The sequence below is a fragment of the Hyperolius riggenbachi genome, chromosome 10, assembly GCF_040937935.1.
Source record: "Hyperolius riggenbachi isolate aHypRig1 chromosome 10, aHypRig1.pri, whole genome shotgun sequence".
Classification (NCBI taxonomy): domain Eukaryota; kingdom Metazoa; phylum Chordata; class Amphibia; order Anura; family Hyperoliidae; genus Hyperolius; species Hyperolius riggenbachi.
This window is the reverse complement of record NC_090655.1, coordinates 250,893,806-251,149,274: the sequence shown is the minus strand read 5'-3', so window position 1 is coordinate 251,149,274 and position 255,469 is coordinate 250,893,806. Positions and strand designations below refer to the sequence as shown.

At 45.4% G+C, this 255,469-nt stretch overlaps 7 protein-coding genes and 2 pseudogenes across 9 annotated transcripts in view; 2 read left to right on the top strand and 7 right to left on the bottom strand.

The window, feature by feature from the left end:
- Window positions 1-14,192: 14,192 nt before the first annotated feature.
- LOC137537096 (zinc finger protein 208-like) lies at window positions 14,193-234,315 on the bottom strand. Its single transcript, XM_068259236.1, has 21 exons — window positions 234,266-234,315; window positions 227,512-227,631; window positions 227,225-227,392; window positions 227,015-227,138; window positions 225,388-225,485; window positions 224,879-225,002; window positions 220,882-222,367; window positions 107,352-107,455; window positions 107,138-107,302; window positions 106,360-106,607; window positions 95,906-96,060; window positions 94,794-94,881; window positions 89,963-90,082; window positions 89,327-89,512; window positions 88,830-89,030; window positions 88,569-88,703; window positions 88,360-88,483; window positions 87,901-87,998; window positions 87,428-87,788; window positions 69,585-71,168; window positions 14,193-17,144 (listed from the first exon to the last, which is right to left on the bottom strand). Exons 2-21 carry the CDS (start codon window positions 227,605-227,607, stop codon window positions 16,060-16,062), a joined length of 6,750 nt encoding a protein of 2,249 aa, XP_068115337.1. The 5' UTR covers window positions 227,608-227,631; window positions 234,266-234,315; the 3' UTR covers window positions 14,193-16,059.
- On the top strand, window positions 20,397-22,604 carry LOC137535828 (general transcription factor IIF subunit 2-like; annotated as a pseudogene).
- Window positions 33,760-40,390, bottom strand: LOC137535274 (uncharacterized). Its single transcript, XM_068257093.1, has 6 exons — window positions 40,345-40,390; window positions 35,426-35,545; window positions 34,790-34,975; window positions 34,293-34,493; window positions 34,032-34,166; window positions 33,760-33,946 (listed from the first exon to the last, which is right to left on the bottom strand). The coding sequence occupies exons 2-6, from the start codon at window positions 35,519-35,521 to the stop codon at window positions 33,761-33,763; spliced, it is 804 nt and encodes a 267-aa protein (XP_068113194.1). The 5' UTR covers window positions 35,522-35,545; window positions 40,345-40,390; the 3' UTR covers window position 33,760.
- On the top strand, window positions 71,399-73,082 carry LOC137535827 (general transcription factor IIF subunit 2-like; annotated as a pseudogene).
- Window positions 135,474-181,758, bottom strand: LOC137535270 (zinc finger protein 892-like). Of its 2 annotated transcripts, XM_068257089.1 has the most exons (7): window positions 181,686-181,758; window positions 180,184-180,453; window positions 172,553-172,684; window positions 157,555-157,633; window positions 154,654-154,751; window positions 153,960-154,542; window positions 135,474-136,515 (listed from the first exon to the last, which is right to left on the bottom strand). In XM_068257089.1, the coding sequence occupies exons 2-7, from the start codon at window positions 180,277-180,279 to the stop codon at window positions 135,641-135,643; spliced, it is 1,863 nt and encodes a 620-aa protein (XP_068113190.1). In that variant the 5' UTR covers window positions 180,280-180,453; window positions 181,686-181,758; the 3' UTR covers window positions 135,474-135,640. The 2 variants fall into 2 exon arrangements, with proteins under 2 accessions (XP_068113190.1, XP_068113191.1); XM_068257090.1 differs by lacking the exon at window positions 181,686-181,758 and having other exon boundaries at window positions 180,184-180,593.
- Window positions 165,983-171,756, bottom strand: LOC137535273 (gastrula zinc finger protein XlCGF17.1-like). The gene is made up of 2 exons (XM_068257092.1): window positions 171,591-171,756; window positions 165,983-167,872 (listed from the first exon to the last, which is right to left on the bottom strand). Exons 1-2 carry the CDS (start codon window positions 171,673-171,675, stop codon window positions 167,085-167,087), a joined length of 873 nt encoding a protein of 290 aa, XP_068113193.1. The 5' UTR covers window positions 171,676-171,756; the 3' UTR covers window positions 165,983-167,084.
- Window positions 192,509-208,879, bottom strand: LOC137535269 (oocyte zinc finger protein XlCOF6-like). 2 transcript variants are annotated; one of them, XM_068257087.1, is made up of 5 exons: window positions 208,819-208,879; window positions 207,189-207,438; window positions 204,556-204,653; window positions 204,078-204,441; window positions 192,509-194,249 (listed from the first exon to the last, which is right to left on the bottom strand). In XM_068257087.1, the coding sequence occupies exons 2-5, from the start codon at window positions 207,262-207,264 to the stop codon at window positions 192,874-192,876; spliced, it is 1,914 nt and encodes a 637-aa protein (XP_068113188.1). In that variant the 5' UTR covers window positions 207,265-207,438; window positions 208,819-208,879; the 3' UTR covers window positions 192,509-192,873. The 2 variants fall into 2 exon arrangements, with proteins under 2 accessions (XP_068113188.1, XP_068113189.1); XM_068257088.1 differs by lacking the exon at window positions 207,189-207,438 and having other exon boundaries at window positions 208,819-208,878.
- Window positions 234,316-243,146: 8,831 nt separating the features above from the next.
- The window catches only part of LOC137535272 (oocyte zinc finger protein XlCOF7.1-like), a 14,199-nt gene continuing 1,876 nt past the window's right edge, over window positions 243,147-255,469 (bottom strand). Inside the window, exons 2-7 of the mRNA XM_068257091.1 lie at window positions 253,102-253,221; window positions 252,818-252,982; window positions 252,612-252,732; window positions 252,379-252,476; window positions 252,146-252,275; window positions 243,147-244,975 (exon numbers count right to left, since the gene is read on the bottom strand). Of these exons, the coding sequence (XP_068113192.1) occupies window positions 244,557-244,975; window positions 252,146-252,275; window positions 252,379-252,476; window positions 252,612-252,732; window positions 252,818-252,982; window positions 253,102-253,197 (1,029 nt within the window). The 5' untranslated portion in view covers window positions 253,198-253,221 and the 3' untranslated portion in view covers window positions 243,147-244,556. The remainder of the gene's footprint in view (window positions 244,976-252,145; window positions 252,276-252,378; window positions 252,477-252,611; window positions 252,733-252,817; window positions 252,983-253,101; window positions 253,222-255,469) is intronic.
- On the bottom strand, window positions 243,990-244,400 carry LOC137537094 (gastrula zinc finger protein XlCGF7.1-like). Its single transcript, XM_068259235.1, has one exon. The coding sequence runs from the start codon at window positions 244,398-244,400 to the stop codon at window positions 243,990-243,992; it is 411 nt and encodes a 136-aa protein (XP_068115336.1).

Genomic DNA, 255,469 nt, shown 5'->3' with positions numbered 1-255,469 from the left:
TGAGGCAGGCAGCGTGACATAATAGCCCTGGTACCTAGCGGTGATACCAGGGCTGTAAATAAACACAGCAGGCAGGAGGTCCCAGACAGCGGTCGTGCAGCCCACATTGTGTCCAATACACAACTGGGAACACAGTTTTCAACCCGGGCACCTCAGAAAAATTAAACCTTTTTTTTTTAATGGTTTTTTTGGTTTTGGTTTTACAACTAATATAGCTATTGTTTGACGTAATAGCTGGTGGCACAGTGGCAGCAGAAGGGTAATTCTGTGTACCCTGGCAGTGGGAAACACAGACAGACAGCAGCAGCAGCAGGAGGAGGTATGGAGGAGTAGTGTGAGTGTGGCAGCAGGTAGGCAGCGTGACATAATAGCCCTGGTACCTAGCGGTGATACCAGGGCTGTAAATAAACACAACAGGAGGTTCCAGACAGCGGTCGTGCAGCCCACATCGTGTCCAATACACAACTGGGACAACACAGTTTTCAACCCGGGCACCTCAGAAAAATTAAACCTTTTTTTTTTTAAATGGTTTTTTTTGGTTTTGGTTTTACAACCAATATAGCTATTGTTTGACGTAATAGCTGGTGGCAGAGTGGCAGCAGAAGGTAATTCTGTGTACCCTGGCAGTGGGAAACACAGACAGACAGCAGCAGCAGGAGGATTGGAGGAGTAATTATGTGAGCAGCTATTGTTTGACGTAATAGCTGGTGGCAGAGTGGCAGCAGAAGGTAATTCTGTGTACCCTGGCAGTGGGAAACACAGACAGACAGCAGCAGCAGCAGGAGGAGGTATGGAGGAAGTAGTGTGAGTGTGGCAGCAGGTAGGCAGCGTGACATAATAGCCCTAGTACCTAGCGGTGATACCAGGGCTGTAAATAAACACAACAGGAGGTCCCAGACAGCGGTCGTGCAGCCCACATCGTGTCCAATACACAACTGGGACAACACAGTTTTCAACCCGGGCACCTCAGAAAAATTAAACCTTTTTTTTAAATGTTTTTTTTGGTTTTGGTTTTACAACCAATATAGCTATTGTTTGACGTAATAGCTGGTGGCAGAGTGGCAGCAGAAGGTAATTCTGTGTACCCTGGCAGTGGGAAACACAGACAGACAGCAGCAGCAGGAGGAGGAGGTATGAAGGAGTAGTGTGAGTGTGGCAGCAGGTAGGCAGCGTGACATAATAGCCCTGGTACCTAGCGGTGATACCAGGGCTGTAAATAAACACAACAGGAGGTCCCAGACAGCGGTCGTGCAGCCCACATTGTGTCCAATACACAACTGGGACAACACAGTTTTCAACCCGGGCACCTCAGAAAAATTAAACCTTTTTTTTTTTTAAATGGTTTTTTTGGTTTTACAACCAATATAGCTATTGTTTGACGTAATAGCTGGTGGCAGAGTGGCAGCAGAAGGTAATTCTGTGTACCCTGGCAGTGGGAAACACAGACAGACAGCAGAAGGGCAGTACACAGCAGCCCACTGTAGGTGTAAAATGTGTGGCTGCAGGCGACGTAATAGTCAAAGTGAACCAGGCTGGCTTAGTGAGCAGGAGCCAGGAGGTGGTAAAGGGTGGTAAGGCACATTAACGATGGTTCTAAGTTCCGGCAGCCAGTTCATGTCCCCCTCTCGCCGACAACAGGGGCCAGGAACTCGCCTTCCACCCACGCCTGGTTCATCTTGAGAAACGTCAGTCTGTCCACAGACTTGTGAGACAGACGTGAGCGTTTCTCGGTGACCACGCCACCAGCTGCACTGAAGCAGCGCTCGGACAGCACGCTGGAAGGGGGGCAGGACAGCACTTCCAGGGCGTACTGCGCCAGCTCGCTCCAGATCTCCATGCGCTTGACCCAATACTCCATGGGATCAACAGGGGCATCGCTGTCAAGCCCGCTGTAGGACCCCATGTAGTCAGCCACCATGCGGGTCAGGCGCTGGCTGTGACCGGAGGAGGATGCTGCTGCATGCATCTCCTCTCTAGTCACTGCTGCCGGAGCCTCTACAGTCCTGTAGAGCTCGTGGCTGAGAGACAGCAGGTCTGTGGGGCGCTTGCTGCTGCTGGATGCAGGCACCTGCTGCTGCCTCTGTGCTGGCTGGACAGTGGGGGTGGAAGGCTGGGGGAAGGCTTCCTCCAAGCGCTCAACAAGGGCCTGCTGCAAGCTCCTTATTTGTTGCGCTGGGTCTCCTCCTGCAGGCGGCAGGAACTGGCTCAACTTCCCCTTGAGGCGTGGGTCCAACATCATGCTGATCCAGATGTCCTCCCTCTGCTTCATCTGGATCACCCTGGGGTCCCTGCGCAGGCACGTCAGCATGTGCGCTGCCATTGGGAAGAGGCGGGCCACGTCTGCTGGCACATCGACGTCAGTGCTGTCCTCATCCTCCTCCTCTGCCGCCTCATCCTCTCTCCACCCCCGCACCAACTCAGCTGCGCTGCGCTGATCCCCCTCATCAGCAGCCAGGTCAGGGACCTCCACCAAGTCCTCCTCCTCCTCCCCCTCAGAGGTGGACTGTGCAGCTGCTTGCCGCTCCTGCTGGTCCAAGGCTGCCGCTCCCTGTTCCAGCAAAGCATCGAGGGCCCTGTTCAGCAGAGAAACCAGGGGCACCCACTCGCAGACCATAGCATGGTCCCTGCTCACCATGTTAGTGGCCTGCAGAAAGGGAGCCAGCACTAAGCACACCTGCTGCATGTGCCTCCAGTCATCATCGGGGACGATGGACGGGATGTTGATGGTCTTGTCCCTTCTCTGAGCGGCGGTAACAGTGGCCAGGGCAAGGTACTGGTTGACAGCGTGCCTCTGTTCAACCAGACGCTCCAACATCGCCAGGGTGGAGTTCCAGCGAGTCGGAACGTCAAGGATCAGCCGATGGCGTGGCAGATCCAGCTCCTTTTGCACGTCTTCCAGGCTCGCACAGGCTGCAGCCGAGCGCCGGAAGTGACGCACAACGTTCCTTGCCGTTTCCAGCAGTTCGCCCATCCCCTGGTAGGTGCGCAGGAACTTCTGCACCACCAGGTTCAGCACGTGGGCAAGACAGGGGATGTGGGTCAGGTTTCCCCTGTCTATTGCGGCAACCAGATTGGCCCCATTGTCGGACACCACCTCTCCGACTCTGAGGCCTCTGGGGGTCAGCCAAATCCTCTCCTGCTCCTGGAGTTTGGCCAACACATGGGCTGCCGTCAGCTTGGTCTTGCCAAGGCTGACCAACTGCAGCAGCGCTTGGCAGTGGCGGGCCTTCACGCTGCTGCTGAGGCGGGGGGTTTGGCCAGGTGTGCCGGAGGATGGCAGAGGATCGGAGGAACCTGCTGCAGTTCCCCTGACCCTGCGGGGTGGCACCACCCACTGTGTTGCTGCTGCTGCTGCTGTGCCCGCTGCTGCTCTCCCATCCTCACCCCCTTCCACCAAGCTGACCCAGTGGACAGTGAAGGACAGGTAGCGGCCTGTCCCGAAGCGGCTGCTCCAGGAGTCCATGGTGACGTGGACCCTTTCACCAACCGCGTACTCCAGCCCTCGCTCCACATTGGCCATCACAAAGCGGTGCAGTGCAGGAATGGCCTTGCGGGAGAAAAAGTGTCTGCTGGGGAGCTGCCAGTTTGGGGCTGCACAAGCAAGCAGCGCCCGCATGTCGCTCCCCTCCTGCACGAGCGTGTACGGCAGGAGTTGGGAGCACATGGCCCGTGCCAGCAAGCCGTTCAGCTGCCGCACGCGACGGCTGCTGGGAGGCAGAGCCCTAACCACCCCCTGGAAGGACACGCTCAAAAGGCTCTGGCGTGGCCTTTTGCTGGCACGGGAATCAGCAGACACCGCAGAGGAGGCCACTGAGGACTGGCTGCCAGAACAGGCCTCAGTGTCGGCGGCAGGAGTTGCAGAGGGGGGAGGAGCAGTGCGTTTCCGCACTCCTGCTGGTGCTGCTGGAGGAGCAGGAGGGCGGGTGGCTGCTGTTGCTGTTGCTGCTGCTGCTGCTGCTGAAGGCTGTGCAGTGATGGGTGTGGTGCCACTGCCAGCACCAGATGCCTTCAGCCTCTGGAACTCCTCATGCTGGTGGAAATGTTTCGCAGCAAGATGGTTGATCAGAGAGCTGGTGCTGAACTTTAAGGGGTCTGCACCTCTGCTCAACTTCCGCTGACAGTGGTTGCAAGTGGCGTACTTGCTGTACACTGTGGGCATGGTGAAGAATCGCCAGATTGGTGACAAAAACATCCCCCTACGGCATGGAACCGCTGCTGCCTGTCTCCCTGTGGTGGTTGGGGGGGGGGGGGCTTGGGTGCGGCTGGTGGTGGTACTGGCTGATGCTGCTGCTGCTGAGCCTGAGACACCAGCAGGCTGTGGGACCTGCCTACTGCTGCCAATGCTTGCAATGATGCGCCTCCTTGTAAGGCCCACAAGCGCATCCTCCTCCTCCTCCTCAGAGCTGCTGATGACGACATCCCTTTGAGCTGCTGGCACCCAGTCTTTGTCTGTCACCGGGTCATCATCATCCTCCCCCTCCTGAAACATGTCCTGCTGGGATGATGACCCCCCAAACTCCTCTCCTGATGCATGGATGGGCTGCTTGACTGTCGCCACAGTCTTGCTGTCCAATCCCTCCTCCCCCAAAGTGCCCATCAGCATCTCCTCCTCCAAATCGCCAACAACAGCAGACAATTGACTAATGATGCCTGGGGTCAAAAGACTGCTGAATGACAGGTCGGCGACTGACGGTGAACTGGCCTCCTCCCCAGGCCCTGCTGGGCGGCTGCTGCGAACAGGGGTGGTGGTGGTGGTGGTGAGGGTGGAGGCCTCGGATGCAGAGCTGATGGCGGGCTGCTCATCCTCCGTCATCAGTTGCACCACAGTGTCTGCATCCTTTTCCTCAATGGGACGTTTCCGACCCGGCTGGAGGAAAATCGGAGCAGGTGCTACACGCTGCTGCTGCTGTGTCTCTGCAGCGTGAGTTGCAGATGCTCCTGCTGGGCGGCGCCCAAGGCGAGGAATGTTAGCCACTGACGCTGACGCTGCTGCTGCTGCTGCTGCGGAACTGTGCATGGTGGCGCGGCCGCGGCTTGCCACAATGCTGCTCCCTCTCCTCCTGATTCCCTTGCTGCCCTTCCCCTTGCCCAAACCGCGCTGGCTGCCACTTCCAGACATCTTCGATGTTTTGGGCGTAAACACTAAAGTTTTTTAAAAGGGCGGGTGAAAAGTGGGGTACTTTAATGGAGTGGGTTGGTGGGTGAGGTAACTGAGTGAGTGTAGTACAGTAAGTAAGTAGTAACAGTCAGGAAGTACAACTAGCAGTTACAATAATCAGTAGTAATCACAAGGAAATTTAGTGTGTGTACACTACAGACAGTGAGTGCACGCACGCGCAAACACGCGCAGGAGCTAGCCTATGAACAGTGACTAAGTGAGTGTCCCTACTACAGTAAGTAAGTAGTAACAGTCAGGAAGTACAACTAACTAATTACAATAATCAATCAGTAATAAGAAGGAAATAGTGTGTGTAGTGTGTAGTGTACACAGACAGTGAGTGCACACACGCAGGAGCTAGTAGTAGCCTATGAACAGTGACTGAGTGTCCTAGACTCCTAGTACAGTAAGAGTAAGTAGTAACAGTAAGTACAACTAACTAATTACAATAATCAATCAGCAATCAGAAGGAAATAGAGTGTGTGTTGTGTGTACACAGACAGTGAGTGCACACACGCAGGCGCTAGTAGTAGCCTATGAACAGTGACTGAGTGTCCTAGACTCCTAGTACAGTAAGAGTAAGTAGTAACAGTAAGTACAACTAACTAATTACAATAATCAATCAGCAATCAGAAGGAAATAGAGTGTGTGTTGTGTGTACACAGACAGTGAGTGCACACACGCAGGAGCTAGTAGTAGCCTATGAACAGTGACTGAGTGTCCTAGACTCCTAGTACAGTAAGAGTAAGTAGTAACAGTAAGTACAACTAACTAATTACAATAATCAATCAGCAATCAGAAGGAAATAGAGTGTGTGTTGTGTGTACACAGACAGTGAGTGCACACACGCAGGAGCTAGTAGTAGCCTATGAACAGTGACTGAGTGTCCTAGACTCCTAGTACAGTAAGAGTAAGTAGTAACAGTAAGTACAACTAACTAATTACAATAATCAATCAGCAATCAGAAGGAAATAGAGTGTGTGTTGTGTGTACACAGACAGTGAGTGCACACACGCAGGAGCTAGTAGTAGCCTATGAACAGTGACTGAGTGTCCTAGACTCCTAGTACAGTAAGAGTAAGTAGTAACAGTAAGTACAACTAACTAATTACAATAATCAATCAGCAATCAGAAAGGAAATAGAGTGTGTGTTGTGTGTACACAGACAGTGAGTGCACACACGCAGGAGCTAGTAGTAGCCTATGAACAGTGACTGAGTGTCCTAGACTCCTAGTACAGTAAGAGTAAGTAGTAACAGTAAGTACAACTAACTAATTACAATAATCAATCAGCAATCAGAAGGAAATAGAGTGTGTGTTGTGTGTACACAGACAGTGAGTGCACACACGCAGGAGCTAGTAGTAGCCTATGAACAGTGACTGAGTGTCCTAGACTCCTAGTACAGTAAGAGTAAGTAGTAACAGTAAGTACAACTAACTAATTACAATAATCAATCAGCAATCAGAAAGGAAATAGAGTGTGTGTTGTGTGTACACAGACAGTGAGTGCACACACGCAGGAGCTAGTAGTAGCCTATGAACAGTGACTGAGTGTCCTAGACTCCTAGTACAGTAAGAGTAAGTAGTAACAGTAAGTACAACTAACTAATTACAATAATCAATCAGCAATCAGAAGGAAATAGAGTGTGTGTTGTGTGTACACAGACAGTGAGTGCACACACGCAGGAGCTAGTAGTAGCCTATGAACAGTGACTGAGTGTCCTAGACTCCTAGTACAGTAAGAGTAAGTAGTAACAGTAAGTACAGCTAACTAATTACAATAATCAATCAGCAATCAGAAAGGAAATAGAGTGTGTGTTGTGTGTACACAGACAGTGAGTGCACACACGCAGGAGCTAGTAGTAGCCTATGAACAGTGACTGAGTGTCCTAGACTCCTAGTACAGTAAGAGTAAGTAGTAACAGTAAGTACAACTAACTAATTACAATAATCAATCAGCAATCAGAAGGAAATAGAGTGTGTGTTGTGTGTACACAGACAGTGAGTGCACACACGCAGGAGCTAGTAGTAGCCTATGAACAGTGACTGAGTGTCCTAGACTCCTAGTACAGTAAGAGTAAGTAGTAACAGTAAGTACAACTAACTAATTACAATAATCAATCAGCAATCAGAAAGGAAATAGAGTGTGTGTTGTGTACACAGACAGTGAGTGCACACACGCAGGAGCTAGTAGTAGCCTATGAACAGTGACTGAGTGTCCTAGACTCCTAGTACAGTAAGAGTAAGTAGTAACAGTAAGTACAACTAACTAATTACAATAATCAATCAGCAATCAGAAGGAAATAGAGTGTGTGTTGTGTGTACACAGACAGTGAGTGCACACACGCAGGAGCTAGTAGTAGCCTATGAACAGTGACTGAGTGTCCTAGACTCCTAGTACAGTAAGAGTAAGTAGTAACAGTAAGTACAACTAACTAATTACAATAATCAATCAGCAATCAGAAAGGAAATAGAGTGTGTGTTGTGTGTACACAGACAGTGAGTGCACACACGCAGGAGCTAGTAGCCTATGAACAGTGACTGAGTGTCCTAGACTCCTAGTACAGTAAGAGTAAGTAGTAACAGTAAGTACAACTAACTAATTACAATAATCAATCAGTAAGCAGAACTTCAGAAGGAAATAGAGTGTGTGTACACAGACAGTGAGTGCACACACGCAGGAGCTAGTAGCCTATGAACAGTGACAGTGAGTGTCCTAGTACAGTATAACTACAATACTAAATACAGTCAGTAGTAAAGGACAGCAGAAATACTGGTATAGATGAGAGAAATAAACAGAGGACAGGAGGACAGCTGCCCACACAGGCAGGCCCTGAGGCCTAAAGCGGTAAGCTTGCAGCAGCTGTCTATGTAACACAAAAGCTACTAACTAAAATACAATGTCTATCTAACTAACAACAATATAGGTGTGTATAGGAGGTGTATGTGAGCAAAAACGCTAGGTAAATGACCACAATAGAGCTCTTGCTAAGCCAAAGCACAAAGGAGCAACTCTCTCTCTGTACAAGTCTCAGGCAAGGATGGAAAAACCTAAAATGGCGGCCGCTATTTATAGGGTAGGGGCTGGCCAGGGTCCCCCTCTGTGATTGGCTGCCGTCAGAGGGCCTGGGAGCCCTCTGATTGGCTCTAAGGACATCAATCAGGGCTATGACGCTATTCGAGCTCGGTACCGAGCTCGAATAGCGCCGTTTGCTCGAATAGCTCGAATAGTGAATGGGCTATTCGAGTGTACTCGAATAGCCAATTCGTATAGCTACAGCTATTCGGAGCTCGAATACCGAGCTCGAATAGCTGAAAAAGAGCTCGAATATTCGAGCTACTCGAATATTCGAGCTACTCGAATATTCGAGCTCTGCTGAGCACCACTGGTCTGGACCCACTCCAGTTTGCCTACAGACCAAACAGGTCTACGGATGATGCCATAAACACCAGCCTGGCTTACATCATGGAACACCTGGACAGACCTAACACCTATGCAAGAATCCTCTTCCTTGACTTCAGTTCTGCCTTTAATACCATCTGCCCGACCATCCTACACAACAAACTCACTCAACTTGGTCTCAACCCTACCCTATGTGGCTGGATTAAAGACTTCCTCACCAACAGGACACAACTAGTTAAACTCGGCAACTGCTCCTCTCAAGAAAGAACCACTAACACGGGGGCCCCGCAAGGTTGCGTACTGTCCCCGCTCCTGTTTTCCTTGTACACGAATGACTGTTCTTCATCCACCAACTCTGTCAAGGTTGTTAAATTTGCAGACGACACCACCATCCTCGGCCTCATTGGGGGAGACGGGGAGCAAGACTACAGAAACGAGATTGAACGCATTTGCAACTGGTGCAAGGAGCACAATCTGGTACTGAATGCAGGGAAAACAGTTGAATTGGTCATTGACTTTAGAAGGCGCCCTCCCACAGTCAACCCAGTCTCCATTGAGGGCACTGAGGTTAACAGGGTGGCTAGCGTACGGTTCCTGGGCACCAACATCACAAATGACTTGAAATGGGTGGACAACACCACAAATACTCAAAGGAAAGCGCAACAAAGAATGTACATCTTGAGACAACTTAGGAAGTTTGGAATACCGCGGGAACTGTTGACTTGCTTTTATACGGCCACCATTGAGTCGATCCTCTGTTCCTCAATTATTGTATGGTATGCTGGTGCCACAGCAAGGGACAGACTCAAACTTCAGAGAGTTATCAACTCCGCAGAGAAGATCATAGGGTCACCCCTGCCACCACTGGACCTTCTGTACACCTCCAGACTGTGGTCCAGGGCAAATAAAATAGTGAATGACCCCTCTCACCCTGGCTGGCACCACTTCAATTGGCTTCTCCTAGGCCGCACCATCCCCACTAGAACCACCAGGCACAGGAACACCTTCTTCCCTCAAGCTGTCCTGCACCTGAACTCTCGCTCTCTCTCATGCGGTGCCCCCCAAGCTCCTGCTGTGGCCACTCCCACCTCGTGGCATAGCTGATTTGCCTCTTCTTTTTGTACTTGTGTATCTGTATGCCTAACAGCAGCCTGCTTAGCAGATTTTTGTCTTTCTCAGTATCTGTGTATCTGTATGTCTAACAGCCGCTTGTAAACCGTTGATTTTGCCATGCCGTGTATACCACAAATAATTCCGGGTGTGACACCTGTCACACTTGGCGAATAAAAGAGATTCTGATTCTGATTCTAAACTGGCAATTAACTGCTTCGGGACCGGCCGCCTAACCCCCCTTCAGGACCAGGGCAATTTGCATAGGGGGGGGTCGGGCGGCCAGATCCCCTCTGTGGCTGGCTGGGCAGTGTCCCCCCATGGTGGCAGGTGTCCCCCTTTTGCCAGCAGCCATCACTCACCTTCCAGGCTCCAGCGATGAGCCGCAGTAGCCACCTCTTCTCCGGTCGGCATCTCCGCTCCAAATGACGCTCAGGTCGGGTCGCGGCTTGATGACGTCATCAAGCCGGGACCCGGTGCTGACGTCAGATGGAGCAGAGATGCCGGCCAGAGCGGAGGGGGCGCCGATCGTCGCTGGAACAGCAGGGAGGTGAGTGGATCCTCTTCTTTCCCCCCTGCTGCCGCCGCTGTCAAGGTGATTACTGCGATGTCGATGACGACGACGATCGTAGTGATCACGTGATCAGCAGCCATATGCGATGGCTGCTGATCACTGAGGGGAGACCTCAGCTGTCATATGACAGCTTAATCTCCCCTCTCCGGTGCGCATGATCGCGTCGGGACAGTTCTTTCGCATGGACGTTGAATCAACGTCCGGTCAGAACCGTAACACCACCTGCTGGACGTTGATTCAACGTCCGTGATCCCTAAAAGTTTAAAAGCCAGTATCACTGCGAGGGGTGGAAATGCCTAGAGAGATCCAGGAGATCACAGTGACTCGATTGGTATGTTTTTTTATTTTACAAATTGGACAGTACAGGCTCTCTTTAACCATAGGCTTAAACCCCCCTCCCAGTGACCAGGCTATTTTTTTACAATTCAGTGCTCTGCAGCTTAAAGAGCTCGCTGCAGAGCCATACAACTTAGCTCACAAATGAATCCCCCCCCTTTTTTGCCCACCAACAGAGCTTTCTGTTGGTGGGCTCTGATCACTGCTGCAGGCTTCATTTTTTTTTAATACATTTGTTTTATTTTTAATAAGTTAAAACTATTTTTTTATTCCCCCCCGACAGCCAATCCCAGCGATCCTCTCTCATAGGCATCAGCTTATGAGAGGGGATCACGTTTGGAGCCTCTCCAGGGGACAGCTGATTGTCACAGCTGTCCCCAGTACAGCACTGCATTAGATCGCAGCACTGTACAAGGAAAAGAAATGGCCGTTTCTTTTCTATTCAGTCTGCTAGCGGCGATCGCAGCTGGCAGACTGTTGGCAAAGCTGAGCTCCGTAACTCAAGTGGGGATGTGCGCCAGCAATCCCCTGCCAAACACCCCCCCAGGACGTGAATTCAAATGGCGTTAGGCTGTCCTGGGGGACCCACCTTGCGACTGCCCATCGGCATTAGGTGGCCATAAGGTGGTTACGCATGAATTTCACTTGTTGAAGGCTAAACTTCAGACAGAAAGGCCCACAAATAAATTGTAACTGAAAGCTGCTGCAGTAAAGGCCTGGCAGAGGAAACCCAGCATCCGGTGATGTCCAGGAGTTCTATACTTCAGGCTGTCATTGCCAGCAATAGGTTTTCAACCAAGCATTATACATGAACCTTTTATTTCCAGTTATTACATTTGTCCAGTTGCTTTTGAGCCCCTGAAATGAAGGTGTTGTGTTAAAAGCTGAAAGTCTGCAACTGCATCTGAGTGGTTTCATTTAAAATGCATTGTGGGTCTGTACAGAAACAAAATTATAAAAAAGTTGTCTCCTTCCAAATATTTATGGCCCTATCTGCAGGTAACATTACTGATATTCTGCTTTATAAATGACCCGTTGATGCCTATTTTTGTATGTACAGCTTTGGGGTGGGGGAACTTCACACTGTAGGGCTTTATATCCAAGATCCTATCTGATCATATTGAGGGGGTTGTGATGTGTGTGTGATGTAGAAGAGCTATTACTGCAGTTGCTGCATCTTCAGTGTGAGGGCAGCCAGATGATGGGGAAGGCTGCTGACATGTGTGACTGCAGCTGGAGGATAGCCTGGGTTATATCAGATCATACAGAGGACTTTTAGCAGTATGTGTGCGCATACATGAAAAAAGGGCATCAGGAAATTTGGGCGCAGGGTGGAGCCAAAAATTGGCTCACCCTGCTATTGCAAATCTCTCGGTGGCGTTAATTACTACAGTATAATCTCATTATTATAAACTCTGATATAGTAAGCATTCTGGTATAGTAAACTACCTCTCCAGGTCTCCGCCAAACTCCATTATAAGTCTATGGGAGCAACGCCTGGTTTAGTATACCTAGATATAATAAAACTTCTGTTATAGTAAACATTTTTTGGGCCCCTATGTGACTCTGGATATAGTAAACAGTGGGTGGTGCATGCATCACATGTCAGTGGGCGGGGCATGCGTCACATGTCAGTGGGCGGTGCATGCGGCACATGTCAGTGGGCGGTGCATGCGGCACATGTCAGTGGGCGGTGCATGCGGCACATGTCAGTGGGCGGGCATGCATCACATGTCAGTGTGAAACAAATGGTCAGCTGCTCTCTTCAGGCTGGTTGCAGGTGAGTTGATGCCTGATAACACGTGTAAGATAAGAAGAATTGCACCGGTGCTGGATATACAGTACTGTAAAAATAGGCAGCCTGGGGAAAATGAGGAATAATGTGAATGTAAACAAAGGCGGATGCAAGTTGCTTATTATGATTGACTGCATTTTGAAGAGAGGCTTCATGACAGACTCAGGTGTGAGCTTCAGTTTTACAGGACACAAGCTGCAAGTTCCACCCATGGAAGTATCAGAGCCACTCACAGGAAGCGAGTAGCTACCTCTATTCAGTGACAGCTGCAATTTTTAAAGAGCCCTGGATACTGTACCAGCGATTTATCCAGCCTGGCTATGCAGGCCTATAGTATACTTAACCTTGTTGGGTACCAAATGTGCAAGTGCTTGTACTCTGCTTCCACTTAGAGGACAGAGTTGGTCCTTTGCAGCAGATAATGTACCAGGGCATGCTGGGCCATTTGTAGGACAATTTCTGATATAGTAAACTTCTGATATAGTAAACCACTTTTCCTGGTCCCTTGGAGTTTACTATAACAAGATTATACTGTATTGCCCCTCTGGGCCGCCATGGACTCAGGGGTAAGATGCATTTCGGCCACCAGGTATTGCCGGAAGCTGAATTGCAGTTTTTTTTTGTTTCGTAATTTGGGCTCTGTCTTTTGCCAGCACCCAAATTTCCTTTTGAGCATCGCTATAACTGTAATTCACATTACAGCAGTGCCCAAATGTCAGGCGCATGTTTTTCCTGTCTCGGTATGTATGCACTCTATACCTACACAAGGGCAGCATCCCATCACAGTGTGGCCATACTGAGGGGTATCCCTGCTCTCTGCTGATTCCGGCTCCTGTGACTCAGCTCTGCAGTCCGGGGAGTGTGAAGGTCGGCAATGGCATCTGGTACTTTGTGGCAGAATCTTGTGGGTTGGATGGAGGTGAAAGGAAGTCACCCTGTTGGGATGGGAACAAGCCTGTGTCTGTCTAAGCTGCTGCAGGATTATGCAAATATATGTCGTTTGAAAATGGACCAATCATATCCCACTTCATTTGATTGGTCCATGTTTTAAGCTGCATAAATTTACATAAAAACTTAACTGTATTGTACATCAACAGAGAATGAATTGCACCTCATTGACCATCACTAGTGGCAGACTACAGACTTGCAATGTTACAGAGTGCTCCAGCTAGAAACACTGAGCTTACAATGGCATAATTATAAAAATGCAATTCTTTTATTACAGTAAATTTTACCGATGCACTTCATAGTACTATAACATGCCCCCTACTGGCGGACCACTTAGTGCCTCCAATCTGCTTCAGCCCACAGACCATCCAATATCGTGGATGCAACTGATGTGACAAAGTAGCTAAAATTGGGCAAACAGGCCAGGAAACATGAGAAATCACCAATAACTTGCTATGCACAATATTATGGGTAAGCTGCCACCATCTCTCAGTTATAAAGGGAAATGTCCCTTCTCACTATTCTAAGCCTGTGGAAAGAAAAAGGTTAACACAACCTATTCTCACGGAAACAGTAAAGTTTCTGGGTAGTCAGTTGCGTGTTGTCCGGTGATAGTCACGGAGAGAATCCGAAGACATAACAATAAAAGTTGTTTAGGTGATACCTTAAATGACTAACAGTACAAGATTTCTTTGCAAGCTTTCAAAACTTTAAGTTTCTTCTTCAGACATGTTTCAGAGCTGGATCCAGTTAGTCATTAAAGGTATCACCTAAGCAACTTTTATTAGGTCTTCGGATTTTCTGGGTAGTGTCTCTTCAGAAAGCAAGGATCATTCTGCAGTACTCAAACCAGGTAAACAGCCAAGTAAATAACTTTTTGTAGTTTATTTAACAAATACAACAAAATTAATATCTACAGAATAATTGCTATGAATAACAGATATGAAAATCAGTAGCAAACAGTATTGAAATAAAAGGGAAAATGAAGAAATTAATACTTAAGAAACTGGAGATGTCTGAGTCCTTTAGCTGTGGAAGTCCAAGTGAAAGTTCTTTGTCTAATAGTCCCAATTTAAGCAAGCTATCTCTCCATGGGCTCTTTTGGAATTTGTCTGTTCGATGGAAATTGGGAGATTAAAGATGGCTGCCAGGCCTGTCCTTTTCAAGAATCTGCGTGAAAGGCGGGATTGGGAGCCCCGCCCCCTCCCTGCCAGCATACAGTAATAGCATATTCCGGACCCATGAAAAATCTGCAACATTTTCATACTAAACATCATTTTCCTAGCATGAAATATTAACCTAATATTTTATAACCAGGATTTGTCTGTATTTCACGCAGTCGTGCAAGATGACCACATGACAGGCTCAGTGCTAGGAATTCAGTCATATATTTTTTATTGGGACTGGAGATATGGTTTAGCTTGAAAGAGAGCAATTATGAAATTGCTTCATTTTAGATCCAGTGAGCACAGCTCAGCACCTCCTATGGCGTTTGAGACAAGAAGTTGGCCCCCTGTGTCTGGAAGCTTCCTCTTTCTGCTTTGCCTTTTGTTCTACACTTACATGCTAAGCCAGGGGTGATCTATCCCAGAGACTTCCAGCACCTGCCCTTTGGTATGTAAAGCGCAGATATCAGAAGGGGAAGAAAAACCACTGTCATTTAGAATAAAGCTTTCTCCCTGGCATAAAACCTCTAAGTGTCCTACACAATCAATCTCAGATTGGTTTACAATCAACAATCCATGTTCAGTCTTGATTGCAATACTCATAGTTCTGCTGTTACAAGTACATCTTACATTACTTGCAGAGGAACAAAATATTTCACACTGTGGTAACAATATATAGTACAATCAACCAGTCTCTCCATCACACACACTTTGTACAGTACATACTCATATATATATATTTATATATATATACTTAAATCTATCCCACATTCTGTAACATTTGTTCAGACAGCACTTTAATTAGCAAATTATCCAGAGGAATAACTTTATTAACAGCTTTAGTCAAAGGAGAGATACTTAGAGATGCATCAGAATCCCTATCTTCTTATTTTACTGGACTTTGTGCATTCAGCTAAAATCTCTTCATGTTTCCTGGATATAAAACAAAGACACAGAGAGGGAAATCTTCTCTCCTCAGTACAGTCTGGATGAATGGGAGCTTCTAATATCCCCACATCTGCAGCTCACAGAAGGTAAATAACAACAGTATAAAGAACTTTCCTGGAGTTTCACATTCTTATTTTCACATTAATAGCTGTAAATACCGACATGGCTGCTGTGCACAATTTCGAGTGTTATGTACAATTTGGTTTATTTGGCTCCCAACAAAAAGTTATTTTTTTAAGTACTCTCGTTATCAGGACTGTTTGTTCAGGCAGATAAAAGTGTTTTGGCATTTATTTTTTAGGACAGTCGTGGCTGCATGCAACTGTAGATCTTAACTTATTGTCATAGATAAAGCACCTAGTCTATTAACCCTTGTAATGGAGAAAATATGAAAATTAAAGACAAGTTCTAACTTAGTACTACATGTACCCATGTTTATCTCAGAATGGCAGCTCGGGAACGTTAACAATCAAATGTACTGAGTAGCAAATAACAGGCCTCAAGATTCTGTGTAAAAATGCTGCCCTGTGCACTTAGCAAGAAATAAAAGAACTATTGGAATAGAACACTTACGGACAACATATTTCCCACACTCAGCACAAATGTCTCACAAGCAGTGATTTCTAAACAAAACATTTTCCACTTTTAGCACGTGAAGAAGGCTTCTCACCAGTGTGAGATCTCTCATGGCTGATAAGATTTGATTTATCCCCAAAACATTTCCCACACTCAGCACATGAATAGGGCTTCTCATCAGTGTGAGATCTCTCATGTCTGATAAGATTTGATTTAAATCCAAAACATTTCCCACACTCAGCACATGAATAGGGCTTTTCACCAGTGTGAGATCTCTCATGACTGATAAGAAGTGCTTTACTTCGAAAACATTTCCCACACTCAGCACATGAATAGGGCTTCTCACCAGTGTGAGATCTCTCATGTACGACAAGGTTTCCTTTGTGACCAAAACATTTCCCACACTCAGAACATGAATAGGGCTTCTCACCAGTGTGAGATATCTGATGGCTGGTAAGATGTGCTTTACTTCCAAAACATTTCCCACACTCAGCACAGGAATAGGGCTTCTCACCAATGTGAGATCTCTCATGACTGATAAGAAGTGCTTTACGTCGAAAACATTTCCCACACTCAGCACATGAATAGGGCTTCTCACCAGTGTGAGATCTCTCATGACTGATAAGAACTGATTTATCCCTAAAACATTTCCCACACTCAGCACATGAATAGGGCTTCTCACCAGTGTGAGATCTCTCATGTACGACAAGGTTTCCTTTATGACTAAAACATTTCCCACACTCAGCACATGAATAGGGCTTCTCACCAGTATGAGATCTCTCATGACTGATAAGAACTGATTTATCCCCAAAACATTTCCCACACTCAGCACATGAATAGGGCTTCTCACCAGTGTGAGATCTCTCATGTTTGACAAGGTTTCCTTTATGACCAAACCATTTCCCACACTCAGCACATAAATAGGGCTTCTCACCAGTGTGAGATATCTCATGGCTGTTAAGATGTGCTTTACTTCGAAAACATTTCCCACACTCAGAACAGGAATAGGGCTTCTCGCCAGTGTGAGATTTCTCATGTTTGACAAGGTTTCCTTTATGACCAAACCATTTCCCACACTCAGCACATGAATAGGGCTTCTCACCAGTGTGAGATCTCTCATGTTTGACAAGGTTTCCTTTATGACCAAACCATTTCCCACACTCAGCACATGAATAGGGCTTCTTGCCAGTGTGAGATCTCTCATGGCTGATAAGAGCTGATTTATGTCCAAACCTTTTCCCACACACAGCACATGAATAGGGCTTTTCACCAGTGTGAGATTGCTCATGAATGACAAGATCTGATTTCCACACAAAACATTTCCCACACATGGAACAGGAATGAGATCCTCCAGCAGGGGGAGAGCTGTGCTGGGTATGAGGCCCATCAGGGTTAGACAGGTGATGGGAGTCTGGGGGAATATTTGGGGTAACCAGGATATCTGCAGGAGATTCTTGTCCAATGCCATCATCATCCATTGTACAGTCTGTGGATACAGAGAGACGAGTCTCTGAGAGGTTCCGGATGCCGGGACTCCGCCCTGCAAATAGAGAAACATCATCACTTCCTGTTAGAGAATTCTGAGGGGAGGAACAATTATCATTAGGGATGGTCAGTGAGCTGCTGAGAATCCCATACAAAGTTTATGCAATGTGTTGAGATAATAATTTTGCCAAATAATTCACACATTCTAAAGACTAAAGCCCACTCTAAATTATACAACAGCAATTGGGCTTTATTCCCGGAAAAGTGATGGATATAAATATTAGAAGATTATTTGCAAACGTCCAAGCTGAACATTCTAATCAGGGGCAGAGGGTTATTGCGTCACTTGACGCGGAGAAAGCCTTTGACTCTGTGGAATGGAGATACTTGTGGGCGGTGCTGGGAAAATTTGGTTTTGGGGAAAATTTCTTAAAATGGATCCAGCTTCTTTATGCACACCCAACTGCTAAAATCAAAACGGGAAATAATATTTCACGGTCCTTTAACCTAGAGAGAGGCATGAGGCAGGGCTGTCCTCTGTCGCCGGTGCTCTTTGCCCTGGCAATGGAACCTATCGCCGATTATATTAGACAAACCACCGACATACAGGGATTTAAATTGGGTAATTTAGAAGAAAAAATTGCTCTATACGCGGACAATGTCCTCCTATTTCTTCATAACTCTGCCTCCTCCCCGTCAGCTGCGCTTAAACTTTTTAATGCATTTGGAGAAGTCTCAGGAATTAAAATTAACTTGTCAAAGTCGGTTCTATTTCATCTCGACCCCCCCACACCAGATAATTTGGCCCCACCCTGTATGCTGAAATCAGTTTCTCAGTTTAAATATTTAGAGGTACAAATTACGAAGGACATTAATACTTACCAGAACTTGAACATTGATCCCATAGTATATTCCTTGGAGACTAAATGTAAGATTTGGGACAAACTTCCATTAAGTTTGATAGGCCACATAAATCTAATAAAGATGATTTATCTACCCAAATTTACTTACATTTTTCGCCATTCTCCAATTTGGCTGCCACAGAGGTTCTTTAAAAAATTAGATTACATTTTTCTTAGATTCATCTGGGCGGGTAAGCAGCCGCGCATTGATTTAGACATCTTGCAAGTACTAAAAAACAGAGGTGGGCTAGCTATGCTCCATTTCCAAAAATACTTCTGGGCTTCTTTATTAGTGACTGCCCGCTGGTGGTTCTCCCAGGATGAATGCAATCCTGTTATTACGATGGAAGCTGCGATCCTTGGCTCTTACGAGCAATTAACAAACCTACCTTATAGAGGCCCTAAAGGTTGCCCAAAAACAACACAAGCCATGGTAACAGTGTGGAGGGTGTGGATGGTGGCTAGGGCCCCACTAGCAAGGGAATATGAGCGCTCTCCCAATACACCGTTATGGGGCAATGCACGACTTCAGCATTTTCTGACAATCCCCAATCCAATAGCCTGGGCTGGCTTTGGGATAAAAACAATTGCCCATATTCAGCAGGGACAATCAATTGCCCAGTTTGACTCCGTGAAACTGCAATTTAATCTGCCAAACTCACATTTCTTCCGCTACCTCCAGCTACGACGCGCTTACACCTCACAATTTGGCAAATTTCCCCCGACACTCAGTATGGACGACCTAGAACAGTTGCTACTCACTAGGGACCTGCCAAAAGCGCTCTCAGCAATATACCTGACACTCCTGACTCTAAATAATGACAGATTAGATAAATGCTTCCAAAAATGGCAACTAGTGGTGACAGATCTAGAGAGGGATGACTGGGATGAAATATTAGAACTCGACCCCACTTTGGTCATTTTAGCCAGAGACCAATTAATACAGACCAAATTTCTACATAATGCCTACTATACTCGGGAACGTATGCATAAAATAGACCACACTATCTCAGATAGATGCTGGAGATGTCATGTGCAGGTGGGATCTTTTGTTCATATATTTTGGTAATGCCCTATGATTGTCCCTTTTTGGAAAGATATACTATCAATAATCAATAAATTGCTGAATACTAATCTTCCTCTAGATCCGGGTCTCATGCTATTAGGGAAAATGGAAATGGACGAACCTACTAAATACAAGCAGATTTTGTTAAGAACTCTTTGTTTTCAGGCAAGAAAGGAAAAAATTAAGTTTTGGAAGAAACCTTCTGCTCCAATGCTGGGGCTATGGGCCAAGTCAATAAATTGCTCTCTTCCGCTATATAAAACTACATACATGAACAAACAATGTCCCAAAAAATATCATAGAGTTTCGGGAGTGTGGGAAAGTAAAATAATGGATCCTACGGACCCAGGTTTCATATCAATTCTAGAGTAATCTTTTTTTGAACGGTCTGGCTTGGGGTGGTGGGTGGTGGGTCTCTGGGGGCTTGCAGTCAAATCCTTTTCTTTTCCTTTTCACAGCAAGAGACGTTTAGTTGTGACTAAAACATTAAAGATAGCAAAATGTTTGCAGCTGTACATAGCTACTTATTCTGATTATTGCTACTTTTGATGTCACGCTCATTGTACTTAATGGACACATTGTATCATTGCAATCTTAGTTCTCGAACTAAATGTTTACTGTACTGTATCTTCTCCTTAAAAAAATCAATAAAAAGTTCAACTGTTAAAAAAAAATTATACAACAGAGCTTTTAACTGTATGCTTAAAAAGTTACCCACATACTGTATCTCATGGGGCATTTGGGATCATCTCTATGCTTCAGGGACTGCGGACCACAGGTCATCTGGCACACGTTTGGTGGCACTGCCCTCAGGTCTCCCCAATGTGGAACAGAATTGTACATATGATTTCCAAGATCTTCCATAGGGCCTTCATCAAAGAACTGAAAGTCCTACTCTAAGGCTGGTTTCACAGTGGGACGTTAAAGTCCCATGTTACAGCAGCCAGTAACGCAGCCCAACTCACAGCAAGGATAAATCAATGGGCTGTTCACAGTGCCCACGTTGTGTTACATAGTAACGCAGCACGTTTAAACAAAGTGCTGCATGCTGTACGTTATACTAGGCTAAGTCATGTTAGACTGTTTGCACATGCGCAGTAATGTTGGAGGAGGAGAACTCCCTTCCTCCTCCGCGGCCAGCCACATGGCTAATTAATATTCACTGCAATGTGGTGACTCGTGGTAGGACTGTAGTGTTGTCCGGATCATGAACGAATCGTTCATTTGAGCTGGATCTTTTTTCTGAGTCGAATCATCCGGATCATCACAATGAATTATTCGGTTCACAGTGGATGTCTGTCTGGAAGAAACAGGAACATACAGAATGTACCGTGCAGGGAAAGTCCTGTCCTGCTAGTCATTTCACCCAGTCTGCTTCCCTAGTAAAATGATTCAAATGATTTGGTTCAAAGATCCGGATCTTTTCAATGATCTGATTCAAATGATCCGAATCCTTAAAAAGATCCGGACTTCCTATCACTAACCTGGAGTGGCTGCTTTGAGAGCTGCATAACGCAGCTCAATCTGACATCCAACTTCAACACCACCATGCGTTGCGTTAGGGGCACGTTATGCGACCATAACGTCCCCTAAAACGCAACGTCTTGGTGGGAAAGTAGCCTTAGGTCATAAACCCCCCAGAACTACCCGGAGCGCAGGCTGATACCACATGCAGCCAATGCCACTAACATACACGTGGCAGCCAACTGGAAACCCAACAGGCTGTAGCTTTCAGCTGTCATTAAAGCAAACCGGAAGTGAAAAATTAACTTATGATATAATGAACTGCATGTGAAGTACGGATAATGAATAGAACATTGGCAGCAAAGAAAAGAGTCTCATTTTGATTTTCTGTTATATAGCTTTTTTCCCATAACATTGAATCATTCTGTCATATTTGCAGTTTACACACTACACTCTGCATTTTAAACAATGAAACAGAGCAGAGCTAATGACCCTTTGAGCTTTCCTGCAGTAAACCTTACCTCAAGCTGTCTCTCATGGTTTCTTGACTATTTAAAGGACAACTGAAGTGAGAGGGATATGGAGGCTGCCACATTTATTTTCCTGTAAACAATACCAGTTGCCGGGCTGTCCTGCTGATCCTCTGCCTCTAATACATTTCACCATAGCCCCTGAACAAGCATGCAGCATATCAGATGTTTCTGGCATTATTGTCAGATTAGCTGCATGCTTGTTTCTGGTGTGATTCAGACACTTCTGCTGCCAACTACAGTAAAGTCTCGGTTATCTGGTGCTGACGGGGATTGGCTGATGCTGGATAAGTGTGCTTTCTGGTTGCTTGAGACAATGTTAAAAATAGGCCTAGCTAATACAGTACTATACCCCACTCTATATACATACAGTGGGATGACGAAGTTTGGGCAACCTTGTTAATTGTCATGATTTTCCTGTATAAATCGTTGCTTGCTACCATAAAAAATGTCAGTTAATTATATCGTATAGGAAAGACACACACAGTGATATTTGAGAAGTTAAGTTTATAGGATTTACAGAAAGTGCGCAATAATTGTTTAAACAAAATTAAGCAGGTGCATACATTTGGGCACCACAAAAAAGCACTTCACCAGCCACACGCCTGTGTTCTGCTTACAAGAACAAGCAGAACACAGGCGTGTGGCTGGTGTAGCTTCTGAAGTACTGGGCACAGCAATGGGTGAAGGCCACAGGAAGGGGTGAAGTGGGGAAGCTCAGGATTGTCAAAAATCAAGGAAAGACAGAGGTGTAATTTACGTTAAATGAAGAGCTTGCCAACATTCACAATATTGGAGGAAAACCAGACAAAACCTTTGTTTCTGCACCCAGGGAACATCCTTTTCAGTTACAGAGCGTGGGAGGACAGACGCTAACTGTATTTACAGAAGGCCTGTCAGGTCAGTCTGAAAACAAATTAGAAACCAGAACAAGTGAAAAACTTGCTATTGAAGGTATTGTGGTACAGCGAGCTGAATGTAGACCAGCAGCCAGTGAGCACTATATGCAGATGAAGAGACAACAAAATGAATAATCTTCAAAACCAAAAAGACAGTCACAGCAAATTGAGAAAGCTATAACCACTAATTACAAGCCAGTGGCTGATCACCAGCATCATTTTACTGCAATATTAAAAGGAAATTGAAGACAAAGAGTGCCAGTTGGGTTTTTGACTAATGCAATAGTTACACCTGATGCCTGAGGTGGCCAACATCTGGTGAGCGAGCTATTGTGGAAGTGTTTGGTCACGTGTGCTGCACTATTATCATTGGAACACGGGTGCTTTGTGGATATGCTGTGTCCCGCTATTAGAGATGTTCATGCAAACTTAGGGGGTTCGCGTTCGCAGCAAACCGCAAAATTTATGCGGGTTGGGCCCCGCCCCCTATACTACATCATTGGGCTAGACTTTGACCCTCTACATCAGGGGTCCCCAACCTTTTTCGGCCCGGGGACCGGTAATCGTCCAAAATTTTCTCTGGGGCCCGGGGGGGGGGGGGGGGGGGGGGTGGTTAGGTATGCGCGGCGGCACAGCAAGCACAGTTGCCCCAGTATAGGGAGTCTAGTTACCCCGGTACAGCTAGTATAGTGCCCCAGTATACCAGTATAATTAGTGTCAAGGTGACCAAGTATAGTTGCCCCGGTATAGCAAGTATAGTGACCCAGTATAGCTAGTATAGTGCCCAGTGTGCCCCAGTATAGCTAGTATAGTGCCAAGTGTGCCCCAGTATAGCTAATATAGTGCCAAGTGTGCCCCAGGATAGCTAGTATAGTGCCCCATGATAGCTAGTATAGTGCCCAGTGTGCCCCAGTATAGCTAGTATAGTGCCCAGTGTGCCCCAGTAAAGCTAGTATAGTGCCCCAGGATAGCTAGTATAGTGCCAAGTGTGCCCCAGTATAGCTAATATAGTGCCCAGTGTGCCCCAGGATAGCTAGTATAGTGCCCCATGATAGCTAGTATAGTGCCCAGTGTGCCCCAGTATAGCTAGTATAGTGCCCCATGTGCCCCAGTATAGCTAGTATAGTGCTCCATGTGCCCCAGTATAGCTAGTATAGTGCCCCATGTGCCCCAGTATAGCTAGTATAGTGCCCCAGTGTAGCCCACTCCCCCCGCGGCTGCCAATCCTGTTACCTTATGAGCTGGCGGCCGCTTCCTGTCACAGATTCCCGTAGCCGCTCTCCTCCGTGCAGCATCTTCAATTTACAGCAGCGCGTCGCACGGCTGCTGTAAGGAGGGAAGGAGGAGGGGCAGCGGTTCCCATGGTAACGGCGATCGCCACTACAGGAAGCCGCTGCCCTGCCTCTTTCCCTCCTTACAGCAGCCGCACAGGAAGCGCTGCTGTAATAGGAGATGCTACACAGAGGAGAGCAGCTACGGGGAATCTGTGACAGGAAGCGGCCGCCAGACCCGCCGCGGCCCAGCTGGAAACTGCCCACGGACCGGCAGTGGGCCGCGGCCCGGTGGTTGGGGACCCCTGCTCTACATCACAGTGAGCAGACACGTGGCAGCCAATCAGGCTGCACTCCCTCCTGGAGCCCCAATCCCACCCCCACCTTGTAAAAAGCAGCAGCGTCGGCCATGATCTCACTCTGTCTGCTGCTGTAGTGAGAGAAGGGAGAGGAATCTGCTGCAGAGATAGGAAAAGCTTAGTTAGGTCTTGTTAGCTTGCTTTTTGCTCATATTTGTTGCTAAAGTACCCCAAAACAGCTCTTTTGAGAACTAATGTTCTTCTGATTTTTTTTTTTTTTGGTGTGGCCCACTGACACTGCATATATACAGCCCTGTCTGTCGCAGCTGGCCCTTGCTAATTGCTATACTGTGTCAGGCCCAGCACATTCAGTGTATACCTTTCACTGGCACTGGACCGGTGTGTGTGACAGGCAACTGCACATTGTATTGTGTAATACCAGTCTGTGCATACCTGTAAGTGCACATTGTTAATACCTGCAGTCACTGCAACCTTTTCACTGCACCTGTGTGACCGCACATTGTAATACCTGCACAGCAGTCACTGCAACCTTTTCACTGCACCTGTGCTACCGCACATTGTTATACCAGCAACACTCACTGCAACCTTTTCACTGCACCTGTGTGACTGCACATTGTATTAGTCAAGTCAGTGCATACCTTTCACTTTATCCCCCCCAATATGTACAAAACAGGCAGAGGCAGAGCAAGAGGCAGACCACCTGGTAAGTCTGTTCGAGATCGTGCTGTCATGATTTCGTTCGGCCCTGGATCAAAGTACAGTGTTCAGAAGGCACGCAACGTAGTTGACTATTTAACACAGAACACCTCATCTTCCTCAGCTTCCGCACGGAACTGTGACATATCTTCCTCCTCCTGCTCTGATTGTGGCACCCCACTTAACACTCAGTCAGCATCCATCAAAGTGCCATCATCCCAGGGCTCAGCAGTGTGGAAAATTTTTTGTGCGTCTGCCTCAGATAAGAGCAATGCCATCTGTACTCTCTGCCTCTGAAAATTGAGCCGTGGAAAAACCAAGGGACAACTTCTTTACGAAGGCACATGATGACAAAGCACAAACTGCAATGGGATGACCACCTGAGGAAAAGCAGCACAGAAAAGCAAATCCACACACCGCAGTGGAAGATACCAGGCTGCAATTATTTCTCAAAAAAGGCAATATCCAAACTGTACTGTGATGCTGAAAGGTAAGTGGTGGTGTCATCTCTGGCACACAGCGTTGGGTCAAGGGTCCATCTGACCATGGATGCCAGGTCTGCAATGCACGGTCAGGCCTGCCCGAAGACTAAGTCAGTCCCCATACACAGCATCTCTGCCTGCACACCTTGTGACTGCCTGCCCCACTAAGTCGGTCCCCACACAGTATCTCTGCCTGCAGGCCGCTTGACTGCCTTCTCCGCCACCGCCAACAGGGTCCAGGATTCCAGGTGGATTCCTGAATTTTTAAGGCCGCTGCTAGCAGCAGCCGCTAACAAAAACAATAATATTTTTTTCTGGTGCGTGTACATGCCTGCCTAATTTTTCTGGCTGCACTGCGGCTGCAACAACAAAACAAAAGGCATGTACATGTGCCAATTCCCCTTTGTGATCATTACCTTGCTGCAGTGAAGGGGCTTGCGGATCACAATGAAGCAATGACCGCCGGCTATATGAGTGTGTTGGGGGGCACACCCAAGATAATAAGGTCGTTGCTTCATTGTGGACAGACCAAATTCGATCAGCTGGACAGTCACTGTTGTTCTATCACTGAGATACGTCAGCCCGGCGACCATATGGGCTTGAAAACCGCCATCGTCTGCACTCTTGCCATTGTGCACACCAGTCCAGCATGGCCATCACTACAGAAACAGCTGTTTGCGGTGCGTTACACATTGAGTTTGGTCTGTCAGTGTGAAGCAGTACATTAATTACACTACCTGACTGATGTATACACACGCAAGATGTTTTAAAGAACTTTAGGCCTCCAATTTAGCAATGCATTGTGATTTCTGCCTTTTAGGAATTATAACGCTGCTGTGCGTCAAATCCGGATTTTTCCCCGGGACTTTTGGCATGTATCCCACTCCGCCATGCCCCCCTCCAGGTGTTAGACCCCTTGAAACATCTTTTCCATCACTTTTGTGGCCAGAATTAATGTTTGAAGTGTTTGAAGTTCACCTGTCCATTGAAGTCTATGGCAGTTTGCAAAGTTCACCGGTTCGCAAATTTTTTGCGGAAGATCGCGAACCACAAATTGGAGGTGCGCAACATCTCTACACGCTATGTGGAGCATGTATTTTTGTATATTGTAGGAAGCATCTGACAGAGTGGAGAGCGCAATTCAGCCTTTATTGACGTTTTACAACCAGAGGAAGCCCTTTTTAGGGTGAAACATGTCCATGTTGGGAATTTGTTGATGTGATTTTATGTGGCTATAACCAGTACGGTGTTGGGAGGTGGGCTTGCGCTTCTGTGGGTGTGCTGTTTCTCCCCTTCCTGTGGATTTTTAACATCCACCCAGCTTACCTTACCCCTGTGACCTTTGCATTTTTCATTGCTAGTTCTGGAGTTCCCTTATTAAAGGGAGATAAAGGTGCTACTACATCCTGTATGTCCCACGGTTTGCCCTTACCATCCCTTTTGTCTCCCAGAGTGGTTACACAATGTGTTGTCTCTGCACTAGCACTTTAGTAGCCCTTTGACTTTTTAAGCATACAATTAAAAGCTAAGCTTTATAATTTAGAGTGAGCTTTAGTCTGTAGACAGTGTAATGTATGCTTGTAGAGCAATGTGGGTTCACTTTCTCCTATTGTTCCCACTAACGGCCGCGCAGAGCTACTTCGTGCACAGGACCACCCACATCGCGCGCAGCGCGGCGAGACAGTAATTGATGCGCCGTTTCGGAGGTACCCTATGCGCCGTTTTCGTACAGGGCAGCGGGTGCGACAATAAAATCGCACCGCGCACTATTACTGTCCTGCCACGCTGCACGCGATGTGGGTGGTCCTGTGCGCAAAGTAGCTCTGCACGGCCGTTAGTGCGTGCAGAGCTACTTAAGGGGCACTAAAGGCTTTTCACAGCGGCGCTAACACTTAGCGCCGCTTTGTGAATCAAGCCAATAGACTCTATATATAAAGCTGGAACTGCAAGTTTGCTAAATGAGAAACCCGGATGGGACTGTGTAAAGCGGTGAATCAAACCATTGGAGTAGTAAAATGGTCATCTATGGGAGATTAAGGCATCTGCACTTTTTACAATCAGGAATATTTTTTGTATGATTTTTATACAGATTTTATACTGTCACTGCAGCGCTGTCAAGAGACGGACTTCCAGCACTATTGCCTGATTACACCTCAGGGGACCGGTTGTCTGTGCATATACGGGTGGCCCTGGATTGATTTATCTTTTTGGAGCTGGCTTTTGAACAGAACAATAGACTAGTGTAGGTGTGTGAATGGGTAAATGTGGAAGCAGTGAGATGTGTGTTGGTGCCATCAGAAAGTACAGGTCCTTCTAAAAAAATTAGCATATTGTGATAAAGTTCATTATTTTCTGCAATGTACTGATAAACATTAGACTTTCATATATTTTAGATTCATTACACACAACTGAAGTAGTTCAAGCCTTTTATTGTTTTAATATTGGTGATTTTGGCATACAGCTCATGAAAACTCCAAATTCATATCTCAAAAAATTAGCATATCATGAAAAGGTTCTCTAAACGAGCTATTAACCTAATCATCTGAATCAACTAATCAACTCTAAACACCTGCAAAAGTTTCCTGAGGCTTTTAAAAACTCCCAGCCTGGTTCATTACTCAAAATCGCAATCATGGGTAAGACTGCCGATCTGACTGCTGTCCAGAAGGCCATCATTGACACCCTCAAGCAAGAGGGTAAGACACAGAAAGAAATTTCTGAACGAATAGGCTGTTCCCAGAATGCTGTATCAAGGTACTTCAGTGGGAAGTCTGTGGGAAGGAGAAAGTGTGGCATAAAAAGCTGCACAACGAGAAGAGGTGACCGGACCCTGAGGAAGTTTGTGGAGAAGGACCGATTCCAGACCTTGGGGGACCTGCGGAAGCAGTGGACTGAGTCTGGAGTAGAAACATCCAGAGCCACCGTGTACAGGCGTGTGCAGGAAATGGGCTACAGGTGCCGCATTCCCCAGGTCAAGCCACTTTTGAACCAGAAACAGCGGCAGAAGCACCTGACCTGGGCTACAGAGAAACCGCACTGGACCGTTGCTCAGTGGTCCAAAGTACTTTTTTCGGATGAAAGCAACTTTTGCATGTCATTCGGAAATCAAGGTGCCAGAGTCTGGAGGAAGACTGGGGAGAGGGAAATGCCAAAATGCCTGAAGTCCAGTGTCAAGTACCCACAGTCAGTGATGGTCTGTGGTGCCATGTCAGCTGCTGGTGTTGGTCCACTGTGTTTTATCAAGGGCAGGGTAAATGCAGCTAGCTATCAGGAGATTTTGGAGCACTTCATGCTTGCATCTGCTGAAAAGCTTTATGGAGATGAAGATTTCATTTTTCAGCACGACCTGGCACCTGCTCACAGTGCCAAAACCACTGGTAAATGGTTTACTGACCATGGTATTACTGTGCTCAATTGGCCTGCCAACTCTCCTGACCTGAACCCCATAGAGAATCTGTGGGATATTGTGAAGAGAAAGTTGAGAGACGCAAGACCCAACACTCTGGATGAGCTTAAGGCCGCTATCGAAGCATCCTGGGCCTCCATAACACCTGAGCAGTGCCACAGGCTGATTGCCTCCATGCCACGCTGCATTGAAGCAGTCATTTCTGCAAAAGGATTCCCGACCAAGTATTGAGTGCATAACTGAACATAATTATTTGAAGGTTGACTTTTTTTGTTTTAAAAACACTTTTCTTTTATTGGTCGGATGAAATATGCTAATTTTTTGAGATGGGAAATTTGGGTTTTCATGAGCTGTATGCCAAAATCATCAATATTAAAATAATAAAAGGCTTGAACTACTTCAGTTGTGTGTAATGAATCTAAAATATATGAAAGTCTAATGTTTATCAGTACATTACAGAAAATAATGAACTTTATCACAATATGCAATTTTTTTTAGAATGACCTGTAATATTGACAAGCAAAACAGTGACAAATTTGTTTTAAGTTACAATTTTAATAAATGTTATACAGTATATAATCATTTGTGGTGAACAGTAATTACTGTTGAGGCGCAGGAGGTTAGCAATTTAAACATTGTTCCCCGATGCTGTGAAAAGCATGATGGGATTTCTGATGTTGTTGTTCTCGTTCTGCTGTTTTGGCGCAAATTTGTTTTTTGTTTTTATTTTGAATTTGAGATTTGAAGCCTAGCGTGCGCAGCTAGGAGGGGTGATCAGGACACAGGACTGTTGGAACTGTGTCTTATGCTCCCTGTCACTTCCTTTCAACCAAAAAGATAGCTGCCCCCATGAGATCACAAACATTTGCCTGTTCTTTTAAAACAGGGTGGGTAAGAGATCATATTACCCATCTATTTTAATTAACATAACTAATGGAACTTAGTAACAGTATGTTTGTTTAGACTGAAGTTTCTCTTAAATTATTATTATTTAGTGATGCATGTAGGAAGTAGAGAGGAACCGGCACTGCTTCAAATCCTGCTTCATTTATCTCCAAACTTAAAACATATGTTCAACCAGGCAAAACTTAGTTACATATATAAGTGGATAGGTGTTGCAAATGCACATACCATTGCGGGTGAGAGCTGATTAATGATTACAACTCTGCAGGGAGGGGAGACCCCAGACAGATCCCATTATATCATATCCTGTTACCACTGCAGCTATGTACACACACTAGATGACGTTCTGCCAAAACAGCCTATCCCTAACTGTGGTCAATCTGTGTACAGTAATGTACAGTGACCATTATCAGCTTATTACAGGCCGGTAACACTAAGTCACCCTTACTGTGACCAATCTGTGTACAGTAATGTACAGTGACCATTATCAGCTTATTACAGGCCGGTAACACTAAGTCACCCCTACTGTGACCAATCTGTGTACAGTAATGTACAGTGACCATTATCAGCTTATTACAGGCCGGTAACACTAAGTCACCCCCTACTGTGACCAATCTATATACAGTAATGTACAGTGACCATTATCAGCTTATTACAAGCCTGTAACACAAAATCACCCCTACTGCAACCGATCTGCGTAAAGTAATGTACAGTGACCATTATCAGCTTATTACAGCCCTGGTGTACTACCCATACTCGCAACCTCCAGAGGGTAACACGCGCCACTGAACGGAAATGGAGGAAAACACGACTTAACCAGGATTTCCTACAGTACAAGGCAAACCTGCTGCAGTTCCACACTGCCCTCGCTGATGCGAAGCAGGAATACTTTACCAAGCTCATCGGAGAACAAGCTTCCAACCCCCGGCGTCTTTTTGCCACTTTCAACTCCCTGCTTAAACCCCCCCCCAACCCTCCGTTTCCACCCTCTCTGCCACAGATTTAGCCACTCACTTCACCAACAATATTGTCTCCACCTGTTAGGAAATATCCAATCTTCAATCTTCACCTCCCACGACCTCCCATTCAGCTCCTCCACCACCCTATCCTCCCCTCACCTCCTTCACTCCTACTACCATTGAGGAAGTCAACCACCTACTGCAGACTTCCCATACCACTACCTCCCACCTTTCCTCACACAATGTAACCCACCTCATTGCCTTACATCGGTGCCAAGCCCGGTGCTCCCTGGCATCCATACAGCTCCACGCTGCTCTCACTTTACATTCAGAAACTGCAGTCATATGTTTTGGGGGAAGGTCAGGAACATAACGTCAGCTGACTGGTGGAGCCGAATCCCAGCCGGCCCTCAGAAAGCCCTCCACATGCATCATCCAAATAGCAACAAGCCCCCTCCTGGCTGGACACAGACCCAGGGGGACACTGCAGCCGAGACCCCAGCTATCTAACCTGAGAGTGACACAGCCAGCCTCCTAGCCATCCCATGGACAGGAACATAACTGACAGGAACTTCCTGTCACATGCTGATCCCTCCTGGCTTGACACAAACCCAGGGGGACACTGCAGCCGATACCCCAGCTATCTAACCTGAGAGTGACACAGCCAGCCTACTAGCCATCCCATGGACAGGAACACAGCTGACAGGGACTTCCGGTACCGGGCTTTTATGTGTAGGGGGCTTATTAATATTCAGAGCTTTATTCTGTCCATAGAATTGTGGAAGGCTTATCTGTCAGGAGTCGCTGTCCTGGACACAACACTGAGAAATAACCTCTGTATCAGGGAGGGAAAATTGTGCTTTGCATCATTAGCTTTTTGGTTCCTTGTAGCCAGTTAAAAAAATATAAGTGGTTTTATATCTCCATAATACCTCTGATTCCCAATCCTGTAACCCCCCCCCCCTCCCCCTGAGCCTACATCAGCCCCTCCCTTCTCCTGAAAGCCCAGCATGGGGGAGGGGGGTGAGGGGCTGTGATTAGAGCTCCCTTTCCATTAAGAGCGGTCCAGAGACCACCTCATACTCATTTATAAACTTTTATAAACATATTTAAACAATAGGATGATCCATTTTCCCAAACTGAGACACGTGTGCTTGTAATGTTTCTCCAGACTAGAATTGCTACAGCTCCATCCATTGCTCCAACTTCAAGCTGTACACAAGTTGGAACTACATTTGCATCAACTTGAAGAGAGTAGCCATTCATTGGGCGACTCTAGTGATTTGTGCAGCGATCTGTACACACTGCTGGTTATTGCAGCTATGAGGGTGTCACTCCCTCCTGGTCAGAGTCTCTGTTGGTCAGCTCTAGTGATTTGTGCAGCGATCTGTACACACTGCTGGTTATTGCAGCTCTGAGGGTGTCACTCCCTCCTGGTCAGAGTCTCTGTTGGGCAGCTCTAGTGATCTGTGCAGCGATCTGTGCACACTGCTGGTTATTGCAGCTATGAGGGTTTCACTCCCTCCTGGTCAGAGTCTCTGTTGGGCAGCTCTAGTGATCTGTGCAGCGATCTGTACACACTGCTGGTTATTGCAGCTCTGAGGGTGTCACTCCCTCCTGGTCAGAGTCTCTGTTGGGCAGCTCTAGTGATTTGTGCAGCGATCTGTACACACTGCTGGTTATTGCAGCTATGAGGGTGTCACTCCCTCCTGGTCAGAGTCTCTGTTGGGCAGCTCTAGTGATTTGTGCAGCGATCTGTACACACTACTGGTTATTGCAGCTATGAGGCTGTCATTCCCTCCTGGTCAGAGTCTCTGTTGGGCAGCTCTAGTGATTTGTGCAGCGATCTGTACACACTGCTGGTTATTGCAGCTATGAGGGTTTCACTCCCTCCTGGTCAGAGTCTCTGTTGGGCGACTCTAGTGATTTGTGCAGCGATCTGTACACACTGCTGGCTATTGCAGCTCTGAGGGTGTCACTCCCTCATCGTCTCTGTTGGGCATCTGGCCAACATCAACAAAGCCAAACACAAGAAATTCCTCCAAGCTGTTCGATATGATTCTATAACATGAATAAGCTGCTGATGTTTTGTACCTCAGTGTTTCTGGATGTGTGTCTGGATTGTCAGAGAATTGAGGGAATTATTTGCAGGTTTACTGACTGTCCTGATATAATGCATTATTATAGTAACTGTAGCCGGTTTACACATGGTATCCATATTACTTCTCACGTATGTTTTGCTGTGGATTCCAACCACACTTTGATCAGGCAAAGTTCCCCAAATCACACCAGTTGCCCACACTAGGGATATGGTAAGTAATACTCTTACCAGATCTGTCATTTGTCTATTCACTCCCTGCCTGGAATTCCTGCATTATGGGGGTAACTTCAAGCTCATTGGAATTTGAATACTTGCAAATACCTTCCGTTTATGAAAGCATAATTGAATTTTTAGTTTAGAATTAATAGTTGATTTAGTAAAGGGACTTTCCAGCTACTTTTCACTTCATTCTCCCCTCCCCCCAACAACATCTCCCGCATTCTTATAGCCCTTCCCCCCATTTACTGGTGTCATGTGATCTATACTGTGCCCAGCAGGGACATATTTCTTATAAGTTTATAGCATATCTAATATTTATCACTCACCAATGCTCATCCCTGTAATAGTGTCTTCCTCCTTAGATGTCCTCATCATGTGACCCTGCACCATAGAATGCTGATCACTCCTCACATACTTCTCTTCTTCTTCCTCTTTACTTGTCCTCATCATGTCTCCCTCCTCCATAGGCTGCTGATCACTCCTCATATACTTCTCTTCTTCTTCTTTTACAACAACATCCACATGTCTCAGTTCTCCATCCTAATTGCACAAAATTAGAGTTAATTTAATATGTGAACACAGACAAGAGCATAAACAAAAGGAAAGAATGTCCCAGAGTTTGGTGTCTCTGGGGACCCTCAGCACCACCTACCTGATAGTGGTGGAGGATGGTGGGATCTTCCTGTGGACAATCCTGGGAATAAAGAGAACCTGTACATCTCTGTGGTGGGTTTCTGTTACTGGACCCATCTGTAGGAAACAAACACACTGAATTGGGCCCGATCAGTTCACTTTTTCTCCTTAGTTTTCTCCTAGGTGATATTTTCATATTACATATAAAATGCCTTTTAAAGACACCAGCAAGCAAGAAAATACTCAGAAATATCTTGACAGTACCTTTTCACCTACTTTGTGGTACTTTTTCAATTGCAAAGTGCAAACGTTATTTTAAACAGAAGACAAAATTATCTAGTAGGAGAAAATGAAGAGAAAGTGAATTGGATTGCATACATTGTCTCTATGTGATTATTAGATGATGGTGGATCTAGGTTGACCTCCTAGGTTGTACTGCTCTCTCCTTTACAAGAGATGAAAGTCTCCTCTTACCTGGTGATGTGAGGGGCGGCTGATTCTCCATCTTGGCGTCTTTGTAGAGGTCCTTGTGTCCTTCTATATACTGCCACTCCTCCATAGAGAAACAGACAGTGACGTCCTGACACCTTACAGGAACCTGACACACACAGTGATATGGTCACCACACAAACACACCATTTGCTGTTACTGGATAATGTCCCATAATTCCCAGGACTGCTCACCACTCCTGTCAGCAGCTCCATCATCTTCCTGATGACTTCTAGAATCTTCTGCTTATTCTGATTCTCTGAAATTAGGAAGTGAGGTGAGGGCACTGTGATGGTCACATGATCACCAGACTTCACTGTAGGAAAACTCTGTAAAGAAATACCAAAAATATTGTTATGTGACCTCCCAGGATCCTCCTCACCTCTTTAGTCATCGGCATGTTTAATTAACAGAGAGAATATAAATGTAATGTGATCTCCCAGAATCCTCCTCACCTCTCCAGTCAGTAAGTTGATGATATCCAGGGTGAGGTTCAAAATTGTCTCATTAAAATCAATTTTTTGTTCCATCTTGACCAAACTCAAGCTTGTCTGATTCTCCATCACGGCGTCCTTGTAGAGGTCCTTGTGTCCTTCTATATACTGCCACTCCTCCATGGAGAAATAGATGGTGACATCCTGACACCTTATAGGAACCTGACACACACAATAATAATAATAATAATCATGCCAGTATTTGTATAGTGCTTTTCTCCTGTTGGCGAGGCAGCCACTAGCGTGCCCTCAGTAGACAGTAGCAGTGTTAGGGATTCTTGCCCAAGGACACCTTACTGAATAGGTGCTGGCTTACTGAATAGGAAGAGCTGAGATTTGAACCCAGGTCTCCTGTGTCAGAGGCAGAACCCTCTGACATAGAAGATAGATAGTGTCACCATCCAGACACACCCCTTGCTGTTACTGCATAATGTCCCATAATTCCCAGCACTGCTCACCTCTCCTGTCAGCAGCTCCATCATGTTCCTGATGACTTCCAGAATCTTCTTCCTCTTCCTCCTCTCTGGTGTCAGGGAATATGGCATCAGGCAGTAATAAGGGGACACTGGGATGGGAGATGGTGTGTGCAGAGAGTCCTGCGGAGTTAATGGTGCAACAGATGCAATATTTGGTAATTTAAACCCCTATTAAAAGAGAGAAAATGACAGTTAAGGCTGTTTTCCTACAAGGATATTACATTTTGCATGTAGTTTTCCATATACAAACCGTCATGCTGGCTTACACTTTCATTGCTGTGCATTTTTCCATAGCAGAAAAATAATAGGATTCTCATCCTACACGTATATAAAATTCAAGTATCCTCCTCACCAAGTGTGTGTTTTGATAGAAATAAGAGTGATGTCATGTGACCTCCCAGAATCGTCCTCACCTTTCTGGTCAAGTGTGTTTTATAAACAGAGATAAAGGATGTAATGTGACCTCCCAGAATCCTCCTCACCTCTTCAGTCAGGGGTGTGTTTCATGAATAGAGATAAGAGTGATGTCATGTGACCTCCCAGAATCACCCTTACCTATCTGTTCAGGTGTGTGTTTTATTAATAGAGATAAGTGTGACCTCCCAGAATCCTCCTCACCTCTCCAGTCAGCAGATAGACGATTTCCAGGGTACAGTTGAGTATCCTCTTGGTCATGTGACTCTGATCTTCATCCATCCTCAGTGATGCGGTCATGTGATCTGTACAGGATGCTGCTGCCTTTTGATAGATAAGTGAAGGATAATCTAGGCTTTACAACTGTCAGTGGTAAAACTACCAATACATGATCCCTCTCCCCCAGCACATATTGTGAGGACACTGGTTGACCTGGGCTCTGTTTAATGCTGACAGTTGAATATCGATACCATAATATTACCAATATTTTACTATAAATATACCTGTGCCAGCATCCCCATTTCTGTCATTGTAGGGCCATGCACGGTGCACTATACTCACAGTGTGCTGCAGTCCTGTCCTCTCTCTGCCTCCTCTCCAGCTGGCCTTCTCTCCTCACATCCACCTCCCACTGTTACCATTCCTGTGATGTTACAGCAGTGCTGGTAGTGGTAGATGGATGAGGATATGAGGAGAGACAAGGCAGAGAGGCTAATGGGAGCAGAGGACTGGAGCACACTGTGACAGCTATCTACAAACCAATATATATCCTTCCTTTTACTACTCTGCAAGGAGGTGGGGGAAGGTAAAAAAACTGGAGTGTGGACATGGCTATACTGGGGAAGAAATGGCATTACTGGGGTGGGGGGACATTACATACTTGAGGATAATGGCAATGCTGGGGGACACGGGGGGGGGGGGGGGGGGGGCACAACACATAGCTATACTGGGAAAGAAATGGCAATAGTGGGGTGGGAACATTACATATTGGAGGATGATGGTATTGCTGAGGGACATAGCTATACTGGGAAATAAATGGCACTGGGTTGGGCGACATTATATACTGTAGGATAATGGCAATTCTGGGGGACACAGGGAGGACATGGTTATACTGTAAGCCTATGCGCACCTCCCCATCACACACAGGGCATCATTTTTAGTTTTTAATTAGGGCTAAGGTATCCTTTAATGCATACCTGTAGTTACACATGTAGGTGCAGTTATTTTTTTTTCCCCCATAGTGCATCAGAAACTAAAGTGGGCTACCTAACTAGGATGTCTGGATACAGCACAGTGCTCCTCCAATCCACACTGGCAGCTGTAACCCATAGGACTATCATCTGATATCTACATATAGAAGCTTAGGGGAGACAAAGGGGAGGAGCTTCTGATAGCAGGGGGCGTGGTGATATGAGGGTATGACTGTAATATTGGAAGCAGGGCTGTTTTAAGGCGTGGGTAAGATGTATCATCCCTGGGGTGACATGGCAGAGGGGGAGAATGAGGCAGCCCATGCAGCTGAGGGGTCAAGTACCTCCACAGAGGACACATGCGACCCGTCCTCCTCTTTCTAGGCATTCCGTCTGTATGGTGCCAGAGCTGTCTGTTATGTTATGACAGATGTACCACAGAGACCAAACACAGAGGAGTAGGGATGAGCCCACACAGTTTTGTGAGAAGAGAAGTTGTACCCACTATTGTCCAGCAGGGGGTCACAGTAGAGAGGGTTAATTTACCTGGATGTTGTATTGTTTATTGTATTTGTAAAGCACCAACACATTATGCAGGGCTGGACAATAAACACGGATACATACAATGGTAGGCAGATATAGCATAGTACAAGGTTACAGAACAAAAACATGAAACATGATCATGTGACTTGGGAGCTGGGTGTAGAGATCTATAATTCAAGTCTGAGTCTGTCCATTGGGAAGGTGCAAGTGATGAGGGTACATGATCAAGTAGGATATACTAAGGAAGGGAGAACACTGCTGAAAGCTTACAATCTAAGGGAAGGGGGTAGGGACACTCTAGGTATGGCTATAGAATAGGTGTACAGTGGAGGGAGTTATGGCATGGTAGAGGGTGGGTAGGCCAACTTTAAGAGGTAAGTTTTGACAGGAGGTGAGAGGGAGTTCCATAGGGTATGGGCAGCTCTTGAGAAGTCCTACAAGCATGCATGGGAGTGGGAAATGCACAAGGCAGCCAGGTGAAGGTCACTGGAGAACCGGAGGGGGCGGCTTGGAATATATCTATGAACAAGCTCTGAGATGTAGGCAGGGCAAGGTTTGTACACAGATTTGAAGGCCAGGCACAGAATCTTGAAGCTGATTCTGAAGCAGATAGAGAGCCAGTGTAAAGCTTTGCAGGGGAGAGATGTGGAAGCAGAATGGTGTGAACAGTTGAGGAGTCTAGCTGACGCATTCATGACTGATTGAAGGTAGTCAATGCAGTTCAAGGAGAAGCCTGACAGAAGGGCATTGCAATAGTCTAAATAGGAGATGATGAGGGTGTGGATGAGAAGCTTGGTAGTGTTCAGGGTTAGGAAGGGGAGGATCTTAAAGATATTGCGAAGGTGGACATTGCAGGATCTGGTGATGTTTTGGATGTGGAGGCAGAGTCTGTGGGCCTGGTAGGCAGGGTGGACAGTCATGTTGTTGATTGTGAAATTAATATCTGGAAGGGGTGCAGAAGCACAGGGCTGGAAGATCAGGAGCTCAGTTTTGCCTAGGTTGAGCTTAAGAAATAGTGGAGAGTCAGGAGGCAGCAAGAGGGGACCTTTTGCATGGTGAGGTGGAGAGATCAGGGGTATGGAGTTAGATCTGGGTGTCATCGGCATAAAGGTGGTATTTGAAGCCCAGAGATGAGATCACTTTGCCAATTGAGAAAGTGTATATTGATAACCAAATAGGGCCCATGGGGACACCCACTGAGAGGGGGTTGGAAGAAGCCATTAGGAGGTCATGAAGAAGCAATTTGAGAGGTAGGAAGAGATTGATTCCAAGGTGAGATCATGAATGCCAAAAGGACTATAGGGATTTGAGACTATCAAAAGCCAAGGAGAGGTCCCAGGAGGAGCAGGACGGCGTAACTTGCCTTCAGCCCTTAGGAAGGGCTGTTTCTGTTGAGTGTGCAGGTCAAAATCCAGATTGAAAGGGGTCAAGTAGGAAATTGGTGTTGAGGAATTTAGTTACATTTTAATGGACCTGCTGTTCAAGGAGCATAGAAGCAAAGGGGAGACGGGAGATTGGGAGGACATGGCTATACTGGGAAAGAAATGGCTTTACTGGGGTGTGGGGACATTACATACTGGAGCATAATGGCAATGCTGGGGTACACTGGGGGACATGGCTATGCTGGGGAATAAATGGTCTTACCGGGGTGGGGGTTTTGTTACATACTGGAGGATAATGGCAATGCTGGGGGACACAAGGAGGACATGGCTATACTGGGGAAGAAATGGCATTACTTGGTGGGGACATTATCAGATATAGGATCAGGGGCATTGCTAGGCTCCTGAGGCCACCACACTGCCAGAAACAGGCCTTCAGGGATGTTAGTATGCCATAATCCCTGTCTGGCATCCGGCCAAGCAGGAAGTGTTGCTCACGTCCTGTTGGGCATTTGATGATGTGCACAGAAGCGTATTGTTAAAGTTCACTTCCGCACATGTGCAACACTGAAACCTGCGGCGGGTTTTTTAAAGACACCATAGGCTTACATGACTTCAGGGCCGATGTAGATTGCCGCAGGAGCCGCACGGTGATGTAGGTATGGACACGCGTTAGATAGGGCACTTCTGGTGCAGCGTACCGAAATGTGGGGAGTGTGAACTCCCCCATAGACTTTCATTAGGCTGCAGTGAATTTACCGCACCACCTCAGTGTGAAAGGGCCTTGAAGGATCCATGGCACTGATACCTGCTGCGCTGAGAAGTTGGCATGGCCACACATTAGTGCATAGGTGTTCATGGGTGAAGCCAAACTGGCAAGAACTTAGCAGCGGTCTAAGTAAGCCTGCATAGCAAAATGTTTGATTAAACCCCCTCTCCATTAACCACTTCACCCTGTGAGTTGTTTTTACCATAAAAGGACGTAAGTAATTTTCTCCTGTAGCAAACATTAATATCACCCCACCCCAGTAATCCTTCCTGTGTCCTCCAGCATTGCCATTATCCTCCAGTATGTAATGTCCACCACCCCAGTAATGCCATTCCCAGTATCGCCATGCCCCCCGTTTCCCCCAGCATTGCCATTATCCTCCAGTATGTAATGTCCCCCACTCAAGTAATGCCATTTATTTCCCAGTATATTCATGTTTTTCCTGCGTCCCCCAGCATTGCCATTATCCTCCAGTATGTATGGAGATATACACATCATTGGAGTCCAGCAGTCCAGAGGAGGTGAGAGAACTTTCATTGCACATTCACTCTGCTAGACTGTCTGGGGGAGCAGAGGATGGGGAAAGTGGGGGTCATGCTAGCACAGAGGGGGCTGTTGCGGGACTCGGTACCATACCTCCAAACCCCGGACAGTTTCTGGTGAATCAGGACAGTTAGGAAGTATTCTATGTATTCTATCCCAAACACCAGCCAGACAACAAACTTAATTTCATAACACACAGGACAAATAATAATAATAGCAATACTTTTATTGAGATCTGATGAATAGATTAAAGATCAAGTTTTTTTCTTCAATAAAAAATATTATGTAGGTCGATTAGAATTCAATCATATCACCCACCACAGACTAAACCCACTCCTGCGTGTGCTACAGTAGTAGTGGCTGAATAACGTCATCTCCTCTGACACAGGAGACTGGGGCTCATATCCTGGCTGCAGCAGCAGCTAATCTGTAAGGAGGGATGGGGCAAGACTCCCTGATTCTCCAATGTGGCTGCTGTATATCCCCATAGTGGCTGCAGCTCCAAAGCACTGTGACCCCCAGAATAGTGCTACAAGTGTTACTGTTTATACTGAAAACCAGCTTTATTTATAACAGGCGCTAACACACATACAGAGACACCTAAACATGCTGCTCAATCTCACATCCATCCTACATCCCGCACAATGCCCAACAGGGTAATTCTGCTGTTTGATGGTATAACAAAAATCATACGATTACCTCTTCCAACCACGTGTTCTCTCCAATTCCTATTGCGTAACACCACTTCCTGCCTATGGGTTCATTACTTCCTATCTGTGCGTTCCACCTGGCAGAGGTGACATCACCATCTTGTGGTGAAAAGGCTAACTGCAGCCTCGATTTCTGGAATCACCTGCACTCCTTCAACCTTTATTTTTACTACGACTATTATTATTATTATCATCATCTGTCACTGCAAAACACCCTAATCTACAGACACATTATACTGTATTTTTATTTATACAGTTGCAGGATATGTAGAACTGCCATATGGATGTGGCTCCATAGTAACAGGAAGTGTCAGTTTCTTACACCAGACTGGGAGATAGAGGCAGAATCACTGGAGAAATTGTCTGGACTGGGATGTTCACTTAATCCCTTAATGAGGAACTGTTCTTAAAGAGAACCCGAGGTGGCATTGTATTACGTTAGTGGGGCACAGAGGCTGGTTGGGCACACTAACACCAGCCTCTGTTGCCCCATCGTGTGTCTCAAAGACCCCCCTGTTCGCCGCTATACCCCCTCAGTGCTGGCGACACGCAGCGTGTCGCCAGCACAATGTTTACCCTAGCGCTGTCTGTCAGCGCTGCTCCGCCGCCTTCTCCGCATCGCCGCTACCCGCCCTCCTCCCTTCCCTCCCGCTGATTGGAGGGAAGAGACGAGGGCGGGTAGCGGCGATGCGGAGGAGCGGCGCTGACAGACAGCGCTAGAATAAACATTGTGCTGGCGACGCGCTGCGTGTCGCCAGCACTGCGGGGAGTATAGCGGCGAGCAGGGGGGTCTTTGAGACACACGATGGGGCAACAGAGGCTGGTGTTAGTGTGCCCAACCAGCCTCTGTGCCCCACTAACGTAATACAATGCCACCTCGGGTTCTCTTTAAATAATAGAATGAAGATAATTGCTTATTTATTATTTAGTCAGTGTTTGCTTATTGTAAAATCTTTCCTAACTGGCTCACTCTGATTTACATTCTGAATTGTATGTCACATCTTTACTGCTGGCAGCTGCACCACTGCAGGGGCAAACCCAGGATTTTCAAGGGGGGATTCCTGAAAGGTTTCCATCAGCCACGCACTATACAGTATAATAATAATATGGTAAGACATCATACTGGGTACACATAATGCAATTTCCCATCCGACCCACCGACAACAGGATCGATCAGGAGCAGGTTGGATACAGATAATAATGAGGACAGCCGACATTGCTAATGAAAGGGAAAGTGAAGCATTCACACAGCAGGGCACAGGGCTGTGCTCATACCTGACTCTGTTAGTTCCCCAGAGCTGCTCCATGCTATGTACACATGCTGCTGCTCCATGCTCTGTACACACGCTGCTGCTCCATGCTCTGTACACACGCTGCTGCTCCATGCTCTGTACACACGCTGCTGCTCCATGCTCTGTACACACGCTGCTGCTCCATGCTCTGTACACACACTGCTGCTTCATGCTCTGTACACACACTGCTGTTCCATGCTCTGTACACACACTGCTGCTCCATGCTCTGTACACACACTGCTGCTCCATGCTCTGTACACACACTGCTGCTCCATGCTCTGTACACACACTGCTGCTCCATGCTCTGTACACACACTGCTGCTCCATGCTCTGTACACACACTGCTGCTCCATGCTCTGTACACACACTGCTGCTCCATGCTCTGTACACACACTGCTGCTCCATGCTCTGTACACACGCTGCTGCTACATCTAAAGTCAACAGTAGTAGAGAAAGAAAGGAGGCAGTGCTGTGAGCTGCTGGATGCCTGCAGATAGTGAGGAGTGCTGATGGGTGAAAATTGCTCTGTTACAGAAGAGGAAAACTCCTCAGTGGTCAAAATGTCAAAAAGGAAATACTTAAGTAAGGAGAGGCAATCCTCTGGATCCTACAGAGGCCTCCCACACTCCATCCTCTGCTACCCCGTTGCTGTCCGCAGACCCTCCAAAGATTTCTGGCAATGGCTTGTCAAAAAACTGATTGGGGCCGTCTTCCAATTCAAGCATGGGAGTGGCTGTACTGCACCAGCACGAAAGGCTCCGTGCTGCTACACTGAGCAGGCGCAGTACAGCCACTCCCAGACTTGAAGAAGAGGGCAGCCCCCTTCAGATTTCTGACAAGCCTTTGTCAGAAATCTTTTTTTTTTTTTGGGGGGGGGGGTCTCCAAGCAGCAATGTGGAAAGCCCCTATAGGATCCAGAGGCTTCCCTCTTCTCAGCCAAGTACAGCATTTTTTCTTTAATTTATTTTTTTTACAATATATTTTTAGTGTAATTTTTGAACATACAAGAAGATATGCATAGGAAGAGACATATATTCATAACACTTAACAGCGTATTAAAGTACAACAGTTATTCTACAATAATAATATACCGAAGTGTAGATGATATGTGAACTTCCAATATATTCTGGATACCCTTAAAGAGAATGCTAAGGATCTAACAGATATTTGTTATAGGTATCGAAGGTGTATTACTTAGCTTAAACCAATATATGGTGAACATTAGTATGTATAAGGAGTCTAAGATATAAAACATGTGGGAACATCCCGGAACCTAAAAGAAAGGAAAAGGTAGTTGTCCTCAATAGCGATAACCTTGTATGATTTAGGTTTACCTACATTAACCTAGGTCAGGTAAATCTTTGATCATAATATCTAGTAGTTTCATGCACATAGTGGTCTTGAGATTCATGCTTTCTTTTGGGAGCTAGGCTCAGTAATATGTGATAATGTGTTGAGATTTATTCAGGGAATAGGTGGCCATGTTATTGGAGTACCATGGGATGTAGCAGGTGGGTTGGTTATAGGTTTCAATTTAATTTCCATAGTCAGATTAAAATTCTACACTTTGTTGAAGGCGGGTCAAAGATGGAGGAGTGTCTAATCCCCAGTGTGAGACAATTAAGGTCCTTGCTGTATTTAACAATAAGGAAATTCCTGGTCGAGAACAGGTAGGGAAATCATCTAGGCCTATATGCAGTAAGGCTAATTTAAGTGATATTTTAATAGGGGTTTTGGATGTTAACTAAATTGTTTTAGTAATGTATTCCCAGAAGGACTGGATCTTTGGACAGTCCCAGAATATATGGGTTAGAGTGCCTTTATGTGAGCAATTTCTCCAGCAGAGTTCCGAGTTGGAGGGTGAGAAAAGAGCCAGCTTTCTGGAAGTATAGTGCCATTTAAGTAACATTTTTTGATAGTTTTCCCAATGTGCCATGCATTTGGAGTATTTGCGGATGTCAGATGCCTTTATTAAATGGTGTAGTTGTATTTGTGTAGAAAGGTCATTCGACCAAGTCAGGCAGTATGTATTCAGTTGTTTACTGAGCTGACAAGATAGGGTTTTGTACCAGATACGGATACCTCCAGATTGGGAGGAGGAAGAGTTTATGGGTCTAACTATTGATTGAGGTAGTTGGGGTAGGGAGATCTTTCGGTGATTGATTGCATGACAAATTCTGTGGTAGGAGAATAATTAGTCTTGGGGGAGATTATAATTCTTCTGAAGCGTTTGAAAAGAGTAGAGTTTCCCCTGATTTAATATGTCGTTGAGGTTGTAAATCCCTTGGGTGTGCCAGATACTGATGTTTATATCCGGTATTATGGATAGGAGAGCTTTTAGGGGGGTGGTTAAGATTGTGGTATCGCTGTGTTGTAGGGATGAAGATAGCAGGTGTGTCCAGGCTAGTATGGACGCTTGTATTGTGGGGTAATCTGATTGGGGCATTGGAAGTTTTAGTAAGGCCTGAAATATGATGTCTCTTGTATTTTGCTTTAGTAAGCTGTTTTCTAATTGTAGCCATCATTTATTTTATGTACAGGACCACCATGCTGTTGATAGATCTAAAATAGAAGCCCAGTAATAGGATTGCACACAAGGCAGTCCTATGCCTCCTTGGTAGGTAGGATTGGTTAATATGTCATGGGAAATCCTGTGTTTCTTATTATTCCAGATAAAGCTGAGACAATTGCCTGTAGTTTGGAGAAATAGGATTTAGGTAGTGGAATGTTTATTGTTCGAAACATATATAGGATTTTTGGTAATACTTGCATATTGTAGGTCGAAATTCTTCCCATCCAAGACAACTCGAATTTAGCTATATTTTGAAAATCTAGAGTGATTTGTTTAACCACTTGCCGACCGCCCACAGCCCATGGGCGGCGGCAAAGTGGATGCCTAAAGGACCGCAATACGCCTTCAGGCGGCGCGTCCTTTAGGCATGCCGGGGGAGCGATCGCGTCATTGATGACGCGCGCTTCCCCCGGCAACTGGCTCCGCCCACCCGCCGTAACATCCCGCCGGCCATACGGAAGCGCCGGCGGGATGTTAACCCCGCGATCGCCGCATACAAAGTGTATAATACACTTTGTAATGTATACAAAGTGTATTATACAGGCTGCCTCCTGCCCTGGTGGTCCCAGTGTCCGAGGGACCACCAGGGCAGGCTGCAGCCACCCTAGTCTGCACCCAAACACACTGATCTGCCCCCCCCCGCCCACTGATCGCCCACAGCACCCCTCAGACCCCCCCCTGCCCACCCCCCAGACCCCTGTTTGCACCCAATCACCCCCCTAATAACCCATCAATCACTCCCTGTCACTATCTGTCAACGCTATTTTTTTTTTTATATCCCCCCCTGCCCCCTGCCCCCTCCTGATCACCCCCCCCCCCACCCCTCAGATTCTCTCCAGACCCCCCCCCCCTGTGTACTGTATGCATCTATCTTCCCTGATAACCTGTCAATCACCCGTCAATCACCCATCAATCACCCATCAATCACCCCCTGTCACTGCCACCCAACAATCAGCCCCTAACCTGCCCCTTGCGGGCAATCTGATCACCCACCCACACCAATAGATCGCCCGCAGATCCGACATCAGATCACCTCCCAAATCCATTGTTTACATCTATTCTCTCCTCTAAACACCCACTAATTACCCATCAATCACCCATCAATCACCCCCTATCACCACCTGTCACTTTTACCTATCAGATCAGACCCTAATCTGCCCCTTGCGGGCACCCAATCACCCGCCAACACGCTCAGATTGCCCTCTGACCCCCCCTTATCAATTCGCCAGTGCATTAATTACATCTGTTCTTCCCTGTAATAACCCACTGATCACCTGTCAATCACCTGCCAATCACCTATCACCCATCAATCACCCCCTGTCACTGCCACCCATCAATCAGCCCCTAACCTGCCCCTTGCGGGCAATCTGATCTCCCACCCACACCATTAGATCGCCCGCAAACCCGCAGTCAGATTACCTCCCAAATGTATTGTTTACATCTGTTATCTTCTCTAAACACCCACTAATTACCCATCAATCACCCCCTATCACCACCTGTCACTGTTACCTATCAGATCAGACCCTAAGCTGCCCCTTGCGGGCACCCAATCACCCGCCCACACGCTCAGATTGCCCTCAGACCCCCCCCCCCCCTTATCAATTCACCAGTGCATTAATTACATCTGTCCTTCCATGTAATAACCCACTGATCACCTGTCAATCACCTGCCAATCACCTATCACCCATCAATCACCCCCTGTCACTGCCACCCAACAATCAGCCCCTAACCTGCCCCTTGCGGGCAAACTGATCACCCACCCACACCAATAGATCGCCCGCAGATCCGACATCAGATCACCACCCAAGCGCAGTGTTTCCATCTATTCTCTCCTCTAAACACTCACTAATTACCCATCAATCACCCCCTATCACCACCTGTCACTGTTACCCATCAGATCAGACCCTAATCTGCCCCTTGCGGGCACCCAACCACCCGCCTACACGCTCAGATTGCCCTCAGACCCCCCCTTATCAATTCGCCAGGGCATTATTTACATCTGTCCTTCCCTGTAATAACCCACTGATCACCTGTCAATCACCTGTCAATCACCCATCAATCACCCCCTGTCACTGCCACCCATCAATCACCCCCTGTCACTGCCACCCATCAATCAGCCCCTAACCTGCCCCTTGCGGGCAAACTGAACACCCACCCACACCAATAGATCGCCCGCAGATCCGACGTCCGATCACCTCCCAAGTGCAGTGTTCACATCTGTTCTCTACCCTAAACACCCACTAATTACCCATCAATCACCCCCTGTCACTGCTACCTATCAGATTAGACCCCTATCTGCCCCTAGGGCACTCAATCACCCGCCCACACCCTCAGAATGCCCTCAGACCCCAGCCCTGATCACCTCGCCAGTGCATTGCTTGCATCTATTCCCCCCTCTAATCACACCTTGAGACACCCATCAATCACCTCCTGTCACCCCCTAGCACACCTACCCATCAGATCAGGCCCTAATTTGCCCCGTGTGGGCTCCTGATCACTCGGCCAAACCCTCAGATCCCCCTCAGACCCCCTTCCGATCACCTCCCCAGTGCATTGATTGCATCTATTTTCCCCTCTAACCACCCCGAGACACCCATCAATCACCTCCTGTCACCCCCCTAGCACTCCTATCCATCAGATCAGGCCCAATACAACCTGTCATCTAAAAGGCCACCCTGCTTATGACCGGTTCCACAAAATTCGCCCCCTCATAGACCACCTGTCATCAAAATTTGCAGATGCTTATACCCCTGAACAGTCATTTTGAGACATTTGGTTTCCAGACTACTCACGGTTTTGGGCCCGTAAAATGCCAGGGCGGTATAGGAACCCCACAAGTGACCCCATTTTAGAAAAAAAGACACCCCAAGGTATTCTGTTAGATGTATGACGAGTTCATAGAAGATTTTATTTTTTGTCAAAAGTTAGCGGAAATTGATTTTTTATTGGTTTTTTTTCACAAAGTGTCATTTTTCACTAACTTGTGACAAAAAATAAAATCTTCTATGAACTCGCCATACACCTAACGGAATACCTTGGGGTGTCTTCTTTCTAAAATGGGGTCACTTGTGGGGTTCCTATACTGCCCTGGCATTTTAGGGGCCCTAAACCGCGAGGAGTAGTCTAGAAAACAAATGCCTCAAAATGACCCGTGAATAGGACGTTGGGCCCCTTAGCGCACCTAGGCTGCAAAAAAGTGTCACACATGTGGTACCGCCGTACTCAGGAAAAGTAGTATAATGTGTTTTGGGGTGTATTTTTACACATACCCATGCTGGGTGGGAGAAATTTCTATGTAAATGGTCAATTGTGTGTAAAACAAATCAAACAATTGTCATTTACAGAGATATTTCTCCCACTTAGCATGGGTATGTGTAAAAATACACCCCAAAACACATTGTACTACTTCTCCTGAGTACGGCGGTACCACATGTGTGGCACTTTTTTACACCCTAAGTACGCTAAGGGGCCCAAAGTCCAATGAGTACCTTTAGGATTTCACAGGTCATTTTGCGACATTTGGTTTCAAGACTACTCCTCACGGTTTAGGGCCCCTAAAATGCCAGGGCAGTATAGTAACCCCACAAATGACCCCATTCTAGAAAGAAGACACCCAAAGGTATTCCGTTAGGAGTATGGTGAGTTCATAGAAGATTTTATTTTTTGTCAAAAGTTAGCGGAAAATTGATTTTTATTGTTTTTTTCACAAAGTGTCATTTTCCACTAACTTGTGACAAAAAATAAAATCTTCTATGAACTCACCATACTCCTAACGGAATACCTTGGGGTGTCTTCTTTCTAAAATGGGGTCATTTGTGGGGTTCCTATACTGAACTGGCATTTTAGGGGCCCTAAACCGTGAGGAGTAGTCTGGAAATCAAATTTCGCAAAATGACCTGTGAAATCCTAAAGGTACTCATTGGACTTTGGGCCCTTTAGCGCAGTTAGGGTGCAAAAAAGTGCCACACATGTGGTATTGCCATACTCGGGAGAAGTAGTACAATGTGTTTTGGGGTGTATTTTTACACATACCCATGCTGGGTGGGAGAAATACCTCTATAAATGACAATCTTTTGATTTTTTTACACACAATTGTCCATTTACAGAGTTATTTCTCCCACCCAGCATGGGTATGTGTAAAAATACACCCCAAAACACATTGTACTACTTCTCCCGAGTACGGCGATACCACATGTGTGGCACTTTTTTGCACCCTAACTGCACTAAAGGGCCCAAAGTCCAATGAGTACCTTTAGGATTTCACAGGTCATTTTGCGGAATTTGATTTCCAGACTACTCCTCACGGTTTAGGGCCCCTAAAATGCCAGGGCAGTATAGGAACCCCACAAATGACCCCATTTTAGAAAGAAGACACCTCAAGGTATTCCGTTAGGAGTATGGTGAGTTCATAGAAGATTTTATTTTTTGTCACAAGTTAGTGGAAAATGACACTTTGTGAAAAAAACAATAAAAATCAATTTTCCGCTAACTTTTGACAAAAAATAAAATCTTCTATGAACTCACCATACTCCTAACGAAATACCTTGGGGTGTCTTCTTTCTAAAATGGGGTCATTTGTGGGGTTCCTATACTGCCCTGGCATTTTAGGGGCCCTAAACCGTGAGGAGTAGTCTGGAAATCAAATTCCGCAAAATGACTTGTGAAATCCTAAAGGTACTCATTGGACTTTGGGCCCTTTAGCGCAGTTAGGGTGCAAAAAAGTGCCACACATGTGGTATCGCCGTACTCGGGAGAAGTAGTACAATGTGTTTTGGGGTGTATTTTTACACATACCCATGCTGGGTGGGAGAAATAACTCTGTAAATGGACAATTGTGTGTAAAAAAAATGAAAAAATTGTCATTTACAGAGATATTTCTCCCACCCAGCATGGGTATGTGTAAAAATACACCCCAAAACACATTCTACTACTTCTCTTGAGTACGGCAATACCACATGTGTGGCACTTTTTTGCAGCCTAACTGCGCTAAGGGGCCCAAAGTCCAATGAGCACTTTTAGGCTTTACAGGGGTGCTTACAAATTAGCACCCCCCAAAATGCGAGGACAGTAAACACACCCCACAAATGACCCCATTTTGGAAAGTAGACACTTCAAGGTATTCAGAGAGGGGCATGGTGAGTCCGTGGCAGATTTCATTTTTTTTTGTCGCAAGTTAGAAGAAATGGATTCTTTTTTTTTTTCTTTTTTTTGTCACAAAGTGTCATTTTCCGCTTACTTGTGACAAAAAATAATATCTTCTATGAACTCACTATGCCTCTCAGTGAATACTTTGGGATGTCTTCTTTCCAAAATGGGGTCATTTGGGGGGTATTTATACTATCCTGGAATTCTAGCCCCTCATGAAACATGACAGGGGGTCAGAAAAGTCAGAGATGCTTGAAAATGGGAAAATTCACTTTTTGCACCATAGCTTGTAAACGCTATAACTTTTACCCAAACCAATAAATATACACTGAATGGGTTTTTTTTAATCAAAAACATGTTTGTCCACATTTTTCGCGCTGCATGTATACAGAAATTTTACTTTATTTGAAAATTGTCAGCACAGAAAGTTAAAAAAATCATTTTTTTGCCAAAATTCATGTCTTTTTTGACGAATATAATAAAAAGTAAAAATCGCAGGAGCAATCAAATAGCACCAAAAGAAAGCTTTATTAGTGACAAGAAAAGGAGCCAAAATTCATTTAGGTGGTAGGTTGTATGAGCGAGCAATAAACCGTGAAAGCTGCAGTGGTCTGAGTGGAAAAAAAGTGCCTGGTCCTTAAGGGTTAGAAAGACTGTAGTCCTCAAGTGGTTAAGGAGCGGGATATAATTTAGAGAGAAGATTTCCTCAGATTTGGCAGGAAGATTGATTCCTAGATAGGGAATAGAATTGGTGGCCCATTGAAAGGGGAAAAGTTGGGCAATCTCTGTTTTCTTATTTTCGTTTATATGGAGGCCTAGGAGTAAGGATTTACTTTCATTGAGCTTATAATACAATATTTTGGAGAAGTCTTGGATAGTTTTCCATGAGGCATGAAGGGAGAGGATGGGGTTGGTTAAGGTTAATATTATGTCGTCCGCAAATAGTCCAATTTTTTGCGATAACCCATTGATGTTTATCCCTGTAATTTGTGAGTTGGACCTAATTGCCTCAGCTAGGGTTTCTTTGGTAAGGGAAAAGACTAAAGGGGATAGGGGGCAGCCTTGGCGAGTGCCGTTGCTAATATTAAATTTGGTAGAGTAGAATCCTGCTACGTTTACAGTTGCCGAGGGAGAGGAATAAAGAGCCAATATAGCTTTTTTAAATGGTCCTATTATGCCAAACTTGGTTAAGACAGATGACATAAATCCCCATTGTACTCTGTCGAAGGCCTTCTCTGCATCCAAAGATAGAAACAGAGAAGGCCCCCGACCGAGATTCTGCAAATCTCAAAACATTCAACATTCTTCTGGTGCGGATGCCTGTCTCCCTTTAATAAATCCTACTTGTTCCGGTGCAATCAGAGAAAGGAGGATAGGCATTAGGCGGTTTGCTAGCACTTAAGCAAATAATTTTGTGTCGTTGTTTAATAGCGAGATGGGGCGGTAGCTGGAGGGGCTGTTCATATCTTGTCCAGGTTTAGGGATGACAGATATTACTGCCAGAGTGTATTCAGCAGGCATGATTCCCGTATCCATGAATTTGTTGAAAAGGGAGGTGAGCTTGGGCGCTAATATTTGGCAAAAGGATTTAAAATACTCACAGGTGAAACCGTCGGGGCCTGGGGACTTATTGGATTTGGATTGTTTAATAGCTGAGATAACTTCCTCTATTTGTTTGGGTTTGTTTAGGTAAGTGGAGTCTTCAGGAAAGGGTTTAGGTAGGTTCAAGTTATCTAGGAAATGATTAATTAAGAGGTTAGAAGGCTGGTCTGTGTTTGGATCCTGGTTCAAATTGTATAGTGAGCTGTAGTATGAGCTAAATGCATTGGCTATATCTTTTGGGTATAACGTTTTTTGGTAGTGGGGTGGATAAGTGATACTATTCTTTGCTTTGCTTGTCTATGTTTGAGAGTTCTGGCTAGCAAGGTGCTAGCTTTGTTGCTTTGTGGGTAGTGCGTTAATTTAAGTTTTTTGAGTTTATATTCGTATTCTGTACTCAAGAGGGTTTTAAGTTGGTGGGCGAAGATTAAAAAGATTCTTATTTTGTGGGGTTTGAGTGGCTTTATTTTGAGCTTTCAAGCTCTTAGTCTGGTTAACGAGCATATTGAATTAATGTTCTCTTTGCTTTTTGTGAAGGGCTCCCATTTTAATAAAAGATCCCTTTATTACTGCCTTGTGGGCAGCTCAGATAGCAGCCTCTCCAGCTACCCCCGTGTCTGGACTGTTAAACAGGAAATATTCAGTCAAGTGCCCAGAAATGTGTTCTATGTTTCTTGAGGATTTGAGTAGGGAGTTATTCAAATGCCATAGAGGTCTATCAGGGTGGGGAGTATCAATTTTAAGTATTAGAAATATAGGAGAATGGTCAGACCAAGATATAGATCTTGTAGTCGTTTCAATAACTCATTGAAGAGAGTATCGATCAGTTATGAAAAAATCGATACAAGAGTATGACGTGAAAAAAAAGTGAAGTCACGGTAATCTCCATGAGATGATCTCCAAGGGTCATGTAGATCTTCTTCTAATATAATAGGAAAGATTGGAGATGATTTACTATATACTTTATGTGAGGTATCAAGAGAGTGCGAGATTATGGAATTAAAATCACCTCCTAATATTAGGGCTCCAGTTTTAACCTTGTTGATCCTGGATATTAATTTACAAAGGAAAGCTTTCTGGTTTTGGTTCGGGGCATATAAATTAACTAAAGTGCACTTGAAGTTGTTGATTGTACAGATTAGGATAATATAACGGCCTTGTTTGTCTATGTCTTGGTGATGGATGGTAACAGCTAGTGAGGAGTGTAAGGCTATTAGCACACCCCTTTTTTCTTGGAGAAAGTGCCAGAGAATTGAAGAGGGTAGGATTTGTGTTGACACAGGAGAGAACAGCCATCTTGGAAATGTGTCTCCTGTACAAATAGGATATCAGCTCTCTCTCTTAAGGCTTCTTTCCATAAGGCATGTCTCTTGTAGGGAATATTTAGACCATGTGCATTTATAGACATTAGCTTAAGGGACATTGAAATGAGATAACAGGTGGTGTAGAAGCAGCTTTAAAACATCGAAGGCATATCGATTACAATAGGCAATTATTATAGAATTGCAAATAGCAATAAGACCAAGGCAAGTAGGATAACAGTACATTTCTATGACAGAGGACATAGATATTAGATTGAACATCAGTAGAAAACAAAATATAAAGTATAGGCAGGTTTGCCACTGAACATCATAACAAGAACCAGCCCTCTTCCTCCGCTGTGTTATGGAGGACGGCCTAAGGAGTATGTCTAAGATGGTAGAGTAAGCTGCTAAAAGCAGAAGGTACATCATAAGCAGGTATGCCATTAGGCAATATGTAAGGAGCAGGCCCTGCTCTTCTGCTTCACTGCAGAAGGCGGCCTCAAAAGTTCGTCCAGAACGCTAGGGAATCAAAAGGAAAAGAAAAATGTAAAAAGTGTCAGAAGAGACCATGTCCCTTGCTTAGGCTTGTTTTTGCCAATCCGGAGTAATTTTGTTTACATTCCGACGGGGCTCTCTCTGATGGAGAGGAGGTGTAGGAGTTATCTGCCAGGTTTTGAGCAAGAGTACGCCATCTCCAGCCGTATTGATGAAATGTGTTTTCCCCAGATGATGAATGATCAGTTTTGTAGTGAATCCCCATTTGTAAGGGATATGGTTTTCCCTGAGGGCTTTAGTGACTGGGGTAAGGGATCTGCGGAGTTGCAAAGTAGCTTGGGATAAGTCAGCAAAAGCTTTATGTGTGAGTAGGGGTCAGGCAAAGATCCTTTTTGTTTCACATACTGCAGCAATTCCTCTTTGGTGTGGAAAAACTGGAAGTTTGCAATCAGGGACGTAACTAGACATCAATGGGCCCCCCTGCAAAACTTTGGATGGGGCCCCCCACCCCGCCTCTCTCACTTTCTGCACAGAAAAACTGAGGACCAATGTGTTTTTCCCATGCAGATAAAAACACTTAGACTTAAAGAGACACTGAAGCGAAAAAAAAAATGATGATATTATGATTTGTATGTGTAGCACAGCTAAGAAATAAAACATTAAGATCAGATACATCAGTGTAATTGTTTCCAGTACAGGAAGAGTTGAGAAACTCCAGTTGTTATCTCCATGCAAACAAGCCATTAAGCTCTCCGACTAAGTTAGTCGTGGAGAGGGCTGTTATTTGACTTTTATTATCTCAACTGTTCCTGGACTATTTACTTTTCCTCTGCTAGAGGAGAGGTCATTACTTCACAGACTGCTCTGAAAGACTCATTTTGAATGCTGAGTGTTGTGTAATCTGCACATATTATAGAATGATGCAATGTTAGAAAAAACACTATATACCTGAAAATAAAAGTATGAGAATATTTTCTTTGCTGCTAATCTTCTAGTAATTATTCATAGTACACAACCAATTCACTATATCATATTTTTTTTTTTCGCTTCAGTGTCTCTTTAAAGGAAATGTCAGGCAATCTATGCGACCCCCAGATCTACTTACCCGGGGCTTCCTCCAGCCCCTTGCAGCCGACAAGTCCCTCGTCGCAGCTTTGCTCCCAGTACATACATACACACACAGCCATATTATTTTAGTACATGAGAGCACATGTTGAGGGACAACAATGACATGCTGAACATAAGATATAGTATTCACTGTAACTTTGGCAAAACATTCAGAATGTCACTGATTAATACTGTTATTATAGGATCTTGGACTCAGTATGAGACAACAAGCTCTCAGTGAGGCAGACACAGTCAGATATCAATCTTACCCACTCCACTGTGTCCGTAATCAGACACCATAAGGTCACTAGCCTGTGTGTGATAAGAATCTAGGAATCTGTTCTGAGGGATTGCTGAATAAGGACCAGTCTACAACTCTTTTTCAACCTGTGACTCCTTTGTTTGTAAGTTGTACATGAAGTCATCAGAACGTTGCTGCAGTGTGAGACAGATGTTTTTTACGAACCCTAGGGAGCAGGGACAGTGTACAAATTCCAAAGTGTGTATGATTCCTTATCTGTGTGGTGGACACATGCAGTCAATATAACAATGGTACGAGAGAAGAATATGTTTTTTTTCCATGCCCTTGGTTGTCAGTCTCTCAAACTTTTCCCCCCACGGGGCCCCCTGTGGCTTCTGGGCCCCCCTGCGGAGGCATCCCTTGCAGGGTCTATTGTTATGCCCCTTTGCAATCACATCCTTTGGGAGATGATCTGGGATATGAGCAGGTTTAGGTAATCTATGGATTCTTTCAATGCAAAGTTCAATTGCTGATAGGTGTGGCAGAGCATGCTGCAGAAGATCTGTGACATATTTCCTAAGATCTTGTTGTGGTATGGTATCAGGAATCCCTCTAAATTTTAAATTATTATGCCTGTTGCGATCCTCCATATCTGCAGCTTTGGTTCTGAAACAAGTTATATCTTCTGTGTTTTGATCAACTGCATCAATCATGTTGTTGTGCTGAGTGACAATGTCTGCGACCTTGTCCTCTGTACAGGATACTCTGTCATTTAATGTGTTGATTGAGGATTGTAGGCAGTTAGTTATGCTGTGAAATTCAGTAAGTAGGGATTTTTTAAATGAGAGAAGGAGATCTCTTATGTATATCTAGGAGGTCTGTTGGTCAGTGGCTGGGAAGCTCTCCGTGAAGTTATCCCCTGAGGTTTGTGTGTTAGTGCCTGTTAGCTCAGCTCCTACCTTTTCAGCTGCAGAGGTTCGCTGTTTTGTTTTAGCCGGTCTTCTTGCTGATGGAGTCCCGGGATAAGAGTTTGTATCCTCCTCGGAGGATTGGCGGGCGACCATTCTGTCAGCGCTTCTAGAGTTGGGAGCCGCTGGAGAATGTACACTGCCCGCGTTGCTCGAGTGGAGATGCTGGGCGTCATCTTTGTTCTGCTGCGGGCGGCTGTTGGGGAAAAAGTCTGTCAATTTCTGCAGACGGCCGTGCCCTTTCTTTCGTTTTTTAGAGACCTCCTGGTCCATGGGCTCCTCCGGCAGGTAGGAGGCTTGTTGGGGTGAGGTGGACATTGCTTTTTTGCCGCCAGTTGCTAGATCGGGACATGGAACCTCCGAGATCATGCGGCCATCTTAGCGCTCGGCGGACACCCCCCCCCCCCCGTACGCCATGTGTCTTTGTAACCGAGCATGTCACATTCTGCTGATAAATATGAAACTAGCAGTTGTTCTGAGTGTTTCCTATATACAGTAGAATCCCTCTATAGTAAACTCCAAGGGAAAGGGAAAAATTGTTTACTATATTAGAAATGGTCATACTCAAGTACATAAAGTATACTGTAGTACTGTAGGTTAAATCAGTCAATAATTGTGAATCATTTCTTCTTTTCAATGCTTCAGCAAGCGAGCTCAGACAGTGTCTAAGCTAGATCAAAAGACACGGTTTAAATATGCAGGGATTTTAATGCAATAATCATGCAACAGCTTGCACAGAAAGCATAGATCTCACCAGTTAATGCAGGTACAGTACTGATAGTGTGCTCCTCTGTCCACATTTCTGTGCAGCCTGGATGGTGCTGTAGCATTGTAGCCATGCACAAGCAAGTCACAGATGACAGGCACCTCCCTCAGTAATCAGGCAGCAGCTTACACAGGATGCATAGGTCACACCGGATGGAGCTTTTGAGGTAATCCATGCAGGCCCAGAGTAGTGTGCAGATAGCGAGTAGGCTACAATTTGCTGTCAGCCTGGCCACATGACCACAGCTCATGGGTCTCTGACTGACATATAATGCATGATCCTGCCCACTTTCCACTATAGCCAGATACAGAATACCGCAGGGGCCAAAAAACAGGTTTACTGTAACAGAAGTTCTATTATATCAGAGTTTACTATACAAGGCGTTACCTCCATATACTTATGAGGTTTGGCTGGGACCTGGACATTAGTTTACTATAGCCGAATGTTTACTAGATCAGAAATTACTATAATGAGATTATACTTTAATAATTTTCCACACTAAGAACATCATTATAGCTTGCAACAAACATGACATCTTTCATGTCTGACAAGTACTGATTTATTCCCAAAGCATTTTCCACAATTAGAGCATGAATAGAGTTTCTCACCTGTGTGAGATCTGCTGTGCACATCAAGCAGCCATTTACTCCCAAATCCTTTCCCACACTGGGGACACGGATATGGCTTCTCATTTGTGTGTGATCTCTCATGTGCAACAAGGGTTGATCTATGTACAAAACTTTTCCCACACTCAGTACAGGAAAAGGGCATCTCACCACCGTGAGAGCTCTCATCCGGAAGACCTGATGAAATGGAGGGAGGACCTCTGTGAAACGTTGTCTGTGAATAAAAGTGATTTACTTTACCTAAGATTCTGTGCTGTCCATAGCATATGCTGCCAGCAACCTAGCGGCAGTGCAGCGTTCTTATTCAGCAGCTATCGCTCCCTGAGGTTTTACAGTGTCCACACTGTCTGTGCTAGCGAGTAGAGTGTACTGCTCCCCACTGGGGCCTCCCTGAAAGCCTGGAATACACGCTGGGCATATCATCACCACCGCTGCCAGAGGGAAGCATGTCCCCCTCCACCACTGCAGCCTGAGAGCCTGGCCCCCGGCTACCAAGTGGGACAAATGCTACTACAGGCTGTTATCCAAGCACAGCCACATTTAAGGAGGTGAGACCTGTCCTGGATAGGGCCCTACGTCATATTTACATAATAACAGAGCGCTTTTTTCTTTTCTTATCTTTGTACTACAGTGGATACAGAGCTGCCCAGCATAACATCACGCCTGATCACTGCACCTAGGGAGACTATCCAACTCCTGCCATACACTCATAACATTTCCCACGCTCAGCACATGAATACAGCTTCTCACCAGTGTGAGATCTGCTGTGCATATCAAGCAGCCATTTACTCCCAAAACCTTTCCCACACTGGGGACACGGATATGGTTTCTCATTTTGCGTGTGATCTCTCATGTGCAACAAGGGTTGATCTATGTACAAAACTTTTCCAACACTCAGTACAGGAATTGGGCATCTCACCACGAGAGCTCTTATGTGCCGCAAGTTGTGATTTCTGTGTAAAACATTTCTCACACTCAGAACATGAATATAGATTCTCACCAGTGTGTGATCTCTTAGGTGTGACAAGGTTTGATTTCTGTGCAAAACATTTCCCACACTCAGCACATGAATATAGATTCTCGCCAGTGTGTGATCTCTTAGGTGTGACAAGGTTTGATTTCTGTGCAAAACATTTCCCCCACTCAGCACATGAATACGGCTTCTCACCAGTGTGAGCTCTCTCATGTCTGACAAAAGTTTAGCGAGAGAACCATAATAAAGTCACATGACTCTCACAGAATCCTATTCACCTTGCTGAGCATGTGAGTTCTAATGATAGACACTAACAAATATATGCCCATGAGGCACAGTAAAGTTTGTATGAAGCAATAAGTAAGGAGAGGACCACAGAAATGTAAGTGATGTTTGGGGAGGAGCTGCAGGACGGTGAGTGGTATTTGGATAGGAGCTGCAGGTATGTGAGTGATGTTTGGGGAGGAGCTGCAGGTATGTGAGTGATGTTTGGATAGGAGCTGCAGGTATGTGAGTGATGTTTGGGGAGGAGCTGCAGGTATGTGAGTGATGTTTGGATAGGAGCTGCAGGTATGTGAGTGATGTTTGGGGAGGAGCTGCAGGAATGTGAGCGATGTTTGGGGAGGAGCTGCAGAAAGGTGAGTGAAGTTTTGGGAGGAGCTGCAGGAAGGTGAGTGGTATTTGGATAGGAGCTGCAGGTATGTGAGTGATGTTTGGATAGAAGCTGCAGGAATGTGAGTGATGTTTGGAGAAGAGCTGCAAGAATGTGAGTGATGTTTGGGGAGGAGCTGCAGGTATGTGAGTGATGTTTGGGGAGGAGCTGCAGGAATGTGAGTGATGCTTGGGGAGGAGCTGCAGGAATGTGAATGATGTTTTGGGAGGAGCTGCAGGAAGGTGAGTGATGTTTGGGGAGGAGCTGCAGGAATGTGAGTGATGTTTGGGGAGGAGTTGCAGGTAGGTAAGTGGTGTTTAAGGAGGAGCTGCAGGTATATGACTGATGTTTGGGGAGGAGCTGCAGGAATGTGAGTGGTGTTTGGGGAGGAGGTGCAGGTATGTGAGTGATGTTTGGGGAGGTGCTTCAGGAATGTGAGTGATGTTTTGGGAGGAGCTGCAGGAAGGTGAGTGGTGTTTGGGGAGGAGCTGCAGGTATATGAGTGATGTTTGGGGAGGAGCTGTAGGGAGGTGAGTGGTGTTTGGGAAGGAGCATTGTGTGGTTATACCTCATTACAGGCACACTGTGCAGTCACATTACACACATCACACCCCTATTACTTCTCACATTCCCTGTGTACATAGTGTATTTATACCTCATTACAGGCACACTGTGCAGTCACATTACACATCACACCCCTATTACTTCTCACATTCCCTGTGTACATAGTGTGCATATACCTCATTGCAGGCACAGTGTGCAGTCACATTACACACATCACACCCCTATTACTTCTCACATTCCCTGTGTACATAGTGTGTGTATACCTCATTACAGGCACACTGTGCAGCCACATTACACACATTACACCCCTATTACTTCTCACATTCCCTGTGTACATAGTGTGTATATACCTCATTACAGGCACACTGTGCAGCCACATTACACACATCACATCCCTATTACTTCTCACATTCCCTGTGTACATAGTGTATTTATACCTCATTACAGGCACACTATGCAATGAAATTACAAACATCACACCACTATTACTTCTCACATTCCCTATAGTGTGTTTAAACCTCATTACAGGCACCTGTGCAGTCACATTACACATCACACCCCTATTACTTCTCACATTCCCTGTGTACATAGTGTGTTTATACCTCATTACAGGCACACTGTGCAGTCACATTACACACCACACCCCTATTACTTCTCACATTCCCTGTGTACATAGTGTATTTATACCTCATTACAGGCACACTGTGCAGTCACATTACACACATCACACCCCTATTACTTCTCACATTCCCTGTGTACATAGTGTGTTTATAACTCATTACAGGCACACTGTGCAATCACATTACACACATCACACCCCATTACTTCTCACATTCCCTATGGACATAGTGTGTTTATACCTCATTACAGGAACACTGTGCAGCCACATTACACACATCACGCCCCTATTACTTCTCACATTCCCTGTGTACATAGTGTGTTTATAGCTTATTACAGGCACATTGTGCAGCCACATTACACACATCACAACGCTATTACTTCTCACATTCCCTGTGTACATAGTGTGTTTATACCTCATTACAGGAACACTGTGCAGCCACATTACACACATCACGCCCCTATTACTTCTCACATTCCCTGTGTACATAGTGTGTTTATACCTCATTACAGGCACACTGTGCAGCCACATTACACACATCACACCCCTATCTCTTCTCGGCTCTGCCTGTTCAGTAAGCCAGCACCTATTTCAGTAAGGGGTTTCTTGGGCAAGTCTCCTTAACACTGCTACTGCCTACTGAGTGCGCTCTAGTGGCTTCCTCGCAAGCGCTTTGAGTCCGAGGAGAAAGGCGCTTTACAAATACTGCCATTATTACTTCTCACATTCCCTGTGTACATAGTGTGTTTATAACTCATTACAGGCACACTGTGCAATCACATTACACACATCACACCCCTATTACTTCTCACATTCCCTGTGGACATAGTGTGTTTATACCTTATTACAGGCACACTGTGCAGCCACATTACACACATCACACCCCTATTACTTCTCACATTCCCTGTGTACATAGTGTGTATATACCTCATTACAGGCACACTGTGCAGTCACATTACACACATCACACCCGTATTACTTCTCACATTCCCTGTGTACATAGTGTGTTTATACCTCATTACAGGCACACTGTGCAGTCACATTACACACATCACACCCCTATTACTTCTCACATTCCCTGTGTACATAGTGTGTTTATACCTCATTACAGGAACACTGTGCAGCCACATTACACACATCACGCCCCTATTACTTCTCACATTCCCTGTGTACATAGTGTGTTTATAGCTTATTACAGGCACATTGTGCAGCCACATTACACACATCACAACCCTATTACTTCTCACATTCCCTGTGTACATAGTGTGTTTATACCTCATTACAGGCACACTGTGGAGCCACATTACACACATCACATCCCTATTACTTCTCACATTCCCTGTGTACATAGTGTGTTTATAGCTTATTACAGGCACATTGTGCAGGCACATTACCCACAACACACCCCTACTTCTCACATTACCTGGTCTGGTCAGTCCCAGCTTTAAAGGACAACTGAAGTGAGAAGAATATGGAGGCTGTCATATTTGTTTCCTATTAAACAATACCAGTTGCCTAGCTGTCCTGCTAATATATTTGGCTGCAGTAGTGTCTGAATAATATCAGAAACTAGCATGCAACTAATCTTGTCAGATCTGACAATATCTCCATCTCCCTGACATTGGAAAAAAAAAGGGAGAGAGAAGAGAGCGCCTCGATGGTGCAATACCTTTAATTCAGTTTGCAAATTGCAAAAGAAATGCACGTACAAAATCGCATAAATTTGCAAGTATATCTCACATGCTCAATGTTCCACTCCTCTGATGTTGACCATGGCCAGCGGGGGACATCAACAAGGGTACATGGTGGGTCTGGAGTCCAGGCAGAATTAGCCTGGTCATGTGATTTCTGGTAAGTTTATAATTTGCATAAGACCCAACGGGGACCAGAGTCATGTCCAAAAGAACAATATATAATGTGTGATTTCTCTACATCAGAAACTGATTAGCATTTAAAATCACATTCAAAACTACAAACAATCATTGCTGTGTATGTACATATCAGAAGATCACTAATAGGAAGTGTGAGATAATGCTCATCACCCTAATCACTCATTCATTAATAAACAATTGAACACTTATCTGTGTTATAATTTAAGTAGGCCTCAGTTACTTGGCCTGAGTTTTATGTAAAAGGCTTGTCCACAGTGTATGCCTTTAAAATAAATAGAGGTTTTGTGATGCAGGCAGAGGCATCTCAGGGTCTGCGTGTAGCAGAGGATACACGCAGATACTGAGAACATGTTCCTAAAAGAAGGCCATCGGCCTACTCTGACCTCCGCACGTACACCACAGGAACAGTAAACATCGGCCATATTTACAAAACATCCACATTCCTGCATATGGGTCAAATGCCTCATTGATTATTAATCGAGTAGGTGTGTATGATGACACCACGAGTGGGTCCACCAATAGACTGATATAGGGGGTGGCGAAGATGATGTCATATTTAACTCTTTCCTAGTCAGTATTAAATCTGGAGTGAGCGATGGAGAGCTCACTTCTGCTCTTTACTTTCGCACTAGCTAGCAAGGCTGACTGGGACCTCTAAGCATGTTCTTCCTTTTTGTAATCTGATATAATGTATGCTGTACATAGGTAGTTTAGTGTAACGTAGCTAGGAAGAAGGTACCTGATTGACTCCAGCAGGGAGTCTAATCAAGAACTTGTAACGCAACATGAAGATTGGCATGGCTAGGATATGATGACTGTATCTATCTGTATTCCTGTTTCCTGAATAAATAACGTAAACATTGAAGAAGCCTGAGGAAGTCTATCTCCTGTTTGCTGTGTGGAGAGTCAAGTGATCTCACAGTCTGTGAGACGGTGGTGTCGAAGCAAGGTGATATAGAACAGGTTCTAAAAATCTGCAGTAATTGGGTAATCCTACAGAGCTATAACGCAATAGGTGATGAATACTCTGCCTTCAAGGTTTTATATAATAAGGGCTCGTTCACACTAGAGGCGTTTTTCTAATTTTTCAAAATCGCCCTGAAAGCACTAATGCTGGGCATACACGGCGCGATAGTTGTTATCAATCGAGCCGCTGATGGCTCGATTGATAATATTCAACCTGTCCGATCACCGCGGCGGATCGATTCCGCGCCCTCGCGGATTCGCGGGGAAGCGCCGGCATCGAGCCAGCGGCTCGATTCCAGCGCAGAATTGCACCGTGTATGCCCAGCATTACACCATGAATCTGTATGAGAGAGTTCACATCTGAGCGGTTGGTTTCCGATCCACTCAGAAAAGCGGTGCATGGGCCATTTTTGAGGTGATTTTGCCTCAATGGCAGGTATAGGAAAAACGCAAACGCACACAAAATCGCTTTGTGCAGTGATTGCGTTCGCATTTTTAAGAATAAATACAGTGGGCTCGATTCACAAAGCGGTGCTAACCCAGTTAGAGACTTTAGGCGTGATAACCATTGCACCACGCTGGTGAAAAACCAGTTTAGGCGTGATAAGTTTAGGCATGATAAGTTTAGGCATGCTAAGTTTAGATAAGTGTAGATAGCGTGCAAAGTCCCGCATGCAAAGCGGTGCCATTAAACTCTTTGTGAAGTGCACCAGACTTTGCTAGCGCAAAACTTTTGATCAGCTGTGCACTGCGGTGCTAACCCAGTTGGTGCTTAAACTTATCACGCCTAAACTTATCACACCTAAACATATCATGCCTAAACTTATCACACCTAAACTTATCACACCTAAACTTATCATGCCTAAACTGAGTTTAGGCGTGATAAAGGGCTTTTCACCAGCGTGCTAACTATTAGCACCGCTTTGTGAATCAGGCCCATTGTATTTATTCTTTTCTGGATCAAAGAGTTCACTTCTTGACTGACGTCAGGAAGTGAAAAAACGCAATTGCTCTGCAAAAGCACTTAGAGAATCGCTTTTACAAAAAAAGGAGGGCGCGGGTAATCGCTGGGAAACGGAAAGAAAAATCACATCAAAAAATGCCCAACGTGGACAGCCACGCAAACGGAACGCAATATAAACAAGGGCTCAAGGGCTGATTCACACTCGGCCCTGCCCGCGACTGCGTCCGGGTCTGCGTTTCATTGGCAAAATCTTGCGATTCTCTGCGACTTGCACTTGTGATTCCCACCCAATATAACAAGAATCACAGCGCAATCGCCCCCAAAATGCTGCATGCACCGCACCCCTGCGATTCATCGCAAATGCTGCAGCGCAAATGCTGCAGCGCAAATGCATCCTTGGGGATACATTAGCAGCAGTGCCCCGCTGATTGCCAGCAAAGTGATGAAAAATCGCGCAGTGTGAACCGGTCCCAAGGTCCTTTTGTTCTACAACCACTAGCCACAGTTGCAGCTGAATCCTGTGGCACACATATAAAACCAATAGATAAAATATATATAGATAGATAAAACATTTGCAATAAAACATATCTAAAATTTCATAATTTCGCATTTCAGCACTGACGTGTTTGAAAATCTCCTCACATTGGAAGTGCTGGGAGGCTGACATGTAAATTCATCCCAGGAGTACATAAGATAGGTGCGCCCGATAGATCAGTTCCGAATGCCGAGTGACACTCGGATACTGCAGGACTTAAAGGACAACTGAAGTGAGAAATATATGGAGGCTGCCATATTTAGTTCCTTTTATTTAATATCAACTGCCTGGCAGCCCTGCTGGTCTATTAGGATGTAGGCGTGTCTGGATAACACCAGAAACAAGCATGCGGCTAATCTTTGAGATCTGACAATAATGGCAGAAACACCTGGTCTGCAGCATGCTTGTTCAGGGTCTATGGCTAATAGTATTAGAGGTAGAGGATTAGCAGGGTAGCCAGGCAACTGGTATTACTTAAAAGGAAATAAATATGGCAGCCTCCATATCCCTCTTGCTTCAGTTGCCCTTTAATGGCTGGAACCAGTCACTAGATGCTCATATGTGCAATTTATTTCTATTGGCATGTATATTCACCCCAGTAATGGTGCATAAGGTAGTTACACCAGGTTGATCAATTGCAAATGCTAGTTACCATTCGCATACTGCTAGATTAAATGGTTAGGGCCTGTCATATGATGCCAGTCTTGGGCTAACAATAGTATATCTTAAGTCCCCAATCGCATAATGTCCCATGTAAGGAGGGGATGACCCGGTGCTAATCCATGCTTGTATGCTGCAGACTTGGGCGGGTCTGAGCCAGAGCTTACCATACCTTCAATAACTGGGCAAACAACCTTTTAATAACTACCGTGTTAGAGTTTGTCCAGGTTAATTTCTTGCTGTCTGTGGTGACACTTCAGCTGCTCAACACAACGCTATCAGTGATGGTGGGCGTGTGGCAGTACAATTCTCTATCAAAACAGACGGCATGACTGCATCAAATCAACATAATAATACAAAAAGGGGGGGGAGGGGAGACAGGAGTAAGGTTGGAATGTGGAATGGTTGGTGCGGAATTCAAAGGTATGTGCTGACTTCCAACTCCTCATTCAGGCCCTGAGGGGTTAAAGAATTGAGCTTGAAAATCCAATAGGGGCCCAGTGTACACCGAGCGGTTTTTGAAGCGATCCGCAAACCGCATCTGCCTTGGAAAACGCTTGGCTAATGCATTTTAATGGGCTGCTGCACAACGGTGGTTTGAGGTCTTTAGCAAATCGCAAACGTTGGTCCTGCAGCACTTTTGCGGTTTGCAGAAGCGTTTCTGCCTCAATGTAAAGTATAGAAAAAGCTCAAACCACTCTGGAAAACGCTAGATCAGAGCAGTTTTCCAGGCATTTTGTTACAGAAGCTGTTCAGTAACAGCTTTTACTGTAACAATATGTGTAATCTGCTACACAAAAACACTCCAAAAAATGCTGCTAGGCATGTTTAGAAAATCTCTCTAAACATGCCTAGAATCGCTCTGAAATCTGCTCACAAAACGCCTTGGTGTGCACTGGGCCAGATTCCTGTTCACAATGTTTTTTATATCCTAAACCAGGTGGGAAATCACTCGATATGGTTTCTAGCCCCATAACCTGCAAGGAATCTACTTGAGAATGATGATAGGCTTTGAAGTGCCTGGATACACGGTGATTTTCACGTTTTGCCAGAGCATTACACTTGTGTTCCTCAAAGCGTTCTCTTAAAGAACGTGTTGCTCCAGGAAAAGAGAATACAAGAAAAAAATGCCAATCATCTGAACAAACAAAGCAATAAGAACAAAAATAAAAACAAAAAGACAGACACACTTAATGGACATAGGGACCCCAAAAGTAATAGGAAGAATAATGCAGTGGGGCACCCAAATACACATCAGGTACCTAGATCATTCAGAACAAGACTTGGTTCCAAAGACACCCATCCATTCAGTTTGTCCAGCTCCAGGGCTGTTATGGACTCCCTAAAAACCAACTGGGAGGGCAAAGAGCCCACAGGCTACACGAACTGAGGTTAGAGTCACATTAATGCCTCGTTCACACTGCGCTTCATTTGCGTGGCAGTTTGCGCTGGCCGTTTGACGCAATATTTTCTTTGTTTTCTTTATTCTCGGTGCTTGCTGTGTGCTGGGCATTTTTACTTAAGCGCTTTTGTTAGCTGTTTTCCTGAGTGGTTCTTTAATTCACTCCCTGACGCAAATTAGGAAGTGAACTCTGATCCGGAAAATAATAAATACAATGTATTTATTCTTAAAAACGTGAATGCAATCGCTGCACAAAGTGATTTTGTGAGCGGTTTGCGTTTTTCCTATACCTTCCACTGAGGTAAATTGCCTCAAAAAATGGCCCATGCAGCGCAAAGAGGAACGGGCAAGCGAACGGAACGCCCCATTGAGAACTATCTCATTGGAAAGCATGGTGTAAGCGCTTTCAGGATTATTTTGAAAAATCACCAGCCCTTAACAAAGGCAAAAGCGCCTCTAGTGTGAATGAGCCCTAAATTCCTCCTGGGCAGTTGCCGTAGAGGAACAAGAAAAATCTATACCGGCATACTCAATGAAAGTCTTTCCAGTACAGCTATTAGGGACCCCAGCCAGGGCCATTCTTTAGGCCTGGGTCCCCCCCTCACCCCATTGGTCAGCAAAAAGCGTACCGCTCGACCAGACGAGGATGTAGAGGGGGAAGGCTTGCTCAAAAAAGGAAGAAGTAGTTCTCATTAAAGACTAATGAGGCATCCACCATCAAGATTTTTTAACATTGTGTGTGGTTTGAAAATGGACCAATCATATCCCACTTCATTTGATTGGTCCATTTTTAAGCTGCATAAATTTACCTAAAAACTTTACTGTAATTTTCATCAACAGAGAATGAATTGCACGTCACTGACCATCACTAGTGGCAGACTACAGACTTGCAATGTTACAGAGTGCTCCAGCTAGAAACACTGAGCTTACAATGGCATGATTATAAAAATGCAATTTTTTTTATTACAGTAAATTTTACTGATGCACTTCATAGTACTATAACACGCCCCCTACTGGCGGACCACTTAGTGCCTCCAATCTGCTTCAGCCCACAGACCATCCAATCTCGTGGATGCAACTGATGTGACAAAGTAGCTAAAATTGGGCAAACAGGTCAGGAAACATGTGAAATCACCAATAACTTGCTATGTACAATATTATGGGTAAGCTGCCACCATCTCTCAGTTATAAAGGGAAATGTCCCTTCTCACCATTCTAAGCCAGTGGAAAGAAAAAGGTTAACACAACCTATTCTCACTGAAACAGTAAAGTTTCTGGGTAGTCAGTTGCGTGTTGTCCGGTGATAGTCACAGAGAGAATCCGAAGACATAACAATAAAAGTTGTTTAGGTGATACCTTAAATGACTAACTGTACAAGATTTCTTTGCAAGCTTTCAAAACTTTAAGTTTCTTCTTCAGGCATATTTCAGAACTGGATCCAGTTAGTCATTAAATGTATCACCTAAGCAACTTTTATTGTTATGTCTTCGGATTTTCTGGGTAGTGTCTCTTCAGAAAGCAAGGATCATTCTGCAGTACTCAAACCAGGTAAACAGCCAAGTAAATAACTTTTTGTAGTTTATTTAACAAATACAACAAAATTAATATCTACAGAATAATTGTTATGAATAACAGATATGAAAATCAGTAGCAAACAGTACTGAGATAAAAGGGAAAATGAAGAAGTTAATACTTAAGAAACTGGAGCTGTCTGAGTCCTTTAGCTGTGGAAGTCCAAGTGAAAGTTCTTTGTCTAATAGTCCCAATTTAAGCAAGCTATCTCTCCATGGGCTCTTTTGGAATTTGTCTGTTCGATGGAAATTGGGAGATTAAAGATGGCTGCCAGGCCTGTCCTTTTCAAGAATCTGCGTGAAAGGCGGGATTGGGAGCCCCGCCCCCTCCCTGCCAGCATACAGTAATAGCATATTCCGGACCCATGAAAAATCTGCAACATTTTCATACTAAACATCATTTTCCTAGCATGAAATATTAACCTAATATTTTATAACCAGGATTTGTCTGTATTTCACGCAGTCGTGCAAGATTCCCACATGACGGGCTCAGTGCTGGGAATTCAGCCATATATTTTTTATTGGGACTGGAGATATGGTTTAGCTTGAAAGAGAGCAATTATGAAATTGCTTCATTTTAGATCCAGTGAGCACAGCTCAGCAGCACCTGGCGTTTGAGACAAGAAGTTGTCCCCCTGTGTCTGGAATCTTCCTCTTTCTACTTTGCCTTTTGTTCTACACTTACATGCTAAGCCAGGTGTGAACTATCCCAGAGACTTCCAGCACCTGCCCTTTGGTATGTAAAGAGCAGATATCAGAGAAGGGAAGAAAAAACAACTGTCATTTAGAATAAAGCTTTCTCTCTGGCATAAAACCTCTAAGTGTCCTACACAATCAATCTCAGATTGAATTACAACCAACAATCCATGTTCAATCTCAATTGCGATACTCATGGTTCTGCTGTTACAAGTACATCTTACATTACTTGCAGAGGAACAAAATATTTCACACTGTGGTAACAATATATAGTACAATCAACGAGTCTCTCCATCACACACACTATGTACAGAACATACTCATATATATATATATATATATATATATATATATATATATATATATATATATATATTTATATATATATATATATATATATATACTTACACACACACACATATACACATATATAATAATAATAATAATTCCTTTTTTTGTATAGCGCCTTTCTCCTGTCGGACTCAAAGCGCTTGCGAGGCAGGCACAAGAGCGCACTCAGTAGGCAGTAGCAGTGTTAGGGAGTCTCGCCCAAAGAACTCCTTACTGAATAGGTGCTGTGTATATATATATATATATATATATATATATATATATATATATGTATATATACTTAAATCTATCCCACATTCTGTCACATTTGCTTAGACGGCCCATTAATTAGCAAATTATCCAGAGGAATAACTTTATTAACAGCTTTAGTCAAAGTAGAGATGCTTGGAGATGCATCAGAATCTCAGAATCTTATTATACTGGACGTTGTGCATTCAGCTCAAATCTCTTCATGTTTCCTGGATATAAAACAGACAGAGAGACAGAGAGGGAAATCTTCTCTCCTCAGTACAGTCTGGATGAATGGGAGCTTCTAATATCCCCACATCTGCAGCTCACAGAAGGTAAATAACAACAGTATAAAGAACTTTCCTGGAGTTTCACCTTCTTATTTTCACATTAATGGCTGTAAATACTGACATGTCTGCGGTGCACAATTTCGAGTGTTATGTAAAATTTGGTGCTATTGGCTCCCAACAAAAACGGTTATTTTTGTAAGCACTCTCGTTATCAGGAGTGTTTGTTCAGGCAGATAAAAGTGTTTTGGCATTTATTTTCTTAGTACAGCCGTGGCTGCATGCAACTGTAGATCTTAACTTATTGTCATAGATAAAGCACCTAGTCTTTTAACCCTTGTAACAGAGAAAATATGAAAATTAAAGACAAGTTCTAACTAAGCTTAGTACTACATGTACTCATGTTTATCTCACAATGGCAGCTCGGGAACTTTAACAATCAAATGCACTGAGTAGCAAATAAGAGGCCTCAGAATTCTGTGTAAAAATGCTGCCCTGTGCGCTTAGCAAGAAATAAAAGAAACATTGGAATAGAACACTTACGGTCAACACATTTCCTACACTCAGCACAAATGTCTCACAGGCAGTGATTTCTAAACAAAACATTTTCCACTTTTAGCACGTGAAGAAGGCTTTTCACCAGTGTGAGATCTCTCATGGCTGATAAGATTTAATTTATCCCCAAAACATTTCCCACACTCAGCACAGGAATAGGGCTTCTCGCCAGTGTGAGATCTCTCATGAATAATAAGGTGTCCTTTCTGTCCAAAACATTTCCCACACTCAGCACATGAATAGGGCTTCTCACCAGTGTGAGATCTCTCATGAATAATAAGGTTTCCTTTACGACCAAAACATTTCCCACACTCAGCACATGAATAGGGCTTCTCACCAGTGTGAGATATCTCATGGCTGATAAGATATGCTTTACGTCTAAAACATTTCCCACACTCAGCACAGGCATAGGGCTTCTCACCAGTGTGAGATCTCTCATGACTGATAAGACCTGATTTATCCCCAAAACATTTGCCACACTCAGCACATAAATAGGGCTTCTCACCAGTGTGAGATCTCTCATGTACGACAAGGTTTGCTTTATGACCAAAACATTTCCCACACTCAGCACATGAATAGGGCTTCTTGCCAGTGTGAGATCTCTCATGAATAATAAGGCTTCCTTTCTGTCCAAAACATTTTCCACACTCAGCACATGAATAGGGCTTCTCACCAGTGTGATATATCTCATGGCGGATAAGATTTGCTTTACTTCCAAAACATTTCCCACACTCAGCACAGGAGTAGGGCTTCTCACCAGTGTGCAATTTCTCATGACTGATAAGATATGCTTTACTTCCAAAACATTTCCCACACTCAGCACAGGAATAGGGCTTCTCACCAGTGTGAGATCTCTCATGACTGATAAGATATGCTTTACTTCCAAAACATTTCCCACACTCAGCACAGGAATAGGGCTTCTCGCCAGTGTGAGATCTCTCATGAATAATAAATTGTCCTTTCTGTCCAAAACATTTCCCACACTCAGCACATGAATACGGCTTCTCAGCAGTGTGAGATATCTCATGGCTAATAAGGTATGCTTTACTTCCAAAACATTTCCCACACTCAGCACAGGAATAGGGCTTCTCACCAGTGTGCGATCTCTCATGAACAACAAGGTTTCCTTTCTGCCCAAAACATTTCCCACACTCAGCACAGGAATAGGGCTTCTCACCAGAGTGCGATCTCTCATGTACAACAAGGTTTCCTTTCTGCCCAAAACATTTCCCACACTCAGCACAGGAGTAGGGCTTCTCACCAGTGTGAGATTTCTCATGCTTGACAAGATTACATTTTAGAACAAAACATTTCCCACACTCAGAACATGAATAAGGCTTCTTACCAGTATGAGATCTCTCATGGCTGATAAGAGTTGATCTTTGCTCAAAACATTTCCCACACTCAGCACATGAATAGGGCTTCTTGCTAGTGTGAGATTTCTCATGGCTAATAAGAGTTAATTTATGCCCAAACCTTTTCCCACACTCAGCACATGAATAGGGCTTTTCACCAGTGTGAGATCGCTCATGAATGACAAAATCTGATTTCCACACAAAACATTTCCCACATGTGGAACAGGAATAAGACCCTCCAGCAGGGGGAGAGCTGTACTGGTTAGGAGGCCCCTTGAGGTTAGACAGGTGATGGGAGTCTGGGGGAATATTTGGGGTAACCAGGGTATCTGCTGGAGACTCTTGTCCAATGACATCATCATCCGTTGTACAGTCTGTGGATACAGAGAGACGAGTCTGTGAGAGGTTCCTAATGCCGGGACTCCGCGCTGCAAATAGAGAAACATCATCACTTCCTGTTAGAGAATTCTGAGGGGAGGAACAATTATCATTAGGGAGGGTCAGTGAGCTGCTGAGAATCCCATACAAAGTTTATGCAATGTGTTGAGATAATAATTTTGCCAAATAATTCACACATTCTAGTGACTAAAGCCCACTCTAAATTATACAACAGAGCTTCTAACTGTATGCTTAATAAGTTACCCATAGACTGTATCTAATGGGGCATTCGGGAGAGATTGCAGACCGCAGGTCATCTGGCACATGTTTGGTGGCACTGCCCTCAGGTCTCCCCAATGTGGGACAGAATTGTTCATATGATTTCCGAGATCTTCCATAGGGCCTCCATCTAAGACCTGAAAGTCCTACCTGTAGGCCATAAACCCCCCAGAACTATCCGGAGCGCAGGCTGATACAACATGCAGCCAATGCCACTAACATACACGTGGCAGCCAACTGGAAACCCAACAGGCTGTAGCTTTCAGCTGTCATTAAAGCAAACCGGAAGTGAAAAATTAACTTATGATATAATGATCTGCATGTGTAGTACGGATAATGAATAGAATATTCGCAGCAAAGAAAAGAGTCTCATTTTGATTTTCTGTTCTATAGCTTTTTTCCCATAACATTGAATCATTCTGTCATATTTGCAGTTTACACACTACACTCTGCATTTTAAACAATGAAACAGAGCAGAGCTAATGACCCTTTGAGCTTTCCTGCAGTAAACCTTACCTCAAGCTGTCTCTCATGGTTTCTTGACTATTTAAAGGACAACTGAAGTGAGAGAGATATGGAGGCTGCCACATTTATTTTCCTTTAAACAATACCAGTTGCCGGGCTGTCCTGCTGATCCTCTGCCTCTAATACATTTCACCATAGCCCCTGAACAAGCATGCAGCATATCAGATGTTTCTGGCATTATTGTCAGATTAGCTGCATGCTTGTTTCTGGTGTGATTCAGACACTTCTGCTGCCAACTACAGTAAAGTCTCGGTTATCTGGTGCTGACGGGGATTGGCTGATGCTGGATAAGTGTGCTTTCTGGTTGCTTGAGACTCAATGTTAAAAATAGGCCTAGCTAATACAGTACTATACCTATACATACAGTACTATATATATACATACAGTGGGATGACGAAGTTTGGGCAACCTTGTTAATTGTCATGATTTTCCTGTATAAATCGTTGCTTGCTACCATAAAAAAATGTCAGTTAATTATATCGTATAGGAAAGACACACACAGTGATATTTGAGAAGTTAAGTTTATAGGATTTACAGAAAGTGCGCAATAATTGTTTAAACAAAATTAAGCAGGTGCATAAATTTGGGCACCACAAAAAAGCACTTCACCAGCCACACGCCTGTGTTCTGCTTACAAGAACAAGCAGAACACAGGCGTGTGGCTGGTGTAGCTTCTGAAGTACTGGGCACAGCAATGGGCGAAGGCCACAGGAAGGGGTGAAGTGGGGAAGCTCAGGATTGTCAAAAATCAAGGAAAGACAGAGGTGTAATTTACGTTAAATGAAGAGCTTGCCAACATTCACAATATTGGAGGAAAACCAGCCAAAACCTTTGTTTCTGCACCCAGAGAACATCCTTTTCAGTTACAGAGCGTGGGAGGACAGACGCTAACTGTATTTACAGAAGGCCTGTCAGGTCAGTCTGAAAACAAATTAGAAACCAGAACAAGTGAAAAACTTGCTATTGAAGGTATTGTGGTACAGCGAGCTGAATACAGACCAGCAGCCAGTGAGCACTATATGCAGACGAAGAGACGACAAAATGAAGAATCTTCAAAACCAAAAAGACAGTCACAGCAAATTGAGAAAGCTATAACCACTAATTACAAGCCAGTGGCTGATCACCAGCATCATTTTACTGCAATATTAAAAGGAAATTGAAGACAAAGAGTGCCAGTTGGGTTTTTGACTAATGCAATAGTTACACCTGATGCCTGAGGTGGCCAACATCTGGTGAGCGAGCAATTGTGGAAGTGTTTGGTCACGTGTGCTGCACTATTATCATTGGAACACGGGTGCTTTGTGGATATGCTGTGTCCTGCTATTAGAGATGTTCATGCAAACTTAAGGGGTTCGCGTTCGCAGCAAGCCGCAAAATTTATGCGGGTTGGACCCCACCCCCTATACTACATCATTGGGCTAGACTTTGACCCTCTACATCAGGGGTCCCCAACCTTTTTCGGCCGGGGACCAGTAATCGACCAAAATTTTCTCTGGGGCCGGGGGGGGGGGGGGGGGGGGGTAGGTATGCGCGGCGGCACAGCAAGCACAGTTGCCCCAGTATAGGGAGTCTAGTTACCCCGGTATAGCTAGTATAGTGCCCCAGTATAATTAGTGTCAAGGTGACCAAGTATAGTTGCCCCAGTATAGCTAGTATAGTGCCCCAGGATAGCTAGTATAGTGCCCAGTGTGCCCCAGGATAGCTAGTATAGTGCCCCAGGATAGCTAGTATAGTGCCCAGTGTGCCCCAGTATAGCTAGTATAGTGCCCAGTGTACCCCAGTATAGCTAGTATAGTGCCCCAGGATAGCTAGTATAGTGCCAAGTGTGCCCCAGTATAGCTAATATAGTGCCCAGTTTGCCCCAGGATAGCTAGTATAGTGCCCCATGATAGCTAGTATAGTGCCCAGTGTGCCCCAGTATAGCTAGTATAGTGCCCAGTGTGCCCCAGTAAAGCTAGTATAGTGCCCCAGGATAGCTAGTATAGTGCCAAGTGTGCCCCAGTATAGCTAATATAGTGCCCAGTGTGCCCCAGGATAGCTAGTATAGTGCCCCATGATAGCTAGTATAGTGCCCAGTGTGCCCCAGTATAGCTAGTATAGTGCTCCATGTGCTCCAGTATAGCTAGTATAGTGCCCCATGTGCCCCAGTATAGCTAGTATAGTGCCCCAGTGTAAACCACTCCCCCCCGCGGCCGCCAATCCTGTTACCTTATGAGCTGGCGGCCGCTTCCTGTCGCAGATTCCCGTAGCCGCTCTCCTCCGTGCAGCATCTTCAATTTACAGCAGCGCGTCGCACGGCTGCTGTAAGGAGGGAAGGAGGAGGGGCAGCGGTTCCCATGGTAACGGCGATCGCCACTACAGGAAGCCGCTGCCCCGCCTCTTTCCCTCCTTACAGCAGCCGCACAGGAAGCGCTGCTGTAATAGGAGATGCTACACAGAGGAGAGCAGCTACGGGGAATCTGTGACAGGAAGCGGCCGCCAGCTCATAAGGTGACAGGAGCGGCGGCCGCGGGGGGAGGAGGGGCGAGAGGCCAGACCCGCCGCGGCACAGCTGGAAACTGCCCACGGACCGGCAGTGGGCCGCGGCCCGGTGGTTGGGGACCCCTGCTCTACATCACAGTGAGCAGACACATGGCAGCCAATCAGGCTGCACTCCCTCCTGGAGCCCCAATCCCACCCCCACCTTGTAAAAAGCAGCAGCGTCGGCCATGATCTCACTCTGTCTGCTGCTGTAGTGAGAGAAGGGAGAGGAATCTGCTGCAGAAATAGGAAAAGCTTAGTTAGGTCTTGTTAGCTTGCTCTTTGCTCATATTTGTTGCTAAAGTACCCCAAAACAGCTCTTTTGAGAACTAATGTTCTTCTGATGTTTTTTTTTTTGTGTGGGCCACTGACACTGCATATATACAGCCCTGTCTGTCGCAGCTGGCCCTTGCTAATTGCTATACTGTGTCAGGCCCAGCACATTCAGTGTATACCTTTCACTGGCACTGGACCGGTGTGTGTGACAGGCAACTGCACATTGTATTGTGTAATACCAGTCTGTGCATACCTGTAAGTGCACCTGTGATCGCACATTGTTAATACCTGCAGTCACTGCAACCTTTTCACTGCACCTGTGTGACCGCACATTGTAATACCTGCACAGCAGTCACTGCAACCTTTTCACTGCACCTGTGCTACCGCACATTGTTATACCAGCAACACTAACTGCAACCTTTTCACTGCACCTGTGTGACTGCACATTGTATTAGTCAAGTCAGTGCATACCTTTCACTTTATCCCCCCCAATATGTACAAAACAGGCAGAGGCAGAGCCAGAGGCAGACCACCTGGTAAGTCTGTTCGAGATCGTGCTGTCATGATTTCGTTCGGCCCTGGATCAAAGTACAGTGTTCAGAAGGCACGCAACGTAGTTGACTATTTAACACAGAACACCTCATCTTCCTCAGCTTCCGCACGGAACTGTGACATATCTTCCTCCTCCTGCTCTGATTGTGGCACCCCACTTAACACTCAGTCAGCATCCATCAAAGTGCCATCATCCCAGGGCTCAGCGGTGTGGAAAATTTTTTGTGTGTCTGCCTCAGATAAGAGCAATGCCATCTGTACTCTCTGCCTCTGAAAATTGAGCCGTGAAAAAACCAAGGGACAACTTCCTTACGAAGGCACATGATGACAAAGCACAAACTGCAATGGGATGACCACCTGAGGAAAAGCAGCACAGAAAAGCAAATCCACACACCGCAGTGGAAGATACCAGGCTGCAATTATTTCTCAAAAAAGGCGATATCCAAACTGTACTGTGATGCTGAAAGGTAAGTGGTGGTGTCATCTCTGGCACACAGCGTTGGGTCAAGGGTCCATCTGACCATGGATGCCAGGTCTGCAATGCACGGTCAGGCCTGCCCGAAGACTAAGTCAGTCCCCATACACAGCATCTCTGCCTGCACACCTTGTGACTGCCTGCCCCACTAAGTCGGTCCCCACACAGTATCTTTGCCTGCAGGCCGCTTGACTGCCTTCTCCGCCACCGCCAACAGGGTCCAGGATTCCAGGTGGATTCCTGAATTTTTAAGGCCGCTGCTAGCAGCAGCCGCTAACAAAAAAATAATATTTTTTTCTGGTGCGTGTACATGTCTGCCTAATTTTTCTGGCTGCACTGCGGCTGCAACAACAAAACAAAAGGCATGTACATGTGCCAATTCCCCTTTGTGATCATTACCTTGCTGCAGTGAAGGGGCTTGCGGATCACAATGAAGCAATGACCGCCGGCTGAGTGTGTTGGGGGGCACACCCAAGATAATAAGGTCGTTGCTTCATTGTGGACAGACCAAATTCGATCAGCTGGACAGTCACTGTTGTTCTATCACTGAGATACGTCAGCCCGGCGACCATATGGGCTTGAAAACCGCCATCGTCTGCACTCTTGCCATTGTGCACACCAGTCCAGCATGGCCATCACTACAGAAACAGCTGTTTGCGGTGCGTTACACATTGAGTTTGGTCTGTCAGTGTGAAGCAGTACATTAATTACACTACCTGACTGATGTATACACACGCAAGATGTTTTAATGCACTTTATGCCTCCAATTTAGCAATGCATTGTGATTTCTGCCTTTTAGGAATTATAACGCTGCTGTGCGTCAAATCCGGATTTTTCCCCGGGACTTTTGGCATGTATCCCACTCCGCCATGCCCCCCTCCAGGTGTTAGACCCCTTGAAACATCTTTTCCATCACTTTTGTGGCCAGAATTAATGTTTGAAGTGTTTGAAGTTCACCTGTCCATTGAAGTCTATGGCAGTTTGCAAAGTTCACCGGTTCGCAAATTTTTTGCGGAAGTTCGCGAACCACAAATTGGAGGTGCGCAACATCTCTACACGCTATGTGGAGCATGTATTTTTGTATATTGTAGGAAGCATCTGACAGAGTGGAGAGCGCAATTCAGCCTTTATTGACGTTTTACAACCTGAGGAAGCCCTTTTTAGGGTGAAACATGTCCATGTTGGGAATTTGTTGATGTGATTTTATGTGGCTATAACCAGTACGGTGTTGGGAGGTGGGCTTGCGCTTCTGTGGGTGTGCTGTTTCTCCCCTTCCTGTGGATTTTTAACATCCACCCAGCTTACCTTACCCCTGTGACCTTTGCATTTTTCATTGCTAGTTCTGGAGTTCCCTTATTAAAGGGAGATAAAGGTGCTACTACATCCTGTATGTCCCATGGTTTGCCCTTACTATCCCTTTTGACTCCCAGAGTCGTTACACAATGTGTTGTCTCTGCACTAGCACTTTAGTAGCCCTTTGACTTTTTAAGCATACAATTAAAAGCTAAGCTTTATAATTTAGAGTGAGCTTTAGTCTGTAGACAGTGTAATGTATGCTTGTAGAGCAATGTGGGTTCACTTTCTCCTATTGTTCCCACTAACGGCCGCGCAGAGCTACTTCGTGCACAGGACCACCCACATCGCGCGCAGCGCGGCGGGACAGTAATTGATGAGCCGTTTCGGAGGTACCCTATGCGCCGTTTTCGTACAGGGCAGCGGGTGCGACAATAAAATCGCACCGTGCACTATTACTGTCCCGCCGCACCGCGCGCGATGTGGGTGGTATGGTCCTGTGTGCGAAGTAGCTCTGCGCAGCCGTTAGTGCGCGCAGAGCTACTTAAGGGGCACTAAAGGCTTTTCACAGCGGCGCTAACACTTAGCGCCGCTTTGTGAATCATGCCCATAGACTCTATATATAAAGCTGGAACTGCAAGTTTGCTAAATGAGAAACCCGGATGGGACTGTGTAAAGCGGTGAATCAAACCATTGGAGTAGTGAAATGGTTATCTATGGGAGATTAATGCATCTGCACTTTTTACAATCAGGAATATTTTTTGTATGATTTTTATACAGATTTTATACTGTCACTGCAGCGTTGTCAAGAGACGGACTTCCAGCACTATTGCCTGATTACACCTCAGGGGAACTGTTGTCTGTGCATATAGGGATTGATTTATCTTTTTGGAGCTGGCTTTTGAACAGAACAATAGACTAGTGTAGGTGTGTGAATGGGTAAATGTGGAAGCAGTGAGATGTGTGTTGGTGCCATCAGAAAGTACAGGTCCTTCTCAAAAAATTAGCATAGTGTGATAAAGTTCATTATTTTCTGTAATGTACTGATAAACATTAGACTTTCATATATTTTAGATTCATTACACACAACTGAAGTAGTTCAAGCCTTTTTCTTGTTTTAATACTGGTGATTTTGGCATACAGCTCATGAAAACCCAAACTTCCTATCTCAAAAAATTAGCATATCATGAAAAGTTTCTCTAAACAAGCTATTAACCTAATCATCTGAATTAACTAATCAACTCTAAACACCTGCAAAAGATTCCTGAGGCTTTTAAAAGCTCCCAGCCTGGTTCATTACTCAAAACCGCAATCATGGGTAAGACTGCCGACCTGACTGCTGTCCAGAAGGCCATCACTGACACCCTCAAGCAGGAAGGTAAGACACAGAAAGAAATTTCTGAGCAAATAGGCTGTTCCCAGAGTGCTGTATCAAGGCACCTCAGTGGGAAGTCTGTGGGAAGGAGAAAGTGTGGCAGAATACGCTGCACAACGAGAAGAGGTGACCGGACCCTGAGGAAGATTGTGGAGAAGGACCGATTCCAGACCTTGGGGGACCTGTGGAAGCAGTGGGCTGAGTCTGGAGTAGAAACATCCAGAGCCACCGTGTACAGGCATGTGCAGGAAATGGGCTACAGGTGCCGCATTCCCCAGGTCAAGCCACTTTTGAACCAGAAACAGCGGCAGAAGTGCCTGACCTGGGCAGGTCAGCAGCACTGGACTGTTGCTCAGTGGTCCAAAGTACTTTTTTCGGATGAAAGCAACTTTTGCATGTCATTTGGAAATCAAGGTGCCAGAGTCTGGAGGAAGACTGGGGAGAGGGAAATGCCAAAATGCCTGAAGTCCAGTGTCAAGTACCCACAGTCAGTGATGGTCTGGGGTGCCATGTCAGCTGCTGGTGTTGGTCCACTGTGTTTTATCAAGGGCAGGGTCAATGCAGCTAGCCATCAGGAGATTTTGGAGCACTTCATGCTTCCATCTGCTGAAAAGCTTTATGGAGATGAAGATTTCATTTTTCAGCACGACCTGGCACCTGCTCACAGTGCCAAAACCACTGGTAAATGGTTTACTGACCATGGTATTACTGTGCTCAATTGGCCTGCCAACTCTCCTGACCTGAACCCCATAGAGAATCTGTGGGATATTGTGAAGAGAAAGTTGAGAGACGCAAGACCCAACACTCTGGATGAGCTTAAGGCCGCTATCGAAGCATCCTGGGCCTCCATAACACCTGAGCAGTGCCACAGGCTGATTGCCTCCATGCCACGCCGCATTGAAGCAGTCATTTCTGCAAAAGGATTCCCGACCAAGTATTGAGTGCATAACTGAACATAATTATTTGAAGGTTGACTTTTTTTGTTTTAAAAACACTTTTCTTTTATTGGTCGGATGAAATATGCTAATTTTTTGAGATGGGAAATTTGGGTTTTCATGAGCTGTATGCCAAAATCATCAATATTAAAACAATAGAAAACTTGAACTACTTCAGTTGTGTGTATTTGAATCTAAAATATATGAAAGTCTAATGTTTATCAGTACATTACAGAAAATAATGAACTTTATCACAATATGCAATTTTTTTAGAATGACCTGTAATATTGACAAGCAAAACAGTGACAAATTTGTTTTAAGTTACAATTTTAATAAATGTTATACAGTATATAATTATTTGTGGTGAACAGTAATTACTGTCGAGGCGCAGGAGGTTACCAATTTAAACATTGTTCCCTGATGCTGTGAAAAGCATGATGGGATTTCTGATGTTGTTGTTCTCGTTCTGCTGTTTTGGCGCAAATTTGTTTTTTGTTTTTATTTTGAATTTGAGATTTGAAGCCTAGCGCACGCAGCTAGGAGGGGTGATCAGGACACAGGACTGTTGGAACTGTGTCTTATGCTCCCTGTCACTTCCTTTCAACCAAAAAGATAGCTGCCCCCATGAGATCACAAACATTTGCCCGTTCTTTTAAAACAGGGTGGGTAAGAGGTCATATTACCCATCTATTTTAATTAACATAACTGATGGAACTTAGTGACAGTATGTTTGTTTAGACTGAAGTTTCTCTTAAATTATTATTATTTAGTGATGCATGTAGGAAGTAGAGAGGAACGGGCACTGCTTCAAATCCTGCTTTATTTATCTCCAAACTTAAAACATATGTTCAACCAGGCAAAACTTAGTTACATATATAAGTGGATAGGTGTTGCAAATGCACATACCATTGCGGGTGAGAGCTGATTAATGATTACAACTCTGCAGGTAGGGGAGACCCCAGACAGATCCCATTATATCATATCCTGTTACCACTGCAGCTATGTACACACACTAGATGACGTTCTGCCAAAACAGCCTATCCCTAACTGTGGTCAATCTGTGTACAGTAATGTACATTGACCATTATCAGCTTATTACCGGCCGGTAACACTAAGTCAGCCCTACTGCGAACAATCTGTGTGTAGTAATGTACAGTGACCATTATCAGCTTATTACAGGCCGGTAACACTAAGTCACCCCTACAGTGACCAATCTGTGTACAGTAATGTGCAGTGACCATTATCAGCTTATTACAGGCCGGTAACACTAAGTCACCCCTACTGTGACCAATCTGTGTACAGTAATGTACAGTGACCATTATCAGCTTATTACAGGCCGGTAACACTAAGTCACCCCTACTGTGACCAATCTGTGTATAGTAATGTACAGTGACCATTATCAGCTTATTACAGGCCGGTAACACTAAGTCACCCCCTACTGTGACCAATCTATATACAGTAATGTACAGTGACCATTATCAGCTTATTACAAGCCTGTAACACAGAATCACCCCTACTGCAACCAATCTGCGTAAAGTAATGTACAGTGACCAGTATCAGCTTATTACAGCCCTGGTGTACTACCCATACGCGCCACTGAACGGAAATGGAGGAAAACACGACTTAACCAGGATTTCCTACAGTACAAGGCAAACCTGCTGCAGTTCCACACTGCCCTCGCTAATGCGAAGCAGGAATACTTTACCAAGCTCATCGGAGAACAAGCTTCCAACCCCCGGCGTCTTTTTGCCACTTTCAACTCCCTGCTTAAACCCCCCCCCCCAACCCTCCGTTTCCACCCTCTCTGCCACAGATTTAGCCACTCACTTCACCAACAATATTGTCTCCACCTGTTAGGAAATATCCAATCTTCAATCTTCACCTCCCACGACCTCCCATTCAGCTCCTCCACCACCCTATCCTCCCCTCACCTCCTTCACTCCTACTGCCATTGAATAAGTCAACCACCTACTGCAGACTTCCCATACCACTACCTCCCCCCTTTCCTCACACAATGTAGCCCACCTCATTGCCTTACATCGGTGCCAAGCCCGGTGCTCCCTGGCATCCATACAGCTCCACGCTGCTCTCACTTTACATTCAGAAACTGCAGTCATATGTTTTGGGGGAAGGTCAGGAACATAACGTCAGCTGACTGGTGGAGCCGAATCCCAGCCTACCCTCAGAAAGCCCCCACATGCATCATCCAAATAGCAACAAGCCCCCTCCTGGCTGGACACAGACCCAGGGGGACACTGCAACCGACATCCCAGCTATCTGACCGGAGAGTGACACAGCCAGCCTCCTAGCCGTCCCATGGACAGGAACATAACTGACAGGAACTTCCTGTCACATGCTGATCCCTCCTGGCTGGACACAGACCCAGGGGGACACTGCAGCCGATACCCCAGCTATCTAACCTGAGAGTGACACAGCCAGCCTCCTAGCCGTCCCATGGACAGGAACACAGCTGACAGGGACTTCCTGTCCTGGGCTTTTATGTGTAGGGGGCTTATTAATATTCAGAGCTTTATTCTGTCCATAGAACTGTGGAAGGCTTATCTGTCAGGGGTCGCTGTCCTGGACACAACACTGAGAAATAACCTCTGTATCAGGGAGGGGAAATTGTGCTTTGCATCGTTAGCCTTTTGGTTCCTTGTAGCCAGTTACAAGAATATTAGTGGTTTTATATCTCCATAATACCTCTGATTCCCAATCCTGTAACCCCCCTGAGCCTACAACAGCCCCTCCCTTCTCCTGAAAGCCCAGCATGGGGGAGGGGGGGGGGGCTGTGATTAGAGCTCCATTTCCATTAAGAGGGGTCCAGAGACCACCTCATACTCATTTATAAACATATTTAAGCAATAGGATGATCCATTTTCCCAAACTGAGACACGTGTGCTTGTAATGTTTCTCCAGACTAGAATAGCTACAGCTCCATCCATTGCTCCAACTTCAAGCTGTACACAAGTTGGAACTACATTTGCATCAACTTGAAGAGAGTAGCCATTCATTGGGCGACTCTAGTGATTTGTGCAGCGATCTGTACACACTGCTGGTTATTGCTGCTATGAGGGTGTCACTCCCTCCTGGTCAGAGTCTCTGTTGGGCAGCTCTAGTGATTTGTGCAGCGATCTGTACACACTGCTGGCTATTGCAGCTCTGAGGGTGTCACTGCCTCCTGGTCAGAGCCTCTGTTGGGCAGCTCTAGTGATTTGTGCAGTGATCTGTACACACTGCTGGTTATTGCAGCTATGAGGGTGCCACTCCCTCCTGGTCAGAGTCTCTGTTGGGCAGCTCTAGTGATTTGTGCAGCGATCTGTACACACTGCTGGCTATTGCAGCTATGAGGGTGCCACTCCCTCCTGGTCAGAGTCTCTGTTGGGCAGCTCTAGTGACTTGTGCAGCAATCTGTACACACTGCTGGTTATTGCAGCTATGAGGGTGTCACTCCCTCCTGGTCAGAGTCTCTGTTGGGCAGCTCTAGTGATTTGTGCAGCGATCTGTACACACTGCTGGTTATTGCAGCTATGAGGGTGTCACTCCCTCCTGGTCAGAGTCTCTGTTGGGCAGCTCTAGTGATTTGTGCAGCGATCTGTACACACTGCTGGTTATTGCAGCTCTGAGGGTGTTACTCCCTCCTGGTCAGAGTCTCTGGTGGGCAGCTCTAGTGATTTGTGCAGCGATCTGTACACACTGCTGGTTATTGCAGCTATGAGGGTGCCACTCCCTCCTGGTCAGAGTCTCTGTTGGGCAGCTCTAGTGATCTGTGCAGCGATCTGTACACACTGCTGGTTATTGCAGCTCTGAGGGTGTCACTGCCTCCTGGTCAGAGTCTCTGTTGGGCAGCTCTAGTGATTTGTGCAGCGATCTGTACACACTGCTGGTTATTGCAGCTATGAGGGTGTCACTCCCTCCTGGTCAGAGTCTCTGTTGGGCAGCTCTAGTGATCTGTGCAGCGATCTGTACACACTGCTGGTTATTGCAGCTCTGAGGGTGTCACTACCTCCTGGTCAGAGTCTCTGTTGGGCAGCTCTAGTGATTTGTGCAGCAATCTGTACACACTGCTGGCTATTGCAGCTATGAGGGTGTCACTCCCTCCTGGTCAGAGTCTCTGGTGGGCAGCTCTAGTGATCTGTGCAGCGATCTGTACACACTGCTGGTTATTGCAGCTCTGAGGGTGTCACTGCCTCCTGGTCAGAGTCTCTGTTGGCAGCTCTAGTGATTTGTGCAGCGATCTGTACACACTGCTGGTTATTGCAGCTATGAGGGTGTCGCTCCCTCCTGGTCAGAGTCTCTGTTGGGCAGCTCTAGTGATTTGTGCAGCGATCTGTACACACTGCTGGCTATTGCAGCTATGAGGGTGTCACTCCCTCCTGGTCAGAGTCTCTGTTGGGCAGCTCTAGTGATTTGTGCAGCAATCTGTACACACTGCTGGTTATTGCAGCTATGAGGGTGTCACTGCCTCCTGGTCAGAGTGTCTGTTGGGCAGCTCTAGTGATTTGTGCAGCAATCTGTACACACTGCTGGTTATTGCAGCTATGAGGGTGTCACTCCCTCCTGGTCAGAGTCTCTGTTGGGCAGCTCTAGTGATTTGTGCAGCGATCTGTACACACTGCTGGTTATTGCAGCTATGAAGGTGTCACTCCCTCCTGGTCAGAGTCTCTGTTGGGCAGCTCTAGCGATTTGTGCAGTGATCTGTACACACTGCTGGTTATTGCAGCTATGAGGGTGTCACTCCCGCCTAGTTAGAGTCTCTGTTGGGCAGCTCTAGTGATTTGTGCAGCGATCTGTACACACTGCTGGTTATTGCAGCTCTGAGGGTGCCACTCCCTCCTGGTCAGAGTCTCTGTTGGGCAGCTCTAGTGATTTGTGCAGCGATCTGTACACACTGCTGGCTATTGCAGCTATGAGGGTGTCACTCCCTCCTGGTCAGAGTCTCTGTTGGGCAGCTCTAGTGATTTGTGCAGCGATCTGTACACACTGCTGGCTATTGCAGCTATGAGGGTGTCACTCCCTCCTGGTCAGAGTCTCTGTTGTGCAGCTCTAGTGATTTGTGCAGCGATCTGTACACACTGCTGGTTATTGCAGCTATGAGGGTGCCACTCCCTCCTGGTCAGAGTCTCTGTTGGGCAGCTCTAGTGATTTGTGCAGCGATCTGTACACACTGCTGGCTATTGCAGCTCTGAGGGTGTCATTCCCTCCTGGTCAGAGTCTCTGTTGGGCAGCTCTAGTGACTTGTGCAGCAATCTGTACACACTGCTGGTTATTGCAGCTATGAGGGTGTCACTCCCTCCTGGTCAGAGTCTCTGTTGGGCAGCTCTAGTGATTTGTGCAGCGATCTGTACACACTGCTGGCTATTGCAGCTATGAGGGTGTCATTCCCTCCTGGTCAGAGTCTCTGTTGGGCAGCTCTAGTGACTTGTGCAGCAATCTGTACACACTGCTGGTTATTGCAGCTATGAGGGTGTCACTCCCTCCTGGTCAGAGTCTCTGTTGGGCAGCTCTAGTGATTTGTGCAGCGATCTGTACACACTGCTGGTTATTGCAGCTATGAGGGTGTCACTCCCGCCTGGTCAGAGTCTCTGTTGGGCAGCTCTAGTGATTTGTGCAGCGATCTGTACACACTGCTGGCTATTGCAGCTATGAGGGTGTCACTCCCTCCTGGTCAGAGTCTCTGTTGGGCGACTCTAGTGATTTGTGCAGCGATCTGTACACACTGCTGGTTATTGCAGCTACGAGGCTGTCACTCCCGCCTGGTCAGAGTCTCTGTTGGGCAGCTCTAGTGATTTGTGCAGCAATCTGTACACACTGCTGGTTATTGCAGCTCTGAGGGTGTCACTCCCGCCTGGTCAGAGTCTCTGTTGGGCAGCTCTAGTGATTTGTGCAGCGATCTGTACACACTGCTGGTTATTGCAGCTCTGAGGGTGTCACTCCCTCCTGGTCAGAGTCTCTGTTGGGCAGCTCTAGTGATTTGTGCAGCGATCTGTACACACTGCTGGCTATTGCAGCTCTGAGGGTGTCACTCCCTCCTGGTCAGAGTCTCTGTTGGGCAGCTCTAGTGATCTGTGCAGCGATCTGTACACACTGCTGGTTATTGCAGCTATGAGGGTGTCACTCCCTCCTGGTCAGAGTCTCTGTTGGGCAGCTCTAGTGATTTGTGCAGCGATCTGTACACACTGCTGGTTATTGCAGCTATGAGGGTGTCACTCCCGCCTGGTCAGAGTCTCTGTTGGGCAGCTCTAGTGATTTGTGCAGCGATCTGTACACACTGCTGGCTATTGCAGCTATGAGGGTGTCACTCCCTCCTGGTCAGAGTCTCTGTTGGGCAGCTCTAGTGACTTGTGCAGCAATCTGTACACACTGCTGGCTATTGCAGCTATGAGGGTGTCACTCCCTCCTGGTCAGAGTCTCTGTTGGGCAGCTCTAGTGATTTGTGCAGCGATCTGTACACACTGCTGGTTATTGCAGCTATGAGGGTGTCACTCCCTCCTGGTCAGAGTCTCTGTTGGGCAGCTCTAGTGATTTGTGCAGCGATCTGTACACACTGCTGGGTATTGCAGCTATGAGGGTGTCACTCCCTCCTGGTCAGAGTCTCTGTTGGGCAGCTCTAGTGATTTGTGCAGCGATCTGTACACACTGCTGGTTATTGCAGCTATGAGGGTGTCACTCCCTCCTGGTCAGAGTCTCTGTTGGGCAGCTCTAGTGATTTGTGCAGCGATCTGTACACACTGCTGGTTATTGCAGCTCTGGGGGTGTCACCCCCTCCTGGTCAGAGTCTGTGTTGGGCAGCTCTAGTGATTTGTGCAGCGATCTGTACACACTGCTGGCTATTGCAGCTATGAGGGTGTCACTCCCTCCTGGTCAGAGTCTCTGTTGGGCAGCTCTAGTGATTTGTGCAGTGATCTGTACACACTGCTGGTTATTGCAGCTATGAGGGTGTCACTCCCTCCTGGTCAGAGTCTCTGTTGGGCAGCTCTAGTGATTTGTGCAGCGATCTGTACACAATGCTGGTTATTGCAGCTCTGAGGGTGTCACTCCCTCCTGGTCAGAGTCTCTGTTGGGCAGATCTAGTGATTTGTGCAGCGATCTGTACACACTGCTGGCTATTGCAGCTATGAATGTGTCACTCCCTCCTGGTCAGAGTCTCTGTTGGGCAGCTCTAGTGATTTGTGCAGCGATCTGTACACACTGCTGGTTATTGCAGCTATGAGGGTGTCACTCCCTCCTGGTCAGAGTCTCTGTTGGGCAGCTCTAGTGATTTGTGCAGCGATCTGTACACACTGCTGGCTATTGCAGCTATGAGGGTGTCACTCCCTCCTGGTCAGAGTCTCTGTTGGGCAGCTCTAGTGATTTGTGCAGCGATCTGTACACACTGCTGGTTATTGCAGCTATGAGGGTGTCACTCCCTCCTGGTCAAAGTCTCTGTTGGGCATCTGGCCAACATCAACAAAGCCAAACACAAGAAACTCCTCCCAGCTGTTTGATATGATTCTATAACATGAATAAGCTGCTGATGTTTTGTACCTCAGTGTTTCTGGATGTGTGTCTGGATTGTCAGAGAAGTGAGGGCATTATTTGCAGGTTTACTGACTGTCCTGATATAATGCATTATTATAGTAACTGTAGCCGGTTTACACATGGTATCCATATTACTTCTCACGTATGTTTTGCTGTGGATTCCAACCACACTTTGATCAGGCAAAGTTCTCCAAATCACACCAGTTGCCCACACTAGGGATATGGTAAGTAATACTCTTGCCAGATCTGTCATTTGTCTATTCACTCCCTGCCTGGAATACCTGCAGTATGGGGGTAACTTCAAGCTCATTGGAATTTGAATACTTGCAAATACCTTCTGTTTATGAAAGCATAATTGAATTTTTAGTTTAGAATTAATAGTTGATTTAGTAAAGGGACTTTCCAGCTACTTTTCACTTCATTCTCCCCTCCCCCCAACAACATCTCTCACATTCTTATAGCCCTTCCCCCCATTTACTGGTGTCATGTGATCTATACTGTGCCCAGCAGGGACATATTTCTTATAAGTTTATAGCATATCTAATATTTATCACTCACCAATGCTCATCCCTGTAATAGTGTCTTCCTCCTTAGATGTCCTCATCATGTGACCCTGCACCATAGAATGCTGATCACTCCTCACATACGTCTCTTCTTCTTCCTCTTTACTTGTCCTCATCATGTCCCCCTCCTCCATAGATTGCTGATCACCCCTCACATACGTCTCTTCTTCTTCCTCTTTACTTGTCCTCCTCATGTCTCCCTCCTCCATAGTCTGCTGATCACTCCTCACATACGTCTCTTCTTCCTCCTTAGATGTCCTCATCATGTCTCCCTTCTCCATAGGCTGCTGATCACTCCTCACATACGTCTCTTCTTCTTCTTTTACAACAACATCCACATGTCTCAGTTCTCCATCCTAATTGCACAAAATTAGAGTTAATTTAATATGTGAACACAGACAAGAGCATAAACAAAAGGAAAGAATGTCCCAGAGTTTGGTGTCTCTGATGACCTTCAGCCCCACCTACCTGATAATAGCGGAGGATGGTGGGATCTTCCTGTGGACAATCCTGGGAATAAAGAGAACCTGTACATCTCTGTGGTGGGTTTCTGTTACTGGACCCATCTGTAGGAAACAAACACACTGAATTGGGCCCGATCAGTTCACTTTTTCTCCTTAGTTTTCTCCTAGGTGATATTTTCATATTACATATAAAATGCCTTTTAAAGCCACCAGCAAGCAAGAAAATACTCAGAAATATCTTGACAGTACCTTTTCACCTACTTTGTGGTACTTTTTCAATTGCAAAGTGCAAACGTTATTTTAAACAGAAGACAAAATTATCTAGTAGAAGAAAATGAAGAGAAAGTGAATTGGATTGCATACATTGTCTCTATGTGATTATCAGATGATGGGGAGGGGATGTACAGTAGGTGGACCCTCCGTACTGCTCTCTCCTTTACAAGAGATGAAAGTCTCCTCTTACCTGGTGATGTGAGGGGCGGCTGATTCTCCATCTTGGCGTCTTTGTAGAGGTCCTTGTGTCCTTCTATATACTGCCACTCCTCCATAGAGAAACAGACAGTGACGTCCTGACACCTTACAGGAACCTGACACACACAGTGATATGGTCACCACACAAACACACCATTTGCTGTTACTGGATAATGTCCCATAATTCTTAGCACTGCTCACCACTCCTGTCAGCAGCTCTATCATTTTCCTGATGACTTCTAGAATCTTCTGCTTATTCTGATTCTCTGAAATTAGGAAGTGAGGTGAGGGCACTGTGATGGTCACATGATCACCAGACTTCACTGAAGGAAAACTCTGTAAAGAAATACCAAAAATATTGTTATGTGACCTCCCAGGATCCTCCTCACCTCTTTAGTCATCGGCATGTTTAATTAAAAGAGAGAATATAAATGTAATGTGATCTCCCAGAATCCTCCTCACCTCTCCAGTCAGTAAGTTGATGATATCCAAGGTGAGGTTCAAAATTGTCTCATTAAAATCAATTTTTTGTTCCATCTTGACCAAACTCAAGCTTGTCTGATTCTCCATCACGGCGTCCTTGTAGAGGTCCTTGTGTCCTTCTATATACTGCCACTCCTCCATGGAGAAATAGATGGTGACATCCTGACACCTTATAGGAACCTGACACACACAATAATAATAATAATAATCATGCCAGTATTTGTATAGTGCTTTTCTCCTGTTGGCGAGGCAGCCACTAGCATGCCCTCAGTAGACAGTAGCAGTGTTAGGGATTCTTGCCCAAGGACACCTTACTGAATAGGTGCTGGCTTACTGAATAGGAAGAGCTGAGATTTGAACCCAGGTCTCCTGTGTCAGAGGCAGAACCCTCTGACATAGAAGATAGATAGTGTCACCATCCAGACACACCCCTTGCTGTTACTGCATAATGTCCCATAATTCCCAGCACTGCTCACCTCTCCTGTCAGCAGCTCCATCATGTTCCTGATGACTTCCAGAATCTTCTTCCTCTTCCTCCTCTCTGGTGTAAGGGAATATGGCATCAGGCAGTAATAAGGGGACACTGGGATGGGAGATGGTGTGTGCAGAGAGTCCTGCGGAGTTAATGGTTCAACAGATGCAATATTTGGTAATTTAAACCCCTATTAAAAGAGAGAAAATGACAGTTAAGGCTGTTTTCCTACAAGGATATTACATTTTGCATGTAGTTTTCCATATACAAACCGTCATGCTGGCTTACACTTTCAATGCTGTGCATTTTTCCATAGCAGAAAAATAATAGGATTCTCATCCTACACGTATATAAAATTCAAGTATCCTCCTCACCAAGTGTGTGTTTTGATAGAAATAAGAGTGATGTCATGTGACCTCCCAGAATCGTCCTCACCTTTCTGGTCAAGTGTGTTTTATAAACAGAGATAAAGGATGTAATGTGACCTCCCAGAATCCTCCTCACCTCTTCAGTCAGGGGTGTGTTTCATGAATAGAGATAAGAGTGATGTCATGTGACCTCCCAGAATCACCCTTACCTATCTGTTCAGGTGTGTGTTTTATTAATAGAGATAAGTGTGACCTCCCAGAATCCTCCTCACCTCTCCAGTCAGCAGATAGACGATTTCCAGGGTACAGTTGAGTATCCTCTTGGTCATGTGACTCTGATCTTCATCCATCCTCAGTGATGCGGTCATGTGATCTGTACAGGATGCTGCTGCCTTTTGATAGATAAGTGAAGGATAATCTAGGCTTTACAACTGTCAGTGGTAAAACTACCAATACATGATCCCTCTCCCCCAGCACTGAGTGCATATATTGTGAGGACACTGGTTGACCTGGGCTCTGCTTAATGCTGACAGTTGAATATCGATACCATAATATTACCAATATTTTACTATAAATATACCTGTGCCAGCATCCCCATTTCTGTCATTGTAGGGCCATGCACGGTGCACTATACTCACAGTGTGCTGCAGTCCTATCCTCTCTCTGCCTCCTCTCCAGCTGGCCTTCTCTCCTCACATCCACCTCCCACTGTTACCATTCCTGTGATGTTACAGCAGTGCTGGTAGTGGTAGATGGATGAGCATATGAGGAGAGACAAGGCAGAGAGGCTAATGGGAGCAGAGGACTGGAGCACACTGTGACAGCTATCTACAAACCAATATATATCCTTCCTCTTACTACTCTGCAAGGAGGTGGGGGAAGGTAAAAAAAACTGGAGTGTGGACATGGCTATACTGGGGAAGAAATGGCATTACTGGGGTGGGGGGACATTACATACTTGAGGATAATGGCAATGCTGGGGGACACGGGGGGGGGGGGGCACAACACATAGCTATACTGGGAAAGAAATGGCACTGGGTTGGGCGACATTATATACTGTAGGATAATGGCAATTCTGGGGGACACAGGGAGGACATGGTTATACTGTAAGCCTATGCGCACCTCCCCATCACACACAGGGCATCATTTTTAGTTTTTAATTAGGGCTAAGGTATCCTTTAATGCATACCTGTAGTTACACATGTAGGTGCAGTTATTTTTTTTTCCCCCATAGTGCATCAGAAACTAAAGTGGGCTACCTAACTAGGATGTCTGGATACAGCACAGTGCTCCTCCAATCCACACTGGCAGCTGTAACCCATAGGACTATCATCTGATATCTACATATAGAAGCTTAGGGGAGACAGAGGGGAGGAGCTTCTGATAGCAGGGGGCGTGGTGATATGAGGGTATGACTGTAATATTGGAAGCAGGGCTGTTTTAAGGCGTGGGTAAGATGTATCATCCCTGGGGTGACATGGCAGAGGGGGAGAATGAGGCAGCCCATGCAGCTGAGGGGTCAAGTACCTCCACAGAGGACACATGCGACCCGTCCTCCTCTTTCTAGGCATTCCGTCTGTATGGTGCCATAGCTGTCTGTTATGTTATGACAGATGTACCACAGAGACCAAACACAGAGGAGTAGGGATGAGCCCACACAGTTTTGTGAGAAGAGAAGTTGTACCCACTATTGTCCAGCAGGGGGTCACAGTAGAGAGGGTTAATTTACCTGGATGTTGTATTGTTTATTGTATTTGTAAAGCACCAACACATTATGCAGGGCTGGACAATAAACACGGATACATACAATGGTAGGCAGATATAGCATAGTACAAGGTTACAGAACAAAAACATGAAACATGATCATGTGACTTGGGAGCAGGGTGTAGAGATCTATAATTCAAGTCTGAGTCTGTCCATTGGGAAGGTGCAAGTGATGAGGGTACATGATCAAGTAGGATATACTAAGGAAGGGAGAACACTGCTGAAAGCTTACAATCTAAGGGAAGGGGGTAGGGACACTCTAGGTATGGCTATAGAATAGGTGTACAGTGGAGGGAGTTATGGCATGGTAGAGGGTGGGTAGGCCAACTTTAAGAGGTAAGTTTTGACAGGAGGTGAGAGGGAGTTCCATAGGGTATGGGCAGCTCTTGAGAAGTCCTACAAGCATGCATGGGAGTGGGAAATGCACAAGGCAGCCAGGTGAAGGTCACTGGAGAACCGGAGGGGGCGGCTTGGAATATATCTATGAACAAGCTCTGAGATGTAGGCAGGGCAAGGTTTGTACACAGATTTGAAGGCCAGGCACAGAATCTTGAAGCTGATTCTGAAGCAGATAGAGAGCCAGTGTAAAGCTTTGCAGGGGAGAGATGTGGAAGCAGAATGGTGTGAACAGTTGAGGAGTCTAGCTGACGCATTCATGACTGATTGAAGGTAGTCAATGCAGTTCAAGGAGAAGCCTGACAGAAGGGCATTGCAATAGTCTAAATAGGAGATGATGAGGGTGTGGATGAGAAGCTTGGTATGGTCAGGGTTAGGAAGGGGCGGATCTTAAAGATATTGTGAAGGTGGACATTGCAGGATCTGGTGATGTTTTGAATGTGGAGGCAGAGTCTGTGGGCCTGGTAGGCAGGGTGGACAGTCATGTTGTTGATTGTGAAATTAATATCTGGAAGGGGTGCAGAAGCACAGGGCTGGAGGATCAGGAGCTCAGTTTTGCCTAGGTTGAGCTTAAGAAATAGTGGAGAGTCAGGAGGCAGCAAGAGGGGACCTTTTGCATGGTGAGGTGGAGAGATCAGGGGTATGGAGTTAGATCTGGGTGTCATCGGCATAAAGGTGGTATTTGAAGCCCAGAGATGAGATCACTTTGCCAATTGAGAAAGTGTATATTGATAACCAAATAGGGCCCATGGGGACACCCACTGAGAGCGGGTTGGAAGAAGCCATTAGGAGGTCATGAAGAAGCAATTTGAGAGGTAGGAAGAGATTGATTCCAAGGTGAGATCATGGATGCCAAAAGGACTATAGGGATTTGAGACTATCAAAAGCCAAGGAGAGGTCCCAGGAGGAGCAGGACGGCGTAACTTGCCTTCAGCCCTTAGGAAGGGCTGTTTCTGTTGAGTGTGCAGGTCAAAATCCAGATTGAAAGGGGTCAAGTAGGAAATTGGTGTTGAGGAATTTAGTTACATTTTAATGGACCTGCTGTTCAAGGAGCATAGAAGCAAAGGGGAGAAGGGAGATTGGGAGGACATGGCTATACTGGGAAAGAAATGGCTTTACTGGGGTGTGGGGACATTACATACTGGAGCATAATGGCAATGCTGGGGTACACTGGGGGACATGGCTATGCTGGGGAATAAATGGTCTTACCGGGGTGGGGGTTTTGTTACATACTGGAGGATAATGGCAATGCTGGGGGACACAAGGAGGACATGGCTATACTGGGGAAGAAATGGCATTACTTGGTGGGGACATTATCAGATATAGGATCAGGGGCATTGCTAGGCTCCTGAGGCCACCACACTGCCAGAAACAGGCCTTCAGGGATGTTAGTATGCCATAATCCCTGTCTGGCATCCGGCCAAGCAGGAAGTGTTGCTCACGTCCTGTTGGGCATTTGATGATGTGCACAGAAGCGTATTGTTAAAGTTCACTTCCGCACATGTGCAACACTGAAACTTGCGGCGGGTTTTTTAAAGACACCATAGACTTACATGACTTCAGGGCCGATGTAGATTGCCGCAGGAGCCGCACGGTGATGTAGGTATGGACACGCGTTAGATAGGGCACTTCTGGTGCAGCGTACCGAAATGTGGGGAGTGTGAACTCCCCCATAGACTTTCATTAGGCTGCAGTGAATTTACCGCACCACCTCAGTGTGAAAGGGCCTTGAAGGATCCATGGCACTGATACCTGCTGCGCTGAGAAGTTGGCATGGCCACACATTAGTGCATAGGTGTTCATGGGTGAAGCCAAACTGGCAAGAACTTAGCAGCGGTCTAAGTAAGCCTGCATAGCAAAATGTTTGATTAAGCCCCCTCTCCATTAACCACTTCACCCTGCGAGTTGTTTTTACCATAAAAGGACGTAAGTAATTTTCTCCTGTAGCAAACATTAATATCACCCCACCCCAGTAATCCTTCCTGTGTCCTCCAGCATTGCCATTATCCTCCAGTATGTAATGTCCACCACCCCAGTATCGCCATGCCCCCCGTTTCCCCCAGCATTGCCATTATCCTCCAGTATGTAATGTCCCCCACTCCAGTAATGCCATTAATTTCCCAGTATATTCATGTTTTTCCTGCATCCCCCAGCATTGCCGTTATCCTCCAGTATGTATGGAGAGATACACATCATTGGAGTCCAGCAGTCCAGAGGAGGTGAGAGAACTTTCATTGCACATTCACTCTGCTAGACTGTCTGGGGGAGCAGAGGATGGGGTCAAGTGGGGGTCATGCTAGGACAGAGGGGGCTGTTGCGGGACTCGGTACCATACCTCCAAACCCCGCACAGTTTCTGGTGAATCGGGACAGTTAGGAGGTATTCTATGCATTCTATCCCAAACACCAGCCAGACAACAAACTTCATTTCATAACACACAGGACAAATAATAATAATAGCAATACTTTTATTGAGATCTGATGAATAGATTAAAGATCAAGTTTTTTTCTTCAATAAAAAATATTATGTAGGTCGATTAGAATTCAATCATATCACCCACCACAGACTAAACCCACTCCTGCGTGTGCTACAGTAGTAGTGGCTGAATAACGTCATCTCCTCTGACACAGGAGACTGGGGCTCATATCCTGACTGGAGCAGCAGCTAATCTGTAAGGAGGCCTGGGGCAAGACTCCCTGATTCTCCAATGTGGCTGCTGTATATCCCCATAGTGGCTGCAGCTCCAAAACACTGTGACCCCCAGAATAGTGCTATACAAGTGTTACTGTTTATACTGAAAACCAGCTTTATTTATAACAGGCGCTAACACACATACAGAGACACCTAAACACGCTGCTCAATCTCACACCAACCCTGCATCCCGCACAATGCCCAACAGGATAATTCTGCTGTTTGATGGTATAACAAAAATCATACGATTACCTCTTCCAACCACGTGTTCTCTCCAATTCCTATTGCGTAACACCACTTCCTGCCTATGGGTTCATTACTTCCTATCTGTGCGTTCCACCTGGCAGAGGTGACATCACCATCTTGTGGTGAAAAGGCTAACTGCAGCCTCGATTTCTGGAATCACCTGCACTCCTTCAACCTTTATTTTTACTACGACTATTATTATTATCATCATCTGTTACTGCAAAACACCCTAATCTACAGACACATTATACTGTATTTTTATTTATACAGTTGCAGGATATGTAGAACTACCCCTATCGATGTGGCTCCATAGTAACAGGAAGTGTCAGTTTCTTACACCAGACTGGGAGATAGAGGCAGAATCACTGGAGAAATTGTCTGGACTGGGATGTTCACTTAATCCCTTAATGAGGAACTGTTCTTAAATAATAGAATGAAGATAATTGCTTATTTATTATTTAGTCAGTGTTTGCTTATTGTAAAAATCTTTCCTAACTGGCTTGTATTATCATAAAAAGGTTTGAGGCACAAAAATGATCTGACCAATAACTTTGCAAAAAAGAGTATAAATTGGTACAAAAAAGATCATTTATTAGTACAAAAATTTGAATGTATAACATAAGCCCGGATGCAATTGCAGCAGATTAACCCCCTACACACACAATAAAACTCTAAAAACAATCAAGGAGTATGGGCTCACTAAATATATGACGTCATAAAGGTGAGATGGCCATGGCAGCACTTAGACGGAGATATGTACCTCACGGACTCCTAGATTGAACAAAGTCCTTTAGGAAGCGTGTGTAAAGATCATATGTGTCATGGAAGATTCAAGTGCCAGTCCATTCAACAAGGTCAAAATTATATCCAATTGTCCCACATAATGGTGAAGGTTCCTTGCGACTTTTCTCCTATTTAAGGCATGTAGTGATACAAAGTCCCATTCGCAGACTCAAAGCATAGTAGTATTCCTTAATCATGCAAGGCACATAGGGTTAGTCAGCAAGCAAGCAAAATGCAGGCAAGTGATGAGCAGTCACCACCAAGCTGTAAATACAGGGACAGGTTGCACAAGCATAGAATGAGCACTGTTCATGGGCATGTGTCAATCGCATTACCTGCCCCTGGATGTATCCATGCACGTTTGGATCAGCACGCTGTTTATGTCCGGGGGAAGTTCCCGTGTGATGTTGCCGTATGGTCCTCCGCTGTTTGGGAGCCAAGGAATCAATGTCAGTTCAGCAACTGACTCCACTAGCGTGTACGCTGTAGGCTGTGAGCGGCGAGGAATCAAAAATGTCCGCCGGCAAGCCTGTGTGGCTCAGAAGCCGGGCCTCGCACGCTGTCCAATGCGTATGACGTCAGAGCCTCCTAACTCCGCCCACCGACCGGTTTCGCGCATGTGCGCTTCATCAGGGTGTGACTTGGACGGGATGGGAGTGATCTTTATGTATCTGTCACCCCAGCTCCACCCACCTGGGGTCGGGCTGAGGTACATGGTTGCCGCCCATATAACGGAGCGCTGCCCATAGCAAATACCCTTAGGCAGTAGGCAGGTGAGGAGAGTGAGAACAAATACAATACAAAATCAGAACGGAATCAAAACGAAACGAAAAGAGTCACCGCACTTCATATCGGCAGGACAGGTTTCCCAAGACATACAGAAGCCCATTGTCCCATATTAATATGGGGCGTATGTCCATCCCATTTATGCTACCTTATTAAGGATGTTATATAATTCTAATGGACAAAGGGAGGCACTTTAGCAAATAAGCAGATCTCTACATAAGGGGGGGGGGGGGGGGTGGCAGGAGGAGAGATAATCCTACAGAAAGCACTGTAATCCAAAATCAGCATTATGGCCCAAGGGTGCCAAGGTACGCAATTTATATATCCAACTACACTCCTTTTGTTTTAGAATCCTATCGAAGTCCCCCCTTCTTTGTGAGATATTGAGTTTATAAACTCCCCTGACCTTTGAGCCCACCAGTTCGCCTCCATGAAAATCTTTATAATGTTGTGCTAATGGGGTCGTATATTCCGGATCTCTAGCATTTCGTATATGCTCACCTATCCTGGCTCGCAAGGGGCGCGTGGTTTTCCCAATGTAATGTATACCACAAGGACAGGTGAGCATATTTATTTATTTATTTATTTATTTGTTGTATTTATAAAGCGCCAACATATTACGCAGCGCTGGACATTAATTTAGGTTACAGACAATATTTAGGGGTGACAAACAGCAATATGACAATACAGGAATACAAGAAAACCAGATCACACAGCACAGTATGAGTACCAGGTAATGCTTAGTCAGTCACTGGATGGGAGCATGGAGTTAGGCAAGTTAGGTTCACTCAAATGCATAGCATGGGTGCACAGTAATAGAGGTGCATGATCAGGTAGGACACAAAAGGAGTGAGGACCCTGCCCAAAGGATTACAATCTAGAGGGAGAGGTAGGGACACGAGAGGTAGGGGACCAGAGTTCGGCTGTGGGTTTAGAGCAATTGTGAGGGGTGGTAGGCAAGAGTGAAAAGGTGAGTTTTGAGGGCCTTCTTGAAGGTGTTGAAGGAGGAGGCTGCCCTAATGGGTGGAGGTAGGGAGTTCCATAGTGTCGGAGCGGCTCTTGAGAAGTCTTGGAGGCGTGCATGGGACTGGGTGATGCGGGGGACGGTCAGGCGAAGTTCATTGGAGGAGCGGAGTGAGCGGCTTGGTGTGTATCTCTGAGTAAGATCAGAAATGTAGGTTGGACAGGTTTTGTGGATGGATTTGTAGGTCAGACACAATATCTTGAATCTGATTCTGGACTGGATAGGAAGCCAGTGGAGGGATTCACGGAGGGGAGCCGCCCTGGTGGAGCGATGGGAGGAGTGGATAATTCTGGCAGCCGCATTCATGATGGACTGCAGTGGGGCTATTCGGGTCTTAGGGAGTCCAGACAGAAGGGCATTGCAGTAGTCGAGGCGGGAAATTATGAGGGCATGGATGAGGAGTTTGGTGGTGGCAGGGGTCAGGAAAGGGCGAATCTTACAGATGTTACGAAGGTGGAAGTTGCAGGACTTTGTGAGGTTTTGGATGTGGGGAGTGAAGGAGAGTGCGGAGTCCAGGGTGACACCCAGACAGCGGGCTTGAGAGGTAGGGTGAATAGTAGTGTGGTTAACAGTGACCTGCACATCTGGGAGGTCCAGGGATGACCGGGGTGGGAAGATCATAAATTCCGTTTTGTCTAGATTTAGTTTTAGGAACCTAGCGGACATCCAGGAGGAGATGGCAGATAGGCAGGAGGAGACCTTGTCCATGGTAGTGGTGGATATGTCAGGGGTGTGGAGATAGATTTGGGTGTCATCTGCATACAGATGATAGTTAAAACCCATGGAGGAGATAACCTTGCCAATGGAGGATGTGTATAGGGAGAACAGTAGGGGGCCAAGGACCGAGCCTTGGGGGACTCCCACTGAGAGGTGGTTGGGGGTGGACGAGGACTCATTGAAGGAGGTCGTGAAGGAGCGGTTGGAGAGGTAGGATGAAAGCCAGGTCAGGGCGAGATCGTGAATGCCCATGGATTGGAGGGACTGGAGGAGTAGGGGATGATCTACTGTATCAAAAGCTGCTGAAAGGTCAAGGAGGAGGAGAATGGTGTATTTACCTTCAGCTTTAGCTAAGGCAAGGTCATTGACCACTTTGGTGAGAGCCGTTTCGGTTGAGTGGGCAGGCCGAAATCCAGATTGCAGTGGGTCTAGTAGTGAGTTGGCATTGAGGTACTGGGTCAGGCGTTTGTGAACCAGACGCTCAAGGAGTTTTGAGGCGAAGGGGAGGAGGGAGATCGGGCGGTAGTTGGAGGGTAGCGAGGGGTCGAGGGAGGGTTTCTTGAGCAGAGGCAGTACAGTGGCCTGCTTGAAGTCTGAGGGGAAGGTGCCTGTGGATAGGGAGAGGTTAAACATGGTAGTGAGGACTGGGGCCAGATCCGTGAAGTGAGGCTGAAGTAGATCAGAAGGGATAGGGTCAAGGGGGGAGGTAGTGGTATGGGAAGTCTGCAGTAGGTGGTTGACCTCCTCAGTGGTAGTAGGAGTGAAGGAGGTGAGGGGGGGATAGGGTGGAGAAGGAGTAGGTTGTGAGCAGGTGGGAGGTGAAGATTGAAGATTGGATATTTCCTGACGGATGGAGACTATTTTGTTGGTGAAGTGGGTGGCTAAATCTGTGGCAGAGAGGGAGGAAACAGAAGGTGGGGGGGTGGGTTTAAGCAGGGAGTTGAAGGTGCTAAAAAGACGCCGGGGATTGGAAGCTTGTGCTCCGATGAGCTTGGTAAAGTATTCCTGCTTCGCATGAGCAAGGGCAGTGTGGAACTGCTGCAGGTTAGTCTTGTACTGTAGGAAATCCTGGTTTAGTCGAGTTTTCCGCCATTTTCGTTCAGTGGCGCGTGTTTCCCTCTGGAGGTTGCGAGTATGGGTAGTGCGCCAGGGCTGGGGGTTAGGGGGTCGGTTGCGGTGGAATATTGGTGGAGCAGCTTTCTCTAGGGCTGATGAGAGAATTTGGTGATACTGAGCTGCAGCAAGATTAGGACAGGTTAGGGTGGGGAGAGTGGAGGATAGGCCATGGAGGGAGTCAGCAAGGACGCCAGGGTTGAGCTTGCATATAAACGACTCCCTCTGTTGCACAATTAATGAAGGACTGTATCTGGTAGGATCTTTGTCCAAGGGAGTCAGTGAACTCTTTAGTGCGATCTACCAGTGGACATACCTGACAATGGCCACATCTGTACATACCATTGGGTATTGACCTTCCCAGCCAGGTTGTGGGGGTAGTTCTTTTGAACTCGCTTTGAATTAGTTGAATAGAATGAAGATAATTGCTTATTTATTATTTAGTCAGTGTTTGCTTATTGTAAAAATCTTTCCTAACTGGCTTGTATGTCAACTGAATTGTATGTCACATCTTTACTGCTGGCAGCTGCACCACTGCAGGGGCAAACCCAGGATTTTCAAGGGGGGATTCCTGAAAGGTTTCCATCAGCCACGCACTATACAGTATAATAATAATATGGTAAGACATCATACTGGGTACACATAATGCAATTTCCCATCCGACCCACCGACAACAGGATCGATCAGGAGCAGGTTGGATACAGATAATAATGAGGACAGCCGACATTGCTAATGAAAGGGAAAGTGAAGCATTCACACAGCAGGGCACAAGGCTGTGCTCATACCTGACTCTGTTAGTTCCCCGGAGCTGCTCCATGCTCTGTACACACGCTGCTGCTCCATGCTCTGTACACACGCTGCTGCTCCATGCTCTGTACACACGCTGCTGCTCCATGCTCTGTACACACGCTGCTGCTCCATGCTCTGTACACACACTGCTGCTCCATGCTCTGTACACACACTGCTGCTCCATGCTCTGTACACACACTGCTGCTCCATGCTCTGTACACACACTGCTGCTCCATGCTCTGTACACACGCTGCTGCTACATCTAAAGTCAACAGTAGTAGAGAAAGAAAGGAGGCAGTGATGTGAGCTGCTGGATGCCTGCAGATAGTGAGGAGTGCTGATGGGTGAAAATTGCTCTGTTACAGAAGAGGAAAACTCCTCAGTGGTCAAAATGTCAAAAAGGAAATACTTAACTAAGGAGAGGCAATCCTCTGGATCCTACAGAGGCCTCCCACACTCCATCCTCTGCTACCCCGTTGCTGTCCGCAGACCCTCCAAAGATTTCTGGCAATGGCTTGTCAAAAAACTGATTGGGGCCGTCTTCCAATTCAAGCATGGGAGTGGCTGTACTGCACCAGCACGAGAGGCTCAGTGCTGCTACACTGAGCAGGCGCAGTACAGCCACTCCCAGACTTGAAGAAGAGGGCAGCCCCATTCAGATTTCTGACAAGCCTTTGTCAGAAATCTTTTTTTTTTTTGGGGGGGGGGGTCTCCAAGCAGCAATGTGGAAAGCCCCATAGGATCCAGAGGCTTCCCTCTTCTCAGCCAAGTACAGCATTTTTTCTTTAATTTATTTTTTTTACAATATATTTTTATTGTAATTTTTGAACATACAAGAAGATATGCATAGGAAGAGACATATATTATCTTATATTCATAACACTTAACAGCGTATTAAAGTACAACAGTTATTCTACAATAATAATATACCGAAGTGTAGATGATATGTGAACTTCCAATATATTCTGGATACCCTTAAAGAGAATGCTAAGGATGGGTTCTAACAGATATTGTTATAGGTATCGAAGGTGTATTACTTAGCTTAAACCAATATATGGTGAACATTAGTATGTATAAGGAGTCTAAGATATAAAACATGTGGGAACATCCCGGAACCTAAAAGAAAGGAAAAGGTAGTTGTCCTCAATAGCGATAACCTTGTATGATTTAGGTTTACCTACATTAACCTAGGTCAGGTAAATCTTTGATCATAATATCTAGTAGTTTCATGCACACAGTGGTCTTGAGATTTATGCTTTCTTTTGGGAGCTAGGCTCAGTAATATGTGATAATGTGTTGAGATTTATTCAGGGAATAGGTGGCCATGTTATTGGAGTACCATGGGATGTAGCAGGTGGGTTGGTTATAGGTTTCAATTTAATTTCCATAGTCAGATTAAAATTCTACACTTTGTTGAAGGCGGGTGAAAGATGGAGGAGTGTCTAATCCCCAGTGTGAGGCAATTAAGGTCCTTGCTGTATTTAACAATAAGGAAATTCCTGGTCGAGAACAGGTAGGGAAATCATCTAGGCCTATATGCAGTAAGGCTAATTTAAGTGATATTTTAATAGGGGTTTTGGATGTTAACTAAATTGTTTTAGTAATGTATTCCCAGAAGGACTGGATCTTTGGACAGTCCCAGAATATATGGGTTACAGTGCCTTTATGTGAGCAATTTCTCCAGCAGAGTTGGAGGGTGAGAAAAGAGCCAGCCTTCTGGAAATATAGTGCCATTTAAGTAACATTTTTGATAGTTTTCCCAATGTGCCATGCATTTGGAGTATTTGCGGATGTCAGATGCCTTTATTAAATGGTGTAGTTGTATTTGTGTAGAAAGGTCATTCGACCAAGTCAGGCAGTATCTATTCAGTTGTTTACTGAGCTGACAAGATAGGATTTTGTACCAGACATGGATACCTCCAGATTGGGAGGAGGAAGAGTTTAGGTGTCTAACTATTGATTGAGGTAGTGTAGTGGGGGTGTCTCAGCACCTTGCAGGGAAAAAAATATAGGAGACAAATACGGGAGCCCAATAGTGTAGTATATTAGTATGCAATTAAAAAAAGGAATTTCAATAAATTACTACTCACAAAAGGAGGTTGCAAGGGCAACCAACCGTAGGAAGCAGGTGGAGACCATAAACCCGACTCCACTCGGGGTAGTCCCAGCCGGGACCTGGATGTGGTCGCTCTCCTTGAAAAAGTAGGGACAGGTGTCCACTGTGGGGCACCCACAGGTGGTTTGTCACCACCCCTCAAACACAGATTGTTTGGGGGTATAGCTATGCACAATTGAAGGTAAAGAGGCGCCCTGGTTGAAATAAAAGCATCTAAAAACAGCTTAAAATTGAGGAAATAATATGAGGTGGCTTACCTCAATAATGAAATCCTTGTATATGACAAAAGATTTTTATTTAGCACAGGCAACGCGTTTCGCGGGTCCAAGCCCGCTTCATCAGGCCAATAAAAGTGCCTACAATAGTGAAAGAGCTCCTCAGTATAACTATATCGACAGTGTTATAGGTTAATACAATGAATACTTATGCATTATACATTTATATCCCAATAGTATACATACCATTATGGTTAAATGAAAAAACGATCGAATGATTCGATAGATCCATCAATCAGAAAAACTATTTTTCAAAAAAGTAAATATAACCTAATTTAAGGATCTAGACTGCCGATCTAAAATGGGAGATGGCAAATATGCAAATGCAGTGTTCTGCTGCATTTGAAGGTATTTATATAATGTTCAAAAAGGATAAACAGTCCATGGGCCTGATTCACAAAGCCGCGCAAACCGTCCAGCACGGGTGCGCCAAACAGCCAGCACGCGAAGCGCCGCCCACGGTCTCCCGCGCGCGCAAAACGCCGCGACCCACGCGACCGCGGCAAATCGCGTTTGCAAAAGTCCGCGACCGTGCGAATCGTGGCACCCCACGCGCGCAAAAGCCCTATTTACTTTTTTGAAAAATCGTTTTTCTGATTGATGGATCTATCGAATCATTTGAACGTTTTTCATTTAACCATAATGGTATGTATACTATTGGGATATAAATGTATAATGCATAAGAATTCATTGTATTAACCTATAACGCTGTCGATATAGTTATACTGAGGAGCTCTTTCACTATTGTAGGCACTTTTATTGGCCTGATGAAGCGGGCTTGGACCAGCGAAACGCGTTGCCTGTGCTAAATAAAAATCTTTTGTCATATACAAGGATTTCATTATTGAGGTAAGCCACCTCATATTATTTCCTCGATTTTAAGCTGTTTTTAGATGCTTTTATTTCAACCAGGGCGCCTCTTTACCTTCAATTGTGTATTGATTGAGGTAGTTGGGGTAGGGAGATCTTTCGGTGATTGATTGCATGACAAATTCTGTGGTAGGAGAATAATTGGTTTTGGGGGAGATTATAATTCTTCTGTAGCGTTTGAAAAAGAGTAGAGTTTCCCCTGATTTAATATGTCGTTGAGGTTGTAAATCCCTAAGGTGTGCCAGATACTGATGTTTATATCTGGTATTATGGATAGGAGAGCTTTTATGGGGGTGGTTAAGATTGTGGTATCGCTGTGTTGTAGGGATGAAGATAGCAGGTGTGTCCAGGCTAGTATGGAGGCTTGTATTGTGGGGTAATCTGATTGGGGCATTGGAAGTTTTAGTAAGGCCTGAAATATGATGTCTCTTGTATTTTGCTTTAGTAAGCTGTTTTTTAATTGTAGCCATAATTTATTATGTGTACAGGACCACCATGCTGTTGATAGATCTAAAATAGAAGCCCAGTAATAGGATTGCACACAAGGCAGTCCTATGCCTCCTTGGTAGGTAGGGTTGGTTAATATGTCATGGGAAATCCTGTGTTTCTTATTATTCCAGATAAAGCTGAGACAATTGCCTGTAGTTTGGAGAAATAGGATTTAGGTAGTGGAATGTTTATTGTTCGAAACATATATAGGATTTTTGGTAATACTTGCATTTTGTAGGCCGAAATTCTTCCCATCCAAGACAACTCGAATTTAGCTATATTTTGAAAATCTAGAGTGATTTGTTTAAGGAGCGGGATATAATTTAGAGAGAAGATTTCCTCGGACTTGGCAGGAAGATTGATTCCTAGATAGGGAATAGAATTGGTGGCCCATTGAAAGGGGAAAAGTTGGGAAATCTCCGTTTTCTTATTTTCGTTTATATGGAGGCCTAGGAGTAAGGATTTACTTTCATCGAGCTTATAATAAGATATTTTGGAGAAGTCTTGGATAGTTTTCCATGAGGCATGAAGGGAGAGGATGGGGTTGGTTAAGGTTATTATTATGTCGTCCGCAAATAGTCCAATTTTTTGCGATAACCCATTGATGTCTATCCCTGTAATTTGTGAGTTGGACCTAATTGCCTCAGCTAGGGTTTCTATGGTAAGGGTAAAGACTAAAGGGGATAGGGGGCAGCCTTGGCGAGTGCCGTTGCTAATATTAAATTTGGTAGAGTAGAATCCTGCTATGTTTACAGTTGCCGAGGGAGAGGAATACAGAGACAATATAGCTTTTTTAAACGGTCCTATTATGCCAAATTTGGTTAAGACAGATGACATAAATCCCCATTGTACTCTGTCGAAGGCCTTCTCTGCATCCAAAGATAGAAACAGAGAAGGCCCCCGACCGAGTTCTACAAATCTCAAAACATTCAACATTCTTCTGGTGCCGTCAGATGCCTTTCTCCCTTTAATAAATCCTACTTGTTCCGGTGCAATCAGAGAAGGGAGGATAGGCATTAGGCGGTTTGCTAGCACTTAAGCAAATAATTTTGTGTCGTTGTTTAATAGCGAGATGGGGCGGTAGCTGGAGGGGCTGTTCATATCTTGTCCAGGTTCAGGGATGACAGATATTACTGCCTGAGTGTATTCAGCAGGCATGATTCCCGTATCCATGAATTTGTTGAAAAGGGAGGTGAGCTTGGGCGCTAATATTTGGCAAAAGGATTTAAAATACTCACAGGTGAAACCATAGGGCCTGGGGACTTATTGGATTTGGATTGTTTAATAGCTGAGATAATTTCCTGTATTTGTATGGGTTTGTTTAGGTAAGTGGAGTCTTCAGAAGAGGGTTTAGGTAGGTTCAATTTATCTAGGAAATGATTAATGAAGAGGTTAGAAGGCTGGTCTGTGTTTGGATCCTGGTTCAAATTGTATAGTGAGCTGTAGTATGAGCTAAATGCATTGGCTATATCTTTTGGGTTGGATAACGTTTTTTTGGTAGTGGGGTGGATAAGTGATACTATTCTTTGCTTTGCTTGTCTATGTTTGAGAGTTCTGGCTAGCAAGGTGCTAGCTTTGTTGCTTTGTGGGCTGTGCGTTAATGTAAGTTTTTTGAGTTTATATTCGTATTCTGTACTCAAGAGGGTTTTAATTTGGTGGCAAAGATTAAAAAGGTCCATCTTATTTTGTGGGGTTTGAGTGGCTTTATTTTGAGCTTCCAAGCTCTTAATCTGGTTAACGAGCGTATTGAATTGATATTCTCTCTTTCTCTTTGCTTTTTGTGAAGGGCTCACATTTTAATGAAATATCCCCTTATTACTGCCTTGTGGGCAGCCTCTCCAGCTACCCCCGTGTCTGGACTGTTAAAACAGGAAATATTCAGTCAAGTGCCCAGAAATGTGTTCTATGTTTCTTGAGGATTTATCGGGGGGGGGGGGGGGGGTGTTGTCTATTTTAAAGAAAACCTGAACTGAAAATTAAAAGTCAAAATAAGCATACACAAGTCATACTTACCTCCTGTCTACTCCTCAATTTCTTTCTCCTCTCCTGCGTCCTGTTTGTCCACTGTGATCAATGGAATTCTCTGTCCTCCATTTTGAAAATGGTCATTACACCAGAACAGCTTCCTGGTCAGCAAACTGTTAAACTGTAACATCGCCCACTTGAGCCATAGGGAAACATGGACACATCAGCTCTCCTCTCAGCTGTAACTGACAGCAACTGATATATAACTGGCAGCAACTGATATATTTCAGTTCTGACAAAATGTTGTCAGAACTGGAAGGGATCATTGTCAGAAGAAAATGGTGAGTTTCTGAGAGGAATTGATGGCGAGGTAACTATCTAATGTTCATTTGAAGTTACCTCGTGTTTATTTTAAATAATTTTACTCAGTACAGGTTCTCTTTAAGTATTAGACATATAGGTGAATGGTCAATAACTCGTTGGAGAGTGTATCGATCAGTTAACAAAAAATCGATACGAGAGTATGACATGTGAACATGTGAACATGTGAAAAAAAAGTGAAGTCACGGTCATCTCCATGAGATGATCTCCAAGGGTCATGTAGATCTTCTTCTAATATAATAGGAAAGATTGGAGACATTTTACTGATTTATTCCCAAAGCATTTCCCACAATTAGAGCATGAATAGAGTTTCTCACCTGTGTGAGATCTGCTGTGCACATCAAGCAGCCATTTACTCCCAAATCCTTTCCCACACTGGGGGCATGGATATGGCTTCTTATTTGTGTGTGATCTCTCATGTGCAACAAGGGTTGATCTATGTACAAAACTTTTCCCACACTCAGTACAGGAAAAGGGCATCTCCCCACCGTGAGAGCTCTCATCAGGAAGACCTGATGAAATGAAGGGAGGACCTCTGTGAAACGTTGTCTGTGAATAAAAGTGATTTACTTTACCTAAGATTCTGTGCTGCCCATAGCATATGCTGCCAGCAACATAGAGGCGGTGCAGCATTCTTATTCAGAAGATATCGCTCCCTGAGGTTTTACAGTGTCCACACTCTCTGTGCTAGCGAGTAGAGCGTACTGCTCCCCACTGGGGCCTCCCTGAAAGCCTGGAATACACGCTGGGCATATCATCACCACCGCTGCCAGAGGGAAGCATGTCCACCTCCACCACTGCAGCCTGAGAGCCTGGCCCCCGGCTACTAAGTGGGACAAATGCTACTACAGGCTGTTATCCAAGCACAGCCACATTTAAGGAGGTGAGACCTGTCCTGGATAGGGCCCTATGCCATATTTACACAATAGCTGAGAGAGCTTTCTTCTTTTCCTATCTTTGTACTACAGTGGATACAGAGCTGACCAGCATAACATCACGCCTGATCACTGCACCTAGGGAGACTATCCAACTCCTGCCATACACTCATAACATTTCCCACACTCAGCACATGAATACGGCTTCTCACCAGTGTGAGATCTGCTGTGCACATCAAGCAGCCATTTACTCCCAAAACCTTTCCCACACTGGGGACACGGATATGGTTTCTCATTTTGCGTGTGATCTCTCATGTGCAACAAGGGTTGATCTATGTACAAAAGTTTTCCAGCACTCAGTACAGGAATAGGGCATCTCACCACAGTGAGAGCTCTTATGTGCCGCAAGTTGTGATTTCTTTGTAAAACATTTCCCACACTCAGAACATGAATACGGCTTCTCACCAGTGTGAGTTCTCTCATGTCTGACAAAAGTTTAGCAAGAGAACCATAACAAAAAAGTCACATGACTCTCACAGAATCCTATTCACCTTGCTGAGCATGTGAGTTCTAATGATAGACACTAACAAATATATGCCCATGAGGCACAGTAAAGGTTCTATGAAGCAATAAGTAAGGAGAGGACCACAGAAATGTAAGTGATGTTTGGGGAGGAGCTGCAGGACGGTGAGTGGTATTTGGATAGGAGCTGCAGGTATGTGAGTGATGTTTGGGGAGGAGCTGCAGGTATGTGAGTGATGTTTGGATAGGAGCTGCAGGTATGTGAGTGATGTTTGGGGAGGAGCTGCAGGAATGTGAGCGATGTTTGGGGAGGAGCTGCAGAAAGGTGAGTGAAGTTTTGGGAGGAGTTGCAGGAAGGTGAGTGGTATTTGGATAGGAGCTGCAGGTATGTGAGTGATGTTTGGGGAGGAGCTGCAGGTATGTGAGTGATGTTTGGATAGGAGCTGCAGGAAGGTGAGTGATGTTTGGGGAGGAGCTGCAGGAAGGTGAGTGATGTTTGGGGAGGAGCTGCAGGAATGTGAGTGATGTTTGGAGAAGAGCTGCAAGAATGTGAGTGATGTTTGGGGAGGAGCTGCATGTATGTGAGTGATGTTTGGGGAGGAGCTGCAGGAATGTGAGTGATGCTTGGGGAGGAGCTGCAGGAAGGTGAGTGATGTTTGGGGAGGAGCTGCAGGAATGTGAGTGATGTTTGGGGAGGATCTGCAGGAATGTGAGTGATGTTTGGGGAGGAATTGCAGGAAGGTAAGTGGTGTTTGGGGAGGAGCTGCAGGTATATGACTGATGTTTGGGGAGGAGCTGCAGGAATGTGAGTGGTGTTTGGGGAGGAGCTGCAGGTATGTGAGTGATGTTTGGGGAGGAGGTGCACGTATGTGAGTGATGTTTGGGGAGGTGCTGCAGGAATGTGAGTGATGTTTTGGGAGGAGCTGCAGGAAGGTGAGTGGTGTTTGGGGAGGAGCTGCAAGTATATGAGTGATGTTTGGGGAGGAGCTGTAGGGAGGTGAGTGGTGTTTGGGGAGGAGCATTGTGTGGTTATACCTCATTACAGGCACACTGTGCAGTCACATTACACATCACACCCCTATTACTTCTCACATTCCCTGTGTACATAGTGTGTTTATACCTCATTACAGGCACACTGTGCAGCCACATTACACATCACACCCCTATTACTTCTCACATTCCCTGTGTACATAGTGTGCATATACCTCATTACAGGCACACTGTGGAGCCACATTACACACATCACATCCCTATTACTTCTCACATTCCCTGTGTACATAGTGTGCATATACCTCATTACAGGCACACTGTGGAGCCACATTACACACATCACATCCCTATTACTTCTCACATTCCCTGTGTACATAGTGTGTTTATACCTTATTACAGGCACATTGTGCAGGCACATTACCCACAACACACCCCTACTTCTCACATTACCTGGTCTGGTCAGTCCCAGCTTTAAAGGATAATTGAAGTGAGAAGAATATGGAGGCTGTCATAGTTGTTTCCTATTAAACAATACCAGTTGCCTAGTTGTCCTGCTAATATATTTGGCTGCAGTAGTGTCTGAATAATATCAGAAACTAGCATGCAACTAATCTTGTCAGATCTGACAATATCTCCATCTCCCTGACATTAGAAAAAAAAGGGAGAGAGAAGAGAGCGCCTCTATGGTGCAATACCTTTAATTCCGTTTGCAAATTGCAAAAGAAATGCACGTACAAGATCGCATAAATTTGCAAGTATATCTCACATGCTCAATGTTCCACTCCTCTGATGTTGACCATGGCCAGCGGGGAACATCAACAAGGGTACATGGTGGGTCTGCAGTCCAGGCAGAACTAGCCTGGTCATGTGATTTCTGGCAAGTTTATAATTTGCATAAGACCCCACGGGGACCAGAGTCATGTCCAAAAGAACAATACATAATGTGTGATTTCTCTACATCAGAAACCGATTAGCATTTAAAATCACATTCAAAACTACAAACAATCATTGCTGTGTACATATCAGAAGATCACTAATAGGAAGTGTGAGATAATGCTCATCACCCTAATCACTCATTCTTTAAAAAAAAAAAACAATTGAACACTTATCTGCAGTAATTGGCGGATCGCTCAGAAACAGCCGTATCAGTCCGCCGACAGACTGTACCTACGCCGGACTGTCTGCTGAAAACCGGCCCAGCAGGAGGTGACGACAGACCCGTCGTTGCCTGCAGTCTGGCGTGTGTACGGACCTTAATCCTACAGAGCTATAACGCAATAGGTGATGAATACTCTGCCTTCAAGGTTTTACATAATAAGGGTTCGTTCACACTAGAGGCGTTTTTCTAATTTTTCAAAATCGCCTTGAAAGCACTAATGCTGGGCAAACACGGCGCGATAGTTGTTATCAATCGAGTCGCTGATGGCTCGATTGATAATATTCAACCTGTCCGATCACCGCGGCGGATCGATTCCGCACTCGATCCACTGGGCGGACAATGGAAGAAACGAGCGGCTGATAAGGAACTGCCCGCGGGGACGAGCGGTAATCGATCCACGCGCCCGTGCGGACGAGCGGGGACGCGCCAGCGGCTCGATTCCAGCACAAAATTGCACCGTGTATGCCCAGCATTACACCATGAATCTGTATGAGAGAGTTAACATCTGAGTGGTTTGTTTCCGATCCGCTCAGAAAAGCGCTGCATGGGCCATTTTTGAGGCGATTTTGCCTCAATGGCAGGTATAGGAAAACCGCAAACGCTCACAAAATCGCTTTGTGCAGCGATTGCATTTGCATTTTTAAGAATAAATACATTGTATTTATTCTTTTCTGGTTCAAAGAGTCAACTTGGACTGACCAATTTGCATTGGTTCTGGCATAGGTGAGACGGGTGGAGGAGAGGCGTAAGAGACATATCTGACCACGTTCTTACCACGGGTTTGCTTCTGACAACGTAAACGGCGATCAACCCGTACTGCTAAAGAGATTGCCTCATTGATAGTTTTTGGTTCAGGGTATCCCAACATCATTTCTGAAACTGCGTCTGACAACCCTGATAAAAATCTAACAGTGCAAAAGGCCCCCACCTGGCTGACACAGACCACTTCTTGAATTCAGCTGCATAGACTTCCACTGGATCCCTGCCTTGATGTAAGGTCTTTAGCTTCCACTCAGCAGTAGAGGCAATGTCTGGATCATCATAAATTATGGCCATGGACTTAAAAAACTCCTCTACTGTTGTCAGCGCCTCGTGCCCTGCCTGCAGGCTATAGGCCCAAGTTTGAGCATCTCCTGACAGCAGGGTCTTAATAAATGTAATTCTCTGTGCCTCTGTTCCTGACAAGTTAGGCCTTAGTTCAAAATACGACATTGTACGATTCTTAAAATTCTGAAAGTCAGATCTATGACCAGAAAACCTTTCGGGTACAGACATACGTAAGTCTGTAACTGGAGGAGATCGCACTGAATTTACAGCCGTCTGAAGGACCTGTAAGGACCCAGATAAAGCAGAGATCTGGGCCTGCTGAGGTGGTGAGTGTATCAAGACGGCTGTTAAGTGCGTCCATTTTGTTTTTCAGGTCTGCTGTTCTGTAACGATCGGTGTCAGCACACAGAGAGAATCTGATTATTGGTGATCTGCAGTATCACCAAGAATACAGATATATACCGGATTATTGATCTGCAGAATCACCAATAATACAAGTATAACTAACCTCTGGACACCTGATAAATTGTAAATGTTTGGTGCAACAGTATATGAGCCAGTGATTCCCTGACTGCTGGGAATCAGACTCTACGGCAGTCAAAGGACTCCTATGAGACAGAGTCCCTGACTGGATAGCAGAGAGGTCCCTTAGAGGGACAGGGAGTCTCTGCAGCTACTGGACACCCCACCAGGGGGGGGGGGGGGGTCCCAGGTAGTACAGGGTGACTGAACACCCAAGGAGTGAGTGACAGCTGGAGGGGTCGGTCAGGCCGGGTCGGCAACACATGAGCAGATAAGGTACAGAGACAGAATGCTGATTCGATAACCAGGGACAGGCAGAGTTGGCAACAGGTAATCAGATATGCGGAAGTACCAAATCAGAGAGCAGAAGGAAGGTCAGGAGAGCAATAGGTCATAACAGATATCAAGCAGAGGCCTAGTCTAGAGTGTGAGGTCCGTGGTCTGAACACCCAGGAACTGGTCTAAGGAATAACACAGCAATGACACAGTATTTCTGAGCTTGGGTGTGAGATCCGTGGTCTCAACACCCTGGAACTGGTCTAAAGTAAAACACAGGAATGACACAGTATCCCTAAGCTTGGATATGAGGTCCGAGGTCTCAACACCCTGGAACTGGTCTAAATTATAACACCATATTAACACAGTATTCTGGCTAAGTGTGGATTCCCAGGTCCACCTGGTTCAACCACACTGTTGGATCTGACTATGGTCTGAGTGCTAACACATAAGCATTCGCAACGGCAGACAACCGGCAACTGACAGGGAAGAAGTATATATAGCAGAGCGCTCTCCAGCGCCGCCCAGTCCCATTCAGCCAATCACCTGCTGCGCTGGGATCAGCTGATCGTCCAGATCAGCTGATCCCTCTCCTATTGGCATAAAGGGCTTGCCTGTTAGCGCGTGCACGCGTGCGTAGCTCTCCATCTGTGTGCACTACCAGGCTCAGACAAACCAGGCGCATGCTGTTGCGGAGAAACCGCCGGTCTTGCTGTCAGACCGCGCGGCGGTGTCTCCGCAATCCATTACAACTACCTTATGCACCCAATGGACGTATGTCTTTTTTCAACCAAAATAACTATATGTAACTAAACATGCCAATAGAAACACTTTGCACATTGGTCTATCTGGCGCACCCATCTTATGTACTGCTCCTGGGATTAATTTACATGTCAGCCTCCCAGTACTTCCAATGTGAGGAGATTTTCAAACCCCAAGTCAGTGCTTACATGCAAAATTATGAGACTGTTATATTGCAAAAAAAAAATCTCTCTCTCTCTCTCTCTCTCTCTCTCTCTATATATATATATATATATATATATATATGTTACGGCCAGAACCCGAAGTGTGGCCACTTCTAGTTCTGGCCGGCCACTTCGGGTTCTGGCCGGCCAATGTGCGAAGTGGCCGCAGCGCTGCGGCCAATGTGAGAAATGTTTTGTTGACGCCGTCTCGCCGCGGCCAAATTGATGATGCTTAATTGTAATGAAATGTAGCCGGCGGCAATGTCATAGATGAAGCCGCCGGCTTTCGCGCACTGCCTCTCCCCGATCCACCCTCCCTCCTCTCCCCGCCTCCCATTACAATACATAGCAGCCGGGCGGGGACATGCAGCCGGAGAGTCGTTCGTCGCGGCAGGGGAATCCTGCCGTTCCTGCAGAGCGGGGTGCTGGCAGAAGCGATGTCTGCAGCCTCCCCCGCTCTGCTGCCCCTGCTGCGACGAACGACTCTCCGGCTGCATGTCCCCGCCCGGCTGCTACGTATTGTAATGGGAGGCGGCGGCGAGAGGAGGGAGGGGGGGATCGGGGAGAGGCAGTGCGCGAAAGCCGGCGGCTTCATCTATTCTATGACATTGCCGCCGGCTACATTTCATTAAAATTAAGCAAGTTTGTCATCAATTTGGCCGGGCGAGACGGCTGTAAACATTCCATTTCTCACATTGGCCGCAGCGCTGCGGCCACTTCGCATATTGGCCGGCCAGAACCCGAAGTGGCCGGCCAGAACTAGAAGTGGCCACACTTCGGGTTCTGGCCGTAACATATATATAAAACACACAGTATACAGTATATATATATATATATATATATATATATATATATATATATATATATATATATATATATAATTTTTGTATCTATGGCTTTTATATGTTTTATATGCGTGCCACAGGATTTAGCTGCAACTGTGGCTAGTGGATGTAGAACAAAAGGGCTTTGGGGCTGGTTCACACTGGGTGGTTTTTTGTTGCTTAGCTGGTCGTCGGTGATCAGCGGAGCACTGCTGCTAATGTATTCCCAAGGATTCATTCGCGCTGCAGCATTTGCGATTAATCGCAAGCACACTGCACGCAGTGTTTTGGGGGCGATCGCCCTGTGATTCTTGTTATATTGGGTGGAAATCAAAAGTGCAAATCACAGAGAATCGCAAGATCTTGCCCATGAATCGCAGACCCGGACGTGGTCGCTGCCAGGCGCCGAGTGTGAACCAGCCCTGGTTGTGTAAAACCTTGAGGCTAGGTGCACACATAGCATAGCGTGAAAACCTGGTATTTTCTGCAGGTGTGTTTGCGTTCGTGTAATGCGTTTTTTGTGCTTTTGCATTTTTGATGCGTATTGGGTAGGTTTAAATTTAAAAACGCATATGCGTTTTCTATTAGCCAACTATATGCAAATCATTAGGAACACAACAGGAAGTGGAAAACATCACAAATCTCTGTTTTTTAAGTAAAAACGCATGAAAACACGCATGGAAAACGCATGGCATATGCGTTCCCATAGACATTCATCATGTAAGTTTTGGCAGCCAGCCTGCATATTATGCAACATTGCAAGCATTTGCAGAATGTTTACTGTAAATACGCATAGAAAACGCATATCAAACTGTCATGCAAATTCCTGGATGGGGTTCTGCTTAGTTAAAATAGAAAGCACACCTTCCTATAGTTGGTGCAGTGAAACCCAGTGCTGTCTCGCAATACAGACAGAAAAGGATCGGGACCAGAGATATCAGTCTATCAAGGACTTTCACAGCAGAAAAAGTGGAGAAGACGCTGGAAGGCTTATCGAGAAAGATAAGTTTGTGCAGGGCTGCAAGGAGAGCCCGGAGCACGGAATGAAGTTCGACTAATACAGCGGCGAATCTCTAGAACGTCAGGAACTGTGCCGTACACACAGTTAGTGCCAAAACAGGATCCAGGGAAGGAGCAAACCCAGGCGCGGCCAGGCAAATTGCCATGAGGGAAACAGAAGGATCCACTGAGCGGGGTCTCAGAGCTCCAGGGGGCGTCCAGAAATTTGTAAGAAATATCTGCCGGGGCTGTATGAACTGTCATTCGATTCAAGGAACGTCTGAATGAACAGGAGATGCTTAGAGCTGAGCTGGGAAACCCCTTAAAGGTGAAGGTGGCTGTCTCCGCTCTAACTCCTGTATGCTGTCGCTGTGAGTTGCAGCTCTAATAAGTTGCTGGTGCCGGAGTAAAAGGTGTGTTGTGCTTTTGCCAATAGCAACCAACGTATAGGTTCTTACAGTCCTGCGGCCCATAGACTTCTGTTGCTGCAGAAAAACACAGCGTTTTACACTCCGCAAGCGTTTCTGCCATGTGTGCAGCTGGCCTCAGTGTAAGGCCACTGTCATGGTCAGTTACCTGTGCAGACTCGGCGGCGGGCACATACAGATGTCCAACAAAGAAAAGAGCTGGCACATCTAAAGTTAATCTTTATTGGTTCCATGTAAAATAATATGGCCAATGTTTCGGAGCCACATAGGACCCCTTTATCAAGGCAATGTTTGCTTGGAGGCAAAGATCTGTCTGCTGCTCTACAAAAGTTCCTGCAGAGGAAGTGGGAGTCTGGCTCCTCTAGACACTTGCAGAGAGCGATGTGTATTCATCTGGGATCAGCAGCAGCCTAAGGCCTGGGCAGAAGATGGCAGTGAATTGGGTAGTCAGACAGGCAAAGGTCAGCAACGGAGCTGGTAGTCGGAACAGGCAAAGATCAGCAACCAGATGGACACTCATACAGCCAAAGGTCAGGATCACGGCAGATACTGGATCAAGACATGGGAGAGCAATCACCACAAGCTGCAATACAACAGCACCAAGCAAAGTCTCTCTGCAGACTGATATAGGCTGTTTGGGTGGAAAAACAGCATAATGCCGTATGCAACATTACTTACGCAAAGAAATGTACACGCGTATGCCTGTCCGCACGCACATGCGCTACGCATACAACCCTACACCTTCCAGGGCCAAGGCCTATGCCGCCACACACAGCATACATGAAAAAAACACCGCCAGGAAACCACAACTCAGGGACTGACGGTATGCCTCAGGACGCCCGCGGAGATCAGCCGCCAGGTCTGCACAGGTAACTGACCGTGACAGCCACCCTATTGAAGTATGATAAGGTTTGGCCAGCCTGGCTTTCCTTCCCCCAAACTCAGAAGTGTATTTTGTGTTTCTATCCATACTGCATTGTTGGTGGTGGAATTGACCTCTTCACTCTTTCCCCCTTCTCTTCCTTTTTGAGATGGATTTAGTGCCCATTTCCACTAGCCACCGCGTGTAGCTGTGAGACGCGCGGTGGCACTGCCTGCTGTGCGGGAACGCTGACGAATTCCATGAGCCGTGCCATGCACGGCTATGGGATTCGCAGCTTCCCACACGGAATCTGATGGCAGTGTCGGCCGAATCGCTTACCTTACCTTATCGGCGCCATGGATTCCTATGGGAGAGTTTCCCCGTGCGATTTGCCTGCGGGGAAACTCTCTGAATTCGGCCCGGTTTCTGCACTAGTGGAAACAGGCCTAAGTGATTGCTTTCATCTCATTTGATTTTGCAGCAATGTTGCAGCAGTTGTTGCTGTTATTTTTGTACTATTGGTGTATCTGCCTTAATAAAACTTGGCTTGGAAGAAAAAAGAGAAAAAAAAAACAATCACGCAGCACAAACTAAAAATATACATTATTTGAGCAGCATTTTACAACAATAAGCAGTGTTCCTCCCTGGTGTCTAGAGGCCCCTCTCTCTTCTTAGTACCATTCCCTGGTGTCTAGCGCCCCCTCCCTCCCCTTTACAGTTCCCTGGTGTCGAGTGCACCCTTCCCTCCCCTATACAGTTCCCTGGTGTCTAGTGCACCACTCCGACCCCTTTACAGTTCCCTGGTGCCTAGTACCCCTTCCCTCCCCTATACAGTTCCCTGGTGCCTTGTGCACTCCTTCCTCTCCTATACAGATCCCTGATGTCTAGTGACCCCTCCCTCCCCTATATAGTTCCCTGGTGTCTAGAGTGTCCCGACTCCCCTATACAGTTCCCTGGTGTCCAATGGCCCTTTCCCTATACAACTCCCTGGTATCTAATGGCCTCCCTCCCTCCCCTATACAGTTCCCTGGTGTCTAGTGCACCCCTCCCATATACAGTTCCCTGGTGTCCAATGGCCCTTTCCCTATACAACTCCCTGGTATCTAATAGCCTCCCTCCCGTATACTGTACCCTGGTGTCTAGTGCACCCTCCACCCTTTGCAGAGTTTGGTGCAGGGAACGAGGCTTGGTGATTCACTTCACTCTCCATTCCAGCATCACTTTCATCAGCTGCACACCAAGTCGACTGTAATGGCAGCGTGTATGCAGCTAATTGAAGAGAGGTGGAAGATGGACAGACACCGTGACACAGGACAGGCAATGTATAAATACCCATTACAGCACATATACTTTACATACATACACACACACATTCATACTCACTGCCAGCGCATAGCACACCGGTGTAATTGAGAGGCAGAAGATGGATAGAGACCGCAACACAGGACAGGTAATGTATAAATGCACATTATAGCACATATACATACACGCCCTGGGCGAAGTTACAGGCGAAGGAGGCTGGCGTGGAGGAGCTCTGTTTGATACATGCTTGATTTTATCTTTGAACATGTGAGTGCACTACTTTTTACTGTTTTAATAAATGTGGATGGTTTTACGCTATGTTGAGTCCTTCAGTTGATAGGCTGATATGAAGGATCTGCTCCTATGATATCTGACCTGCTGAGGATACTGCTGGGAACATCCTATCTGAGTGTATTAAGCGCTGCTGCTGTCTTATAATTTGGACGGCAGAGAGTAAGGTGAGAGGCCACGTATGCTTTGGTGGATATCTGCATGACACTGGGAGCGTGTATACGGTGCTGTTTTTGCTGTCTGTGGGTTGGCAGCCACTGCACATGGTGAGGACCTGTATAACCCTGAGAGGTGTGGTGGATACACATAGAATACAGGTTGCAGCACTGGGTGTTGTGGAAAAAACAACTATTTGAAACAGTATCACGCTATGGTTTTTTTCTGTTTTCTTTTTTCTATGAGTGATATACTATAAGAAGACTGGATATACATGTGAACGAAAAAACTTCCCCTGGGGGTACTCACCTCGGGTGGGGGAAGCCTCCGGATCCTATGGAGGCTTCCCCCGTCCTCCTCGGTCCCATGGCGGCGGCAAAAATCCTCCAGGAGCGGCGGCGATGTAAATATTTACCTCCATAGCTCCAGTGCAGGCGCAGTATCCGCTCTCTGCACAGAGATAGGCGAAAATAGCTGATCTCCATCGGGCCGCTCTACTGGGCAGGTGCAAGTCTCTTGCGCCTGCGCAGTAGAGCGGACCCGACGGAGATCGGCTATTTTCGCCTATCTCCGTGTGGAGAGCCGCAACAGCGCCCCCACTGGAGCCAGAAAAGGTAAATATTGCACAGCGTGACAAATTGTCGGCTGTGCGTTCCGTGGGCTGCAGCGAGACCACCTGGGACACAGGAGGACGGAGGAAGTCTCGATAGGGTCCAGAGGCTTCCCCCTACCGAGGTGAGTACCCCCCAGGGGACTTTTTTTTGTTACAGAATCTCTTTAAATCTGCCAGGAAATCTCATTGTGTGTACTTGGACACTAGTATTTATTAATGATGTCATGCAGGACAGAAGCAGACGAATGAGTTCTGAGGTGTTCACAGATATACTGTCTGCTCAAATCCAGCTAAATGCAGTCAATGCATCATTGTGTCATGCTACAGATGGACAATGACCTAAAACATACAGCCAAAGTTACCCAGGTGTTTGCACAAAAAGAAAAAAAGATCTGCACCAGCTATTTATAAGACAGTGTGCTAAGACCCCCTCAACAAACAGTACACATCATTGCCCCAAGAAAAACAGGAAATGAGGTCCAGACAAGACAATATTTATATTATGCTTTTCTCTTGGCGGATTCAAAGCGCCAGAGCTGTAGCCACTAGGGCCTGCTCTATAGGCAGCAGCAGTGGTAGGGAGTCTTGCCCAAGGTCTCTATACTAAATAGGTCCAGGAACAGAAGGAAGCTGAGATTCAAACCAGGGTCGTCTGTGTCAGAGGCAGAGCCCTTAAAGGGAACCTAAACTGAGAGGGATATGGATGTCTCCTTTTTTAACAATACCAGTTGTCTGACAGCCCTGCTGATCACTTTGACTGCAGTAGTGGCTGAATCAGATCTGAAACAAGCATGCAGCTAATCCAGTCTGACTTCAGTAACAGCACCTGATCTGCATGCTTGTTCAGGGGCTGTGGCTGAAAGTATTAGAGACACAGGATCAGCAGATCAGAGTCAGGCAACTAGTATGATTTTAAAAGGAAAAATCCACATCCTTCTCAGTTTAGGTTCCCTTTAAAGGGAACCCGAGGTGAGAATAATATGGAGGCTGCCATATTTATTTCCTTTTAAGCAATACTAGTTGCCTTGCTGCCCTGCTGGTCCTCTGCCTCAATACTTTCAACCATAAACCCTGAACAATCATGCAGCAGGCGGGGGGTTTCTAACAATATACTGTAGTTAGAACTGACAAGATTAGCTGCATGCTTGTTTCTGGTGTAATTCAGTTCACTACTGCAGCCAAATAGATCAGCATTACAGCCAGGCAGCTAGTATTGTTTAAAAGGAAATAAATATGACAGCCTCCATATCACTCTCACCTCGGGTTCCCTTTAACCAGTACACTAACCAGCCTCCATTGAATGTCAAAAGTATGTTGTTATATTCTTATTCCATACATACAGTATATAGCAAAAAAAAGTGGTTAAAAACAATTAAAAAGCAAAAACATGCAGCCCCTGCCTGCATAATAATGTAAGCAATTATATATCAATACAATAAATGGAACACAGTACTTCCCTGTATCAACCCCTGTATGCTGCGGACACGGACACGCCACGGTCTCTCCTGTTACTAGAGGCCCCACTGCGAAATTATCATAGGACCCCCTATAATCCAAACTTCTGCCTGCTGTAACCAATCTGCCATGCGCACACACACACCTTGCCCCAATACGTATGCAGAATAGTGCAGGGACCAGAGTAGTATTTGCTTGCTACAGTGCTGCTGGTCGCCTCCATGGATCACAGCCGCTCTGCTGCTATTCGCATTGGTCATGTGATCGGGAGCCAGCGAATGGCAGCAGAAAGTGTGTGGCTGCGATGCAGGAGACACACAGTACTGAAGCAGGCAAACATTACTGCACTTAGAAAAAAATATATAGATAGAATAACATTCATAAGGGTGGGTGTAGTGCAGGTCCAGCACTGGTAAACTACATACAGCTAAAAAGAGGGAGAGAGAAACCAAACCAGTATATGCTGTGCAAAAACTGCACAATTTATTTGCATAATCATACACTGTCACCTAAATTTTAACATTTAGTGCCAATAGTAAAATGGCACAATAATATCAGTGCAATAGTTGTTGACAGAACACACCTGAAAATAGAAAAGCAAAGTACAGTAACTCACTATGAATAATGTACATTGGTACCTAGACACAAATAAAGTGTAGTCCACAAAATATAGGTATCTGTGTCCAGGCTGAAAGGTCATACTGGGAGCACCCAGCCATCACATAGGGAGGTAATCCAATTAGTATCAATCAAATTCAATGATTATAACCACTCACAGAGGATAACTGGGTACGACCAATATGATCAATGATCAATATATTCATAGAATACAAAGGGGGGGGGGATCTGTGCATAATAATGTGCCCAAGGCATTAGCCAATATAATAGTCCTGTGATATATTCCTATAAGCACCATACTGTATATCTAATCAATAATTCCTCAATGTAGCCAGAGTCCGTCTGGTCTAAGTATTAGGAATAAATATAATACATTTTAGTTGCAGCTGCACATAAATAGTTTGTGATATAAATAATTGCACCCATAAAAAAGTTCAGAGAAATGCATCAATAAGAAACTTGCAGTGAAAGGATGTCGAGCGTAAGCAACACAATTGCATGAAGATTCCTTAGTGTAGCCGACAAGCATGAATTATAGCCATCCATTAGGTTCCCAGCAAAAAAGTCAATTTAGACATTCCTCAAAACAGCATATAAGCGTGATGGATGTTAAGTCCACCAATTAATAGTGTACAGCGCCAATCGCACGCTGAAACGCAAGGCTTCAATGGTAGATCGCCCTCTATGGTATACAGTGTGTCACCACCTCTAATAGCGCAGTTCAAACGGGTATTGTAAATGTTATATAATGTTCCAGATTGTGACAAAAGCACCAAACAAGCGCATCTAAAGTGGCGCAAATACTATGTGAGTATTTGCGCCACTTTAGATGCGCATGTTTGCCGCTTTTGGCACAATCTGGAACATTATATAACAACATTTACAATACCCGTTTAAAGAGATTCTGTAACAAAATTTTCAGCCTTATTTCTTCTATCCTATAAGTTCCTATACCTATTCTAATGTGGTCTGGATTACTGCAGCCTTTTCTAGTTGCACTGTCTCTGTAATATATCTAATCTTTTCTTTGTCAAGCTTTGTCGACCCAGAGAGGAAAGGGCTGCCTCTGTTGTAATGAATTACACATTGCCCATAGGGCTCAACCAAAAGCACCAGAAATGGTCACTAATGGACCTGTCCTATGTATAAGGATATTTATTTTTCACAAAGGTACATGGGAGATTGACTCGAATGATGAGGAGCCAGCTTTTAATGTATATAGTCAGCGGTATATATAGCATATAATTGGGGATGAGGGTCTTTGCTGATCCCCCCCCCACTTGTCTGTGCATATAGTGGGGTGTAGCTATCTCGTCCCCAATATCACCACATAAGACCTTTATCACAATGCTGTTGCCTCAAAAAGTATATCACATAGTGCGGCTGTTATCTAAGTGCAAATTCCCTTGAAGTCAGGGTATTATTGTATTGCACATAGATCTATATAATAGATGGCCGCATGTGAGAAAAGACCCCATAGGGGTCACACGATGTGGATAAAGCCCCTTCACAGAAGGTAACTGGGGTACAGAATATATAGTGGGTGCATCAGTGATAATATATACAGTGCTCTCAACAATCGTTTCACCCTAAAAAGGGCGTTGTCAGGAGAAAAATAGTGCACAAAATAATAAACACAGTAGCAGTTATCCCCACACCAAGTGACAGAGTTTCCCCCAGCAATAGCCCAAATCAGAGCTACTCGATCAGCTATCTGGCTTGATTTAAATAGCCATATGCGTGCACTGCCACGCCTCCCAAGTCTGCCTCTCACTTATGGTGTATCCATGATACCTGTAATGAGCTAGTCTCAGTCACCGTATGTATCCATCGGTATTACCCCATCCTGCGCATATGAAAGCGGAGCTAATCCGCCTGGCTGCCATACTTTCAACCTCGTTCTCCCCGCTGACGTCACACCCTGTGATGTCACATCCTTCAGGTTGCTATGCGTCCCTGACAACCCTGGTAACGTAATGGACGGGAGTGTTGTGTAAACAAATCCGCACTCCTCGTCCAGGATGTGAGGACGCTGTCATGGCAACCTGGCCACCAATGTTATAGCGCATGATCTGTGCCTGCTAGATGACAAAATACGTCCATGCGTATGCGCCGTAATGTTAATACTGGGTGTATATACAGTCCACTTAATGAGGGACAGTGACACATACGATTACTATAGTTACGTGCATGTAGTAACAATATTAGACCAATGTCAATTTGCCATCAGCTGCAATGGTGATCTAGCAACGCTGTGGATGTTAAGATGTGGTAAATGGGGGAATTGTCAATAATGTCTATTCTCAAGGAGGGGCGATGGTTGATACGTATGGTTCCCTTCCTTTTTCCACCCCTATGCTCCCTACGTATCAACCATCGCCCCTGCACGCATATGGCTATTTAAATCAAGCCAGATAGCTGATCGAGTAGCTCTGATTTGGGCTATTGCTGGGGGAAACTCTGTCACTTGGTGTGGGGATAACTGCTACTGTGTTTATTATTTTGTGCACTATTTTTCTCCTGACGACGCCCTTTTTAGGGTAAAACGATTGTTGAGAGCACTGTACATATTATCACTGATGCACCCACTATATATTCTGTACCCCAGTTACCTTCTGTGAAGGGGCTTTATCCACATCGTGTAACCCCTAATGGGTCTTTTCTCACATGCGGCCATCTATTATATAGATCTATGTGCAATACAATAATACCCTGACTTCAAGGGAATTTGCACTTAGATAACAGCCGCACTATGTGATATACTTTTTGAGGCAACAGCATTGTGATAAAGGTCTTATGTGGTGATATTGGGGACGAGATAGCTACACCCCACTATATGCACAGACAAGTGGGGGGGGGGGATCAGCAAAGACCCTCATCCCCAATTATATGCTATATATACCGCTGACTATATACATTAAAAGCTGGCTCCTCATCATTCGAGTCAATCTCCCATGTACCTTTGTGAAAAATAAATATCCTTGTACATAGGACAGGTCCATTAGTGACCATTTCTGGTGCTTTTGGTTGAGCCCTATGGGCAATGTGTAATTGAGTAATTATTACCAGTACCTTCTATTCGGTAGTGTGACATCTGTTGTAATGAATACAAGTTACTCATGCCCTCTGCAGGCTCTGTGTGCTTTGTGTACTCCCCAGGCTGAGGGGGAGGGAAACTGTGAGAATCCCAAACTGGAGTGCAGATAATTCACTATGTAATAAAAACTTGTAGTATCCTGTAACACAATATTAGACACACACACACCTCACTTCCTGGTGAACGGCCATGTTTTTTGTTTGTAAACACTGCCTAAAACTGGCAATTAAAAGCCAGGATCGTGGCGAGGGGTGGAAATGGCAAAGAGAGATCCAGGAGATCATAGTGACTGGATTGGTATGTTTTTTATTGTACAAATTGGACAGTACAGATTCTCTTTAACCATAGGCTTAACCACCCTGGCGTTCTATTGAGATCGCCAGGGTGGCTGCGGGAGGGTTTTTTTTTTATAAAAAAAAAACTATTTCATGCAGCCAACTGAAAGTTGGCTGCATGAAAGCCCACTAGAGGGCGCTCCGGAGGCGTTCTTCCGATCGCCTCCGGCAAGCATAAGTAACAAGGAAGGCTGCAATGAGCAGCCTTCCTTGTTTGGCTTTTCTCGTCGCCATGGCGACGAGCGGAGTGACATCATGGACGTCAGCCGACGTCCTGACGTCAGCCGCCTCCGATCCAGCCCTTAGCGCTGGCCGGAACTATTTGTTCCGGCTGCGCAGGACTCGGGCGGCTGGGGGGACCCTCTTTCGCCGCTGCTCGCGCCGGATCGCCGCAGAGCGGCGGCAATCAGGCAGCACAAGCGGCTGGCAAAGTGCCGGCTGCGTGTGCTGCTTTTTATTTTATCAATATCGGCCCAGCAGGGCCTGAGCGACAATATTAAACACACACACACCTCACTTCCTGGTGAACGGCCATGTTTTTTGTTTGTAAACACTGCCTAAAACTGGCAATTAAAAGCCAGGATCGTGGCGAGGGGTGGAAATGGCAAAGAGAGATCCAGGAGATCATAGTGACTGGATTGGTATGTTTTTTATTGTACAAATTGGACAGTACAGATTCTCTTTAACCATAGGCTTAACCACCCTGGCGTTCTATTGAGATCGCCAGGGTGGCTGCGGGAGGGTTTTTTTTTTATTAAAAAAAAACTATTTCATGCAGCCAACTGAAAGTTGGCTGCATGAAAGCCCACTAGAGGGCGCTCCGGAGGCGTTCTTCCGATCGCCTCCGGCAAGCATAAGTAACAAGGAAGGCTGCAATGAGCAGCCTTCCTTGTTTGGCTTTTCTCGTCGCCATGGCGACGAGCGGAGTGACGTCATGGACGTCAGCCGACGTCCTGACGTCAGCCGCCTCCGATCCAGCCCTTAGCGCTGGCCGGAACTATTTGTTCCGGCTGCGCAGGACTCGGGCGGCTGGGGGGACCCTCTTTCGCCGCTGCTCGCGGCGGATCGCCGCAGAGCGGCGGCAATCAGGCAGCACAAGCGGCTGGCAAAGTGCCGGCTGCGTGTGCTGCTTTTTATTTTATCAATATCGGCCCAGCAGGGCCTGAGCGGCACCCTCTGGCGGTAATGGACGAGCTGAGCTCGTCCATACCGCTAAGGTGGTTAAACCCCCTTCCCAGGGACCAGGCTATTTTTTACAATTCAGTGCTCTGCAACTTAAAGAGCTTGCTGCAAAGCCATACAACTTGGCACACAAATGATTTCCTCCAGCCCTTTTTGCCCACCAACAAAGCTTTCTGTTGGTGGGCTCTGATCGCTGCAGCAGGCTTCATTTTTGAAATAAATTTGTTTTATTTTTAATAAATTAAATCTACTTTTTAATTTACTGCCCCCCCTCCGACAGCCAATCCCAGCGATCCTCTTTTATAGGCATTAGCCAATGAGAGGGGATCACGTTTGGAGCCTCTCCAGGGGACAGCTGAGTGTCACGGCTGTCCCCAGTACACCACTGCATTAGATCGCAGCGCTGTACAAGGAAAAGAAATGGCCGTTTCTTTTCTATTCAGTCTGCTAGTGGCGATTGCAGCTGGCAGACTGTTGGCAGAGCTGAGGTCCGTCACTCAAGTGGGGATGTGCACCCGTAATCCCCTGCCAAACACTCCCCCAGGACGTGATGCCAAACGGCGTTAGGCGGTCCTGGGGGACCCACCTTGAGAATGCCCATCGGCATTAGATGGTCGTAAGGTGGGTAAACATGAATTTCACTTGTTAAAGGCTAAACTTCAGACAGAAAGGCCCACAAATAAATTGCAACTGAAAGCTGCTGCAGTTAAGGCCTGGCAGAGCATTAAGAAGGAGGAAACCCAGCATCTGGTGATGTCCAGGAGTTCTATACTTCAGGCTGTCATTGCCAGCAATAAGTTTTCAACCAAGCATTATATATGAACCTTTTACTTCCAGTTATTACATTTGTCCAGTTGCTTTTGAGCCCCTGAAATGAAGGTGTTGTGTTAATAGCTGAAAGTCTGCAACTGCATCTGAGTGGTTTCATTTAAAATGCATTGTGGTTCTGTACAGAAACAAAATTATAAAAAAAAGTTGTCTCCGTCCAGATATTTATGGTCCTATCTGCAGGTAACATTACTGATATTCTGCTTTATAAATGACCCGTTGATGCCTATTTTTGCATGTAGAGCTTTGGGGTGGTGGAACTCCACACTGTAGGGCTTTATATCCAAGATCCTATCTGATCATATTGAGGGGGTTGTGATGTATGTGTGATGTAAAGGTGCTATTACTACAGTTGCTGCATCTTCAGTGTGAGGGCAGCCTGATGATGGGGAAGGCTGCTGACATGTGTGACTGCAGCTGGAGGATAGCCTGGGTCATATCAGATCATACAGAGGACTTTTAGCAGTATGTGTGCACATACATAAAAAAAGGGCACCAGGAAATTTGGGAGCAGGGTGGAGCCAAAAACTGGCTCACTGTGCTATTGCGAATCTCCCAGTGGCGTTAAAGGGGAACTTCAGCCTAAACAAACATACTGTCATTAAGTTACATTAGTTATGTTAATTAGAATAGATAGGTAATATAATTTTTGACCCACCCTGTTTTAAAAGAACAGGCAAATGTTTGTGATTCATGGGGGCTGCCATCTTTGTCATGGGGGCAGCCATCTTTTTGGTTGAAAAGAGGTGACAAGGAGCAGGAGACACAGTTCCAACTGTCCTGTGTCCTGATAACCCCTCCCAGCTGCACACGCTAGGCTTCAAATGTCAAATTCAAAATGTAAAAAAAAAAATTTGCACCAAAACAGCAGAACGAGAGCAACAACATCAGAAATCCCATCATGCTTTGCACAGCATCAGGGGAAAAAAGCCCGGGCAGTTTTCTTCTGTACAGCTAAAAATGAGGCTTGGATAAGAGAAACAAAGTTCTGATGCTGTGAAACTGTTAAAGAAACACTAGGCCTTTTCAGTGCTGCTGAGTCGATTTTTAGTCCGGAGGTTCACTTTAATTACTACAGTATAATCTCATTATTATAAACTCTGATATACTGTAGTAAACATTCTGGTATAGTAAAGTACCTCTCCAGGTCTCCGCCAATCTCCATTATAAGTCTATGGGAGCAACGCCTGGTTTAGTATACCTAGATATAATAAAACTTCTTTTATAGTAAACATGGTTTTTGGCCCCTATGTGACTCTGGCTATAGTAAACAGTGGGTGGTGCATGTGTCATATGTCAGTGGGCGGTGCATGTGTCACATGTCAGTGGGCGGTGCATGCGTCACATGTCAGTGGGCGGGGCATGCATCACATGTCATTGTGAAACACATAAGCACCCCGGTGAAAAACCCCTTATCACGCCTAAACTCAGTATTGTCACATTCCTCCCAGGGGATTGTACACACTCCTGGGTATCTATTCCCTTATTAGCGATGAAGCTGCTGGTAGCGTGTGGAGCGCAGTACAGGCTACTTTCACTTGTAGCGCAGATCAGAGCCGGACAACTCGCTGCAAAACTCGAAAAGGAGAGTGCTAAGTCCCGCCCACAGAGGTATCGGAGCCACTCGCATTACAGATGCAAGTGGCTAATTATGATTGGCTGCATTTTGTTGAGAGGCTTCATGACTGACTCAGGTGTGAGCAGGAAGTTTTGCAGGACACATGCTGGAAGTCCCACCCATGGCAGTATCAGAGCCACTCACAGTAAGCAAGTGGCTGCCTCTATTCAGTGGCAGCTGCAATTTTTAAAGAGCCCTGGATACTGTACCAGCGATTTGTTCAGCCTGGCTATGCAGCCCTAAGGTATACTTAATCTTGTTAAGTACCAAATGTGCAAATGCTTGTACTCTACACCTCCAATGGTAAAAGAGAGTTGGTCCTTTGCAGCAGAGAATGTACCAGGGCATGCTGGGCTTTTCTAGGACAAGTGCTTGTACTGTACCTCCACTGAGAGGACAGCATTGGTCCTTTGCAGCAGATAATGTACCAGGGCATGCTGGGCCATTTCTAGGACAATTTCTGATATAGCAAACTTCTGATATAGAAAACCACTTTTCCTGGTCCCTTGGAGTTTACTATAACAAGATTATACTGTATTGCCCCTCTGGGCCGCCATGGACTCAGGGGTAAGATGCATTTCGGTCACCAGCTATTGCCGGAAGCTGAATTGACTTTTTTTTTTTTGTTTCGTAAATTGGGCTCTGTCTTTTGCCAGCACCCAAATTTCCTTCTGAGCGTCGCTATAACTGTAATTCAAATTACAGCCTATGGCAGCGCCCAAATGTCAGGCGCACGTTTTTCCTGTCTCGGTATGTATGCACTCTATACCTACAGAAGGGCAGCACGCCATCCCCCTGCAGTGTCGCCCATCACAGTGTGGCCATACTGAAGGGTATCCCTGCTGCTTTTGGCTCCTGTGACTCAGCTCTGCAGTCCGGGGAGTGTGAAGGTCGGCAACGGCATCTGGTATTCTGTGGCAGAACCTTGTGGGATGGATGGAGGTGAAGGGAAGTCGCCCTGTTGGGATGGGAACAAGCCTGTGTCTGTCTAAGCTGCTGCAGGATTATGCAAATGTATGCGGTTTGAAAATGGACCAATCATATCCCGCTTTATTTGATTGGTCCATTTTTTAAGCTGCATAAATTTACCTAAAAACTTTACTGTATTTTACATCAACAGAGAATGAATTGCACGTCATTGACCATCACTAGTGGCAGACTACAGACTTGCAATGTTACAGAGTGCTCCAGCTAGAAACACTGAGCTTACAATGGCATGATTATAAAAATGCATTTCTTTTATTACCGTAAATTTTACTGATGCACTTAATAGTACTATAACACGCCCCCTACTGGCCGGACCACTTAGTGCCTCCAATCTGCTTCAGCCCACAGACCATCCAATCCCGTGGATGCAACTGATGTGACAAAGTAGCTAAAGTTGGGCAAACAGGCCAGGAAACATGTGAAATCACCAATAACTTGCTATGCACAAAACTAACTGTACAAGATTTCTTTGCAAGCTTTCGAAACTTTAAGTTTCTTCTTCAGGCATGTTTCAGAACTGGATCCAGTTAGTCATTAAAGGTATCACCTAAGCAACTTTTATTGTTATGTCTTCGGATTTTCTGGGTAGTGTCTCTTCAGAAAGCAAGGATCATTCTGCAGTACTCAAACCAGGTAAACAGCCAAGTAAATTACTTTTTGTAGTTTATTTAACAAATACAACAAAATTTATATCTAAAGAATATTTGTTATGAATAACAGATATGAAAATCAGTAGCAAACAGTATTGAAATAAAAAGGTAAATGAAGAAATGAATACTTAAGAAACTGGAGATGTCTGAGTCCTTTAGTTGTGGAAGTCCAAGCGAAAGTTCTTTGTCTAATAGTCCCAAATTACATTTTCCTAGCATGAAATATTAACCTAATATTTTATAACCAGGATTTGTCTGTATTTCACACAGTCCTGCAAGATGCCCACATGACGTGCTCAGTGCTAGGAATTCAGTCATATATTTTTTTATTGGGACTGGAGATATGGTTTAGCTTGAAAGAGAGCAATTATGAAATTGCTTCATTTTAGATCCAGTGAGCACAGCTCAGCACCTCCTATGGCGTTTGAGACAAGAAGTTGTCCCCCTGTGTCTGGAATCTTCCTCTTTCTGCTTTGCCTTTTGTTCTACACTTACATGCTAAGCCAGGTGTGAACTTTACCAGAGACTTCCAGCACCTGCCCTTTGGTATGTAAAGCGCAGATATCAGAGAAGAGGAAGAAAAACAACTGTCATTTAGAATAAAGCTTTCTCCCTGGCATAAAACCTCTAAGTGTCCTACACAATCAATCTCAGATTGGATTACAATCAACAATCCATGTTCAGTCTTGATTGTGATACTCATAGTTCTGCTGTTACAAGTACATATTACATTACTTGCAGAGGAACAAAATATTTCACACTGTGGTAACAATATATAGTACAATCAACCAGTCTCTCCATCACACACACTATGTACAGTACATACTCATATATATATTTATATATACAGTGGTGTGAAAAACTATTTGCCCCCTTCCTGATTTCTTATTCTTTTGCATGTTTGTCACACTTAAATGTTTCTGCTCATCAAAAACCGTTAACTATTAGTCAAAGATAACATAATTGAACACAAAATGCAGTTTTAAATGATGGTTTTTATTATTTAGTGAGAAAAATAACTCAAAACCTACATGGCCCTGTGTGAAAAAGAAATTGCCCCCTGAACCTAATAACTGGTTGGGCCACCCTTAGCAGCAATAACTGCAATCAAGCGTTTGCGATAACTTGCAACGAGTCTTTTACAGCGCTCTGGAGGATTTTTGGCCCACTCATCTTTGCAGAATTGTTGTAATTCAGCTTTATTTGAGGGTTTTCTAGCATGAACCACCTTTTTAAGGTCATGCCACAACATCTTAATAGGATTCAGGTCAGGACTTTGACTAGGCCACTCCAAAGTCTTCATTTTGTTTTTCTTCAGCCATTCAGAGGTGGATTTGCTGGTGTGTTTTGGGTCATTGTCCTGCTGCAGCACCCAAGATCGCTTCAGCTTGAGTTGACGAACAGATGGCCAAACATTCTCCTTCAGGATTTTTTGGTAGACAGTAGAATTCATGGTTCCATCTATCACAGCATGCCTTCCAGCTCCTGAAGCAGCAAAACAACCCCAGACCATCACACTACCACTACCATATTTTACTGTTGGTATGATGTTCTTTTGCTGAAATGCTGTGTTACTTCTATGCCAGATGTAACGGGACTCGCACCTTCCAAAAAGTTCAACTTTTGTCTCGTCGGTCCACAAGGTATTTTCCCAAAAGTCTTGCCAATCATTGAGATTTTTTTTAGCAAAATTGAGACGAGCCTTAATGTTCTTTTTGCTTAACCTTCCCAGCGTTCAATTTCCCCAGGATTTCTGTGCAAACAGTGATAAAATTTATTTTTAAAACTTTTTTTTCCCTGTAACTTGCCAAAATGTGTCAAGCAAGGGTCTAGTATACAGTGCAGGAGAGTATTGATGTGTATGCATGTTTATACTGTTCACAGCATGTTTTTTTGAACGGACATTTCTGTCCATACCGCTAGGGAGGTTAAAAGTGGTTTGCGCCTTGGATATCTGCCATGCAGACCGTTTTTGCCCAGTCTCTTTCTTAGGGTGGAGTCGTGAACACTGACCTTAATTGAGGCATGTGAGGCCTGCAGTTCTTTAGATGTTGTCCTTGGGTCTTTTGTGGCCTCTCGGATGAGTTTTCTCTGCGCTCTTGGGGTAATTTTGGTCGGCCGGCCACTCCTGGGAAGGTTCATCACTGTTCCGCGTTTTTGCCATTTGTGGATAATAGCTCTCACTGTGGTTCGCTGGAGTCCCAAAGCTTTAGAAATGGCTTTATAACCTTTACCAGACTGATAGATCTCAATTACAGTACTTTTGTTCTCATTTGTTCCTGAATTTCTTTGGATCTTGGCATGATGTCTAACTTTTGAGGTGCTTTTGCTCTAGTTCTCTGTGTCAGATAGCTCCTATTTAAGTGATTTCTTGATTGAAACAGGTGTGGCAGTAATCTGGCCTGCGGGTGACTACAGAAATTGAACTCAGGTGTGATAAACCACAGTTAAGTTATTTTTTAACAAGGGGGGCAATCACTTTTTCACACAGGGCCATGTAGGTTTGGAGGTTTTTTTTCTCACTAAATAATAAAAACCATCATTTAAAACTGCATTTTGTGTTCAATTATGTTATCTTTGACTAATAATTAACGGTTTTTGATGAGCAGAAACATTTAAGTGTGACAAACATGCAAAATAATAAGAAATCAGGAAGGGGGCAAATAGTTTTTCACACCACTGTATATATACTTAAATCTATCCCACATTCTGTCACATTTGTTTAGACAGCCCATTAATTAGCAAATTATCCAGAGGAATAACTTTATTAACAGCTTTAGCCAAAGGAGAGATACTTAGAGATGCATCAGAATCCCTATCTTCTTATTATACTGGACTTTGTGCATTCAGCTCAAATCTCCTAATGTTTTCTGGATATAAAACAAAGACACAGAGAGACAGAGAGGGAAATCTTCTCTCCTCAGTACAGTCTGGATGAATGGAAGCTTCTAATATTCCCACATTTGCAGCTCACAGAAGGTAAATAACAACAGTATAAAGAACTTTCCTGGAGTTTCACATTCTTATTTTCACATTAATAGTAGGGATGATCGGAAAGAGCAAATTCCGTTCCGCCGGAATTCACGGATTCCGCCAGCGCTTAATTCCGTCGTTATGAAAATTCCGCCGGATTTTTGCGAAATTCCGCAGAATTCCGGATTCCGGCGGAAAAATTAAACTAATCGCAAATGGAACCTTCTTTATGCTGAATGGTAGCCCATAGAATCTATTGACTGTTTCCTTAGTCCTTTTTCTCTTCCTCCTCCTCCTCTGGACTACATCCTACAAATCCCTAAGTAAGCTCATTTTTCTGGAGGAGGGTCTTGTCTTCCAGGAAATTGTAGGATTTCAAAAGCCAGCTTACATACATTGGCTGGGAATCAAACCCAGGTCTAGTTGTTGGTAGGCAGCTCTCCTCACCACTATGCCACCACCAACACTACATGCTGAAGCCAGCCTAGCATGTACCATTATGATATATCCAAGAGAAAAATGAGCTTGCTTAGGGATTTGTAGGATGACAAAAGCCAACTCACATACATTGGCCAGGAATCGAACCCAGGCCCACTGCTTGGTAGGCCGCTATCCTAACCATTATACCACCAACACAACACACTACAATGCTACATGCTGAAGCCAGCCTAGCATGTACCATTGTGATATATCCAAGAGAAAAATGAGCTTTCTTAGAAATTTGTAGGATGACAAAAGCCAACTCACATACATTGGCCAGGAATCGAACCCAGGCCTACCGCTTGGTAGGCTGCTATCATAACCATTATACCACCAACACAACACACTACAATGCTACATGCTGAAGCCAGCCTAGCATGTACCATTGTTATATACCCAAGAGAAAAATGAGCTCTCTCTCTCTCTCTCTCTCTAGGACTTGATGCCATTGAACTGAATTTTCAGCTTAAAACCATCAACGGATACCGGCAGAATTTCACAGGCAATTTCGGAATTCCGCCGGATTGAAAAAGCAATTCCATTCTGACCAAATGGAACGGAATGACCAATTTCCGCCCATAATTGCGGAAAATACAATTCCACGGAAAGCGGTGACCATCCCTACTAGAGAGAGAGAGAGAGAGATATGAATCTACATGGCTATCTGGGGTTCTCTTCAGACAACTGTTGAACACAAAAGGCAAGGCCATGCCTGGGTGGGCTAGAACCACCAACCTTTCAGTTAACAGCCAAACGCGCTAACCAATTGTGCCACAGAGACTGTGTACCACAAAGACTGTGCACGCAGTTGCTGTTAAATGATTTTATGGGGATGTATGTGTGTCTTTTGGAGGGAGGAAGTAAGTCTGCTCCAAGAAGTTTCAGCATGTAGTGTTGGTGGTATAATGGTGTGGACAGCTGCCTACCAAGTGGTAAGCCTGGGTTCGGTTCCTGGCCAACGTATGTGAGTTGGCTTTTAACATCCTACAAATTCCCAAGCAAGCAAATTTTTCTCTTGGATATATCACAATGGTACATACTAGGCTGGCTTCAGTATGTAGCATTGTAGTGTGTTGTGTTGGTGGTATAATGGTTAGGATAGCGGCCTACCAAGTGGTAGGCCTGGGTTTGATTCCTGGCCAATGTATGCGAGTTGGCTTTTGACATCCTACAAATCGCTAAGCAAGCTCATTTTTCTCTTAGATATATCACAACGGTACATGCTAGGCTGGCTTCAGCATGTAGCATTGTAGTGTGTTGTGTTGGTGGTATAATGGTTAGGATAGCGGCCTACCAAGCGGTAGGCCTGGGTTCGATTCCCGGCCAATGTATGTAAGCTGGCTTTTGAAATCCTACAATTCCCTAGAAGACAAGACCCTCCTCCTACTCTGGAGGAGGCAGGGAGTAAATAAGGAAGTCTGTCAAGCAGAAATTCTTATTATTAGGCAGAAATCAGTTTGGTGGGGGGAAAAAAAATTGTATTCTGTAAAATTCTGCGGAATTCCACATTTTTCCGCGGAAATTCCACCATAGTGATATAGCAATACTGTTCCGTCGCTACGGAGCGGAATCACCAAATTCCGACCGGATGCGCAGAATTCTTAATTCCGCGGAATCCAGCATTCCGTGGAATCCAGCGACCATCCATAATTAATAGCTGTAAATACCGACATTTCTGATGTGCACAATTTCGAGTGTTATGTAAAATGTGGTTTATTTGGCTCCCAACTGTTATAATTTAAGTATTATATGTAGACCTCAGTTGCCTGAACTGATGTTAGGAAAAAGGCTTGGTTCGCAGAATATACCTTTAAGACGGGTTTCTCGCAGAAGAGATGATGCAGTCAGTTATCAGGAATATGTCCCTGGTGGAAGGCCATAGGTCTGAGCTGCCCCAGACCGTTAGTCGACAGAAAGCTAAACATAGCCAATATTTACTAAACATGGCATTCCTTGTAACTGGGTTAGAAAGCACTCGGAATATTAATTAAGTAGGTGTGTGTCATGACATCTCAAGGGGTCTGAGCCAATTGTAGGTTCGGGGGGATGGCACAGATGATGTCATAGTTAACTCTTTCCTGGTTGGTATTAAAACCACTGACGGGCCTACGAAGAGGCACTTCTTCTCTCTGCTGGCTCTCAACCTTTTACTCTTATTTATGTTTTGTCATTTTATATAACTGTATGCTGTATATACGTAGTGTAGATGGAACGTAGAATAGACATAAGAGGACACCTGATTCCATGCAAGGGAATCAAGAAGCTGCAACGCAAAACACTTACTACAGAACAATCTGCTTGGCTAAAGATGTAACGATCTGTAGTGTTGTATCTGTTGACTGAATAAACTCCCAAATTCTGAGGACACCTAAGACTTTTATCTCCTATGCTGTTGCTGTGATGAGAGTCGAGTTCTCACACTTCCTGTGAGTTGAAGCTCTAAGGAGTTGCTGGTGCCAAACAAAGGTGTTGTGTTGTTGCCCATAGCAACCAACATATAGTTTCTTACACCAACAAAAACAGTTATTTTTTTAAGCACTCTCATTATCAGGAGTGTTTGTTCAGGCAGATAAAAGTGTTTGGGCATTTATTTTTTAGGACAGCCGTGGCTGCATGCAACTGTAGATCTTAACTTATTGTCATAGATAAAGCACCTTGTCTATTAACCCTTGTGATGGATAAAATATGAAAATTAAAGACAAGTTCTAACTAAGCTTAGTACATGTACCCATGTTTATTTTAGAATGGCAGCTCAGGAACGTTAACAATCAAATGCACTGAGCAGCAAATAAGAGGCAAAAAAATTCAAAAACTGGTGCACAGGCCCTTTAAAGGAGCAGAGATCACCCCAACATCAATCCTGGGGGAAGGCTGGTTGAACATACCACAATAGTTCACAACAATTAAATACAACCGCCACTCTCAGATCTGTATGCAAAAATCCATTTTATTGATAGAAAAAGGAACCGTAACCATCACCCCACTAAAAACATGAATCCCCCTAAAAACAAGATGTGGGCATTAACACCAAGGAGTACTCCTGGTATCACGCAGTAAATTCAAACTTTCCTCCACGGAATCTCCATTACTTAGACTGTGCTAGTTCATCTTTGAAGTTGCTTTAGAATTTACCGCTTATTACAATCATTTGGTCGGCCGACCAGTCTGTGTGCGTATGTGGTGTGTTTGAGGCGTGCGTGATACCAGGAGTACTCCTTGGTGTTGATGCCCACATCTTGTTTTTAGGGGGATTCATGTTTTTAATGGGGTGATGGTTATGGTTCCTTTTTCTATCAATAAAATGGATTTTTGCATACAGATCTGAGAGTGGCGGTTGCATTTAATTGTTGTCAGCAAATAAGAGGCCTCAGAATTCTGTGTAAAAATGCTGCCCTGTGCGCTTAGCAAGAAATAAAAGAAATGTTGGAATAGAACACTTACGGCCAACACATTTCCCACACTCAGCACAAATGTCTCACAAGCAGTGATTTCTAAACAAAACATTTCCCACTTTTAGCACATGAAGAAGGCTTCTCACCCGTGTGAGATCTCTCATGACTGATAAGATTTGATTTATCCCTAAAACATTTCCCACACTCAGCACATGAATAGGGCTTCTCACCAGTGTGAGATCGCTCATGTACGACAAGGTTTCCTTTATGACCAAAACATTTCCCACACTCAGAACATGAATAGGGCTTCTCACCAGTGTGAGATCTCTCATGACTGATAAGATTTGATTTATCCCTAAAACATTTCCCACACTTAGCACATGAATAGGGCTTCTCACCAGTGTGAGATCGCTGATGTACGACAAGGTTTCCTTTATGACCAAAACATTTCCCACACTCAGAACATGAATATGGTTTCTCACCAGTGTGAGCTATCTGATGGCTGGTAAAATGAGCTTTACTTCCAAAACATTTCCCACACTCGGCACATGAATAGGCCTTCTCACCCGTGTGAGATCTCTCATGTCTGATAAAAGCTGATTTATGCATAAAACATTTCCCACACTCAGCACAGGAATAGGGCTTCTCACCAGTATGACATCTCTCATGTATGGCAAGCATTACATTTCTTCCAAAACATTTCCCACACTCAGTACATGAATATGGCTTCTCACCAGTGTGAGATCTCTCATTTCTGACGAGAGCCGATTTCCACACAAAACATTTCCCACATGTGGAGCTGTGCTGGTTAGGAGGTCCCTTGAGGTTAGACAGGTGAATTAAGTATGGAGGGATATTTGGGGTAACCAGGATATCTGCAGGAGTCTCTTGTCCAATGCCATCATCATCCGTTGTACAGTCTCTGGATACAGAGAGAGGAGTCTGTGAGAGGTTCCTGATGCCGGGACTCAGCGCTGCAAATAGAGAAACATCATCACTTCCTGTTAGAGAACGCTGAGAGGAGGAACAATTATCATTAAGGATGGTCAGTGAGCTGCTGAGAATCCCATACAAAGTTTATGCAATGTGTTGAGATAATAATTTTGCCAAATAATTCACACATTCTAGTGACTAAAGCCCACTCTAAATTATACAACAGAGCTTCTAACTGTATGCTTAATAAGTTACCCATAGACTTTATCTCATGGGGCATTCGGGATCATCTCTATGCTTCAGGGACTGCAGACCACAGGTCATCTGGCACACGTTTGGTGGCACTGCCCCCAGGTCTCCCCAATGTGGGACAGAATTGTTCATATGATTTCCGAGATCTTCCATAGGGCCTCCATCTAAGACCTGAAAGTCCTACTCTTAGGCCATAAACCCCCCAGAACTACCCGGAGCGCAGGCTGATACAACATGCAGCCAATGCCACTAAAATACACGTGGCAGCCAACTGGAAACCCAACAGGCTGTAGCTTTCAGCAGTCATTAAAGCAAACCGGAAGTGAAAAATTAACTTATGATATAATGAACTGCATGTGAAGTACGGATAATGAATAGAACATTAGCAGCAAAGAAAAGAGTCTCATTTTCTATTTTCAGTTCTATAGCTTTTTTTCCATAACATTGAATCATTCTGTCATATTTGCAGTTTACACACTACACTCTGCATTTTAAACTATGAAACAGAGCAGAGCTAATGACCCTTTGAGCTTTCCTGCAGTAAACCTTATCTCAAGCCGTCTTTCATGGTTTCTTGACTATTTAAAGGACAACTGAAGTGAGAGAGATATGGAGGCTGCCACATTTATTTTCCTTTAAACAATACCAGTTGCCGGGCTGTCCTGCTGATCCTCTGCCTCTAATACTTTTCGCCATAGCCCCTGAACAAGTATGCAGCAGATCAGATGTTTCTGGCATTATTGTCAGATTAGCTGCATGCTTGTTTCTGGTGTGATTCAGACACTTCTGCTGCTAACTACAGTAGAGTCTCGGTTATCTGGTGCTGACGGGGATTGGCTGATGCTGGATAAATATGCTTTCTGGTTGCTTGAGACTCAATGTTAAAAATAGGCCTAGCTAATACAGTACTATACCCCACTCTATATACATACAGTGGGATGCCAGAGTTTGGGCAACCTTGTCAATTGTCATGATTTTCCTGTATAAATCTTTGGTTGTTACCATAAAAAATGTCAGTTAAATATATCATATAGGAAAGACACACACAGTGATATTTGAGAAGTGAAGTTAAGTTTATAGGATTTACAGAAAGTGCGCAATAATTGTTTAAACAAAATTAAGCAGGTGCATAAAAGTACTTCACCAGCCACACGCCTGTGTTCTGTTTGCAAGAACAAGCAGAACACAGGCGTGTGGCTGGTGTAGCTGCTGAAGTACTTGGCACAGCAATGGGCGAAGGCCACAGGAAGGGGTGAAGTGGGGAAGCTCAGGATTGTCAAAAATCAAGGAAAGACAGAGGTGTAATTTACGTTAAATGAAGAACATTCACAATATTGGAGGAAAACCAGCCAAAACCTTTGTTTCTGCACCCAGGGAACATCCTTTTCAGTTACAGAGCGTGGGAGGACAGACGCTAACTGTATTTACAGAAGGCCTGTCAGGTCAGTCTGAAGACAAATCAGAAACCAGAACAAGAGAAAAACCTGCTTTTGAAGGTATTGTGGTACAGCTAGCTGAATACAGACCAGCAGCCAGTGAGCACTATATGCAGATGAAGAGACGACAAAATGAAGAATCTTCAAAACCAAAAAGACAGTCACAGCAAATTGAGAAAGCTATAGCCACTAATTACAAGCCAGTGGCCGATCACCAGCATCATTTTACTGCAATATTAAAAGGAAATTGAAGACAAAGAGTGCCAGTTGGGTTTTTGACTAATGCAATAGTTACACCTGATGCCTGAGGTGGCCAACATCTGGTGAGCGAGCTATTGTGGAAGTGTTTGGTCACGTGTGCTGCACTATTATCATTGGAACACGGGTGCTTTGTGGATATGCTGTGTCACGCTATTAGAGATGTCCCGAACGGTTCGCCGGTGAACTTCTTCATGCGAACTTAGGGGGTTCGCATTCGCAGCAAACCGAAAATTTATGCGGGTTCGACCCGCCCCCTATACTACATCATTGGGCTAAACTTTGACCCTCTACATCACAGTGAGCAGACACATGGCAGCCAATCAGGCTGCACTCCCTCCTGGAGCCCCACCTTGTAAAAGGCAGCAGTGTCAGCCATGATCTCACTCTGTCTGCTGCTGTAATGAGAGAAGGGAGAGGAACCTCCTGGGTCAAGTGTCTGACCATGGATGCCTGGTCTGCAAAGCACGGTCAGGTCTGCCCGAAGACTAAGTCAGTCCCCACATACAGCATCTCTGCCTGCACACCTTGTGACTGCCTGCCTCACTAAGTCGGTCCCCACACAGCACCTCTGCCTGCAGGCCACTTGATTGCCTTCTCCGCCCCCGCCAACAGGGTCCAGGACTCCAGGTGTATTCCTGAATTTTTAGGCCGCTGCTAGCAGCAGCCGCTAGCAAAAACAGTAATATTTTTTTCTGGTGCGTGTACATGCCTGCCTAATTTTTCTGGCTGCACTGCGGCTGCAACAACAAAAACAAAAGGCAGGTATATGTGTCATTTCCCCTTCGTGACCATTACCTTGCCCCGGTGAAGGGGCTTGCGGATCACAATGAAGCAATGACCGCCGGCTATATAAGTGTGTTGGGGGGGGGGGGGAACACCCAAGATAATAAGGTCGTTGCTTCATTGTGGACAGACCAAACTCGATCAGCTGGATAGTCACTGTTGTTCTATCACTGAGATACATCAGCCCGGCGACCATATGGGCTTGAAAACCGCCATCGCCTGCACTCTAGCCATTGTGCGCACCAGTCCAGCATGGCCATCACTACGGAAACAGCTGTTTGCGGTGCGTTACACATTGAGTTTGGTCTGTCAGTGTGAAGCAGTACATTAATTACACTACCTGACTGATGTATACACATGCAAGATGTTTTAAAGAACTTTAGGCCTCCAATTTAGCAATGCATTGTGATTTCTGCCTTTTAGGAATTAACACTGCTGTGCGTCAAATCCTGGCTTTTCATTGGGACGTTTGGCGTGTATCCCACTCCGCCATGCCCCCCTCCAGGTGTTAGACCCCTTGAAACATCTTTTCCAACACTTTTGTGGCCAGAATTAATGTTTGAAGTTTTTGAAGTTCGCCTGCCCATTGAAGTCTATGGCGGTTCGCAAAGTTCACCAGTTTGCAAACCTTTAGCAGAAGTTCGCGAACTGCAAATCGGAGGTTCGCGACATCTCTACACGCTATGTGGAGCATGTATTTTTGTATCTTGTAGGAAGCATCTGACAGAGTGGAGAGCACAATTCAGCCTCTATTGACTTTTATCAACTGAGGAAGCCCTTTTTAGCGTGAAACATGTCCATGTTGGGAATTTGTTGATGTGATTTTATGTGGCTATAACCAGTACGGTGTTGGGAGGTGGGCTTGCGCTTCTGTGGGTGTGCTGTTTCTTTCTCCACTTCCTGGGGATTTCTAACATCCACCCAGCTTACCTTGCAATGGCAAATCGAATTGAATCGAATTGAATCCCGATCGGCCATGTCGGATTTAATCAGATCCTAAATAGAATCTTAATCGAATCGCACAAAGAATCGTATCGTGTAGATTGGGCTTTATGCTGGGCATACATGGTGCAATTCTGCGCCGGCATCGAGCTGCTGGCTCGATGCCGGCGCATCAGGAGTCCCCATGGGGAAGTTTAGGACCTGATCTGAAAAAACAGCATTGACAGATAGTGACAGGGAGTGATTAATGGGTGATTAGGGGGGTGATTGGGTGCAAACAGGGGTCTGGGGGGCGGGCAGGGGGGAGGGGGTCTGAGGGGTGCTCGGGGCGATCAGAGGGCAGGGGGGGCCGGATCATTGTGTTTGGGTGCAGACTAGGGTGGCTGCAGCCTGCCCTGGTGGTCCCTCGATCACTGGGACCACCAGGGCAGGAGGCAGCCTGTATAATACGCTTTGTATACATTATACATTATAAAGCGTAATAAACGCTTTGTATACGGCGATCGAGGAGTTAATTACTTGCCGGCGCTACCAAACGGCCGGCGAGTTAGAGCGGCGGGTGGGTGGAGCCTATCGCTGGCGGCAGATCGCGTCACCAGTGAAGCGATCACCGCATAACCACGCCCCCCGCTGGTCCGCTGATCGGCTGTCAGCGGTCCTTAAGTGGTTAAGCCCCATCTACATAATACGATTCTTTGTGCGATTCGATTACGATTGTTTTTACGATCTGATGAAATCTAACATGTCCGATTGGAATTAGATTTGCCATTGTTTTAGTAAATAGAATCTTAATCGAATCGCGTAAAGAATCGTATCGTGTAGATTGGGCTTTATGCTGGGCATACACGGTGCAATTCTGCCATCAGCGGCTCGATTGATCACAACTATCGCGCCACGTATGCCCAGCATTAGTCTCTCGACTAAATGTATGCTTGTAGAGCAATGTGGTTTCACTTTCTCCTATAGTTCTCAATTATGCAAATAAAGATATTGTGATGTTACATAGCGCTTTGTAGTGGATCCCAGGCCTAGGGCTGTATTCCCACTTGAGAGTAAAACTGCATTGCCAAACTGTCAGTGAATGGTCTCCATTTTACATAAAAAACCTGCCAGTCTGCAACAGATCTATTGAGCCTCAAAACCAGAAGCTTTCACAGTTCAAAATTGCAGAATTCTTAAGGCGATCCTCCAGACTAAAAAAATCTGCTCAGCAACACTGAAAAGGCTTGGTGTTTCTTTAACAGTTTCACGGCATCACAACTGTTTTTCTTACTCAAGACTTATTTTTAGCTGCACAGAAGCTAAGCTCCGCCCCATCAAAGAAAACTGCCCGGGCATTTTTCCCCCGATATATTATTTTTAGTTGCGGCGCTTTCCTAATAATGATTAAGGCTGCAGGAGAGAATGTGGGGTTGCTCCACCCCCACCGATCTCTAGAAATTTTAAATTGGTAACCTCCTGCGCCTTAATAGTAATTGTCTAAAACCTGAGCAGTTCTTGCCTTTTTCATGAATGCTAACTCAGTAAAGGATCAGCCTTTAAAGGGACACTTAAGTCAAACAAAAAAAAATGAGTTTTACTCACCTGGGGCTTCCAATAGCCCCCTGCAGCTGTCCGGTGCCCTCGCCGTCTCCCTCCGATCCTCCTGGCCCCACCAGCAGCCACTTCCTGTTTCGGTGACAGGAGCTGACAGGCTGGGGACGCGAGTGATTCTTTGCGTTCCTGGCCACAATAGCGCCATCTATGCTGCTATAGAATATATCATATACCATATAGCAGCCTAGAGGGTGCTAATGTGTCTGGGAATGCGAAGAATCACTCGCGTCCCCAGCCTGTCAGCTCCTGTCACCGAAACAGGAAGTGGCTGCCGGCAGGGCCAGGAGGATCGGAGGGAGACGGCGAGGGCACCGGACAGCTGCAGGGGGCTATTGGAAGCCCTAGGTGAGTAAAACTCATTTTTTTTTTGTTTGACTTAAGTGTCCCTTTAAAGCTCATATAAATCCGGCATAGCGGGGTCTGAACCCTCTATAACAGTAATTATTACAGGGCAGCGGGTGCGATGATATTACTGCCCCACCATGCTGCGCAAGATGTGGGTGGTCCTGTGTGCAAAGTAGCTCTGCGTGGCCGTTAGAGCGCGCAGAGCTACTAAAGGGGTACTAAAGGCTTTCACTTAGCGCCGCTTTGTGAATCAAGCCCATAGACTCTATATATATATATATATAAAGCAAGATCTGCAAGTTTGCTAAATGAGAAACCCGCATGGGACTGTGTAAAGCGGTGAATCAAACCATTGGAGTAGTGAAATGTTTATCTATACGAGATTAAAGCATCTGCATTTTTTACAATACAGATTTTATACTGTGACTGCAGCGCTGTCAAGAGACGGACTTCCAGCACTATTGCCTGATTACACCTCAGGGGAACGGTTGTCTGTGCATATATGGGTGGCCCTGGATTGATTTATCTTTTTGGAGCTGGCTTTTGAACAGAACAATAGACTAGTGTAGGTGTGTGAATGAGTAGATGTGGAAGCAGTGAGATGCGTGTTGGTGCCATCAGAAAGTAATATTGACAAGCAAAACAGTGACAAATTTGTTTTAAGTTACAATTTTAATAAATGTTATATATAATCATTTGTGGTGAACAGTAATTACTGTTGAGGCACAGGAGGTTACCAATTTAAACATTTTCCCCTAATGCTGTGCAAAGCATGATGGGATTTCTGATGTTGTTCTCATTCTACTGTTTTGGCGCAAATTTTTTTTTTTGTATTTTGACTTTGAGATTTGAAGCCTAGTGTGCGCAGCTAGGAGGGGTGATCAGGACACAGGACAGTTGGAACTGTGTCTTATGCTCCCTGTCACCTCCTTTCAACCAAAAAGATGGCTGCCCCCATCTTTTAAAACAGGATGGGTAAGAGATCATATTACCCATCTATTTTAATTAACATAACTAATGGAACTTAGTGACAGTATGTTCAACCAGGCAAAACTTAGTTACATATATAAGTGGATAGGTGTTGCAAATGCACATACCATTGCGGGTGAGAGCTGGAAACTGGTGCAGTGGGTGCTGGGCGCTGGAGCCGGACGTCCGTTTCGCGCAGAATTGTGATTCTACAGAGGCTGCCTCCGTAGAAGCGCAATTCTGCGCAAACCGGTCATCAGGTTTCAGCGACCAGCACCCACTGCATCGGTTTCCAGCTCTTACCCGCAATGGTATGTGCATTTGCAACACCTATCCACTTATATATGTAACTAAGTTTTGCCTGGTTGAACAAGAGAGTCTGAAGCGAGAATAAATCTCGCTTCAGACCTTATAAATAGCAGGGGCATGTGTGCCCCTGCTAAAACGCCGCTATAGCGCGGCTTAACGGGGTCCCTTCACCCCCAAATCCCCCTCGATACACCGGGGGAGCGCTTCCTGGTTGGGGCAGGGCTAACCGCCGCAGCCCTGCCCCACGCGCGTCTGTCAGCGCGTATCTCCGCCTCTCCCCCGCCCCTCTCAGTCTTCCTTCACTGAGAGGGGCGGGGGAGAGGCGGCGATGCGCCGCTGACAGACGCGACTGGAGGCAGGGCTGCAGCCGTTAGCCCTGCCTCCAGGAAGAGACAGCCAGCGACTTTTTCACGACACACTTTTGCGGGGGGTGGGTTGGGGGTGAAGGGACCCCCGTTTAGCCGCGGGATAGCGGCGTTTTAGCAGGGGCACACGTGCCCCTGCTATTTATGAGCTCTGAAGCGAGATTTATTCTCGCTTCAGAGTCTCTTTTAAGTTTGGAGATAAATAAAGCAGCATTTGAAGCAGTGCCGGTTCCTCTCTACTTCCTACATGCATCATTTATCAAGCCTCTATACTAGAGCACACTGAAGCTGTATATTTAAGGGAGAGAGCTTTTATTAGCTACCCAGACCCTGCTCGTGGGTTACATCTGTGTAGTGCCAGCCTCTATTATTATTATTATTATTTATATAGCACTGACATCTTCTGCAGCGCTGTACAGAGTATATATTGTCTTGTCACTAACTGTCCCTCAGGGGAGCTCACAATCTAATACCTACCGTAGTCATATGTCTGTGTATGTATCGTGTAGTGTATGTATAGTAGTCTAGGGGTAGTTTAGAGGAAGCCAGTTAACTTTTATGTATGTTTTTGAGATGTGTGAGGAAACTAGAGTGCCTGGAGGAAGCCCACACAGGCACAAAGACAAACTCCGTGCCAACAGTGCCCTGGCTGGGATATAAACCGGAGACCCAGTGCTGAAAGACGAGAGAGCTAACAACTACGCCACCGTGCTGCCATTAATGATTACAACTCTGCAGGGAGGGGAGACCCCAGACAGATCCCATTATATCATATCCTGTTACCACTGCACCTATGTACACACACTAGATGACGTTCTGCCAAAAGAGCCTATAGGTCCGTACACACGCCGGACTTTAGGCAACGCCGGGCGGATCGCTCAGAAACAGCCGTATCAGTCTGACGCCAGAGCGTACACACGCCGGACTGTCGCTGGCACGCCCACCCAGCGGGAGGCAACGACGGACCCGTCGTTGCCTAAAGTCCGGCGTGTGTACGGACCTTAACCCTAACTGTGGTCAATCTGTGTACGGTAATGTACAGTGACCATTATCAGCTTATTACCGTCCGGTAACACTAAGTCACCCCTACTGCGACCAATCTGTGTATAGTAATGTACAGTGACCATTATCAGCTTATTACAGGCCGGTAACACTAAGTCACCCTACTGTGACCAGAGCAGGGTTGTGAGGAGGTGCCCAAAAATAAGTATAGTTAGATAACAGATACTATTTTGTATATATAAAAAATAAAAAAGGAGGTCTCTTACCTCTATAAAAGACTCACCAGAGTGGTAATCAGGGAGCCTTTATTTTTAAATAGCGGTTATACTGTTGACAATGCGTTTCACGGGACGAGGCCCGCTTCTTCAGGTCATTAAAAAACAGTCAACCTAGAAACATATACATACAAATTCCTCATTTTCAATGCATTTTCACACGGTCTAAAACAAAAGCACCCTATTAGTTTAAATTACATCTCAAGTAACTCTGGGACCATAAATCAATCAATAGATTAGAGTGCATAAAACATTTTCACAAGAACATTTCCGCAAAAACATTTCCACCTAGAAACAGACATCTTATTGACCTTTCTTAGTCTAACTATGCCATTACCGATCTAGCACACTACAATTCCTATTTTCTAAGCTGTGGGGCACAAATAATTACCTGTGTATACATCGCAATAGGTCTAATACCTGGGTATATAGATATTTACATGGGGGCAATACTATCTTATGCAAGTGTCTTCTAGCAAGTTACTGCAGTCACCAATAGAGGTTTTATATGTAGAGAACTAATGCTGTTACCCATATTACTGACACTTGAGGAGCTGCATTATGAAGACAGCACGGCAGGCAGATAGTTTATACACTGCCTCTAGCAGCCCCATTAATTTTTAATTTTAAAAATGCCTATTAACAGTATTTTAAAGGGATACTGTAGGGGGGGGGGTCGGGGGGAAATGAGTTGAAGTTACCCGGGGCTTCTAATGGTCCCCCCGCAGATATCCTGTACCCGCGCAGCCACTCACCGATGCTCCGGCCCCGCCTCCGGTTCACTTCTGGAATTTCAGACTTTAAAGTCTGAAAACCACTGCGCCTGCGTTGCCGTGTCCTCACTCCCGCTGATGGCACCAGGAGCATACTGCGCAGGCCCAGTATGGCCTGTGCCTGCGCCGTGCGCTCCTGGTGCCATCAGGGGAAGCGAGGACACGGCAACGCAGGCGCAGTGGTTTTCAGACTTTAAAGTCTGAAATTCCATAAGTGAACCAGAGGCGGGGCCAGAGCATTGGGGAGTGGCTGCGTGGGCACAGGATGCCTGCGGGGGACCATTAGGAGCCCCGGGTAACTTCAACTCATTTTCCCCCGACCCCCCTACAGTATAGCATTAAGTATGTTTCTAGCTTTAATATAATTCTAATTTTTTACCACAATTTTTATTATAACGTAAGAAACCAATTGGCGAGAACACTCTAGCTGCGAAGATAGGAATTGTAGTGTGCTAGATCGGTAATGGCATAGTTAGACTAAGAAAGGTCAGTAAGATGTCTGTTTCTAGGTGGAAATGTTTTTGCGGAAATGTTCTTGTGAAAATGTTTTTATGCACTCTAATCTATTGATTGATTTATGGTCCCAGAGTTACTTGAGATGTAATTTAAACGAATAGGGTGCTTTTGTTTTAGACTGTGTGAAAATGCATTGAAAATGAAGAAATTGTGTGTATATGTTTCTAGGTTACAAACAAAAGTGTCCATCTAGGCACTATAGTAATATAATTCAATCATAAATCGCCACACCATGGTATAGTGAAAAGCAATAACACATTTTATTAAGGACTTATCCCTTTGAAAACGAAAAAAAATGTAGCGCTAGTACAGGTACACTGTCTGTGTGGGTGTAACACCATTACATATTTCATAGAGTAATACAAAGCACCTTCTATCATCGCGTTCCGTGACACCCGTCACTTCTCCTCTTTCATTCTAATGACAGAGGGAGCCCGGATGACGGAGGGTGGGGGAGGAAGTGCATATATAAAATAGGACGAAACCCTACGATACTTACCTTCTGGAGAAGTGGCGGGTGTCACGGAATGCGTGAGGGGCGCAGACTGACATTAGACCACCGCTTGCAGGTCCAGGTGAGAATCATTTACCATTCATATTGCGGCATATTGATTAATGATAGAAGTTGCTTTGTATTACTCTATGACATATGTAATGGTGTTACACCCACACAGACAGTGTACCTGTACTAGCGCTACATTTTGTGGATTCTTTTTGTCAGCCTGTGTGCTATGGTTTTAATTGTTTTTAGTTTTCAAAGGGATAAGTCCGTAATAAAATTTGTTATTGCTTTTCACTATACCATGGTGTGGCAATTTATGATTGAATTATATTACTATAGTGCCTAGATGGACACTTTTGTTTGTAACGTGGTCAGCTACAGGTCCATGGCTTTAGCCCTATTCTTTTTGGGCAGTGTTGTCTCTATACTTTGTGCTATGTTTCTAGGTTGACTGTTTTTTAATGACCTGAAGAAGCAGGCCTCGTCTCGTGAAACGCGTTGTCAACAGTATTACCGCTATTTTAAAATAAAGGCTCCCTGATTACCACTTTAGTGAGTCTTTTATAGTGGTAAGATACCTCCTTTTTTATTTTTTATATATACAAAATAGTATCTGTTATCCAACTATACATATTTTTGGACACCTTCTCACAACCCTGCTCCAGTTACCACACACCTCCTACGGAGGTGACGACCTCGACTACGGTGGACCGGCTTCCATCACGGAGAGAGGACCCGAAGAGGGGTGCGACCGCCCGGAAGGAAGGACCCTAACCTGTATCCTACTCTGACCAATCTGTGTACAGTAATGTAGTACAGTGACCATTATCAGCTTTTTACAGGCCGATAACACTAAGTCACCCCTACTGTGCCCAATCTGTGTATAGTAATGTACAGTGACCATTATCAGCTCATTACAGGCTGGTAACATTAAGTCACACCTACTGTGACCAATCAGTGAACAGTAAGGACAATGATCAGTGTAATAAAGGCCAAAAACACTATATGACTGCACAGTATGTCTGTTATAAGGTGTTTACCAATTGCTCTTTGGTAAAGGCCCCTCTCAGATGGACTGATTGTGGCCGCTGTAAAGAGCTGTCTGTGAAAAAGACTTGGGTTGGGGAATATTGAGTGAAATGAAACCAGTGTCCCCTTGTTTTGGGTAATAACCGTTCAGGTTCGACTGGCACACCAATGTCAATATTCCAAGCAATTTTTACTGTATGCACAGCATGAAAATTGTTTCAGGACCACGGAGGGTCCCCTTCATCAGATAAAGTGCAGACTTTTTCTGCACTTTATCTGATGAAGGGGACCCTCCGTGGCCCCGAAACAATTGTCATGCGGTGCATACAATAAAAATTGCTTGGAATATTGACATTGGTGTGCCAGTCGAACCTGAACTGTTGATATCGATTTGATGCTGCTTCTGCATCGAGACTGAGCACCCAACCATACACTGCAAGGTGTGCCTATCCTAAACCTGATGTGGCACTGTTTTGGGTAATGGTAATTATGGCTGATCGGTGGGAGGGGTTACAAGGTACTCAATGATGTCATAGAAAAGCAGAACCATCAGCATTATGTAGAGGGCCAGATTATTTGCATATTCACCCACGATGCATTAGGGGGGTAACTTCCTGCTCACATGAAGCTGAACACTTGGAAAGTCAGAGGTCACTTACCAGCCACATCTTTACCGGAAGTCAGAAGGACAGCATCCCAGAGAGATGAGCCTTCCACAACCTCATAGACAGGACTAAGAATACAGATCTAAATATTCACAACCCCCCCTACACATATCAGCCCAAAACAGGAACTCATCCTCAGTTATAAAAAACATTATAATAGAAGATATATATATATATATATATATATATATATATATATATATATATATATATATATATATATATATATATATATATATATATATATATATATATACAAAGTGAGGGAAAAAAGTATTTGATCCCATGCTGATTTTCCTTGTTTCCCCCACCAATTAATTACCTTCCTCTATCCTATACATTCCTTAAATACTGCATGGGATTTATCTCTAAAAACCTGATCCATGCAAGTCTGGCACAGAGGTCGGGTGGCTGAGGCTGGGGGAGTGGTCTATAACAACCTGATCCATGCAGGTCTAGGTCTGGCACAGAGGTCTGGTGGTGGAGGCTGGGGGAGTGATCTATAACAACCTGATCAGTGCAGGTCTGGCACAGAGGTCTGGTGGTGGAGGCTGGGGGAGTGGTCTATAACAACCTGATCAGTGCAGGTCTGGCACAGAGGTCTGGTGGCGGAGGCTTGGGGAGTGGTCTAAAACAACCTGATCCGTGCAGGTCTGGCACAGAGGTCTGGTGGCAGAGGCTGGGGGAGTGGTCTATAACAACCTGATCCATGCAAGTCTGGCACAGAGGTCTGGTGGTGAGGCTGGGGGAGTGGTCTATAAGAACATGATTAGTGCAGGTCTGGCACAGAGGTCTGGTGGCGGAGGCTGGGGGAGTGGTCTATAACAACCTGATCAGTGCAGGTCTGGCTCAGAGGTCTGGTGGTGGAGGCTGGGGGAGTGGTCTATAACAACCTGATCAGTGCAGGTCTGGCACAGAGGTCTGGTGCAGAGGCTGAGGGAGTGGTCTATAACAACATGATCAGTGCAGGTCTGGCACAGAGGTCTGGTGGAGGAGGCTGGGGGAGTGGTCTATAACAACCTGATCCATGCAGGTCTGGCAAAGAAGTGTGGTGGTGGAGGCTCGGGGAGTGGTCTATAACAACTTGATCAGTGCAGGTCTGGCACAGAAATCTGGTGGCGGAGGCTGGGAGAGTGGTCTATAACAACCTGATCAGTGCAGGTCTGGCACAGAGCTCTGGTGGCGGAGGCTGGGGGAGTGGTCTATAACAACCTGATCCATGCAGATCTGGCACAGAGGTCTGGTGGTGGAGGCTGGGGAGTGGTCTATAACAACCTGATCAGTGCAGATCTGGCACAGAGGTCTGGTGGTGGAGGCTGGGGGAGTGGTCTATAACAACCTGATCAGTGCAGGTCTGGCACAGAGGTCTGGTGGCGGAGGCTTGGGGAGTGGTCTAAAACAACCTGATCCGTGCAGGTCTGGCACAGAGGTCTGGTGGCAGAGGCTGGGGGAGTGGTCTATAACAACCTGATCCATGCAAGTCTGGCACAGAGGTCTGGTGGTGAGGCTGGGGGAGTGGTCTATAAGAACATGATTAGTGCAGGTCTGGCACAGAGGTCTGGTGGCGGAGGCTGGGGGAGTGGTCTATAACAACCTGATCAGTGCAGGTCTGGCTCAGAGGTCTGGTGGTGGAGGCTGGGGGAGTGGTCTATAACAACCTGATCAGTGCAGGTCTGGCACAGAGGTCTGGTGCAGAGGCTGAGGGAGTGGTCTATAACAACATGATCAGTGCAGGTCTGGCACAGAGGTCTGGTGGAGGAGGCTGGGGGAGTGGTCTATAACAACCTGATCCATGCAGGTCTGGCAAAGAAGTGTGGTGGTGGAGGCTCGGGGAGTGGTCTATAACAACTTGATCAGTGCAGGTCTGGCACAGAAATCTGGTGGCGGAGGCTGGGAGAGTGGTCTATAACAACCTGATCAGTGCAGGTCTGGCACAGAGCTCTGGTGGCGGAGGCTGGGGGAGTGGTCTATAACAACCTGATCCATGCAGATCTGGCACAGAGGTCTGGTGGTGGAGGCTGGGGAGTGGTCTATAACAACCTGATCAGTGCAGATCTGGCACAGAGGTTTGGTGGCAGAGGCTGGGGGAGTGGTCTATAACAACCTGATCAGTGCAGGTCTGGCACAGAGGTCTGGTGATGGAGGCTGGGGGAGTGGTCTATAACAACCTTATCCATGCAGATCTGGCACAGAGGTCTGGTGGTGGAGCCTGGGGGAGTGGTCTATAAGAACATGATTAGTGCAGGTCTGGCACAGAGTTCTGGTGGTGGAGGCTGGGGGAGTGGCCTATAACAACCTGATCTATGCAGGTCTGGCACAGAGGTCTGGTGCAGAGGCTGAGGGAGTGGTCTATAACAACATGATCAGTGCAGGTCTGGCACAGAGGTCTGGTGGAGGAGGCTGGAGCAATGGTCTATAACAACCTGATCCATGCAGGTCTGGCAAAGAAGTGTGGTGGTGGAGGCTCGGGGAGTGGTCTATAACAACCTGATCAGTGCAGGTCTGGCACAGAGCTCTGGTGGCGGAGGCTGGGGGAGTGGTCTATAACAACCTAATCAGTGCAGGTCTGGCACAGAGGTCTGGTGGCGGAGGCTGGGGGAGTGGTCTATAACAACTTGATCCATGCAGATCTGGCACAGAGGTCTGGTGGAGGAGGCTGGAGCAATGGTCTATAACAACCTGATCCATGCAGGTCTGGCAAAGAAGTGTGGTGGCGGAGGCTGGGGGAGTGGTCTATAACAACCTGATCCATGCAGATCTGGCACAGAGGTCTGGTGGTGGAGGCTGGGGGAGTGGTCCATAACAACCTGATCAGTGCAGATCTGGCACAGAGGTCTGGTGGCAGAGGCTGGGGGAGTGGTCTATAACAACCTGATCAGTGCAGGTCTGGTACAGAGGTCTGGTGATGGAGGCTGGGGGAGTGGTCTATAACAACCTTATCCATGCAGATCTGGCACAGAGGTCTGGTGGTGGAGCCTGGGGGAGTGGTTAATAACAAACTGATCAGTGCAGGTCTGGCACAGAGGTCTGGTGCAGAGGTTGGAGGAGTGGTCTATAACAACCTGATCCATGCAGATCTGGCACAGAGGTCTGATGGTGGAGGCTGGGGGAGTGGTCTAGAACAACCTGATCAGTGCAGGTCTGGTACAGAGGTCTGGTGATGGAGGCTGGGGGAGTGGTCTATAACAACCTGATCAGTGCAGGTCTGGAACAGAGGTCTGGTGATGGAGGCTGGGGGAGTGGTCTATAACAACCTGATCAGTGCAGGTCTGGCACAGAGTTCTGGTGGTGGAGGCTGCTAGTTTTGCATCACACAATGCACACTTCCTGTTTGTGGACTTTTGTGCACACTTAAGGTGTTTCTCCCTCTTTTCAGTATCCTCATTAGGCTGAAATAACACTGCAAGCGATCAATACACCATATAATGCTGCCAGGCAAATAAAAATAGGGAGAAGCTCCCACCCTGGATGGACATTAGAAGAACGCTCCTCACAGCCAGAGAGGAAGGGCCAACAGTATCCATGGTCATAAGCAACCAGCAAGACTCTGGCCTTGCAACATAAGTAGAGACTCCACCCCCTGTGCCCACTGAAACAGAGTCCTGATAGCAACACTTACCTGCATAAAACATTCCCCCCACAACAGCCAATCCTGCACGCCTCATCAACATAAAATTAATTTAAGGTAGCCCACCTCATTGCCTTACATCGGTGCCAAGCCCGGTGCTTCCTGGCATCCATACAGCTCCACGCTGCTCTCACTTTACTTTCAGAAACTGCAGTCATATGTTTTGGGGGAAGGTCAGGGACAGAACGTCAGCTGACTGGTGGATCCGAATCCCAGCCTGCCCTCCCCCACATGCATCATCCAAATAGCAACAAGACCCCTCCTGGCTGGACACAGACCCAGCGGGACACTGCAGCCGTCACCCCAGATATCTGACTGGAGAGTGACAAAGCCAGCCTCCTAGCCATCCCATGGTCAGGAACATAACTGACAGGAACTTCCTGTCACATGCTGATCCCTCCTGGCCGGACACAGATCGGGGATCACTGCAGCCGTCACTCCAGTTGTCTGACCTGAGAGCGACATGGTCACCCTCCTATGGACAAGAGCATAGCTGACAGGGACTTCCTGTCCTGGGATTTTATGTGTAGGGGGCTTATTAATATTCAGAGCTTTATTCTGTCCATAGAACTGTGGAAGGCTTATCTGTCAGGGGTCGCTGTCCTGGACACAACACTGAGAAATAACCTCTGTATCAGGGAGGGAAAATTGTGCTTTGCATCGTTAGCTTTTTGGTTCCTTGTAGCCAGTTACAAGAATATTAGTGGTTTTATATCTCCATAATACCTCTGATTCCCAAACCTGTAATCCCCCTGAGCCTATAGCAGCCCCTCCCTCCTCCTGAAAGCCCAGCACGGGGGAGGGGGGGGGGGTCTGTGATTAGAGGCTCCCTCTCCATTAAGGGTTGTCCAGAGACCACCTCATACTCATTTACAAACATATTTAAACAATAGGATGATCCATTTTCCCAAACTGAGACACGTGTGCTTGTAATGTTTCTCCAGACTAGAATAGCTACAGCTCCATCCATTGCTCCAACTTCAAGATGTACACAAGTTGGAATTAAATTTGCATCACCTTGCAGAGAATGGTGATCTGTACACACTGATGGTCTCTGTTGGGCATCTGTCAAACGCCAACAAAGCCAAACACAAATTTCTCCCAGCTATTCTATATCCTAATAGGCAACTGTCCCTGCGTACAGCAGGGACTGTTGTGTCTGTGTAGCCGGGTCCGTGCTTTTTGCTACTGCGCATGTGCGCAGCACAGACCCAGCCTCACACAGACAGGAGGACAGGGAAGGGGCCAGGGAGCCAGGCAGGTGTGTGAGAGGGCGGCCGGTGCGCAGTACATGCGGCGGCGAAAAACCCAGCCCTAAAGCCCGTTTTTAAACGGCCTTGGGTCTGCTAGTGATTCTATCACATGAATAAGCTGCTGATGTTTTATTACAGTTTCTGGATGTGTGTCTGGATTGTCAGAGAAATTGGGGAATTATTTGCAGGTTTACTGACTGTCCTGATATAATGCATTATTATAGTAACTGTAGTCGGTATACAGAAGGTATCCATATTACTTCTCACGTATGTTTTGCTGTGGATTTAAACCACACTTTGATCAGGCAAAGTTCCCCAAATCACACCAGTTGCTCCCACTAGGGATATGGTAAGTAATACTCTTGCCAGATCTGTCATTTGTCTATTCACTCCCTGCCTGGAATTCCTGCAGTATGGGGGTAACTTCAAGTTGATTGGAATTTGACTTCATTCTCCCCTCCCCCCAAACATCTCTCACATTCTTATAGCAACTCCCCCATTTACTGGTGTCATGTGATCTATACTGTGCCCAGCAGGGACATATTTCTCATAAGTCTATGGCATATCTAATATTTATCACTCACCAATTCTCATCCCTGTAATAATGTCTTCCTCCTTAGATGTCCTCATCATGTCACCCTCCACCATAGACTGCTGATCACTCCTCACATACGTCTCTTCTTCCTCCTCTTTACTTGTCTTCATCGTGTCACCCTCCTCCATAGACTGCTGATCACTCCTCACATACGTCTCTTCGTCTTCCTCTTTACTTGTCCTCATCATGTCACCCCCCTGCATAGACTGCCGATCACGCCTCACATACGTCTCTTCTTCCTCTTTACTTGTCCCCATCATGTGACCCTCCTCCATAGACTGCTGATCACTCCTCACATACGTCTCTTCTTCCTCCTCTTTACTTGTCCTCATCATGTCTCCCTCCTCCATAGACTGCCGATCACGCCTCACATATGTCTCTTCTTCCTCTTTACTTGTCCTCATCATGTCACCCTCCTCCATAGACTGCTGATCACTCCTCACATACGTCTCTTCGTCTTCCTCTTTACTTGTCCTCCTCATGTCTCCCTCCTCCATAGACTGCCGATCACGCCTCACATATGTCTCTTCTTCCTCTTTAACAACAACATCCACATGTCTCAGTTCTCCATCCTAATTGCACAAAATTTTAGTTAATTTAACATATAACACAGATAAGAGCAAAGAGCAAAGGGAAGCATGTCCCGCAGTTTATTGCCTCTGATGACCTTCAGCCCCACATACCTGATAATGGCGGGGGATGGTGTGATCTTCCTGTGGACAATCCTGGGAATAAAGAGAACCTGTACATCTCTCTGGTGGGTTTCTGTTACTGGACCCATCTGTAGAAAACAAACACACTGAATTGGGCCCAATCCAATTCACTTTTTCCCCTTAGATTTCTTCTAGGTGATATTTTCATATTACATATAAAATGCCTGATCCACTTAATTTTCATAACCTTCTTTCCTTTCACTTAACAAAATGTGTCAAGCAAGTGTCTAGTATACATTTTGAGTATAATCAAAGCTTGAAACACAAAATCAAATGAAAACTAAAAACTAACAGTTACCCCTCAAAAGCTCTGATCATTTACACTTCCCGAGCTGCAGCTGCTCAACCTGCACTGATACGAATATAAAGGTGGCTATACATCTAGGGATGATGGGCAGATTTTACCGAGAGACAAATCCCTTTAATTGAACCTGATTAGACAGAGATCTGTCAGCTGCCCATACACCGCAGGCTGATTCCTGATCGATTTCATAGTGAAACTTCTCAGGAATCGGCTGTGTCCACCGCCTCGCCATTGCCCAGTGTATAAATGGCCCTCTCATGTGTGCATTTATCCATTACCTGCCCTGTACCTCCCACTGTGCGATGCTCACCTGTCTTCGGAATCCCCTGCCAGTTATTGTATTGGATTCAATACAACAAAAAAATTGTTTGCTATGAGAAGTTGATGACGCCGCTTGATCCTCGTGTTATCAACACCAATCGGCGGTGAACGTCACTATGGGAGGTACACGACGAGGGATCGGCACGCCAAAGGTGAGCATAAGGGCTCCCAGTATAGGTAGCTAAGTATAGGTGCCCCCAATATAGTTTAGCCAGCTTTAGGTGCTCCAGTATAGGTTAGTCAGGTATATGTGCCCCAGCATAGGTAGCCAGCTATAGGTGCCCCAGTAAAGATTAGCCAGCCATAGGTGTTGCAGTATAGGTTCCAGCCATTGGTGTTGCAGTATAGGTTAGCTAACCATAGGTGCCAGTATAGGTTAGGCAGCCATAGATGTCCAGTGCAGGATAGCTAACCATAGGTGTCCAGTGCAGGATAGCTAACCATAGGTGTCCAGTGCAGGATAGCTAACCATAGGTGTCCAGTGCAGGATAGCTAACCATAGGTGTCCAGTGCAGGATAGCTAACCATAGGTGTCCAGTGCAGGATAGCTAACCATAGGTGTCCAGTGCAGAATAGCTAACCATAGGTGTCCAAGTGCAGGATAGCTAACCATAGGTGTCCAGTGCAGGATAGCTAACCATAGGTGTCCAAGTGCAGGATAGCTAACCATAGGTGTCCAAGTGCAGGATAGCTAACCATAGGTGTCCAAGTGCAGGATAGCTAACCATAGGTGCCAGTATAGGTTAGGCAGCCATAGGTGTCCAGTGCAGGATAGCTAACCATAGGTGTCCAAGTGCAGGATAGCTAACCATAGGTGTCCAAGTGCAGGATAGCTAACCATAGGTGTCCAAGTGCAGGATAGCTAACCATAGGTGTCCAAGTGCAGGATAGCTAACCATAGGTGCCAGTATAGGTTAGGCAGCCATAGGTGTCCAGTGCAGGATAGCTAACCATAGGTGTCCAAGTGCAGGATAGCTAACCATAGGTGCCAGTATAGGTTAGGCAGCCATAGGTGTCCAGTGCAGGATAGCTAACCATAGGTGTCCAGTGCAGGATAGCTAACCATAGGTGTCTAAGTGCAGGATAGCTAACCATAGGTGTCCAATGCAGGATAGCTAACCATAGGTGTCCAAGTGCAGGATAGCTAACCATAGGTGTCCAGTGCAGGATAGCTAACCATAGGTGCCCAGCATAGGTTAGCTAACCATAGGTGTCCAGTATCGGTTACGCAGCCATAGTTGTGCAGTGCAGAATCCCCTCCCCCACCCCCTTCTCTCCCTCCGCAGCCATAACGCAGTTACAGGAACCCTCCTGCAGCGACATACTTCCCTGTCTCCCTCCCTCTGAAGCGATCGCCGATGGCTAGTGTTGGTACTCTCCGTGCCTGTCACCCGATCACACCACCAGCTACTGTATGTCTAGAGTACCGGGGCGCGCAGCTTGATGACGTCATCAAGCTGCGCGCCCCGGTATCCTGGACATAGAGTAGCTGGTGGTGTGATCGGGTGACAGGCACGGAGAGTACCAACACTGGCCATCGGTGATCGCTTCATAGGGAGGGAGACAGGGAAGTATGTCGCTGCAGGAGGGTTCCTGTAACTGCGCTATGGCTGCGGAGGGAGAGGAGGAGGGGGGGTGGGGGGGACTGCTAAAGAGGGGAGATTGCTAACATGTGCTGGGCCAATTATGGCTAGCTAACCTGGTCTGGGTGGACATAGTTTGTTAGAAAAGCCCCTGAGCGGCATGCCCGACAATGTGTCAGGCATACCGCTTTCAGCTAGTTTCCTTGACCGACGCAGTGTCGGGCATACCGCCCAGGAGGTTAAAGCCACCAGCAAGCAAGAAAAAGCTCAGAAATATCTTGACAGTACTTTTTCACCTATGTTGTGGTACCTTTTCAATTGCAAAATGCAAAAGTTTTTTTAAACAGAAGATAAAATTATCTAGTAGGAGAAAATGAAGAAAAAGTGAATTGGATTGCATACATTGTCTCTATGTGATTATCAGATGATGGTGGATCTAGGTCAGGCATGGGCAAACTTGGCCCTCCAGCTGTTAAGGAACTACAAGTCCCACAATGCATTTGCCTTTATGAGGCATGACTGTGGCTGTCAGACTCCTACAATGAATTGTGGGACTTGTAGTTCCTTAACAGCTGGAGGGCCAAGTTTGCCCATGACTGATCTAGGTTGACCTCCTAGCTTGTACTGCTCTCTACTTTACGAGAGATGAAAGTCTCCTCTTACCCGGTGATGTGAGGGGCGGCTGATTCCTCATCATAATGTCCTTGTAGAGGTCCTTGTGTCCTTCTATATACTGCCACTCCTCCATAGAGAAACAGACAGTGACGTCCTGACACCTTACAGGAACCTAACACACACAGTGATATGGTCACCACACAAACACACCATTTGCTGTTACTGGATAATGTCCCATAATTCTTAGCACTGCTCACCTCTCCTGTCAGCAGCTCCATCATCTTCCTGATGACTTCTAGAATCTTCTGCTTATTCTGATTCTCTGAAATTAGGAAGTGAGGTGAGGGCACTGTGATGGTCACATGATCACCAGACTTCACTGAAGGAAAACTCTGTAAATAAATACCAAAAATATTGTTATGTGACCTCCCAGGATCCTCCTCACCTCTTTAGTCATCGGCATGTTTTATTAATAGAGAGAATATAAATGTAATGTGATCTCCCAGAATCCTCCTCACCTCTCCAGTAAGTAGTTTTTTTTTTTTCGTTTAACACAAAATTTTATTAAGTGAATTCACAAAGCATAAACAGCTAGATCAAAAACGTTGAGTGATCATTATACATATGTAAATATATACACATATACAGGATTCTGTAAGCAGGAGAGGTACATATATATCAGAGGTTATGACATTTTATCGTCCTTCTAACAGTATCGGTTTCTATTTGTACCTTGGTGCTATAAACAGCCTTAAGAAGTATTATTAACATTGTAAGGCAAAAGAGAAGGAGGTATATATTGAGAGAAAAATAAAACTTAGAAAGAATAGGGAGAAAAATAGAACTAGGAGGAAAAGGTCTATTTATGTGGGTCTGTCTTTCCGTATAGTAGTTGATGTTTAAGGTATAATTTCCTCAGGTCCCTATTACCATTCAAACTTCCAATTCAATCATGGGGGCATATAGTTCAAGAAATATGTTTCCCATGGATCCCATATTTTATCATAGGTGGTTTCTGAATCTCATAATAGAGCTGTTAAAAATTCCATTAGCTTGGTCCACCTGATTTTAGCCATAATCTCGGGTGTTGTGGGACTACAAAGACTGCGCCAGTTGGAAGCCAGAGAGAGTCTAGTGGCCGTGAGAATATGAGATATTAATCTCATGGTATATTTTTTGACTTTAGGGATAGGTTTACCTAATAGCATATATATAGGATCCATGGGAATGTGTATACCTGTTACTTTTAAGATCAGAGTCTGAATATCTATCCATAGAGGTTGAATCGCTGGGCAAGACCAGAAGATATGCTCCAGGGAACCTATGTGGCCACACTCCCTCCAACAGGTGTTAGACACATCATGATAAATTTTAGCTAATACTTCAGGAGTTCTATACCATCTGAATAATATTTTATAGATATTTTCTTTCACTTGTGTGCACATAGAAGTGTGTTTAGCGTTTTCCCAGATAGAGGACCAGTCTTCTAGACTTATAGTTTGGTTCAGAGCTTGTTCCCATTTTGTCATATATGAGTGGTTAGGTTTTGCAGAACCGGATTTATCAAGAAGCAAGACATAAATTGCTGATATAAGGCCTTTTTGATGCCCTTTATAATCACATAGACGTTCAAATGGGGTGTAAGTAGGTATAGGGTTGTTGTCCTTGGAAAGGGATTTCAAAAAATGATAAATTTGATTGTATTCCATAGTGAGCTTAGCTGTGAATCGTACTTTCTCCTCTATTGCTTCTTTAGTTACAATTTTTCCTGTTCGTATGTCAGTCCAATTGCTAAATTTAGTATATTGAAGGGTGAACCATCTGCCCATAAAATCCTCTGCCATACCTGGGATAAAGGCTGGATTTCCTAGTATAGGGTAAAGTGGGGATAAGGGGGATCTAAGGTTGGCAGTTTTTGCGGTTGCCCGCCATATTTGCAGAGTGAATTTAATAGTAGGGAGTAATTGAGCAGTAGGGATCTTTGGCGGGGTCTGGGGCCAGATTAGAGCTGGTAATGATATTGGGAAAATACTCATTGCTTCAATAAAGCCCCATTTAGTGAATGTTTTGAGATCAGACCATTCAGAAAGTTGTCTTAAATGTGCTGCTTGGTAGTATAGTTTTAAGTTGGGTAATCCCAGACCTCCTTGTTCCCTGGATGCCATTAAAATAGTGGATTTAATTCTGGGTTTGGAGTTATTCCAAACAAATTTTAAGAAAGCACGTTGTAATATTTTAAACTGTAAGGGTGGTACTTGAATGGGGAGGGTCTCAAATAAATACAGTCTCCAGTAAGTAGTTTGATGATCTCCAGGGTAAGGTTCAAAATTGTCTTATTAAAATCAATTTTTTTGTTCCATCTTGACAAAACTCAACATTTTGGCTTACACTTTCGTTGCTGTGCATTTTTCCATAGCAGAAAAATAATAGGATTCTCATCCAACACGTATATAAAATTAAAGTATCCTCCTCACCTCTCAAGTGTGTTTTAATCGAGATAAGAGTGGTATCATGTGACCTTCCAGAATCATCCTCATCTCTCTGGTCAAGTGTGTTTTATGAACCAAGATAAAGGATGTCATGTGACCTCCCAGAATCCTCCTCACCTCTCCAGTCAGGGATGTGTTTTATAAACAGAGATAAGAGTGATGTCATGTGACCTCCCAAATTCCTCCTCACCTTTCCAGTCAGCAGATAGATGATCTCCAGGGTGCAGTTGAGTATCCTCTCAGTCATGTGACTCTGGTCCTCATCCATCCTCAGTGATGTGGTCATGTGATCTGTACAGGAAGCTGCTGCCTTTTAATAGATAAGTGGAGGATAATCTAGGCTGTACAACTGTCAGTGGTAAAACTACCGATACATGATCCCTCTCCCCCAGCATATTGTGAGGACACTGGTTGACCTGGGCTCTGCTTCATGCTGACAGTTGAAATATCGATAACATATATTACCAATATTTTACTATAAACATACCTGTGCCAGCACTTGCCATTCCTGTCATTGTAGGGCTATGCAGAGCATTGCAGGAAGGCATAATAAGTTGGTAGTGGTAGATGGATGAGGATATGAGGAGAGGCAGAGACTGAGGCCAATGGGAGCAGAGGACTGGAGCACACTGTGACAGCAAGCTATAAACCAATATAAATCCTTCCTTTTACTACTCTGCAAGGAGGTGGGGGATGGGAGCAAAACTGGAGTGTGGACATGGCTAAACTGGGTAAATGGCATTACTGGGGTGGGATACATTACATACTGGAGGATAATGGCAATGCTGGGGGACACAGGGAGGACACGGTTATACTGTAAGCCTATACGCACCTCCCCCCTCACACACAGGGCATCATTTTTAGTTGTTAATTAGGGCATCCTTTAATGCATACCTGTAGTTACACATGTAGGTGCAGTTATCTGCCCCCCCCCCCCCCCCCCCATAGTGCATCAGAAACTTAAGTGGACTGCCTAACTAGATTGTCTGGATACAGCACAGTGCTCCTCCAATCCACACTGGCAGCTGTAACCCATAGGACTATCATCTGATATCTACATATACCAGCTTAGGGGAGACAGAGGGGTGGAGCTTCTGATGGCAGGGGGCGTGGTGATATGAGGGAATGACTAATATTGGAAGCAGGGCTGTTTTAAGGGGTGGGTAAGATGGATCATCCCTGGAGTGACATGGCAGAGGGGGAGAATGAGCCAGCCTATGCAGCGGAGGGGTCAAGTACCTCCACAGAGGACACATGCGACCCGTCCTCCTCTTTCTAGGCATTCCGTCTGTATGGTGCCAGAGCTGTCTGTTATGTTATGACAGATGCAGCACCGAGACCAAACACAGAGGAGTAGGGATGAGCCCACACAGTTTTGTGAGAAGAGAAGTTGTACCCACTAGTGTCCAGTAGGGGGACACAGTAGAGAGGGTTAATTTACCTGGATGTTGTATTGTTTATTGTATTTATAAAGCACCAACACATTATGCAGTGCTAGACAATAAACACGGATACATACAATGGTAGGCAGATATAGCATAGTACAAGGTTACAGAACAAAAACATGATCATGTGACTTGGGAGCTGGGTGTAGTGATCTATAATTCAAGTCCGAGTCTGTCCCATGGGAAGGTGCAAGTGATGAGGGTACATGATCAAGTAGGATATACTAAGGAAGGGAGAATACTGCTGAAAGCTTACAATCTAAGGGGAGGGGGTAGGGACACACTAGGTCTGGTTATAGAATTATGTGTATAGTGGAGCGAGTTATGGCATGGTAGAGGTGGGTAGGCCAACTTTAAGAGTCCAAGGTGATCCCCAGTCTGTGGGCCTGGTAGGCAGGGTGGACAATCATGTTGTTGATTGTGAAATTAATATCTGGAAGGAGTGCAGAAGCACAGGACTGGAAGATAAGGAGCTCAGTTTTGCCTAGGTTGAGCTTCAGAAACCTTTCTGACATGCAGTAAGAAATAGTGGAGAGGCCGGAGGGGACCTTTTGCATGGTGAGGGGTAGAGATCAGGGCTATGGAGTTAGATCTGGGTGTCATCGGCATAAAGGTGGTATTTGAAGCCCAGAGATGAGATCACTTTGCCAACTGAGGAAGTGTATATTGATAATCAAATAGGCCCCCTCTCCATTAACCACTTCAGCCTGCTAGTTGTTTTCACCATAAGGACGTAAGCAATTTTCTCCTGTAGCTTCAAACATTAATATCACCTCACCCCAGTAATGCCATTTTATTTTCCAGTGTAGCCATATCCTTCCTGTGTCCCCCAGCATTGCCATTATCCTCCAGTATGTAATGTCTCCCAACCCCAGTATAGCCATGCCCTCCCTGTATCCCCCAGCATTGCCATTATCCTCCAGTATGCAATGTTCCCCTACCACAGTAATGCCATTTGTTTCCCAGTATAGCCATGTCCTCCAAACTTCATTTCATAACACACAAGAAAATAAAAAGATAAATAATAATAATAACAGCAATACTTTCATTGAGATCTGATGAATAGATAAAAGATCAAGTTTTTTCTTCAATCAAAAATATTATGTAGGTTGATTAGAATTCAATCGTATCACCCAACACAGACTAAACCCACTCCTGCCTGTGCTACAGTAGAAGAAGGATTAATAACATCATATCCTCTGACACAGGAGACTGGGGCTCATATCCCGGCTGCAGCAGCAGCAGCAGCTGATCAGTAAGGAGGCCGGGGGTAAATCTCCCTGATGCTCCAGGGTGGCTGCTGTGTATCCCCATAGTGGCTGCAGCTCCCAAGCACTGTGACCCCCATAGGAGAATAGTGCTATAGAAGGGTTACTGTTTATACTGAAAACCAGCTTTATTTATAACAGACGCTAACACACATACAGAGACACCTGAACATGCTGCTCAATCTCACACCCATCCTACATCCCGCGCAATGCTCACTGGTGATACATCTGCAATTTGCTATCATAACAAAAATCAGTTACCTCTTCCAACCACGTGTTCTCTCCAATTCCTATTGCGTAACATCACTTCCTGTCTATGGGTTTATTACTTCCTATCTGTGCGTTCCACCTGGCAGAGGTGAGATCGCCATCTTGTGGTGAAAAGGCTAACTGCAGCCTCGATTTGTGGAATCACATGCACTCAAATCTTTTTTTTTTGTTTTTTACTACGACTATTATTATTATCATCTGTCACTGCAAAATACCCTAATCTACAGACACATCATATTGCATTTTATGTATGCAGTTGCAGGATATGTAGAACTGCCCTATCGATGTGGCTCCATAGTTGTAGGAAGTGTCAGTTTCTTACACCAGACTGGGAGGAAGAGGCAGAATCACTGGAGAAGCTGTCTGCACTGTGATGTCCACTTAATCCATTAATGAGGAACTGTTCTTAAAATAATAGAATGAAAATAATTGCTTATTTATTATTTAACCAGTGTTAGCCTATTGTAAAATCTTTCCTCACTCTGATTTACATTCTGAATTGTATGGCAGGCGGTGGCATCTTTACTGCAGGCAGCTGCATCAGTGTGGAATGTTTACTGAGTTGTTCTGAACTGAATAATAATGCCTGGTCTCCCAGAATGCTCTGGGAGGAGAAAGTTAATGGTTCCCGATTAATTAAAAAAAAAAAGCCAGCTACTTACTTAAGGAGAGAGAAGGCTCTGGGTCCTAATGAGCCTCCTCTCCCGGTGCCCTTGTCGCAGCGGCAGTACCTCCGTTCAAATCCCCCGCTGCGGGGGACTTCGGAAGTCTTCTGGAGCCGAGTCCTCCTGAAGACAGGGCTTCATACTGCGCATGCGTGAGTACGCGACAGAGGGTGCTCGCGTGTGCGCAGTTTGAAGTGGCCCGTCTTCAGGAGCACTCGGATTTCCAAAAACTGCCGAAGCCTCCCTTTGGTGGCGGAAGTAGCAGTATTTGACCAATTTAGTCAAATACTGCTACGGGGGAGCCAGCGCTGGAACGGGCACCGGGAGAAGAGGCTCATTAGGATTCTGAGCCTTCCCTCTCCTTAGGCAAGTATCTGGCTTTTCTTTCAATGAATCGGTTCCCAATGACTTTAAGCAGCATAGGCTGTGACATCACTGGGAAGGCGGGGCTACATACCAATATGAAGCAATATAGAACTATAGGAAGTGTTTCTGATGCTGAAACCAGGATAATTAAAGGACAACTATCAAAGCTTATGAGTTATTCAGAACAGTGGCAATACAAAGCTGCAGCATTACAGGTCCCATAGAAAAGGAGTCTGTGCCCATGGCCAGGCGAATCCATGTGTCTGAGGGGATAGCAAAATATCAGCCATTACCAAAGAATGTGCCCTCCTTGCTAGTGTGTGAAATCCATGCGAGTGCGCAGCAGGAGGTGGGATTTGTGAGAGGAGCAAGAGAGAACCTCTAAACAGCAGAGTCCGTGAAAGCACATGCGTGCACTTCTTAATTGGCTGTCTGCTGTTGCTAGGCTGTATCGTGGCTGAAGGTAAAGCGGTGGCTGGTTACCACTGGCAGCCATGCACATCCAAGCCACCACACTGCCTCCACTGTGTTTTACAGATGATGTGGTATGCTTTGGATAATTAATGAGCTGTTTCATGCCTTCTCCATACTTTTTTTATTATCATCATTCTGGTAGAGGTTGATCTTGGTATCATCTGTCCAAAGAATGTTTTTCCAGAACTGTGCTGGCTTATTCAGGTGTTCTTCCAATCTAGCCTTTCTATTGAGGCTTACGAGTGGCTTGCACCTTGCAGTGCACCCTTTGTATTTACTTGGATATCGATATGCCTACCCCTTGGAGAGTGGTGTTGACTTGGTTGGCTGTTGTGTAGGGTTTTCTCTTCACCATGGAAATTATTCTGCGATCATACACCACTGTTGTTTTAAGTGGATTTTAAGTATTTCCTGCCTTGCTGAGTTCACCAGTGCTTGATGCTTGATGAATACAAGCATCAATGAGATTCTTGCGTTCATTGTAACTAGGAAATAGCACGTCCATGCATTACTTCCTGTTCACGTACTTATAGTACGCTGATAGAAAATAATGGGCGAGGACATCTTGTGGCCAAATAGTAGAACTACACCTATATACATTTTTTTAATAAAATACCTACACTTAATTTTAAAATTAACTCCTTACCTCTCACACTCTCCCATAGTTACCCAAATAAAATGTTTGTATAAAAATAAATAAATAAAGGTTACCTTGTGGATTGAACTTTTTTTTAATATGTATGTCAAGAGGGTATATTACTGTTATATTGCATATATGGGATTGTAATTAGTGATAGATGCAAAACTGAAAAAAATGCACCTTTATTTCCAAATAAAATATTGGCACCATACATTGTACTAGAGAACCAGGACAAATAGACAAATAAGATGTGTGAGTTTTATACACAGTAGAACATTTTAATTTAAAACTATAATGGCAGAAAATTGAGAAAAAATACTTTTTTCCATTGTTTTCTTATTACAGTTTAAATGCATTTAGCATAAAATAATTCTTAGCAAAATGTACCATCCAAAGAAAGCCTAATTGGTGGCGAAAAAAACAAGCTATAGATCATGTTGTTGTGATTAGTAGTTAATAAGTTATTGGTGAAAGAAAGTGAGGAGCGCTGATGGGTGAAAATTGCTGTGGTACAGAAGGGGAAAAAACCTCTCAGTGATCAAAATGTCAAAAAGGAAATACTTACCGAAGGAGAGGCAATCCTCTGGATCCTACAGAGGCCTCCCGCACTCCATCCTCTGCTCCCCCGTTGCTGTCCGCAGACCCTCCAAAGATTTCTGACAATGGCTTGTTGGAAAACTGATTGGGACCACCTCCCAATTCAAGCATGGGAGTGGCTGTACTGCGCATGTATGAGAGGCTCCGTGCTGCTACACTCAGCAAAGCACAGTACAGCCACACCCAGACTTGAATAGGAGGGCAGCCTCATTCAGATTTCTGACAAGCCCTTGTCAGAAATCTTTGTGTGTGTGTGTGTGTGTGTGTGTGTGTGGGGGGGGGGGGGTGGGGTCTCCAAGCGGCAATGTGGAAAGCCTCTATAGGATCCAGAGGCTTCCCTCTTCTCAGGTAAGTACGGCATGCGTTTTTGTAACCAAGCTTTTCACAATCTGCTGGTAAAAATGAAACTAGCAGTTGTTCTGAGTGTTTCCTATATACAGTAGAATCCCTTTATAGTAAACTCCAAGGGAAAGGGAAAAATAGTTTTCTATATCAGAAAAGGTCATACTCCAGCACATAAAGTATATCGTAGTACTGTAGGTTAATTTAGTCAATAATTGGGAATGATTTCTTCTTTTCAACATTTCAGCAAGCGGGCACAGACAGTGTCTAAGCTACATCAAAAGGCACAGTGCTCAATTTGCAGGCAATAATCATGCAAAAGCTTGCACAGGAAGCATAGGTCTCACTAGTTAATGCAGGTACAGTACTGATAGTGTGCTCTTCTGTCCACATTTCTGTGCAGCCCGGATGATGCTGTAGCATTGCAGCCATGCACAAGCAAGTCACAGATGACAGTTACGTCCCTCAGTATTCAGGCAGCAGCTTAAACAGGAAGCATAAGTCTCACCAGTTAATGCAGGTACAGTACTGATAGTGTGCCCACATGTCTGTGTAGCCTGGATGAGCTGTAACATTGCAGCCATGCACAAGCGAGTCACAGATGACAGGCACCTCCCTCAGTAATCAGGCAGCAGCTTACACAGGAAGCATAGGTCACACCGGCTGGAGCTTTTGAGGTAATCCACGCAGGCTCAGAGTAGTGTGTAGATAGCGAGTAGGCTACAATTTTCTGTCAGCCTGGCCACATGACCACAGCTCATGGGTCTCTGACTGACATATGATGCATGATCCTGCCCACTTTCCACTATAGCCAGATACAGAATACTGCAGGCCAAAAAACAGGTTTACTCTAACAGAAGTTCTATTATATCAGAATTTACTATATCAGGCATTACTCCCATATACTTATAATGAGGTTTGGCTGGGACCTGGACATTAGTTTACTATAGCCAAATGTTTACTAGATCAGGGTTAACTATAACGAGATTATTCTGTAATAATTTTCCACACTAAGAACATCATTATAGCTTCCAACAAACCCGAGATCTTTCATGTCTGACAAGTACTGATTTATTTCCAAAGCATTTCCCACAATTAGAGCATGAATAGGGTTTCTCACCAGTGTGAGATCTCTCATGCCTGACAAGGTGTGATTTATGCCCATAACATTTCCCACACTCAGCACATGAATACGGCTTCTCACCAGTGTGAGATCTGCTGTGCACATCAAGCAGCCATTTACTCCCAAAACCTTTCCCACACTGAGGACACGGATATGGCTTCTCATTTGTGTGTGATCTCTCATGTGCAACAAGGGTTGATCTATGTACAAAAGTTTTCCCACACTCAGTACAGGAATAGGGCATCTCACCACAGTGAGAGCTCTTATGTGCATCAAGTTGTGATTTCTGTGTAAAACATTTCCCACACTCAGCACATGAATATAGATTCTCACCAGTGTGTGATCTCTCATGTGTGACAAGGTTTGATTTCTGTGCAAAACATTTCCCACACTCAGCACATGAATATGGCTTCTCACCCGTGTGAGTTCTCTCATGTCTGACAAAAGTTGTTTTCCAAACAAAACATTTCCCACACGCAGAACAGGTGTAAGTCTTTCTACCAGTTGGAGCCCTCCGCTGGGTATGTGGCCCCTCAGGGTTAGACAGGTGAGAGGAGTCTGGGGGAATATTTGGGGTAACAAGGATATCTGCAGGTGACTCTTGTCCAGTGACATCATCATACGTTGTACAGTCTGTGGATACAGAGAGACGAGTCTCTGAGAGGTTCCTGATGCCGGGACTCCGTCCTGCAAATAGAGAAACATCATCACTTCCTGTTAGTGAATTCTGAGGGGAGGAACAATTATCATTAGGGATGGTCAGCGAGCTGCTGATAACTCCAAAATGATGCAAAGATGATGCAGATTGGAAATAGACGAAATGCAGCAACTGAATAACTTTGTATATTTAACAAAACATTTGCACCATCTCAGAGTAATTGGCATGTGACTGACCATCAGCCTGACAGAGAGCTGCAGAAGGTTGCACTCACTACAGGCGGCCAATCACATGACAATAACTTTGACTTATTTCCACATTTTATGAGAGAGTTCTGCGGAGTATACCAACTATCATTAGGGAAGCTCATCGAGATCCTAAGAATTCAAAGTTGATGTAAATGTTGGCAATGTTATGCAAATTTAGGCAGCTTGTAAATAGACCAAATACAAGCTTTGCATAAAATAAGCATAACATTTACATCAAGCTGAATTATTAGCATCTGAATTCCCATCTTTGGTTGCCAGCCTGATGTAGGACTGCAAAAGGTGGGCCCTTAACAGGCGGCCAATTATATGCACTTCCTGTCTATTGGGCTCCATGCTCTTTGCATCTCATTAACCATCCCTTGTGCTCATATGCAACTTACACACATCTATATGTATCTGTACTTGTCACTGGCTGTGTTGAACTGCTCATGCATCTCCCCATTGTTGTATGTTTTACATGTCGTACAGTACTATGGAATATGTTGGGGCTCTATAAAAATATTAATAATAAAAAATTAGCAGAGATGTCCCTGGTGAGCTTGTGTTGAGCCTATAATGGACCACTCTCTGCAAGCCCTGTTGTACGTGAAAATGCCGGTAGATCAGCAGTACCTGAAATACTCAGACCACGTTCACAGTCACTTCAATCCCCTTTCCCCCCTGTTCTGATGCTCTGTTGGAACTGCGACAGCACCCACCATAAGCCACACACACTATCAGCCAATCATTATTTCAAACCTACGGGAAGGTTAGTAGATGGTACTGGAGGTTCGGTAAGCATTAAATGTAGTAAATACAGCACGGGGTGGGGGGAGGGGGTTGAGATGGTGCACACTATATAATGTTTTCTTTTTCTACAGATTTTTTTTTAATACAATACATTTTCCTGATTGATAGTATTATTTGAAATATCAAGTGAATCCACCATACTCTATTCAATTTCTCTAAAACAAGATCAGAATTTCTTTGCTGTGCCAATTGATGAAGTAATACAACAAAGAGGAAAATGTATTTTTTCTCATTTACATTTTTTTTCTATAGAACCAATGCAAAAAAAACAAACAAAAGGGAAAATCAAATGTTTTGGTTAAATTGTGTATGGACTCCTTTAAGGTACCCATACAGACATTTTCACAAGCGATTCCCAGCAGATTCAATCACTCTGATTCAATCTGCCAAAAACTATTGATCAGACGTGACAAAAAGTTACTGTGGTTTGGGGGTGGGGATGGAGTTGCAGTTGAACAATGGGCCATATTGTTAAAGAGACACTGAAGCCTAAAAAAACCCCTGTTTTACTTAACAGTCTTCTTAAGCATTAATGCCCTACCTGAAACGCTGCATCCCTGCGGCTGAACTCTCAATTAATACCCCCGAAATCCCCGGGGAAAGATTTGGAGCTTTGGGCAGTAGCTCTGCCTCTATTCGCGTCAATCTGCGCTGATCTCCGCCTCTCCCCGCCCCTCTCAGTCTTCTTTCACTGAGGAGGCGGGGAGAGGTGGCGATCAGTGCAGATTGATTGGTCTGGAGGCAGAGCTACAGCCCAAAGCTCTGCCTCCCCGGGCAGTAAAATCCACGACCTGGATATTCGTGGATTTTTGCCCCTGGATTTCGGGGGTTTTAACTAAGAGTTTAGCCGCAGGGATGCGGTGTTTTAGGTAAGGCATTCATGCTAATGAAGACTGTTAAGTAAAAACAAAAGAAATACAGAGAGCCCAATATAGTGTAGTATGCAAAACAAGGGCAGGCACTATTCGTGACCTTGAGACTATACTGTGTACTCCTATCTGTTTATTGCCTGAGGAAGCGGGAACATACCCGTGAAATGCGTTGCACTGTTTGTGTTTTGGAGTATATTAATAAACCTGTTGTCATAAAACTGATGGTATCTTGTCTGCTTCGGGGAGGCGAGTCCACCACCACCTCCTGAGGGATTTTAAGCCTTTTAGAACCTTTTATCCTGCTGGCGCCTCTGTTCACTCTTACATTGTTAAGCAAAAACGGGTTGGTTTTTTTTGAGGCTTCAGGGTTTCTTTAAGGTGTGATGGACATCACAAGGCAGGTGGAATTGGCCATCGCTGGGTGAATTAATCCACCAGGCACAGGTTGGGGATCGGGCGCCTTTGTACACATGCCAGATTATCGACTGGGGTGGTAGTTATCGGCTGCCTCAGCCAACTTTGATGCAGTTTAAAGCCTCAGACACACGCTTGATTGAACAATGCAACACTCCAGCTCAATCAGGTTTCAATAGATGTTATGCTGGAATCAGAATCCAATCAGATTCCGATCAGAGAATAATGTATTAGATAGGCACATCGGCTCAAAAAAAAAAAAAAAAAAATGTTCTCAGACATAATTGAGGTTATATCTTCAAACACACTCCTAAGTCCCACCCAGATTCCAATTCATGCAGAATTATATTTTTACCCAATCACAGTGCCTTTATTTTGGATAAGTCACACACACTATCACTGTGCACTTATTGCAGCCAATCACATTGCAGAATTGGTCATGGCTGACATTTTGGTTTTAAAGTCTCACACATATGAGGTCATATCTTGCACATGCACAGTCTATAGCAACCAAACAAACACATGCTTTCTACACTTTAAATGTGGTCTATGCTACTAGAGAGCAGTGACTGCATAGTACACTGGATAAAGACACCACCTCTGATGTAGGAGAGCGGGGTTTGCATTCTGACCGGGGCCAGCACCTGTTTGGTAAGTTCTTTTTTTTCCCCAGGAAGACTCAACAGGGTGGCCTACAGAGTGCCTTCTGTGGCTGAAGCTCCCAGGCACGGAGTCAGACAGGAGAAAAGCACTATATGAGTGTTACCATTTCATCTAACACTAATGCTTTCTTTAAAGGACATCCAAGGTGAAAATAAACTGATGAGATAAACAATTGCATCTATCCTCCTTCTACTAAAAATTACTTTTTTTTAGACATCCCACAGGTTTAGTTTATACTTCAATCCGTTTTTTTATGTTTTTACAGTTTAATTGTCTCTGCTCAATGACACCTTCATTGAAGTGCCAGAGCTCAAATCTATGAATGATTGACCCTTTTTAGCTCTTTCCTGCTCTCAGAAGTCATTTACTGACAGGAAAGTGTATAATGGCTGTAATTACTTGTCAGTGAGGATTAATCTATAGCCCGACCCAGTCCCGACCTGGACAGAAACTGTCACTTGCATACCTGATATTTAACTCTTTCAGGCAGAGAAAGAAAAAAAGGAACACAGCCTAGTTATTTGTGTGCTTGGCACTGTACATACACGTCTTTCTCATCATGTCACCTCGGGTATCCTTTGATAAATACCACCTCTATTCTTATACTTGCATATACCCATGTCTGAACTGATCTCCACCACTAAAACCTATCCTACAATCTGTGCAAAGGGGCGTTCATTTTCTGGTGTATAACAATAAAGTTATTTACATTTATTCTATGTATAATGCTGATTACTCACCTATCCTTCCCTCTGTAGCAGCATTGTCCTCTTTACTTTTCCCCATCATGTCACCCTCCTCCATAGACTGCTGATCACTCCTCATATATGTCTCTTCTTATTCCTCTTTACTTGTCCCCATCATGTCACCCTCCTCCACAGACTGCTGATCACTCCTCACATATGTCTTCTCTTCTTCCTTTTTAATTATCACCGTCAAATCACCTTCCTCTGTAGACTGCTGATCACTCCTCACATACGTCTTTTCCTCTTCTTCTTCTTTAATTATAAACATCAAGCCACCTTCTGCTGCAGAGTGCTGATCATTCCTCACATATGTCTCTTCTTCTTCCTCTTTAATTGTCCTCATCATGTCACCCTTCTCCATAGACTGCTGATCACTCCTCACATATGTCTCTTCTTCTTCTTCCACTTTATCTGGTCCACTTATAAGTTCCTCCTCCTGAATATATGAATTAGGACCAAACATTTCTGTATAAATTAAGAAGCGACACAGTACAATGTAATGTTACACAGTTTGGTGTCTCTGGGGACCCTCAGCCCTGCCTACCTGATAATGGTGGGGGATGGTAGGATCTTCCAGTGGACAAACAAAAGAATAAAGAGGACCTGTACATCTCTCTGGTGGGTTTCTGTTACTGAATCCATCTGTAGGAGACACACACACACACTGACTGAGTACATTGTCTCTGTGTGATTATCAGATAATAATGGATTTAGGTGGAGCCTCCACACTGCTCTTTTTTGAAAAGTCTCCTCTTACCCGGTGATGTGAGGGGCGGCTGTTTCTCCATCATGGTGTCCTTGTAGAGGTCCTTGTGTCCTTCCATATACTGCCACTCCTGCATGGAGAAATACACATCCTGACACCTTATAGCAACCTGACACACAATGATAGTTGCCACTCAGACACACCCCTTGCTGTTACTGCATAATGTCCCATAATTCCCAGCAATTCTCACCTCTCCTATCAGTAGCTCCATCATCTTCCTGATGACTTCCAGAATCTTCTCCTTGTTGAGTTTCTTGGAAATCTGTGAATGGCGTGAGGGCACCGTGATGGTCACATGATCACCAGACTTCAGATGAAAACTCTGTATGGAGAGAAACACAATCAAGTCACATGACTCTCACAGGCTCCTTTGCACCTTGTTGAGCATGGAGCTGAAGGAATGTGAGTGATGTTATAGGGAGGAGCTGCAGAAGTGCGAATGACCTTTGGGCAGGATCTGTAGGAATGTGAGTGGTGTTTGGGGAGGAGATGCAGGAATGTGAGTGACGTTTGGGGAGGAGCTGCAGAAATGTGAGTGATGTTATAGGGAGGAGCTGCAGGAGTGTGAGTGACCTTTGGGCAGGAGCTGCAGGAATGTAAGTGATGTTTGGGGAGGAGCTGCAGGAATGTGAGTGACCTTTGGGCAGGGGCTGCAGGAATGTAAGTGATGTTTGGGGAGGAGCTGCAGGAATGTGAGTGTTGTTATAGGGAGGAGCTGCAGGAGTGCAAGTGATCTTTGGGCAGGAGCTGCAGGAATGTGAGTGGTGTTTGGGGAGGAGATGCAGGAATGTGAGTGACATTTGGGGAGGAGCTACAGGAATGTGAGTGATGTTATAGGGAGGAGCTGCAGGAGTGTGAGTGACATTTGGGCAGGACCTGCAGGAATGTGAATGGTGTTTTGGGGAGGAGCTGCAGGAATGTGAGTGATGTTTGGGGAGGAGCTACAGGAGGATGGGTGACGTTTGAGGAGGAGCTGCAAGAAGGTGAGTGATGTTTGAGGAGGAGTTGCAAAAAGGTGAGTGGTGTCTGGGGAGGAGCTACAGGAAGGTGAGTGATGCTTGATAGGAGCTGCAGGAATGTGAGTGATGTGTGGGGAGAAGCTGCAGGAATATGAGTGACATTTGGGGAGGAGGTACAGGAATGTGAGTGACATTTGGGGAGGAGCTGAAGGAATGTGAGTGATGTTATAGGGAGGAGCTGCAGGAATGTGAGTAACCTTTGGGCAGGAGCTGCAGGAATGTGAGTGGTGTTTGGGGAGGAGATTCAGGTATGTGAGTGGTGTTTGGGGCGGGGGGAGCTGTAAGAAGGTGAGTGATGTTTGGGGAGGAGCTGCAGGAAGGTGAGTGATGTTTGATAGGAGCTGCAGGAATGTGTGTGATGTTTGGGGAGAAGCTGCAGGAATGTGAGTGACATTTGGGGGCGAGCTGCAGGAATGTGAGTGGTGTTATAGGGAGGAGCTGCAGGAATGTGAGTGGTGTTTGGGGAGGAGCTGCAGGAATGTGAGTCATGCTTGGGGAGGAGCTGCAGGAATGTAAGTGATGTTTGGGGAGGAGCTGCAGGAGTGTGAGTGACCTTTGGGCAGGAGGTGCAAGAATGTGAGTGATGTTTGGGGAGGAGCTGCAGGAATGTGAGTGACATTTGGGGAGGAGCTGCAGGAATGTAAGTGATGATATAGGGAGGAGCTGCAGGAGTGTGAGTGAGCTTTGGGCAGGAGCTGCAGGAATATGAGTGACATTTGGGGAGGACCTACAGGAATGTAAGTGACATTTGGGGAGGAGCTGAAGAAATGTGAGTGATGTTATAGGCAGGAGCTGCAGGAATGTGAGTGACCTTTGGGCAGGAGCTCTAGAAATGTGAGTGGTGTTTGGGGAGGAGATTCAGGTATGTGAGTGTTGTTTGGGGAGCTGCAGGAATCTGAGTGGTGTTTGGGGGAGGGGGAGGAGCTGCAGGAATGTGAGTGATGCTTGGGGAGGAGCTGCAGGAACGTGAGTGATGCTTGGGGAGGAGCTGCAGGAATGTATGTGATGTTTGGGGAGGAGCAGCAGGAGAGTGAGTTATGGAGGAGCTGCAGGTTTTTGTGAGTTATGTTTGGGGAGGAGGTTTGCAGTGAAAAAAGTCATATGCTACATTTAGTTTTTAGATGGCAGCAAAGAGTAAAGCAAAAATGTAAATCATATTGACATGGAGGACACAGAGGTACCAGGCATAGACTGACACACTGTTATAGTGTGTCAGTAGACAGAAGATGTCAGTGCTCTATAAATACGTAATATGGTAGGACATTGCACTAAATTATGACTATTGTAACAGTAACATGGCTACATCTCACATTCCCTGGGTACATAGTGTGTTTATACCTCATTACAGGCACACTGTGCAGTCACATTACACACATCACACCCCTATTACTTCTCCCATTCCCTGTATACATAGTATGTTTATACCTCATTACAGGCACACTGTGCAGTCACATTACACATCACACCCCTATTACTTCTCCCATTCCCTGTATACATAGTATGTTTATACTTCCTTACAGGCACACTGAGCAGTCACATTACACACATCACGCCCCTATTACTTCTCACATTCCCTGTGTACATAGTTTGTTATACCTCATTACAGGCACACTGTGCAGTCACATTACACATCACACTCCTATTACTTCTCACATTCCCTGTGTACATAGTGTGTTTATACCTCATTACAGGCACACTGTGCAGTCACATTACACACATCACACCCGTATTACTTCTCACATTCCCTGTGTACATAGTGTGTTTATACCTCATTACAGGCACACTGTGCAGCCACATTACACCCCTATTACTTCTCACATTCCCTGTGTACATAGTGTGTTTATACCTCATTACAGGCACACTGTGCAGTCACATTACACACATCACACCCCTATTACTTCTCACATTCACTGTGCACATAGTGTGTTTATACCTCATTACAGGCACACTGCGCAGTCACGTTACACACTCCTACTTCTCACATTACCTGGTCTGGTCAGTCCCAGCTTTAAAGGACAACTGAAGTGAGAAGAATATGAGGGCTGTCATATTTGTTTCCTGTTAAACAATACCAGTTGCCTGGCTGTCCTGCTGATCTATTTGTCTGCAATATTTGTCTAAGTAATATCAGAAACACGAATGCAGCTAATCTTGTCAGATTTGACAATATCTCAATTTCCCTGACTTCACACCCTGAGAAAGCCCATTAGGTGACACATGTAGGAGGGAGGAGTCTCGGAAGGCCAGCCTCAGCTACCACCATGTCTGCATGCTAGCCCCAGCTGGTCCCTGCTGTCACGCTGGACGGATGCGGGTTGATCGCAAACTGGCTCAGTTATCAGCAGGGCTGTGGAGTCGGTCCAAAAATCCACCAACTCCGACTCCTCAGTTTAGGATTCCACCGACTCCGACTCCACGACTCCGACTCCTCTAATTTGCATATTACAATTTTGTTGATTAAAAGTATGTAACATGAAATTCGTCTCTTAACTGCCAACGCTTAGGAATTTTACAAGACAACTGAAGTGAGAAGGATATGTAGACTACTAGACTACTATATTTATTCCCTTTAGACTAAAACTAGTCCTTGGTAAGAGTACTTGTAAAAGGTACAAACCGGAACAAAGAACATCTATCAGGCCCTAGGCAATGTAAGTGTGGGTACATGTAAGAATGATGTGCAGGTACTCTGCAGGGGAATGAGGAGATTGTAAACAGACAACACCTCTGTGTTCAATGTGCACAGCATTCTCAGTGGATTCCCTGCAGCTCTGTGGGGAGTGCATATGTAGAGTATAGTACTACTGTGTAACAAAGTAAACCTGAGACAGATGAAATTAAAGTTTTATACATACCTGGGGCTTCCTCCAGGCGCCTTCAGGATAATCAGTCCCTCGTTGTCCTCCTCCGCCACCTGGATCTTCTGCTATGAGTCCAGGTACTTGAGCCAGTCAGGCGTAGTGCGCATGCACACACTCCGCCGCCAGGAGCATACTACACCTGTGCAGCACTATTGCGCAGGTGCAGAATGTTCCTGGCTGTGGGAGCGGCATGCGGCCGGACAGCGCTGACTGGCTGAATTACCAGGACTCACAGCAGAAGATCCAGGTGGTGGAGGACAGCGAGGGACTGATTAGCCTGAAGTGGGCTGGAGGAAGCACCAGGTATGTATAAAACTTTACTTTTCATCCGTCTCAGGTACCCTTTAATTTGTAGTCACCAAACCAAATTTTAACAACATATCAAATTATTTGATTTCATCAGCAAAGGGAGTGCATACATTTGCATAAATCAGCATCAATGCCGAATTATTTCCATCTCGTTGACCATCTCTATTAGTGACACAGCTACACATCAGGCTTTATTCTTACAGCATAGATGTTATTTAGTATATATAAGAGATTCCTGTGTACACATCATATATACTGTCACAATCAGATATGTATATCTGACTTTAAAAATACGGGGACTGCTTTAATGAAGCAGCACAAGTAACTAATTTTGATTGGTTTATTTCATTTTTGTGGACTAAGCACAGCTATTACTGTATATATACTGTATATATACATTATTTTAATGACTATTATCTGAGAAATAGAACGTTTTATCATATTTTCTATTTTAATTACAGTTACAAATTCATTAGGAGTCGGAGTCGGTGTATTTTTTCCCGACTCCGGGCACCCAAAATTGCCCGACTCCACGACTCCGACTCCACGACTCCGACTCCACAGCCCTGGTTATCAGGGATCTGCGCCCTCAGTAAGCAAGGATTACTCTGTCCAACAAACTTTGTTGCAGGACTTGTGGGCACACGCAGCTTTACTATCACACTGCATAGCTTGGGCTGCCGGCTTATGCTACTATGCGATGTTTCTACGCAAAGCTTGCTTAAAGGAACTCTATAGATAACATGTTTTTTTAACCTGGGATTGACAGAGTTCCTGAAATGTAGATAAAAAATGATTAATACATTTCACTTGCTTACCTCTTTTGTTTACTGTATCACATTTCTTTCACTCTAAACTGACCAAATCTGACGGCCCAGTGAACCATGAATGGAGGGGGATTCCCTCACACTACAGTTGTTAATCCTGTGTATGAGAAGGCTCTCACTGGCAGCTGCTTGTGTCTTTGAGCTGTCTGCAGAGAGCAGTGGAAATGTAACTTGTTATAAACATTTGTAATTGTGCATGAAACCTGACTGGCTGTGCAGTGAAGCAGACACCCCCTTTTGCAAATGATTTGTTCCAATAGAGCTAAATCCTACACACAATAAATTAAAGCTTTTGCCTCTGATATTTAACATGAAATGTAGGAAAATGTTTACACATTTTCGAATCTGATCAGAGAGGGATCATATGGCTGCCTTTACTGAAAACAGATTGTGAATCGATTTCAGCATGAAATCGATTCACCATCTGTGAAGCTGCCGCCGCCCCCCGGACCCCTGCATACATTACCTGATCCGGCTGGCGCGAGTCCCCTGGTCTCCGCTGTATTCTTCTCCGCTCTGGGCTCCAGCTTCACTGTACTTCCTGTCCGGGGAAGTTTAAACAATAGAGGGCGCTCTACTGTTTAAACCTCCTGCCGGGACAGGAAGAAGTGAATGCTGCTGGACTCGGGGGCCCAGCGCAGAGAAGAAGCAGCGGTGACAGTGGGGACTCGCGCCGGCCGGATCAGGTAATGTATTGCCGCTAGCATCGGTCATCGGGCATTCGAACGCACTCCCGACCCGCCGTCGATCGAGGGAAATCTTCCGTACGGACAGGAAAGACTGGAATGATCTATTTCGAATGGAAATCGATCGTTCGTCAGCGTTTGTGCAACGATTTCACAGCCGATTCGATCACACTGATCAAATTGGCTGTATATCGGCGGGAAAATCGGTAAGTGTATGGGCCCCTTTATCCGAGGCTCCAGAAGCTTCCAGCAAGGCCTTTGTTTCAATAGGTAAACAAGTCCATAGACAACTCAGCAGTTATCACCTTCAGCTATCTAATGCTGGGAATACATGATGCGATTAGCCGCCGGATCGACTCCTGCTGCGTCCCCCCGGCCGTCCGGATCGATTCCCGCTTGTCCCCGCGGGCGCTTCCTTATCTGCCGCTCGATTCCCTGCTATTGTCTGCCCGCGGGGATCGAGCGGGAAATCGATCCGGCGGGTTATCAGACCTGTCGGAAATTATCAATCGAGCCATCAGCAGCTCGATTGATCAAAAAAACAAAACGTGTATGCCCAGCATGTCAGCAACAATAGAAGCTCTTAATTAAATTAGCTGGCCTCCAGAGTATATAATACACATGATACATTACAGAAACATTACATTTTACAGTACACAGCATAGTAAGATTATAGGTTTTGCAACACTATCCTGCCTGGATGATGGAAAATGCTATTGCACTTTAACTTAAGAATGCTGTGCGTATAGCACATGTAAACTCTATCTGCCGCTGGCATTTGTACATTTCGTCCTGGAGCATGGAAGTGGTGCAATCTACCACTAAGCTTAAGCGCTTGGGGAGCCCTTTATAGCTGAGCTTATTGCAGCCCACACAGAAGTCCTGTATGTTGTAAGATTGTGCACATTATCACTTGAGGCTTATAGCTGTTGGCTTTTGACATGAAGGTCGTGTGAGTATGTGTGATGTGCATGTGTGGGGTGAGCCCTGCCATTCCGGAACTGAAGATAAGAAAAAAGCAAAAAGTTTCACTTGCCTGGGGCTTCCCCAAGCCTCCAGCAGCCGTCCTGTCCCGTGTCGGTACTCCAAGATCCTCCGTTCTCCGCCACCAGCTAGTTTCTACCATCAACTTGTAAGTCGACGGCAACTGTGTCTGCGCGCCCCGGGCTACGCATAGCTTTCTTCACTTCCCAGCCCGCAATAGCGTCCTGTGCTATTAGTGCAGGATGCTATTGCATGCTGGAATGCGAAGAAAGCTACGCATAGCCCGGTGCATGCAGGCGCAGTTGCCGTCGAGACGGAACTGAAACTTTCTGGTGACAGGAGAACGGACGATCTTGGAGGACCAGCACAGGACAGGACGGCTGATAGAGGCTTGGGGAAGGGGCTAATCCTTAAAAACACTTAAAGCGGAACTGAAGATAGGAAGAAAGCAGTTTCACTTACCTGGGGCAGGTAAGTGAAACTGCTTTTTTCCTATCTTCAGTTCCGCTTTAAGTGTTTTTAAGGATTTTAGTTTTCTAGGTATTTGTTATCTGTCGATGGAAACTGTCCACAATAAAGTTTGTATTGTTTTTTTTTTTGAACTTTTAGGCCTGAATTTGCTTTGTTTCCTCTAGTGTAATGAGTTCTATGACTTGACTTACAAGCCCACGACTAATCAGTATTTCTGCACCTGAGGTAAATCATAATTGGTTGCCCGGTTCATGAAATACTTGGATTGGTTCCATGAGGAGTTATTTAACTTTTTTGTAACACCAGGAACAAGCATGCAGATAATCTTGTCAGATCTGACAATAATGTCACAAACACCTGATCTGCTGCATGCTTGTTCAGGCAGGACTGTGGAGTTGGTACAAAAATCATCCGACTCCTCAGTTTATGAAACCACCGACTTCGACTCCAGGTACCCAAAATTGCTCGGACTTCTCGACTCCGACTCCAAAGCCCTGAGTCCAAGGTCTATGGCTAAATGTATTAGAGGCAGAGGATTAGCAGGATAGCCAGGTAATTGTTTAAGATAAAATAAATTTGTCAGCCGCCACATACCTCTCCCTACAGTTGTCCTTTAATCTAAATACATGTATAAAAAACAGTGATCTCCCAGGATCCTTCTCACCTCTCCAGTCAGCAGATAGATGATCTCCATAGTGAGGTTGAATAGCCTCTTGGTCATGTTACTCTGGTCCATGTCCATCCTCAGCGATGTGGTCATGTGATCTGTAGAAGACGCTACTCTCTGTGCAGCAATAAGTAGGTGAACAACATCTTGTAGACTTCAATCTTTGCAATGAGTTGGGGGCTGGGTATGTATATCATAACACTAGTCAGTCTTGAGAAGAGGATATGTTACATGCGGTGCCCATACACCTTGATGTACAACAATTACCTGAAAATATAAATATCTAACTGTCATCAAGATGATCATGATAATATAACCTCCTCTGCTACCAGTCAAAGCAATGTCTCCCTCTATTCATTCCCAATACCTGTCCTCCCCTCACCAAATATGTACTCATCCTCCACCCTAATACTTATCCTCCCCCCTCACCACAATACATGTCCTCCCCTTCTCCACTATGTGCTCTTACCTCACCAGAAAAACTGTGAGTGCCCCCCCCCACCCCAAGTACCTACCCTACCATACTATATGCACTTTCACAATACTTCTCCTCCCTCACTATGTGCTCCTCTTTCACCCAAATACCTGTCCTCCCCTCCTCTATGATGTGCTCTTCCCTCAACTCAATACCTGTCCTTCCCTCCCCCACAATGTGCTCCTCCCTCAACCCAATACCTGTCCTCCCCTTAACCACTTTATGCTCCTCCCCCACTCCAATGCCTGCCCACTCATCCCCCACTATGTGCTCCTACATCACCCCAATACCCGTCCTCCACGATTTGCTCCTCCCCCACCCCAATACCTGTCCTCCTCTCTGCCAATATGTGCTCCTCCCCCACCCCAGTACCTGTCTTTCCCTCCCCCACTAGGTGCTCCTCCCCCAACCCAGTACCAGTCCTCCCCTCCTCCACTATGTGCCCCTCCCCACCCCAATACCTATCCTCCCCTTCCCCACTATGTGCTCCTCCCCACCACAATACCTGTCCTAACCTCTGCCACGATGTGCTCCTCCCCCACCCCAGTACCTGTCCTCCCCTCCTCCACTATGTGCTCCTCCCTCACCCAATACCTGTCCTCACCTCTCCCACTATGTGCTCCACCCCCACCCCAGTACCTGTCCTCCCCTTCCCCACTATGTGCCCCCCCCTCCACTATTCCCTCCTCCCCAACCCAATACCTGTACTCCCCTTCCCCACTATGTGCTCCTCCCTCACCCCAATACCTGTCCTCCCCTCCTCCACTATGTGCTCCTCCCCCACCACAATACCTGTCCTCCCCTCCCCCACTATGTGCTCCTCAACCACCCAATACCTGTCCTCCCCTTCCCCACTATGTGCTCCTCCCTCACCCCAATACCTATCCTCCCCTCCTCCACTATGTGCTCCTACCTCACCACAATACCTGTCCTCCCCTCCTCCACTATGTGCTCCTCCCCACGCCAGTAACTGTCCCCTGCTACATGCTGCTAAAAATAATAATCTTCAAAGCATTCATATCACCTCTTCGACCGAGCACTGATGTCTGCACCTCCGTTGTTGACAATCCAATACTTCCGGATTCCTGACAGTTTGTGCTGCCCAAGTGCATTTTTAACTTCTGGTATGTGGCTTTGTTTCCGGCGGGAGAGTCTGCCATCTTGTGGTGAATTAGGGAACTGCTGTGCTTTTAGTGAATTGAATCCTCTACTCTCAGCTTTCTGCTGGCTCTACCATCCCCACGAAAGAACACAAGTAATGCAGCAAACCCAGCCTGAAACTTTATTACATATACATTTCTATGAGGACTAATAGGCAGATTGAGCTGCTTCAGGGACCAGAATATGCAGGAGTGTGGTTAGCACAGCAGAAGGGGGAGGAGGGGGGCACACACCTATTTGTGGTGGAGAGTGGAGCTGGCAGAGGGCGCACACACTGCTTGTATGTGTCTGGGGGGCCCATAGTGGGTGCAGAACGTTGGAGCCACAAACACAAAGGAGGGAATAAATAGGTCTGGGGGGCCAGAATATCGGAGTCCTGAGAACAGAGGTTTTCATACAGGTCTGGGGAACCATAGAGGGACCAGAACATCAGAGCCCCAGTGACAAGGGTAGCCATACACAGGACTGGGGGACCATGGAGGGATCAGAGCCCTGAGGACAGAGGTGGCCATATACAGGTCTGAGGGATCATGGTGGGACCAGAGCACTGAAGTCCTAAGGACAAAGGTGGCCATACACAGGTCAGGGTGACCATAACATAATGGGAGTGTGAGTAGACAGCTTCCACTTCCATTATTTGTGAGTTCTTAAAGTGCTTAAAGTGGACCTGAACTCTTGCACAGGACTGAAGAAATACATAGAGGAATGCACCCTGTATGTATTTAGAGAGTTTAGCCTGTTTAATTCCCCCTCATTTGTGTCTAATCACAAGTTGTAATCTGATCTTTCCCCTATGTCACATGGCAGATAAGGCCATGTAAAAGTGCAGGAGGTTAACAATATGTCTGCTTCCATGAATCAGGAAGTAGAAGCAGTGCAGATTTAGTTTATAATTTGTATCAGCAGTAACAAATACGTTTTTTGTTTAAAGGTTATTTTGCTGTTGCATATCTTTAAGAGCAAAGAGGACATTCGGAGTTCAGGTCTGCTTTAATACAGAGTTTGCCTGCCAAACTGCAAAACATTCACACCATTGGCTGCAATCCCCTGACATCACCTTTACCCCCTCACCCCGTTTCTGCAGGTTTATCATCGTGGACCATGGATTCTTCACCTGGCCCATCCACGCTCTCTTCCAGCACGGCTCTAATGTCACCGTACCGAGAGCATGGAGAGCTGGATGGGACTGCCCATCTAACCCACCCATCCAGTGCTCTATGCTTTGAGGGCAGTGATGTCAATGCAGGGCTGAAAGACAGAACAGATGGGGCTGCCTAAGATCCAGGAGGACAGGGATGGTAAGCAGGGAGAAAGGAGGAAAGAGGTGACCTGGACCAGAAGCCAGCACTATTGCACTGTAGTTCAGTGAGTTTAGTGTGTAAATACATGTTCGAGTTGGGATTTGCGGGTTCGCTTGTGGGTCTGCTGGTTAGCCAGAAAGTAGCACAAAAGGAGGTTTTACAAGTGTACTGCTCTGTGTCAAGTACGTCCAACATTTTTACTAAAATGGGGGAGATCTTAATTTAGACTGAAACCAAACCATACTCTGCTGGGATTGGGACACTACAGCTGGGATTTCAGGCAAGGCACACTGTGACATCTCTTGTCCTTTGGTCAGGTTTCCTGAGTATGCAATCAATCTGTGCACTTAATAACATTGTATTAGGCTAGGGCCCCCCAAAGCTTTTATGAAGTTACAGAGGGACCATGACGACCCCATCCACAGTGAAACCAGCTTTAAACACAGCAATCCCAACTAGCTACAACCATGGGCTTGATTCACAAAGCCGTGCTAAACAGCACGTGAAGTGCCGTTCGCAGACTTTTGCGCGCGCAAAAGTCTGCGATTGCACGAATCGCAGCACTTCGTGCGTGCAAAAGTCCGTGAACGGCATTTCACGTGCTAACTGTTTAGCACACCCGTGCTAAACAGTTAGCACGGCTTTGTGAATCAAGCCCCATATGTGATTTATACAAACCCAGATCACAGCTAAGCTATGGAGCCAACTGCAGTTCTTGTAGGGTTCAAAGGTTGGTGGAGACCTTAAAGCAAATGTGAAGCAGAAAATAAAGTTAAGTTTTTATACTCACCTATGTAGAAAGAAGGCTCTGAGAGCCTTTTCAGTCTCTCCCCATTCGCTCGGTCTGGCACCTTACTCAGAGGAAGCTACTCATTCTTCTAGCTCTTTAGCTTCCCAAGTGCTTCTGAAGTGCTTCTGAAGATGGCCACTTCCGTGCAAGCCCCGACTCACGTGCGTGCACTATGGATGCACTTGTCTTGGAAAGTACTTGAGGACACAAGTACTTCCAATAGCGCCGACATCTTCCACAGCGCTTTACAGAGTATATATTGTCTTGTCACTTAACTTTCTATCAAAGGAGCTCACAATCTAATCCCTAGCATCGTCATACGCCTATGTATGTATTGGGTAGTGTACATCTCATAGTCTAGGGCCATTTTTTAGGGGGAAGCCTATTAACTTATCTATATGTTTTGGGGATGTGGGAGGAAAACAGAGTGCCCAGTGGAAACGCACACAGACACGGGGAGAACATACAAACTGCATGCAGATAGTGCTCTGGCGGGGATTTGAACCGGGGACCCAGCACTGCAAGGCTAAACCACCGTGCCTCACTTCAGGTTCACTTAAAGGAATACTGTAGGTGGGGTCGGGGGAAAAAGAGTTGAACTTACCTGGGGCTTCAAATGGTTCCCCACAGACATCCTGTGCCAGCGCAGCCACTCACTGATGCTCCGGGCCCCTCCTCTGGTTCACTTCTGGAATTTCCGACTTTAAAGTCAGAAAACCACTGCGCCTGCACAGCTGTGTCCTCGCTCCCGCTGACGTCATCTGGAGCGTACTGCGCAGGCATGGCTATACTGGGCCTGTGCAATACACTCCTGGTGACGTCAGCAGGAGGGAGGGTGTGGCCGCACAGGCGCAGCGGTTTTCCAACTTTAAAGTTGCAAATTCTGAAGTGAACCAAAGGCGGGGCCGGAGCATCGGTGAGTGGCAGTACTCCTACAGTACCAACAGGTGGCACTCCTACAGTACTCCTTTAAAATACAAATAGCAGCAGGTGACTGCATGATTAATAATGTCCAGGCAGTTTAGTAGGAGTGCCACCTGTTGGTGCACAATAGAAGACATTACGCAATAGAAGAAGGTGAAATAACATCGATAATGTTGAGAAAATGCTGCAGGTTGACACCTCCTGGTCAGCAGATATGACATTCTAACACCACCTGTTGGTGCAACAATGCAGAGCCAGACTCCTTGCGTGTGAGTACAGGATTGTCATCCAAGCCACGGAGGAGACTGAAAGCACACTTCTGTAGTGGCCCTGGGGTATTCTGTATCAGAATCAGAGTTTACTTGCCAAGTGCGACCAAAGTCACACCCGGAATTATTTATAGTTCACACGGCATAGAAACAAGAAATAAACAAAGGAGAGAAGAAACAAGAAACAAAAGCAAAAAAACAAACAAACAAACAAAAAAAAAAAAGAAAAAACAGCAATAAAGCAGCACTGCCCAGACATAGCACCAGTTTTTCAACCTAGGGGCCTTTTAAAGGGGCACTATAGTGAAAATGTTTAAAATTTAAAATCTGTGCAAATAAACAAATTATAAGTACATTTTTTACAGAGTAAAATGAGCCATAAATTACTTTTCTCCTATGTTGCTGTCACTTACAGTAGGCAGTAGAAATCTGACAGAAGCGACAGGTTTTGGACTAGTCCATATCTTCATGGAGGGATTCTCAGGAATTTATTTACTTTCAAAAGCACTCAGTTGAATGGCTGTTGCTCTGTCCAACTGCCAAAAAAACGGTGTAGCAAGCAGGGAAGCTAGCCAGCATCATTGTTGAAATCCTTTTTAGGTAATATCTTTACAAAGAATAAAAGCCTTGCTGAGACTCCCCTATGAAGAGATGTCTAGAAGACTAGTCCAAACCCTGTCGCTTCTGTCAGATTTCTACTGCCTACTGTAAGTGACAGCAACATAGGAGAAAAGTAATTTATGGCTCATTTTACTCTGGAAGAAACATACTTCTTATTTGTCTAGGTTTGCACATATTTTACAATTTACAATTTTTCGCTATAGTGCCCCTTTAACTAGTTTCTCTATAATGCTGTAGTGTCACTTGTGAGGAGTGCACGATGATTTGCGGTCCCACAATCACAGCATGAATATTACATTCAGTGATAAATACAGTGTATGGCACGTTGTGACTTATTTCCCACACTCAGTACAAAAATGGCACATTGCGATTTATGTCCATCTTTCCCACACTCAGTACAGGAATGGTACGTGGTGATTTATGTCCATCTTCTATCCCACACTCAGTACAGGAATGGTACGTGGTGATTTATGTCCATCTTCTATCCCACACTCAGTACAGGAATGGTACGTGGTGATTTATGTCCATCTTCTATCCCACACTCAGTACAGGAATGTTACGTGGTGATTTATGTCCATCTTCTATCCCACATACAGTACAGGAATGGTACGTGGTGATTTATGTCCATCTTCTATCCCACACTCAGTACAGGAATGGTACGTGGTGATTTATGTCCATCTTCTATCCCACACTCAGTACAGGAATGGTACGTGGTGATTTATGTCCATCTTCTATCCCACACTCAGTACAGGAATGGTACGTGGTGATTTATGTCCATCTTCTATCCCACACTCAGTACAGGAATGGTACGTGGTGATTTATGTCCATCTTCTATCCCACATACAGTACAGGAATGGTACGTGGTGATTTATGTCCATCTTCAATCCCACACTCAGTACAGGAATAGTACGTGGTGATTTATGTCCATCTTCTATCCCACACTCAGTACAGGAATGGTACGTGGTGATTTATGTCCATCTTCTATCCCACACTCAGTACAGGAATGGTACGTGGTGATTTATGTCCATCTTCTATCCCACATACAGTAAAGGAATGGTACGTGGTGATTTATGTCCATCTTCTATCCCACACTCAGTACAGGAATGGCACGTGGTGATTTATGTCCATCTTCTATCCCACACTCAGTACAGGAATGGTACGTGGTGATTTATGTCCATCTTCTATCCCACACTCAGTACAGGAATGGTACGTGGTGATTTATGTCCATCTTTCCCACACTCAGTACAGGAATGGTACGTGGTGATTTATGTCCATCTTCTATCCCACACTCAGTACAGGAATGGTACGTGGTGATTTATGTCCATCTTCTATCCCACATACAGTACAGGAATGGTACGTGGTGATTTATGTCCATCTTTCCCACACTCAGTACAGGAATGGTACGTGGTGATTTATGTCCATCTTCTATCCCACACTCAGTACAGGAATGGTACGTGGTGATTTATGTCCATCTTCTATCCCACACTCAGTACAGGAATGGTACGTGGTGATTTATGTCCATCTTCTATCCCACACTCAGTACAGGAATGGTACGTGGTGATTTATGTCCATCTTCTATCCCACACTCAGTACAGGAATGGCACGTGGCGATTTATGTCCATCTTCTATCCCACATACAGTACAGGAATGGTACGTGGCGATTTATGTCCATCTTCTATCCCACACTCAGTACAGGAATGGTACGTGGTGATTTATGTCCATCTTCTATCCCACACTCAGTACAGGAATGGTACGTGGTGATTTATGTCCATCTTTCCCACACTCAGTACAGGAATGGTACGTGGTGATTTATGTCCATCTTCTATCCCACATACAGTACAGGAATGGTACGTGGCGATTTATGTCCATCTTCTATCCCACACTCAGTACAGGAATGGTACGTGGTGATTTATGTCCATCTTCTATCCCACACTCAGTACAGGAATGGTACGTGGTGATTTATGTCCATCTTTCCCACACTCAGTACAGGAATGGTACGTGGTGATTTATGTCCATCTTCTATCCCACACTCAGTACAGGAATGGTACGTGGTGATTTATGTCCATCTTCTATCCCACACTCAGTACAGGAATGGTACGTGGCGATTTATGTCCATCTTCTATCCCACACTCAGTACAGGAATGGTACGTGGTGATTTATGTCCATCTTCTATCCCACACTCAGTACAGGAATGGCACGTGGTGATTTATGTCCATCTTCTATCCCACACTCAGTACAGGAATGTTACGTGGTGATTTATGTCCATCTTCTATCCCACATACAGTACAGGAATGGTACGTGGTGATTTATGTCCATCTTCTATCCCACACTCAGTACAGGAATGGTACGTGGTGATTTATGTCCATCTTCTATCCCACACTCAGTACAGGAATGGTACGTGGTGATTTATGTCCATCTTCTATCCCACACTCAGTACAGGAATGGCACGTGGTGATTTATGTCCATCTTCTATCCCACACTCAGTACAGGAATGGCACGTGGTGATTTATGTCCATCTTCTATCCCACACTCAGTACAGGAATGGTACGTGGTGATTTATGTCCATCTTCTATCCCACACTCAGTACAGGAATGGTACGTGGTGATTTATGTCCATCTTCTATCCCACACTCAGTACAGGAATGGTACGTGGTGATTTATGTCCATCTTCTATCCCACACTCAGTACAGGAATGGTACGTGGTGATTTATGTCCATCTTCTATCCCACACTCAGTACAGGAATGGTACGTGGTGATTTATGTCCATCTTCTATCCCACACTCAGTACAGGAATGGTACGTGGTGATTTATGTCCATCTTCTATCCCACACTCAGTACAGGAATGGTACGTGGTGATTTATGTCCATCTTCGATCCCACACTCAGTACAGGAATGGCACGTGGTGATTTATGTCCATCTTCTATCCCACACTCAGTACAGGAATGGTACGTGGTGATTTATGTCCATCTTCTATCCCACACTCAGTACAGGAATGGTACGTGGTGATTTATGTCCATCTTCTATCCCACATACAGTACAGGAATGGTACGTGGTGATTTATGTCCATCTTCGATCCCACACTCAGTACAGGAATGGTACGTGGTGATTTATGTCCATCTTCTATCCCACACTCAGTACAGGAATGGTACGTGGTGATTTATGTCCATCTTCTATCCCACACTCAGTACAGGAATGGTACGTGGTGATTTATGTCCATCTTCTATCCCACACTCAGTACAGGAATGGTACGTGGTGATTTATGTCCATCTTCTATCCCACACTCAGTACAGGAATGGTACGTGGTGATTTATGTCCATCTTCTATCCCACACTCAGTACAGGAATGTTACGTGGTGATTTATGTCCATCTTCTATCCCACATACAGTACAGGAATGGTACGTGGTGATTTATGTCCATCTTCTATCCCACACTCAGTACAGGAATGGTACGTGGTGATTTATGTCCATCTTCTATCCCACACTCAGTACAGGAATGGTACGTGGTGATTTATGTCCATCTTCTATCCCACACTCAGTACAGGAATGGTACGTGGTGATTTATGTCCATCTTCTATCCCACACTCAGTACAGGAATGGTACGTGGTGATTTATGTCCATCTTCTATCCCACATACAGTACAGGAATGGTACGTGGTGATTTATGTCCATCTTCAATCCCACACTCAGTACAGGAATAGTACGTGGTGATTTATGTCCATCTTCTATCCCACACTCAGTACAGGAATGGTACGTGGTGATTTATGTCCATCTTCTATCCCACACTCAGTACAGGAATGGTACGTGGTGATTTATGTCCATCTTCTATCCCACATACAGTAAAGGAATGGTACGTGGTGATTTATGTCCATCTTCTATCCCACACTCAGTACAGGAATGGCACGTGGTGATTTATGTCCATCTTCTATCCCACACTCAGTACAGGAATGGTACGTGGTGATTTATGTCCATCTTCTATCCCACACTCAGTACAGGAATGGTACGTGGTGATTTATGTCCATCTTTCCCACACTCAGTACAGGAATGGTACGTGGTGATTTATGTCCATCTTCTATCCCACACTCAGTACAGGAATGGTACGTGGTGATTTATGTCCATCTTCTATCCCACATACAGTACAGGAATGGTACGTGGTGATTTATGTCCATCTTTCCCACACTCAGTACAGGAATGGTACGTGGTGATTTATGTCCATCTTCTATCCCACACTCAGTACAGGAATGGTACGTGGTGATTTATGTCCATCTTCTATCCCACACTCAGTACAGGAATGGTACGTGGTGATTTATGTCCATCTTCTATCCCACACTCAGTACAGGAATGGTACGTGGTGATTTATGTCCATCTTCTATCCCACACTCAGTACAGGAATGGCACGTGGCGATTTATGTCCATCTTCTATCCCACATACAGTACAGGAATGGTACGTGGCGATTTATGTCCATCTTCTATCCCACACTCAGTACAGGAATGGTACGTGGTGATTTATGTCCATCTTCTATCCCACACTCAGTACAGGAATGGTACGTGGTGATTTATGTCCATCTTTCCCACACTCAGTACAGGAATGGTACGTGGTGATTTATGTCCATCTTCTATCCCACATACAGTACAGGAATGGTACGTGGCGATTTATGTCCATCTTCTATCCCACACTCAGTACAGGAATGGTACGTGGTGATTTATGTCCATCTTCTATCCCACACTCAGTACAGGAATGGTACGTGGTGATTTATGTCCATCTTTCCCACACTCAGTACAGGAATGGTACGTGGTGATTTATGTCCATCTTCTATCCCACACTCAGTACAGGAATGGTACGTGGTGATTTATGTCCATCTTCTATCCCACACTCAGTACAGGAATGGTACGTGGCGATTTATGTCCATCTTCTATCCCACACTCAGTACAGGAATGGTACGTGGTGATTTATGTCCATCTTCTATCCCACACTCAGTACAGGAATGGCACGTGGTGATTTATGTCCATCTTCTATCCCACACTCAGTACAGGAATGTTACGTGGTGATTTATGTCCATCTTCTATCCCACATACAGTACAGGAATGGTACGTGGTGATTTATGTCCATCTTCTATCCCACACTCAGTACAGGAATGGTACGTGGTGATTTATGTCCATCTTCTATCCCACACTCAGTACAGGAATGGTACGTGGTGATTTATGTCCATCTTCTATCCCACACTCAGTACAGGAATGGCACGTGGTGATTTATGTCCATCTTCTATCCCACACTCAGTACAGGAATGGCACGTGGTGATTTATGTCCATCTTCTATCCCACACTCAGTACAGGAATGGTACGTGGTGATTTATGTCCATCTTCTATCCCACACTCAGTACAGGAATGGTACGTGGTGATTTATGTCCATCTTCTATCCCACACTCAGTACAGGAATGGTACGTGGTGATTTATGTCCATCTTCTATCCCACACTCAGTACAGGAATGGTACGTGGTGATTTATGTCCATCTTCTATCCCACACTCAGTACAGGAATGGTACGTGGTGATTTATGTCCATCTTCTATCCCACACTCAGTACAGGAATGGTACGTGGTGATTTATGTCCATCTTCTATCCCACACTCAGTACAGGAATGGTACGTGGTGATTTATGTCCATCTTCGATCCCACACTCAGTACAGGAATGGCACGTGGTGATTTATGTCCATCTTCTATCCCACACTCAGTACAGGAATGGTACGTGGTGATTTATGTCCATCTTCTATCCCACACTCAGTACAGGAATGGTACGTGGTGATTTATGTCCATCTTCTATCCCACATACAGTACAGGAATGGTACGTGGTGATTTATGTCCATCTTCGATCCCACACTCAGTACAGGAATGGTACGTGGTGATTTATGTCCATCTTCTATCCCACACTCAGTACAGGAATGGTACGTGGTGATTTATGTCCATCTTCTATCCCACACTCAGTACAGGAATGGTACGTGGTGATTTATGTCCATCTTCTATCCCACACTCAGTACAGGAATGGCACGTGGTGATTTATGTCCATCTTCTATCCCACACTCAGTACAGGAATGGCACGTGGTGATTTATGTCCATCTTCTATCCCACACTCAGTACAGGAATGGTACGTGGTGATTTATGTCCATCTTCTATCCCACATACAGTACAGGAATGGTACGTGGTGATTTATGTCCATCTTCTATCCCACATACAGTACAGGAATACGACATTTCCCCAGACAGACGATTATTTCTCATACATAATTGCAGTAGACACATTTTTATTTCAGAAAAGAAAAAAAAATCACAGCTACAGATTTTAGAAAAACAAATCCCAACCATACTGCCTGAAAGAGGCCATGGGGTTTTTCTGTAAGTATGCTTTTAACCTGTTAACAGCCACAAATGAGCTATCTCACTTTAAGATCATGCACTGTTTTGTCTTCAGTCGGCAGAACTCATTGCGCTGTAAATTTTTGGAATGCTTTGATCTCTGTCTCCAAGCAGAAAACATGGAAACTGAATGCAGAAGTCCTCTTTTATTGTCTCACACTGCTCCCTAGTGACAAGTGGTCATAAATACCCATTAAAGCAGAACTAATTAGAAGCTAGGAAGTGTAACAAAGAAGAAAAAAAGAAGTACTAAAATAAATTGGCCTGGAGCACTTGCAAGCATCTAAATAAACTGGCTGCTAAAGGGTTAAGAAACAGAAAATAAAAAGGTGAACGGAGTAAAAGAAAACTGATGACAGATACATTTCCCACACATTTAGCTCAAGTGTCAGACAAATATTTTTATTTTATTCAAGACATTTTGCCTGTTAACAAGTACATCAATATGTTTTGCTACTAAAGTTAGATATGACAATATGTAATTTATGCACAAAACGTTTTTACAGTCTCGGAACATGAATAGCGCTCACAAATATGAGATCTCTTGAGCACAAGCATTTCCCACAATCACAAGAATATAGCTTCAAACCAATAAAACATTTCTTATGTACAACAAGCAGTGATTAAGGTCCAAAATATTTCCCCACACTAAACACATAAAAATGGCTTCCCGCTAGTGTGCCATCTCTCATGTAGAACAAGCTGTTTTTGGCAACTGAAAACTATTTCCCACACTCAGCACATGACTAAAGCTTCTCACCAGTGTGATTTCTCTTATGTTTGACAAGGTCACCCTTATAATTAAAACATTTCCCACACTCAGAGCATGAATATGGCCTCTCACCAGTGTGAGTTCTCAAGTGTGAAACAAGATATATTCTCCGTACAAAACCTTTCCCACACTCACTACAGGAATATGGCTTCTCACCGGTGTGAGACAACTTATGTTGGACTAAGTCAGACTTATACCTGTAAGATTTCCCACACTCCAAACACAAAAAAGGCTTTTCACTAGTGTGACATCTCTTATGTCTGACACACACTGATTTACTCCCGAACAGTTTCCCACACTCTGCACATGAATAGGGCTTCTCTCCACTATGACATCTCTCATGCGTGACAAGGTGTGATTTAGAAGGAAAGCATTTTCCGCACTCAGCACATGAATAGGGCTTTTCACAAGTGTGAGTTGATGTATGTAAAACAAGCTGTGATTTCTGTACAAAACATTTCCCACACCCAGTGCATGAAAAGGGCTTCTCACCAGTGTGAGATCTCTCATGTCTGACTAGCAGTGATTTCTGTACAAAACATTTCCCACACTCAGTGCATGAATAGGGCTTATCACCAGTGTGAGATCTCTTGTGTATGGCAAGCTGTGAATTCTGTACAAAATATTTCCCACATTCATCACATGAATAGGGCTTCTCTCCAGTGTGAGATCTCTCATGTGTGACAAGCTGTGGTTTATGTTTAAAACATTTCCCACACTCAGCACATGAAAAGGGCTTCTCACCTGTGTGAGATCTCTTATGCGTTTCAAGCTGTATTTTCTGAATAAAACATTTCCCACACTCAGTACATGAATAGGGCTTCTCTCCAGTGTGACACTTCTGGTGTCTGACAAGCTGTGATTTCTGTATAAAACATTTCCCACACTCAACACATGGATAGGGCTTCTCTCCAGTGTGTGATCTCTCATGTGTGGAAAGATGCCATTTATGTGTAAAACATTTCCCACACTCAGCACATGGATATGACTTCTCTCCAGTGTGAAATCTCTCATGTCTGGTAAGCTCTGGTTTCAGTAAAAAACATTTCCCACACTCAGCACATGAATAGGGCTTCTCTCCAGTGTGCAATCTCTCATGTCTGAGAAAAGCTGATTTCCACACAAATCCTCTCCCACATGTGGAACAAGAATAAGGCCGTCCAGCAGGGGTAGAGCTGTGCTGGGTATGAGGCCCCTTGGTGTTAGACAGGTGAGTGTAGTCTGGGGGAATATTTGGGGTAACCAGGATATCTGCAGGAGACTCTTGTCCAGTGACATCATCATCCGTTGTACAGTCTGTGGATACAGAGAGACGAGCCTCTGAGAGGTTCCTGATGCCGGGACTCTGTGCTGCAAAAAGAGAAACATCACTTCCTGTTAGAGAATTCTGACAGGAGGAACAATTATTATTAGGGATGGTCAGTGAGCTGCTGATAATTCCAAAATGATGCAAAGTTTAGAAATGGGCCAGATGCAGCAGCTGCAAAGCTTTGCATGTAACTAACATACAATTTTGCTCCATCTCGGGAGTTATTGACATATCACTGACCACCATTAGTTATCAGCCTGACAGAAAACTGCAGAAGGTTGTGCTCATTACAGGCGGTCAATCACAACACAATGTGAACTGCTATATGAGCCGGAAGGCTTACTGAGATGCGATAATATGTGAATGTACTGTTTTGTAAACAGCTTTGCACCTTAGCACTAGGCACCTTTGGCATGTATCACTTTGTTCCCCTGACGAAGAATCCCATTTTTTGACAGTTGAAAGCATGTAAGGCTAAATGTAGGGGGGTGTTTTGTATTTACTATGCAGTGTGAGAGGTTAGATGGATCCCAATTGAAAATCTAGTAGATAAGTCCTAACTGCTCTCTCTCCTCCATACTGCTTCACTATTTACATTTTTAGCATCACTTGTCAGTGTCCGAGTACTTTTATATTATTAACTAAAAGTTATGTTTTAGCCCTCCTCGTATTCCTCGCATGCGAGGTTATTCAGAGTTTCCAAAAATGTTCTCTCTCAGATAATAGTTATCATAAGTAACTTGTATATATGATAATGGCTGTGCTTAGGATGTAATAAGCTAATAAAAAAAACAATTAGTGCTACTGCAATAAAACAGTCACCGTATTTTTAAAATCAAATATACATATCCGATTGTGAATGTATAACTGATGTGTACTCAGGAATATTTTATATATAAAAAATAGCATCTTTGCTGTAAGAATAAATCCAGATGGACAGTGTGAAGTCCCCCCCCCCCCCCCCTACAATTAGCACAAATAAAAATGCTAGCATGTTTGGTTAGTGCTATGTTTGCGCCCATTTGTGCCGCAAAAGTAAAGATTTCAGTCAGAACAGATATTTTAAAAATTGTATGGTGTGTGGCAATACAATTTTTGTATGAGGCTGGGTGCACAATTAGTGCGGGAAACGTTGCCTTTTTTTGCGTTTGTATTGCGTTTTCCATGCATTTTCTATGAGTTTGCATTTTCCATTTTTGTTTCCGCACATACTTTTTTTTGCATTTCTGTGTGCATTTTAACACATTTGCGGTTCGCATTTTAACACATTTGCGGTTCGTTTTCCATGCGTTTTTCTATTGTGTTTTATGCAAATCACTAGGAAGACAACAGGAAGTGGAAATACATAAAAAAAACATCGTTTTAAAAAAAATAAAATGCATATAAAACGCATGAAAAACGCATCATATTGCTACACCATTGACTTTCATTATGTGTGTTCTTGAAAAATATGCAACAAAACCAGCGTTTTTAAAAACACATATTATAAAACGCTTACGAAACGCATATGCATTTTTTTTATATGTGTTTTTTGATGTGGCCCATTGACTAACATTGCATGCATAAACGCTGTGTTTTTTAGCAACGCTAGCGTTTCTGCTAAGTGTGTTTCTCAGCTTGAGGCCGAGTGCACACATGGCAGAAACGCTTGCGGAGCGGGAAACACTGCGGTTTATGTACCAATGTTAGTTTATGGGACGCAAAAGGACCTGCGTTTCACCTGCGATTTACAGTAAGCGCTCTGCAGGCACTTGCAGTGTTGCATAATATGCAGGCTGGCTGCCAAAATGCACATAATGAAAGTCTATGGGAATGCACATGTGTTTTCTATTAGCGAACCGTTAACGCGTACAAATGCACGCAAAATGCATGAAAAACGCATCTGCGTTAAAAACGTAAATGCACCAAAACCGCAAATGCACCTGCTGAAAACGCGGGATTTTCACGCTATGCTATGTGTGCACCTAGCTTCATGCAGCTTTATACACATGTTGTGGACTAATCATATTCCACCTTTTGCAGGAGCTGACTGGTCCCTTTTCAAGATGCAGACATTTTCAAATAAAATTTGCATAATCCTACATCAACTCAGAATTATTTGCATCTCATCGACTTTCTCTACTCACTTTTGCAACATTAAGCTGAGCTTATTATGCAAACTGTAAACTCTATTTTATTTTTTGTTTTAATATGAGCTGTAATTTGTTTATACAGGTGCATTTGACTGTTTACTTAATGCATTGTCAGCTCCTGTACCAATTCGACATGATTTCCAAACTCGCTTTGCTCATGAAATCAATGAATTTGATGTTATTAAATTTGGAGTGGGTGACTATAAATTAAGTTACACAGTAGTACATACTGTATGCACTCCCTGCAGGGCTATTGTGAATCCACTGAGAATGTTGTGCACATTGAACACAGAGGTGTTGTCTATCACCCATAAACCTAGTTCAGGTGAAGCATGAAGAATGTGTAATAGAGGAAGAATCCCCTCATTCCCCTGCAGAGTACCTGCACATCACTCTAAGGGCTTGTTCACACATTGAGCGCTGTCATTTATTTTAAGCGATGGTGATTTTTAAAATTCCTTAAAAAGCGCTTATGCAATTCTTCCTACGTGAATATTCTCACATGAGCGATGAGCTTTCTTTCCAATCGTAAACGCTGCTCCTGCACCATTTCCTGTGCATTTGTGCTTCAATGCAAGGTATAGGAAAATCGGTAAATGCGTGAAAAAGCGATTTTGGGATCGCTTTTCCTCACAAAGAAAATTAAAGTTATTTAATTTCAGGTCAAAGAGTTCACTTCCTGATTTAAAAAAAAATCTAATCGCCTGACAAAAGCGCTTCTAAAAATTGCTAATCGCTCAGAAAGCCCCGGAAAAGCCCTTACAAAAGCGTTCAGCACTTGCGATTGCGCTGGAGATTTATAATGTGAACAAGGCCTTAAATGTACCCACAGTTAGATTTCCTAGGGCCTGATGGATGTTCTTTGTTCCTGTCTGTACCCTCTACATGTACTCTTACCAAGGACTAGTTTTGATTGCTATTTAACAGCTACTCTAATGCTGGGCATACACGGCAGTGTATTTCCTTATCAATCGAGCCGCTGATGGCTCGATTGATAATTTCTGACACGTCCGATGACCCCTCGCGATCCCCACGGGCGGACAATGGGCAAAAATGAAGCTGTGATAAGGAAGTGCCAGCGGGGACAAGCGGGAATGCGCCGGCATCGAGCCGCATAAAACGCTCCGTGTATGCCCAGCATAAAGATTTATACTAAGTTTTGTTTAAGTGTATCCTCTGGTGTACAAAAACAAAACCACAGAGGTACAATAATGCTAAAAGTTAGATTGCCCCAACACATTGGGGTTGATTCATTAAAGAGTCTTATTTCATAATGCGCATGTTATTTCTTAACGTGCGTGTTATTTCTTTACACGCGTACAGTAAAGTCCATAAAGCTGACAAATGTTAAGGAAGCTCAACTAATCAAAACACTTGCATAATTGCATTGCGTATGCGTAAAAGTCTACTCTACGCATGCTAAGTTAAACGCGCGTGATCATCGAAGCACAACGAAAACGTATGAAGTATATTTGCACCGCGTACTGCACATTTATAAAACAAGCTGTGTATCCCCGATGCGCGCTATGGAGTTATACCGTGTGATGTGTTTTTCCCGCATGCTGTGACAGTTTAGCGCATAAAGTTTTCTGCGCACTGTATTGCGCGTAATGCATTTACACAATGTGTAGCGGTTTTTACAAAACCGCTAGCGGTTTACCATGAGTGGGAATCGCGCAATTCCCGCTCAGGTGTGAATGGGCCCTAAAACTTGATTGACTAAACCTTCTGTGCACTAATAGCGTGGTTTAACCTCCCTAGCGGTATTGACAGATATATACCTCCATAGAAAACATCCTGTGAACAGTATAAACATGCATACAAATCGATATTCTCCTGCACTGTATACTAGACCTTGCTTGACACATTTTGGCAAGTTGCAGGGAAAAAAAGTTATACAAATTAATTTTGTCACATTTTGCACAGAAATCCTGGGGAAATTGAACGCCAGGGAAGTTTTTAATGTTAGCACGCACACTGTACTGTCAGAGTAGCATTCGATCTTAACTTACGTGTTAATTCACGTAGTAGCAGCCGCATTAGTGGAGTACCACAGTCGCGCTATGAGCACATTGTGCAGCAGTTAGGAGCATTGCACGTAAGTTAAGAGCACGCACTACGGTGGCAGGACCATTCATACCGTGCACGCGCTAACATTAACCTGCACCGCTTGTGCATGGTAGGTTTAGTGAATTAAGCAGTATGTGAGGTAGGTGACTCAAGAACCTGATAGTCACTGTGAGAGCTCCAGGGGTCCTCTGTGGAGAGAGGAGAACCTTTCAGATGGACAACCATCTCTGCAGCAATCCACCAATAAGGCCTGTATGGTAGACTGGCCAGTTGGAAGCCTCTCCTTAGTAAAAAGGCACATGGCAGCCCACCTGGAGTTTGCCAAAAAGCACCTGAAGGACTCTCGGGCCATGAGAAACAAAATTCTCTGGTCTAAAGAGACAAAGATTGAACTCTTTGGTGTGAATGCCAGGCCTCACGTTTGGAGGAAACCAGGCACCCACCGCTCATCACCAGGCCAATACCATCCCTACAGTGAAGCGTGGTGGTGGCAGCATCATGTTGTGGGGATATTTTCCAGCGGTAGGAACTGGGAGACTAGTCAGGACAAAGGGACAGATGACTGCAGTATTGTACAGAGACATCCTGGATGAAAACCTGATTCAGAGCGCTCTTGAACTCAGACAAGGGTTAAAAGAGCACGTTCATCTTTCACCAGGACAATGACCCTAAGCACACAATCAAGATATGAAAGGAGCGGCTTCACGACAAATCTTTGAATGTCCTTGAGTGGCCCAGCCAGAGCCCAGACTTGAATCCAATTGAACATCACTGTAGAGATTTTAAAATGGCTGTGCACAGACGCTTCCCATTCAACCTGATGGAGCTTGAGAGGTGCTGCAAAGAGGAATGGGCAAAACTTCCAAAGGACAGGTGTGCCAAGCTAGTGGCATCATATTCATAAAGACTTGAGGCTGTAATTGCTGCCAAAAGTGCATGGACAAAGTATTGAGCAAAGGCTTTCTCAATTTTATTCTTATTAAATACATTTGGCAAAATCTCAAGTAAACGTATATATATATATATATATATATATATATATATATATATATATATATATATATATATATATATATATATATATATATATATATATATATATATATATATATATATATATATATATATATATATATATATATATATATATATATATACATATATACACACACACACACACACACACACACACAGACCAAAAGTTTGGACACACCTTCTCATTCAAAGAGTTTTCTTTATTATTGTACATTCACACTGAAGGCATCCAAACTGTGAATGAACACATGTGGAAGTATAGTACATAACCAAAAAGTGGGACACAACTGAAAATATGTCATATTCTAGGTTCTTCAAAGTAGCCACCTTTTGCTTTGATTACTGCTTTGCACACTCTTGGCATTCTCTTGATGACCTTAAAGAGGTAGTCATCTGAAACGGTCTTCCAACAGTCTTGAAGGAGTTCCCAGAGATACTGAGGGCTCTTTCACACTAGAGGCTGCGGTAGAAAAGGCTGAAAGTCAGCCTTTTGCTTAACGCCAATACATAGCGTTTTCAAAGCGTTTTGAAAGAGTTTTACAGCCCATATGAAAACGTCCTTTTTTTTTTCTTCTATAAAAATAAGTGAACAAGATAGCTGTAAAACGCTTTGAAAAGGCTTTGAAAACGCTGAAGTTGGCGTTTTCCATTGACTATCATTGAAATGCCAACAGCCAACTTCGGCTGTAAACAGCCCTGAAAAAGCTCCTGGGAGCGTTGAAACGCAACGCCCCAAAACGCCGAGTTAGATGTGAAAGGTAAAATGAAAGTCTATGGACTTTCTTTTACCTAGCAAAACGCCAACTTCGGCCGTGGCGTTAAACCGCCGAAAAATCCCTCTGGTGTGAAAGGGCCCTTACACAGCCTGGAGGTGTGTTTGGGGTCATTGTCCTGTTGAAAAATAAATGATGGTCCAACTAAACACAAACCGGATGGAATAGCATGCCGCTGCAAGAGATCCCGTGGTAGCCATGCTGGTTCAGTAGGCCTTCAATTTTTAATAAATCCCCAACAGTGTCACCAGCAAAGCACCCCCACACCTCCTCCTCCTCCTCCGTGCTTCACGGTAGGAACCAGCAGGGCTGTGGAGTCGGAGTTGGAGTCGGATAATTTTGTACAAAATCCACAGCCTTGGTAAGTATTAGACTAAGGAGTCGGAGTCATTTTGGGTACCCGGAGTCGGTGGTTTCATAAACTGAGGAGTCGGAGTCTGAAGATTTTTGTACCGACTCCACAGCCCTGGGAACCAGGCATGTAGAGACCATCCGTTCACCTTTTCTGCGTCGCACAAAGACATGGTGGTTGGAACCAAAAATCTCAAATTTGGACTCATCAGACCAAAGCACAGATTTCCACTGGTCTAATGTCCATTCCTTGTGTTCTTTAGCCCAAACAAGTCTCTTCTGCTTGACACCTGTCCTTAGCAGTGGTTTCCTAGCAGATATTCTACCATGAAGGCCTGATTCGCACAGTCTCCTCAGAACAGTTGTTCTAGAGATGTGTCTGCTGCTAGAACACTGTGTGGCATTGACCTGGTCTCTAATCTGAGCTGCTGTTAACCTGCGATTTCTGAGGCTGGTGACTCGGATGAACTTATCCTCCACAGCAAAGGTGACTCTTGGTCTTCCTTTCCTGGGGCGGTCCCCATGTGAGCCAGTTTCTTTGTAGCGTTTGATGGTTTTTGAGACTGCACTTGGGGACACTTTCAAAGTTTTCCCAATTTTTTGGACTGACTGACCTTCATTTCATAAAGTAATGATGGCCACTCGTTTTTCTTTACTTAGCTGCTTTTTTATTGCCATAAAACACATTCTAACAGTCTATTCAGTAGGACTATTAGCTGTGTATCCACCTAACTTCTCCACAACGCAACTGATGGTCCCAACCCCGTTTATAAGGCGAGAAATCCCACTTATTAAACCTGACAGGACACACCTGTGAAGTGAAAACCATTTCAGGTGACTACCTCTTGAAGCTCATCAAGAGAATGCCAAGAGTGTGCAAAGCAGTAATCAAAGCAAAAGGTGGCTACTTTGAAGAACCTAGAATATGACATATTTTCAGTTGTTTCACACTTTTTGGTTATGTACTATACTTCCACATGTGTTAATTCATAGTTTGGATGCCTTCAGTGTGAATCTACAACGGTCATAGTCATGAAAATAAAGAAAACTCTTTGAATGAGAAGGTGTGTCCAAACTTTTGGTCTGTACTGTAATTATATATATACATACATATACATATGGCTACGAGGTTAGTGGGGAGGTGCTCAGAGCGGAAGGCTATTAAAAGGTAACTACTCAGACTGCAGGGAAAGAGGGGCTAGACTAAATCCACATGCACTAGACTGTTCTCAGATGAGGCAGCTGGTCGGGGACTCAGCTGAAATTGTAGTGTGTGCACAGGTGTCCCCCGAGGCCGCTAATACTCTGCCATGCCATGCCTTTAAGTGACAAATGGTGGCCAAGTCCATTGTCCTTCTCCTAACCCTTCCGCAACAAGCTGCTCCACCATGCCGCGCAGCAGCGTGATGTTGCTTTGCCTGGTCCTTCTAGTTCACACAGATGGAGAGCTACGCGCGCGCGCGCCAGACGACAGGACCTTTATGCTGCTAGAAGGGGAGTCAGCTGATAATGCCGATCAGCTGACTCTAGCTATGCTCTGGATTGGCTGAGTGACTGGGGCAGCGCTGTGGAGCGCTTTTAGTATATATAGGACTTGCCAGTCACTTGCAAGTTGTCTGCTGTTGCGAACAGTTACGTGTTAGCGCTCAGACCAGAGTCAGATCCCACAGTGTGTTAGAACCAGCCGGAGCTGGGAATTCACACTGAGTCAGATTCCTTTGATAGCTTAAAGTACTATTGCTTACTACTGTTTATGTGTTAGACTAGTTCCAGGGTGTTGAGACCAAGGACCTCACACCTAAGACTAGGAGATTACCGCATTGCTACTGTTTATGTGTTAGACTAGTTCCGGGGTGTTGAGACCAAGGACCTCACACCCAAGACTAGGAGAGATCTATATTGTCACTGCCTATCCGTTAGACTAGTTCTCAGGTGTTGAGACCAAGGACCTCACACCTTAGTCTAGGACTGTGACACATCATTTGTTACCTGTTATGACCTTTGGCTTTCCTGAGTACCCTCCTGTGCTCTGATTCGGTACTTCTGCCCATCTGATTATCTGTTGCCAACCCTGCCTGTACCTGGATACCAAGTCAGTCTTCCACTTCTGTACCTTGTCTGTTCGTGTGTTGCCGACCTGGCTTGTCTGACCTTTCTGGCTGTCACCTAGCTCTTGGGTGAGCAGCCTTACTGTACATCTGTACTTGCTGCTATTACAATCCTATGGTCACCAGCCCCTCTGGAGGCCATCAGGCAGCATAGCCAGTGGAGCTCTACCTCTCTAGGTCCACTGGCTGCAGTACAGTCTGATTCCCGGCCTTCAGGAAATCCTTGGCTGCAGTATAGTCTGATTCCTTGCTCATCCAGGAATCTCTAGCTGCAGACCAATGTTCACCACATATCTCCAATCAGTGGTCCCTGCCCCTCAGGTGTCCACTGGCTGCAGTACAGTCTGATTCCCTGCTTCTCAGGGAATCCTTGGCTGCAGTAGTGTCTGTATCTCCCGCTCCTCGGGAGATAACTTCTCCATTTCCTGTTGCACCAAACACAGAACCACATTGGGTGTCCTGTGTCTAGCTATACTAGTATTATTGGTGATTCTGCAGATCACCACATAATCAGGTAGAGCATCTGTATTATTGGTGATACTGCAGATCACCAATAATCAGAACAATCTGTGTTGCTGACACCCAGTGTTCTCCCCAGGCTCTTTTAGCCGGGTGCTCCACCCGGCTAGATTTGGTGACCACCCGGCTGTCATCGGCTCACCTCCTGACCTCCTCCTATGCTGTAAGCACAGTTGCCCTACATTTTCAACTTGCCCCACCCGGCTACTTTTTTATGCCACCCGGCTACTTTTTCATGCCACCCGGCTGGAGAAAAATTCTGGGGAGAACACTGCTGACACCAATTGTTACACCCCTACTGTGACCAGTGTACAGTAATGCACAGTGACCATTACCATTATTACAGGCCAGTAACACTAAGTCCTTCTTACTGTGACCAATCTGTGTACAGTAATCATTATCATCTTATTACAGGCTGGTAACACTAAGTCACCCCCTCTGTGACCAGTGTACAGTAATGCACAGTGACCATTATCAGCTTATTACAGGCCAGTAACACTAAGTCATCCCTACTGTGCACAATCTGTGTACAGTAACCATTATCAGCTTATTACAGGTCAGTAACACTAAGTCACCCCTACTGCGACCAGTCTGTGTATAGTAATGTACAACGACCATTATGAGCTTATTACGGGCTGGTAGTGTCGATATTCTACTAGCAGCTTCACCTGGCACCAAAATTTACCCCCGTGCCCTTTTTACATATGCGTCTGTGCTGTTTTTTTTGTTAGCCATCAACAAAAACTAGAACATCAGTTGTAGACGACAAAAATCTAACATGAGCACACAGCATTACCCCTAACATGGCCAGTCTGTGAGCAGTGACAGTCATCACAGCAATACAGATACACATTATTCTATATTTACTTCTAATTACTCACCTGTTCTGCCCTCTGTAACAGTGTCCTCCTCTTTACTTGTCCCCATCATGTCACCCTCCTCTATAGACTGATCATTCCTCATATATGTCTCTTCTTCTTCCTCTTTAATTATCCTCATCATAACACCCTCCTCTGCAGACTGCTGATCACTCCTCACATACGTCTCTTCTTCTTCCTCTTTAATTATCCTCATCATAACAACCTCCTCCACAGACTGCTGATCACTCCTCACATACGTCTCGTCTTCTTCCTCTTTAATTCTCCCCATTATGTCACCCTCCTCTGCAGACTGCAAATAACTCTTCACATAAGTCTCATCTTCTTCTTCTTCCCCTTTATCTGATTCACTTATAGGTTCTTCATCCTAAATACATAAATTAGGACCAAATATTTCTGTATTTACAATAATTAAGAAGCTACGCAGTACAATATAATATTACACAGTTTGGAGTCTCTGGAGACCCTCAGCCCCACCTACCTGATAATGATGGAGTATAGTGGGATCTTCTTGTGGACAATCCTGGGAATAAATAGGACCTGTACATCTCTCTAGTGGGTTTCTGTTACTGGATCCATCTGTAGGAAACACACACCCTGACTGAATACAATGGGCTCTATTGTCAATGACACATGTAGTAATGGATTTTTTACTGCTCAATTACCAACAGCGGTAATTTCCTCATTTTTCCACATTCACTAAAAATTTTCAGCATGTTTTCCGCATGCGAGAATAATGCGTAAAAAAAGTGCGGGAATGTGTAATCAGGAGGCAAAGATGTGGAAGAAAAGTTGCACTAAAAAAATAAATAAAAATAAAGTCCAGCAAATACAGCGCTAAAGGCTCCAGATTCCACATAAGTCAATGGGAAGCGAAACATATCACCAGGTACTTGTAGGTGATCTAAAATCGGTAGTTAAGGCAGAATTAAAGCGCCCCTTTTTTCATTGTGAATTTGGATTTTTTTGTGGAAATTACTGACTTTTGAAGAATGATGATGATGATAGTGATGTTTGGGGAGGAGCTGCAGGAAGGTAAGTGGTGTTTGGGAAGAAGCTGCAGGAAGGTGAGTGGTATTTGGGGAGGAGCTGCAGGAAGATGAGTGGTGTTTGGGGAGGAGCTGCAGGAAGGTGAGTGGTATTGGGGAGGAGCTGCAGGAAGGTGAGTGGTGTTTGGGGAGGAGCTGCAGGAAGGTAAGTGGTGTTTGGGGAGGAGCTGCAGGAAGGTGAGTGGTATTTGGGGAGGAGCTGTAGGAAGGTGAGTGTTGTTTGGGGAGGAGCTGCAGGAAGGTGAGTGGTAATTGGGGAGGAGCTGCAGGAAGGTGAGTGGTGTTTGGGGAGGAGCTGCAGGAAGGTGAGTGATGTTTGGGGAGGAGCTGCAGGAAGGTGAGTGATGTTTGGGGAGGAGCTGTAGGAAGGTGAGCGATGTTTGGGAAGGAGCTGCAGGAATATGAGTGATGTTTGGGGAGGAGCTGCAGGAATGTGAGTGATGTTTGGGGAGGAGCTGCAGATATGTGAGTGATGTTTGGGGAGGAGCTGCAGGAAGGCGAGTGGTGTTTGGGGAGGAGCTGCAGGAATGTGAGTGATGTTTGGAGAGGAGCTGCAGGATGGTGAGTGATGTTTGGGGAGGAGCTGCAGGAAGGCGAGTGGTGTTTGGGGAGGAGCTGCAGGAAGGCGAGTGGTGTTTGGGGAGGAGCTGCAGGAATGTGAGTGATGTTTGGGGAGGAGCTTCAGGATGGTGACTGGTGTTTGGGGAGGAGCTGCAGGAATGTGAGTGATGTTTAGGGAGAAGCTGCAGATATGTGAGTGATGTTTGGGGAGGAGCTGCAGGAAGGCGAGTGGTGTTTGGGGAGGAGCTGCAGGAAGGCGAGTGGTGTTTGGGGAGGAGCTGCAGGAATATGAGTGAGGTTTGGGGAGGAGCTGCAGGAATGTGAGTGATGTTTGGGGAGGAGCTTCAGGAATGTGAGTGATGTTTGGGGAGGAGCTGCAGGAATATGAGTACACAGTGTTTATACCTCATTACAGGCACACTGTGCAGCCACATTACACACATCACACCCCTATTACTTCTCACATTCCCAGTGTTCATAGTGTGTTAATACCTCATTGCAGGCACACTGTACAGTCACATTACACACATCACACCCCTATTACTTCTCACTTTCCCTGTGTACATAGTGTCTATATACCTCATTACAGGCACACTGTGCAGTCACATTACACACATCACACCCCTATTACTTCTCACATTCCCTGTGTACATAGTGTCTATATACCTCATTACAGGCACACTGTGCAGTCACATTACACACATCACACCCCTTTTACTTCTCACATTCCCTGTGTACATAGTGTGTTTATACCTCTTTACAGGCACACTGTGCAGTCACATTACACACATTACTTCCCTATTACTTCTCACATCCCTGTGTACATAGTGTGTTTATACCTCATTACAGGCACACTGTGCAGCCACATTACACACATCACACCCCTATTACTTCTCACATTCCCTGTGTACATAGTGTGTTTATACCACATTACAGGCACACTGTGTAGTCACATTACACATCACTCCCCTATTACTTCTCACATTCCCTGTGTACATAGTGTGTATATACCTCATTACAGGCACGCAGTGCAGTCACATTACACACATCACACCCCTATTACTTCTCACATTCCCTGTGTACATAGTGTGTTTATACCCCATTACAGGCACACTGTGCAGTCACATTACACACATCACACCCCTATTACTTCTCACATTTCCTGTGTACATAGTGTGTTTACTTCTCTTACAGGCACACTGTGCAGCCACATTACACACCACTATTACTTCTCACATTTCCTGTGTACATAGTGTGTTTATACCTCATTACAGGTATACTATGCTGTCACATGACACATATCACACCATAACACCCCTATTGCTTCTCACATTCCTGTGTACATCGTGTGTTTATACCTCATTACAGGTATACTGTGCAATCACATTACACTCATCACACTTTTATTACTTCTCATTTTACCTGGTCTAGTCAGTCTGAGATTTAATCTAATTACATGTATAAATAACAGTATAGTTATGTGATCTCCCAGAATCCTCCTCACCTCTCCAGTCAGCAGATAGATGATCTCCAGGGTGAGGTTGAATATCCTCAGTGATGTTGTCATGTGATGTGGTCATGTGATCTGTACAAGACGCTACTCTCCATGCAGTTATAAGTATGTGAACAACATCTTTTAGACTTCCATCTATACAATGAGTTGGGGGCTGGGTATGTACATCATAACACTAGTCAGTCTTGAGAAGATGATATGTTACATGTGGTGCCCATACACCCTGATGTACAACAATTACCTGAAAATATAAATATCCCACTGTCATCATGATTATCATAATATTACCTAATAGCAATGTCTCCCTCTATTCCTTCCCAATACCTGTCCTCCCCTCCCCCACCCCAATACTTATCCTCCTCCCTCCTCCCAATACCTCACCTCCTCCACCATGTGCTCTTCCCTTATTTAAAAACCAGTCCTCCCCTTCCCCACTATGCCCCCCCTCCACTATGTGCTCCTCCCCAACCCAATACCTGTCCTCCCAACCTCTGCTCCTCACCCCAATACCTTTCTTCCCCTCCCCCACTATGTGCCCCTCCCTCACCCTAATACCTGTCCTCCCCTCCCCCACTATGTGCTCCTCCCCCACCCTGATACTTGTCCTCCCCCACTATGTGCACCTCCCTCATCCAATTACCCCCCCCCCCCCATTATGTGCTCCTACCACACCCCAATACTTGCCCCCCCTCCCCCACTACGTGCTCCTCCTCCACCCCAATACCTGTCCTCCCCTTCTCCACTTTGTACTCCTCCCTCAACCCAGTACCTGTCCTCCCCTCCCCCACTAAATGCTCCTACCTCACCACAGTGCCTGTCCTCCCCTCCCCACTATGTACTCACCCCCTACCCCAATACTTAGCCTACTCCCTCACCCCAATACCTTCCCTTCCCCACTATGTGCTCTTCCACAATACCTGTCCTCCCCTCCCCCATTATGTACTCACCCCCAACCCCAATACTTATCCTCCTCCCTCACCCCAATAGCTGTCCTCCCCTTCCCCACTATGTGCTCCTCAGTACCTGTCCTCCTATCCCCCATTATGTGCTTCTCCCCAAACCCAATACCTGTCCTCCCGTCCCCCACCATGTGCTCCTCCCTCACTCACTTCAGTACCTGTCCTCCTACTCCCCACTATGTGCTGCTCCCCCAACCCAATACCTGTCCTCTACTCCTCCACTATGTGATCCACCCCCACCCCAGTACCTGACCTGTCCTCCCCCACTATGTGCTTCTACTCCACTCCAATACCTGTCCTCCCCTCCTTCATTATGTGCTCCACCCACACCCCAGTACCTGTCCTCCCCTCCCCCACCATGTGCTCCTCCCCCACCCCAATACCTGTCCTCCCCTCCCCACCATGTGCTCCACCCCCACCCCAATACCTGTCCTCCCCTCCCCACCATGTGCTCCACCCCCACCCAAGTACCTGTCCTCCCCGCCTCCACTATGTGCTCCTCCCCCACCAAGTACCTGTCCTCCGCTCCTCCACTATGTAATCCTCCCCCACCAAGTACCTGTCCTCCCCTTCCCCACTATGTGCTCGTCCCCCACCCAAGTACCTGTCCCATGATACCTGCTGCTACTTAATGATAACAATTTTCAAAGCTTTCATATCACCTCTTCGGCCGAACACTGACATCCCTCCACTTCCTTTGTTGACAATTCATTACTTCCAGTTTAATGACAGCGTGAGTTGTCTATTGTCCCTTTAACTTCCGGCCTGTGGCTCTATTGTTTCCGGGAAAAGAGAGTCCGCCATCTTGTGGTTACTTTGGGAACTGCCTTTAGTGAAATGAATTCTCTACACTCAGCTTTCTGATGGATCTACCATCCCCTACAAGAGAATACATACTGTTGCAAACTCGGCCTGGAGCTTTATTGCCTATACTTTTTGATGAGGGGTTTATAGGCAGATTTTGCTGCTACAGGGACCAGAATATGCGGGACAGTCTCTCATCTCTCTCTGTATAGAAGTGTGGCGGCGGGTACTGTGGAGGCCTCCTGTGTGTGGTGGAGAGCGGAACTGGCAGACTGGCACACACTCCATGTGTTCAGCTGAATGGAGAAAGAGGGTCTAAATGTCAAACACATCTGAGGGGGACACATAGTGGGTGCACAATATCGGAGGCTAAGGACAAAGTTGGCCATACACAGCTCTGGAGGAAAATGAAGGGACCAGAATATTGGAGCCCTGAGAACAGAGGTGGTCATACAGGTCTGGGGGACCATGGTGGGACCAGAACATCAGAGCCTCAAGAACAGAGGTGGCCATACACTGATCTGGAGGACCATGGTGGGACAAGAGCATTGGAGTCACAAGGACAAAGGTGGCCATATACAGGTCTAGGAGAACAGGGACATCAGAACCCTGAAGACAGAATTGGCCATACAGGTCTAGATGAACATGGAGGGACCAGAACATCGGAGCCCTGAGGACAGAGGTGGCCATGGAGAGATCTTGAGGACCATGGTGGGGCCAGAACAGCAGAGATCTGAGGACATAGGTGACCATACAGGTCTGGGGGACCATGGAGAGACCAAAACATCGGAGCCCTGAGGACAGAGGTGGCCATACAGGTCTTGGGGACCATGGAGAGACCAGAACATTTGAGCCCTGAGGGCAGAGGTGCCATTTATGGGTCTGGAGGACCATGGCGGGACCAGAATAGAAGTGCCCTGAGAACAAGGTGGGCATACATAGGTCTGGAGGATCATGGAGAGACCATAACATTGGAGCCCTGAGGACAGAGGTAGAGGTGGCATACATGGGTCTAGAAAACCATGGCGGGACCAGAACATCAGAGCCCTTAGGACAGAGGTGGCCATTTACAGGTTTGGGTAATCATGGAGAAACAAGAACATTGGAGCCCTAAGGACAGAGGTGGGCATACAGGTCTGGGAGATCAGAACATCAGAGCCCTGAGAACAAAGGCGGCCATACAGGTCTGGGGGACTATGGTGGACCGAAACATCAGAGCCCTGGGGACAGACTTGGCCATAGACAGGTCTGGGCAACTATGGGGGGACCAGAACATCGGTGCCTCGGGGACAGTGGCTGGGGGACCATGGGGGAGATCAGGACATTGGAGCCCTGGGTAAAAAGGTGGTCATACACAGGTCTAGATTGTAAGCTCCTCTGAGGGACAGTTAGTGTCAAGGCTATATATACCCTGTAAAGCACTGCGAAAGTTGTCCACGCTATATAAATACAAAATCATAATAATAATGAGGTCTAGGGAACCATGGCAGGACCAGAACATCAGAGCACCGGAGACAGAGGTGGCCATACACAGTTCTGGGGGACCATAATGGGACCAGAACATCAGCGCCCTGAGGACAGAGGTGGCCATACACTTTCTGGAGGCCCACATTAGGACCAGAACATTGAAGCCCTGAGGACAGAGTTGGCCATACACAAGTCCTGGGGACCATGGTAGGACCAGAAACTCAGAACCCAGAAGATAGAGGTGTCCATACACAGGTCTGGGGGATCATGGTGGGACCAGAACACCGAAGCTCAGAGGACAAAGGTGGCCATACACAGGTCAGGGTGACCATAACAATGTGGTAGTGGGAGAAGACAGCTTCTACATCCATGATTTGTGGATTCACAAACTTCTGAATGCTTAATACAGAAGGTTGCCTGCCAAACTGCAAAACATTCACACCATTGGCTGCAATCCCCTGACATCACCTTTACCCCTTCACCCCTCTTCTGCTGGCTTATCATCCTGGACTCTGGATCTTCACCTGGCCCATCCACGCTCTCTTCCAGCACAGCTCTGATGTCACGGTACCTGGAACATGGAGAGGTGGATGGGTCTGCCTATCTAACCCACCCATCCAGTGCCCTATGCTTTGATGGAAATGATATCAACACAGGGCTGAAAGAACTGATGGGGCGGCTGAAGATGTAGCAAGGCAGGGATGGTAAGATGGGAGAAAGGAGGAAAAGAGGTGACCTGGGCCAGAAGCCAGCACTGTTGTGGTGTGGTTTGGTGTGTAAATACATGTTTGAGTTGGGATTTGCAAGGCTCCAAACGCTAGCTTGTGGGTTTGCAGGTTAGCCAGCAAATGGCTCACAAGGAGGTTTGACAAGTGTACTGCACTGGGCCAAATATGTCCAACACTTGTACCAAGTGGTGGAGATCTTAATTTAGGTGGAAACTAAAGCATACTCTGGTGGGACTGGATTTCTGTGGCCGAGATTTCAAGCAAGGTCCACTGTGACATCTCTTGTATTTTGTTCAGGTTTCCTGGGTATGCAATCCGTGCACTTGATAACATTGTGTTAGGCTAGGGACCCCCTAAACTTTCATGAAGATATGAAGGGACAGACCATGGTGATCCTCAGTTGAGATTTTAATAAAAAGATATTTACTGATAACCAGTGCAGGTAAATACAAGTGATCGATAACACACATCCAAAATGAAGCCGGCCCTAAACACAGCAATCCCAATAATAAAACTAACTACAACCGTATGCAACATATACAAACCCAGATGGAAGGATCTGGGTCAGAGCAAACACGTACAAAGCTGGTAGGTCAGATCAGGTTATAGAATGCAAAGCAGGTAACAGAACACAGCTAATCTGTGAAGCCAACTGCAGTTCTTGTAGATTTCCGAGGTAGGTGGAGACCTTAAAGCAAATCTGAATCGGAAAATAAAATTTAGTTTTTATGCTCACCTATGTAGAGGGGAGGCTCTGGGTACTATACAGCTTCTCCAGTCTCTCTCAGTGCCCTAGGTCCAACACCGTACTCAGAGGAAGCTACTAGCTCTTCAGGTTCCCGAGTACTTCTGGAGATGAGCGCTTCCATACTATGCATGTGCAAGCCCAGATTCAGGTGTGTGCAGTATAAATGTACTAGTCTTGGGAAGATTAGCAAATTCACCTTTGGGGCCCTGTGCTCTTCACAGATGAAAGCAGGTTCACATTGACACATGTGACAGACATGACAAAGTCTGGAGACACCGTGGAGAACGTTCTGCCACCTGCAACATCCTCCAGCATGACCGGTTTGGCAGTGGGTCAGTAATGGTGTGGGGTGGCATTTCTTTGGGGGGCTGCACAGCCTTCCATGTGCTCGCCAGTGGTAGCTCAACTGTCATTAGGTACCGAGATGAGATCCTTAGACCTCTTGTGAGACCATATGCTGGTGCGGTTGGCCCTGGGCTCCTCCTAATGTAAGACAATGCTAAACCTCATGTGGCTGGAGTGTGTCAGCAGTTCCTGCAAGATGAAGGTATTGATGCTATGGACTGGCGCACCCATTCCCCAGACCTAATTCAATTGAGCACGTCTGGGACATCGAGTCTCACTCCATCCATCGACATTATTGTCAGATCTGTCAAGATTAGCTATATGCTTGTTTCAGGTGTGTGATCCAGCCACTACTGCAGCCAAATAGATCACCAGGGCTGCCAGGCATCTGGTATTGCTTAACCCTCCTGGCGGTATAAAAAAATCTGCCAGGAGGGAGCGCAGCAGTTTTTTTAAAAAAAAATTTCCCCTATATCATGTAGCGAGCCCAGAGCTCGCTACATGATAGCCACTGCTCAGCGGCATCCCCCCGCCCTCTTCGATCGCCTTCAGCAATCTCCGATCAGGAAATCCCGTTCAAAGAACAGGATTTCCTGGAGGGCTTCCCCCGTCGCCATGGCGACGGGGCGGGATGACGTCACCGACGTCGGGACGTCATTGGGAGTCCCGGGCCACCCCTCGGCGCTGCCTGGCACTGATTGGCCAGGCAGCGCACGGGGTCTGGGGGGGGGGGGCCGTGCGGCGCGACGGATAGCGGCGATCGTGCGCGGGGCGGCGGCGATCAGTGTGCTGGCACAGCTAGCAAAGTGCTAGCTGCGTCCAACAAAAAAAAAAATTAAACAAATCGGCCCAGCAGGGCCTGAGCGGCACCCTCCGGCGGCTTACCCCGAACTACGTTCGGGGTTACCGCCAAGGAGGTTAAAAGGAAATAAATATGGAAGCCGCCATATACTTCTTACTTCAAAGTTCCCTTTAAACGCATGCTATTCAAACAAGTGTGCTCCCTGCCTAAGGGCCTGTCTCCAGTAGAGCTAGAAGCTCCCCTACCCCTGCTGGATTCTCCTATCTCTCTGGAACTCTGGTGGTGAGATCTCTGTGCACCTTAGTTCCCCAGCTCCGTACACCCATTACCAGAGACTCCCCAACCCCTGGTGAATTCTTCTATCGCTCAGGGTCTCTGGTGGTGAGATCTCTGTGCACCTAAATTCCTAGCTCTGCACACCCGCTGCACCCATTACCAGAGACTCCCTAAGCGATAGAAGAATTCACCAGGGGTTGGGGAGTCTCTGGTAATGGGTGCAGCGGGTGTGCAGAGCTAGGAATTTAGGTGCACAGAGATCTCACCACCAGAGACCCTGAGCGATATGCTTGTTTCAGGTGTGTGATCCAGCCACTACTGCAGCCAAATAGATCACCAGGGCTGCCAGGCATCTGGTATTGCTTAAAAGGAAATAAATATGGAAGCCTCCATATACTTCTTACTTCAAAGTTCCCTTTAAACGCATGCTATTCAAACAAGTGTGCTCCCTGCCTAAGGGCCTGTCTCCAGTAGAGTTAGAAGCTCCCCTACCCCTGCTGGATTCTCCTATCTCTCTGGAACTCTGGTAGTGAGATCTCTGTGCACCTTAGTTCCCCAGCTCCGTATACCCATTACCAGATACTCCCCAACCCCTGGTGAATTCTTCTATCGCTCAGGGTCTCTGGTGGTGAGATCTCTGTGCACCTAAATTCCTAGCTCTGCACACCCGCTGCACCCATTACCAGAGACTCCCCAACCCCTGGTAAATTCTTCTATCGCTTAGGGTCTCTGGTTTTGAGATCTCTGTGCACCTGAATTCCCAGCTCTGCCTGCCACCTGCTACACCCAGAGACATCTAAACATGCTGCTAAACTTCACACACATTTTCACAGCTCCATTCACAATGACCATTGTGTTGCATTCCCTGTTAAAGCAGAGTTGCAATGGTTTTGGACAGTGGTGCTGCACGTTGTGCACACATTGCTTCGGGTACAGTGAAGCATACAGTCAATGCAAGAAGTTTTGAGTCAGGATGATATCATTTATTGGCTAACTTAAAAGATCTTTTAAGTTAGTCAATAAGTGGTATTATCACAATTATTGCTTAAAGAGAAACTGTAACCAAGAATTGAACTTCAATCCAATCAGTAGCTGATACCCCCTTTACCATGAGAAATTGTTTCCTTTTCACAAATGGATCAACAGGGGGCTCTGTATGGCTAATCTTGTGGTGAAACTCCTCCCACAGTGTGAGGTCAGTGCCTCACAGCAATGAGGTCTTGACAGACTGTGGGAGCCTTGTTGCATTGTTAGAAATAACAGTTGCTTACAGCGGTTTCCAACTTCCAAAAAAAAAAAAAAAACAAGCAGCATCTCCTTCCACTGACATCACCTGCCAGCAGTAAAAATGTCACCATATGATGTCAGGACGTAAATCAGGGAGAGGAAAGATTTTACAATGGTCAAACACTGACTAAATCATTTATACTTAGAGACTCTGTAACAAAATGTTCAGCCTTATTTCTTCTATCCTATAAGTTCCTATACCTGTTCTAATGTGGTCTTGTCTTACTGCAGCCTTTCCTAGTTGCACAGTGGCTGTATTATCTCTGTTATATAATATAATCTTTTTTCCTTTACTGGCTTTGTCAGCTCAGGCAGGAATGTGCTGCTCTGCTGTGATAGGGAGAAGTTATACACACCCTCTCCAAGCCTCCTCCAGGCTCTGTATGAGTCCCAGACTGAGCTTCTCTTAGCCTATCACATGCTGGTTAGCAGCCATGTCTTTTGTTTGTAAACACTGCCTAAAACTGACAATTACAAGCCAGGATTGCAGCAGGGAGTGGCTTATGGTGCAAGAATGGCTGCTGTAAGGGTAGCCCAGCCAGCAGTGAGTCATGCACCATAAGGGTGATGGTGGAGGCTTTGTTTCATCTGTGGCTGTTGAGCGCTGAGGATGTTTAATAAGAACTGTGAATAAATGGTATTATCCTGACTCAAATCTTCTTGCTTTTACAGATGGCTAACACGGTACAATACTCTACTGCATACAGTCAATGAAAAGTATGCTTCACTGTTAACGCACATTAGCGGTAATGAACTGCATGAAGTGTGCTTCCATACCAGGGATGGTCGTAGTCAGCCAACTTCGCTACGCTGGAAATACGCATAGTTTTACGCAATTACGCTTCGCCAAACCACGGCTTTGAAAACAAATATTCGCTTCGTATGCATTTCGTAGAATACGCGTTAAAATACGCAATTACGCGTAGTGCGAAGCGTAGTGTAGGCGGATTCTTATGCCCTTATGCAGAAAATTGTACGCTTTCATTTCTTTAGAAATGCATATATTGGGAACCCTTCTATGCGTACATTCCCCTTTTCAATGCGTAAATTTGTATGCATACAATCGCATGCGGAAAATTAGACGCGAGTAATGCATTCGTAGTTCACTACGCAATACACATGTTAACTACGCATAGTGGGCGTAAGCTACGCGTAGCGGTACTTCGCTATGCGTAAATTCGTAAGCGTAGGTTTGAAACTTCGCCTATGAACTACGATGCGTAGATGCGAACTACGATGCGTAAATTCGCACTGGCGTAGTTTCTGCTCATCCCTGTTCCATACCGCAACCTGTTACACGGTAAGGGACCTGCCACAGTGCCTGCTCTACCACGCCTCAACAACAGCTGTTAATTCCTCACACACTTTAGAGTTGTTTTCACTTCCTCTCTGTGAATTAACATCCTATGTTTAAGTTTAGGATTCAGAATAGTTTATTTTGCCAAGTACAAACAGGAAGTTGTACCCGGAATTGGTTTTGACTCATACAGCTCCTGGAAGGATGGGGGTGCTGATAATGTCAGAAAGCTGAAAACCGAGTCTGCCATATTACAGAGCCACCTGTTGCAGAGGAGGCAAAGGCTCGGCAGTGATGATCTAGTTCTTCAAAGAAACCTGCGGTGATGGCTAACCCTGATTCAGTTATTAACTTAACCCTCGTGGCGGTAGCCGCGCAGGAGGATTTCTCAGGCCCTGCTGGGCCGATTTGCATAATCTTTTTTTTTTTGGCAACACGCAGCTAGCATTTTGCTAACTGCATGTGCACTCCGATCGCCGCCGCCCCATGCCAATTAGCCGCCGCTCACCGCGCCGCCCCCCCAGACCCCGGGGTGTATAGGGACTCCCTTTGACGTCACGACGTCTGTGATGTCATCCCACCCGTCGCCATGGCGACGGGGGAAGCCCTAATGGAAATCCCGTTCAGAACGGGATTTCCGGATGGGCTTGATCGCTGGAGGCGATCAAAGAGGGTGGGGGGAGGCTGTTATGTAGCGAGCCCTAGGCTCGCTACATGATTTAAAAAAATAAATAAACTGCTGCGCTGCCCCCTGGCGGTTTTTAATAGACTGCCAGGAGGGTTAAGGATTGAATCCTTAAAAGTAACTTGAGACGAAAGATCAAGACAAATGAGTTATGCCTAGTATACACAATGCAATTTTATCAGATTGACGATTAAATTATTTCCAACAGGTCCAATTTGATTACCTATCATTTTTCTGATCTATTTTTTATAGAAGGGATTGGAAAATCGATTTAAAAAAAAAATGATCGGAAATCAGACCTGTCAGAAAGAATTGATTCCACCATCAAGCTGATGGAAAATTGCATCATATGTACCAGGGATTAGGGCTTGTTAAAGTGTAACTGTTGGGCATAAAATCAATTCTTTATTTTTGTCTGGTAAATAAGTAATAAGGATGCTAACCAGGCAAACCAAAAGTTAAAATCACCATTAGTTTTCTTGTTGATAAATGATCATTCCCCAGTTTACCTGACTCTTACTTGGTACTCACAAAATTTGGTATATACAAAAGAAGTTGCAGGGCATGCTGGGTTGTCCTTTTTTGCTTCTCTACTTTCCCCTCAGACTTAACTAATGCAGCTTGATTGGCTGAAGCCTCTTTCCCTCCTGCTTTCCCCTCCCACACCTCTGTTCTTCTCTGATTTGCCAAGATTTCTCATGCTGAGACAGTGCACGTTCTATAGGGAAGGGTGGGCAATACATACACAATCAGGCAGAGGAGAGTAAGGGAGGAAATTACATCAGGATTGGCTTCAAAATAGCCACAGTTAAAATGGGAAATGCTAAGAAGGATTTTCTCTTTTTTTACTGTAGAAAAATCACTAAAATCAAAAAGTGGACAGTGCAATACATAAGTAGAGCAAGTACTTATCTACTAATATATGTGGTGCTTTTTTTCTGAGATAGTAAGGCTGACAGCTCTTCTCTAAAGCAAATCTGAAGAGAAAGTAAACTTAGGAGATAATGATTTGTATATGTAGTACAAAAACAAAAAAACAAACAAATAGAAATAAAAAGAAAATTAGAAGCAAAGAAAAAAGGCTCATTTTGTTTTCCAGTGTATGTAGTTAAAACACTTGAGTTGATCTCTATGCAAAAAAGATTCTCTGAGCTATTCGACCCAACTTGGTCAAACTCAGTCCTGTTTACTAAACTCCCCTTTCTCCCGTTTATTAAATAGCCTAAACAACCAAGAAACAGTTAGAGACCGCTTGAGATAAGGTTTTACTGCAGGAAAGTTAAAATGGGTCATTATTTCTGCTTTGTTATACAGCTTAAAATACACAGTGTGGTTTCTAAACTGTAAATATGACAGAATGATGCAATGTTATATAAAAGTGCTACAATATATGACTGAAAATAAAAACATGACCCCTTTTTGCAGTTAATGTTTTATTTATTATCCACACTACACATACAATTCATGATATCATAAGTTTATTTTCTCTTCAGTGTCACTTGACACCATCTGTGTTGTGTTCTACAACACTACCCAAAGCAAAGTGTGCAAGTTACTGATTATTCATATATTCTTTAAAAAAAAAAAAAAAAAAAAAAAAAAAAAAAAAAGAGAATTTTTACTGAGAACAAAAAACAAAACAAAACAAAAAAAAACACAAAAACAAAAAACATTCCCAAAGCTATCTGAAGTCATCACATTAGCCGTCAATTAGCAAGCACAACATCAATTACAGACTTTACTGGTACAGAGGGTTCAGTTAACAGGAAATACATATGAGCACTATTTACTGTAACGACCTATATATCAATTAAGCAGGATTCTCTAGGTGTGGATGTATTAGTTCATAGATGAGGATCCAGTACCATTGCATGGAGATCAAATGAGGAACAACATCAGACAAGTCTACCCAGACTTTCCATACCTTATCAAATGTATTAAACTAAAAACATGACTGGTATGTAAGCTTAGAGAGGGCAAGGTTAATATTCCCTAAATTAAAGCACCACTGTCACGAAAATCTTAAAAAAAACAACTTTAAAATATATGTAAATATATACAGATAAGAAGTACACTTCTTCCAGAGTAAAATTAGTCATAACTTACTTTTCTCCTATGTTGCTGTCACTTACAGTAGGTAGTAAAAATCGGACAGAACCGGTTTTGGACTAGCCCATCTCCTCATGGGGGGTTCTCAGGGTTTTCTTTATCTTCAAAAGCGCTTAGTGAATGGCAGTTGCTCTGTCCAAATGCCAAAAAAGTGCATGGTGAGCAGGCAGGCTGGCCAGCATCTTAGTATAAATTTTTTTTCAGGGAGTAAAGAATAAAGGCCATGCTGAGAATCCCCTATGGAGAGATGGACTAGTTCAAAACCTGCTGGTTCTGCCAGATTTCTACTGTCTACTGTAAGTGACAGCAACATAGAACAAAAGTTATTTATGGCTCATTTTACTCTGGGAGAAAACGTGCTTATTTTTTATATATGTGTTTACATATATTTTACATTTTAAGATTTTTGTGACAGAGGTCCTTTAAAGGACAACTGTGATGAGAGGGATATGGAGGCTGCCATATTTATTTCTTCTTAAAGTGGACCCAAACCAAACATTTTTTTTTTTTTAAGTCAAAATATTTAGTTGCACCACTCTGACACACAAAAAGAAAAATAAACTCTCCTTTCAAGCCTATGAGCATTTCATTGCATGCTTTATTACACCCTTCTCTTTTCATAACTAGGGTTATACCGGGAGCAGCCATTAGCAATTCCTCCATTGCCGGACACCACCTACTCCACCAGTCTGCCGGATTCTCTCCTGGCAATATGAAAGGAAGGGAGGGGTTTCTCCAATAAATGTAAAATATTTTATATTTAGAATTTAGAAAACAGATTTTATTTCTGAAATCTTTAATTTTTAATTTGGGTCCACTTTAAACAATACCAGTTTCCTGGCTATCCCGCTAGTCTATTTGGCTGCAGTAGTGTCTGAATCAAACCAGAAACAAGCATGCAGATAATTGTCAGATCTGACAATGTCAGAAACACCTGATATGTTGCATGCTTGTTCAGGGTCTATGGCTAAAAGTATTAGAGGCAGAGGATCAGCAGGATAGCCAGGCAACTGGTATTGTTTAAAAGGAAATAAATGTGGCAGCCTCCATATCACTCTCGTTAAAGTGGTCCTTTAATCCAGTCTTTGAGAGCTGGAGGGGAACGCTTCCTCCATTTTACTGTAAGAGATTGGACTGTTCCTCTCTAGGTACAACTCAACAGTTTCCCATGCTTTGTCCAATAGTGATACGCTGTCAGCAGCAAGTTCCCAGACAACGTGTAAACAACTGAGGACTGCCCATCCAGATAAACAGACAGTCAACCAGAGTGTGCATTTTGCCAAGGGAAGTACGTCTGGAATTTTGCATATGTTTTACTGTGCTCAGTATGCAATGTGAATGGTGTGAACGTGCCCTTAAGGTGCCCAAACATTTGTCGATGGTCACTAGGATGGACCATCAGGTAGATCCTCCTCTGACCAAAATCTGATCAGGAAGGGTTCCATTGCTGCCTACGCCATACACAGATTTCCAATAGATCCCAGCATGAAATCTATTGGTAGAGCTTCCCCCACCTGCCACGCCTCCAGGTCTCCCCCATGTAATGTGCTCCTCCAAAGGCTGTGCAGAGTGTTGGCAGATTTTCCCACACTCTGAACCATAGAAAAGCCAGTTTTCCATTTATACTTCTTTTCAATTTTACAATTACAAGTTTTCCAATTAATTGGAACTTTTGAATCATAGGACCAGTGCATCACACGTGTGTTACATTTTCCCTAGTCCCCGGAGGAAAAAAAAAAATAATTGAAAAATTCCCCAAAAAATCCTTGGGCCTATAAATCAAAAATGTATACAGTGTTTCCTACACCATTCCATTCTCTGAAAAACTGAAATAAAATTTTCCATTACAGCCAATCAAAAAAAAAAAATGGGAAAAATCAATCACGTTTCTCGATTGAAAAACAAAAGTATAACATTCAGTGCAGAAATCTGCCTTTCTTGTGAAACATTTCCCACACTCTGAACATGAAAATTGGCTGTGTAAATTCTCTGGTAAGTAAATCTGGCCTCTTTGTGAAACATTTCCCACTCTCTGCACCAAGAAAGAGGAATTTGCCTGTGTGGCTTCTCTCATGGTTTAGAAGGTCTGTGCTGCGAGTGAGCGTTTTCTCACAGATGAAGCGTGAGAGAACGTTCTCCTGTGAGTAACAAGGGCTCTTTTTTTTAGTAATTAAATCCTTCCCACACTCTGCACAAACGTATGCTCACTTGTGTGAATTTTTTGGTGTCTAGCTAGGTGTGATTTCCGTAGAAACCGTTTCCCACACTCTGAGCATGAAAAGGGGCGCTCCCCTGTGTGAATCCTCTGGTGCTTACAAAAATTTCCCTTGACTGTGAAACATTTCCCACACACGTCACATGAAAAGGGGAAATTACCTGTGTGGCTTTTCTGGTGGTTTAGGAGGTATTTGCTGTGAGTGAAGGTTTTCTCACAGACTAAGCATGCAAAAGAACCTTCTTCACAGGTGTGTCTTCTCTGGTGAGCAACAAGCTCTTCTTTACTTTTAAAGTTTTTCCCACAGTCTGCACAAAAATAAGGCCGCTCATCTGTGTGTAGTCTGAGGTGTCTCACCAGGTTTCCTTCACACCGGAATCTTTTCCCACACTCTGAACATGAAAATGGACGCTCACCTGTGTGAACTCTCTGGTGTCGGATAAGGTTTCTTTTCTGTAGAAAATCTTTCCCACACTCTGAACAAAAAAATGGCCGCTCACCTGTGTGACTTTTCTGATGTTTATGTAGGGTAGATATGTGACCGTAACTTTTCCCACACTCTGAACATGCAAATGGCCGCTCACCTGTGTGAATCCTCAGGTGTGTTTGAAACTCAGAATTGACAATGAACCCTTTCCCACACTCTAAACAGGTAAAAGGACGGTCGCGCCTGTGGCGCTTCTGGTGCGCATGAAGTGCGGGTCTATAAGGAAATCTTTTCCCACACTCCGAACATGAAAAAGGATACTCGCTTCCGTGAATGAATTGGTGTCTATGGAGTTCTCCTTTACTAATGTAACTTTTCCCACACTCTGCGCATGAAAATGGACGCTCACCTGTGTGAGCTTTCTCATGTCTAACCAGGTTTTGTTTCCGTGGGAAACGTTTCCCACACTCTAAACATGAAAAAGGATAATCGTTTCGGTGAATTATTTGGTGTCTAAGGAGTTTTCCTTTACTAATGAAACCTTTCCCACACTCTGAGCATGAAAATGGACGCTCGCTTCCATGAAGCAATTGGTGATTAAGGAAGTTTGCTTTACTAAGGAAACTTTTCCCACACACTGAGCATGAAAATGGACGCTCGCCTGAGTGGATTTTCTGGTGTTTAAGCAGGTGTTGTTTCCGTAAGAAACGTTTCCCACACTCAGAGCATAAAAACGGCCGTCCACCTTTATGTGAGATCTCATCAGCTCCAGAACTAAAAGAACTTCTTTTACTGGAAGAGAAATCAGCATTTGATGGATCTTTTACAGAATGTGATTGGTCAGCAAATTCCTCAGGATCACACAGGTCTGCTTTTATGTCCTTATCATGCTCCCGGTTATGTGTTTTTCCAGTAATGGGGTTTCCTCCTGGAGAATATTGTATGACGCCATTATCTTCTGCAGCATCATCTGGAGATGAGATAAGACGTCCCGTCGAGGGGCTCCCCATATTCTGTTCATCTGTTGGGGAAACATTGGGAATAGAAGGACGTTTATAGAGTCAAACATAAATTCACTAAAAATGCAAAGAAAAGAAGTTATTTTATACAACTGTCAGTAGCATCAGATTGGAGACAGAATGATCAGCAATAACTCCAACTGTCACTTCCCAGCCCACCTCCTCCTTACAACAACTCCACCTCTCACCACCCAGCCCACCTCCTCCTGACTACAACTCTCACCACCCAGTCCTCCTCCTCCTCACTACAATAACTCCACCTCCCAGCCCACCTCCTCCTCACTACAACAACTACACCTCTCACCAACCATCCCACCTCCCCCTCACTACAACCCCCCCCAACTCACCTCCCAGCCCACCTCCTCCTCACTACAACAACTCCACATCTCACCACCCAGCCCACCTCCTCCTCACTACAACAACTCCACATCTCACCACCCAGCCCACCTCCTCCTCACTACAACAACTCCACCTCTCAGCCCACCTCCTCCTCACTACAACAACTCCACCTCTCACCCCACCTCCTTCTCACTACAACAACTCCACCTCTCACCTCCCAGCCCACCTCCTCCTCACTACAACAACTCCACCTCTCACCTCCCAGCCCACCTCCTCCTCACTACAACATTTCCACCTCTCACCTCCCATCCCACCTCCTTCTCACTACAACAACTCCACCTCCTCCTCACTACAACAACTCCACCTCTCACCTCCCAGCCCACCTCCTCACTACAACAACTCCACCTCTCACCACCCATCCCACCTCCTCCTCACTACAACGACAACTTCAACTCTCACCTCCCAGCCCACCTCCTCCTCACTACAACCACACATCTCCCATCCCACCTCCTCCTCACTACAACAACTCCAAAACTCACCTCCCACCCCACCTCCTCCTCACTACAACAACTCCACCTCTCACCACCCATCCCACCTCCTCCTCATCTCACCTCCCATCCCATCCCACCTCCTCCTTACTACAACAACTTCAGCTCTCACCTCCCATCCCACCTCTTCCTCACTACAACTCCAACTCTCACCTCAAAGCCCACCTCCTCCTGACTACAACTCTCACGACCCAGTCCACCTCCTCCTCACTACAACAACTCCTCATCTCACCTCCCATCCCACCTCCTCCTCACTACAACAACTTCAACTCTCACCTCCCATCCCACCTCCTCCTCACTACAACTCTCACCACCCAGTCCATCTCCTCCTCACTACAACCATACATCTCCCAGCCCACCTCCTTCTTAAAGGGAACCTAAACTGAGAAGGATATGGATTTTTCCTTTTAAAATAATACCAGTTGCCTGACTCTCCTGCTGATCCTGTGTCTCCAATACTTTTAGCCACAGCCCCTCAACAAGTATGCAGACCAGGTGCTCTGACTGAAGTCAGAATGGATTAGCTGCATGCTTGTTTCAGGTGTGTGGTTCAGCCACTATTGCAGCCAGAGAAATCAGCAGGACAGACCAGCAATTGGTATTGTTTAAAAGGAAACATCCATATCCCTCTCAGTTTAGGTTCCCTTTAAGACAACACTTTTTTTCTGGTTGGTTGAACTTGATGGACACATGCATTTTTCCAAATAAACTATATAACAAGAAAAGGTGGGGGGAAAAGGCTGCCCGTCCCTTAACACATGTTGCAATTGAATGGTTAATCGCACAGGCATACACCACCTCTGTCAGACTGAAAAATGCATGCCCTGCATCCAAGACAAGTGCTAACATTTATTAAATTAGGAGGAACTTTAGCTTCCAATATGGTTTGCATGCAAAGTATATTATACTAGACACTTGCGCCATGGTGAGGCAAACTTCCGGGCAAGTGACCTGACCTAAATTTAAAACCTTGGGAGCAGCTAAGCAAAAAAAATAAAATGTGTAACTTACATTTTGTTGAGCAGCGAGGAGAACGCCAGCGCATACCACTAAGGCTGCATCTGAAATGACCACCAGCTCAGTGTGCAGCACCTAAATAGATTTTCTGCACACTTTGCATTCAACTCAGATGCAAATCATATGCAAATATGCTACTACTTATTATGCAAACAGGAAACTCAGGAGGAGGGGCTGGGAGCAGCTAACCTGACAGTTACAAAGTTAAGAAAAGGTGGGTCCTGTTTGCATAATAAGTAGTAGCAGATTTGCATATGATTTGCATCTGAGTTGAATGCAAAGTGTGCAGAAAATCTATTTAGGTGCTGCACACTGAGCTGGTAGTTCTCCAAACTATATAACAACTTCAACTCTCATTTCCCAGCCCACCAGCTCTTCACTATAACATCCAAAAGGCTCATTAACTTTACTGGGGCTGACAACAGGTCAACAGTAGACACCAAGAAGCCATCAAGACTACGAGGGGCTGGAAGAAGCCTCATGCAAGTAAAAGCCAACATTTTCCCACCACCTCTGGCTTCCTTTAATGTACAGCAACTAAAAAAGAATGACAAAATGAGGAGGACCTCAGAGTCCGCTAACTGTATAATAGGTCAGTCATTTCCTCACCTGGAACGGGTATTCCTAATTCACTGGTCATCGTGTCCCCGTCCTCCTCACACTGCCAGCCATCCGTCACATCTGCCTCTTCTTTTACTTTCACCTCAACTTTTATGTCAGTCAGATCTTCAGCCTAAACCCACAAAATCATAGAACAAAGCATAGTTAAAGGGCAACTGAAGTGAGAGATCTAGATCCTGCTGATCTTCTGTCTCTAATACTTTTAGCCATAGCCCCTGAACAAGCATACAGCAGATCAGGTTTCTGACATTGTCAGATGTGACAAGAGTAGTTGCATGCTTGTTTCTGGTGTGATTCAGACAGTATTGTAGCCAAACAGATCAGCAGGACAGTCGGGCAACTGGTATTGTTTAAAATGAGATAAATATGGCAGCCACCACATCACGCTCACTTCAGTTCCCCTTTAACACATACAAATCCATGAAATTAGAATCTATAAAAGAATAGAATATCAGTCTGGAGTCACACTGAGGTTGTAGACCCTCAGCCCCACCTACCTGATAATGGTGGGGGATGATGTGATCTTCCTGTGTGCAGTCTTGGGAATAAACAGGGCCTTTACATCTCTCTGGTGGGTTTCTGTTACTGGATTCATCTGTAGGAAACACACACTGACTGAATACATTGGCTCTATGTTTATCAGATGATGAGGGACCTAGGTGGCGGTATACCGTGGTTCGATTGCGCATGGTAATCATACCATGCACAATCATGGATTACCGGTTTTCGGGAGTGGGGCGGGGCGATGCAGCAGCGGGGATGAGATGAAAAGGCGGGCGCACTCATAACGAACAATGGCAGGGATAATTACTCACTTGCCGGCGGGTCCTGCATGCGTATACTGACTTCTTCCTCCTTCCTGTTCTTGCGTCCCATTTCCTTGAAACAGCGACCCCTGGACGCTGTTACAAGCAGATGGAAGCAAGAATAGGAAGAAGAATGAAGCCAGTACATGCATGAGGACCTGGCGGCAAGTTAGTATTTGTACCCCCGCCGCTGCGTCCCTCTCCTCCCCCCAGGCTCTCTATACTGCAGGCACCTATCCTGGCTACATCTATCCCTGGCCACCTACTACTGGCTACACCTATCCCTGGCTACCTATGCTGTGGCCACCTACTACTCGCTACACCTATCCCTGGCTACCTATGCTGCGGCCACCTACTACTGGCTACACCTATCCCTGGCTACCTATGCTGCGGCCACCTACTACTGGCTACCTATGCTGCAGCAACATACTACTGGCTACACCTATCCCTGGCTACCTATGCTGAGGCCACCTAATACTGGCTACACCTATCCCTAGCTACCTACTACTGGCTACACCTATCTCTAATGCCACCAGGACTTTGCAGGAGCAGGGTGGACCTTTTTACAGTTTTACCTGGTGCCCCAAATCTCCCAAGGGCTTAATCATATGTATGCCAAGGGAGTGGGGCACCCTACACTGGGGTGCGGGGACACATTATTTAATGTAAGGGGAGGCAGGTCTTAACCACCCTGGCGTTCTGATTAAATCGCCAGGGTGGCTGCGGGAGGGTTTTTTTTAAATAAAAAAAAAACTATTTCATGCAGCCAACTGAAAGTTGGCTGCATGAAAGCCCACTAGAGGGCGCTCCGGAGGCGATCTTCCGATCGCCTCCGGCGGCAAGAAATAACACTGAGCGGCCCTCCGTGTTTCGCTTCCCTCGTCGCCATGGCGACGAGCGGAGTGACGTCATGGACGTCAGCCGCCTCCGATCCAGCCCTTAGCGCTGGCCGGAACTGTTTGTTCCGGCTACGCTGGGCTCGGGCGGCTGGGGGGACCCTCTTTCGCCGCTGCACGCGGCGGATCGCCGCGCTGCAGCGGCGATCAGGCAGCACACGCGGCTGGCAAAGTGCCGGCTGCGTGTGCTGCTTTTTATTTGGTGGAAATCGGCCCAGCAGGGCCTGAGCGGCAGCCTCTGGCGGTGTTGGACGAGCTGAGCTCGTCCAGACCGCTCAGCAGGTTAATAATGATATAATATCATAATACCGTGGTACTTTTTTAGACTGTTATCACACCGTGGAATTTCATACTGTTGCAACCCTAAGGTGGACCCTCTATACTGCTCTCTCCTTTATTTTTCTGGTAAAGTCTCCTCTTACCCGGTGATGTGAAGGGCGGCTGATTCTCAATCATTGCGTCCTTGTAAAGGTCCTTGTGTCCTTCTAAATACTGCCACTCCTCCATGGAGAAACAGACAGTGACATCCTGACACCTTATAGGAACCTGACACACACAATAACATAGTCACCATCGAGACACCCCCCCTTGCTGTTACTGGATAATGTCCCATAATTCCCAGCACTGCTCACCTCTCCTGTCAGAAGCTCCATCATCTTGTTGATGACCTCTAGGATCTCTCTCTTGTTCCTTTCTTGTGTCAGGGAGTGAGGTGGGGGCTCAGTGATGGAGGTGCGGTCATGCAGATGACTCCTGGGCATCAGAAGCTCACCAGATCTCTCCTTCACTATTTTATGATTCTGTTAAAACATTCAAAATAGCAACACCATGTTCATTCCCAGAGTCCTCACCTCACAGCTGTGTGTTCTATTACCAGAGACAACAATAATGTCATGTGACCTCCCACAATCCTCCTCACCTCTCCGGTCAGCAGGTAGATGATCTCCAGGGTGAGGTCTAATATCCTCTCAGTCATGTGACTCTGCGTTTCAGCCATACTCAGTGATGTGGTCATGTGATCTATACAGGAAGCTCCTCTCTGTGGACAGGTCACAAAATGTTTATCATCTGCTCTGGGCTGTATTAGGATGGGGTATAATTCATGTGCCACACACTGAACAGGGAGGAGAATGCTTTCTACTAAGCCATCCTCACTAGAAATATATGGCATAAAGTTATAGCAGGGCGAAGGGGCTGGTCTGGTTCAGTGGCACTCAAGCCGAAGGGTCACAGGGGGCGAGAGGAACTATCCGATAAAATGGATTTCTGATATACAGTATCTCACAAAAATGAGTACACCTCTCACATTTTTGTAGATATTTTAGAATATCTTTTCATTTGCAGAAGAAGATAGTGGAGCACTCCCCTATAATGTGCTGGTGATGTGCTTAGGCTGATCCAGAAACACTCCGGATCAATGTAGCAATGAACCAAGAGAAGCCGGCACCATCCAATTGTATTGTTTGCTCTTCTATTGCTCAAAGCATGAATACAGCAGTCAAAGCGACATTTCAAATCTTAGCTCTTCTTTCTCAACCTCTGCTGTGCATTGCAAAGTAATCACTGACATAAACGCGCTTTATATATCCAACGTGGTAGTAGTCAGCCAATCGGCTTGTCACAAAGCTCACAACGAATGATATCAGGTCCTGCCTAGCCGGACCTGATGGGGAACTGTATGGCTGTCCTCCAATTGGACTATTCAAAGTGGGGTCTTGCCACTCTCTCATACCACCAAATCGGATTTCACCGCAAGTCTCTCCCCATTGCCAGGTGGCGTGCGGAGGTAACCACCCACTGATCCTGTCAAGGTGGACCTGTGGGGGAACTAGCCTCACTACGTAGGGAGGAGACTGGACATAGCCCCGCCCACTCCCCTTCTGCCCAGCAACTAGTGAAGCGTGCAGCGAGAACCGCCGCCATATGTCACGAGATGTAAACATTGGGGAGGAACGTTCCCGCCGTGAAGCCAATGGAGGAGATGTACTATCTTTGCTACTAATAGAAATAATAGTAACCAGTAACAATATACATGTTTTTGATAAAAATGCACCTGGAAATAGTCAACAAATGTAACAACTATAAATGCAATCCTAACGCAGGGAAGCACATGGAGAGGGGGCATTAAGGCAAGGTACTCGTTGTATGATTGAATTTAAAGGGCAAGAGACATGATATGTAATATTAGTCAATCACATTGGCTACAATCAAGAAATAGGATGGCAGTACAAAGATAAAGGAAAGGGGTAAGGGAAAGATCCCAGTGAGGGGCAATATAAAGAAACCATCACCAAAGAATAGAAAGCAGTATATGAAACATCTATTGGAACAAAGATGGCTGGAATAGCATGGAGTGGGTGTAACATAAGAAACATAAGAGATCCAATTCTCTATTAAGTCCCCTAGACTCCATGGTATCCAGCCTCTTGATAAAAATATGCTTTCCTCCATATGAGTTTTCTATCCCTATCTTCTCCCCCTCCTACATGGAGCGTGATGCTGGGCTTGTGAGAAATTGAATGGGACAGCCTGTTCAGTAAGAGACTCACGTATTGCATGTTTATGCGAGGACAACTTTTTTTTTTCATTTTTTTGTGTGGTTTGTCACACACACACACACACACACACACACACACACACACACACACACACACACACACACACACACTATGTTGAATCGCATGTATAATAACCATTAATTTGAAATGTCACTACCTTTGATAACTGAATTACAGTGTACACAATTAAGGCAACGGAAAGTTCCACTACGTGTAGTCTCAGGCCTCCCAGTTACTTTCCCTCCCATATCCACATGGACCAATCTGTCTCTCAAGTTTGGTGCCATTTTATAGGACACAAGTGGGGGATTCTGGAACTGGGCCACCTCAGGAAAACTGTCCGCCAGTAGATACCAGTGTTTCTTGATAATCTTAGCAATGTTGTCACTCTGCGTATTATACCTGGTGATAAATGGAATTCGATCAGATATATTTCTTCTCTTATATATTAATCTACGTCTATCTGGTCCAATTTTGAGCCTCATGTGCTGACTGAACAACAGCATCAGAGGGATATCCTTGCGTCAAAAATCTATCAGTCATCTGGGTAAGTCTCTGTTGCTTGAAGGATACCCAAAGTGACATGTGACATGATGAAATAGACATGTGTATGTACAGTGCCTAGCACAAATAACTATGCTGTGTTCCTTTTTTTTTCCTTTCTCTGCCTGAAATAGTTAAATATTAGGTATGCAAGTGGCTGACTCAGTCCTGACTCAGACAGGAAGTGACTACAGTGTGACCCTCACTGATCAGAAATTCCCCTTTTTACCTCTTTCTTGCTCTCAGAAGCCATTTTCTGCTAGGGAAGTGTTTTATAGTTGGTATTTCTCATCAGTGAGGATCACACTGTAGTCACTTCCTGTCTGAGTCAGCCTCTTACATACCTGATATTTAACTCTTTCAGACAGAGGGAACAAAAAAAAAAAAAAAAAAAAAGGAACACAGCATGGTTATTTGTGCTAGGCACTGTACATACACGTCTATTATATCATGTCACTTCGGGTATCCTTTAACCTCTCTAGCGTTCTGGACGAGCTAGGCTCGTCCAGAGACGCCGGAGGCCACCGCTCAGGCCCTGCTGGGCCGATTTTAATATTTTTTTTTAAAACACGCAGCAAGCACTTTGCTTGCTGCGTGTCCTACACGATCGCCGCCGCTACCTGACGCGAAAGTGGGCCCCCCACGCAGACCCCATGCGCAGCCTCGCCAATCGCCGCCAGGCTGCGCTTTGGGGTGGATCGGGAGTCCCTGTGACGTCACAACGTCGATGACATCATTCCGTTTGTCGCCATGGCGACGGGGGAAGCCCTCAAGGAAATCCCGCTCAGAACAGGATTTCCTGACGGGGATAGGCGCCGGCGGCGATCAGAGGGGTGGGAGGGATACGGCAGGGAGGGGGGTATCATGTAGCTAGCGCTAGGCTAGCTACATGATTAAAAAAAAAAATATATATATATATATATATATATATATATATATATATATATATATATATATATATATATATATATATATATATATATATATATATATATATATATATATATATATATATATATCCATGCGCAGCTGTGCGGCTGCACATAATCAAAATGCCCAGCAGGTTAACTGTCTCATCATCCACTATAGTGTGAACCCGTCGTTGCTGACCAATTGGGATGGACCTTCTAGTAGCCCACAGATGAAAACTCCCGTAATGCAAAAGGGAGTTAACATCCGTGGGCTTGACATAGAGGTCCGTGACTAACCTATCGCCAGCCCTACTCACAAGGGTGTCCAAGAACTCCCTTTTGCATTACGGGCATTCTCATCCAGGGGCTACTAGAAGGTCCGTCCCAATTGGTCAGCTTCTCTTGGTTCATAATATCTTTTCATGGGACAAACACTGAAAATGTGACACTTTGACGCGATGTAAAGTAAAACAAGATGACACCTTCTTAATGTGAACCCGATGAAAGAGTGATATGGAGACTGTCATATTTGTTTCCTTTTAAGTAATACCAGTTGCCTGGCAGCCCTGCTGGTCTATTTGGCTTCAGTAGAGTCTGAGTAACACCAGAAACAAGCATGTAGCTAATCTTGTCAGTTCTGACAATATTGTCAGAAACACCTGATCTGCTGCAGGTATTCCTTATAAGTAAATAAATATGTCAGCCTCCATATCACTCTAACATTGGGTTCACTTTAAAACAGAAGGCATTTGCGATTATTCAGATTTGAGTGAGCATATGATGTCTCCCACACTGGGAACTTTAGGGCTGGTTCAGATGGACGCTTGCGGAGCGTTTACCACAAGTGTTTGGAACGTGGCGGTAAACGCTCCCATTCAAGTGAATGGGAGCGTTAACACCGAGCTTTTGCGCACGTTTACACGATCGTGGCATTCAGGTCCCGATTTTTGCTAGCGTTCGAGCTGCCCCTGGAAGCGACATGTTGTAGCTTCCAGGGGGCGGTCAACCGCGATGGCTAATGTCCCCCTAGGGGAAGAAAAAACACAACCGCATCGGAACGCGACGGCTACTGAAAGCCTGACCACGCAGGCGCCGCAACGCCCCCAAACGCGATGCCACACAGACATCCGTCTGAACCAGCCCTAAAACTCACCAGCTAAAATTCCAGCATCGTCTCCATGGCAGCAGGACGTCACATGATTCGCAGACAGGACATTGCCAGCAGGTAATACAGTGGCACGTCCTGACAGCGAGTCATGTGACACTGGAATCGGTGCTGAGGTGAGTTCCAAATCCCCCTCAACTCGGGAGGGAGGGAAGGAGAGATATCAGCGGCCTAGAAGCAGCACACGCTGGCCTAGGCTATAAGAGGATTGGCAACACCTTGAAACTAGGCTGCAGCACAATGGTCAAGATCATAGAGTGGTTTAACAAGACAGGTTCCGGCCTGATCGCTCCCTCATTGTCCTCCTCCGCCTTCTCATTTTTTCAGCAATTGCCCCCAGTCCGGGGTCAGCTGCGCATATGAGCCGCATGCATGCTCCGGTTGCCTGGAGCGTTCTGCACCCATACTACTACAATGGGAGAGCGTGCAGACAAGCTGTGCTGACTGGACGACTTACCGGGGCCGGTTGCAGACAAACCAGGCAGCGACTGAGGATGACAATGGAATGATCAGATCTTTTTAAGGCCTCATCTCAGGTATACTTTAAAACTAGGCCTGCACGATTTTGGGAAAAAAATTTAATTGCAATTTTTTTTCTGTCAAAAATTACAATTTCGATTTTTTTACGATTTTCTTCAAATCAAGCTTCACTATTGCTGAATTTCTTGGAGATTAAATCAAACTCCAGTTCTGGTTCTGTTGAAGCCATTTCACAACCAAAAGCACAAGGAGCTGGAGCAGCTACCATAACAGATCCTGGGCAGTGAGTGGGCACTGGTGGTGATCCGAGTTGCTAAGAGTTTGCTCGACAAGATAGTGGACAGGACTGGAGACAGAGAGAATACCACAGCTGCAGCAGATCCTGGGCAGTAGCCACTTACTGGGCAGTGTGTGTTGTTTGCTCGACAGGACAGTGGAGAGATTACAGATCCTGGGTGGGAAGTGGGCAAATGTACAGCTGCAGCATAGTGTGACCACGGTAGACAGAGTTTAAGTGCAGATCCTTCTCCTCCACGTGCTGGCTGCGTTACACTACTTAGCACCGGTCTGCCCCCTTTGGCCGGAAGGAGGAGGTGCGCTGCACGGCCAACACAAATATTTCTACGCATTGGACGCATAAATTAATACGCATAAAAAGACCACAGCAAAACACTTAAAATTGGACTCATGAAAAAAAAAAACCAAAAAAAACCGCCACTATGGTGATTAGGAAATCGTCTTGCCGCAAATCGCGATAATTTTAAAACGATTAATCGTGCAGCCCTACTTTAGACTACACATCGCATCAAATTCAAATTAGCCAGCATGGCTGTGGTCTCAGAAGGAAGCCACTTCTAAAGAGGATGTACAAGAAAGCCCGCAAACAGTTTGCTGAGGACAAGCAGACTAAAGACACGGATTACTGGTACCATGTGCTATGGTCTGATGAGACAAAGATAAAATGATATTGTTTAGATGGTGTCAAGCAAGTGTGGCAGCAACCAGGTGAGGAGAACAAAGATAAGTGTGTCTTACTTACAGTCAAGCATGGTAGTGGGAGAGTCATGGTTTGTGAGACTGCATGAGTGCTGCCGGCAATGTGTACTGGAACATGCTGAGGCTGAGCACCATCCTCTCCCTTCGCAAACTGAGCCACAGGGCAGTATTCAAACATGATGACGACTTAAAACACAACTCCAAGATGACCACTTCCTGCTAAAGAAACTGAGGATAAATGTGCATGTCTCCAGACCTAAACCCTATTTAGCATCTGTGGGGAATCCTCAAACGGAAGGTGTAGGAGCCTCCTACACCTTCTGTTTGAGAATTCCCCACAGATGCTAAATCGGGTTTAGGAGCGCAAGGTCTCTGACATCCACCAGCTTCAGTAAAAGGATTCCAATTTGTGAAGATCTAGTGAACTCCATGCACAAGAGGGTATATGGCAGTGCTGGAAAATAATGGTTCGCACAAAAATATTAACACTTTGGGCAGAATTGTGACATCCTTCACGTAGGGGGTGTACTCACTTTTATTGCCTGCAGTTAATGGCTGTACATTGAGTTATTTTGAAGGGACAGAAAATGTACAAGGTGTACAGACTACTTTACATTTTTTTCAAAGTGTCATATCTTCAGTGTTGTCCCACAAAAAAAAAGTAATAAAATATTTACTAAAATGTGTGAGGTGTACTCACTTTTGAGAGATACTATAGGTGCCCCAGCTATGAAAACGTATAATAATAATAATAGTGTGTGACTGTGGTGAGAACATTCGAGTGTAAGCATCTCTGGTGCAGAGACTAATGGGAATGGATCAGTGATCTCTGTACAGCGCTGTACAATATGTCAGAGCTATACAAATATACAACAATAATTGTGTGTGATTGTGGGGAGCATGTTAGAGTGTAAGCTCCTCTGGTGCAGAGACTGAAGGGAATGAGCTATAATAGGTGGATCAGTGATCTCCATATACTTAAGTTAGGATCACGTAAAGATAAATGATTTCTTATATCACCTCCTGCTCTGCCAGTGCCAGCAGCCTCCACTTCCTCCAGCTTCTCCTCCTGTAACTTCCTGTTTGTTGCTCCTCCCCGTTCCTGGCTCTGCAGTGCACGTGGTATATGTGTGAGACAAGCAAAGACTGAGCGAGAAATCTAAGATCTGGAGTGGAATTACAATGTACGAGTCATGGAAGATAAAAGAAAACTAAACAATCGACAATAGAAATGGTTCCTATGAATAAAAGAAGATAAATGATTAAATAGATATAGGTATGATGGTAAATTTGCAATGATTAGCCATCAGCATTGTTTTCTGTATTGCTTGTTGACATCTGGCTACCTATACTTGGGGGTGATATATGGCTATATATACTGGGGGGTCATCAAGCTACCTATAGTGGGGGGTCACTTGGCTACCTATACTCGGGTAACATCTGGCTACCTTTTACTGGGGGGTGTCTTGCTATCTATTCTGGAGGGACATCTGGCTACTACCTATAATAGGGGGACATCCAACTACCTATACTGCAGGAACTTCCGGTCACCTATACTGGGGGGGGGGGGGGGGGGGGCATCCTTTCAACAGGGTGGCTGAGGAGGGGGGCCCCAAATGTATTGCTCTGCTTGGGGCCCTGTGTGGTCTTAATCCGGCTCTCCTCCCAATATACTCAAGTCCACAGGGGCAACGTAATAAGTATACAACTTCCAGACCCTTTTCTAGGGGCTGGGAGTTGTGCAACCGCCCTGAGCGCTATGAGGAAGGGGGGCGCCTGTTAATCAGGAAGTAGAGTGTGTATCAGCGGTTATACAGAAGAGACCAGCAGCAAGTGAGCAGCGACAGAAGGGATCCCTGGGGAGAGGAAGGGAGGGAGAAGTTGGGCTCCCTTCCACGTAGCTCCACATGAGACTCCCCCTCTATCACCAATGGGAAGGGCACCTACCTATCTAACCTGTACTGAAGGCACCAAACCTATCTAACCTATACTGGCAGCACCTACCTAGCTAAGCTATACTGGGGGCACATACCTAGCTAAGCTATACTGGGGGCACATACCTAGCCTAGCTATACTGGAGACACCTACCTATCTAACCTATACTGTGGGCTCCTACCTATCTAACCTATACTGTGGGCTCCTACCTATCTAACCTATACTGTGGGCACCTTCCTATCTAACATATAATGTGGGTACCTACCTACCTATCTAACCCATACTGTGGGCACCTACCTATCTAACCTATACTGGAGGCACCTACCTATCTAACTTATACTGTGGGCACCTACCTATCTAACATGGCGTCAATTCACCAGAGAGGATTTACTAAGAGAAAAAAGGTAGGTAGTTTATCTCATGAGGTATTTTAACACTCTGGAGTCAATTCACCAGTGTGAGAGGACAGAGAGAAAAGTGTTCGATAGTGTAACGATCGGTGAAGCACAGAGAGGATCTGATTACCAGTGATCTGCAGAATCACTGGGAATACAGATGTATACCAGATTATACGTGATCTGCAGTATCACTGATAATCCGATATACTAGCTAACCTCTGTTCACCTGAGTAGAGTGTAGTGTTTGGTGTAACAGTAACACTTAGAGGACTAGGCCTCAGTGCAGCACGGGGTACTGCACAGATTCCTTCCGCAGACCTGAGCTCTCCAAGACGGGAGGAGTCAGACTGACAGTAGGAAGGACAGACTGGAAGTAACCTTCAGGAGGAAGGATTACTAACAGAGTGAGGAACCGCCTCTAACAGTAAGGTCGGTTCTCGAGGTCGGACAAGCCAGGTCGTACACACACGGACAGATAAAGTACAAGATCAGGAGGCAAAGGCGGAGTCAAAGTACAGGCAGGGTTCAGCAACAGGGTATCAGATATATCGGGGTACAAAATCAGGAGGCAGAAGCAGAGTCAAGGAACAAGCCGGGGTTCGGCAACAGAGTATCAGAAATATCGAGGTACAAGATCAGAGTTCAGGAGGATAGTCAAGGCAGGCAAAAGTCATAACATATAATCACAACCAAACTAGTACTTTAGCTATCAACAGAATCTAGCTAAGTGTAGGATTACAGCTCCAGCTGGTCCCGGCACACTTGTGGATCTGCCTACGGATCTGGGTGCTCCCACATATGTGATCGCACGCCAGACAAGGAGCAAGTGAACAACCAGCAGTATATATACTCTAGGACCTTTCCAGGACCTCCCTAATTGCTGGTCCAATGAGAGCAGTGGAATTTGTCAGCTGACCCAGCTGGTCAGCCGACACCCTTCTAACTGCTATTTAAACTCTGCCTCTGCGCTCGCGCGCGCGTGTAAGTCTGAATCCTGGTGGACTATCAGTCCCAGCCACACCAGTACTGTCATGCAATGTATCTAGTGCGGGGGCCGCCGCACTGCCTATGCGGCATGCGGCGTTTTTTCCGCGTTGTGACGCCATGCTGGACGCGGGAACAGCCGCCTCACCTCGAGAGACGGCGGCCTTTCCGCGTTTCCTTACAGATAGCAGGGGATAATGGAGAGATATGCATGAGGAAAGTGTGAGAAAGCAGAGAGTTAGGTAGTCGGTATTAATGATTTACATGGGATACTTTTCCTCTCTGTAAGCTTGAAAGTGAAGCATTGTGGGTAGGAGGCGGAGGTTTACCACTACCTGACCAGAGTATTCCCGCCTTTTACTGCCGGATCATATCATAAATCATATCACGAGTGAGTCTGAACTTCTTCACCACCTCTGTCTCAGTAAAAGAACTGTTCTCTCACGAAAAATACGAGGGGCGATTAAACAGACCCTCCTCCTGCGCCTTCTTCTCCTCATAATAGAAGCAAGCTCTAAGGCCTAGTGCACACCAGAGCGGTTCGGCTGCGTTTTGCTATCCGCTTGCGACTGCAGATATGCTTGGGTAATGTATTTCAATGGGCTGGTGCACACCAGAGCGGTTCGGCTGCGTTTTGCTATCCGCTTGCGACTGCAGATATGCTTGGGTAATGTATTTCAATGGGCTGGTGCACACCAGAGCGGGAGGCGTTTTGCAGAAACGCATACTCCCGGGCTGCTGCAGATTTTGGATTGCGGAGGCGTTTCTGCCTCAATGTTAAGTATAGGAAAACACAAACCGCTCTGAAAAACGGCACTTCAGAGCGGTTTGCCAGGCGGTTTTTGTTACAGTAGCTGTTCAGTAACAGCTTTACTGTAACAATACATGAAATCTACTACACCAAAAACGCTTCACAAAACCGCAAAATGCTAGCTGAAACGCTACAGAAAAATAAGAAAAAGCGTTTCAAAATCTGCTAGCATTTTGCGGATCTGCTAGCGGTTTTTGGTGTGCACCAGGCCTAACAGAGTAAGCTCAAAAGGCTCCATCTTCCACAGCAGCAGCTGCTGTGTGAAAACCACGATATCTCCAGGTTCATTCAGGGGATAAAGAGATGAAAAAATAACGAATGGCCACACCCCCTTTCTTCCCTGGTGAATTGTGATTTGGAGAAAAACTAACTACTATCACTTATTTATCTCATACTTATCTCACATTTATCTCTTGCATTTCTCTCTGTCGATATTTTCCCCTATACTTCTGGAGAATTGCTATTTGGAGATATCACAGGAGGTAAATTACCTCCCAAGAGATAAATAGGTTGGTACCTACCTACGTATCTAACCTATACTGTGGGCACCTACCTATCTAACCTGTACCGTTGGTAACTATACTGGCTACCTATATTGGAGGCACCTACCTAGCTTACCTATGCTGAGGGCAGCTAGCTATCAAACCTATACTGGGAGCCGCTATACTGGCTACATATATTGGAGGCACCCACCTAGCTAACCTATACTGGGGGCAACTATACTGGCTACCTATACTGGAGGCACCTACCTGGCTATCCTATTCTGTTACTGCTCTTGCTCCTCCCCTTGCCTGCTTTCTATTGGCATCTGTCAGCCGGGGACATGCATTCCCCCAGAGTCATTCGTCGCGGCAGAAATTCCTGCTGTTCGTTCCTGCAGAGCGGTTGCTGGCAGAAGCAATGTCTGTAGCATTCCTGCTCTGCTTCCCTGCCGTTATGAACGACTCTGGAAGCATGCGTGTCCCCGGCCTGCGTGTGTCCCCGAACGGCTCTGTGTGCATTGCGTGTGTCCCCGGGCTGACAAATGTCAATAGGAGGCAGGCAAGTGGAGGAGCCAGAGCAGTAGCAGAATAGCTGAGCCGCAAGGAATCAATTCACTTCGGGTATTGGCCGCAGTGTGACGGCCACTTCTAGTTTTGACCGGCCAGAACCCGAAGTGGCCAGACTTCGGGTTCTCGGGTTCTGGCTGTAACATATACACAAGGGTGGTGTCTGTGGAGCAGGATAGTTTTACACCTGGGTGCTATCCTCATACTTATTCATTGATCCAGAATTATCTACAGAGTTACGCTATGTGTCAATAGGAGGCTATGATGTCAATAGTAGGCGACTATATGTTTATATTATAGGAAGCTATACAGCCATGGTTAGTGCAGGTGGAATATTATACAATGCAATTACATGTCTATAGCGCTTTTCTCCCATAGGACACTATATACAGTGCTGACTGCTGACATCTTCCGCAGCGCTGTACAGAGTAAATTGTTTTACCATTTTAAGTGGACCTGAACTCTTGCACAGGACATAAAGAAAACAGAGAAATGCACCCTGTATGTATTTAGAGAGTTTAGCCTGTCTAATTCCCCCTCACCTGTGCCTTATCACAAGTGTAATTTGAACTCTCAGCCGTGTCAGCTGGATGCCTCGGCAGAGCAGCTGATTTGTAAATATAGGATGTTAACCATATGTCTACTTCCATGAAAGCAGGAAGTAGACACACTGCAGATTTATTGCAAGATTTGTATCAGCTGTAACAAGGAAATGTTATACCACCAATGCATCCAGGCTAATGCTACACCAGAAAGCTATTTATAATGAGCTACTGACCTCTATAGAGTATGCTGACTAAACATTCCCTGTCAGCCTGTTTCCAGTAATTTTATCGTTACTTTATTTCCATCAGTGTATTGACAAAAATGTTTGGTTTGACTATGATGATGTCCTTACCTGGAGCATCAAAACTATGTGTTGTACAACAGCACTGTATACTATGGGATTGATTCACTATAACAAATAGCGTGCCTTATCAGAGTAGCATTGCGAGCGCTACGAACTTATGCCTGCTAGTTGGCAATGACGAGAGCGCCACTCGTCCTGCCCTGAGCCCCTGCGGGTCCAATCACTTTAAAGGACAGTATTCCCATACTTTGATTGACCCAATAGGCTGCCTGTCACTTGATAGGAAACTTGACAGGCAGCCTATTGGACCAATCAAAGTTCGGGGATAATGTCCTTTAAAGTGATTGGACCTGCAGGGTCTCGGGGCAGGACGAGTGCAGCTCTCACCATTGCCAATTAGCAGGCATAAGTTTGTAGCGCTAGCTATGCTACTCTGATAAGGCATGTGGACTCTGATAAGGCACGCAATTTGTTATAGTAAATTAAGCCCTCTGTTTTTAATTGCCGTTGGTCAAAAATCTGAATTGTAATGCTCTGCCTCTGAAGAAGCGGCTGTGAATTGTAACGCTTTGCCTCTGAAGAAGCGGCTGTGAATTGTAATGCTCTGCCTCTGAAGAAGCGGCTGTGAATTGTGACGCTCTGCCTCTGTGAAAAAGCGGCTGTGAATTGTAAATGCTCCGCCTCTGAAAAAGCGGCTGTGAATTGTAACGCACTGCCTCTGAAGAAGCGGCTGTAAATTGTAACGCTCTGCCTCTGAAGAAGCGGCTGTGAATTTTAACGATCTGCCTCTGAAGAAGTGGCTGTGAATTGTAACGCTCTGCCTCTGAAGAAGCAGCTGTGAATTGTAACGCTCTGCCTCTGTGAAAAAGCGGCTGTGAATTGTAAATGCTCTGCCTCTGAAAAAGCAGCTGTGAATTGTAACGCACTGCCTCTGAAGAAGCGGCTGTAAATTGTAACGCTCTGCCTCTGAAGAAGCGGCTGTGAATTTTAACGATCTGCCTCTGAAGAAGTGGCTGTGAATTGTAACGCTCTGCCTCTGAAGAAGCGGCTGTGAATTTTAACGCTTTGCCTCTGAAGAAGCAGCTGTGAATTGTAATGCTCTGCCTCTGAAGAAGCGGCTGTGAATTGTAATGCTCTGCCTCTGAAGAAGCGGCCGTGAATTGTAACGCTCTGCCTCTGTGAAAAAGCAGCTGTGAATTGTAACGCACTGCTTGAAGAAGCGGCTGTGAGTTGTAACGCTCTGCCTCTGAAGAAGCAGCTGTGAATTGTAATGCTCTGCCTCTGAAGAAGCGCCTGTGAATTGTAACGCTCTGCCTCTGAAGAAGCGGCTGTTTGTAAAAGCCATGAAACGTGCATTAGGCTGTGTTCACTTATATTATGTGACTCATGAGCTTTTATCATTGTTTGTCATATCTAACTGTGAATGGACATTGTAATTAAAAGCTACATTTTACGACTATATCCTGTTTCGAGCCTTAAAACCCTCATATTATTTTTCATGACATTTATACAGTGCTGACATCTTCTGCAGCACTGTAGAGGATATATTGTCTTGCCACAGTGGACCTGAACTCTTGCACAGGACAAAAGGAAAACATAGAGAAATGCACCCTGTATATATTTAGAGAGTTTAGCCTGTCTAATTCCCGGTCATGTGTGACTAATACAACTGTAATTTGATCTCACAGCTGTGCCAGCTGGGTGCCTCAGCAGAGCAGTTAATTTGTAAACACAGGATGTGAACCCTATGGGGTTGATTCACTAAACCATGCTAACACAACGGCCGCGCTATGTGCCTCGTGTAAAGTTTTACGCATGCTAACAAAGGTTTGCGCTTGGCACAACGCACGTTAAAATACGCTTTGCGCCGCGTTAACACGCACAAACCGTTGTTAGTGCACTTAAAACTTTACGCGCGTGATGTGCATGGCGCAGCCGTGCACTGTGTTAGCACGGTTTAGTGAATCAACCCTTATGCCTGCTTCCATGAAAGCAGGAAGTAGACACACTGTAGATTTATTGCAGGATTTGGATCAGCTGTAACAAAGAGATGTTTTTCTTTAAAGGATACCGTAGTCCTTATGAAAATTTAAACAAGGGGGAGCAGGCATGTGAAGTGGGCTCTCCTCACGTCCACTGCTCCGCCCATTCTCCTCCACCCCCCTCTGTTATGATGCGCTGACTCTCCAAAGCTACTTCCTGGTTGGGCGGTTTGGTGAAGACTGCGCAGGTGCTGCCTGGTGATGCATCTTCGAATGTGTGCCCGTGATCGGGAGCGCTCTGCGCAGGTGCACTATGCAGTTGTGACAGTACGCCAGCGCAGAGCGCTCCAGGACACACGATTCAAGGACACACATCACCGGGCAGCACCTGCTCAGTCTTCGCCGACCCTCCTGACATCAGACACCTGTGCACTGTGGGGGAATCTGGCTACCTATACTGTACACTGTGGGGGACATCTGCATACCTATACACTGTGGGGGAATCTGGCTACCTATACACCAGGGGAGACATCTGGCTACCAATACACTGTGGGGGAATCTGGCTACCTATACACTGTGGGGGAATCTGGCTACTTATATACTGGTTGGGAATCTGGCTACTTATATACTGGTTGGGAATCTGGCTACCTATACACTGTGGGGTAACATCTGGCTACCAATGCACGTGGGGGGGCATCTGGCTACCTATACACTGTGGGAGACATCTGGCTACCTATACACCAGGGGAGACATCTGGCTTCTTATACAATGTGTGGGAATCTGGCTACCAATACACTGTGGGGGAATCTGGATACCTATACACTGTGGGGGAACATCTGGCTACCTATACACTGTGGGGGGACATCTGGCTACCAATACACTGTGGGGACATCTGGCTACCTATTCACTGTGGGGGGCATCTGGCTACCCAATCACTGTGGGGGGCATCTGGCTACCTATACACTGTAGGGGACATCTGGCTACCTATTCGCCGTAGGGGGGCTTCTGGCTACCTGTGCACTGTGGGGGACATCTGGCTACCTGTTCGCTGTGGGGGGGGGGGCATCTGGCTACCTGTGCACTGTGGGGGACATCTGGCTACCTATTTGCTGTAGGGGGGCTTCTGGCTACCTGTGCACTGTGGGGGACATCTGGCTACCTAACTGTTCGCTGTGGGGGGGGGGGGGGGGGGCATATGGCTACCTGTGCACTGTAGGGGACATCTGGCTACCTATTCGCTGTAGGGGGGCATCTGGCTACCTGTGCACTGTGGGGGACATCTGGCTACCTGTTCGCTGTGGGGGGGGGGGGGGGGGGGGGCATCTGGCTACCTGTGCACTGTGGGGGACATCTGGCTACCTATTTGCTGTAGGGGGGGCTTCTGGCTACCTGTGCACTGTGGGGGACATCTGGCTACCTAACTGTTCGCTGTGGGGGGGGGGGGGGCATATGGCTACCTGTGCACTGTAGGGGACATCTGGCTACCTATTCGCTGTAGGGGGGCATCTGGCTACCTGTGTACTGTGGGGGACATCTGGCTACCTATACACTGTGGGGCACATCTGGCTACTTATACACTGTGGAGGAATCTGGCTACCTATGCACTGTGGGGAACATCTGGCTACCTATATAGTGTGAAGATTAGGACTGCATAATAAACACAGACTGGAATTTGGACAGGAGTATTAAGGGCCGGGACCACAATATCCTGTATAATGGCCGAGGTACAGCAGTCACACCTCCAGGGACACTGCCCTGCAGAGCTCAGTCCCTAATATCTGCACTGGGACAGGACAGAGAAATATAAAGTTATGACTAATGTCCGGTTTGCAGCTTACATAGGACTGCAGTTTTTCCACTAACAGGATCACACTGACATAATTAGGCAAACATTTAACACAGTTATAGTTTATTTTTACACAAACAGGATTTAACTTAATATTAAGATGTTCAACATATTACATAAAGGTAACACTGTATTGTATACACCACATTGTGTATAGAACATTTTAAAGAAAATTATATATGTAACAAGATATTATGAATAAATGTGTCAGATCTCGTGCGCGCCACCTGCTGGTCTGACTGGTGATTTTGATACGCAGCAATTTTTCAGTAACCTGCTGAATCTACAGGCCTCTAAATCTACAAAGGTCCAAGACATGACTTGATGTGGAATTGACTGTTCAGTTCTCTATGAGTAGACAGGAACACCGTTAACTCCCACAGGTGTCCACCACGACACAGTTCTCTGCTGTCTACCACTGATCCGAAGGAGACACTCCCCCTAGTGGTGGTGACAGTACATAGGTGGGGAACTGATAACAGCCGTCTTAGCACATAGACTGGCACATGGAGCCCACAGCATTGCCGCCTATTACCCCTGTCCTCTGTGTGCCTAGACTACAGTCATCTCACCTGTGGCTTCATAGGGGCGGAGTCACAGATGATTTGGTTTTAGTAAAATAACACGCCCTCTCACCAGTATGAAGGGGATCTTTCCATTGTTCTGAGCAGAGCTGGTGAATAACGGAGACTTTTTGTTTCTTACCACAGAGGATGGTGGTCAGTAGGTCAGAATTATTGCCAACACTGCCGTGTTTCCTCCATCATTAAGGTTCGGAATTTCCTGAAAGGGGATGAACCATAACCGGCGTCAGCAGTTGTTGGTTCTCGTCTGTGTGACTTTTCAGGTGCTTTAGCAGGTAACACTCGTCAGTGAAGGTAATTCCACCCTATGAACATGGAACAGCCTGTTTGCCCATGTGACTTTTCTGGTGCTTAAGAAAATCTGGCTTGCTTGTGAAACATTTCCCACACTCTCCACATGAAAAGGGAACATTGCCTGTGTGTCTTTTCTTGTGGTTTAGAAGGTTTGCCTTGCGAGTGTAAGTTTTCTTACAGACTAAACAGGCAAAAGGCCGCTCTCCTGTGTGAATTTTCTGATGTGAATGAAGGTTTCCTTTCTGTGTGAAACATTTCCCACACTCTGAACATGAAAATGGGCGCTCACCTGTGTGAATTCTCTGATGCGTAACTAAATCTGGCTTCTGTGTGAAACATTTCCCACACTCTGCACATAGAAAGGGGAATTTTCCTGTGTGGCTTCTCTCGTGGTTTTGAAAGTCTATGCTGCGAGTGAACATTTTTTCACAGACTAAGCATGTGAAAGAACGCTCTCCCTTGTGACATCTCTGGTGAGTAACAAGGGCTTTTTTAGTAATGAAATCCTTCCCACACTCTGCACAAAAATAAAGACACTCATCTGTGTGAATTCTCTGATGTCTAGCTAGGTGTCCTTTTCATAGAAAACGTTTCCCACACTCTGAGCATGAAAATGAACACCTGCCTGTGTGAATTTTCTGGTGTCTAATTAGGTATACTTTCCTTAGAAAACATTTCCCACACTCTGAACATGAAAATGACCTGCCTTCTTTATATGAACTCTGGTGTATAAGAAGTGATTTCCCGGTAAAACATTTATCAAAGTCAGGATACGAGAATATCTCGTCAGCTCCGGAACTAACAGAACTTATTTTACTAGAAAATTCCTCAGGATTAGAGGGATCCGGTGATCTCTCCTCATGGCAAAGTCTGTAATGTGTATTTCCAGTAATGGGGTTTCCTCCTGGAGAACATTGTGTGTCGCCATTGTCTTCTGCAGCATCATCTGGTGGGGAGAAAAGACATCCCTCTGAGGGGCTCCCCATATTCTGGTCATCTGTTGGGAAACATTGGAGATAGAAGGACATTTATGGAGTGGAACACATACATTTGCTCAAAAAGAAACATACATACATAGGTTACTACAGTGTCTACCATTCTATTGTGCACCTTGGGAACTCACTGTGACTCCAAAACATTTGATGGGATGGATTTGTATGTAGCCTTCATAACAGAATAACACCAGTGTGCAGAGCCTCTGGATTGTCGTCGGGTTGATATGATTATTATTTAGTACTTATATAGTACTGACATCTTACGCTGTGTTGTACAGAGTATATTGTCTTGTCACCTAACTGTCCCTCAGAGATGCTCACAATCTAATCCCTACCATAGTCCTATGTCTATGTATGTATCATGTAGTGTATGTATCATAGTCTAGGGACAATTTAGGGGGAACCAATTAACTTATCTGTACGTTTTTGGGATGTTGGATAAAACCAGGGTGCCTGGAGGAAACCCACGTAGACACAGGGAGTACATACAGACTCCTTGCAAATGTTGACCTGGCTGAGATTCAAACCATTATCCATTTTACTGCAGTCGTAAAGTGCCACAGAGATGATGGATGATGGTGGATGATGGTGGATGATGATGGTGGATGGATGATGGTGGATGGATGATGGTGGATGGATGATGGTGGATGGATGATGATACATATTTGTACAAAACAGGCAGTGATTACGATGCTGATTAACGCAGTGTGGACGATTTCTACCTGTTTACCATGGGGGGGGGTTATTTCAAGAGATGGCCAGTGAGATACTAATATACTAATATTATTGAACTGCATGTACATTGAACACAGATTGGAAATGAGCCAGTTAAAATCAAATTTAGTATAAGTATATAATATAGTAGAAGTGCATTTAATTGTCACATTTAATTTGCATACAACCCGGATGTATTGGCCACCTAATGATCATCTTCAGTCACCGCCTTGTTAAAGTGGAATAAAACTATGACATAATATTCAATAAAAATGTGTTTTCCAACTTTTTATTACCCATACAGTTACCATATTAGCTATTGCACACAAGTAATATTGTCTATTTATAAATTCTCAAAGTACAGTTTATCTGCTTTAAAAGCGGACATTGCAAGTTATTGCATAGCTGCTATATTTATATATTAAAATCTATCCAGTGATCACTTCTCAGCTCAACTCAGTTTCGACAGTTTGCTAATGTTTACTAAATGTATCTGACTAAGAAATGTAAACAAAAGATAATGTTATCCCCTCTTCAGATGTGGTCAGAAGCTTTCCACTAAAGCAAGGAGCCTTCCACTGAAGAACAATTTGCTGTGTTTAACTGTTTGAATGCTGTTCTGCTACAATTTTTTTACGTGGCGGCAGATTTTATGCTCTTTTAGAACAAAAAGGAAATTCTGAGTTTCATATAAGAAGCAGAGCAAATAGCAACATAAGCCCCTCACATTAATTACCCCACCTCCTCGGCACTGGGAAGGGGTAAGTGCCCATGGGGTTAATTCACTAACCTTAATGTGCTTCAACAGTGCGAGTTATATAATCTTGTGTGCGCTAACAAGGTAGCAGAACTTAATGACATCACTGTGCAACCTTCACAAGCTAGTGGCAGAGTAGCCTGCGTAACTAAGCAATGGCCGATGCTTACAATAGCCACACGCTAGTGAAGTATTGCTACGACGATACTTCACTAGCGTGGCCGCTACTATGATAATTAACATAATAGCAGGAGAGCTGGTGAAGTATCGCGTTTGCGATACATTACTACTGCGCAGCTATTGTAAGCATCACCATTTCTTAGTTACGTACGCTACACTACCACCAGCACAAGTAGGGGATAACTAGCGCTGTTCAATCGTGTGAAGGTCAGTGAATCAATCCCATTGTCCTTAAAATGACCCCTAATGCGAAAAATTCCAAAAAGGTAAAAAACAAACAAACAAGTGTATGCATATGTATACAATGTGCAGTTGTTTTAACATAAAATGCACTATAAATTTGTTTTCTCCTATGTCGCTGTCATTTACAACAATCCATAGAAATTTGACAGATCTGACAGGTTTTGTACTAGTCCATCTCCTCATGGGGCATTCTCATGGATTTCTTTATTTTCCAAAGCACTTCCTGAACAGAAGTTGCTCAGTCCAACTCCCAAAATAGAAAGTAGGTATGCTGCACGGCATCGTTGTTTAGATACTTCCCAAGGAGTGTTTTTGTAAATATAAAGGAGATAAGGAGAATCCCCCATAATGAGATGGACTAGTCCAAAATCTGTCAGATTTTCACATGTTGCTGTAAGTAACATAAGAGAAAAGTAATTTATAGTGCTTTATACTCTGGGAGAAATATAGTATGTGTACACATTTAGTGCTCCTTTAACACTGGGAGTGTCAGGAAAAGCAAAGTTACCTCTGTAGCGGAGAGCGGCGTGACCGCCACTCCCGCGTCTGACGTCACAGCGGTTCCCGCCGCTACCTCCTCGGCATCGCTTCCCACCAGGTCAAGTCTCTCCAGGGCGCATCTCAGCAGAAGGGCACACGCGCGCGCACACAGAGACAGGACCTTTATGCGCTGAGAAGAAAGGTCAGCTGACCGGCCGGTCAGCTGACATCTGGGAACTGACTCCTGCCGCCTGATTGGTTGTGAGGTGTGGGCGGAACTGCGGGGATTATCCCTGCATTTAAGTCCTGGGCTGTCAGTTCTACTTTGTCTGCTGTTGATGATACTTTGCGATTAAGCTCTCAGACCTTAGATAGTTCCAGTGTGCTTTGATCCAGGAGGAAACCGGGGATTTCACACAAGATAAGAATGGTTTGATAGCTATAATTATAATTGATATTGTTTTTATGTGTATAGACCTTGCCTGAACTCTCAACTATCCTTTGCCTCACGATTCTGTACTCTGCTTATCTGTCCTGTTGCCGACCCCGGCCTGACCTCGATTCTGCTCTAGCCTTCTGATTTTGTACTTCCGCATATCTGATTGCTGCCGACCTTGGCTATCCTCCGACTACGTTTCTGTTTGCCGATTTTGTACTGCTACCTGACCGATCAGTTACCGACCCTGCCTGTACGACCTCTCCATCTCTAATGATAGTCCCAACAGCCAGGGGCTATCACTTGAGAGTGCTCCTGAGATACTGCGCACCCAAACACGTGTCATCACCTTTATTAAAGTACTGACATTGCTGTACTCTTACTGTTGCTATTTCTGCATTATTGGTGATTCTGCAGATCACCACATAATCAGATATAGTTTCTGTATTATTGGTGATACTGCAGATCACCAAATAATCAGAACTCTGTCACCAGCTGACACTAACCATTACAGGGAGAAGGCTAATTTATAAAGGTTGCATTTCCCACTCCCTGTTGTAAGGTTCTCCAGTGTCTCAAAGCCATGTGGGCAGGTTTTGGTGAGAGGGCAGAGCCCCATGCCAGTAGCCTCCATCTTTCTGACCCCATGCCCCCCCCCCCCCCCCCCCCACACACACACACACACAGGGTGGATAAAGAGGATAACAGAGTATAGAAGAAGGGATTATGCTTGCCTCAGTGCTAGGCTGAGACATAGACACTTGTTGCTGTATGCTCCCTCCCCTATTGCCTGATGAAGCGGGGCCACACCTGCGAAATGCTTTGCCATGACCCTTAAAGTGTATATATAAATAAATTTGCTTGTAAATATAATATCAACCTGTTTTTGTGTCTGCTTGGAGGGAGTAAGTCCACCACTGCCTCCCCTGTATTTTTTGTTTTCTAAATTACTTTTATCCTTTTGGTGCCTCTGTTTATTTCTACAAGATTTTGGTGAGATGGCAGAGTCCCATGCATTTGTATTGCAGAATGATTACTGGCAATCACTGCCCATTGCCAGAGCATTACAATGCCAAAGCTTTTTAATAACAAAGACCCTGATGCCCAATTGTGGGATACCACCCTGAGTGTGCAGCCTTTTTCCATTCAGTAAATCCACCATTGCAATTTTCTTCCCGACCAAAAAAAAAAAAGAAAATCATGCTGAGGCCCTCCTCCAAAAGCCAACAGAAACCCGGCTGTTCATTTTTTTCAGTGTTTATATTGTTAGTAGTTTTTATTGCAATCTGTGTCACTGCTAAGTGGAGGAATGGTGCATACTTGTAGCGGCTTTGTGATTTAATGCATCAATTTGTTTATGTCATATGTGTAAGTGTATATTTAAAATGCTAATCTATATGAAGTAGTCTTATATGACCAGGTAAAGTGGCGTTTACCTCTTTGGGGGACAGCTGCCTAACCCCCCTCAAGGACCAGGCCATTTTACACGCGGGGGGCACATTTTTTTTTGGGGGGGGGGGGGGGGTCAGGCAGCCGGATCCCCAGTATTGCTAGCTGGGCATGTGTCCCATGTGTAGCCTGGGGTCCCCCAAAATGCCAGCAGCCTTTATTCACCTCCTAGGCTGCAGTGATGAGCAGCTCTAGCCCCCGCCGCTCTGGCCAGCATCCTCGCTCGCACTGCCGTTAAGTTCCGGGTCGCGGCTTGACGACGTCATCAAGCCAGGATCAAACACTTAATGCAGAGTGAGCGGGGATGCTGGCCAGAGTGGAAGGGAGCGACAATTGCCAGGGGAACGTCAGGAAGGTGAGTCACCGTCCTCTTCTTCCCCTCAGACCCCCACTGCCATCAGTGATCACTACGATCTGCCGGCGATCGTAGTGATCACGTGATCAGGAGCCAATCGTGATGGCTCCTGATCACTGAGGGGAGATGTCAGCTGTCATATGACAGCTTAATCTCCCCTCTCGGGTGCACACAATCGCGTCGGGATCGGAAACGGCAAGTGGCGTAAATGCTACGCTGCATCAGGCTTACACAGCCACAAGTGCGGCATAGGATTTACTTGCGGCGGTCCCCAAAAGCTTAATCAGATGTATCCACTCTTGAGATATTTGGATCCCTATGAAATTTGTATTCATATGGAGATGAGGTGTAGGAGAAAGAAAGGGAACCCCAAAAATCAAGAAGTGTAGATGGGTTTAATCTAGCCCTGGGTGAACAACGTTCCCTCTATAAATGATTGTGAAGTTTAGTAGGCAGAGCACACTGTGTGGAGCTGTATAACTGGCACACACATGGAGAGGCCTTCATTTTACAATAACAAGGACACAGGTTTCATGTTGTATGATTGCTTAGCCAGAGCTCTTCTGCTACAAATGATGACCTACGTCTACCAAGCAGTACCAAAACTCAAAGGACACCCGAGGTGAAAATAAACTAATAAAATAAACAATTGTTTCTATCCTCCTCCTAAAAATGACTTAAGATATTCCAGTTTTATTTTATATTTAAATGTATGTTTAAAGGTTTTACTGTTTTATTGTTTTTGTTTAATGACACATTCGTTGAAGTATGTCAGAGCTAAAATCTATGAACTATTGACTGGTTTTATCTCTTTCCTGCTTTTGGAAGCCATTTTCTACTAGGAAAGTGTTTTATAGTTGTAATTTCTTATCAGAGAGGGTCACACTGTAGTCTGACCCAGTCCTGACTCCAGACAGGAACTGCCACTGCTACATACCTGATGTTTAACTCTTTCAGGCAGAGAAAGAAAAAAAAAAAAAAAAAGGAACACAGCATAGTTATTTTTTTGTGCTTGGCACTGTACATACACGTCTATCTCATCATGTCACATGTCACCTCGGGTATCCTTTAAGTCATATTAAAAGGACAACTATCAATAAGCAAGTGTTCAAAAACTACAATATACAAGTGATGTCTAAATATTTTTTAATAGCTGGGTAAACATGTTCCTACTTTTTATGTTAAAAATCGGAGCCAAAGGCTGTATGTTGGTTTGTGTAGATTTTTAGCTGCATCCATTAGCAGAGGTGATTCTTTTTCTATTTGAAATGTTACATCACAGTTAGTGCTGGTTTCTCCATCTCTCAGGAGGCTTCAGACTAAATTTCTTTGATAGGAAAAAACAAAACAAAAACTATTGTGTGTGAAACCTGACACCAAGGCAGGATTTTCACATAGAATGTTTACGCAGATAAGACACATATTTATTTCTGCTTAGTGCTGCACAACAGTTTTTCTCAGACATTTCAGCTTTCCCTGAAAGCCTCACATGTTCTCAGTGTTCATGATATACAGCTCATTCAGAGAAAATCAGCAGCTAGTGAGACCTGCTGTCATATGCAAAAGCTAAAATGCACACACAGGGTTAACAGATGTAGGGAGAGGGATTCCCCCTCCCTTTCTCATGATTCACTGGTCCAACGTCTATACGGCCCAGTGCACACCGAGCGGTTTTTGGAGCGATCCGCCGGCCGCATCCGCCTATAAAAACGCTTGTCTAATGTATTGCAATGGGATGGTGCACACCGGTGGTTTGCGGTTTTTGCCAAGCCGCAAACGCGCCTCCTGCTGCGCGTTTGCGGATTTCGGAAGCGTTTCGTCTTCAATGTAAAGTATAGGAAAAACGCAAACCGCTCTGAAAAACGCTAGTTCAGAGCGGTTTGCCAGGCATTTTTGTTACAGTAGCTGTTCAGTAACAGCTTTTACTGTAACAATATGTGTAATCTGCTACACAAAAACGCACCCAAAACCGCTAGGTATGTTTAGAAAACCTCTTTAAACATACCTAGAATCGCTCTGAAATCAGCTCCCAAAACCGCTAGCGTATTGCGGATCTGCTAGCGGTTTTGGTGTGCACTGGGCCTACCTGACACTTATCAGTGAGACACTTTAAACATTAAAGGAAGAGATAAGCAGGGGGAGATATACAGCAGTAGTCAGGAACACTAAGGGTCCGTTTCCACTTGTGCCGCACGTGTCAGCACTTCCGGGTGTGCGGGATTGCTGGCGAATCCCAGAAGCCGTGCCATGCACGGCTATGGGATTCGCAGCCTCCCGGGCAAAAACTGTGGGCAGTGTCGCCGAATCACTAGCGCAAGCAATTCGGCAGGCGGCACCATAGTTTCCTATGGCAGTTTCCCCATGCGATTTGTGTGCAGGGAAACTCTGCGGATTCGGAGTGGAAACCGCTCCAGTGGAAATGGGTCCTTAGACTAGCTATTCCCATCTCCTTTTAAAAAAAATATTTGTATTGATAGTTGTCCTTTAAGGTCCAGCAACTGAAAAGTTATGAGGAAGATCTCAGACTCATAATAGGTCCCATAAGATTATGTCTTCACCTGGAACTGGTATACCCAATTCACTGGTCACCATCATGTCCGCGTCCTCCACACACTGCCAGCCACATATCACATCTGCCTCCTCTTCTTCTGATTTCACCTCCTGTTTTATATCAGTCAGATCTTTAGCCTAAACCCACAAAATCATAAAACAAAAGTATATAACGAATAACGAATATCATATTACAGAGTCTGGAGTCACACATGAGATGTAGACCCTCGGTCCCACCTACCTGATAATGGTGGGGGATGGTTGGATCTTCCTGTAGACAATCAGAGGAATAAAGAGGACCTGTACATCTCTCTGGTGGGGTTTTGTTGCTGGATACATCTGTAGGAAACACACACTGAATGAATACATTTTTTCTATGTGATTATCAGATGATGGGGGGGGGGGGGGGGGGGTAACCTAGATGGACCCTCCACACTGCTCTCTGCTCTACAAGAAAGCAAAGTCTCCCCTCACCCGGTGATGTGAGGAGTGGCTGGTCCATCATGGCGTCCTTGTACAGTTCCTTGTGTCCTTCTAAATACTGCCACTCCTCCATTGAGAAACAGATGGTGACATCCTGACACCTTATAGGAACCTGCCACACACAATGATACAGTCACCATTCAGACACACCCCTTGCGGTTACTGGATAATGTCCCATAATTCCCAGCACTGCTCACCTCTCCTGTCATTAGCTCCATTATCTTGTAGATGACCTCTACAATCTTCTTGATCCTCTCTGGTGTCGGGGAGTCAGACAGGGGCTCTGTGATGGGGGAGGGGCCATGGAGATGACTTCTGGGCATCAGTAGCTCACCAGATCTCTCTCTCACTATTTTATGATTCTGGTAAAACATAGACAATAGCAATACCATGTTCATTCCCAGAGTCCTCACCTCACAGCTGTGTGCTCTACTAACAGAGACAACAATAATGTCATGTGACCTCCCAGAATCCTCCTCACCTCTCCAGTCAGCAGGTAGATGATCTCCAGGGTGAAGTCTAATATCCGCTCAGTCATGTGAGCCTGCATCTCATCCATGTTCAATAAGGTGGTCATGTGATCTACCCAGGAATCTAGTATCTGTAGACACATATCAATATGATTATTATGGTTCTGTACAATTAACAACCAACACATCATTGCATTCCAGCAGATCTGGAGGTGTGTTTAGCTTACAGGGACAACAATGGACGATTTGCATATTCAGCAGTGATGCATCGTGGGAGACATCATATGCTCCCTCCAACCTGAATAATTGTAAATACTTTCTGTTTTAAGAAGGAAAACTTCTGGTTTCTGGAGGTTTGTCAGGAAAGTGCTTTGTAGAGTTGTAAAACTTCCCCTCTCTAGAGGAGCAATTAACTCATTACCTCCTCCTGGTTTTCCAGATCTGCTTTCCAGGATTCTCAGAGAACTGAGATAAGAAAGTCAGGAAACCAGATCCCTTTCATAAAACATATACTGTCAAAGCAATGTCCCCCATGTACTGTCCCCAGGAAGATCAGCCTGAAATGCAAATTGAAAAACTGACATTCATCTGCAGATCAGACAATCATCTGCAGATCTGAAAATCCATCCTGGTGGATCTGATCTGCAGATGAATGTCTGTTAAACAAGGTGTGTATGAGGATCTGAAGATATCATAGACTATGAATGCATTTTGCAGGAACTGATCTTTTGCAGGAACAGATCTTTTGCAGATACTGATCTTTTGAATGTCTACAGCATCTTTGTGTGCAGCATCTTGCAAAGATTTCTGTCTGATGGGGAGTTCAGCTCCATAGAATAGACTGTGTAGGTATGGCTCTCATACTACATGGAAGGGGGTAAAATTGGTCTGTGATCTTTCATTTTCCAAAGACTATGGTCTGATGTGTGTATGAGCCTTAAGTCTAAATCTCTAATCATACCCCTTGTTGAATACCTTGCAGGTTCTAGTTTTCTAGATGAGGTAATTTTAGGGGATATTCTGGGAAATTGGTCCTTCTGCATTGCTATTAATAAAGTATGGTGCTAAAAATTCTGCTTTGAATTTTCAGCCCATAAAAATGCAAAATGCAACCATCCCCCCCCCCCCCCCCCCCAGTTTTCTAACAATATGACCGAGGCAATCATGTTTCATATCCCCATGCTTGGGAGAAGTAGATGCATATGTTTTAGGATGCATTTTGTGGCCTGTAATTAGTGGGCATATGTGGGCATTATGTGCTTTCAAATCAGCATTTTTGCCCCCATAAATTTTTTTTCTTCATTTTACCCCATCCTTCTGATCAAAAAAAAAAAAAAAAAAAAAAGACCAGACGGTCAAATTCCTAATTTAACCATTTGTCAGATACATGGGGAAGGGGTCCTCATTTTCTAGATGGGGTAATTTTTTGAGGTATTTGGGGTCTTTTTCCCTTGGCGCTGCTATAAATGAATTATGATGCTACAAATTCTGCTTTGGATTTAGGCTGGTTTCACAGTGGGACGTTACAGGTGCACGTTAGAGCAGCCTGTAACGCACCACCACCGCACAGCAATGAAAAATCAATGGGCCGTTCACAGTGCCCACGTTGCGTTACACAGTAACGCTGCGCCATTACACAACGTACTGCATGCAGTACTTTGTAAGCAGCAGAGCCGCGTTAGACTGCTTGGACATGCGCAGTAATGTTGGGGAGGAGCAGAGAGCGGCCAAGCACATGGCTAATTAATATTCACTGCACTCAGTGACGTGCAGTGTTTACTTCCTGGAGCGGCCGCTCTGTGCGGCGATTGGCCGGGTGGGACCGCGTGATGCCGCATGAGTCCAAGAGTACGCATCATGGACGCCTGAGTGAGCTGCACAACGCGGCTCACTCTGACGTCCACCTAAGAGAGCACCAGGCGTTGCGTTAGGGGCACGTTATGCAACCATAACGTCCCCTAAAACGCAACGTCCTGGTGTGAAACCAGCCTTAAAGTTCTTAAAAATGCAAAATGCACTCAGTTGATTCTGGGCCCCCAGTTCTCTAGCAGTATGACGGAGGCATTAGTAATTGGTATCTCTATGCACAGGAGAAGTTGAGGCGTAAGTTTTAGAATGTATTTTGTGGTCACCAAACAGCATGTACGCATTATGTGCTTTCAAAGTAGCATGTTTTAAGAAAAAGAAAGAATTTTTAAATTTTACCCAATTTAAAATTGAGAAAAGACCACTCCCAAAGGCAAAAAAATGCTCTGGTGCTGCATTCACTGATGGTGGCAAAGTGGTTAAAGTGGACCTGAACTCTTGCACAGGACAGAAGGAAAACATAGAGAAATGCACCTTGTTTGTATTTAAAGAGTTTAGGCTATCTAATCCCCC

Coding starts and splice junctions, on each gene's coding strand:
- LOC137535274 (XM_068257093.1), bottom strand. CDS start 35,521: ATGACCGCATCACTGAGGATGGATGAAGATCAGAGTCACATGACCAAG. Junction 34,976..35,425: donor TCTATCTGCTGACTGGAGAG/GTGAGGAGGATT, acceptor CTCTTTTAATAG/GGGTTTAAATTACCAAATAT. Junction 34,494..34,789: donor TGGAGCTGCTGACAGGAGAG/GTGAGCAGTGCT, acceptor TGTGTGTGTCAG/GTTCCTATAAGGTGTCAGGA.
- LOC137535273 (XM_068257092.1), bottom strand. CDS start 171,675: ATGAGGAGTGATCAGCAGTCTATGGAGGAGGGTGACATGATGGGGAAA. Junction 167,873..171,590: donor TGCTACAGAGGGAAGGATAG/GTGAGTAATCAG, acceptor CTCTATTTGCAG/GACGGAGTCCCGGCATCAGG.
- LOC137535270 (XM_068257089.1), bottom strand. CDS start 180,279: ATGACCACATCGCTGAGGATGGACATGGACCAGAGTAACATGACCAAG. Junction 157,634..172,552: donor TGGAGCTACTGATAGGAGAG/GTGAGAATTGCT, acceptor TTCTCTATGGAG/GAGTGGCAGTATATAGAAGG. Junction 154,752..157,554: donor GCCGCCCCTCACATCACCGG/GTAAGAGGAGAC, acceptor TGTTTTCTACAG/ATGGGTCCAGTAACAGAAAC.
- LOC137535269 (XM_068257087.1), bottom strand. CDS start 207,264: ATGACCACATCACATGACAACATCACTGAGGATATTCAACCTCACCCT. Junction 204,654..207,188: donor TCTATCTGCTGACTGGAGAG/GTGAGGAGGATT, acceptor TGTTTCCTACAG/ATGGATCCAGTAACAGAAAC. Junction 194,250..204,077: donor TGTTACAGAGGGCAGAACAG/GTGAGTAATTAG, acceptor CTCTTTTTGCAG/CACAGAGTCCCGGCATCAGG.
- LOC137537096 (XM_068259236.1), bottom strand. CDS start 227,607: ATGACCACATCACTGAGTATGGCTGAAACGCAGAGTCACATGACTGAG. Junction 222,368..224,878: donor ATTAGGAATACCCGTTCCAG/GTGAGGAAATGA, acceptor TTTCCCCAACAG/ATGAACAGAATATGGGGAGC. Junction 89,031..89,326: donor TGGAGCTGCTGACAGGAGAG/GTGAGCAGTGCT, acceptor TGTGTGTGTCAG/GTTCCTATAAGGTGTCAGGA.
- LOC137537094 (XM_068259235.1), bottom strand. CDS start 244,400: ATGTTCACTCGCAGCATAGACTTTCAAAACCACGAGAGAAGCCACACA.